We start from the raw sequence: 288,358 nt of genomic DNA on the forward strand, positions 1-288,358 counted from the left end.
TTGAGTGTATTTTGTTAAGTAGTAATTTAGTAAGCTTTAGTAATGCATCTTGTTAAGATAGTGCTTTAGTAGTCATTTTAAGTGCGACTAGTAATGATAATGCGTCGGGTGTAATGTAATGTTTATGCTTGTGTGGTTTTATATTTGCTAACAAAACGTTTTAATAATATCCTTGGTGTGGTTTCTGACAAACGCTTGAACCCCAAAATTTCACATCCTCCCAGAAAAGCAATCCCCACCAATCGACTAACAACCGGGTTGCTACTTACTGCTAGTTAAACAGATATGTGTATAGTAAGGAATCTTACCCAACATTTCACCCTGTCCTGGAATCAAACCCAGTCCTCTCGCTTGCAGGCGAGTGCTCTACCACTAAGCTACAGGACTCTTCCACCTGTAGGTTAGTGGTTAGTCCCCACTTTATTGCCTCTAACGTTTTTTCCTCCAGCCCCCATACTGTCACATCTGGCATCTCCCAGGGTTCTGTCCTTGGCCCTCTCCTCTTTAATATCTACATCATCCGCAGACAAGGGGCCAACTTCCATATGTATGCGGATGACACCCAACTCTATCTTTCTGCCTCCACCCTCAACTCCAGGACCACTGCTGTCCTGACAGACTGTCTGTCGGACATCAAGTCCTGGATGAGGGTAAATTTCCTACAGTTGAATGTGAACAAGACTGAGGCCCTCCTGATTGGCTCACGCCAGCGCCTCAGCATCTCAGGCTCTGGCAACATCAACCTCCATGGTTGCACACTTCAACTCACCAAACCAGTCAGGAACCCAGGTGTCTTGTTCGATCCTCAACTGTCTTTTCTCTCCCACATTCAAGCCATGACCCGCTCTACCTTCCCTCACCTCCATAACATCGCCTGACTCCGCCACTACCTAACCTCAGGCCGCTGAAACTCTTGTTCATGCCTTCATCACCTCCAGGCTCAACTAAGCAAATGCCCTGCTTGTCGGCTTTCCCAACTCCTTCCTCCACAGGCTGCAGATAATCCAGAACTCTGTAGCCCGTGTCCTCTCCTGCATCAAACTCCATGACCCCATCCCCCCAATTCTCGCCTGACTCCATTGGTTCCCTATCCTTCAGAGGATCCAGTTCAAGATCCTGGTCCTCACCTACAAAGCCCTCCACTGCCTCTGTGACCTCCTAACCCCCTACCAACCTGCCAGTTCCCTCCGCTCAGCCGGTTCTGGCCTGCTCCACGTTCCCTGACCCACCCGCCCCACCATTGGCGGGAGGGCCTTCAGCCACTCTGCCCCCAACCTCTGGAATTTCATCCCCCAGTCACTCCGCCTCACCCCCTCCTCAGCCTCCTTCAAGTCCCGCCTCAAGACCCTCCCTTTTGACCATGCCATCGGCCACCCCCCTTCCCCTCCCCTCCCGATATCAAATGCAAGAATTATTATTTATTATTTTATTGCTGGCTGAAAGTAAGGGAGAGATCTGCTATCCTGTGTGAAGTGTATTATATAAATGCAAGTTGCATGCACTTCAATAGATTCAATTCCACTATACCCTATGGGTTCTCAATTTTGCTTAGTTTTCTCTCTTAACAAGCGAGTTGGTGTTTACTGTAGCCGTGTATCAAGACTAATGAATTATAGAATTATACAGCACAGAAGGAGGTCATTCGGCCCATTGTGTCTGTGCCGATTCTTTGAAAAGAGCTATCCAAATCAATCCCACTCCTCTGCTCTCTCCCCATAGCACTGCAAACTTATCCTCCCCAAATAATTATTTTCTCTCTTAAAAGTTGTTATCGAATCGGCTTCCACTACCCTTTCAGGCAATGCATTCCAGATCCGAAAAACTCGCAATGTGAAAAAATTTCTCCTCACCTCCCCTCCGTTTCTTTTGACAACTATTTTAAATCGGTGCCCTTGGGTTACTGACCCACCTGCCAGTGGAAATAGTTTCCCCTTCACCGTATTGAACGCCCTCATAATTTTCAACACCTCTGTTAAATCTCCCCTCAACTTCCTCTGCTCCGAGGAGAATAACCCTAGCTTCTCTAACCTTTCCTGATAACTGATGTCCCTCATTCCTGGTACCATCCTAGTAAATTTTCTTTGCACCCTCTCCAATACCTTGACATCATTCCTGAAGTGTGGTGCCCAGAATTGAACACAGTACTGAGGTCTAACCAATGTTTTGTACAGGTTCATCATAACTTCCTGACTTTTGTATTCTATGCCCCTATTTATAAAGCTTAGTATCCCGATTGCTTTTTTAACAGCTTTATCTCCCTGTCCTGCCACCTTCAAAGATTTACTTATATGACCTCCAGGTCTCTCTGTTCCTTCACCCCCTCTAAAATTCTACCATCAGCTTATATTGCCTCTCCTCATTCGTCCTCCCAAAATGTATCACTTCGCATATCCACAACAAAAACAACAAAGTTACATTTATAGAGCGCCTTTTACGTCGGGAGGACATCCCAAAGCACTGAAAATATCTCCACATTAAACTTCATCTGCCACCTGTCTGCCCATTTTACTATGTCCTCTTGCAGTCTGCTACTATCCTCCTCACTGTTTACTACTTTTCCTAGCTTAGTATCATCTGCAAACTTGGAAATTGTACTCCCTATATCCAAGTCCAGGTCATTTATATAGATCAAAAACAGCAGTGGTTCCAACACCGATTCCTGAGGGACTCCACTGCACACTTCCCTCCAGTCAGAAAAACAACCGTCACCACCACGCTCTGCTTTCTGTCTCCCAGCCAGTTCTGCATGCATGCTGCCACTGTCCTTTTAATACGATGGGCTTCTATTTTTCTTATAAGTCTCCTATGTGGCACTTTATCAAACGCCTTCTGAAGAACCATACAAACTACATCAACTTCACCCTCTTCATCCACCCTTTCCATTACTTCATCAAAAGACTCTTATCAGGTTTGTAAGACGTGATTTACCGTTAACAAATCCGTGTTGACTGTCCTTTATTAACCCATATTTTTCTAAGTGAAAATTTATTTTCTCCCTGATTACAGTCTCTCAAAGTTTCCCTACTACTGATGTTAGGCTGACTGGCCTGTAGTTCCCAGGTTTATCCTTCTGCCCCTTTTGTACAGGGGAGTAACATTTGCAACCCTCCAGTCCTCTGACATCACCCCGATGTCCAAGGAGGATTGAAAGATTGTGGCCAAAGCCTCCGTTGTTTCCACCCTTACTTCCCTCAGTAACCAAGGATGCATCCCGTCCGGACCGGGTGACTTATCAACCTTGAGCACCGACAACCTTTTTAGTACCTCCTCTCAGTTTATTCTTATGTTATCCAATTTCTCTACCTTCTCCTCCGATACTGTGGCATTGGCTGCATCCTCTTCTTTTGTGAAGACAGATGCAAAGTACTCATTCAGTACATCAGCCATGCCCTCTTGTATGATTATATTTGTGATGCTTACTGTTTTTAAAATTTTTGATTAGTATACTTTTAAAATATAACCAAACACCTATAATCTGTTTAGTATAGTATTCCTTAGCTATTAGGGCATAGATAAGGGTGTGTGTTTTTAAACGACTAACTTAGGGCCCCTGAGAGGGTACATGTGCAAATTAGTGTGAGCAAAGGTAAGGATATATTGGCTTGATCCCAGCTGAGGTCAGGTTTTGATAACTTTCCCTCGCTCATGTCTGGGTCCATTGTCATCCTCCATCAAAGAATTGAGTAATTATGTCCTTGAGCACAGATGTGAAAACGAGACTCAGAGAGAGAAGCACATTCCTGGAAATCTTATTAGTTCAACACTAAGAAACAGGAAAAGAATCCTCCCAATTGCTGTGCCTATCAGTTTCTCCTTAGCAGTTATTTTCCCATGAGAAAAGAGCCTGCTCAAAGTTTGCTAACAGCCTGCGAAGGGTTGCTATCGCTGTGATAAGGGGAAGTGGAGTTAGAAACACATAAAAGATGTAACTTTGAAATAGTTGGAATTGTGTAGAGGTTCAGAGCACTTCCCAGTGGAATCGATATTGATTCTGCTGTATCTTTGTATATGTAGAGGGGTGAGGGAATTTACGTCTAGTAAGAACGTGACTATTAAAAGTGAAAGAGGAGTAGTGAGGTCCATAAGGAAAGAGGAGCTTTCTGCAGTTGGAGTGGAAGAGAATTGTGGGAGTTCCAGGAGCTGTGTCACTTCCCAGAGTCAAATCGGGTATATGATTTTGATTCTGTCTGTTGCCTAGCATATCTGTATAAGGGATATAGTGCAGCTGATTTGTTTGCTTGAACTGTAATAAAACCTATATTTGAAAGTAACTCGAAAGTAAAGTGATGTCAGGTAAATTTGTCTAGCCTCTGCCTCCACAAGACGATTTCTTCTTTGGTCCCTAATTGGACCCACCCTAACGTTTGTTAGATTATAGAAGTTGTAGTCTAATAATAATAAACATTAAACAAATGTAGAATGGAGAAAGTACTGACAGTCATGGGATAGAACACATCTGATTTTCTCTGTTTCTGAAAGAATAACAAGACAGCTTTGGAAAAGGGCAGGGGCTCCTCTTATTGGTAAATAACAACAAGCCCACAGGGTAATGGTCCAAGGTACCGGTCGACACAGGATCTCGACTTAGCAATAAGTCACTAGATTCTGACAGGGCTGCCAAGCGACTGAAGGCAACCCTCAAGAATAGAAACTAATGAGAAAGTTGTTTAAACTAGAGACCTTCGGTATCATCCCGGGACAATGATAAGAAATAACCAGTCACTTAAAAGCAATGTACCAATGATCCCACATAACAAAATAACAAACACCAGATACAGCCCTAAACCGATCCATCTCTTATCTTAGACAGGACAAAGGGAAGACCTCGTGGAAACTCAAGTCAGGCTCGCACCAAGCAGATGGTTAATTAACCTGAGTACGTGACTGTATCAGAAGTGGGTCCCTTACCCTTATCTGACTTTTAAGACCAGATAGCGGGGAATGAAAAAAACCAACATGCACTGATCATGTGCGCACATGACACTGGACAATGTGGTGTATACCTTGATTGGCTGCAATGGTGTATAAAGGTTATAGTGTAATAGGGCTAAGGTTAGTCGACTCCAGAGCAAGACTGCTGAGACTTCTTGACTTGAAAAGGAAGGACAAAGAAGAACAAAGGAAGGTGAAAGCGTGGAGCAGAGAAAACCGAAAGCTGGAAACAAAGTGCTGATCTAAAGACTTGTTTGCAGAAAAGACAAAGTGCTGAATCAACAAAGTCCTGAATCAACGAAGTCCGGCAGTATTGCTCTGTTCTGAATAGCTAGTTTTAGTTGTGTAGTCTTTTTATATTATTGTATGGTTTCCTATTTTATACCTTTTATACCCCATATGTGTACTCATAATTGCTATGTAATAAAGCATTAATGGATTTAGACAATAAACTTGATGTATTCAACCAATACGGTATATTGAGATCGAACCTTATTCATTTAATCTGGTAACCGGTTGCAAACGGAGACCCGATTTTCTAACACTTTGACTAACCTTTTATTCTTTAAATGCTTATAAAATAATTTAGGGGTCCCTTTTATGTTACCTGCTAATCTTTTCTCATACAATCTGTTTGCCTGTCTTATTTCCTATTTTGGTTCTCCTCTGTAGTTTCTATATTCTATTTGTTTATCTTCTGTACTTTTGACCTGACATTTATCATAAAGCTGTTTTTCCTGTTTTATTTTAATCCCAATTTCCTTATTCATCCACGGAGGTTTGGATGCCTTACCTTTCCCCTTTGTGGGAAGGTATTTGTTCTGTCCCCAAATTATCTCCTGCTTCCCATTACTCGTTAGCTGTTTTACCTGCCAATCTTTCTTTCAAGTCCACCTTGGCTGGGTCCCTTTTTTAACTCACTGAAGTTAACCCTCTCCCAGTTAAGTATCTTCACCTTTGATTGTTCCTTGTCCCTTTCCATAAGTACTCTAAACCTAATGATGTTGTGGTCCCTGTTGTCCACATGCTCTCCTACTGAAACCTGTGCCACTTCATTCCCCAGAACTAGATCCAGCGCTGCTTCCTTCCTCATTGGGCTGGAAACATACTAATCCAGAAAGTTATCCTGCACACATTTCAGGAATCCTTCCCCCTCCTTGCCCGTTATATTGTTATTTTGTCAGTCTGTTAGTGTGGAAGGTGACACTAAATGTACCATCAGCCTACAAAGGTTATACAACCTTGATGACGTGCATGGTTGGTTCACGTGATAGATAATTGAAGCACCTACACAGTGTTGCCACGTAGCCTTTACAGTGGTCTTTCTCAAGGTCTTTTCACAAAGTCTCAGACATTCCAACCTTTTCTCAGACTAGAAGAGATGATTGCTTAAAACCAGATGGTTCCACTCTTCAGGGTCAGGTAAGATCACATGACTCTGATATGAGTGTGTGAAACTATAGCAGACAAAGGAAAACTGTTCATTGTTGATTGGATGTAAAAATGCTGCAGAATTGTCATGGGTTATAGTAAGGAATTATAATTATTGGTTGTAAAATGCCGCAGTGTGATAAGAAAAAGAATATAAACCTTTGTTTTTATACATTCTTTGGAAGTACCATCTCAGGTGACTTGGGAACCTACCGGTAAGCTTATAATAAAGCCTGTACTGATTACTGTTCATTGTTTGTGTGGTCTATGGTTTCGTTCCACAACATTAGGATAATTGAAGTTCCCCATTATCACTACTCTATTAGTTTTATACAGTCAATTCCCTTTATAGTGTATCCTGTGAAGCGCTTTGAGACATCTCGAAGACGTGATAAGGCACTGTATCAAATGCAAGGATTATTATTATTATTATTTGCATCTTTCTGAAATCTGCTTGCAGATTTGCTCGTCTATCTCCTTCCCACTATTTGGTGGTCTACAGTCTATACCTAACAGAGTAACAGCTCCTTAACTCTAACCAAATAGATTCTGTTTTTGGACCCTCTAGCACATCGTCCCTTTCCAGGGCCGTAACATTGTCTTTAATATTGCCACCGCCCCTTCTTTTTTTTCTTCCCTATCCCTCCTGAATACATTGTAGCCAGGAATATTCAGCTCTCATTCCTGTCCTTGTTTGAGCCAGGTCTCCATTATTGGTCTCCGTGATGCCACATCATAACCCCATATGGCAACTTCAGGCTGCAGCTCACCTATCTTATTTGTCACACTCCATGCATTTACGCACATGCACTCCAAGGCTGACTGAGTCTGCTCTGCATTTCTCCCCTGTCTAATCCCTCCTTTTTCTGAACTACTCATTACATTGTATTTATCTCTCCCAGCCCTCTATGTAACTTGTTTGTCCTCTCTACTGCTACATCTCCCCTCGAAATTAGTTTAAACCCTTTCCCACAGTACTAGTTAACCTCCCTGCAAGGACATTGGTCCCAGTACTGTTCAAGTGTAACCCATCCACCTTGTACAGGTCCCACCTACCCCAGAAGTGGTCCCAATGATCCAGGAACCTGAAGCCCCCTTTCTGCACCATTTCTCCAGTCATGCATTCATGTATTTGATCCTGCTGTTTTGATATTCATTTGCACAAGGCACTGGGAGTAATCCAGAGACCACTACCTTTGCGGTCCTACTCTTCAGCTTTTTCCCTAGCTTCTGATACTCTCCCTGCAGGATCTCAGCCTTTTTTTCCATATGTTATGGATCCCAACGTGGACCACGACTTATGGATGTTCCCCTTTCTCCTGTAGAATGTTTTGCACCCGTTCAGTGATGTCTTCAACCCTGGCACTGGGGAGGCAACATACCATGGAGATTCACAACTTTGGTTGCAGAAACACCTGTCTACTCCTTTCACCATTATGTCCCCAATAACAATTGCAGTGACACTCTTCCCTCTGTACTCCATTTGCTTTTGACTCTCCTCCCCAGAGGTGTCATCACCCTGACCAGTATTCAGTACAGAGAACCAGTTTATGAGTGCCACACACTCAGAGGATTTCTGCACTGCCCATCCCCTCTTCCTACCATGCCAGGTGGTCATCTACTCACTCTCCTGAAAACCTGTGTGGCTGTGGAGTGATCATCTCCTGAAATGTTCGTTCCATGAACTCTTCAGCCTCCCTTATGCTATGCAGCCTCCCTTATGCTTCAGCCTCTCAGCCCCTAGGCTCTGGAACTCCATCCCCCAATGCCTTTGCCTTGCTTCCTCCCTTTCCTCCTTCAAGCCCGGTCTCAAGACCTTTCTCTTTGACCGTGCCTTCAGCTCCCCTCTCGACTCTCTTCCCCCTCCTCGCTCCCTCCCTCCACCCCCACTCACCCTGACCATTTCTCCCCTGCTCGGGTCCCGACCCAACTGTCCAGCGCCTTGGGACGTCCTCCCGACGTGAAAGGCGCTCTTATAAATGGAATCTTGCTGTTGTTGTTGTAGTGGCATTTGATAAGGTCCACACAAAAGATTATTAGCAAAAATGGAAGTACATGGAGTCAGAGGTAACCTTGTGATGTGGCTTTGTAATTGGTTAGGAAACAGGGAGTAGGGATGAAGGGAATGTTCTCTAATTGGTGGGATGTGACAAGTGGTGTCCCCCCGGGGTCTGTAACAGGGACCTCAGCTATTCGCCATATATATAAATGACTTGGATGAAGGACTAGAAAATTTTGTATCCAAATTTGCGGACAATACTAAGCTAGGAGGCTCAGTAAGTATGCGTAGATAGAAATAAGAAGTTACAAAGGGATTTAGATAGATTAAATGAGTGGACAAAGCTGTGGCAGATGGAGTTCAATATAGGGAAGTGTGCGGTTATCCACTATAGATCGAAAAAAGATAAAGCAGAATATTTTCTTAATGGGGAGAAACTAAGAACTGTGGTGGAGCAAAGGGATTTGGGTGTCCAGATCCACAAATCACTAAAAACTAGTTCCCAGGTGCAAAAAGTAATCAAAAAGGCGAATGGAATGTTGGCTTTTATCTCAAGAGGTCTGGAATACAAAGGGGAAGAAATGAAACTGTATAGAGCATTAGTCAGATCCCATCTGGAGACTGCGTTCAGTTTTGGGCACCACTTCAGGAAAGTGGCTCTGGAGGGGGTGCAGCGCAGGCTCACTGGGATGTTACCAGGCCTTAAAGGGTTAAGTTACGAGGAAAGGCTGCGTAAACTTAGATTTTATTTCCTTGAGTTTAGAAGGTTGAGGGGTGATTTGATTGAGGTGTTTAAGGGATTTGATAGGGTAGATACAGAGAAGCTATTTCCTCTGGTGGGAGAATCCAAAACAAGGGGCATAGTCTTAAAATTAGAACCAGGCCATTTAAGAGTGAAATCAGGAAGCATTTTTTCACTCAAATTATGATAGAAATTTGGAATTCTCTTCCACCAAAAGGCTGTGGATGCTGGATCCATCCACATCTTCAGAAGTGAGGTTGATAGATTTTTGGTAGGTCAGGGTATCAAGGGATATGGGGAAAAAGCAGGAAATTGGAATTGACAGGATTAGTTGAGGTACAGATCAGCCATGATCTAATTGAATAGTGGAACAGGTTCGAAGGGCTGAAATGGCCTACTTCTGTTCCTATGTTCCTTCCTACAATGTATTCAGGAGGGATAGGGAATGAAAAAAAGGAGAGGGGTGGGTGGGTGAGGGTCAGTATTGATTAAAGACATGATTACAGCAGCCCTGGAAAGGAATGATGTGCTAGAGGGTTCAAAAACAGAATATTTGGTTGGGGTTAATAAGCAGAAAAGGAGCTATTACGCTGTGAGGTGTATATTACAGACCACTAGTTAGTGGGAAGTGGATAGAGGAGCAAATCTGTAAGGAAGATGGGGACTTCAATTATCCTAACATAGACGGGCAAACTAACAGCGTAAAGGGTACGGAGAGGGAAGAATTCCTGAAACATGTGCAGGAAAACTTTCTTGATCAGTATGTTTCCAGACAACGAGGAAGGAAGCAGTGCTGGATTTTATTGTGGGGAATGAAGTGGGGCAAGTGGATCAGGTTTCAGTAGAAGAGCATCGGGATAATCGTGATCACAACATCATTAGGTTTAGAGTACTTATGGAAAGGGACAAGGAGTAATCAAAGTGGAAATATTCTTGTGGTGGCAAAGGGCATGGCTGACGTACTGAATGAGTACTCTGCATTTGTCTTCACAAAAAAGATGCAGTCAGTGCCACAATATCGGAGGAGAGGGTAGAGAAATTGGATAAGATTAAAAAAAACAGAAAGGAGGTACTAAAAAAGTTGACGGTGCTCAAGATAGATAAGTCACCCGGTCCGGATGGGATGCATCCTAGGTTACTAAGGGAAGTAAAGGTGGAAATAATGGAGGCTCTGGCCACAATCTTTCAGTCCTCCTTGGACACCAGACTGGTGCCAGAGGACTGGAGGGTTGCAAATAATAATAATAATAATCCTTGCATTTGATAGCGCTTTTCACGTCGGGAGGACGTCCCAAAGCGCTTCACAGAACACACTGTAAGGTGAGTTGACTGTATATTTGTGGGCAAACGCGGCAGCCAATTGCGCACAGTAATGTCCCACAAACAGTCGTAGATTGAAAATGACCAATTTATTATTGTTTTTGGTTTTGGAGGGATTATTATTAGGCGTGTGGAGTAAGGAAACTTGCCCAAGGTTTCGCCCTGCCTGGAATTGAACTCAGGACTCTCGCTTGCAAAGCGAGTGCTCTAACCACTGAGCTACAGGACTCCACAAATGTTACTCCCCTGTACAAAAAGCAGGGAAGGAAAAATCCAGGAATTACAGGCTGGTCAGCCTGTAATAATACTGTAATCAGTAGTGTGGAAACTTCTAGAGACAATTATCTGGGACAAAATAAATTTTCACATAGAAAAATATGGGTTAGAAAAGGACAGCCAACACGGATTTGTTAAAGGCAAATCATGTCTAACAAACTTGATCGAGTTTTTTGATGAAGTAACAGAGAGGGTGGATGAAGGTAGTGCAGTTGAGATGTAGTATATATGGATTTTCAAAAGGCTTTTGATAAAGTGCCACGTAATAGACTTTTTAGAAAATTGTAAGCCCCCGGTATTAAAGGGAAAGTGGCAGGATGGATACAAAATTGGCTGGGAGACAGAAAGCAGAGAGTAGTGGTGAACGATTGTTTTTCTGACTGGAGGGAAGTATACTGTTGTGTCCCTCAGGTATTGGGAACACTGCTCTTTTTTATCTATACAAATGACCTGGACTTGGGTATAGGGAGCACAATTTCCAAGTTTGCAGATAATACAAAGCTAGGAAAGGTAGTAAACAGTGAGGAGGATAGTTAGCAGACTGCAAGAGAATGTAGACAAACTGGTAAAATGGGCAGACACATGGCAGATGAAATTTAATGAGGAGAAATATGAAGTGATGGATTTTGGGAGGAAGAATGAGGAGAGGCAATATAAGCTAGATGGTAAAATATGCTGGAATAGAGAGACCTGCGGGTCCACATAAGCAAATTTTTGAAGGGGGTAGGACACATAGATAAAGTTGTTAAAAAACAAACGGGATACTCGGCTTTATAAATAGGGGGATAGAATACAAAAGTAAGGAGGTTATGATGAACCTTTATAAAACACTGGTTAGGTGTCACCTAGAGTACTGTGTTCAATTCTGGGCACCACACTTTAGGAAGGATATCAAGGCCTTGGAGAGGGTACAAAGGAGATTTACTAGGATGGTACCAGAAATGAGGGACTTTAGTTATCAGGAGAGGCTAGAGAAGTTAGGATTATTCTCCTTGGAGCAGAGAAGATTAAGGGGAGATTTAATAGAAGTGTTCAAAATTATGAGGGGATTCAAAAGGGTTAACAGGGAGAAACTGTTTCCACTGGCAGGTGGGTTGGTAACCAGAGGACATCGATTTAAAATAGTTGCCAAAAGAACCAGATGGGAGGTGAGGAGAAATGTTTTCACATAATTGTTCGGTTCTGGAATGTATTGCCTGAAAGGAGAGAGGAAGCCGATTCGATAAGAACTTTCAAGAGAAGTAGATAGATATTGGAGAGAGAGCGGGCAAGATAGCAGGATAGCAGAATGGCCAGATAGATGGGAAATGAAGTTTAACATAGGAACATGAGAAGTAGTTCACTTTAGCAGAAAAATAAAAGAAGCCAATAAAAAAAACGCAAAATACTACAGATGCCGGGAAGCTGAAACAAAAACAGAAATGTAAGTAAAATAGAAAACTGCTGAGTGTTCCCAGCTTCTGCTATTTTTGTAAAATAAGCTATACGTAGCCTAGATGGCAAGAACCTAAGAGGAGTAGGGAAGAGAAAGAATAGAGAAGTAGAGACCGCCAAACAGCAGTTACAGGCAAGGTATTAAGGAGCATGTAGCAAAGGTAATACACTAATAGTGGTTGAGTTCAATCTTCATATAGACTGGGAAAACCAAATTGGCAAAAGTAAATTAGAGGATGAGTTTTTAGAATGCGTTAGAGATAGACTTCCAGAACAATATGCTAAGGAATCAACCAGGGAACACGCTATCATAGATCTTGTTTTGTGTAATGAAATAGGGCTAATCAGCAATCTGGAAATTAAGGCTCCTCTAGGGCAGAGACTATAACATGATGGAATTTAGCATTAAGTTAGAGAGTGATATAGTTGAATCTGAAGAAAGGATCTTAAATTTAAATAAAGCCAACTTCGCAGGTAATGAGAGATTTGGCTAAAATAGACTGGAAAATTAGATTAAAAATATGACGGTAGACCAGCAATGGCAAACATTTAAAGATATAATACATAATTCCCAGCTGTCACATATTCCCTTGAAAAATAAAGATACCACAGGAAAAGTGGTTCAACCTTGGCTAACTAGAGAAGTTAGGGAGAGTGTAAAATTAAAAGAAGAGGCCTATAATACTGCCAAAAAGAGCAGTAAACCTGAGGATTGGGAGGGCTTTAGAGAACATCAAAGGAAACCCAAGAAACTGATTAAGAGGGAGAAAATGGAGTATGAGGGTAAACTAGCTAGGAACATAAGACAGATTGTAAGAGCTTTTACAAGTACATAAAGAGGAAAAGACTCAAAAGTGAATGTGGATCCATTGCAAGTAGAGACAGGAAATTATAATGGGGAATAAAGAAATGGCAGAGCCATTAAACAGATATTTTGCTTCTGTCTTCACATTAGAGGACACTGAAAACTTATTGAAAATAGGGGGGAACCTGGAGGTTAATGTTAGTGAGGAGCTTAAAGAAATGAACATCAGTAAAGCAATAGTACTAGAAAGATTGATAGGAATAAAAAACGACAAATCCCTTGGATCTGATGGCCTGCACCCTAGGGTTTTAAAATAGGTGACTGCAGAGATAGTGGATGCTTTGTTTTTGATATTCCAAAATTCCCTGGATTCTGGAATGGTTCCCATTGATTGGAAGGTCGCAAACATAACGCCGATATTTAAGGGTGGGAGACAAAAAATGGGGAACTATAGACCAGTTAGTCTGACATCGGTGGTAGGGGAAATTCTAGAGTCCTTAATTAGGGACGTCGTTGCGGGGTACTTTAGAAAATTTAAATTGATTCTGTCTATATTCAATAAATCTGTTACACTTTAGATTGTTGGATCATGTTTCGAACTCAGAGATCAGAAATCCCAACAACCTCCAGATCACAGAAAACTCTGAAATGCGTTGCAATGTTTCAACATAAGGAAGACTTGCACATCATAAAGTGGTTTGGCAAGTTTGGAAATGATGCATTATTAATTTATTCAACCCACGCGTCCTATGACTCAGCCCCCTCTCCAGATTGAATCAGAGATTGTTGATCAACAGTAATAACTGAAGACAATATTCAGCTTTATCAATTATAAACAAATACACAGTCACTCCACTTCACAGCAATTCATGTGAAGCGCTTTGGAGAAGTCTTTCCAATGTGATAATCCTTGCATTGGTATAGTTCCTTATCACATCACTGAGACAGCTCAAAGCATTTCACAGAATAGGCTTTATCATAATAATCCTTGCATTTCATATAGCACCTTTATTATGTATATTCTGTGAAATGCTTTGCGATGTCTCAATGATGTGTAAAGCCACTATATCCAAGGCACTGAAGTATGTCGTCCTAGTGTGAAAGGCGCAATATAAATGTAAATTTGTATTGTCTATCAAATGCAAGGATTATTTACTGTTTCATAACAACAGCGACTATATATATATATATATATAACACTAATGTGATGAGGCACTGCATCAGAGAGGACAGGATTCTGGGAGTCATTTAGAAAAACAGCTTAATGCCTTAATGGGAAGACAATAGCATGATCGGTTGGTATTTTGCCAGGATGAGCATAGGCACACTTAGTCATTGTGCACTTATTGTGCTGAAGGGGGAATTTCCATAGCTCGGAAAGGGACAAAAGTGGGAGGGGGGGGCAGAAAGATGACAACTTTCATTCAACGCTGAAGTTCCTGTAATAGTTATAACTCGATCAGCAAATGTTCCTCAAGCCCTTAGTTTAGAGACCTTAAAGAAATTGTGGTCTCTACTCACAAGACCATATTAACTGACAGATAATAAAAATGGAAGGCAACTGGAGTCTTGAGATTGTCTCACATTCAAAGAAGAAAATTGTGCTTTCAGTTCCTTATTTAAAGAATAACAAACATTCATCTACAAAAAACAGTGCCTGCATTTCAACATAAAATGAGACGAGAGAAGCTGGGATTGTCCTCCTTAGAGCAGAGAAGGTTAAGGGGAGATTCAATAGAGATATTCAAAATTATGAGAGGTATGATGGAGTAAATACGGAGAATCTGTTTCCACTGGCAGAGGTCACTGCCTCTCCCCCCTTCCCCCCTGCTCGGGTCTTGACCCAACTGTCCAGCGCCTTGGGACGTCCTCCCGACGTGAAAGGCGCTCTGTAAATGGAATCGTGTTGTTGTTGTTGTCACAGATTTAAGATAAATAGCAAAAGAACCAGAAGGGAGATGAGAATTTTTTTAACCTTATAATATTCCTTGCATTTGATATGGCTCCTTATCACATCATCCAGCTTGTTCAAAATATTCCACGTGATTCCACTGTGAAGTGCACAGACCGTGCATTTTTTGTAGACGAACAGGATCCAATCTGCAAACAGCAACTCTCCACATACAGTTATGAGTGAATGACCAATTTTATTGGCGGCGGAGGAGTCACCGAGATTGTTGGCCAGGAATTTTATTGTTATAACACTGATTTGAATCAAGTGTTTCCCATGTTACTCTGCTGGGCAGAAACAAACCAGATCTATTAAACCCTTTACAACAGTGTCACTTTATTCCAAGGCCACTATGCTTTTGGAAAAAATACACACATTAAAACACTCATCATAACGTTCAGAGACGTTCAGTGGAAACTTAAATAGGATTCCAGGCAGCTGCAAGTTTACTGCATCCCACGGACACTGTCTTTGGCTTGGTAGCAGTGTTGCAAATCAGGATGGAGAGGGGGAGGGGCTAATGGTGCCAGTGAACAGTCTCAGTCTCCAGCAGATCACAAAGTAACTCAGAAAAAGTCTCTGTTAGGCGAATGTTTGCCAAAAATAAACCATCATCATCATCCAGTGAAATTCCCTCCAGTGTAAGGAGAGTTTGTCTCTCTCCTTATTTTTCTCCACCTTCCTTCCTCTTCGGTACTTAGTTTATAGGTTATAAAACACAAGCACCACATTGACGTCCCTTGCTCTTAAATTGGCGTCAAACTTGAGATGCTCCCAAGGAAAAAGGGCTGATTACTTCAGGGGTTGCTTGAGTTCAAACAGCCCAGTCCCCCCGCGGACCACCTTCCCTGCCACCAAGCAAGCCGACGGAGACTTCAACTCATCCTGGATCCCTGAAAAGAGCAACAAACACATCAATACCAGCAACAACAACCTGCACTTAAATAATAATAATCCTTTCATTTGATATAGCGTCTTATCACATTATTGAGACATCCCAAAGTGCTTCACAGAACATACATTAAATTGAAGAAAACATTTTATGGAATTCTCTACCCCAGAAGGCTGTGGATGCTCAGTTATTGAACATATTCAAGAATGAGATCGATGGATTTTTAAAAACTGAAGGGATTAAGGGATATGGGGAAAGGCCGGGTAAATGGAATTAGGTTAAATTCAGCCATGATCTTATTAAATGGCGGGGCAGGCTCGAGGGGCCGCATGGCCTACTCCTGCTCCTATTTCTTATGTTCTTATGAATTGACTGTATACTTTGTGGCCAAAACACAGCAGCCAATTGCACACAGCAGCATACCATAATTTGTGGATTATATATAATAATCCTTATATTTGATATAGTCTCAAAATATACTGCTTCACAGAATATTCTGTAAAGTGTAGTGACTGTATTTATCAGATAAAATAATAAAGCATAAAGAAGACACCTCAAAGCACTTCACAGGATATACTGAAAGTACAGGAAATGTGTATATTTTGTAGGTGAACACAGCAGGAAATTTGTGCACAGCAAAGTCTAACAAATAGCCACAAAGTGTATCAGCAATTTTATGTGAGGGATTGTCAGCCAGGACACTGGTTGAAAATACATTTTCTATTTGAATAGACAGAGAGTGCCATGGGATTTTTGAACATCCACCTGAACAGATAGAATCTCGGTTTAAAATCTCATCCGAAGAATGGCACCTCCGCCAATGAAGTTCTACCCAAGACTCTTGTTGGCTTGAAGCCACGACCTTCTGACTCAGAGGTAGAGTTTACCAACTGAGCCAGACTGGCACCAAGTTAAAGAGAGAAAAGTAAAAGAGAGAAAGATAGACACACATGCCCACAAAGGAAAATACATTTTTTAGAGAGATTCCAAGAGAGAGAGAAAAAGTGAGATAGACAAAGCAGTCAAACTCCCTCACGAGTAGAGGAAGATGAGAAAACAAACGGAGGAGGTGGGAGGGGGGAATTATTTCCCTCTGTGGATGCGTTTGTGTATCTGTGTCTCTGTCTTTCTCCCTTTCTCTCTCTCTTTTACTTTCTCCTTTTCTCTCTGTATTTGATAGAGCGAACTTCAGAAAGTTTTGTAGAAGAAAAAGCCGAGAACGCACATAACCATAACTTTCAGCCATTCTGCCCACACTCTCTGGAAATTCCATCCTGGAGTACCTCCAACTTGTTACCTTTCTCCTCTTTCACTGCCCATCTTAAGTTGTACCTCTTTGACTGCACTTTCGGTCATCTTTCCTCTCCTTAACATCTTCGGTTCCCACCCCGCAGCTCAGATACCAAGCAGTGTCAATTGCTTTAAGACATCTGAGATGAAAGGTACTGTATACATGTAAATTATACTGTCTTGTATGACCTGGATAAACCAATATTTAATAGCTTCAGGTCAGTGAATTTAGTGGAAACTCTTTCACAACTCAAATTTCCCAACGCATAACAGCAAATGTCCACTGAGTGCCGGTCAGTCCCTGTCAGTCCCTCAACAACTCACTTGTTTTACACTAGAATACATCAGATACATTAGAATATACAGCACAGAAACAGGCCATTCGGCCCAACAGGTCTATGTTGGTGTTTATGCTCCCCATGAGCCTCCACCTGCCCTTCATCAACTAAGCCTTCAAGCAAAACCTTCTATTCCTTTCTCTCTCATGTACCTATCGAGCCTTCCCCTTAAATGCATCTATGCTATTTACCCCAACAACTTCCTGTGGTATCATGTTCCACATTTCCAGTACTCTCTGTGTGAAGAAATTTCTAACTTCTCCATTTGATATACTTGTAACTATTTTATATTGATGGCCCCTGGTTTTGGTCTCCACCACAAGCGGAAACATCTTCCCTATGTCTACCCTATCAAAACCTTTCATCTTTTTTAAAGATCTCTATCAAGTCACCCCTTACCTTCTTTTCAAGAGAAAAGAGTCCAAGTATGTTCAGCCTTTCCTGATAGGTATAACCTCTCAGTTCTGGGATCATCCTTGTGAATCGCCTTTGCACCCTCTCCAATGCCTCCACATCCCTTCTATAACGTGGGGACCAGAATGCACACACTTTTCTAGGTGTTGTCTACCATGCTTCTATAGAAGTTTACAATAACTTCCTGCTTTTCATTTATATCCCTCTGGAAATGAACCCCAATTTTGGGGGGTTTGATTTTGTTTTAAAAAGGGGTTTAAAATTGTCCTTTTTTCCTGGCTTAATTTGTGTTGGTTTAAAACAGGTCTAAAATCAAAGGCAAATTTGGGATCATTTATTTAAGCATTAACTCATTGATTTGAAAAAAAATGATGTCAACCTGGTCAGTTTGTAGCACTCTCGCCTCTGAGTCAGAAGGTTCTGGGTTCAAGTCCCACGTCGAGACTTGAACTCACATAGTCTAATCCAGGAGTGGGCAATTATTTTGGCTGGCGGGCCACTTCATGAGTTTTGGTAAGCTTCGCGGGCCACAACGTAATATAGATGCAAATGCATTGATGATGCCATTTCTTTTGTGAGCTCAAAATGTTTGGTGATACCTCAAATAAAAATTATCAACTGGGCTGTGTATTTGACATCACAACTCTCATCGAGTGCCAGTGAAAAACATGTAAAATTCCTTACTCTATTTTGTAACTGCAGATACAGGTTCTCAGAGATATCCTCGACACAACACTTCACCTTGACAAGCTAACATTCTCGAACTGTTTTTTCTTATCTGGGTATAAAATCGAGGCAGTCAACCATACATTCCTTTATAAATTCTCCTTCAGAGAATGGTTTGCTGTTCTTGGCGATTTTGTATGCCATCACATAACTCACTCTTATAATCTCATCCTGGGATGCAAATTGTTTTGTGAAAATGCTTTGCTCTTTTTGCATTCGAACAACCATCTCATCAGCTTTCTTTCCTTTTTCTTCGGCAGAAACAATCTTATATTTGCAAGCATGTTTGCTTTCAAAATGTTGATTCAAGTTGTAGTCTTTGAGCACTGCCACACTTTCTTTGCAAATTAAGCACACAGCTGTTCCATCCACACTGGTAAAAAAATATTTAGAAGTCCATTCTTTGTTGAATATTTAGCCTTCAGCATTCACTTTCCGCTTCTTTGATAAACTAATTTCAAATTAACGTCCTCTACAGTGTTGCTGCGGTTGCCACTGAAATGTATTGCCACGGTTGCCCCTGAAAAGTTTTGTCGCGATTGCCGCTGAACAGTATGATGGATCATTATGATCAACAGTATGATGATCATTCCCCTGAGACTCGGGAGATGCTTGCATCCGGTTAATGCTCAGGGACAGGATAGTTTTATCAGTCCTGCAGATAATGGGACCCTTGAGAGAGGGGTGATGGAGCCTTGGGCTTCAAACTTGTACAACGGATTTGATGGACCAGACAACTCAGGAGGTGGCCACCCCACCCCACACACCGAGGGTTCAGACGGAAAATGACTGGGTGACTGTCTGGCATGGTAGGAAGAGGGTTCGGGCTGGGCAAAATGCTCCCAATAGTGTAGCACTCTCAAACCAGTACTCTGTACTGAACATTGAGAGTGTTGATATCTCCAGGGAGGACAGTAAAAAATGCTTTGTTGAACAGGAGAACAGAGATAACAGGAGCAATGCTGTTGTCATATGGGATACAACAGTGAGAAATCTAGACAGACGTTTCTGTAACAGAAGACGGGAATCAAGGATGGTATGCTGCCTCCCTGATGCAACAGTCTTAGACATCGCGGAACAGGTGGATAAAATTCTTCAGGGGGAAGGAGAACATTCAGATGTGGTCCAGTTGGGATCCGTGATACTGGCAAAAAAAAAAGGGCTGAGACTCTACAGGGTGAATATCAAAAGCTGGGGAACATACTAAAGAATAGAACATCCAAGGTGGTGATCTCTGGATTACTCCCTGTGCCTCGGGCAAATCAGTACCATAATGGCAGGATTAAGTATATGAATGCTTGGCTGGAGAAACGGTCCAGAAAAGAAGGCTTCAGGTTTCTGCATCATTGGGTCCAGTTCTGGAACAGGTGGGACCTGTACCATATGGATGGGTTGCACCTAAACAGGGCTGGGGCGAATGTGCTTGCAGACAGGCTAACTAATGCTGTTGGGGAGGGTTTAAACTAGTTTTGAGTGGGGGGGGAGTGCAGAACAGGTCAGGTCGGTCTTGGAGTGCATGAGCCTAAATGCACGGAGTTTAGCAAACAAGATTGGTGAGTTGCAGGCTCAAGTGGTCATAGGGGGATACGATGTAGTAGCAGTAACAGAGACTTGGCTCAAACAAGGACAGGAATGGGAGCTGAATATTCCTGGCTACAAAGTATTCAGGAGGAATAGGGAAGGAAAAAAAGGAGGGCTGTGGCAATTTTAGTCAAAGATACGGTTATAGCCGTGGAAAGGGTCGAGGTGCTGGAGGGCACCAAAACGCAATCTATCTGGTTAGAGTTAAGGAACAAAAAAGGAGCCGTTATGCTGGTAGGGGTACACTATAGACCGCCAAATAGTGGGAAGGAAATAGATGAGCAGATCTTCAAGCAGATCTCAGACAGATGCAAGGCCAGTAGAGTTGTGATAATGGGGGACTTTAATTATCCCAATACAGACTGGCAAAACAACAGCGTAAAGGGCAAGGAGGGGGAAAGATTCCTAAAATGCATACAGGACAACTTTCTTGATCAGTACGTTTCCATCCCAACGAGGAAGGAAGCAGTGCTAGATCTATTTCTGGGGAATTAAGTAGGGCAAGTGGAGCAGGTTTCAGTGGGAGAGCATTTGGGCAATAATGAACATAACATCATTAGATTCAAAGTGCATATGGAAAGAGACAAGGAACCATCTAAGGTGAAGATACTCAACTGGAAGAGAGCAAATTTCAGTGAGTTAAAAAGGGACCTAGTCAAGGTGGACTGGAAAGAAAGATTGGTAGGTAAAACAACTAAAGAGCAGTGGGAAGTCTTCAACAATGAGATAGCTCGGGGACAGAATAAATACATTCCCACAAAAGGGAAAAGTAGGGCATCCAAACCTCCCTGGATAACGAAGGTAATTGTATCTAGAATGAAGCAGAAAAGGAGGCGTATGACAAATGTCAAACCCAAGATATAGAAGACAACCAAATGGAATATAGGAAGTGCAGAAGAGGTTTGAAAAAGGAAATAAGAGGGGCAAAAAGATTATACGAAAAAAGGTTAGTGGGTAACATTAAAGGGAATTCTAAAATATTTTACAAACATATCAAGGAAAAAAGGCAAGTCAAAGGTTGGGTGGGGCCAATTAAGGACCAAGGGGGAAATCTTATTGTGGAGGCAGAGGGCATGGCTGATGTACTGAATGAGTAATTTGCACCTGTCTTCACAAAAGAAGTGGATGCACCAAATGCCGCAGTATCGGAGGAGAGGGTAGAGGAAATGGATAGGATAAGTATAAACAAAGAGGAAATACTGAAAAAATGGACTGGGCTAAAGTTAGATAAGTCACCCGGTCCGGACAGGATGCAACCAATGTTACTATGGGAAGCATGGGTACAAATAGCGGAAGCTTTGGCTACAATTTTTCAATCTTCATTGGACATAGGGGTGGAGCCAGAGGACTGGAGAGTGGCCATAGTGACTCCCCTGTACAAAAAGGGACAGAAGGACAAACCTGGGAACGACAGGCCAGTCAACCTAACATCACTAGTGGGGAAACTCCTGGAGACTATAAACCGGGACAGAATACATCTTCACTTAGAAGGATGTGGGTTAATTAGGGACAGCCAGTACGGATTTGTTCAAGGCAGATCTTGTCTAACAAATCTAATAGAATTTTTTGATGAGGTAACGGAGAGGATGGATAAAGGTAGTAGTGCAGTTGATGTAGTTTATATGGACTTTCAAAAGGCATTTGACAAAGTGTCACATGAAAGACTTGTAAGAAAGATAGAAGCCCATGGTATAAAAGGGACAGTGGCAGCATGGATCCAGAACTGGCTGGGAGACAGAAAGCAGAGAGTTGTGGTGAATGGCTGCTTTTCTGACTGGAGGGAAATGTACAGTGGCGTCCCAGGGATCGGTATTAGGACCACTGCTCTTCTTAATATACATAAATGATCTGGACTTGGGTATAGCAAGTACCATTTCCAAGTTTGCGGACGACATAAAGTTAGGTAGGGTGGTAAACAGTGAGAAGGATAGCAGCCAACTGCAGGAAGACATAGACAGAATGGTAAAATGGGCAGACACATGGCAGATGAATTTCAATGTAGAGAAATGCAAGGTAATGCATTTTGGTAGAAAGAATGAGGGGAGGCAATACAGGCTGGTAATACAATCTTAAGGGGGGTGAAAGAACAGAGAGACCTGGGGGTTCAGGTAAATGAATCCTTGAAGGTGGCAGGACAGGTAGATAAGGCTGTAAAAAGGGCAGATGGGATATTAGGCTTTATAAATAGGGGCATAGAGTACAAGAGTCAGGAGGTTATGATTAACCTATATAAAACACTGGTTAAGTCTCAGTTAGAATATTGCGGTCCAGTTCTGGGCACCAGACTATAGGAAGGATGTTAAGGCATTGGAAAGGGTGCAGAGGAGATTTACGAGGATGGTACCAGGAATGAGGGACCTTGATTATGAGGAAAGGCACGAGAGGCTGGGATTATTCTCATTGGAGCAGAGAAGGTTACGAGGAGACCTAATAGAGGTCTTCAAAATCATGAGGGGATTTGATAGGTTAGAAAGGGAAAAACTGTTTCCACTGGTGGGTATGTTGGTGACTCGAGGTCACAGATTTAAAATATTATTTAAAAGAAGCAGAGGGGAGGTGAGAAGAAATTTTTTCACGCAGCGAGTTGTTCGAATCTGGAATGCATTGCCTGAAAGGGTGGTCGAGGCCGATTCGATAACTACTTTTAAAAACGCGGTGGACGGGTATTTGAGGAGGACGGGTCTACAGGGTTATGGGGAAAGGGCTGAGGAGTGGGATTCATATTGCATTGCTCTTTTCAAAGAGTCGGCACAGACTCGATGGGCCGAATGGCCTCTTTTTGTGCTGTATGATTCTATGATTCTATGAAAAGTATTGCCACGGTTGCCGCTGAAAAGTATTGCTGCGCGCGTGTTTGAAAATTTGCCGATCTGTACATTTCTGACGTCAGCCTGATTCAACACTTAAGGGAGCGTGCGCACAACTAAGCAGTGTGATTGGCTGATGTTCCCGGTCTGATTCAAATGCGAAATTTGTGCGACTTTCTGGGACTGAACAAACTATATTTTTTTCTATAGTTAGACACAATGAAGGGCCGGATAGAATCATTTGGTTTGCCGGTTATGGTCTAAGCTGACACTCTAAAGCAGTGCTGGGAGTATGTTACATTGTTGGAGGTGCTGTACTTCCATGGCATTATTTGAAAAGGGAGTTTCTTCAAATAAAATTGGTCATTCACTTCATAGCTATTTGTGGGACATTGCTGTGGGCAAACTGGCTGCCATGTTTACCCACAAACGTACAGTCACTCCGTTTTGGAATGTCCTCCGACACGAAAAGTGCAAACCCAAATGCAAGCATTATTATTATCTAAGTAACTTTTAGTCTCTCAACACATGCAAGTTTCAGTCTCTCTCAACACAAGTAAATTTCAGGTCCTCCCTTCTTGATAAAGGTTCAGCTATGGAAACATGCCAATACAAACATCGAAATGGCACACCTATGTTTCTGATGAAGCAGCTTTTTGATTCAAAACAAAAAAATACTGAATGTCACCTCAACCTAACAATGTGAGTGCGATGTTTATGAAGGCAGAAGAAAATTTGTGTGATTTGTAAACATCGAATCCACCAGATAACAGATGCCATCTGCTTCATGATCTCCTGACCTGATTTTTCTTTAGACACAATCCAGATTCACCTACTTTGTATAACAGTAATAATCCCTGAGTTTGATACAGCGCCTTTCAGGGGAGGATGCCTCAAAGTATTTCACAAGATTCACAGTAAAGTGCAGTGACTGTATTTTGTAGGTGAATGTGCAGCAGCCAAGTTACCACAGCAATGTCACACAAATCAACTGGGATTTTTAATTGGGAGACTGAGTTCATTTACAACCTCAAAGAACTCCAATACATTTGTTGCGCATTATTTTATCCCTCTCCCGCTCCTCACTTCTATAAGTCGTGACAGTTTCTCAACAGTAACAATTTATCAGCACCACCAATAGTACTGGGAGAGCTGCACTGGAGCGTCAGCCTACACTCTGTGAAGACCTGAACACACAACCATCTGATCCCAAGGCAAGAGTGCGACCAAACGGAACCAACCTTTGCTGATATGGCTCCGTCCAGCAACCCTCTGACCACAGGAACACAATATGTTTGTGACAGATTACATTGTAGTCATTAATCCTACAGTGTGAGTATGTCACACAATCTGGTGTTTCTAGCATCTGTGCATGCGTGGGTGTTGGGTGACATTGGGATTTAGCTCAGAATACGATGCCCCTCTGCACCACCACCCATTCACACACACCCCACATGGTGGCTGAATATCATCATCCTCTGAAACTCTCTTTCAAATTACTTCCCTTTCAAATCAAAAAAAGTCTCTTTCAAATACTTTCCAAAATTAGGGAAGCAAGGTGTGTCCCTCCAAGGAGTGAGTGCACATTCCATTCCAATACATGTGGATGTACACATGCGATGGGATCATAGAATCATACAGCACAGAAAGAGGCCATTCGGCCCATCGCATCTGCGCCAGCTCCTAAAAGAGCAATCCAACTCAATCCCACTGGCCCGCTTCCTCTCCATAGCCCTGCAATCCTGTCCTCCCCAAATACCCATCTACTTCTCTCTTAAAAGTTCTTATTGAATCGGCTTCCACTACCCTTTCAGGTAATGCATTCTAGATCCGAACAACTCACTGGATGAAAACATTTTTCCTAACCTTACCTGTTTCTTTTAACAACTATCTTAAATCGGTGTCCCCTGAGGGACACCACTACACATCTCCCTCCAGTCAGAAAAGCAACCGTTTACTACCACTCTCTGCTTTCTGTCTCCTAGCCAGTTCTGGATCCATGTTACCACAGTCCCTTTAATACCGTGGGCTTCTATTTTTTTTAATAAGTCTCTTATGTGGCACTTTATCAAATGCCTTTTGAAAATCTAGATAAACTACGTCTACTGCACTACCTTCATCCACCCTCTGTCACTTCATCAAAAAATTCTATTAGTTTTGTCAGACACGATCTGCCTTTAACAAATCCGTGTTGACTGTCCTTTATTAAACAATATTTTTCTAAGTGAGAATTTATATTGTCCCGGATTATAGTCTCCAGAAGTTTCCCTACTACTGTTGTTAGGCTGATAGGCCTGTAGTTCTCAGGTTTATCCTTCTGCCCCTTTTTGTACAGGGGAGTAAATTTTACAACCTTCCAGTCCTCTGGCACCACTCCAGTGTCCAAAGAGGATCGAAAGATTGTGGCCAGAGCCTCCGCTCTTTCCACCCTTGCTTCCCTCAGTAACCAAGGATGAATCCCGTCTGGACCAGGTGACTTATCTATGTTGAGCACCAACAGCCTTTTTAGTACCTTCTCTCTGTTTTTTTTTATCATATCCAATTTCTGTTCACATGCCTGCAATATTGTGGCATTGGTTGCACTGTCTTCTTTTGTGAGGACAGTTGCAAAGTACTTATTTAGTACATCAGCCAAGCCCTTTGCCTCAACAAGAAGATTTCCACTTGGGTCCCTAATTGGACCCACCCTACTTTTGACTAACCTTTTACTCTTGATATGCTTATAAAATACCTTAGGGTTCCCTTTTATATTTTCTGCTAATCTTTTCTCGTACAATCTCTTCACCCTTCTTATTTCCCTTTTCACTTCTCTGTACTTCCTATAATCTCTTTGATTATCCTGTGTGTTTTGGACCTGACATTTGTCATAAGGCTCCTTCTTCTGTTTTATTTTAATCCCAATTTCCTTAGTCATCCAAGGAGATTTGACTGTCCTACCTTTCCCCTTTGTGGGAAAGTATTTGCTCTGTCCCCGAACTGTTTCCTCCTTGCATGGAACTTCGTTTGGTTTGGATCCTCTCAAGCATAGTGATAGGTTTCTGCATGTGTCAGACACCCGGCTGATCAAAACAAAGCAATCAAAAACATTAAAAAAAAACTCTTCAATCACGCCTTTGGTCAGCACTTTTAAATGTTGTTTCTGTTTGGCAAGTGTGAAAGGTGCGAATATGAATTACGAGCTGTTCTTACATTCTTTCCTCCGAAGCAGAATATTACCACCATCTGCTGGTTACATTAGGTACAGCAACTCAAAAGCACTCAACACAACTTGGGCTGGTGCATCCACTTACCAATTAGAGTTACATCACTTCACTGCAAGACCAGCGCAGGCCCGAAGGGTCCGGTTCCATTGCGCACTACATTTGAGGCCTGGAGATCTGCCAAACACTCAACATTGCTCACCAAGCAACGATAAGAACTTGATTTATATAGCATCCCTCACACGGGAGCATTCGGGAGTGTAAGGAGGGGGGAATGGCAGGAGTCATGGCGAAGGGAGAAGGCGGTTTAGATAGTCTTGGTGGGGTGGAAGGGGACATGGGGGTGGGGGAGGACAATGCAGCCAAGCGGATGTTTTGAATTTTTGAGGTGTTGAAGACTAAGATCTCTTCGCGCTTGGCATTTAACGTGAGGATAGAGTGGGCTTGAGGCGGTGCACGGAGGAGATGATGGACAGTGGGAACCAGTGTCTTTGGGTTGTTTTTGGTCTCTGGGATGATTTTGGAGTAAAAGTCAGTTTTGGCCTGTGAAAGGGAGAGGCAGTGGGTGAGGAGGAGCTCGAGCCACAGCTGGCGGTGAATCCTGAGGCTGGATTTCTGCCATCTGCGCTTGAGCATCCGGGTTTGTGTTTTGAGTAAGTGGAGGTGACCGTTGTACCAGGGGGAGCAGGTGGGCTTGGGAACAACCCTGGATTTCAGGGGAGCCAGGGAATTGAAGGTTATGGACATAGTCCAGTAGCTTGATGGCCGCAGCAGGATTGCTGTGAGTGGAGGGCCAGAGGGACCAAGGAAGAGAGGACATTTGTGAGAGACTCAGGGGGAAACTTCTTCCAGGGGCGGAAACAAATAGTAGAGGGTCTGGAAGAGGGGAGGGGAATGTGGGAAATGAGGAAGTGGTCCGAGATGGCGATGTCCATGATAGACAGGTCGGAAATGTCAAGGCCATGGGTGATGACGAGGTCAAGGGTGTGGCCACACAATCACAGACAGAGAGACACACAATCAAGTGAATCACAGACACACACCCGACAAATAGAAGACACACACTCAGACACAGCGAGAGTCACACTCAGACATAGAGAGGCATTAATTCACATAAAGACACAGAGAGAGATGCACTCACAGACACTCAGAGACATAGAGACACACTCTCACAAACACACATACAGAGGAGAGAGACACACAGACAATCTCAACAGCGTGGCTCGGGGGAGGAGATGCATGGGAATGGCGTGGGTGGGAGGGAGTTCGCGGGCATGGCACGGGGTGGGGATGCATTGGCGTGGCGTGGGGGGGACACGTGGGGTGCAGAGGGGGTGGCGCGGTGGGGGGGGGAGGAGTGAGAGTGGCGCAGGGGAGTGCAGGGCTATATCAAATGCAAGGATTATTATTATTATTATTATTATAAACAAGGTTATTCTCATCTGTTCTTCGGATGAGATGCTAAACCAAAGTCCTGCCTACTGTTCACGCGGACATAAAAGGTCCCATTTTGAGCACTGCATGAAAAAAAAGGGTGTTTTTCTCCCGGTGTCCTGGTTGATAATCCCCCAGATAAAATCGGCAATTACTTCATGGCTGTTTGTGAGACACAGCCGTACGCAAATCGGCTGCCAATTTTGCCTACAAACTAAATGGCCACGACACTTTATAATATATTCTGTGAAGTACTTTTGACACATTCCCTGATGTGAAAGACATTATATCAAATGTAAGGATCGTTATCATCATTAATTGAGGGGTGCATAGTATATTAGCTATTCAGGCTCTCTCCCCACCCCCCACTCCCACCCCATCTGACTTCTAAAGTTGGCTAAAAATCTACCTCTTTGACCACACTTAAAACCAGCTCCCCTCTCCCAACCTGCCTTATGCAGAACAAGGGGCACCATTTTAAAATTAGAGCGTGAAATCAGGAAGAACTTGTTCACCAAAGGATAGTGAAAATGTGGAACTCCCCCCCCAAAAAGGCTGTGGATGCTGGATCCATTCAAATTTTCAAGACTGAGGTGGGTAGATATTTGTTATCAAGGGAAATGGAGCAAAGGCGGGGAAATGGAGTTGAGGTACAGATCCGCCTTGATTGAATAGAATGGTGGAACAGGCCTGATGGGCTGAGTGGCCTACTCCTGTTCCTATGTCCAAAACACACAGTCCTTGTGAAGCGCTCAGAGGCGTCACCTGAAGTGAAGGATTCAGCACTCCGTGATGTTACCCTACGTGAAGGTGCTAAACAAGTGAAGTTACTATTACTTTTGTGATGGGTGACGTACAAGTAGTTGTTACCAATTCAGACTGTGTTGTGGTTCAGGCCGACTTGGTCAGGGACAATCTGCTCAGCAGTCGGCCTGTGCTCACTTACCCAGCATGCTGGCGTGCTTCAGGAACTTGAAACTGGTTTCGAATGTCATCTGCTGGAGTGGCGAGGCGTTGGACTCTATCCCAATGCGATTGAAAGGCCTGTACACACCACTAAGGCACATGTAATCCGCCACCAGCGAGAGGTGCCGAGGGTCAACCTCAATACCTGCATGTCCAAAGCAACCGATTAATGCAAAGCTCATCCAGATTAGCACTTTTAACAGCATGGTTTAAGCCCTTACTTGGTAGATGGTAGGTACAAGAAACTCTCTGCGAGCTTCCTGGTGGGCAACACAGCTCAGCATGAAATGGTTGCCCCAAACTGTGCAGTGCAATCTCATTAGAGAAATTTGGGTGAAGAACGCTCCTTTGAACCTATTTGGGGAGAAATCCCACCAGGAGTGAAATTTACTCCATTTATGTAGCATTTCAGAGTATTCACAGTTAGGCAAATTGTTGGATTCAACTTTGAAGCCAGCTTTCATTTCATGCTTAAAAAGGTATTCACCTGCAAAATAGTCAGTGAAACAGACAACTTACCATAAACAGCGAAGACGTCTTTGATTTCTTTCTCTATTACCCTCAGGGCAGCTTCAATGCCATATGTATTGGCCATGGCGTGGATGTCATTGGAGTACAAACTGCGCACGTCTAAGATCTGAACAGCGGCAGAAAGAACGATAATCAGCGTCTCAGCAGCAAACGAGAGCCCGAGCCTCAGGAACATTCTCCACGAGTCAGAACAAGAGCAATTACTTTGCTCACAATCCTTTGCAGCGCTCAAAGTAAACAACTTGCATTTATGCAGCATCCTTCACGTAGGATAACGTCTTGCAGTGCTTCACAGTGGTGAGGTTAGATGCTAAGCAGAGGAAAAGAAGGAGACCATAGGCAAGGTCAAAGAGATAGGTTTTAAGGTGGGATTTAAAGATAGTTATAGAGGCTGTGAGGGATAGAGGCAGGGAGGTGCAAAGGTTATGGGCATAGTGGCTGAAGGCTCATGGGGATATGCAGCTAACTGTAAGCTAAGCAGAGAGGTTAAGCAGATAAGTGGAGCTCAAGCAGATCGGTGAGATAGGGTGGTGTCAGGGCATGAAAGGAATTTGCTTTTTTAAAAAAAAGCTTTTATCTCGCCCCAAAGTTTAGCAGGAAGCTCCTCTGGGTATTGATATCCCCCCAATAAAAAAATGCATTCGGTGCATTTTACTAAACACACCCGTGCTCGACCCAGGAAGGAAGAAGCTTTGCTATACATGGCATGAATCCCTGCAGGAACAACCAAAAAGAGGTTGCACACTGCACACTTCCCTACCCTCCAATGCACACTATCTGTGTCAGCCTGGCTCAGTTGGCAACACACTCATCTGAGAGTCAGAAGGTTGTGGATTTCAAACCGAGACTTGCATATTCTAGTCTGACACTCCAATGCAAGGATGGGGGAGCGTCGCATTGTCGATGACCGCGTCCTTCGAATGCGTTAAAGCTTGGTCTGAGGCAGCAATAAACCAACAAAAAAATAAACCAGGCAAACTGGAAGCTGGGCTATATTGCTAAATCAGTTGAGATCAGGTCTCCGGATGTCATACTCAGGCTGTACAGTGCTCTGGTCAGGCCACACCTTGAACAGTAAATACAGTCCTGATCACCGTGACTTAAAGGGGGGTGCTCAGGCCCTAGAGGCAGTGCAGAGAAGAGCATCAAGGATGATCCCCAGTGTTAGAGGAAAGAGACAATGAGCTATGAGTAGGGCCAATAGAAACTTGCAGAAATATTTGCCAAAAATTGCAGGGAAATTTGACAAGTTTTGTGAGAAATTTTTGGGAGTTGATTGGTGCTATTGAGGTACAATTTGTACACTGAGTTACAAAATATGGGGAGTTGATTGGTACATTCTGCCACCGCACAGACACAGAGCAAAACGCACATTCACAAACAGAGAGAGAGAGACACACTCACAGTCAGACACACATACTCACAACATACAGACAAAGGAGAGAGACACAGACGCATTCACACAGAGACACTTATAAACACACACACCCCCAGAGGAGACACACAGAGACAAATACACACCTACAGAGGAGCCAGAGACACATAGACAATCTCAACAGCAGGCCTCGGGGTGTGTGAAGCCCATTTCCCCCTTGCGCTGCCTATGCATGCACGTCCGGAGCCGCTTCGCCCACAGTAGCATAAAGTAAACAGACGGCAGCAGCACGAGCGGCCCGGGGCCAAGGAAACTTCATGTTTTCAGTGGGTGGATGGGTGGGGGGCTGGTGGGAGTGTGGCTGTAGCGGATTCTGTGGAAAAGTTGCAGCCACAGGTCCAGGTAATGAGCAAAAATTAGATAAACTGGGCTGTTCAGTCTTGAGAGAAGACAACTCAGAGGGGACGTCATAGAGGTGTACAACATTTTAAATGGGATTGAAAATTTAAACCCAGGTCAAAAATTTTGGATATATCATGACAGTTGAACAAGAGGTTTCGAGGTTGGAAAGTCAATTTGAGGACAGACACCAGCATGTTTTTCTTTAAGCAGACGGTAATCAATAACTTTTGCCAGGAGAGGTGGTATAGACCACGACACTGGACTCATTTAAAAAGCATCTGATGCAGTGATGGCTGTTTGTGAAACTTTGCAATTCGGAAATTGGATGCTGGAAATGTATCAAATGTAAAATAAAATTTTAATCTCAGCCACAAGGATGCTTTGTCACAGGCAGGTGGGACCTCAGTCAAGGAATCATCCGTACGACAGCATCACTGACATTACAGAGCCTGCTTTCACCTCCTAACCTTCACCCAGCCTCCTGGGGCTGCACTGGAGCTCAGCAGACTCTGGTCTATTTGCCCCAAACTTTGGAACTCCATCCCATAGTCCCTTCATCTCGCTCCCTCCCTTGCCTCCCTCAAGGCCCGTCTCAAGATCCTCCTCTTCGGCTGTGACTTCAGTCACCCTCCTACCCTCACTCTCCTCGCCCTCCACCCCTTCTGATCCCAACTCTCTGGCTCGGGTCCAAATCCCTGACTGTCAAGCACCTTGGGACATCCTCCTGACGTGAAAGGCGCTATACAAATGTAATTTGTTGTTGTTTTTGGAGCATCAGCCTGGGCTGTGAATTCAAATTGCTGGGGTGGAGCTACAACCCACAAGCTCCTGACCCAGAGACCTGAGCCAAGATGACCCGCAAGACAACAAATTACATCTGCAATTTGAAACATTCTGAGCTTCACAGCATCCACCAGCTCAAAAACAATCTTCCTCCCCTCTGCAGTTCAAAAGCCAAAAGTCACGTACAACACCCCTTACGTACATCGTCATACTTGAACATCTCGAAGAGGTTTATTCCCTCAGTGTTCAAAATGAGCTCCTTTTCTCCCTTCTTGTTGCTCGTATTGTTCAAGAGGCAGCGGGTGATTCCTTTAGTTTCATAAACGACTGCATTCTGGGCTAAGGTCATGATCAGAGAGGAGAGGTCAAAGTGCACCTTCATTATAGGAAGCTTCAGTCGAACCTGAGAGGAGGGAAGCCACACATCAAAAATATTCCAAAATGTCAGCGGAGAGCTCACAATTTATTTCTCTGCATTGTGACAATTCACACTTAGGATGAAGTAGGATGAAAGTCTGAGATGTCTGGGATCAGCGAGCAGGGAGGGAGGATAGTGAGTTCAAAGGCGTTGACCAAAGGTACCGTTAAAGAGATAGGGTTGTTAACAGAGACTCGAGGGTGAATGGAGAGTAGGTGTCAGGCAAAGGGATTTGGGGAAAGAGCTGGAGAGGGCACAATCTCTTATGATAATAATAATCCTTGCATTTGAAAAAGCGCCTTATCATGTCTCAAAGGACTGTCATTCTCTGCCACAAACTATTGCTGAGGTAGAACTCAATAATTCTTTTGAAAGGGAATGTGATCAATGCTTGAAAAGGAGGGATTTGAAAGGCTGTGGGAGAATAGGATTAGATCAGGTGGCTCATGAGGAGGAGTGCTGCAATTTCTTATGCTTGTCAGGTCTCTGTGGTGGCTTGTAATCGGGTCCTTATCTCTTACCTCACACCAAAGGCCCTCAGTCGTGTCGTAACTGTAGTCTTCAAGTGCGGAATGTGAATTTACCACACGGTTCACTCTCAACAGGTCCATTGATTGGCTTTTCTCTTTCTTCTTCCTTTTTTCACCCTCAGTAAGAAGGGAAGAATATCCTGTAGAGTCCTGATCGATATCTTCACTTTGGTTACCAGACGGATTATCTTCGTCTTCCATCTCTTCTTGTTCTTCTCCATCGCCTCCGGCATCCTCTTCCTCCTCACTGTCATAATCAACCTGTGACATGATCACACACCATCGCAGGAATTACAAGGGGCAGTTCAGCCAAAGGAACAGCAAAGCTGCTGTTCTTGTTCAACTCCCATCAGTACTTCTTTTTGGTCAACCAAATGTCTCACACAACAACTTGCATTTATATGTATACACACTTCATGCAGGGTAGCAAACAGAAAATCAATCACCATGATTAAGAGTATCCAAACCAGACAAAATTCCACTTATGTATACCAACCAACCACCCATGAAAATATCCCTGTGTCTGGAATGGATCGCGCACACTCTGCTTACTTAATTCTGCAGATGGCAAGAGCCAAGGCTTTGGGGGTGACTGCTGGTATTAAAACCACGTAGTTTGTTATTGAGATCACTGTCAGGCAATCTTTCCGCTGCTTGTCCAGCTGGGACCCCCCTACCAGTTAGGGTTTTGGCTTATAGCATTAACAAGCTGATCAGGAAGAATTCCTGCCCCCAGTGACTGGCTTGTCTCTCTACGACTTCCTGGTGAGCCAGACTGGCTGGCTTGTCATCAGTAGTGTCCTGGAGTACCGTGGACCGGCATGGCTCAGGAACTGGACTACAGAGGATTGACTCAATTCCAACATTCCATCACCAAGCATGTTACCTTGGAGCCAGCATTTAAGATCTCCTGCCAGTCCTGCCAGCTCCCCACTCTAGCTACTCCTCCTTCCTCACTCCCAGAGGTGACATGTACTCCAACAATAAACACTGCATTTTATATAGCATCGACAACATCAAAACATCTCAGAGTAAGTGCAGCACCTATGCACTTGTATTGACATTACACCTGTCAGGAACAACAAATGTAACAAAAGCCACATTGTGTGTTACACTGGTCAGAAACGATTCATTGCCAAACACCGCACTACACACTGATCAGGAGCGATTCATTCCTGCAGCCTGTACCTCCTCCTCCTGTTTTTGCCGTCTTTTGGCTTCTGTGGCATCTGTGTCTCCCTCGTCAGCTTCAGCATCGACAATCTGGGCCTCTTCTTCACCCTCAGCCATATGGTCATCCTGTGACTAAGAAACCGGAAACAAAGCAGAAACCACAAGATCAGTGGCCTGAGGGCAAAATGCAGGATAATGACAGAAAGAATTCAGAAGGTTACACAAAAACTCTGTTAAACAAAGGCTGTCTTTAACCTAGAAGTTTTCTGCTAAAACTGTTGTTATAAGAATTATTTGTTTAATCCTATATCCCTTAGCAGTGCAAGTGGACAAGCCCATAAATAATGCAAATAGATTCCTTGTCCAAGGAAATAGAGCATCATAGGGAAATAGTGTTAAATTTATATAAGACACCACAATTGGAGAACTAAATACCGTTTGCAGCTTTTCTCTCTAAAGTTGAGACAATTGTGAGGTGACTTGATAGAGGTGTTTAAAATAATGAAACTATTCCATAAGATGGATGTTGCAGGGACTAGAAAGGGTATAAGAGAGGGGAATAGGAGGCGTGAGGGCTCATGTGGGTTATAAACACTGGTATAGACTCGTTGGGCCAGTCTTTTCTTGTGTTATTCTCTGTAGCGTATTGGTATTGAGCACTCGCCTCGCAAGTGAGAGGACCTGGGTTTGATTCCCAGGAACGGCGAAAGGTACGGCAAGTTTCCTTATTCCAGACGCCTCTGTTTACCTAGCAGTAAGTAGAAACCCGGTTGTTAAGCCGATTGGAGGATCGCTTCTCCAGGGGTAATAATTCCTTCAAAATAAATAATAATTTAGTCATTCAATCCAGGACTATTTGTGGGCACTCCTGTTCGTAATTGGCTGCCGCATTTCACCTACAAAATATACAGTTAATTCACTTTCCAGTATATTCTGTGAAGCGCTTTGAGATGTCTCAAAGATGTGATAAGGTGCTATATCAAATGCAAGGATTATTATTATCATTCACCTGAACAGACACAGGTGATGCAGGGACTCGATAAAAAAATGCTGACTGCATTGTCAGCTCCTGTATTTTGTTCAAAGGTGAATTACGAAACATACAGATGAGTTACGATAGGCGGCTGGGCGGTGGTTCTCCACTGCTCACCTGGTTCCCATGGCTGTCCTCGTTGTGATCCAAGTCGCGGGCGGTTGCTTTCCTGGTGTTTACCACTTTGAAGGAACCCAGTTTGGCGCTCTTCTTCTTTATGGCTTCGAGGAGCATTCGGAAGAACCTAGCGAGGAGCACAAAAGTAGAACTGTAACCTTCTCTGGCAGCAAAATTCTCTCTCTCTCTCTCCCCACCCCACATACACACACACACAAAACAAAAAATCCCAGCGAGTCTCCGCCTCCCAAGACTAAAAGCACTGAAAAAAATCTCTCCTGTTGATACAATGAGTCATAGGAAGCTGTGGGTGGTGCACACATCAGTCCATTCGAAGGCAGAGGTGTTGTACCTCTCCTCAAAACAAAATGGACACATGCAACATCCGTCACTAAAGTTTCTGTTTTCTTGTTGTTAATCCCAAATATATTTGAGGAATTGCCTAGATCCATAAAGGAGGTGGATGATGGGGGCGAGGGTGGCGGGGGGAATTGTTGTTGAGGAGGGGGTGGAGAAGTCAACAGTGAGTATCAGTGATGGCGATCCAGGGACTTGATAAAAAAAATGCTGACTGCATTGTCAGCTCCTGCATTCCTGCAGGATGAGCAACATGGCTAAAAGTAGAAGGTTGTGTTTGTAATTGCTCATGGGGAAGGCTTGAGAGCTTTTCACTCAGATTACCACAGTTTCTGCAGTCATTAGTTCATGCTACATGGACTGGACTCTTCAGTTGTTTTATGAAATCATACACAAAAATATCTATGTGTATATATATATACATACATACATACAGACATATACAGATGCCCGGACAAGTACACTCACTCAAATACACGTTTTCATATGCATACTCAGACACCCACAACATTAACTCAGAAACCCTCATGATAACACAGAGAGACACACACAAACACAGACACCCAAATGCTCACCCAGAGACAATCACACAAAACCAAGATAAAACAGAGACAAAAACACTCCTACATGCCCTGCGCGCACGCGCACACACACACACAATAAATGCTGGTTTGTAGGTTTGTCTCCTTCAGTCACACAATATGTATTTCCGACAAACAGTATTTGCAAAATGAAGCCAAGCCCCAGAAACTCTTTCCCTTCAACAACAATAAGAACAAGTAAACATACCATTAGTGGCGTAACAAGGCCCCAGCGGGCCCTGGTGCAAGAATAGGTTTGGGGTCCCCTTTCCGATTCCGAAATTTAAAATGGTAATTACGTTTACTATCTGGTCTACTTATATTCTCTCTCCCCGACCAAACACATACATGATCCAGCTATATCAAAATGGGGAGTGAGAAAAAACGAGTTGTTCTGCCACGAATGGGTTGGGCCCCATTAACTATATGAGCCCTGACATGACTGAACCACTTGCACCATTGTAGTTATGCCACTGAATACCGTTCGATCTTATAAATAATAATCCTTACATTTGATACAGCGTCTTATCATGTTGTTGAGACGTCTCGAATATATTATAAAGTGGATTGACTGTATATTTTGTGGACGAAATCCTACAGCCAATTGCACCCAGCAGTGTCCCAAACAGTTGTGGATTGAGTGACCATTTTTTTTTCGAGGGATTATTGCCCCCAGAAAGTGATTACTGCTAGGTAAACAGAGTGGAGTCCTGTAGCTCAGTGATTAGAGCCCCCGCCTTGCAAGCGAGACACAACCTGGGTTCAATTCTAGGCAGGATGAAACCTTGGGCAAATTTCCTTACTCCACTCGCCTAATAATAATCCCTCCAAAACAAAACAATAATAAATTGGTCATTTTCAATCCACGACTGTTTGTGGGACATTGCTGTGCACAATTGGCTGCCGCTTTTCGCCCACAAATATACGGTCAATTCACTTTACAGCATATTCTGTGAAGCGCTTTGAGACGTCTAGAAGAGACGTCTAGAAAATCGCTATATCAAATGCAAGGATTATTATTATTATTAGTCACGTGGAGTAAGGAAACTTGCTTAAGGTTTCCATCCGCTCGGGCCCCCTTGCTCCTAACGAGCAAGCTAACCACTAAATTCCGGGACTCCACCTCAAATGAACATTATCTTTACGCTGATGTTCATTGATGTGCACAACATGCCCTAAGCCATGTTTAATGCAACAACACACAGTGCAAAACTCCACTAACAATCTGCACCTTGAAAATATTTTTAAAAACACTGCCAGCAAGAATCAAACCTGCTTATTGCAAACATAGCTGAACCTAACAAACCTTTTATAGATATTTGAGCTCCTTTATTAATGATATCGCAGTTTCAATTGGAAACGTGAACCATTTAATTACAGGGAGTTTCTAGTAAGATTTAGTTGGCACAGTTGATTTTAATGCGGCTTGAAATAAAACAAAGCGTTCACACAGAGAATTTAGAGAATTGGAAAAAGCTACTTTCACTGTACATAAAGTTCATTTCTTTCTCTTTCTCTTGCTGGCTGAGTGTCAAGGGTGATGCAATGAATTGTCTGACCCTGAAACTGACCTTAGATAACTGCAGAGCGCAGCGTGAAGAGCAGGCAGAACAGATTGGGTGTGCTGCACCAAAACATCTCAACAAAAGTGCTTAAAAGAAAAGACCCCTGCATTGAATATAACACCAAAATATGCTGCAAGTATAGTTGCTGAATTTGTGGTCAAATGCAGCAGCCAATTTGTATACAGTAGTGTCCCACAAACAGCCACAAAGTGAATGACCAATTTTATTTGGGTGGAAGACAGGGGGTTATTCTTTGTGAATATTCATGGGATCTTTAAGGTCAGATGGGGCTTTGGTTTACTGTCTCCATCTGAGGACAGCTCCTCTGACAATGAAGTGCTCCCACAACCATGCGGTGGATGGTAAGCCTGGATCATGAGTGAAAGTCCGGATGTTGGGCTTGAACCCACAACCTCTTCACCCAGAGGGGCGAGTACTACCAACTGGCACGTACAGGTTAACAAACCATTTTACAGACCTTTGAACCGATATCTTAGGTTTGTTGATATAAATATCCATTCCTGTTTGCACGTTTCAGTTTATTGCTGTCAGTAAGAATAATGTAATGTGATATAAGGTGCTACACCAAATTGCATTTGGTATAGCACTTTATCATATTGTTGAGTCACCTCAAAACACTTTACAGGAATTCACTGTGAAGTATAGCGCAGTGTATTTGTAGGCGAACAGACAGCCAATTTGCACAAAGCAACTTCCCATAAAATAGCCAGCAACAACACGAGACAGTGCGGGAGCTAGAGGAGAAACCGTTCGTTTGCAAGGAGAAACCTTGTTCATCTCACTATTGGTGGGCCACTATTCTGCCACTCTGCCTGTTCGCTCCCTCCCCTCAGCGAGCTCTGGTCTGCTTCACGCCCCTCGCCTTGCTCGCCCCTCTATCAACGGGCGGGCCTTCCGCCACTCTGCACCCACCCTCTGGAACTCCATCCCACAGTTCCTCCATCTCGCCCCCTCCCTTGTCACCTTCAAGACCTATCTCAAGATCCTCCTCTTTGACCGTGCTTTTGATCTCCCTGGATCCCCCCCTGCCCTCCACCCTCCCCGAGCCCGGGTCCGTAACTCTGTAGGTCCAGTGCCCTGGGACATCCTCCTGACGTGAAAGGCGCTTTACAGATGTAATTTTGTTGTTGTTGTGGAGATGAAATGGAGGCAGTGTGAGAGGTACGATTTGAATCAGTCAAAGACAGAGCCGTGAAGGTTGAGGTGAAAGGAAAGGCGTAGGATGAGGATAGAGTGGTCAACGGTGTCGAAGGCAGTAGAGAGGTCAAGGAGGACGAGGAGGCAGAGGGAGCCCTGGTCGCAGATGAACAGAATGTCATTTGTGACTTTGACCAGCGCTGTTTCTGTGCTGTGGGCGGCACGGAAACCCGATTGGAGTGGTTCGTGAAGGGAATTGCAAGAGAGGAAGGAGCAACAACTCGTTCCAGGACCTTGGACAGGAAATGGAGGTTGGAGATGGAGCGGTAGTTTGAGAGAAGTGATGGGTCTAGGGAGGGCTTTTTAAGGATAGGAGTGATGACGGCTGTTTTTAATGGGGTGGGAACAGTACCAGTGGACAGGGAGAGGTTTATGATGTCATGAAGCGAATAGATGACCAATTAGTTTTGCTCTCAGTAATCTGGATAGTTCAATATTCGGGCTATAATCCACCCATCCCCACCCAAGACTGAGCCCAAGCCAAGCATGAGCAATGATAGGGTCAATTGTGAAATGCTGTGCAGTTTGAACTATCTAATTCATATTTTTTTCAAAACAAATGTAATTACAAGACCTCAAAAAAGGGTTGCGGTCTGAAAAGAAAGCCCTTTGGCCAATTTGATCTCATCCTTCCAGAATACTATCTACGGTACAGTCCGACCATCAAAGCCTTGAGAAGAAAAAAAATCATAGCTTTGATAAAGATTTCGCCCACTTAATTTGCATTCAGTGATCTCAACAACAACTTGGATTTATATAGCGCCCTCCACACCGGATGGCGTCTCAGAGCACTTTACAGTTTCGGATCCCAGGACCGAGCCAGGGGGACGGGGGGGGGGGAAGGTGACCAAAGGCGCGGTCGAAAAGAAAGGTCTTCAGCAGAGACCTGAAAATAGGAAAGGAGGGAGCGAGACGAAGGTAGTGAGGAAGGGAATTCCAGAGCCTCGGGGCATAGTGGCTGAAGGCATGACCGCCGAGGGTGGAGCGGAAGACTCGGGGGACAAGGAGGAGACCAGACCCGGAGGAACAAAGGCAACGGGTGCTGTTTTGAGGAGAGAGGTCAGAGAGGTAGGGGGGTACAGAGGAGTGCAGGGACTTGAATACGAAGGTGAGGATCTTGGAAGTCGATCCTCTCTGGGATAGGCAGCCAGTGTAGTCTGGCAAGGACCGGAGTGATCGGGGAGCGGACTTTCGTGCGGGTGAGAATGCGGGCGGCAGAGTTCTGAATGAGTTGGATTTTATGGATGGGAGACCAGCGAGGAGGGCATTGGAGTAGTCCAGCCGAGAGGTGACAAAGGCATGGACCAGAGTCTCAGTGGCTTTTGGGGAGAGGTATCTCAGGGAAACTTATGAACCATATAGAGCAGGACACATGTTTCGAGTCTGGTTTCAGCTTACGCAAGCACCGTTTTAGTTGCAGGTGATGCTTTAAACAAACATTTGAGAGTTTCAGACCCTGATAGCAGGTGAGCTCATCCATAAACCAGTGAGCTAGAGGGGGCTTAATAATAATAATAATAATAATAATAATAATAATCCTTGCATTTGATATAGCGCTTTTCACGTCAGGACGTCCCAAAGCGCTTCACAGAACACACTGTAAAGTGAAATCTATCAATCGCCCACAAAATATACACTTTACAATATATTCTGTGAAGTGCTTTGAGAAAATCACAACAATGTGATGAGGCACTATATCAAATTATTATTATAATAACAACAACACATTACATTTGTGTAACGTCTTTCAAGTCAGGAGGACCTTCCCAAGGTGCTGGACAGTCAGGCATATGCACCCGATCTGGTGGTTGGGATCAGACAAGCAGGGAGTTTGCATAGTTGAGCCTAGATGTGATGAATGTGTGGATGAGGGTCTCGGTGGCTTGGGGTGAGACACAGTGGTGGAGCCGGACAATGTTGCGGAGGTGGGGAAAAGAGGAGCGGGTCATGGCACGGATGTGGAGGATAATTGATGGTTAACTATCGCCAAGGTTCCATACTGGCTCCATGAGGTGTAGAGTACATCCATGAAGGGTGCAGTACCAGCTTTTGGGATGCCTTCTGATGTGAAAGGCAGTAAATACATGTAAATTTGTATTGTATTCTGGACCTGAGGGATACCAGAACTGCCGTATGCTTCAGTCTCCCTGCGCTGACTGGCTGGCACCTCTGCTTTGCCAGCAGCACTCCTAGTGCCAATGGTGTCCTATCAACCAAGTCATGGCACAACTCGGTAGTAGAAGCTGATTGTTTAGGTAGATGTTAAAGATCTCACGGGACTATTTAAAAAGAGAAAGGAGATTCTCCCAGTGTCCTGGCCCACAATCCCCCAAATAAAATTGGTCATTCACTATTATGGCTGTTTGTGGGATATTGCTGTGTGCAAACTGGCATCCCCATTTGCTCACAAAGTACAGTCACTACATTTTACAGTAAATGTAAACCTACCTCTTTGACCACACCTGTGATGACCTCCCATCCCTCTCTCCCGTGTCTGACTCGCATCTTTGTACAGTGCTACGAGACGCTATTCCACATGAAGGTCACTAAATGATTGTGGTTTGAATTAATTCACCTCCAAAAAGACATTGGATTCCGCAAAGCGCTTTGAGATGTCCTCCCGACGTGAACAGCACTGTGTTAAATGAAAAGGTTATTATTACCTGGTCTCCAAATAGTGCAGCAGATCGGCTGGCTTCAGGCACTTCTCTTCTTGGTACAGTTCATGGCGCAGGAAATGAAATGTTATTTGATAAACGTTGTACATCAGGGTCCCTTCAATCTGGAAAGTGTCCTGCACATCAATCTTGTGCAGAACCTGCAAATTAAATAAAAGAACATTTTGCGAAACTACATATATAAAAGTATCCAAATCATTAATAATAATCCTTGCATTTGAGACAGCGCCTTTCATATTGGAAGGGTGCCCCAAAGCCCGTCAGAGCAGTTACTGTGAAGTGGAGTGATTATTTTGTAGATGAACGTGGCAGCACAATTGTCCCGGAAACAGCCATGAAATGAATTAGCAATTTTATTTGGGGGATTGTTGGCCAGGACTCCCTTCTCTATTCCAGCACAGACAGCCTGACTCATTGGCAGGACCTGAAAGGACAGACCAGTTACTGGGGGCATGGAATCATCCCACTCAGCTCATGTTAACCCTGCAAGCCAAAGCCCTTACACGAGTTGGCTGGTCTTAGCTGGACAAGCAGCAGGAACTTGCCAGACAGCAATAACAATGGCAAGCTATGCGATTTTACCTGGTTAGACGCCAGAAGTTACCCCAAAGCACACTTTGGGGTCCCTAAGCCTTGGCTCCTACCAACCTGTGCCTGATACTTTCTGGAAATTAGGGAAGCAGGATGTATCCCTACAAAGTGTGTACATTCTGTTCCAACAATCTGTATCTGGGATTTACATGTGTAGATAGGATGCCTGGAAATCTCAGTTTGATTTAATCATGGTGATGGGATTCTGCATGTGTCAGACACCTGGCTGACCCTCTCAAAAAAATGTTTTTGAATAGTGCCATGGGATCTTTAATGTCCACCTGAGCAGGAAGACGGGACCTCGGCAGGTCGCATCTGATGGACAGTACCTTTGACAATACAGCACTCCCCCAACAATGCACTGGAGCTTAGGCAATGGACCCATACAATAGAAATTTACAGCACAGAAAGGAGGCTATTCAGCTCATCAAGTAAAACCTGCTCTCAAAGCAAGATGTTCATTCAATTCGACGGGCCCGCCCTATCCCGATACCCCTTCAAGCCTCTAGCCTTCATATGCATGTCATCACCTTGGGTCATCCTTCTGATGTGAAAGTTAATATAAAAAATATAAATATTTATAGAAAATACAAATCTATACTATATTGTAATTTGTATTCTACTTCCCTCTTGAAACCACAATGGACTCTGCCTCTGCCATCCTACTGAGCAGAGCGTTCCACATCCCAACAAATCTCCTTAAATCTCTTTTGCTCTTCTTGTGATTATCTTATATCTATGACCCCTTCATCACTGACTACCCTACCAGTGGAAATAGCTGCTCCCTATTTACCTTGTCAAAACCCCTCACAATGGATGTCTTGTGAAATTGTTACAAAGATGTTATGAAACATGGCATTTATTTTTCATTCACAGAGCTTATGGCTTCCATGTGAAGGAAAGTTGGTACTTACCTCTGCCAAACACACCCTGGTCAACTGCTTCTTCAGCTTTTTGACTTTCTTCTGCGCTTTTTTTGTGTCCAGCACAGGAACGCTCATCATCGGAGTTTTAATGTTAGCACTTGCCACCATTAGAATCTCACGCAACCTTTAATATGCACAAACCACAAGATAGTCATTCAAAAATACACACATCAACAACAACTTGCACTTATATAGCACCCTCCACACAGGGTAGCGTCTCAGAGCACTTAACGCATAATAATAATCCTCTCATTTGATATAGAGATTCACTGTAAAGTGGAGTGACTATGGGCGAATGTAACAGCCAATTTTCACACAGCAATGTCCAACAACCGACATAGAATGAGTGACCGATTTTACCTGGAGGATAAAAGGACACTGGGGGACACTCCCTTCTCTTTTTCAAATAGGCCACAGAATCTTTAATGTCCACCTGAACAGGCAAATGGGTTGAACGTCTCATATCATCTCCCACAATTCAGCACAACCCAAGCACTGCTTTGGAGTGTAAGCCTAAACTACATGAGTTCCAAGTCCCAATATGGGACTTGAATCCACAACCTTCTGACTCAGAGGCTGGAGAGCTACCAACTGAACCAGGCTGACACACGTATCTAAATAAGATAGTCATTCATGAAATACACAAATCACAATAACAATAATAATCCTTGCACTTGATTACACACCCTTCGTGTCAGGAGCACGTCTCAAAGTACTTCACAAACTGACCCGTATCAGGACTTTGAACTCATAGTCAAGGCTGACTCTAGGGAGAATGCTGATTTGTCAAGAGGTGTTGTTTTTCAGATGAGACGTTAAGTTGAGCTTCTGTCTTGCTTTAAAAGATCCCACAGCACCATTCGGGAAGAGAAGGGAATTGGAGTTAGGGTGACTACACTTTACCGGAAATTCAGTGAAGCAATTTGAGATGTTCTGACGATGTGACAAAATGGTGAGGATTATTAGTAATTCTGAATTCCTCATAGTTTCAGAGGTCGCAAATAAAGATAATCCTTCCCCGGCTGCCCGACGGCAACTCCCTCGGCAGCTCCTCACCTGGGGATCCCCAGTGTGACGTTCATGTCACCTCTCCCAGCGAAATGGAAGGTGTTCAGAGTCATCTGAGTTGACGGTTCCCCGATGCTCTGGGCGGCGAGCAGCCCAACAGCCTCGCCCGGGTCACACAGCGATCGCTGCCATTTCAAATTCAGCAGCGTCTTCAAACTGAGGAACAGAGAGCAGTCAGGCCAGGAGGGGGATAGAGATCAATCAACTTGTGGCCAGACACTGCACATAATTTTCTAACCGTGCGCTACTAACCAATTGACTCACAAGATCACGAGAGGTTCAGATGAAGGAACTTTGACCCAGGATACCCACCTTACTGTCTTCCCATCAAGGCATCGAGCCGTTTCTTAAATGAGTGCAAGGAACCTGGCCTCGACTACCCTTCCTTCTCACCCCGTTCCAGCCATTAATTACTCTCTAGTTAAAGAAACACTTCCAGACGTTGGCCGTAAAATTACTCTTCGCAGCCCTAAACCCGTGCCCTCTTGCCTTCACATTTCTAAATGCATTGTCATAAGCCCGTAGAGCCCCAGCTTATCTCGAAGCTCATCACTAACAACAACAAACAACAATAAAGTACATTTATATAGCCCCTTTCAGGTCGGGAGGACGTCAGTGAAGGGTTTGCACCTGGGCTGGGAGTTGGGAGAGTCATGAGGGATGGTAAGCGGGGGGAATGGAGGTGGGAGAAGACCAAAGGCACCGTCAAAGAGGAAGGCTTTGAGAGGGGTCTTGAAGAAAGCAAGGGAGCAGGCGAGACAGAGGATCTTCGGCAATAACAAATTGCATTTATATAGCGTCTTTCGCATTGGGAGGATGTCCCAAGTACAAGTTCCGGGGAGGGGTCGGTGGGGGGTGTCAGATAAGCTGAAGGCTGGCCCGTCGATGTTGGAACGGGCGATCATTGTTCTTCTCTGCAATGCCTTTAGGAGCTGAACATCGCGTTAGCCAAAACTGTACCCAGTAATCAAGGTGAGGCCTGACCAGAGAGCGCTGCACACTGAACAGTGATCCTGACTAATCTTTTAATGAAAGATTATATTATTTTCTCCATTCTGTCCCCCCTTTGCTTTTTCCTTTTACAGAATTCCAGTTGGTAACTTGCTTGAGGAGCCACAAATACCCGTTAGCAACACTGTCAAGCAGTGAAGTAGACGCATAAAGTCAGAAAGATTTGGTAAATACCAGTCCGGAGATAGCTCGGTGCTAAGACAGTCACTGCTAGGGTTGGCCTCCAGGTCAGTGATGTATTTCTCCACAACGTCACCAAAGTTTTCGGAAACCGAGCTCAAGTGAATGTCTGGGCGGTAGATGGAGATGGAGGGGTCAGGGCACCGGGCAGTCTTTTTCAAATACTTTTTCTTGCTCTTTTCCTCCAGTGAAGACCACATGTCCAGTAACTGCAAAACAAAAGAAGACTGATTCAAGTGGACTTAGCCCAAAGAACTATAGAATATTACAGCACAGCTTCAACAGAGCCATCAGCTTAGTCTCACTCCCCTGCCTTTCCACCACTCCCCGTTTTACTTTTCCTCGACAAATGTTTGGTCAATTCTTCATGGTTGTGTCCAAAGGTCAGCCCTGCTCAGCTGGTAGCACTCTCACCTCCGAGTCAGAAGGTTGTAGATTTAAATCGCACATTGGGGTCTTGAACTCCCAGTCTAAGCGGACACTCCAATGCAATGCTTGGAGGTGTGTTGCATTGTCAAGTGGACGTTAAAGATCCCTTGGCACTAATCAAAAAAAGAATACAGCCTCTCTCAGTGTCCTGGCCAACAACCCCCCAAATAAAACTGATCATTTGTTTCATTAGTTTAAACAAAACTATTTGTTTTAATTTTTCCACCCGGGTCTAGATTTTCTCTATTTATGCAGCTTTGTAGATTGTTGAATTAAGCCAGGTAAAATGTCCAACTTCCGGTTTGTCCGGTCGCAGTTGACCTCACTTCCTGCTGACCTGGAAGTTAGCTATTTTTTAATCTTTAATTATGGGAAACAGCTCGCCCACATTCTGTGTGCATGAATCTAACCCACTATCGCGCCTCGCTATAGTGTGGCTTGGGAATTTAAGGATCCCATCAGGTTGGACTGCAATCTAAATGTACTCACTTGCTGGGTTGGAAGGTCCCTAGAATTTAACATCACCCCTTCAAGGTTCATTTCCTTGATCTTGCGGGACTTCTTTTGTGAGTACAACAAGAATGCCCCGAAGCGAGGAGAGGGGCTGGGGTTCTTGGCTTTCCACTTCCTCATTGCCTTCACGTGACTGGTCGCAGCCACAGAATCGATTTTACTTAAGACCTCCTCCAAGTTCTTGGATTTCTTAATAATCTGGAAGAAAATTACAAGCAAAAATTACCCAGATTAAAACTGGCCATTCACTTCACAGCAGCTTGTTGGGACACTGTTGTGCGCAAATTGGCTGCCGTGTTCAACCACAAAACGCAGTCACTGCACTGTTTAGTACATCCTGTTAAGCGCTTTTGAACCATCCTGCCAACTTGAAAGGCACTGTATCAAATGCGACAAATTATTATTTTATTAAAATTAATCTTGAGCTTTAAAGTAATAACAATCCTTGCATTTGAAGTAGCACCATATCACGCCATTGAGATGCCTCAAAGCGCATCAAAGAATATACTGTAAAGTGGTTAATACTCAACAAAGCATAAAGACAGAAAAAAAAAAGCAGCTCACCTCATAATTATTAGCTAGAAAGTGAAACTGGCCGGGCTGCAGGAACTGTGTCTTTGGGATGTCGAGGCCATCTTCACCGTACAGGAACTGAACAACACTGCCATCACTGTCTCTCACCGTCAGGTCATATTGCACCACCAGACCCTCCAAGTGTTTTATGATACATCTGAGGGGAAATCAAGCCATAGTCATTTTACGCAACTATCCACACCTCCAACCCCACCTTCGGCCAAACTCCCACCCCCACCCAACCTACCCCTCGATTCCAAACTCCCCAGCTTAAATGCAAACCCAAACCTTGGGACGTCCTATCGACATGAAAGGCGCTATATAAATGCAATTTGTTGTTGTTGTTTCCTACCTCTGCCAATTTCAAGGAAATGACTTAAATGAATAAACTATCCTTGCATTTGATATAGCACCCTTCATGTCAGGAGAACATCTCAAAGCACTTCACAGAATATACTGTAAACTGCAGGAGACCGGACCTAATTTAATATGGGTATTAATCTCCCAATTCCTCCACTTCCCTTTACCCACCCTTCCCTGTTGGCTTGTGTTGGGGCAGAGCTGCAGAAGGTCCCCCCCCCACCCCCCAGCGACTTGCTGTCATGCATTGAGCCTGGCTAGAAAAGGTCCCCTGCCATCACTAAAAATCTCTTTCACCAGCTGTCTTTGTCATAGCTAACGTTCCACAGAATGCCATTGATAGGGTAGTCAGTGACTGGGGGACATAGGCTTAAAATAGCCACAAGGAGAACCTAAGAGGAATTGTTTCACCCAGAGAGTTGTTGGGTTGTGGAACGCTCTGAAGAATAGGGCAGTGGAGGTTGTCTCCATTGTAGCTTTCAAGAGGGAAGTAGACAGGTACATGAAAGAGAGGGGCTCGAAGGCATCTGATTCCACCATCCTTCCAGACCTTTCCAGACAACTCTCTTTGTAAAAATAATTCTCATTTTTCCTCTGGTTCTTTTGTGAATTATCTTGAATCTGCTTCTGGTTACCACCTGCTAATGGAAACAGTTTCTCCCTATCTAATCTATCAAAAATACCTCATAATATTGAACACCTCTTTTAAATCTCCCCTTAACCTTCTCTGCTCTAAGGAGAACAATCCCAGCTTCTCTAGTCTCTCCACATAACTAAAGTCCCTCATCCCTCAAACAATTCTACTAAATCTCCTCTGAACTCTCTCTAAGACCTTGATATCCTTCCTATAGTGTGGTGCCAGAATTGGACACAATAATCCAGCTGAGGTCTAACCAATGACTTACAAGGGTTTAGCAGAACTTCCTTGCTTTTGTACTCTATGCTTTTATTTATAAAGCCAAGGATCCCATATGCTTTTTTGACAGCTCTATCAACCTGTCCTGCCACCTTCAAAGACCTGTGCATGTGAACCCCCAGTTCCTTTTGCTCCTGAACCCCTTATAAAACTGTACCATTTAGTGTACATTGCCTCTCCCCATTCTTCCTTTTAAAATGCATCATCTCACACGTCTCTGAATTAAACTTCACCTGCCATGTGTCTGCCCATTTCACCAACCTGCCTATGTCCTCCTGCAGCCTGCTACCATCCTCCTCAATGTTTACTACATTCTCAAGTTTTGTGCAAACTTTAAAATTTTGCTCTCTGTACCCAAGTCCAAGTCATTTATGTATATCAAAAAGAGCAGTGGTCCAAATACCAATCCCTGGGGACACCACTTTATACTTAGGGAGCATAGGGATAAGGTGAAGCGGTGGGATTGAATTTATCTCCTTGCTCTGTGACCTGGTGTTGGTTCAATGGGCCAAATGGCCTCCTTCTGCTCTGTAGATTTCTAATGTTTCTGTGCAAAACACCCAAGGAAAAGATGGCGATTTTAAACCTCTCCCCAGATGTCAGAAACAGGATTGATTTAACGTCTGCTTGTAACCTGACACCTTTCTTTTTTACCTTTGGAGGTAGCCGGAGCGACTGGTCTTGACGGCAGTATCAACAAGCCCTTCCCTGCCAGCCATGCAGTGAAAGAAAAACTCCTGGAGCCCGAGAGAGAGAGAGAGTGAGAGAGTTACCAGCAGGGCTCACCTGAGTGCCTCAGTCAGTGAGGAGTGCTATCAGTCTCTTTCACATACACACACACACCACCCACTCCCGCCCCACACACAACACACACACACACAGTCTGTGAGGGGTGCTACACACAATAGTTGTCACAATCAATGTGAAGTGTTATTACTAATCTACGCCTGGGTCACAGTTGGTGAAGCATGTTATCAGCAACTTAAAACCGGTTTAATATTTTATTTGAAGGACTGCACTTCTGACAACAAAGTGCTCCCTCCACTTGAGCGCCAGCCTCGACTGCGACCTCAAAGTTCCAATGCTTCGAGAGTGCTACAGAGGTGAGAGTGCTACAAACCCGACACACCCCCACAAACAGTCCCCACAATATACATACAAACTTCTCACACACAATAACAGCTTGCAGTTATATAGCACCTTTCACTCAGGATGTCGTCTGAGCATCTCAGAACAACGCTCAACATACATAACTCCGCATCCCACCCCCACCTGCAGCGCTCAGGGACAAACACCCGTGAATCCCTACAGTGAGTTATTGAGAACGTTTGATTACCGGGGGGCTAATGCCCGTGAGGAATCGGCCAGTCACAAAGCCCCCGGATTTTGGTGTGAAGTCAAAGGGCTGGAAACAAGGCAAGGATTTTCCGGAGGGCATCAGCGGAGGCCGTCGACCCTCCAGCTCAATCTGACCGAGAAGGCAGGAAATCTGAAACCAAAGAACCAATCAACCAATATCTCTGCGGATTCTCTGGCAGCAGTTTGAATTAGTCACGCAATGAAGACAGTGACAAGCCTCTGCACTGCTCCTGTTTCTGCTCAGCTCTACGTGCAGTTTTTTTTCTGAGTTGCTGCCGGCACCATGCATCCCGCCCTACAATGGAAATGACGCCTGATTGTGGCGGTTATAGCGACCGGGTCACAGGGCCGCAGCGAATGGTACTTTCACAGCAACAACAACATTTATATAGCGCCCTTCATATGCAGCATCTCAAAGCGCTTAAACACAGAGAGCTCACTCAGTCATCACTGGTGAAAACTCATTGAGTTCAGAAATCCCACACACCTATTTATCACAGCTTTGCACACATAACATGCAGAAACATACCCATGTACACAGACCAATAAACAATCACACGTGCACATAAAAGTAAACATACAGTTGGACAATCATACATGGACAAGCACACACAATTAAACATAAAAATGAACAAATATAGCTGTACACATATACAAACATGCCCACGTTACAAATAAGCATACACATGCATGAAAGACATATGCATCAAACGAACACACACATGCACCCGCAAAAGCTTTCAAACAATGTACGAATGCATGCACACACCAGCTCAAAAAGCGCACAAGCACTCAACAGCACACACTCATCGCTTTGAAGTCCAGGGCTCCAGTACCTGCATGGTATTGACGGCGGAGCCCTTCGCACCAGACTGCACCATCAGCTGGAGGTTGTTTTCAGGAAACTGCCTATGAAGCCCCAGGGGCATACACACCTGTTGGAGGAAGCAGACCGCAAACAGACACATCAGACACATTACAAATGCTGTGGCTTACATCCACACCGGCGCAATTGCTATCTTCACCGGAGAAGAGTGGCGTCCGGAGAAGCTTGCACAGCGTAGAGCAGCCCTGCCCCCACCCCTCTCACCCCAGGGAAGCCAGGTGTGTGATTCCGGCAGAGGCTGTGCCGAGTGAATGAGTCACATTCAGAGGCTCCCACCCTCGTAGAGGCCGGAGCCCGCCCCATGTCCTGCTCGGACCAGGAAAATAAAGGGCATGTCTCAAGATCCTACTCTTCAAGCTTGCCTTCGCTTACCCTCCTACAACAACACAACTTGTACTTATATAGCGCCCTCCACACAGGGTAGCGTCTCAGAGTGCTTAACAGTGGCGGAGCCTGACTCCGAGCTGGGGGTAGGGGGGAAGAGGTGGCCTCTCCCTCCCCACCCCCCAGCGATCAAAGCGGAAGGTTATCAGGCAGGACTTGAAAAAAGGAGCTAGGGGGCAAGGTGGAGGGATTGAGGGAGTGTGTTCCAGTTTCGGGGCGTAGTGACTGAAAGCGTGACCTCCGATGGTGGGGCACAGGGTGCGAGGGACAAGCAGGTGGTCAGTGCCAGTTGAGCAGAGATACCGGATGGTGGATTGGGGAGTGAAGAGGTCAGAGAGGTAGGGAGGTGCCAGGGAGTGAATGGATTTAAACACAAGTGTGAGGAGCCAGTGGAGCGTGGCCAGAACTGGTGAGATGTGTGTAGGGAGTATGCGGGCAGCAGAGTTCTTAATGAGCTGCATCTTGTGAATGGTGGAGCTGGGGAGACTGGCGAAGAGTACATTGGAGTAATCCAAGCGGGAGATGACAAACGCACGCACAAGGGTTTTGGCTGCATTTGGAGTGAGGTACGGTCGGAGGCAGGCAATATGGTGGAGGTGGAAGAAGGCGATCCTGGTCAAGGACCGGATATGGGGGAGGAAGGAGAGCTGGGGGTCGAACCGGACGCCTAGATTGCGCATTGGTTCAGTGAGTCTGAGGGAGAGCCCAGGGAGGTTGATGAGTTTAAATTGGCAGGATTGAAGACGTTGACGGGAGCCAAGGAGTATGGCTTCTGTCATGTCCACATTCAGCTGCAGGAAGTTTACACTCATCCAGGCCTTGATGTCTGCCAGACAAGCTGATAGAACATCGGTGGACCCAGAGTTGGTACTGGAGGAGACAAAGTAGATTTGTGTGTCATCCGCAAACATGTGGAAGTTTACCCTGTGTCTGCAGATGACATCACCCAGAGGGAGCATATAGATAATAGAAAAAAGAGGGTCAAGGATGGAGCCCTGGGGTACCCTGCAGGTGACGTGGGGGTCGGGAGGAGAAACCCTTTGCTGAGATGATAGAGGCTATTGGTTAAGTAGGACTCAAACCATGCAAATGCGGGCCCACTAAGGTTGATGAAGGAGGAGAGCCGATGGAGGAGGATGGTGTGGTCGAATGTGTCGAACGCAGCAGAGAGATCCAGGAGGACGAGGAGGCAGAGGGAGCCCTGGTCACAGATAGAGAGAATGTCGCTTGTGACTTTGACAAGCGCTGTCTCTGTGCTGTGAGCAGGTGAAAACCAGACTGCAGGGGCTCGAGGAGGGAGACGTGTAAACAAAGTTAACTTGCAACAATGCGTTCCAGGACTTTGGCAAGGAAGGGTAGGTTGGAGATGGGACGGTAGTGTGAGAGATTAGAGGGATTGAGAGTGGTTTTTTGAGGAGGGGTGTGATGACAGCGGTTTTCAGGGGGAGTGGAACACAGCCTGAGGAGAGAGACTGGTTGACCGTGTCGGCCAGCAGGGGGGAAAACAGGAGGAGTTGAGTGACCAGCAGCTGGGTGGGGAGGGGTTTAAGATAGCAGGTGGTGAACTTCATGGGGGTGATTGTGATTAAGAGGGAGTAGGGAGAAATGGGGGTAAAGGAGTGTAAGGAGGGGGGAATGGCAGGAGCCATGGCGAAGGGAGAAGGCGGTTTAGTTAGTCTTGGTGGGGTGGGAGGGGACATGGAGGTGGGGGAGGACAATGCAGCCAAGCGGATGTTTTGAATTTTTGAGGTGATGAAGACTAGGATCTCTTCGCGCTTGGCATTTAACGTGAGGATAGAGTGGGCTTGAGGCGGTGCACGGAGGAGATGATGGACAGTGGAAACAGTGTCTTTGGGTTGTTTTTGGTCTCTGGGATGATTTTGGAGTAAAAGTCAGTTTTGGCCTGTGAAAGGGAGAGGCAGTGGGTGAGGAGGTGCTCGAGCCACAGCTGGCGGTGAATCCTGAGGCTGGATTTGTTATTTGCGCTCAAGCATTTGGGTTTGTGTTTTGAGTGAATGGAGGTGACTGTTGTACCAGGGGGACCGGGTAGGCTTGGAAACAACCCTGGATTTCAGGGGAGCCAGGGAATTGAAGGTTATGGAGAGACAGTCATTCAACAGCTTAACAGCTGCATCAAGATCGCTGCGGGTGGAGGGCCAGGGGGAGAGGAGATCCGAGGAAGAGAGGACATTTGTGAGGAACCTACCCCTGCCTTCCCTGCCTTCCAAATCCTGATCCCAACCCTCAGCTCGTGTCCAAATCCTTGATTGTCCAGCACCTAAGATCCTCCCGCCGTATAAGGCACTATACACGTAATTTGTACACATGGGTATATAATAACAATTCCTCACACACGCTGCTCCTATGTGTAGGGAGGACAGGAGGACAGCCCACAGAATAAGACAATGGTCATCCAATGTGCCAGTTGTTAACCTCAATTGGGGGGTGGGGGGGTGCAGAATGTGTTAATCCATCACCATGCTTAAGAGTATCTAAGCGAGAGTGCGAGTTCTATTTAAAAAACTCATTGTCAAAATCAATTATCTTCCTGAATGCACGCTGATCTGACCAAGTGCCTCTTTTGTGTGACCACAAAGATAATCATGTTATCTGAGGATTTGTTTTGGCGCATACCCCAGTTCCAGGTTATTTGCTACAGATCCCAACTGGAAAGATGTGGTTGGACATCCCTGTCAGCAGAACCACGAGGGGTCCCAATCACTCGCAACATGACCCTTGGGGTAGATTTTAAAATCCAGAGAATAATAATAATAATAATCCTTGCATTTGATATAGCTCTTTTCACGTCTTCTAGACGTCTCAAAGTGCTTCACAGAATATCCGATAAAGTGAGTCGACTGTATATTTTTGGGCAAAATGCGGCAGCCAAATGTGCACAGCAGTGTCCCACAAACATACCAGAATACCATTCTATAACCAAATAAATAAATAATTTCTGTAAAACAAATGATTATTTTTGATAATGAGTTTTTTTTTAAAATAGGACTCGCACTCTGGGTTAGATACTCCTACAACAGCAACAAAAACAACAGCAAAATTACATTTGCATTACATTTGGATGTCCCAAGGTGCTGGACAGTTTCGGACTCGAGCTGGGGGTCAGGGTCAGGGAGGGTGGAGGGCAATGGGGGAAGCAGGGAGATCGAAAGCACAGTCGAAGAGGAGGGTCTTGAGATGGATGAAATTCCAGAGGGTGGGGGCAGAAGGCCCGTCTGCCAATAATGGGACGAGCGAGGCGGGGGACGTGAAGCAGGCCGGAGCCCGCTGATCAGAGGGAGCAGAACAGATGGTGGGGGTTAGGAGGTCGCAGAGGTAGGGGGGAGCAAGACCATGGAGGGCTTTGAAGGTGAGGACCAGGATCTTGAACTGTATCCTCTGTGAGATGGGAAGCCAGTGGAGTCAGGTGAGGATGGGGGTGATAGGGTCACAGAGCCTAGTGCGGGAGAGGATATTAATATTAAGAATACCAGAAGACAGGAGCAGGAGGCCAATAAGCCCATCGAGCAGATTCCACTAGTTTATTAGATCGTGGCAGATCTTTTAACCCCAATGTCCTACCCTTTCATAGGAACAGGAGTAGGTCATTCATCCCCTTAAACATGTTCTGCCATTCTATTAGATCGTGGCTGATCTGTAACTCAACTCCAATTACCCATCTTTACTGCACATGCCTTGATACCCTGATCTTATACAGATCTATCCACTTCTGTCTTGAATTTTGAATGGATCCAGCATTCACAGCCTTTTGAGGGAGAGAGTTCCAGAGTCCACTACCCTTTGTGCTTCCTGATTTCACTCCTAATTGGCCTGGCTCTAATTGTAAAACTATATCAGTTTGTTCTGGATTCCCCAACAGAGGGAATAGTTTATCTGTGGCTACCCAATCAAATCCCTTTAACAATTTAAACACCTCATTGAGATCACCCATCAACCTTCTGAATTAAAGGATGTTCTTCACAACCCTTTATACTTCCACTATCTAAGTCTTTGTGTGTCTCTCTTTTAATCAACCCCATTGATTTTGCCTGTACCTCTTTCTGGGTCAGGTAGTTCCACATCTTAACTGAGTTATAATTTTTATTTATTTTTATGTATTATCAATAATAACAAAACTTGCATTTGATTAGGGTCTTATCTGGTGGAAATGCAAATCTTTAGACATGTGACTCATCTTCCCTCTGGTAGTGGGATCCAGTAACAAGTGGGAGTGGGTGAAGCTTTAAAATCGGAATTAGCTGAAGGTGATAAGAACTGAAGTCGAAAATCGTTTCTTCACACAGAAAGCTGTTTAAGATGTTTTTCTCCAAACTCCTTAATAATAATAATCCTTGCATTTGATATAACGCCTCATCACATCATCAAGATGTCTCAACTAAACTGGCACTTGTATCACAGGACATATTGTCAAGTCTACCTATTCTTTAGCATGGTGATGGGTTTTCTGCACGTATCAGATACGTCCTGATGGCTGTGCAGTGCATCTCATCGTCCACTGACCCCACTGCTGCATACAAAGGTTTTCCGAGCTATGAGCCGTGAACCTTTACCTTGTTGATCTGGTTATTGTACTGATTCACTTCCTCCTTGAACTTGAGGTCCACCATGCTGACGTCGCGGGGGTCCTTGCTGAGGTGGGCATCCTGCCACTTGTCCCGGGCTTCGTCACAGGTGGCAGACTCTGGCAGGTTAAACGCATTGCGGACAGCCTGGAAATGAGGAAGTGTGGTGGGGGAAAGAAAAGCCAGACTCCAAGTTAATAATTTCATATCAGAATAATTCTTGCCTTTAATATAGCGCCTTATCATATCACTATTGAATCAATTAAAATTTTCAAGACTGAGGTTGATGAGAGGTTTGTTAGGTCAGGGTATCAAGGGATCTGGAGCAAAGGCGAGTAAATGGAGTTGAGGTACAGATCATCCTTGATTTAATAGAATAGCGGAATAGGCTCAACGGGCATATGTTCCTATCACATCGTTGAGACGTTTCAAAGCACTTCACATGATATACGGTAAAGTGGATTGACCATATATTTTTTTTTGCAAAACGAAGCAGCCAATTTGTGCACAGCAATCTCCCACAAACAGCCATGGAGTGAGTGACCAAATTTATTTGGGAGATCGTTGGCCAGGACACTGGGAGAGAGAACTCCTTTCTCTTTTCGAATAGTGCCGCGGGATCTTTTACGTCCACCAGAACAGGCAGACAAGGTCTCGATTTGACGTCTCATCCGAAGGACGTACTATTAACATATGGGGATGTGGGAGGGATGGGGAGGAAGAGCAAACCCCTACCCATTCTAAATAAGGGGGACAATAGCCAGTGTATCAAATTCAATGATTATTATTGTTGTTAATGTGGATGCGTATGGATATTCGGTAATGCAGATAGACTCAAAACCTGCCCGCTGATGATGGGATGAGGGAAATACAGCAGGAGTCTTTCAACTAAACTCAAACGGTAGACAGACACTGTCAACAATTATAGGTGTTAAACCCACAGAGGGTTGCAAAGTGAAAGATGCTCACCCTGGCTCCACATAACGTGGACCTCGCGATGATCTTCCGCCGCTTGGCATTCGCTCGGGGCTTCACCAGGATGTCTTCCACACCTAGTAGTCAGGAAATACAGGGAGCTAGTGTGACAGTACACTCGGGGGGAGCGAGCGAGAGAGAAAAAGGGAGAACAAGAGGTAGAGGGAGAGAGAGAAAGGGAGAGCGAGAGAGAGAAAGGGAGAGCGAGAGAGAGAAAGGGAGAGCGAGAGAGAGAAAGGGAGAGCGAGAGAGAGAAAGGGAGAGCGAGAGAGAAAGGGAGAGCAAGAGGGAGAGTGGAGGACAGGGAGAGGTCTGACATAAACTAACCAACATATCAACAGTTTTTTTCTACATCTTTTCGTTGGAATTTCCTGCCTAGGAGCTGTTAGAACAGCAACAACTTACACTAACATTATACCATTATCGTAGGACATCGTAGGACATTTCGGAGAGCTTCACAGTGATGGGGTCAGACGCCGAGTGAGGAGAGAGGGAGAATGTGGGGTGGAGTTGGGGGAGAGAAAGGAGACCACGGGTGTAGTTGAAGAGGTACGTTTTAGGGCAGGGTTTAAAACAGGAAGCGAGACGGAGGGAGCTCCAGAGGCGAGGAGCAGAGTAACTCTCCTTTTGGCTCGGCCTCTGATAATGGTGAAACTGTTAAAAAGTGTAAAGAGTAAAAATGGCCATTTATCAAACAAACAATGTTGCAAAAAAGAGGAGCCCTTACCCAACGTGAATCCCTTGTAGAGCTGAAGGTAAGCAGTGAAGAGGCGAGCAAGACAGGTCAATAGCTTGCCACTGGTCTCACCACCATACAACTCCTGACAGCAGTGCACCAGGCCGTAAGCTGAGCTCCCATAGTGTGCTTTGTCCAGAACACCACACAGCAGCTCCCCCTCCCGAATAATAACCTGCCGTCCACACAGAAAACAAGTTGGTGGGGGAGAAAACCATGTGAGCATTCCATACCTCAATGTGTTTTTACTTCTGTGACATTAAACTGTTTTGCAGTGTTAAAACACCCATATCACAGATCACAATGATAATAATCCTTGCATTTGATATGGCGCCTTATCACGTTGTTGAGGTGTCTCAAAGCGCTTCTAGAGTATATTGTGAAGTGAATTAACTATGCATACTCACCCGTAAATATACAGTCAATTCACTTTACAGTGAATTCTGTGAAGCGCTTTAAGACGTCTCGAAGGAGTTAAAAGCGCTATATCAAATTCAAAGATTATGATTTATTATTATTTTGTGGGTGAAACACAGCAGCTAATTGCGTATAGAGGTGTCCCACAAACAGTCGTTGATTGAATGACCACAATTTTTATTGTTTTTTTTGTAAGGAATATTACCCTCGGAAAGGTGATTCTTCAATCAACTAACCACCAGGTTCCCACTTACTGCTAGGTAAACAGAGGCGTGTGGAGTATGGAAATTAGGAGACGACCACACAAACCACTATGCTACAGGACTCCACAGCACATTTTGAAATCGATCCGTTTTGCAATAGACAGCCAGTGGAGCTCTCCCCCACTACAGCAGTTTCTCAAATGAGTCTTGGCGTACTGGTATATGCCCGTTGCAGGCACACATGATGTCCATTGTGCAACAGACATGTACCCATCCACACAACAATAACAACTTGTACTTATATAGCACCCTCCACTCAGGGTGGCGTCCCAGAGCGCTTAACAATAGTGGAGCCTGATGCCGAGCCAGGGGGAGGGGGAAGGTAACCATAGACACGGTCGAAGAGGAAGGTTTTCAGGTGCAACCTGAAAATGGGGAAAGAGGGGGCAAGGTGAAGGGATTGAGGGAGGGAGTTCCATAGCTTCACTGCGTAGTGGCTGAAGGCATGGCCGCCCATGGTGGAGTGGAGGATTCGAGGGACAAGGAGGAGGCCAGAGCCAGGAGAGCGGAGGCAGTGGGTAGTGCTGCGAGGAGAGAGAAGGTTGGAGAGATAAGGGGGTGCCAAGGCGTGGAGGGATTTAAACACCAGAGTGAGGATCCTGAAGTCGATCCTCTCTGTGACAGTGACCCATGGAGTTTGGCAAGGACCGGGGTAATCGGGGTGTGGAGTTTAATGCGGGTGAGAATGTAGGCGGCAGAGTTTAGGATGAGTTGAATTTTATGAATAGTGGAGGAGGGGAGACCGGCGAGGAGGGCTTCTGAGTAGTCCAGCCAACAGGTGACAAAGGCGTGGACAAGGATTTCGGCAGCTTGCAGAGTGAGATATTGTCGAAGATGGGCAATGTGGCGGAGGTGGAGGAAAGAGGCCCTGGTCAAGGACCAGATGTGGGGGAGGAAGGATAACTGGGGATCGAACCTGACATCTATGTTGCACATGGGTTCAGAGAGTCTTAAGGACAGGTCAGATAGGTTGAGGACGTCGGAACCGCAGGACAGAAGACGTCGACAAGAGTCAAAGAGTATGGCTTCCGTCTTGTTGACTTTCAACTGCAAGAAATTTGCGCTCATCCAGGCCTTGATTTCTGTCAGACAAGCTGACAGAATATCAGAGGACTGGGGGTCACATCTGGAGGAGGAGAAGTAGAGTTGAGAGTCATCCACATACATGTGGGTAAGTGTCTGCGGATGACATCACCGAGAGGGTGATAGATGAGGAAGAGAAGGGGGCCAAGGATGGAACCTTGGGGTACCCCGCAGGTGACTGGGTGGGGCGAGAAGAAAAAACATTTGCAGAAATATAGTGCTGGCGGTTTGTAAGGTAGGTCTCGAACCATGCGAGTGCGGTCCCACTGGGGTGGATGATGGAGGAGAGGCGATGGAGGAGGATGGCGTGATCGACTGTGTTGAACGTGATGGAGAGGTCCAGAAAGACAAGGAGACAGAGACAGCCCTAGTCACAGATAGAGAGGACATTGTTTGTAATTTTCACTGTCTCTGTTCCAATGGCCGGGTGGAAACCAGACTGGAGGGGTTGAGTAGGGAGTGGAGGGAGAGGTGTGTGCGATGTCGGTTGGCAACAACACGTTACAAAGCTTTGGCTAGGAAGGACAGGTTTGAGGGTAGATTTTTTAAGGGGATTGATGACGGCAGTTTTGAGGAGGAGTGGGAATAATCCTGAGGAGAGGGACTGATTAATGGTGTCTGCCAGCAGTGGGCAGAGGAGGGGGAGCTGGGGAATCAGAAACTGGGTGGGGAGGGGATCGAGGCAGCAGGTGGTAGGTTTCATTAGGGTGATGGAGGATGAGAGGAAGGAAGGAGCGGGGTAAAGGAATGTAGGATGGGGGCCGCGGTAGGAGCTGAGGGGTGTGGGTGAAGAATATGTCATTCTTGTAAAGTACAGACTAAACCAAAATGTACAATAACAACTTTCATTTGTATAGCGCCCTTCGCATAAGATAATGACTCTAAGCACTTGACACTGGTGGGGCTGAATGTCAAGGAAGGAGGAGGTGAAAAGAGTTTTGTAGATCAGTGGTTAGAGCACTCGCCTTGCAAGCGAGAGGACCTGGGTTCGATTCCTGGACAGGGTAAAACCTTAGGCAAGTTTCTGGAGTCCTGTAGCTCAGTGGTTAGAGCACTCGCTTTGCAAGTGAGAGACCTGAGTTCAATTCCAGGCAGGGCGAAACCTTGGGCAAGTTTCCTTACTCCACACGCCTAATAATAATCCCTCCAAAAAACCAAAAAACAATAATTAAATTGGTCATTTTTCAATCTACGACTGTTTGTGGGACATTGCTGTGCGCAATTGGCTGCCGCGTTCGCCCACAAATATACAGTCAATTCACTTTACAGTGTGTTCTGTGAAGCGCTTTGGGACGTCCTCCCGACGTGAAAAGCGCTATATCAAATGCAAGGATTATTATTATTATTATTATTAGGCAAGTTTCCTTACTCCACACTGTGAAGTGCTGAAACGTCTCAAAAATGTGATAAGGCACTATATCAAATGCAAGGATTATTATTATATCACAGGTTGAAGAGGTAGGTTTTTAAGGTACGAGTTGAACTTAGATAGAGGGGATGAGACAGAGAGACAGAGGCAGAGTTCCAGAGGTTGAAGGTGTTATGACTGAATGGCTCAGTCAATGAGCGTAGAGGCAGTTGGGGATGCCGAGGGAGCAGATCTATCAGTCGGTGGAGGGAGCAGGCAGAAGAGTGGGGTATGAGCAAGTCAGAAAGGTATTAGAGCATGAAGGGATTTATAGGTTAGGGGGAGGACCATGAAGTGGATCCATTTGGAGAATTTGGAGACAGGGAGCCAGCCAGTGGAGCCTGCGAGTATTGGGGTGACATGTGTGCAGAGTTTTGGTCGGCTGAGGATATGGGCAGCAGAGTTTGGGATAAGCTGGACTTTGTGGATGGTGGGACTGGGAGAGAGCTTGAAGAGTTGAGGTGGTAGGTGACAAAGACACTGATGAGAGTTTCAGCGGCACTTAGTGTGGGGGCCGGGTGAAGGGAAGCAGTCTTGGTCAACATAGAGAGACACACAGAGAAAGAGAGAGATGTTAAATTTTCCGTCCTTGAAGGCCGCAAATGTGCTAAAAACACAAACCTACCAGAGACTCCGACATCTGCTCCGGGTCGAATCCTGGCACTTCCCGCGGAGGTGCTTTTCTCCAGGCTTTCCCAGCAATTTTAGCTTTCCCGTTCAGATTCAGTGGGGTCTGATTCTCCGGAATGATGTTGATCAGTAATGTGGAAACAACCTTTGGGGAGAGAGAACAGGGGTTAAAACCACCAAGATCAGTGGGGGGGAGGGGGGAAAAAAACACTGAATCATTGTTGAACCTGAACAATCATAAAGTCTGAATTTGTGACAGATGATTATCATTGAAGATAATTATCACATCACACACACACACTGCAGATTGCAATGCAGATTGTCCCCGTCTAGTTTTCCACTCTTTATCCAATTCCTTGTTCTCTCTCACATGCACACAGAGGTTGGGATATAGAATGATCTGCCAGGAGCAAAGGTTGGAGGCAAAACCCAAATTAGGTCTCAGAAGAGAACTAGATAAATATCTAAAAAAGGTATGGGGAAAAGGGAGGTAAATGGGACTGACAGAATTGCTGTTGAAAGAGCCAACAAAGACATGACAACTTTTTCTGTGCTATAAATTTCTATGGCTCTAAATGTTACTATTTGGTTTGGATACTCCTAAGCATGGTGATGGATTTCCGTTCGTGTCAGACACCTGGCTTTTTATGGATATTCAATTTATACCCTCTTGTTACAGATAGTACAAATAGTATCTTTTTTTTAAAAAACCTATAAAATCAAGTATAATTTGCTGATGAGTCTGTAACCAGGAGACACGAATATGAGGGAGCGACTTGGGGGATCTAAAAGAGAATTTAGGAGGACCCACTTCAGACAGAGGGAAGTGAGAATGTGGAACTCATTGCCCAAAGCGTTGATTGAATCAGATGATAAAGATGCATTTAAGAGGAAGCTAGACCTCACAGAGGGAGAGGGGAATGGAAGGGTATGAGAGGAAGGAGCAATAATCCTTGCATTTGATATAGCGTCTTATATTGTTAAGATGTCTCAAAGCACTTCACAGGATATACTGTAAAGTGGTTTTGAGTGTATTTTGTGGGTGAAATGCAACAGCCAGCAATGCCCCACAAACAGCTATGGATTGAGTGACCAATTTTATTTGGGGATTGTTGGCCAGGTCACCGGGACAAACTCCCTTCTCTTTTCAAATAATGTCATGAGATCTTTAACATCCACCTGAACAGATAGACAGGGCCTCGGTTAAACAACTTATCTGAAAGACGGCACCTCTGACAATGAAGCATTCCCCGAGCACAGCACTGGAGTGTCAGCTTAGACTATGTGATTCCAAGTCCCAACATGAGGAAGGAGTAGATAGCAATTCATGTGGAGTATAAACACTAGCAGAGATTGGTTGGGCCGAATGGCCTGCTTCTATGCTGTCAGTCTATGAACAAAACGTGCACATGTCGCTGTTGCCATCCTTGCCCTGGGGGTGGGAGGGGAAGGAATCAGAATTACCTGCTTTCCGGTCCAGAGTGGGTACGGCTTGATCACTGCCGGACAGAGAATCTTGATGCGTCCCTTGCCGTCAGTCAGGCCCCGGTACACCAGAGCCATGTACTGCTCCCGGTTAAAGAAGCAGCTTCGCACAGTCATGCCGGTGCCCGACACCATGTGGTCCTGGATTAACCCGGCCAGAGGTTTGCCATCCTGTCCAGGGGGAGGGGGAGAAAAACAAATAAGGCAGGGGATTAAAGTATAAGCCACAATGGCAGGTCTCACCCACCTCACTGTCTCTGGGAAGCCAGGCCTGAGTAAAGGCCACTTATTCTCTCGCTATAGGAAGTCAAGCTTGTGGAAAATGGAACTGAATGGACAGCTCTGTCAGAGAGCCGGCACAGGTCCAGCAAGCTCTCCTCTCCGTCTACAGTTCGCTCGCGATCAGGCACTTACTTTGGGGACTAGGTACTGTTGGTCGGTGCTGGCGATGATGTACGCTTCAGCCCGGCCCAGCTCGTTCTGGGGAAAATGGGCGTTCATCTCGTCCCCATCAAAGTCAGCGTTGTAGGCCTTGCAGTTGGCATAGTGAAGCCGCAGGACCTTCTCCCCCGGCAGGATGCGTGCCCTGTGAGCCTGGATAGAAGGCCTGTGCAGGGTCGGCTGCCGGTTCAGCAACAGAACGTCTCCATTCTTGATGTGTCGGCAGACCTGAATGCAGAAATAATAATAATTTCATCATTCATTCATATAGCGCCTTTTATGTCTTTGAGACGTCTCAAAGCTCTTCACATATACTTTAAAGTGGATTGACTGTGTATTTTGTGGGCGAAGCGTGGCAGCCAATTGCGCACAATAGTGTCCCACAAAAAATCGTGGATTGAGTGACCGCTTTTATTTTTGAGAGATTATTACACCCTGAAAGCGATCAGCCAATCGACTAACAACCAGGTTCCTATTTACTGCTAGGTAAACGGAGGCACTTGGAGTAAGGAAACTTGCCTAAGATTTCGCCCTGCCGGGGAATCAAACGGGTCCTCTTGCGTATGAGGTGAGCGCAATAACCACTAAGTTACGAGACTCCACAGGCAAAAGGACAGTCAGGGATGTCTATGTGGCTAGTGTGTGATAACACAACATCGCACTGGATAAATACAGCTTGTCACAGAGCACTGTCAGACGAGCTTTCCCGCGACTTCACTAGCCCACCCGTTAGGAAATTTGGCTTGCAGGGTTAGCAGGAGCAGAGGAAGAATCCCTGCCCCCAGGGAGAGATCGGAGTATCCCTCCAAGTCCTGTCAATCAGCCAACCTGTGCTGTCATCAGCAGTGCCCTGGAGTTCTATAGACCCGTCTGGCTCAAGAACAGGACTAACAAGACTTCCACAGAGGGTGGGCTCGTTTCAGATGTTCCATTGCCAAGCACATCACGTTGGAGCCAGTTGCTGCTAACTACTGCCTCCGCCCCCATCCCCCCACCGACCAGCCCAAGGAGGATTGGTTTCCTTAGTAATACAATCTGATTCTATGAACTTCAAACGTGGCTACACTGAACGTCAGCCAGAAATGCTTACAGTTTTCATCTCTGTCCTCTGCACCCCTGTGCTGGGCGTCAGCAGCTGCTTGGCGATGGCCTCCCTCTGGGTGGGGTTGGCTGCGCTCAGCACTGTGCGCGAGCCGTCCTCATTGATGATCATGGTGGCCCCAGGGTGAATGTTTGGGCCGTTCACTACCGCCTGCCTCAGCTCCTGCACGTTCCACGGCGTCACCGGCTGAGGGTAAGTCAGCTTTGTGGCAAACACCTGATTTTAACAAAAAAAAATGGTGTATATATAGCACCCTTCATGCAGGGGTAACAGCTGGGAGCGCTTAACAATGGTAAAGCCTGATGCTGAGCCACGGGTGGGGGTGGCTGTAAGAGGCCGAAGAGGAAGGTCTTCAGGCGTGATCTAAACGAGGAAGAGAGAGGCAAGGCAGAGTGATTGAGGGAGTGTTACAAAGCTTCGGGGTGTTGTGGCTGAAAGCCCTGCCGTCGATGGTGGAGCGGAGGGGCCGAGGGACAAGCAGGAGGCTGAAGCCAGCCGAGTGGAGGTGGTGAGTGGCGGAGTGGGGAGTAAGCAGGTCAGAAGAGGTAGAGAGATGTGAGGGCGAGAAGGAATTTATAGACAAGTGTGAGGATCTTGAAGTCAAAAGGAGCCAGTGAAGTCTGGCAAGGACTAGTGTGATGGGGGTGCGGAGTTTAGTGTGGATAATTATCCTTCCATTTGATAGAAACAGAAATCTACTTCACAGGATGGCACCATTCAGCTTTGTGGTCTGCACCGGTTCACAGAGAAAGAGGGCAGAGCTGAAGCTTTGGGATCCTCACACTTGTAGTTTAAGGTTGAAATGGTGCAGTACTAGAATTACACCACCAGAGGGTCACAGAGCGTACATCTCAACTTGGGTATCCTCTAGTGGTCGGAAAGGAGTACTGCATTATTTCAAATTAGCAATCATTACTTAAAATGCCTACTCTTCTTATTATATCATCGAAACATCTCAAAGTCCCTCACAGGATTTACTGCAAAGTGTAGTGCCTGTGTATGTTGTAGATGAATGCACCCTTCATGGCAACCCATTCCCACTGTCGGTGCAGGACTGTAGAATAACAGCCCCTGCTTTATTGATAGGATATCCAAAATAGACATTTTACCATTGGAATACCAATCTCATTGGTGTTGATGTACATGTCGGGGCAGATAACCGAGCGGGCTGCGTAGTCCACACGCTTTCCCATCATGTGCTTCCGGAAGAGGCCGTCCTTCTTCTCTAGAATCTGAGTAAAACACATGTGGTCTTTAAAGGCATCTCTGTACACAGTGCACACGCGCAAATATTTTAAAAGCGCACAACTACTGTTGAGAACAATAGGAAAAAGAAAAAAATAGCAAATCTCTGCACTTCATTAACTTATAGCTTAAGAGCACCACAGTACGCAATGCACCATTTAACCCTTAGAATGCTGGTGGATACAGCAAACTTTCAGTCTCCCCAGAACAGTCAGTTTATCATGTTTGCAGCTCATGCACTTTAGACACTGAAACAAATAATAACAAACTTTTGCACTTGATAAACAGAGAACACTCTCGTGAGCCGTTCACAGGATTTAATAATAATAACAATAATAATCCTCGATAGACTTTCTCTCCCCTTCCTCCCCGGAAGACTCAACTCGTCAACCATCACTCGTGCCTCCAGCTCACCTGCCGAATACCAGGGTACTTATCAGTTATCAGTTTGTCCATATCGCTGTCAAAGACTATATTGACGTGACTCTGCATGTAGATCCAGGAGTTGTAGAGTTTGTCAGTCAGTGTAGTCCCGGGAATAAGTGTCAGGAAGGCTCGGTCTGTGTTGTCATGCAGGTCTTCCGCCTGCAAATGCAGCCACACACAGACACACAGAGCATTACAGTCAAGTCCATAAGGGTTGCCTTTAGTACAAGCAGAACATTGTACAGGAGGGTGAAGGGGAGTGGGAAGAAGATGGTATCTAAAACAAAGGGAGATTTAGAAAAACAACAACAAATTGCATTTATATAGTTCCTTTCGCATCGGGAGGACATCTAAAAACGCTGAACAGTCAAGAGTTTGTGCCTGAGCTCTTGCCTGGAGTCAAGAGGGGTGGAAGGCAAGGGTAGTGGTGGGAAGATGACCAAAGGCGTGGTCGAAGAGGAAGGTCTTGAGACGGGTCTTGAATGAGGCAAGGGGCATGGTGGAGGGGCTCTGGGATGAAGATCCAGAGGGTTGGTGCAGAAAGACTAAAGGCCTGATCTGCAATGGTGGGGTGTGGAGTTAGCCAGTACCGGCCAAGATGTATAGAAAAATTTATAACAATTAATACTCACATTTTATATAACGGCTTCCACATTGTGTAGTCTCAAAGCACTTTGCAGGATATATAGTAAACAACAACAAATTGCATTTATAGAGTGCCTTTCACATCAGGAGAACGTCCCAAGCCATTTTTGCGCCAAAGTGCAGTGACTGCGTGGGTTTTGTGGGTAAAATGGCATTCAACTCAATGTAAATTTGTATTGTAACCCTCGTGACCAGCTGGTGATACGTAGCTTCAATTTACTTGAGTCTTTCAGTCTTACCGTCTCTTCAACCCCATTTGCAGGCCTCCCCTGCTCGAATGCGATCAATGCCAGGAGTTTCTGGATGACTTGGGCATCTTTCATGACAGCCTGAAGGTTGACAGTCTGTCCGTTGGTCAACATTTTGTCTCCAACACGATTGATTGGACGAAATCTGTGCAACAGAGAGGGCAAGAGCGAGACATCAACCCTTAGCAGGCGTGTTGCTCCCTGCGTCTGGACAGTGTGAGGCAGGAACACTGAGGCAAATAATATTTTTAAAACTTACTTTTTACCAAGAAATTTACAGCGCAGAAGAAGGCTTTTGGCCCATCGAGTCTGCACTGACTCAGAGCGAAGTGTTCATTCAAAATCACTGCCCTGTCCTCATATCCCTTCAAGCTTCTATCCTTTACATATCTGTTTACTTCCCTCTTGAAACCCATAATAGCGTCTGCCTCCACCACCTTGCTTGTTAGGATTTCCCAAGCCCTTAACACGCTCTGTGTAAAAAAAATTCACCCAAACTCTACTTTCGTGATTATCTAATACCCATCTTCTCTTGCACTGATTCTTCCATGAAATTCGGACACTCTTAAGCGTGGCGATAGGTTTCTGCATGACACCCACTGACCAACAAAAAAGAAACAGTCTCTCGAAGTCCTACTTTCTAGCTCTCAACCCCATCACATACAAATAGTGGACATTTTCAAATCTGAAATAAAACCAGAAATCCACAGGGCTCTACTGCAAAATCAGTTGAGTTCAGATCCCTAGCAGCTATACCCAAGCTATATAGCGTTCTGGTCAGGCTGTACCTGGAGTGCTCTGTACAACAATAACAACTTGCATTTATATAGCGTACAGTTCTGGTTTCAATGGCATCAACCAAGCCATAGAGAACAACAAATTGCTTGGGGTGGATGGGAAGATGGCCAAGCGGAAGGTCTTGAAGGGGGCAAGGTAGATGAAAAGCAGTGAGAAAGAGAGCAAAAAGGATGATCCCCAGTGTTAGTGGAATAAGCTTTGAGGTATAAATAGATAAGCTAGGGCATTTGGGCATTGAAAAGAGATGCCACATAGAGGCCGTTTAATCTAAAGTACCTCTGACAGGGTAGTGAGTCCTCTGGCACTGCATTGGTGTGTCACCCTGGACTGCGAGTTCAAAGTCCTGCATTGAGGCTTCAACCCATTTCTGGCTCAGATGCGAGACTGCTACTAACTAAGCCAGGCTGTATTGAATATGATTCATCTTCCTGTAGTACAATGCATGGCATCAGGGCAACTCAACCTGCCCCAAAATTCCCTTCCCCATAAGCATCAAATTATTCAACAAAAACAACTTGTATCCTACAGAATAGTACAGGCAACGTTTCTTCATAACTTTTGCCGTCAGCATGTGAGCACATTTCTCTAGAGTCCAATGACAACATCAGCTGTTCTTTTTTTAGTCAGCCAGTGTAACATATGTAGAAACCCATTAATGTGCGAAAGAGCACCCCAAGTACACATTAATTTTTCCCATGTATTGGAATGGAATGCACACTCTCTCCTTGTAAGGATACATCCTGCTTACCCAGTTCCAGAGAGAATTAGGCACAGGTTGGCAAAAGCCATGGCTTGGCGACCCCAGAGTGTGAGTTGTGGTACTACTGGAGTCTAACCAGCTAAAACCGCAGAGCTTGGCATTGAGTGCACTGTCTGGCAAGCTTTGTTGCTGCTTGTCCAGCTAGGACCACCCTCACTTTAGGGCTTTGGCTTGCAGGGTTAACAGGAGGTGAATGGGAAAAATCCCTGACCCTAGTGACTTGAAATCGCAAGGCTAAAAATGTACTTACTAACATTAGCTTGGGACATTTCCACTCTATTGGGACATTGGAAGAATTCAATTTTTGACCAAGTTGTCTTACCGGGATGGTGGTACCACAACGAGATCCAGGAAAAACATGTCGAGGTTCCAGCCAGTCTTCGCATTGGCGGTTAATTCCAAGCCAGGAAAGAGATATTTCAGGAAGAAGCCTAAGAAACAGTATATATTGGTGGTAGTCTAAACTCAGTAAGTAACTAAGTTAATAAGTAACTAAGTCAATCAGTCAACAAATAATCACTGCATTTGAAACAGCCGTTCATGTCAGGAGGACATGTCAAAGCACTTCAGTAATTATTGTCGAGTGTAATGACCGGGATTCGAAAGTCTTGAGACGGGCCTCAGTGTATAAGCTATGCAGACCTTAGAGGTCTCGGGTTGAGTCCAGGATGAACTCAAGACAGGGTCTCTGCTCCTGGTGCCTACAGGTGAGGATGTGTATGGCAGCCGTGTGGGGAGAAGTCAGGCCCGGGGCTGTGGCCTGCTGACACTCACTGGAGGGATGGGGTGGGAGGGTACCAGAGGGCAGCCAGTATCCGTGGAACTGCACCTCGCTCAGCAAGAGGAGGCTAGAGACCAGGAGCAGAGAGGCATATGCCAGTGGGGAGAAAATAATTGGCCACACTAAAATTTGAATATCAAATAGAATTCTCCTCGAAAACTGGACACAAGCCACTCACCATCATTGTTCCACAGCTCCAGCATGTGCTCCTTAGCCGTGCTGGGGGTAAGAAATCCTCGCTTTCCCCACGGGTTCTCATCAAGACCTGTCAGACAAGCATACATTTACTCACAAACGAGTGACAGAAGAAATAACAATAATAGATGACAGCAAAATTAATATAAAGGGAAGAAAACAAACAATAATCATAATACTTCCATTTGATATAGCACCTTTCACATCGGGATGATGTCTAAAGGCACTAATTTGTAGGCAGCCAATTTGTGCGCAGCAACGTCCCCATAAACAGCCATGGAACTGCACCTCGCTCAGCAAGAGGAGGCTAGAGACCAGGAGCAGAGAGGCATATGCCAGTGGGGAGAAAATAAATAAACGCTCCCCCAAAACTCTGTATTGGAGTGTCAACATAGACTATGAGGTCCCAACATTGGGATTGAACAGGCTGCCGCGTTTCGCTCACAAAATACAGTCAATCCACTTTGCAGAATATCCTGTGAAGCACTTTTAGACGTCTCAACGATGTGAAAAGCGCTATATCAGATGCAAGGAATATTATTACATTATACTACCTCAAGGAAAGAGTACTACCAATCGAGTCAGGCTGACAAAACATGTGGAAAGTATAGAGGTAACTTTATACCAGCCTCACCTGCAATCGTTTGCGTAGTGTCTTGCTCCACAGCCTTTTTCTCCAAGGTCTTCTTTGGCTTGGTTAACCGTATGGTCGAAGGATACGTCACTATTATCTTGCTGTTATGCTCCTTCCTCACAACAGCCTTTCCCATTCTATATAGAAACATACGAGAGGTTGAATTCAAAAATAAATCCTTTACCTCCTTCCAATACTATTTATAATAATCCTTCTATGTGACATAGTGCCTTTCACATAATTGAGATGTCTCAAAGCTATTCACAGTATTTTACTGTGTGGACCAATATGGCTGCTAATTTGCACACAGCAGTGTCCCAAAAAATAGTCGTGAAGTGAATGACCAATGCTATTAATTATTATTATTAACTGTTCAGTCTCACTCAGGTAGTACTCTCGCCTTTAAGTCAGAAGGGTGTGGATCAAGCCCTCAGCGGGACTTGGAGCTCATATGGTCTAAGATGACACTCCAGTGCAGCGCTGAGGTTGTGCTGCATTGTCAGAAGTGCCATCCTTCAGATAACATGTTAAACCAAGGTCCTGTCTACCTATTCAGTTGGAACTTAAAGATCCCGTGGCACTATTTGAAAAGAGACGGGCGTCTCTCCCGTATCCTGACCTACAATCCCCCAAAATAAAATTGGTCATTCATTTCATGGCTGTTTGTGGGACATTGCTGTCTGAAAAATGGCTGCCTCGTTCACCCACAAAACACACAGTCACTACAGTTCACAGTCTTTCCAGTGAAGCGCTTTAAGACGTCCTCCTGACGTGAAAGGTAATGTAACAAATATTATAGCACGCAGCAGCCCAATCTGTACAATACAACAACAACAATGTTCCAAGGTGCTGGACAGTTGAGGGTTTGTACTCGAATTGGGATGCTGGGGGGAAAATCAAGTGAGGGTTGGGTGGCCAAGGAGGAGGGGGGAAATCAAGAGAGAGTGGGGATGATGGGGGAAAGATGAGCAAAGATGCAGTTAGAGGAGGGTCTTGAGATAGAGCTTGAAGGAGGTGAGGAAAGGGCAAGGGCGAGGTGAAGGGTCTGTGGGATGGAGTTCCAGATGGTGGCGGCAGAAGGGCTGAAGGCCTGACCGCTGATGGTGAGGCGGGCAAGGTGAGGGACGTGAAGCAGGTGAGTGTCTGCCAAGCAGAGGGAGCAAGCAGGTTGATAGTTTAAGAAAGTCACAGAGGTAGGGTGGGGTAAAACTATGGAGGGATTAAAGTGAGGACGAGGATCTTGGACTAGATCCTCTGGGGAACGTGGATGTGACAATGCGGCAAGTTGTCAGAAAATGTTGAATATAAGACTTGGATATAGGTGTTGAGACAGGTTTCACCCGGGATGATTTTCAAGCGCCAGCTACTGACAGAAACAATTCTCCAATGTGATGATGTGTCTCTCCAATAACTAGTGCAAAATGGTTCCAAAAAAAAAGGAGAAAAGAATTTGTGTTCTGGGTTTCCGCTGACTCAGAAACAGGCAATAACTGAGCTAAGCACAGACAGTGTTTGCACAGTAAAATCACTCACTTGCAGTATGGACACCTTTTTGACTGCATGTGGCTTTTCCAAAAGTTTCCTACTAACTTACTCCTGAGGTCACTCAAGCTTTTCACCTTGAAAGAGAAAGCAACATATGATAAACAGATTATTTCCACCTCAATGTGCTCAAATATTGACTGTATAAACAGGAGGAGGCCAATCAGCACCTAGAGCCTGTTCCACTAGTGCCTTTCACTAGTTGAACTCAAGTCTTTCACTGGTTGAACTCAAGTCTTGGCTGATTCTCTAATGCAGAGGCTCTAGCAGATTTGGATGAAATGTTAAACAGAGGTAACTGCGTGCCTGTTCAGGGGAACGTCAAAGAACCTATGACTCTATTCAAAATGAGAAAAGTATTTTCCAGGTGCCCTGGCCATCAATCCCCCAAATAAAATTGGTCAATCACTCCATGATTGCTTGAGGGACATTGCTGTCCGCAAATTGGCTGCTGGTTTCGCATACAGAATACGCAGTCACTATACTTTATAGCAATATCCTGTGAAGCGCTTTGAAACTTCCTCCCAACATGAAAAGCATTATATCAAACGAGAAAATTATTATTATTGTATCTGACCCAGTTATAACACAGTGGTTCATGACTATGATATGGTACCCGGGTGATAACAGGTCACGTCATAGCGTTTCTGCGCTGAACTGGACGGAGAATTAGTGCCGATGCATCTCACGAGCATTCCCAGCAATGCCTTTGTTGCTGGGAGGCAACCTGCACTGGCATGTCACGATCAAGAAGCCGTCTAATTAGTGCCAGAAGTGCAATAATAATAATCCTTACATTTGACAGTGCTTTGTTACATCATCGAGTATACAGAATATACTAGTAAAGTGAATTGACTGTGTATTTTGTGGGTGAAACACGGCAGACAATTGCGCACAGCAGTGTCCCACAAACAGTCATGGATTGAGTGACCAAATGTTTATTATTTACCTTTTTTTTAAAGAGTTTATTACCCCCCGGAAAGCAATCAGACAATCAACTAACAATCGGATTCCTATTTACTGCTAGGTAAACAGGCGTGTGGGATAAGGAAACTTGCCAAAGGTTTCACCCTGCCCGGGAATCAAACCCAGGACCTCTTGCTTGCGAGGGATCTAACCAATATGCTACAGGACTGCAACACACTTCTGGCACATGGTGGGTTACGCGCACCCACTTTGCCACTCAGGATAACTGAATAATCGACTGCATTATAATAAATAAAAACGAAAGATCCCTTGGATCTTACAGGAATTGGGAAGGGTATGAAGAGAGTCTTGGGAATATTCTGACCTCACTTCTGACCATATTAGATCCAATTTTATTATTATTATAGTATTTTAATCTTATTTTGGACCTCGACTACAGTCACCCACTGTAAACCTCTGAATTCCCCTCTTCATTTTTTAAACACTTCAGTCTTATCATTAAGGTAACACACATTGGTACGTTTTTCATTTACCACACTGAAAAACTCTCTTTGACTGTACCTCTATCTCCCACCCCATTCAGGATCCCATCACATTTCCTTTTTCCTCATCCAAAGAAAAAGCAGAGTAAAAATTTTAACCTCCCACTGCACAAGACCTTTGTCTGAATCACACAACAGTAAACCCTAACTCCACCAAGTGATTGGCAAGGCAAGGCTCATCACGAACGGTTTTCGTGCTTACTTGTGCAGTTTTGCATCCTCCTCGACTGTTGAGTGTAGCTTGAGTATGTTCATTCAACACTTCTCGGATTTCATCTGCCGAAGAGTTTGAATTTTTCTCCAGGACCTATAGACAGAACAGAATTAAAATGATGATAATCCTTGCATTTCGTACAGTGCCTTTCACATTGAGACGTCTCAAAGCACTTCATGGGATAGAATAATAAATAATAATCCTTGCATTTGATACAGCGACTGATCACATCGTCTCAAAGTGCTTCATGAGATATACCGTGATATGACAACTTTTGGAGGTGAATTATTCAAACCACAGCAAGTTGAAATGTGTCCATCATTTGGTCTCCCACCTCTGCTTCCCCCATTGTTCCAAGACATGCAGCAGGCCTGAGTTGGACGAGTGGAGGGGGCAAGCAAAAGAGCAAAAGAGTGGGGTGGGAGAAGATCAAAGAGATAGGGAGTTCAAGGGCGTCAAGAGTGAGGGCTCAAAATCGCTCAAAGTTGAGAGACAGTGAAACTTGTCAAGGACAGGGGTGAAGGACACACAGAGTTTGGTGCGGTTGAGGCAGTTTTGGATCGGCTTGGTCTTGTGGATTACGGAGCTGGGGAAACCAATTAGGAGTGCATTGGAAAAGTCAAGGCGGGTGGTGACAAAAGCATAGATAAAGGTTCCGGTGGCATTTGGTTTGAGATGAGGGTTTCACTTTGGTGTGAATTCACTGAAAGGGTCCTTTTCCACCAGCATGATGAGTTGGACGGACATAAATTAAGGACTCGAGTAAAGAAAGAGGGGGGTTGGGGGGTGGAATGAATAGCCCCAAGCAACCTGTTTGAATCACATTGCACAGAAGTGATGATGAAAACAAAACAATGCAAAGAGAAAACAAATATAAATAAGTCTTATTTTTTTACCCCATTCAGCACTTCTTCCAGGTTATAGACAACATCAATAGCTCCAACTTCCAACACTTGTAGCTGACTCAGCAACAGGTATAATATGGCACGGGAGCAGGTTAGCATGTGGCAGTTGAAACAGGAACCTCGTATCATCAGATACAATTTCTGCAGGGAAAACATTTCATGGAAAGAAAAAGCAAAAAAAAAATCAGCACAAGATTATAGGAACAACAAAAACAACTTGTGCTTATACCCTTCATTTAGGGTGGCGTCTTGGAGCGCTTAGCAGGTGGAGTTTGATTCTGAGTTGGGGGAGAGAGGGTGACTGTAGGCACGGTCAAAGAGGAAAGTCTTCAGGTGCAATTTGAAGACGGGCAAGGAGAAGACAAGGTAGAAGGATTGAGGTAGAAAGTTCCAGATGTAACAATAAATAACAAATCAATTATTTATAAGAAATTAATCAATACTTACATCAAAAAATACTGGATTATAGACGGTTAGCGGGAGTTCTATATGACCTAGGTGTCCAGGGCAATTATTGTAATCCTGTGCACAGGTGCCACACACTTCCTTGGAATCGCCAGGTCCTAACGCAAGGTCATACAGGCCATTCAATGATGGGTTACCCATGGTATCCAGATACTTGGGATTAGAGATCACCTTTACACTCAGCTTCCTTAAACACAAAGTGAAAATAATTATTCACAAAAATCTTAGTTATTAAATTAATAATAATCCTTGCATTTGAAATAGAGCCTTATCATGTCATCAGAAGATCTCAAAGCACTTCACTGTATTATACTGTAAAGTGCAGTGACTTTTTTTTTGTAAGCAAATACAACGGCCAAATTGCACACAACAATGCCCACAAACAACCATGAAGTGAATGACTAATTTTATCCGGGAGATTGTTGGCCAGGATCTTCCAGGCAATTACTGTTCATCACCTAAACATTCTGCTAAAGGCATAAACATTCTACCTTAATTTGGCTTCTTAATCTACAAGCATTGGCAGAAAAAGACTCCAAGGGATCCCTGACCGTGACTACATGCTGTATGTCCGAAGCATATTTCATCAGCACGCATTTGTCCTGCTGAACCACCCCACGTTCCCCAAACAGCGGTGAGATGAATGAGCATATTGTTTTCCAAGAGCAAACCAATGTCGTAAAGATGAAAATGCTACTGAGAAAGCCCATCTGGCCCCACCATCAGTGGGCTGACCGATTCCAACACTCAATTACCAACTCCACTTTACCTTGGAGCCAGCTCAGGCCCAAGGAGATTCCACTTAACTCCCTCCTATCTCCCCATCTCCCTCTCCGCTGCCTTAAGAGTTTTGCTCACAAAATATACAGTCAATTCACTTTACAGTATATTCTGTGAAGTGCTTTGAGACGTCTCAAAGACATGATAAGGCACTATATCAAATGCAAGGATTATTATTATTACCTGAACTCCTACCCACTGGGCTTCCTCCATAACTCCCTCTCCACCACTCTTGATGCCCTTGGCCCCCTCACTTCCCCAACTTCTCCCACACATGGAAGTCACCCGGGTACAACAGCCACCTCCATTCCCTTAAAGCTCAGGTGTGTGCCACTGAATGCACCTGGCTCAAATCCAACCTAACAGTCCATCGGCAGATCTGGCTGGACTTTATCAAATCTTACCACTCCACCCTCGCATCTGCTAAACCGTCCTTGGACTCCAAGACAATCTTGAAGGTCAAGGACAACCCCAGGCCCCTCTTCTCCATCACCAACCGGTTCCTCCATCCACCCTCTCATGCCTCGCCCATCTTCTCCTCCAACGCCAACTGCGAGGAGATACTGGACTTCCTCAAAACCAAAATCAAGGGGATCAGCTGCCTTTGCCTTTCCAATCACTACTGCCTCCCCATCCCTCCCACCTTCGAACCTGTCTCCCCTCCTCTCTCATCACCAACTATAACCCACATGAAACCAACCACTTGCTCTCTCGACCCCATCCCTACCCCTCTCCTTACCTCCCAGTTTCACCTTCTTGCCCCCCCTACTCACAGACATCATAAACCTCTACCTGTCCACTGGCTTCGTTCCCACCCCTTTAAAAACAGTCATCATGACTCCTATCCTTAAAAAACCCTCCCTGGACCCATCAGACATCAAGTCCTGGATGAGAGCTAACTTTCTACAGTTGAACATCAACAAGACTGAAGCTCTCCTGATTGGTTCCTGTCAGCGCCTCCACACCTCAGGCACTGACAACATCACCATCCAAGGATGCACACTCCACCTTACTAAGCCAGTCTGAAACCTTGGCATCTTGTTTGACCCTCAGCTATCCTTCCTACCCCACATCCGTGCCATGTCCTGCTCTGCCACCCCCCACCTCCACAACATTGCCCGGCTCCATCACTATCTGATACCGTAGGCCGCCGATTCCCTCATATACGCATAACATAACATCCAGGCTCGACTACGCAAACTCCCTGCTTGACGACCTCCCCAACTCCTCCTTCCGTAGGCTGCAGATCATCCAGAACTCTGCAGCCCGTGTCCTCTCCCGCCCCAAGCTCTGCGACCCTATCACCCCCATCCTCACTCGACTCCACTGGCTTCCCATCATACAGAGCACACTGTTCAAGATCCTGGTCCTCACCTTCAAAGCCCTCCATGGCCTCGCTCCCCCCCCTACCACCGCGACCTCCTAACCCCCTACCAATATGCCCGCTCCCTCCTCTCAGCGATCTCCGTGCTGCTTCGTGTCCCCCGACCTGCCCGTTCCACCACTGGCAGGCGAGCCTTCTGCCACTCTGTCCCCATCCTCTGGGACTTCACCCGCAGTCCCTCCCCCTCATCTGGATAATTATTATTATTAATACTGAGAATTACTATTATCCCTTCCCTCGCTTCTTTCAAGACCCGTCTCAAGACCCTCCTCTTCGACCGTGCCTTGGGTCACCCCTCCTTCCCCGCCGGCCCTCCCCGCTCCCGGATCCCGAGCTCAGGTCCGAAACGCCAACGGTCCCGGCGCCTTGGGGACACCCTCCCGACGTGAAAGGCGCGATGCAAATGCAACGCCGTTGCTGTTCCTACCCGGAAGGATAGCCCCGGGCGCCAGTTGCTTATTTGGTCAAGCAACAAGGGACCAGGTGGAGGGAGGGACAGGTACCAAGAGCTTCCTGGGGAGCAGCACGACTCGCTCAGCATGAAATACACAAGAGCATATATATATATATATGTATATATATATGGCTGTCCCACCCTCCGGCCCTCTGCCCACAGATGGATCACCAGTTGGCACAGATGTGGAGCGAAACCCGGGAGGGACCCTCGGGAGACGAGTGCCTGGGGGGGGGGGGCAGTCGGGGGGCCGCACGGCTCACGTTTCCCGCTCTCTTTTCTTTTCTTTTTTGTTTACCTGATTTCTTCCGCCGAATAAATGTTGAAAGAGACGCCATCCAACCGCCGCCACGGGGTCTCGCTGCCGATTAACATTTTTGCGTAACGGTCATGAACCAGAGAGTGTGGAGGGCCCTGTCCGGGGGGGGACAGAGAGGGGCCGGGGCCCGGCACAGTGAGTGATGGCCGGGCTGGGGCCGGGCGGTGGGGCCGGGGCTGGGGCCGGGCAGAGTGAGTGATGGCCGGGCGGTGGGGCCGGGCTCGGGCCGGGCAGAGTGAGTGATGGCCGGGCGGTGATGGCCGGTGGGGCCGGGCAGAGTGAGTGATGGCCGGGCAGAGTGAGTGATGGCCGGGCGGTGATGGCCGGTGGTGGGCGGTGATGGCCGGTGGTGGGGCCGGGGCCGGGGCTGGGGCCGGGCACAGTGAGTGATGGCCGGGCGGTGATGGCCGGTGGTGGGCGGTGATGGCCGGTGGTGGGCGGTTGATGGCCGGTGGGGCCGAGGCAGCGGCACGTGGTCGGCGGACTGTGCGACTCTCAGCCACACGGAGGGGGGGGAGGAGGAGAATCAAAGCCTCCGCGTGGATCGTACACCAATCACATAGATCCGGTTTCCCTTTCTCACTGGTTTGCTGAGTGGGCGCTGTGTGTGTGTGTGTGTGGGCTGTGCTGTGCCTGGGAGCTGTGTGTGTGTGGGGGCTGTGCTGTGCCTGGGAGCTGTGTGTGTGTGTGTGGGGGGGCTGTGCTGTGCTGTGCCTGGGAGCTGTGTGTGTGTGTGGGGGCTGTGCTGTGCCTGGGAGCTGTGTGTGTGTGTGTATCTCCGCTGTCGGTGTCGGTGATGGCGGCGGTGCCCTGCGCTCGGGCCTGGCGGCAGTTCGCTCGCTGCAACGGCTGCGGCGGCCTGAGGAGGGTGGGCCTGGCACCCCGGTGAGTGCTGCGGAGATGGAGCCGTGCCGGGGGGGGCGCGGGCCTTTCGACAGGGAGAGGCGGGCGGGCGGGCGGGAGAGAAGGCGATCTTGGGCGGGCGGGCGTGAGCGAGGGCGGGCGGCCGCGTGGGTGACGGTCTGACCTCGCGCGGCTCTCAACGGTCGCAGCGCGAGGCCCGGGGGTGGCAGTTGGTAGTGATTTCAAACCCCACGTCAGGACGTGGCGCCACACGGTCTAAACTGACACCAGTGCAGTGCACTGCACTGTATCGTCTGAGGTGTTGGTCCTTCGTGTGAGATGTTAAGCCGAGGTCCCCCCTCCCTCCCTCTCTCTCTCTCTCTCCCTCTCTGCCTCTGTCCAGGTGGATGTTAAAGATCTCATGGCGCTATTCAAAAAGTGTAGAGTCTCTCTCTCTCTCTCTGTCTCCCTCTGTGACTTGGCCAACAATCCCCGCACATCAACATGGGGTCGCTCACCCACCCCACCCCACCGCTGTTTGCGAGGCGTTGCTGCCGCGCAAAACGATTGCCGCGGTTTCGCCCCATAAATACGGTCGCTGCACTTCACGGTACGTCCCGTGCAGCACCTTGGGATGCCCTCCCGATGTGAACGGCGCGGCGCGGCGCCAAGTGTCGGGACAGTTATTACTGTGTCAAGGCAGCTGACTGCATGTGGGGAGAAACCGCCTGTTGCAGCCCTTGTTATGCAGCAGTTTGGGAGTGTATGGATCCGAACCACCGTGTTATTTATTACAGGGCCTCCGAAAGCTTAATAGTCTTGTCGATAACCGATTGCTTTGGGTTGATTGGAGACGAAGTGTCGTTGATTACACCCCAAAGCGCTTTGCTTTTCATCGTTTTCAGATGGACGTCCTTACTCGAGGTCGACGTTTCAAGGGGGAGAATTGAAAGTCTTGTCAATCGGTTTTGAAAAAAGGGACTCGGTTGCTTTACAAGGAATATTAAGGGTTACAGCGAGCGAGCAAACTCCGTTAGAGCAGTTAACTTGTGGGGAAAAAAGCACCATCCGTACACACAGAAGGGACATTCACGTTTTCTTTCCAGTCAGAACCATCTCCAAATAGTTTTTGGAGACAGCAAAGATGAATTCAATTTTGGTTTCTCACCTGCACAGAATCAAAGCTCATCACAACAGAGTGTCTTCACGTTCTTTTAAAGAAACATGCCTTAATTAATTATAGATTTGAGAATCTGAGATAGAAAAGATTGAAATATGATTTTTAGTAAAATTATATTTCCCATTTTTGCATACTGTATTGTAATATTCATGTGTGGTCATAATTGAAATTATTCTAGCATGATTTTAAATTGCAGTTCTTTCATTTTAACAAGATTGTTGCTAGAGCATATAAGCTTTAAATATTCCTTGTTAAGTCATTTGAGCTGACACCTACCCATTTCAGAGGTGACTGTTGTATTATAATTCCCGAAAGCAGGAATTACGTGGAGTCCTGGAGCACAGTGGTTAGAGCAGTCGCTTTGCAAGCGAGAGTTCTGAGTTCAATTCCAGGCAGAGGGCGAAACCTTGGGCAAGTTTCCTTACTCCACACAGAGCCTAATAATAATCCCTCCAAAACCCACAACAATAATAAATTGGTCATTTTCAATCTACGACTGTTTGTGGGACATTGCTGTGCGCAATTGGCTGCCGCGTTCGCCCACAAATATACAGTCAATTCACTTTACAGTGTGTTCTGTGAAGTGATTTAGGACGTTCTCTCGACGTGAAAAGCGGTATATCAAATGCAAGGATTATTATTATTATTATTTTCTGTGGGGTAGATTCTATGATTCTATTATATAATTATTTGATTTTTGCTTTAATTCTTTGACAGAAGTTATTCCTCCAGCCGTCTTCTATGTCAGCAAATTGCACCCAGCCAAACAGGTAATTTTTTACTGGTTCTCAATCAGTTCTATTGTAATTTCTGTTAAGTGTGGGTGCAAGTGAGTTACATTTGCAGTTGTACCACAACTTTGGTGGTTTCATTATTCAATGTTTTGAACTTTTAAGGTTCTGCAGAAGAGATCGTTATTCCAAGAAAGAAAACCTGGTAAGTATTGTCTATTTTTCTAAATCTTCTAATTTGTTTCTGAATATCATTTTAATCCTTTCAAAAAAAACTAATAATTTAGAAACTTAATCCATGATTGTTTGTGGGGCACTGCTTTGTGCAATTGGCTGCTGTGTTTCGCCCACAAAATATACAGTCAATTCACCTTACAGTATATGCTGTGAAGCGCTTTGAGACGTCTCGAAGACTTGATAAGGTGCTATATCAGATGCATGGATTAAACATGGATAAAAGTAGTGCAGTTGATGTAGTTTATATGGACTTTCAAAAGGTATTTGACAAAGTGCCACATGAAAGACTTGTAAGAAAGATAGAAGCCCATGGTATAAAAGGGACAGTGGCAGCATGGACCCAGAACTGGCTGGGAGACAGAAAGCAGAGAGTTGTGGTGAACGGCTGCTTTTCTGACTGGAGGGAAGTGTACAGTGGTATCCCCCAGGGATCGGTATTAGGACCACTGCTCTTCTTAATATACATAAATGATCTGGACTTGGGTATAGCAAGTACCATTTCCAAGTTTGTGGACAACACAAAGTTAGGTAGGGTGGTAAACAGTGAGAAGGATAGCAGCCAACTGCAGGAAGACATAGACAGAATGGTAAAATGGGCAGACACATGGCAGATGAATTTCAATGTAGATAAATGCGCGATAATGCATTTTGGTAGAAAGAATGAGGGGAGGCAATACAGGCTGGTAATACAATCTTAAGGCGGGGGTGAAAGAACAGAGAGACCTGGGGGTTCAGGTAAATGAATCCTTGAAGGTGGCAGGACAGGTAGATAAGGCTGTAAAAAGGGCAGATGGGATACTAGGCTTTATAAATAGGGGCATAGAGTACAAGAGTCAGGAGGTTATGATTAACCTATATAAAACACTGGTTAGGCCTCAGTTAGAATATTGCGGTCCAGTTCTGGGCACCAGACTATAGGAAGGATGTTAAGGCATTGGGAAGGGTGCAGAGGAGATTTACAAGGATGGTACCAGGAATGAGATGCCTTGATTATGAGGAAAGACTATAGAGGCTGGGATTATTCTCATTGGAGCAGAGAAGGTTACGAGGAGACCTAATAGAGGTCTTCAAAATCATGAGGGGATTTGATAGGTTAGAAAGGGAAAAACTGTTTCCACTGGTGGGTATGTTGGTGACTCGAGGTCACAGATTCAAAGTAGTATCTAAAAAGCAGAGGGGAGGTGAGAAGAAATGTTTTCACGCAGCGAGTTGTTCGAATCTGGAACGCATTGCCTGAAAGGGTGGTCGAAGCCGATTCGATAACTACTTTTTAAAACGCAGTGGACGGGTATTTGAGGAGGACGGATCTGCAGGGTTATTGGGGAAAGGGCTGAGGAGTGGGATTGACATTACATTGCTCTTTTCAAAGAGCCGGCACAAACTCGATGGTCCGAATGGTCTCTTTTTGTGCTGTACGATTCTATGATTATATGATTATTATTGCACAACCCAATTCTTGAAATGGGAAAAGTCACAATAGTTCAGAGGCATGAACTTTTGTAGCACCGTTTACGTGGGGTGAACATGTCAGACTTGCTTCAAAGAGCGAAGTCGAAAGAGTGGAGTTGGAACTTGTAACTTGTAAGATAGCGGCAATTTAATCCTGTTTTGAGTTAATAATAGTTATTTGCTTCCTAGGGACAAGTTAGCAGTCCTTCAAGCCCTTGCCTCGACAGTGAACAGAGTGAGTAATTTTCTCATTAAATCAGTTCTATTTCTGGTCGAGGCATATGTTTTGCGATGTCTAGAAGTGCTCAACCTCTTGTTGCTCCATCTCACAGGACCCCACTGCTGCACACTACCGCTTTCAGGATGACTCGTACCTCATTCCAAAGACATCACCTGAATTTGTAAGTATAGCCAAGTGCTGCAGAATCGCTGTCTTAATGCGTTGTTGGAGGAACCATAAATCCTAACCGACCATGCATCGAGCCAGCACTCCGCAAAATGTTGTCATTGATCATTCCTGCACTACAAAATGACCGACTACTATGTCGGCAGGTCCGACCTCAACATCACTTCTTGTGCATTGGCCTCCCAATCTAATATGATGCTCCAATGCAATACTGGAGGAATGCTGTACTGTCGGAAGCAAAAAGGTACCGGCTTTTCAATACACAGCCTAAGGTCCTAGTGTGCACATAGGCTAGGTTGTACGTTGTCGTGTGTGCAACAAACCTAATACCAAGAATGGGTTAGGTTGTACATTGTCACTTCCTGCGTAGTTTACTACTTTTACCTAACAGTCCTGTTGTTTACTACTTTTAAGCTAAAATGGCCAACTTCGAGGTTGTTCACTCACAGCTGAAGTCACTTCCTGCTTTGTGCGCACCCAGGAAGGAAGCAAATTGGTTGTGTGCATACGTAGAATAAATACAATTTGTTATAACCAAGTTTTCGCTATAAAGAAGCAACAACAACAACAACTTGCATTATATAGCAGTTTTCACAGGGGAGCGCTTGACAGTGGCGGAGTCGGGCATGAGCTGAGGGGAGAGGTGACCGTAAGGACGATCAGAAAGGAAGCTCTTTAGGCGGGATTTGAAAGTGGGGAGGCAGGGGCAAGGCAGAGGGATTGAGGGAGAGAGTTCTAGAGTTTCAGGACATAGTGGCTGAAGGCACGGCCACTTATGGTGGAGGGGATGAGGTCAAACAGGAGGCCGGAGTCAGCCGAGTGGAGACAGCGGGTAGTGGAGTGGGGAGTAAGCAGATAGGTAGGGAGGTGTGAGGGCATGAAGAGATTTGAAAACAAGTGAGAGGATCTTGAAATTAATCCGTTTGGTAATTGGGAGCCAGTGGAGCCTGGCAAGGGCTGGTGTGATGGGGGAACGGAGTTTTGTGCAGGTGAACATCTGGACGGCGGAGTTTTTAATTAATTGGATTTTGTGTATGGTGGAACTGGGGAACCAGAGAGGAGGGTATTGGAATAGTCCAACTGGGAAGTGACGAAGGTGTGGGTGAGGGAGAGTCCAGGGAAGTTAAGGAGTTTAGACCCGCAGGAGAGAAGAGTATGGTTTCCATCTTGTCGACATTCAGCTGGGGGCAAAGGAGTAGGGTGAGGGCCATAGTAGGAGGAGAAGGTGATGAATATAATCCTTGCATTTGAAGGAGTCATGAGAGGGAAGAGGAGGAGGCAGGCAGATGTTATCTTTACATTGATTGTTGTGGACCAGGGGCCAACTCTTCCCCCCCCCCCCCCCACTGTCCCTTGTCCAACACATGCTGCACCTGGGATCCCTGAACACAATACTCCCTTCATCTCCTCGACCCTCTTCACCCCCCCCCCACACCTCTCTCCCCCTCCCCCCTCTCTCCCTCTCCCCCCTCCCCCCTCTCTCTCCCTCCCTCTCCTTCCTCTCTCTCCCCCCCACCCCCATAATGAGGCCACACTGCCCTTTAAAACATTTCTACCATAAAAAAGTTTGCAAGTTCGGATTTCATTAACTAATTTTTTTTTTCTCTCTCTCGTAGAGACTCTATTCCCTTTCACAGGAATCCGGACGTACTGCTGCCAAATACATTTTCAGCAATTATCCAAATTTTTTCCAGAGAGACTTTGCTGAACCTTCTATACCTGTGAGTTGTGCCCATTGATTGTACTGTTTTGGATCCTCGGTATCCAATGCTATCTTCATTGTGTTGATCCAATCTCCATTATTTAAGATTAGCACCAGCTTCCTAAAATGTACCAGTGTGAGGTAGTCTACTCACCCAGTGATGGAGCACTAAATGCCTGAAGATAAACAGGAATGCTAGAATTATGTAAGTATAGAATTTTACAACACTGAAGTAAGCCAGTTGGCTTATCAAGTCTGTGAAATACAGTCTCTTTGGAAGAACTACCTATTGAGTCCCATTGCCCTAACTGCCTTTTCCCCATTCCTGTGCAAATTACTCTTTGTTCCTGGCCAACAATATCGTAAGTAATATTTGTTACTCACTCCATGGCTGTCTGTAGGATACTGCTGTGCACAAATTGGCTGCTGTGTTCGCAAATCGCATACACAAATCTAATATGGATCCGGTCCTTAACCACCGTTCCCCTGGGGTATTCTCATCCTAACAACGCATTCCTCCTAATCTTACCCCTTTTTATTTTTGCTCCTTTGAGAGCTATCTGAAATTGTCACTGAACTCACCAACTAGTGGAAATATGTTTATACTCTATTAAAGTCATCTATCAGATCTCCCTTCAATCTTCTCTGTTCCAGTTAAAATGGGCTCAAATTCCTGTAGTCTATGTTCAGGCCAAATCACTCATCTTTCCTGTCTAGCTGTTCACTTAAAAATGACATTATACTATTCAAAAGGAGAATTTTAACGACCTCTATCAAGTCTTGCCTCGAGCTTCTTTGTCCCAATGAAAATAGGCCCAGTTTCTGGAGTCTCAGGGTTGTGCCGACCAACAATCCTAGATAAGTTGGTCATTCACCCCAAGGAATTTTGTGAAACTTTGCTGCTGGTATTATATTCACTACACTTCACAGTATTTACCTGTGAATCGCTTTTAACATGACACTTTGGGAAGTTTAATTTTATTAATGGTGGTGGGGTGGGTGCATAAACACGGGTTGAGGATTGTATGAAAGCTTCAAAGCAAAAGGATGAATTTTATGCGTTTATTTTTCCGTTTAGTGTTTAATGCCTCAGCAGCTGGAGCCACTGATAGAAGAGATCAGCGAGGCTGCCTTGAAGGAACGGATTCAACTGCGGAAAGTGAAGGACTCGGTCAGTCTGTACGATCAACTTGTACAAGCAGGTTAGGCTTCACCTGTATTTGTGTAAACTGTATATGCGGATTTACTTTTATATAATGCCTTTCAGGTCAGGAGGATCTCCCAGGGTATTTAATAATAATGGCTTGGAACCCAAGGTAGGATTGGGAGCCAAGAGGGAGAGGGGAAAGGTGACCAAAAGTGTGGTCAAGGAGGTAGGGCTTGAGACGGAACTTTGAAAGAGGTGAGGAAGGGACCAAGTCAACACAGTCTGGTATGGGGGCAGATAGACTGAAAACCCAACCGCAGATTGTGTGGTGGCTGGAATGGGAGGCATAAAGCAGGTGGTATAATTAGCCATAAGATGGTAACTGCTCACACAGGAGGCTCAGGAGATATCAACAGCCTGATTCTGTTATTTCTAGACACCCACACACACCCATGTCAAGAAGAGGGATCACTGGATAGTGATCAGCCACAGGCCCCCTGCCTCATTTATCCCTGTAGAGCCCATGGTTGTTAGGTCTAAGCTGGGACAGAAATTGAAGCTACAGTTTGCTTTGGTTCACTGGACTGGGGCTCCGATGTAACATGAAATTCTGTTGGAATTGAAGGACGCTCCAAGCGTAAGAAGCCATCAGACTTTGATATTTGTATTTTCCTCTACAGGGACTCCTCTGTCTCTTGGGACCACAAATGGCTTGTTGGATCTACTTTGTGTTTATGGAGACCAAGAGCCGCCCAGTGATGATCAGATAGAGCTCGGAGAGGGTGAAAGTCTGGTAATGAAAAGTCTGCTCCTTTGATGAACAATAATAATGCTAGCATTAAATATAGCAACAGGCTTTACGATAGTAACTAGTGACTGCGTATTTGTAGGCAAACACAGCAGACAGTGTACGCGCTGCAGTGTCCCACAAACAGCCATGAAGTAAATGACCAATTTAATTTGGATGTTCATTGGTCAGAACAATGGGAGAAACTCCCTTCTCTGTTCGAATAATACCATGAGATCTTTAATGTCTGTCCAATGGACAGGGCCTCTGACAGTGCAGCACTCAGCACTCAATCGAGTTCTTTTTTCAGTGCTGTTTGTGGGCTTGGCCTCAACAGCCTTTTGTAGTAAAACAGTCTGTACCCTGAGGTATTGTTTTTAGGTGATCAGTGATTACTTTTTGCTATAAGGTGTCTCTGTAGCTGAATATGTATCTGTCCTGTAACTGAATATGAACAAGACGGAAGCCATATTCCTTGGCTCCTGTCAACATCTTCACTCTAAATTCCTCAACCTCCCTGGGCTCAGACTCACCGAACCATTACACAATCTAGGTATCCAGTTCGAACCCCAGCCGTCCTTCCTCCCCCAAATCTGGTCACTGACCAGGACCGCCTTCTTCCACCTCCGCCACATTGCCCGAGTCCCACGTTTACCCTAAATGCAGTCGAAATACTCGTGCATGTTTTTGTCACCTCCCGCTTGGATTACTCCAATGCACACCTCGCTGGTCTCCCCAGCTCTGCAATTTAAAAAATCCAGCTCATTCAGCACTCTGTCGCCCGCATACTGACCCAGACCAAACTCTGTACATCCCATCAGTTCTGGCCAGGTTCCACTGGCTCCCCATCACCGAATGGATCAACTTCAAGATCCTCACACTCATGTTCAAATCCATTCACTCTCTGGAATCTTCCTAACTCCAACCTCCTCACTCCACAATCCACCACCTGGTGCTTCCACTCGACTGGCACCGGCCTCCTGCTCGTCCCTCGCACCCTCCGCCCCACCATTGGAGGTCGCGCTTTCAGCCACTACGCCCCGAAACTCTGGAACACTCTCCCTCAATCCCAGTGCCCTGCCCCCCTCACCTTTTCCTGCCTGAAAACTTTCCTCTTCGACCCTACTTACGGCCGCCACCTCCCTCCCCCGGCTCGGAGTCAGGCTCCGCCACTGTTAAGCGCTCTGAGATGCTACCCTACGTAAGTGCAAGTTGTTGTTGTATGTGCTAACCTCCAGCTGTATTCCCCCCCCCCACTGGAAGCCAGCAGCCATGAACACACAGAAGCGGAGAGGGCGCCTACGTAAAGCTTCAGAGCTGCTTACCATCACCTGGAGGTAAGAGCACCTGGTAATGGAGCCCCTGTCACTAGAATCCTAGTGCAGGGGGAAATCACTGAGTCAAGTAGAGAGGGAGAATCACAGACCAGCAGGGATACACACTTCATACATATATTATACATACTTTATTACTAATAGTCTTATTTGTTTAATCGCCTCTCTCCTGTACGAAGCTGGTGCCTTTGCCAGTTGCATTTCAAAAAGTCTTGTATTTGGAAAAAAAATTAATTAATTCACAAAAAAGTGCTATCTTAACAACTTGGATTTTGGTAGTTATCACATGTGTTGCAATTAAACACTGCAGAAATCTTTTTGGTGATGGAGGAGGGAAGAGCGAGTTACAGGTTCTGAAAAGACTTAACTAGCTGAAAATATGAGCATACAACAACTCATTTACATTTGTATCAAGCCTTTCACATATGGAGGACATTCAAGGAGCTTAATAATAGCTTGGCACCTGAGCTGGAATGTATTGTTCACTTTTTTAATGTTTCTTTTTTCTTCTTCCCTCCATTCAGAGACAACAACAATGCTGAAAGGATATTTAACCTGATGCCCGAAAGGAACGAACACTCATTTTGCACACTGATTAGAGGAATGGTTAAGGTACTGTTCTTCAAACTCTCTGCCGGGTGTTTTTGTTGACCGTTATCGTACCGTCGCTTGAGGAGTGTGTCTTATCTTGTTCCCGTTTGTCTCCTCAGTTTGGAGCCTACACAAAGGCGATCAACATGTACACAGATTTGCTGAACAACCGAATGAAAGGTGAGAGTTTGAAAAGACTCTTGACCCATAAGAACTCCTAGAATTGCAACCAGCATTTCTCTCTGTGTACACGGCTGCAGGGGTAGTCTTAATAATAAGTAATCCTTGCATTTAACCTAGCGACTTATCATGTCGTTGAAACGTCTCAAATTATACTGTAAAGTATATTTGTGGGTGAAACAAGCCCCTTTCACTTTAACACAGTGTCTCAAAGTGCTTCATAGGATTTACTGTAAAGTTTAGTGACTGTTCATTCGGTAGGTACATGCCTACAAGGAGAAAAAACTTGGACACATTGATGAAAAGAGTAACCCTAGCTGGGTGAAGCTTGCCGGACAGTGTTCACAATGGCATGCTTTAGCCGGTTAAACTCCAGCAGAGCCCCAATACACTCCCTGGGATCTGCAAGCTTCAGCTCTTGTCAACCTGCTCTTAATATTTTCTGGACTTATGGAAGCAGAGTGGGTCCTTCCAGATAGACAGTTCACATTCCATTCAAGACATAGGCAAATTTATCCTACATCTGTGGAACTCTCAGTCTGATTTGGATAATATTAAACATGGCAATGGGTTTCCTCATGTGTCATACACGAGGAAAACCATTTCAGTCATGGGGTCATGTGGCGACTGACCCCCCCCCAAAACACTCACCTGGTCATGTAGAGCGAGACATTGCACCCTGACACTTGTCTCCGATTTCATATTGCTGAGAGATATTCACTATTATTCATTCACGACATTATGCATGTGACCCAAAAATCACTGGGTCTCCCAAGGAACTGTTGGCAGATATTAATTGGAATATAATTCTTTTTAAGGAACCCAATTTGTTTACCAGCAAGTGTTGTGTGTTTTTTGTTTTACAGCTGATGTTCACACCTTCAATGCACTGATAGCAGCAGCCCCTGAGCTGAAGGAGAAGTACAATGAGAAATTGGATTTTATTGTGGTGAGCGTAAAAATAATACTTGCATTTGATATAACACTTTAACACGTCATTGAGCCACCTAGAAGGGTTTCACAGGATATACTGTAAAGTGGACTGACTGCATATTTTGTGGGTGAGCATTGGAAGTTAAAGTTGGAAATATGCAATGATTACCTGGACAGTAAACTTAGCAAGTGGATTTCATGTGTTTATGGTGTTCTGTGGTTTGAATGGGTATGTGCTGACCTGTGAGCCTTCCTGTTTTGAGTCATTTAACTTTTGTGTAACAGGACTTGTTGAAGCAAATGGCAGAGCAGGAGGTGCGGCCAAACCTGTTGACCTTTAACTCTGTGTTGAAGAGTTTTCGTAGGTGCGGGGCATACGCTAAAGGACCCTCCTTGCAAGTGGTGAATGAAATGAAAGCACTTGGCATCGGTATGTTACTGTGTACAGTGTGTTAAGACTTAACTTCATAGTCATTTGCGCAGAGTGTGACGATAATAATTTGATATAGTGCTTTTCACGTCCGAAGAACATCCAAAAGCAATTCACAAGATTTTACTGTGAGTGGAGTGACTTGTGCATTTATATAGTGCCCCTCACTCAGGAACGCTACACTGCATGAGAGGTGCTATATAAATGCCAGTTGTTGTAGACAAGCGATAGAATTAACTGAATAACACTGTGTCCAAGGTATGATAAAATTGACTCTAGCTTTGGGTACAGGTTGTGATATTATTTAGCATTGTGTTGAGTACAGTGAGTATACTTCAGTCACTTTGTGTGTTCAGTAACATTGGTGTATTTTAAAGTGATATCTCTGATCCCAGTGTGATGAAAGCTGAGCCATTCTGTGTACCTTGTGTTCCTGGCAATGATGATTGGCGCAGGGGTACTTACCTCAGCTGGATAATGGGAGCTGAGTGCTTGCGTCTTCTGCTCAGCCTACGTGTGGTGGGCTGTTCAAGGAGCGTCTGCACGAGAAAAACGCCTAAATCTGAGCCAGGGCTGCTGAGAGACAGAGTGAGATTTGTTTGAAGGGAAATGCAGGATTAACAGGAGCTGAGTGGAGGAATCCCTGCTGCCAGTCTGCATCTCCAGTCCTGCCGATGAGCCAGGGTAGTGGTGCTGATGCTGTTCGCACGATTCTTACTGAACTGCTTCCCCAGTTCTCCTTCCTGGTTCCAAGCTTCTGTGCGTGCAGCAGAACGTTTTCTTCAGCACATTTGCAAAGACCTGGTACCTGCCATCCATGTAGCGAGGTTCAAACCTGCATTTGTTGGAGGTAATGACTACCTCTAATGAGGTAAATGGGGTCTCCTTGGAGTTGAACTGGCTCCAAGGTGACATGCCTGGCAGTGGAATGTTGGAATCGAGCCAGGCCTCTGTGGTGGTCTCGGTAGTCCGATTCCTGAGCCAGACGGGTGCGCATTGTTCCAGGGCACTGCTGATGACAGCACAGCCAGTCTGGCTCATTGGCACTGTCACTGGGAGTAAAGAGTTATCCCACTCAGCTCCTGTTAACGCTGCAAGCCAAAGCCCTAACGGGTAGGGTAGTCCTAGCGGGAAAAGCAGCAGGAAAGCTTGCCAGATGGCAATATCAATGTCAAGCTATGTGGATTTAACTGGTTAGACTCAAGCAGTACCCCAACACAAACTCTGGGGTCCCCAAGCCACGGTTCTTGCCAGATTGATCTTCAGTTATGGGAATATTGATTCTGTGTGTGTGTGTGGAGCGGGTCAATTTACAGGAACATTGGGAATAAAATTACGTAAATTTCCCATTGTTTAAAAAAAAGCTTGATTCCAGTCTCATAACCATTTGTTCCAACTAAGGCATGAATGTTAACGTGTCCTTCAATTTCTTTAATTCCCGTTTTAGAGCCATGTTTGGCCACCTTTGATCACCTTCTTGCCATATTCTCAAAATCTGGTAAGTTGTTTTTTTTTAGTTGAATGCAACCCAAGAGCCAGGTTTCTTGAGTTTAATGAAGTTCAATATCTAATATAATTGGATGAGATTTTTTTTTGCTTCTGTTTTGTTCTACAATGTTTCCAGGTTCACAAGGTATTTCCTGTTCAGTCGCTCGCTTCCGATTCTCTAGACCTGTTAAGTTCCATTGGTCTATAATGGGCGTGAAAGACATTGACTTCAGTGGGTGTGGTGTGTGTGTGATACATATACATTGACAGTGCAGGGGTAGGGGCTCAGGGGTACAGACCTCAGCTGGATAATGGGAGCTGAGTGCAGATGTTATCTGTTCAGCCTGGGTGTGGTGGGTTGTTCCAAGAAGCATCTGCATGAGAAAAAACGCCTGTATCTGAGCCTCTGGAACAAGTCCCTCGTAAAGCCAAACAGTGGTGAAATCTGAGTGGTGTCAAAGACTGAAAGTTAGGGTATATCTTTATGTATTCATATGCCTGTTTTACATTGATTCAACGCCTTGGGACGTCCTCCCGACGTGAATGGCGCTATACAAATGTAATCTTGTTGTTGTTGATACACAATCTCCACTGTAAATCGGAATAATTGAATACCATATTAGAGCTATCTAGGCAATTCGACAGTTCATCTGCCCTGGGAAAAAGGACATGTGTTCCTCGGTATAGTTGTTGTTCAGGTTACCACCCACTCGCCCCCCCCCACCGTTTGAAATTCCAGTTTGCCTTGATCTTCTTTTCTTTTCCTCCACCCCAAATCCCCTCTACCTTGAATAGCCTGTTATCAGCCTGGCTCAAAATGTTTTAGGTTCAACTACCACATTGTGGTTGAAGTTGAGCTCTTATAGTCTAGACTGACACTCCAATGCTGTTAGGGGAGCATTCTCAGAGGTTCTGTCCTGTGGATCAGACTTTTAAACCAACTAATGTTCAGACAATTAATCAATGTAATGTGGATATTAAAGATCTCATAACATTATTCAAAAAAGGAGGTACTATAAGGTGTCCTGGCCAACAGTCCTCCAGAAAATAATTGGTTATTCACTTTGAAGCTGTTTATGGGACATTGTTGTGCACAAATAGGCTGCCGCGATTGCCTGCAAATATACGGTCACTTCACTTTTTACTGTAATTCTTGTGAAGAGCTTTGAGACGTTTCAGCAATGTGGTGGTATATCACATGCAAATATTAATATTGTGTAGGCTGGCATCCAGGGCTTCACAAAATAATAATCATTTGAAATGATTCAAAACATCTCCAATTACTGTCGTGTTGTGACACGTTAATGTAGACAAATGTGGCAGCCATTTTGCCCATAGCAATGACCCACAAACAACCATGAAGTGAATGATCAATTTTATCTGGGGTGTTGGTCATGGGGGAGAAACTCCCCCTTTTGATTTGTGTTGTTGATTTGTTTAACATAACAGTAAAAAAATGATTCTTGCATTTGTTTTACCACCTTTCACTTTAGGAGAGTGCCTCAAAGTGTTTCACAGGAGTCTCTTGTAAAGTGTAGTGACTTTCACTGACAAAAGAACAGCCAGATTTAGCATCTGAGGCAGCAACTCAACAACTTCCCCAGTCCTTGCAATCAATTCAATTCCCCCAGTCAATGGCTAAGTTGCTAAAGATTAAAGTTTTGTGTATTGACCTATCAAGTACTATACATCTCTCACTCTCTCTCTATCTGTCTGTGTCTGTGGGCTTGGGTGATAACGCACATCATTACCTGCAGTACTGTAACATTTTTCTCTTTATCCTCAGTCATAGCTGGTCGGTCACAGGCAGACATTATCTTTAAGATCTTTGATGAAATGGAACAGAAGTATTTTGTTCCCCAGGATCCTGATGATGGTAGGTGTTATACAATTCCTACTGGGCTAATGTGAGATTAGCTTTACAATCAGCCTCTCCTTTGTCTTTAATTATTTAAGGGCAGATGGTTGAAGCCAGGACACTGGACTTATTTAATAAACCAATTAAATTCTGTAATGGGAAGATTGCAGGGTTAATATACTGATGGGTTGAGACCAAGTGGGCCAAACGCACTTAAGGTGATTCAGAAAGCTGTAGTGGTGGAATGGATTGACATGTTTACAAGAGAGATGGACAGAAAAGGGGGTAGAGGCTTTATTAATGGGTATGACTAAAAAGAGTGGGCACTGAGATTAAAAGATATGATGAGGTCTAATATTGCTTTGCACATTGTAAAATGGGATGAAGGAAGCCCTTTGGGTCATTTGATCCCAGTGAAAAATATTTCAAGATTTTCTTCAGTAATTTTGATCTGTTTCCTTTCTTCACAGTATACTTCTTTACCAATGCTATAAAAGTGGTGAGTATTACCTTTGACTTGTATGAGTAAGGATGATGATTTTTTTGAGTGTTTGAAGTTGATTGATGAGTTGTCTAAAGTGCTATCTATTGAATGAGATGCTGAATGAGGTCCTCTTACAGGGGAATATTAAAGATTTATTCTATTTTCTTAGCATTTCAGAGCATCCAGAATTCTGCAAATTCTTAAATACAGCTTTTCACTCACAAAACATACAGTCAATGCGCTTGCACTTTACAATATATTCCATGCTCCCTCTTGGCGATGTCATCCATAGACATGGGGTAAACTCCCATATGTATACAGATGACACACAAATCTACTTTGCCTCCTCCAGCTGCAATTCCAGGTTCGCCGATGTTCTATCAGCTTGTCTGGCAGACATCAGGGCCTGGATGAGTTCAAACTTCCTGCAGCTGAATGTGGACTGTAACAACTTTCATAGCTTTAAAGTTGGAGGCAGTTGTGTGAGTGTTCTGGAAGGATGAATTCAATGGGCCAAAGGGTCATCTTTATCTGAACTGCTCTTGTGGTGGTGTGAAAATATTCATGTCTTTGTTTTCTTCCTTGCAGTGTCTGAACTTGAAAGACCTTGAGCTGTCTTACAGAGTACAGAAGATAGTTGAAACTGGAGACAACAGGAAATTATTGGGGGACCCTTACCAGCAAAGCATTTACTAGTAAGAGCAATTGATTCTTTAGTTGATGAACTTCAGCCTGCGTTCAAGTTCATAGGGTTTTAACACCGCCCACAAATATACGATCAATTCACTTTACAGTCTATTCTGTGAAGCCCTTTGAGACGTCGCGAAGACATAAAAAGCGCTATATCAAATGCACGGATTATTATTATTATATAACCTATTTAAAACGTGCAGCGGGAATGAGCATTTTGACGTTGAGCTTAACATCAGGTGTGGATTAAAATGTCAGTGACAGGAGATGGGCAAGTTTATGTCGAGTTGATAATGAGGATTGATTTCTCTGAAGAATTTTCATTCTAAAGGGCAAAGGTTCTTAATCCCATTTTATTGTGTTGTCTTCACTCTCACACTCTTATTCATGGGCACATAAATTCCAGCTCTCACACTCGCTCTTGCACATACTCATACACACAAACATGCACATTTCCTCTCACATACACACTCATTCACTCGTGTGTGTAGGTATCACTAGATAGTGATGGGGAGAGGGAACACTGACCACTGACTGACTGTTCTGTCTTTATTCCCAGCGGGAGGCTCTTTACCATGGTCTGCATGATGGAGAATATAGACATGGTTCTCAAGTGGTACAAGGAACTCATTCCGTCGGTAAGCTTATGTTTTAACCTGGGCGTGTGGCGATTTACATTTATATAGTGTTTCACATAGAAGAAATTTCTTAAAGTCCCTTTACACACTGGTAGTTAAAACCCTGGTCATTTTCATGTAAACATTGATGTTATGCAAACTTGTCCACAGTTGTACTATCCGAACACCCAGGGTATGAAGGAATTACTGCAGGCCCTGGACACAGAGAACCGATTAGAGCTGATCCCGAGAATTTGGAAAGGTTTGTGACCCTGTCTCAGGGTTTGTTTATACACATGTGTGTAAACACTGATGAATACTTGTGTGTGTGTACGTGAAAGCACCAATGGATGTCAGCGTGTGTAAACTGATGTATGTCTGGAAATGGCCGTGATTCATTTTGGTGTGGTCTAGTTTCTCAGTTCAATGAGGGTTGAGGTCTCTTTTCTATCGCCCATAGACATTAAGCAACTTGGTCACTCGAACAAGCAGGATCTTGTGGAGGAGGTGCTTGAATTGATGGCCCGGGAGAAGCACAGTCCGCAGGTAAATGAGATTTCCCGGCTGTAAGTGAGGTCTCCTTGGAACTGAACTGTCTCTTAAGATGACAAGCTTGGCAAAGCAATATCGGTATCAAGTCAACCCTCGGTAGCTGTCTTGCTGGTCTGGTTCCTAAGCTAGGCGGATCTGCAGTATTCCAGGGCACTGCTGATGACAGTACAGCCAGCCTAAAACTGGGTTGCTTATGTGCGCCCTGTACTTGAATGTGTGCCTTATAGTTCAATGTTTGCATGGTATTGAAGTTTTCAACTGTTTGGGTCTTGCAAAGAGTTCAGATATTATGATTCTTTTTCTTTCCAAAGTTACAAGTTGAGTTTGCTGACTGTGCGCTTGATGTGAAGACTGTGTATAATAATCTGAATCATAATTCCAAACTGGAGTGGACCTCTGGCTCCTTGGGGAACATCACCACTCTGCTCTTGAGAGGAGGCAGAACTGATGATGCTTGGTAAGAATTTGTGAGATTGTTGTTACAACTTTCACGATGATGTAGCCTGCCGGCCCTGCATAATTAACAAGGTTCATGCCTGCAGATTTGGCCACAATCTGGATTAAGAACTGTCTCTTTACAGTGATCAAGCTCTCACCCATTCTGTCCCCTTCATCCTACCTTTAAATTCCACCTTAGAACCTTTTTGTCCCTGCCTTTTGTCACCTTTACTCCCACACCCCCTTACTACACTATTTGGAGTCCTATAGCTCAGTGGTTAGAGCATTCACTTTGCAAGTGAGACACCTGAGTTCAATTCCAGGCAAAAACCTTGGGCAAATTTCCTTACTCCACACGCCTAATAATAATAATAATCCCTCCAAACCCAAAAAAAATTGGTCATTTTCAATCCACGACTGTGGGGCACTGCTGTGTGCATTTGGCTGCCGCATTTCGCCCACAAATATACAGTTAATTCACTTTACAGCATATTCTGTGAAGCGCTTTGAGATGTCGAGAAGATGTGAAAAGCGCTATATCAAATGCAAGGATTATTATTATTTCCAGCTCCCAATCAGCCCTCTGAAGCACTTTGAGGCATCCTCCCCACGTGAAAGGCGCTACATAAATGTAAGGATTGTTATTAAAGGGGACCTTCATTTTTCAGATGAAGCTATTGTATGACGAACATAAACAGCACAGTGCTGACCAATTTCACTTCACTATAACAGGTCTGACTGTAACTTGTCTGCACTCTAGTAGCTTCCCCAACACCTCTCCCACGAAAGCCATCTGCTCTTTCCCCATTCTGTTTTTATTGTTCAAGGGTTTAGTACCAGTCCCTATACCTAGCAAATGATAGAAACCATTATTTTAAATTAATTTTCTTGCACTGAATCTAGACCTATGTTGAATGCCATTTGTCAGCTGGTTGTGTAACTGAAAAACACTGATTTGTGTGTGTGATACATTGGCAGTGATGATCGGCGCAGGGGTACAGACCTCAGCTGGATAATGGGAGCTGAGTGCAGACATTATCTGTTCATCCTGCGTGTGGTGGGGTGTTCCAAGAAGTGCTTGCATGAGAAAAACTGCCTGTATCTGAGCCTCTACGACAAACCAAACCAAACAGTGTTGGGATCCAGAATTATGCAAGTGATATGCAAAAGCTGTGAATAACACTATCTGGTGTATATTACTATGTTGATTTCTTGTATATCTAGAAATGTTGAGTACCATGGGTGCACTGTTCAGCCAACACTGTAATCACTAGCCACCCAACTTATTTTTAGTAATCTCACTTTCCAGCTCTTTTCCCAAATCCCTTAAGATTTTTTTTATTGCTCAGGTGCTTACCTAGTTCCCCTCCTGAACAAACCCAAACAAGCCTCTGAAGTGAAGATATTTCTTCAGATCTTTCTTCCTTATATAATAAATAATAATCCTTGCATTTGATATAGTGCTTTTCACGTCTTCTAGACAACAGCAACAACAAGATTACATTTGTATAGCGCCTTTCACGTCGGGAGGACGTCTCAAAGCGCTTCACAGAATACACTGTAAAGTGAATTGACTATATTTATGGGAGAAGTGTGGCAGCCAATTGCACACAGCAGTGCAAACAGTCATGGATTGAGTGACCAAATTGTTATTTTATTTATTTCCTTGAGGTATTATCAGGTATGTGGTGTAAGGAAACTTGCTCAAGGTTTCGCCCTACCTGGAATCGAACTTGGGTCTCTCACTTGCGAGGCGAGTGCTCTAACCACTGAGCTACAGGACTTCTTCTGCTTGCAGTCCTGAGACTGTTTCCCGTTGTTACCAATTTTCCGAAATGACCATTTGTGTTTTTGTTTAAATAAAGATATATATATATATATAACTTGTCTTGCTTATTTCCAGGGCAATGCTTCAACTATTCAAAGCTAACAACAGAATCCCTGGGTAAGTTGGTTGTGAAATAAATTGGCACACTAATAATGTAGAATCTTTTTGCAAAGTGCAAGCATTGTCCCAGTCGGTCATTGCAGATATGACCGATAAGTGGGGTCTCCTTGAAGCTGAACTGGCTCCAAAGTGACATGCTTGGCAACGGAATGTCGGGATTGAGCCAGACCTCTGTGGCGGTTTTGATAATCCAGTTCCTGAGCCAAGCGGGTCCGTAGTATTCCAGGGCACTGCTAATGACAGCACAGCCCGGCCTGGCTCGTCAGCAGGACCTGGAAAGGCAGAGCAGTCAGTCTGGGGCAGGGAGTCATTCCACTCAGCTACTGTTAACCCTGCAAGCCAAATCCCTAATGAGTAGGTTAGGGTGGTCCTAGCTGAACAAGCTAGCCAAACAGCAATATCAATGGCAAGCTATTTGGATTTAATTGGTTAGATCCCAGCAGTACTCCAATGCACACTCGAGTTCCCAAGCCTTGGCTCTTGCCAACCTGTGCCTAATACTTTCTGGATTAGGTAAACAGGATGTGTCCCTCCAGGGAGAGAGTTCACATTCCATTCCAACAATCCATCTCTGGGATTTCCATGTGTAGGTGGATGCCTGGAAACCTCAGTTTAGTTTGGATACTCTAAGTATAGTGATGGGTTTCCGCATGTGTCAGACACCTGGCTGACCGAAAAAAGATTGCACCTTGCGAAATTCCATGGGAATGTATGAAAATGTCTTGTTTCACACCTTTGGATTATGTATTGCATTCAACTAGATAGATATCTAAAAAGGAATAACATGCAGATCTCCTGGGGTCAAGCAACACTGGAAACATTCCTGAGAACACCTGCCAGCTTCCTACCTGCTATGATCAGGCATTGACATCGGCAGGACTGGGAAGTGCTGACTAGCAGCCTGTTTTTATAGTGTTCCCTGTATAATACTGGGGCTTATCTTGTGCCTCCCAACTCCCTACGATGCAGTAGGGCCGGCCTGCATCTTCTAAAGATTATTTTTTTTTCAGTGAATATTTGCTGGATGAGTTCTTGGACAGTGCGAAGGAGAGCAAGAACAATGCTCTGGCTTGGATGTGGTGAAGCTGGCCACTGCTTTCAGTTTACCTGCTGCACCAAAGCTGGCCACCAGGGTGACCACTGAATTTCAACTGACCAACGAAGACAGGTAAGGCTTTTGCAATAGTCTTTTAACATAAAACTCGTGAGAAATTTTTGAGAAATGATGGCACCATTTCTAAGGGAAACTGGAGGCATGTCAATTTGATTGACAGTGGTTAATGGTCTTTAATACTGGGTGCATTTATTTAAAAAAGTGAACTTTTTATTGTAAATTTTAAAACTTTCTGTTTTCTTTCAAACAGAATTGATCTGGATGAGCTGAATGCCACCAGCAGCGACAGCAGCGACAGCAGTGACAGTGATAAAGAATAATTGATCTCTGGAATCATAAAATGCTGCTTTTTATTTTAAAAGATCCTATTAATCATTGAAATCTACGTATTTGAGGACCTGGTGTATTTATTTTGAGTACATAACACACTTGTGTAGTGGACTTGCAGAGTATTCAAATGCAATGTAGGAAGATGGATGAACGATCGTAACTGGTGTAAGTTGAAATATAGCTGATAAAATTTCATTATTTAAATCACTATTATTTAAGTCACTTCTGTGGTTTATCAAAAAAAAATTACACTTGCCAGGTACTTCAGAAACCAATGCTTCTGCTTTTGAGTGTTGAGTTAAACACACTTCATTTTGGAGATTAACTGGTAAAATGTCAAATTCTGGTAATTTTACTACACCTAGAGAACTCTGGTCTGTCAGAGGGCAATTACATTGATAGCTGGGAATAATAATAATCTTTACATTTGGTATGGCATCTTTCATGTCATGAAAATGCCCAAAGCCCTTCACAGGATGTACTGTAAAATGTACTGACTATGTTGTGAGCAAATGCAGCAGCCAATTTGCACACTGCAATGTCCCACATCCAGCCACGGAGTGGGGAATTGTTGGAAATCACCGACTGGAGAAGAAACTTTGCAAATTGGGAATTTTTACATTAGAGCCAAGGGGTTAATTCAATGATGGTATAAATTAGATTAACCTGTAGTTCTCTATTCATTGTCAGACTCCACTACATGGAGCTTTCAGATGCGGTACCCTAAGGCAATGCAAACTACACTGCCTCATCCTCAAATAACTTGCTAATGTGGTCTACCCAGGCACATAGGATTCATTGCTGCTACGTATGGAGCTGTACTTCAGCATGAAGGGAGGGAGAGATGGGCAAAAATTGCCACCTGATATTTTCTCCACTCCTAAATCCAGGGCCAACTGCAGCCACATTATTACTCCAGAATGCGTTATTTCTTGAGGATTCCAACACCGAAGATTATAGGGGAGATTTGTGGTCTCAGCAATATTTTTTTAATCCTGGGCTAAAGGTCTGGTTAAGAGTGAGGTCCCTACTGCCCAGTGGACCTTATTTAGGATTTAACTTCCTTTGAGATCAATAAATCAGTTCAGGTAAAGACTGGCAATGTATAACAGCAAAATTACATTTATAGAGTGCCTTTCACGTCAGGAGGACGTCCCAAAGCGCTGAAATAGACAAGTGTTGTAGACACTGGAAGATGGTCCTGCTTAATCCAGGAGAACAGCAGATGAGATGGGAGCTTCAGGTCTGGAAGATTTAGAAAAATGACCAGGACAAATAAAACAGCAGTAAGGAGGTGTGTCATTCCAGTACAACTGCAAAGTGATATGGGGGAATAAAATAAGGTGAAATGGGACATTGAAAAAGACAACTAAAGGTTGAAGGCAGTGTTCGTGCTTTTGTGGACTGATTGGTGCCTGAGAAAAAGGTGGAACCTGCAACTTGGTTGGGATAAATGCAAGTGGATCAGAGTACAAGGAGTGAGAGGTAAGTGTAGATCAATAAGGTCAAAGTGCAAATGGGAGGCACCATAAATGTAGGTCAGCCAAACCAGGTCAGATGGGAAGCTGAATTGGCAAGCCATAATGTCATGTGCACAACAGTTTATATTAATACAGCAACTTTCATGTACAGAACATGTCTCAAAAGTGGTTCATGGTTGCAGTAAGGGGAAGATTGAAAGTGCATTATCCACTGTATTGGCTTTGTTCAAAAATTAAATAATAGTATACATATTTTCACTTATTGATCTTAAATTCCAGACCAATCACAAGAACAGGGAACCACCTGAAAGAAGTAGCTCATCATTTCTACACCCTTCCCAAAATGTGGCAGTTAATTGCACACAATAGTGTCCCATAAACAGTTGTGGATTGAGTGACTTAAATTATTATTTTTATTAATTTATTTTTTTGAAGGGATTTTACCCCCGGAAAAGCGATCCATATTATTACTTATAATGATCCTTGCGTTTGATTTAACGCTTTTTCACATCAGTCTTAAAGCACTTCACAGGATTTACTGTAAAGTGCAGTGACATTTTGTAAGTAAATGCTGCAACCAATTTACATGCAATAATGTCCACATATACAGAGCCTATGCCATTAATCATGTTTCCTGTGTTGGGAATTCTCATTATGAGGTTAATGAGGAAGTCAGTCTGATCTTAGGTGATGAGTAGATAATAACAATCCTTGCCTTTGATATAGCGCCTTATCACATCTTCGAGACGTCCTATAGCACGTCACAGAATGTACAGTAAAGTGAATCAACTGTATTTTGTGGGCAAAATGTGGCAGTTAATTGCGCATAGTACTGTCCCATAAACAGTCGTGGATTGAGTGACTATTTTTTTGAAGGGATTTTTACCCCCTGAAAAGCGATCCACCCATTGACTTAACAACCGGGTTCCTACTTACTGCTAGGTAAACAGATGATTTAGCTTGCTGCTTTGCACTCAACTATCGGTAAAACCTTAGACCTGTGAATGTGTGACAAACATTTGAGACCTTTTTCACTTGCAAATAATTTTGTTTACTTTATTATTACATTAATATAAATTTTAGTATATTAATGTTTCAATTTGGTTTTATTGATATGCATGTGAGGAGGAAGAAAAAAATCAACATACAGTGGCTCAAAATGATTTGGTTCAATTACAAAGCCCAATCCATGAAACTAACATTATAGCAAGCTATACACACGCACATTTCCACATTTTACTGCACCAGCCAACAAAGTTCACTGAAAACCTGTGAAATCATCAGCCCTCGTGCTTACAGAACAGTGCTTAGGGAGGATTTGAATCATTGTTCTGACGTGATAAGGACGGTGTTCGGTTGAATCATTCCACTTGCGTAGTGCCTAAACCAACTGCGTTTGCATAAGCCGAAAGGACATCTACTATCTGTTTTGTTTCTAGGGTCAGACGAGCCTCTGTCAGCCAGTCCCGGGCCACTCTCCTCGGCTCTCCTCGGAGTTGGTTTATAAATTTCGCTGCCAGCTCCAGGTCTCCGTGTTCGATGCTAAACGTGGCATATGATAATAGTTTAAATGTGTCCAGGTCTTCGGGGTTCAGTTCCTCAGGGGGCTTAGTGATCTGGGGCTCTCTTAATATGACGGACTGCAGGTAGGAGAGGAAGTATTGATACAGGCTGTTTCGCGTCTCGTCAATCATGGCCACACGGCGTGCTATTTTTCGTACTGCATAGAACCGTTGACGTAATGCCTCTTCACTATACACACCACGGGAGAGAGACTCTTCAGGGAGGGCTCCAGATAAAGCCCGTGTGAATGGGTTGTCTCCGCAGCTGTTTGAAATAGACTGTACTGCGTTCTTTAGAGGTTCTGTTGGGGTGTCACCAGAGGCCGTCTTTAGTGTGAACTTGAGAGCTTCTATGGACAGCCACAGCTGATGCGCCTTTCTGGCCTCCTCCTCGGCAATGGCATGGCCTGAAAGCATCACACAAGCTGATTAAAACAACATTATCCTTTCAACAAGGTTCATATGTAAATAAATATTGGTATAAAACAACCATTAAAGCTTTGTGAGCCACAGATGAACTCACTCCAATTCCCCCACACCTTCCCAATGGGGACATATTTATCCTTCACTCTCCTGCAAATTAAACCTCTCACCAAGTGACTTTTAAATTTGAAATTAAAACAAGTGTGGGGAGGGGGGAGGCATCACTAGAAAACCTTTTTGTTTTCCACTTTAATTCATTACAACAAAATTAAATTTATATAACGTTTCTCACATCAGAAAGATGTCCCAAGGCACTGAACAATTAAGGGTTTGCACACCAGCTGATGGTTGGAATCAAGAGGAATGGAAAGTAGGAGAGGTAGGAGAGTGGCCAAAAGCACAATCAAAGTTTTTTTATTCAATACACTACTTAACCGTCAGTCACCTTGTCTGCTTTGCAGCTCTTAGTCCAGTATGATACATCTGCTTAAGCCAGTACCATTCCAGAGGTCATTCAGCCCATTAAGCCTGTTCTACCAGTTTATCATGACAGATCTTTCAATCCCATTTTCCTGCCTTTTCCACAATTTCCTGAAGTTCACAAGTTTATAGGTTTAATGCCACTAAAACAAGGGCAACAACCAAAAAGATCTTTGTTCGACCCACCACTCTCCATTTCCTGCTGACAGATTCATATTTGATTGAACCTTGCTTTTAAATTTAAGTTTACAGCGATTCACACAAAAACTCTGATGGCAGGAATGTTAAGTTAAGGCAAAACCCAACCATAATTCATTTGACCCGGCACCAAAATGTTGACTGTTGCCAGACACGACAGGGAAGGAAAAAGATCACCAAAAATTCCAGCATTTCTAAATAATTCCAAGAGTTAAAAAGAAAATATTTCCTTGAAGTAATAATCCTTGCATTTAATATAGTGCCTTATCACATCATTGACACATCTCAAAGTGCTTCACAGAATATACTGTAAAGTGGAGTGACTTTTGTGGATGGAAAAGTGGCAGCCAATTACGCACAGTAATGTCCCACAAACAGTTGTGGATTGAGTGATCAAATCAGTATTTTGAATTTTTATTCATTTTTGAAGTATTATTACCCCTCGGAAGGCGGTCCGCTAATCAACTAACATCCAGGTTCCTACTTCCTACTTGGTAAATAGAAGCGTGTGGAGTAAGAAAATATACCAAACTTTCGCCCTGCCCGTGAATCGAACCCAGGTGTGTGTGTCTGTCTCCTATCCCCTGCCTTTCCCCGTTTGTATCTATGTGCACATCTTTCCCCCCACCTCTGCAATAATATTCATAAACTTCCCCTCCGACAATGAGTGCTCAATATCTCAGTGGTCCCTTGGAGCACTTTGCACAGGGGAGGACAAAGTGCGTCACTCAACCAGTCAGTTGCTTTATACACCCATGAGGGCTGGTCATCTTAATTGACTACAAGATTAAATAATCACTTACTCTCCACTGCTTTTTCGATTCCCTTCAACCTGGCATGAGCTGCATTTATATCCAGTGTAAAAGTGTCCATCTGTTCCTGATTCAAGCGTTTATAATACATTTCATATTCATGTCTCTTTTGTTCCACCTCCTGCAAATTAAAAAAATATATCAATTGACCATTTGTGTTAAAACAAAGCACCAAACCACCTATGAGACAACATTATAAAAAGGGATTAAAAGAGAAACTGGGTAAATTGCTGGAAATTAAAAAGATTCAGAATTATTAGATGTATTGAATAAATCTTTTGGAAGTTATAATAATAATTGTTGCATTTGATATTGTGCCTTGGTACAATACAACAAAATGGTGAGTTTACTTTTTTGTTTTAAAAAAACGCTATAGTGAACAGAAACAAAAATCAGTATACTTGACAAAATGAAACAAAAGTATTGCAAATAAATCTACCTTGATGTTTCTGAACATATAAATCCATTGGTCGAAATATGCATCATAGGTTGTGGACCTTGTGGATTCAGAAGCGGTTTGCTCACCAAATGCAGCTTGATTTATTACTATCAATAATCATCCTGGAATTTGATATGATGCCTTCACACAGCTCATTGTTGGCCAGGGGACACCAAGATAAAGTCCCTTCTCTTTACGAACAAGCGATAGGATATTCAACAGCCAAGTGGGACTGGGCAGTTGGGACCTAGGTTTAATATCTATTCTGAAGGATGGCACCTCCAACAATGCAACACACCCTAGACTGAGTTCAAAGTCCCAATGTGGGGCTTGCAAATCACTTACATCCTGATAGACGGCTTTGAATTCTTGCTCCTGAACCTTCAGCACTTCTCTCAGGTGATCAGTGTGAGCAGCCGCCTGCCTGCGGAGCTGGGTTCTCATCTCAGCTTCCATTACTTCCCGGATTTCTTGTGCCTAAAAATAAAACACAAAACAATTTACATTTACATAGCGCCTTTCACATTGGGAGAATGTTTCAAATCACTTATAAATGCAGGACGGGGACCCGAGCTGGAGGTGGGGGTCAAGGGGGTGGGGAAGGAAAGGATGAAGAAAATCGTGGTCAGAGATAGGTTTTGAGATATAAATAATAATGCTTGTATTCAATATAGCTCCTTATATCGTTGAGATGTCTCAAAAGTGCTTCAAAGAATATATTGTTAAGTGAATTGACTGCATAATTTGTGGGTGAAAAGCAGCAGCCAATTGCGCACAGCAGTCTCACAAACAGTCGTGGATTGAGTGAACCAATTTTTTTTTTTTTTTTTTGCTTTGATATGCCTTGAAGGACGGAATAGAGGGAGCGATCATAATTCAATTAATTTCACCTCACCACAATGTAAAATGCAGACAACGCAAGATTGACAGGTCAGTAATTATGTTTGAAGTCAACATGTTAAACCCTTCAGCTGACAATATACAATAAGGTAAAGCACTCCTAGTAATTTTTCAAAGAATCATCAAAATAAAATCTTAGATGTAACCAGGGGGGAGAGGATAGGACTGTAACAGATCTTCAGTGCAGATACTTGCGCTCTGGGATTCCTTCTTTAAACAAGGCTCTCTGATTATACCAACGAGTGCAGCAGCAAGGTTTCACTCCCAGTCTTAGCTAAATTTAGTGATCTCACTATCTAAGCTCAGATATGAAGAGGCAACAACAACCACAACTTGCATTTATATAACGCCTTTCACTCAGGGCAACATCCCGGAGCCCTTGAGAGGCAGCAGGATACCACAAACCCTCACCTTTTTGTCCTGTTCTAGGTGTGTTTCTGACTGGTAATGCTCCAAGGCTTTTGCCACGGCGGTTTCCAAAGCTTTCTGGTTTTCCATCTTCTGGTGCTCGAGAGCCACTTTGATGTGTTGTTGTTCTCGCACGCGCTGCTCTGCCAGCTCCCGGTTCAACTGGTCGATGCGTCGATGACCATGTGCGATCAGGGAGTTCAGGTCATCGGTGCTCAGCTGCCCGGCTGCAGGTTAGAGGGATAATTAGAACTGCAACCAGGGATACAACACAGGATAGCACAGGGCACTCTCGGCTTCAAACAGGCAGACTGAGTGCATCTTCTAACAGGTCATTCAGGCTTAAAAAAAATTATAAAAGCTTGTGATGCAAACAATTAACAGTAAATTAAATAACAGCCTAATGCTGTCAACACACTGTTTATACATTTAATGGTGACTGGGCCTCATAACTCACAAAGAACCAAAGTCAAGAATTCCGAAAATCAGCCATTTACTTTTGTGCAATATTCAACAGGCGATTCATATCCATCCCATCTGTACTGGAAGTGTAACTTTTTTTCCACCAAATCACTTTTTATGTGAATGTGCAGCATTTTCTTGTGCTGCTGTGTTACATCAAGAGCTTTGAGACATCTCAACAACGTGATAAGACGCATATCAAATGCAAGGATTATTATTACTTTTTAAAATGAATGCACCACTCAAAAACTTAAGGACCTCCCGACGTGAAAGGCGCTATACAAATGTAATTTTTGTTGCTGTTGTTAACATGATCTCCTGCTGGAGTGAAGCCCTGTTTACGGAATACGATTCTGCCTGGAAAACTACAAGCAGCAATTTAAAAAATGCTGCCCCTGGCACTTTGGGCCTTTGACTGATTTCTGCTTTCCGCTACCCCCAACATCAGTGTCAAGTTGTGTACCTGGGCAAAGGACACGATGAGCTATATACTTGACTCAACTGTTCTTAAAAACTAACAAACACTTATGCACATATTCCTGAAAGCTATTTTAAGAAAACATTATTATCCTTGGATTATTATCTATAAATACTGCAAAACTCACTTACAAGTTTTTAAGATGAAAAATAGTTGATCTACAAGATGTTAATGCATACCTATATACATGCAAAATATCAAGACTTCATGCGGAATTAACTTTGTGAAAGCATTATGCAAAACCGCACGTGAAACTACATTTTCTACCCAAATAAAACCACGACAAGATTACTATAAAGTTATGGTGCAGCCTTTTTCAATTGCGGCGTGTCTTAAGAATCTTTAAAACGGAAGATCAAACAAGTATTATTTGCTAAAATTGCACAGACAAGCCGTTCACAAAGAATTTCTTTCATCCACTGCCTACAGTTCTCGACGACTTTGGTCAAAATATACTCGGGCACAAAGATGAAAGTCTTTGTTTGCAAGTTGTTTATTAAAACAAACTTGACATATGTACACACAAAAGAACACAGATTCAGAACAAGTGCAGTAACACAACCATGTTGCATTGCTGCTGTGTTACTTTCCTGCACACAAAAGTAAAAATATTGAATTGAAATATCAAACAAAACTTAGAGGGTCCTACAAATTTAAGAAAGAACTTGCAGGACAATGAGTTTAAGAGCAGGGGAGTGGGACTAGTTGGTAGCTCTTTTAAAGAGCCGGCACAGTCACGAAGGGCAGAACGGCCACCGTCTTTCTGTGCTGTAAAATTTAAACAATGTATATCCAGGGTTGTAATATATAAAATCTCAGAATTCTAATTCTTAATCTGTTGCGTTAACAGATCACTATAAAACCCCTTCATTTTATAATGTGCTGTGGGTCATTAGACTGAATGTTTGGTGTGCTGAGGAAAGTAACATTCTTCGGGGTGCAGTTACAAAATAGAAAACAACACACATCACTGCAACTCTGTATGAAGAATATCCAGCCCAGTAATTAAACCAGCATTAAGTACTACAACAGAGCAGAGATTTGTACTGTAACTTTTTTGATGTGCTATGTAATTCTGTGCTATGAAAAGGAAGACTTATCCGGGGCGCTTTTGAAACTTACTTGTTAATGGCAGGATCGAGCATTCAATTATAGCTCAGAACAGTTCAGTAAAGAGCTGATCGGGTATAATGTTCCCCAAATCACAGCAACAATTTGCACAGGCCTCCAGTTCTGAAGAGCTTCTTATAATACAAGTTTTAAATTCTCCAAACTGCCCATCCTTAAAGCCAACTGAAGTTACTATTATATATAAACACAGAAGTCGCTGGGAGCATGCAACAGGTCAGGCAGCATCTATGGAGAGAGGCAAATGAGTTAACATTTCAGGTCTCTGACCTTTCGTTAGAACCTGAAACATTAACTCATTTTCCTCTCTCCATAAATGCTGCCTGACGTGCTGCAGGATCCCAGTGACTTCTGCGTTTATACCAATTTCCAGCATCTGCAGCACTTTGCCTTTTGAAGTTATTAATATTATTGTAATAAGTTGGACTTGTAGCTATGCATTTTTCTCTACTAAATCAAGAATTGTCAAACTTGGTATCTAGGGAGAAAGCTTTCATCTGATTTGTCTATATTGATTCAAACCTGGATTTTAAATGATGCACTTAATTTAGTAAAGAGCAGTTTCATTAAGAATTACAACTGCAACTATATAATTTTTTTAAAAAAGCATTTAAATATAATATATATTTAGGATTAAATAAGTGCTGCTTTCGACCAGATATAGTCCAAAATTCTTGAATGCTGTCTAGACTCTTGGTTGGTTTTTCAACACTATATTTTCTGGAAGTGTTTTGCATTTATTTGCACGTCTCTAATTTATCTTCTAATTAATCGAAGCGCTCCAGGACACTACACTGTGTGAAAGGCGCTATATAAATGCAAGTTATTGTAGTAGTAATTTAGTCACATGGCGGCTGGGGATAAATGGGGAAATAATCATTCCAGAATTACAGTGACAGACGTTTAAAAATGTTTTTCCCCTTGTATTGCCCAGAAACTTCTTAATAGGTATAAATCTCACAGTTGAATGAAGGTGGTTAAAATGGTAGCCTCACAATAGTACAAAGCAAAACTGTACAGACTCACCTAAGTCAGACACCTCTGTAACGAAAAGGAAGGGTTGGAAGAGTTACTGCAAATTGACAAAAGCACAACTAAACAACTCATCCACCCTGTGATGTCACTCGGGCAAGTTGTATAAATGAAGACACGTACACACAGCACATTTTAGAAAGAGAAGCTCTTTCCTTCATTTTCCCTGAGAACATTCAGAACTTCTAAATTAAAAATAAAAACTAGAGAAATTAGTAAAAGCACGAATACTACAATGCAAGCAAAAGCCAGTCAGCCTATAGACGATTTTATTCACTTACACCAGTAATAAACAACAGATTTACCGATGTGCTACAATATTTTGTACCTTGATAAGACTTTAAACATCAGCTAACCTCATGATAACATCTATACGCCACCAGGTCCAAAAAACAGTAAGGTCTCAGGGCAGTGCACAAACTACACTATCAAGTGCAGCAAAGGGCAATTTACACCTAAAAATCCACAATTCACCCACCTCTAAATTTGATGCCCAAAGGCATAACTAAAATTGCTCAGTTTGTGAAGTAACTGTATAATGCACAGTTTTTTTATTACGTTAAGAAAGAGCAAATCCTCTGAAAAACAAAAAAAGGGCTCAGAGCTTCTAAGTTTGTTTAAATTTAGAACATGCGATTATTTTTTCTAATTTTGTCACCTGTTGGCATACGCCTCTTTGATACTGGTCCCTAACCCCCGCACACCACACCAAGATATGGTTCCAGGGGTGCTGGTTGTCATCCCATACATTGCCCAAGTGGCCATTATGCACATCTGAAGCTTGACAGTGAGTGTCAGCAGGTTACTTAACCATAGAGGCCTTCAAAATTATGACCTCTCCTCAACCAACACAGACACACAACCAGATGCTGAACAGAAACAAGGAGCAGGAACCCAGCTATAAAGATCAGAAAGTTACAACTTTGATTCTGTCCTGAATCTGTTGATCTCAGCTATTACGATGCTACAATTTATCTCAGTAGCCAGTGCTCCTACTCTTAGTTGCTTCCTACAACCACTGTGGTAGATGCCCGTGTGTGAACGATGCAAAGGGCAACATCTTAGCTGCAATATTCCCCACGGTTGCAAAACTCACTGACAAGGCTCACAACATAAATGAAGTCCACAGGGCAAAATACCAGAGAGAGATGGGCACCTGTGAAATTGTACTCCACCTGATACTAGTCAAAGACTTTCAGGAGGGGGAGGAGGAAGAGTTACCAGGGCTGGGCCAAGCGAAGGCTGAGCCCTCACCATAGGAAAAAGAATGCAAAGTATGTGTGTGTGTGTGTGTCTGTTTGTGTGGTGATGGGGGGGAGGGGGGCGGAAAGAGAGGATTTAACCTGGATGTTTAGTATGATTGATTGAGAGTGGTATCAGTAAAGGCCTTGGAGGAAATCAACTGTCTGTCCTCTGGCAGCAAAAGAGCAAAATTAAAAGAGCAAAGTACGACTAATTTTTATAATCTGCAATTTACATTCAATATATTGATACAGGCTGACATCGGTATAACCATCCCTGGTTATTACAATTCCTCTGGTTATAACAAACTCCATTTTTTCCGATTGATTCTTATCCCTGATATAACAATCTGCAATCAAGTCAAAATGGCGGGGATGCTCTCGGCAGTCAATTACAGATTTCCTGTGAACCTCATAGCAAACACCCGGATATAACAATCCCACCCCACCCATCCCCCCCGGGCATTTGTTATTACCAAAGGCAGCCTGGATCAATTTTTAGAAACTACAAAATCTGAAGCTGTATCTCTGGTTTTCACCTTTTGGTCGCACTTGCTTAATAAAGAAGCTATTTAAGAATTTCAAACATGCATTTTTATTCACGTTAAACCTAAAAACATACAATGTAAAAGTATTGTAAAATGTCTCTGTACAGGAAAAAACAGATTGCCCATTATTTTATTTGCATTAAACAAACGTGACGCACATAAAACAAAAAATGGTAATTTGCTTCATTACTGTCTGTGGGACATTGCTGTGGGCAAGTTCATCCACGGAACACAATCACTGTACTTTACAGTATATACAGTTTAATTCAAGGCTTTGGTTTAACATCTCATCTGAAGGATAACACCTTCAGATGATCTCCCGACGTAAATGCAATTTATTGTTGTCCTGTGAAGTGCTTTGGGACAACCTCCTGACGTAAAAGACACTATATCAAATGTAAGGATGATTATTATTATCAAGCAGCTGAGATCCCGGGAACCCTGTAGGTGTAGAAACCTCAACTGTTGTCCTGCATGAGCTCAGCGAATTCAGGACAGAAACCAAACTTAGTTATTCCATCCTATACTGTTCAATTCCATGCAACACATTTGCCTGAATCATCAGGAGAAACTCCACAATTTACAAACTCTGGGTACAATCTCATTTTCAGGAATTACATCTGAAGAGAACAATTCCTATGGGTAAGAGGCAAGAACCAAATCGACTTGCCAATCCTGCAGTAACTGTTGCATGTTGAATAGGCCCAGGTAGAATTTACGGGCACACATCTTATTTTACAAATTTATTCCAGAGCATAACAAAAAATAATTTTAAGAGAGATAGGAGACAATTCGCCTTACTGAGAACCGAAATGTGGCATTGCACACAGCAAACAAAGTTAATCCTAACAATAACCACTTTCTTTCCCCTCCCTCCAGTAAGAATCAGAATGAAGGTTAATATCATTGAACAAAATTATTGGGACTATACTGGATTTTGAAAAAAACCTAGAGAAATTTCATGAAATTAGAAGGGATTTGAGATTATTAGGTGATGAGATAGATGTGACTAATAGTCTACTGCTGTTGAACTTTGCTACTGAATATGCCTCTGTGGTGTGGTAATTGGCACAGGATGTTATAATAACTGGAACCTTTAATTTTGGGGTTGAATTTGTTAGAGAATGATGGTGCTGAGCAGTAAAATACTTTCTCATCACAAGGCCACCAATGATGTATCACCAGCCTCTGACAGATGCCTCTCCAGTTTCATCCAATAAGAAGCATTTTTTTGTTGAGAGTCTATTCCCACTATTAGGTGGAGGAAATAAGTCACTTTTATGCTAAAAATATTTTTTGAGGATTCCTAATGTTATGTTTCTGTCCTCCAGTTCAGGCTGGTAAATAACCTGGTTGCATCAATTTCATTCATTCCTCTGAATATTTTAAAACTTGGGCCATCTGCCATTCTCAATCTGTTTTCCAATACAAAACCAAGCAGAGTTACCATTGCGAAAGATTGAAATATTCATTTGCCACAGAGGTAGGATAGAAAAATGTTATAATAGCAGATTTTAAACAGCAAACTGTGCCACAGAAACATATTAATGCCACAAACATTAAAACAAATGCATGAATTTCTAGCTTCTTAATGTAAGAGAAAATTCTATTTCTTCAAGCATTTACAATGTTGCTTTAGCCTTGCTCTGCAAAAATATTTTACAAAGCTGAATCCAGCTGCACTGATATCCGGTGCACTTCCAGATAAAGAGTGTGGCTCACCTTCAAATAAAGACATTTGTTTGATATGTAACATAACCATTTTGTGCTCAATTGAGGTTAAGGAATCCAAAGTCAATATTTCAGTCAATGTGCAATTGAGCTTTGGACTTCCAAGTTGAGCTTCCACTCTCTAAAGCGAGTTAAATTAAAGTGCAGGCATACAATGTAGAACTTACTGAGATTTTTCCAACCAGGTTGTACATCTGGGGTGATGCTGTCCAGTTCTTTGCTGAACTCCTCCCTGGCCACAGATACAAGTTCACTGTATTGTGCAACGATTTTAGCTTCTGACTGAGCCCTCTGCACCTAAAAACAAAAAGTGTATCTGTCAGTACAAAGACAACTTCAGTTGTACAAATAGAGAAGTTGCATTTTTTTTTGAATGAAGACTTCAATAAAACATTGGTAATGGAGGTTAATAAAAAGTCATCTGAATTGTCGGTGGTTGGAAAACTAGCCCTGAACTACTGTTTAAGCTAACCAGGAACTGCATGTTCTGGGCCTGCGAACCTCACATCATAGCAACTGTGCATTTATAGGCAAACAGGGCAGTCACATTGCACAGAGCAACGTCCCTGAAACAAACATGAAGAACGCTGGGACAAGGAGGGGGCAGGATTAGACTCAGTCGCAAATGTTTCCCGTCCACTAGCCTTTCATTGCCCAAGCTCATGCAATAAAAATGATCACTCGGGCAAAGTGCATCTATCACCTGTAGTTGTGATTCACAAACTCCAAGAGAGAACAATTTAATACCACCATATCACATTAAACATCTCAAAGTCCCTCACAAGTAATCATTGTCAAGGATATTTATTGATTGTTCTTGAAGGCAAACACGGTATTGTTTGAGACAGCAAAGTTCCACAACAGCCATATCATGGGAACTTTTAAAATCCACCTGAAGAACATCCCTGGCTACTTGGGTTTCACCCAAAAGATGGCACCTCAACCCTCCGAGTACTACACTGCAGAATCGGCCTCCACCATATCAAGTCCTGCCATGGGCTTCATAAGGAGAGAAAATTGAGCAGTATGTTTTTTTAAAAAATCATTAGTTATTACCTTTCTTACAACATCATCCAGATCCATCTGCATGTGGTGTAGATTCTCCTCTGCGGCCAATACCTGTGGTCTGACAGCAGAGATCTGAGTCTGTTTGGCCTCCTCGATCAGACCCCGGAGCTTCTCCAGTTCATCCCTAAAATTGAACAAATAGAAGAAATTAGAAATAGATCACGGTGACAAAACAAAAGCCACTTGTTCTTTTTCAGTTGGTGAAACTGGAGCATGGGCTGCTCAAATCTCAATAAAACATTTGTAATGGAGGCTAATAAAAAGTCATCTGGTTTGTCACTGTTGGAAACCTAGCCCTGGAACTACTTTTTAACCTAATCAGCAACCAAATGTTATGGGCCTGGGAGCCTCACATCGTCGAGACATCTCAAAGCGCTTCACAGAATTTTACTGTGAAGTATAGCAACTGTGGATTTGTAGGCAAATGAGGCAGCCAAATTGCAGGAGTGGAGGGGGGGTGGAGGATAAGATGAGTATCCATGGGGCTGAGCCTCCTTCAGGGTGACAGGCTTGCCAATGAAATGCTGGAAGCAAGTCAACTCTCTGTGGTGGTCTCAGTAGTCCTGTATCTGAGCCAGGTAGGTCCACAGGAGTCCAGGTCACTGCTGATGACAGACCTGCCAGCCTGGCACATTGACAGGACTTGGATGGGCAGACCAGTCACTGTGAGCAGGGATTCTTCTGACTCGACTGCTGTAGAGTGGACCTACCTGGAAAAGCAGTAGATAAGCTTGTTAGACCGTGCTTACAACGGCAAATCATGCAGTTTTAATAATAATAATCGTTAATAATCTTTGCATTTGATTTCGCCTCATCACGTTGTTGAGACATCTCAAAGTGCTTCACAGAATATACTGTGAAGTGACTTGACTGCGTTTGGTTTCAAGCTGATTAAATTCTAGCAGTTCCCTGACCCACACTCTGGTGTCCCAAAGCCTTGGTCATGCCAAACATGCACCTGATTAGATAAGTAGCTTGCATCCTTCCATAGGATACGCAAATAGCTCCAGACACAGAAATTTCCATGTGTAGCCCAGCTGATCAGAAATAAAATATTCTGACAAGTGACTTCTCTGCTTAACTTTGCTTCCAGGGTTTTTAAGTAGTTACAATTCTAATTTCAATCTTCATCACTTCTTGTTTTGTCTTTGTCTCTTTTACCATGAAGTGAAATGTTACCTGACAGACTGGAGACAGATTGTGTGTCGGCTCACACCCAAGAAACTTGCCAAAATCTATAGAGCACCTTTGAATCTTAGTTAAGCAGCATAATCTTGGTTGACATAATCCTTGCGTTTGTCTTATCACGTCTTCGAGACGTCTTGAAGCGTTTCACAAAATATACTGTAAAATGAATTGACTATTTTTGTGGGTGAAACATGGCAGCCAATTGCACACAGCAGTGTCCCACAAACAGCCGTGGATTGAATGACCCAATTTTTTTAAGGGATTATTACCCCCAGAAAAGCAATTTGCCAATCCACTAACAACCAGGTTCCTATTTACTGGCAAGGCAAGTGCTCTAACCACTAAGCTGGCTGTTGGGAAAGCAGTAGCTAGCCTTCATTTCTAACAGTGATTAATTCAATCTTTTAAAAGCTCTTAAAACAAACCCGAATAGAAAAAGAGACAACTTACTTGGCCTTCAGCAGTGAATTAGCTGCTCCATCTACAACCTTGCTACGGACAGTTAGTGCGTTCTCCAAGGCTCGCCACTGTTCAGACTTCTTATCTATAGTCATCTGACAAAAGAGCAACCTAATAAATTACCGCGAGCAGGAGCTTCACACACATTTTCATAGATTTGTAGACAAGTGAAATCCTCTGAATCATTACTATTGGGTGAAACACCCAAGGGCTCTGAAGCACTCCCTCTGCCTGAAGGGCATTATATAAATGCAAATTGTTGATCTGTGACAACTACATTCATCACAAGCATCCTAGAAATTAGCACCAAACCTGGAACAAGTATATATACAAGTGAAGGCCTAAGTCTCTTTCTTCCCCTTTCTTAATATTCCTTTGGACCTTTACATTCACGTCACCCTCTGGTATTTCACCCAAGCAGCCAGTGTCCAGGCTTGAGCCTCAACTGCATGCATCAGCAGGCGATTTGATCCCGGAGTGACACCCCAAGCTCAATCCGGTCTTTAACCAACATCCACACACATTCAGGTCCATTAAGGTGTCACTTGATAGCAATTAGGAACAGGAACCCCATCTTATTTTTCCTTTCCCTAATGCAGAGTGTTGAGGCTAATTCATAGCACCTTATTGCAGCCCCAGAGATTAGCCAACTCACAGCAAACCATGAATCAAACCTGGGACCTTCGCAATCTGTATGGCTTAGCTATTCACTGGATAAACTCCATTAGCCATGGGGAGTAAGTAGTCTAAAGAATCTTATCTAATAACCTCTAACTTCAAAAAACAGTGGAATCCCCTAAAACAGTTCTTAGGATGGATAAAATCCCAAGCCTCATTATGGCGAGACCCAATTGACGTCACCACTCACCTGACCGGTAATGTAACTGCATATGTGCGCAGAAACCCCAGCCAGCTCCCTTGGTGCATAAGAATGAATGGTATTTGACGCCTGCTTCAAAATGCATCGTTAGGCTTTAGCACTTCAAAATGAATAATCAGTGTGCTTTTCAATGCTACAATGTTGAACGTGATAGAGTATTGCTTTTTGCAACAGGACAAAAATCGCTTTCAATTGGCTTTTCGAGTTGAACGGCACAATGTTGGGATTTTCAAGTCAGGGAGGATAATTTCAGGGTTCCACATTACAATCAAAACTTGCTATAATGAAGTGTGTTATAGCCGGGCTCGTGTAGGTGTTTTTTTGTAAAGATTTTACCTCAGAATTATCCATGGCTTCCTTTAACCTCTGGGCATGAGCATCAATGGCTTGCACTGCTGTGTCCTGAGTTTCAATGGCCTTGAGTGTTAACTGGGCACTTTTACCAAGGGCGTCCTCCAAAGATGATATTATTGCTTTGTGTTAAAAAAAAGACTATTTAAAATACAGCTTTACACACACACACAGTTTATTTTTAAAAAACAATACAAAATGTCCGGGAAAAATAGTCACCAAAATTCACTTGCCATCAATCTTGACTTGCTCCTCTCGATCTTGTTGAGTTAGGCGTTTAGCAACCTCCTCGGGTGGACGTTCCTTTACTGCAGTGGGCTGGTCCTTTAAGGCATCGCAACCACAGCTCTCACCTTTGAACAACAAAAATAATAATAATTTGGTCACACAATCCAACGCTGTTTGTGTGACTCTGCTGTGCGCCACTGGCTGCCAAGTTTCGTCCAAAAAAAGTATATCAAACGCCAGGGTTATTATTATTATTAAAGTATTAATGTCTGAGTTTTCACCTTTCCAAACAGTGTACTCCTAACAACAGCCTAAATCTTCCATTAAAATCTGGACATTTAAACAAGATTGAGTAGTGGAGATTTTAACATGCTCGCTTCAAACCACTAACAATAATAACTTGTATAGCGCCCTTCACATCAAAAAGACATCCCAGAGGGCTGGACAGTCAGGGATTTGATCCAAGTAGGGTGTTGAGATCAGAGGGGTTGGAGGGCATGGAGAGGGTAGAGGTAGGAGGTTAGATGAATGTGCAGTCAAAGAGGAGGGTCTCGAGACGTGCTTTGAAGGAGGCAAGGGAGGGAGCAAAATGAAGGCACTGTGGGATGGAGTTACAAAGGGTGGGAGCAGAGAAACTGAAGGTCCAACCGCTGATGGTGAGGAGGGGTGGGGCGGGGACATGGAGCAGTCCAAGCCTGCTGAGCGGAGGCAGAGGACAGGTTGATATGGGATTAGCAGATCACAGAGGTAGGAAGCAGCAAGGCCTTGGAGGGACTTGAAAGCAAGGATGAGGATTTTGAACTCTATCCACTGGGGGATGGTGAGACAGTAGTATCGGGCGAGAGTGGGAGTAATGGGGTCACGGAGCCTGGTGCAGGAGACGACGCGCTGCAGATTTCTGGATGAGATGAGTTCTGATGTGATGAACCCGTGGATGAGGATTTTGGCGGCCTGAGGGGAGAGGCAGTGACGGAGCCAGGTGATGTTGTGGAGGTGGGGGAGGGCAGAGCGGGTCATGACACTGATGTGGGGTAGAAAGGACAGTCGAGGGTCAAACAAGACGCCAAGGTTCCGGACTGGCTTAGTGGGGTGGAGTATGCATCCATGGATGGTGATGCCTCCAGTGCCGGTGGTGTGGAGGAGTTGATGGGAGCCACTCAAGAGAGCCTCGGTCTCCTATGTTCAATTGTAGAAAGTTCGCTCTCATCCAGGACTTGATGTCTGACAGACATTCTGTCAGGACAGCAGTGGTCCTGAGTCGAGGGTGGAGGCAGAGAGATAGAGTTGAGTGTCATCTGCATACATGTGGAAGTTGACCCCTTGTCTGTGGATGTCGCTAAGAGGAAGCATATACAAGTTGAAGAGGAGAGGACCGAGGACAGAGCCCTGAGGAACACCGCACAAGACGGTGTGGGGGCTGGAGAAGCTGTTGTGGCTTTGGGACTTACTATTTGTACGTGCAACAAGTTTGACTAATTTTTTAATCAAGTGAAATGCTTCAAGTTCAAGTAGAACTTTCCCTCTTCCCTTTGTGGGCAGAAATCATTCCAGATTTTCCCTCTTCAATTTGTTCTCCCACTGGATTATTGCTGACATCAATATAATATCCATTGCTCCTTTTCTCCTCTGTGGTCAGGTCAGGTCTATAGCTGACAGGTACAGATATTTCCTCTCTCTGTTGCTACGTTTACTGCAGGTTGATACATGCACAGTCCTGCTCTGTTGCTGGGGCTACTGCTGTCCGGATAATACAGCCATGTTCATTTTGTTTCTATGATGACTACCGGCAGGAGGATTCTGCTGCTGGGACCACTGCTGCCAGGATGATACAGGCACACTCTGTGTTGCTCTCAGTCTCTTTCTCTCTGTGTCTTTCGCTGACTCTTGATGACAAAATTGAACTGGCTGACTATCTTCTGGTCTGCGTCTGAATTTTTAAACCACAGCCCATCTTCTCTGTTGACAGTTCCACACATAAAAGTAGAATTGAACTGCAGGGGCCAATGGAAGAGGCTTTAGAGAAGCAACATTACGAAGCAGCAAATTTCCGACTGAATAAAGCATGGTCCTTTGAGGTGTTTTACAGCTATTTGTTTGATTTTAATTTCTGGACATGAAGGTCTTGATCTATAAAAATGGATTTACATAAATTGCGTTTTGTGTGCTGAGTGAGTGAGTAGAATGAGCAGAGAGAGAAGAAATGGAGGCTTGGTTTGTAAATACGTATACTGTACTTACCAGGCACTGCACTTGGAAGAGGTTTGTGTTCCATTTGATGCTCAGACTTGGATTCTGAGCTGTGCTGATGGACAGGGGGACTGGATTTATCTTGGAGAGCAGAGGCGGGCACAGACGGAACATCGCCAATGGCAGAAATGATTGCAGCGGCATCTTTGGGTGCACCTGAAAACAGGGTGGAGTTTAGGGTAGGCAGGGGAGAGGCGTTACACAGCTTCAAATACAGGAGCTTTAGGGAAAACTGTTCAGACAAAAGGCCCTCCTTATTTCACACCTCTATGTTCCCTAAAGAAAATCGAGGGAAATGTGTAAAATCCTTTTGGAAACCTTCTTCATATACGCACATTTTTCACAACTCTTCCTTTTATGCCTTTCTCTCCTTATATAATTAGCTCCTTCCTTTTATGCCTAGCTATTTCAAACTTATTTTCTACATCTCCTTTCTTTGTCCTCACCATTTGCTTTTCAATTTCTCAACTTTTGCAATTTTCGTTCATTAAACCTAGTCCATTCCTTCACTCTTTCTTACATTTTGTTCTTGCTCGTCTCTCTTTTTGGGCCTCCATTTCTTCTTTTCACTTCTTTGATTTATTTTTCTGTGCTCTTTGTTCTCTCGTTTTCCCTACCACCTTGTTACTGCTTCCGCCTCCTCCTCTGCTAGTCCCAAAAATCCATGATATCCAATAAAGTCATATTTGAAAGTCACAAAGGCATACATTTGATCCAAAGCCTATCCTAATACCCTCCGGCTTACCAGACGGACTCCAGGTATCCGAAACTCAAGCCTAGCTTATTTGCTATATTCTGCTCTCGGGATTCAAGCAATAACAATGCCACGACCTAGCTGGGGTTTAAGGGTATTGGTGAAAGATGGTAGGTTCTTCTTTCAATTCCTCCTTTCCACAAGAAAAAGAGGTAGAAAGGCAGGCAGGCACAGGCAGACAGGCAGGCACAGGCAGACAGGCAGGTACAGGCAGACAGGCACAGACACACTTGGACAGACAGAACAGAATACAGGCTGACAGGTAAACAAAAGACCCCAAAAATTTGCACTTATAAAGTTCCCTTCTGGAGGCAGAAAATTCCAACATTACTCGCACAATTTTTCTCCCAGCCCCAATGAATCTGAACGCTTGGGGCTAAATGCATTACCATGCACAAATATACTCAAAACAAAAAATATCACAGCAGTGCAGCATTTCTGCCTATCATCACTTGCACTTCCACTCCATACAAGTGGAGCATTAATTTACTGGAAGGCTCATCTCTACTGCATCACACATATTTTTCTTCAGCGATTGCAATGAACTAATTTAAAATAAAAGCAGAAAAACGAGGGAAACGCACTGCAAATCAAGCAGCATGAGAAACAGCAAGATAGTCTACTGTTTCACCTTAATGTCAATCAACCAGCTGTGTTATTTCCAGCATGTGCTTAAAAATTCAGATTTCTAGAACACATATTTTCATTTTTTTATAAATAATTAATGTGCGCGGTGTAATATTTTATATAAGACTTAGAATTACTTTCTTCCCCAGTCTCTTCTTTAGCTGGCTCGCTCCTCTCCCGACTGAACATGGATTTGGGTTGTTTGGAATCTTTAATCGCCTCGCTATGAGTTGGGATTTTCAACGGACCCTGCGCCTCCTTGTAAGAACAAAAACACAAAGTAATTAAGTTAAGCCACGAATTGCTGTTTAAAATCTTCCAAATGTGACTAATAAATACAGAAAATGCTTGGCCCGGTCAGATTTCCAAAAAGTCACTACAATTTCCAGTATATCATGTGAGACGTACTCCCACAGTGAAAGGCACTATATCAAATTCAAGGATTATTATTTCTCCCGAGATCCAATTTTGTATCACAAACCCAACCCACACTATGACAAGGTTTAGTTTCATTCAGCACAATGGATTCTAGCTTTAATAAGTAAAGGTTTTTCTACCAGTTAGAAATTCTCACATGAAAAATGCAAAATGGCAATTAATTGACTGAGAAACCAGATTTAAAAAGTGCACTATAAGCGCCCCGAAATGCCGTCCGGCATGAAGGGCGTTATATAAATGCAAGTTGTTGTTGTTGTTGGTGCCTGGGCTGGATTTGAAGTTGTGGGAGAGGAGGGGCAACATATAAAATAGGAAAACAAGAGAAGAAAAACAATATAATCAATCCCAGCCCACAGGCCTGAAATCCCTTAGCTTCATGATCATTGTCTTAACTGACAACCTAGAAGTCACCATCTTTACCTTCTTCCTAAGAACATTAGTTGTAGGATAATGGACCCAAATAACTGTGTTTATAGGGGATTTGACCTGCATCTTCAAACTCCCCTTTCTTTGGTAACAACAACTTGTACTTAAATAGCACCCTTCACCCAGGGCAGTCTCTGAGAGCGCTTAACAATGGCGGGGCCTGACTCCGAGCTGGGGTAGTGTGGGGGGGCAGTCGAAAAGAAAGGTTTTAAGGCGGGACTTGATAAAGGGGAGAGAAGTGGCAAGGCAGAGGAAATGAAGGAGAGTGGTCCAAAGTTTTGGGGGATAGTGGCTGAAAGGGAGACCTCCAATGGTAAATCGGAGGGAGCAAGAGACAAGCAGGAGGCCAGTACCAGTCGAACTGAAGCACCGGGTGGTGGATTGGGGAGTGAGGAGGTCAGAGAGGTAGGGAGGTGCCAGGGAGTGAAAAGATTTGAACACGAGTGTGAGGACCTTGAAGTCGATCGGTTTGGTGATGGGGAGCCAGTGGAGCCTGGCCAGAACTGATGAGATGTGGGTACCGAGTTTGGTCCTGGTCAGTATGTGGGCAACAGAGTTCTGAATGAGCTGGATTTGTGAACGGTGGAGCTGGGGAGATCAGCGAGGGGTGCGTTTGAATAATCCAAGCGGGAGGTGACAAACTCATGTACGAGTATTTCGGCTGCATTTGGGATACGGTACGGTTAGAGGCAGGCAATGTGGTGGAGGTGGAAGAAGGGGTCCTGGTCAGGGACCGGATGTAGGGGAAGGAAGGACAGCTGGGGGTCAAACTGGACGCCTAGATTGCACACTGATTCGGTGAGTCTGAGGGAGAGCCCAGGGAGGTTGAGGAGTTTATATCCGCAGGAGTGAAGATATTGACGGGGGCCAACGAGTACGGATTCCGTCTTGTCCACATTCAGCTGCAGGAAGTTTACACTCATCCAGGCCCTGATGTCTGCCAGACAAACTGATAGAACATTGGCGAACCTGGAGTCGATGCTGGAGGAGGCAACGTACATTTGTGTGTCATCTGCATACATGCGGATATTCACCCCATTTCTGCGGATGACAACGCCAAGAGGGAGCATATAGATCAGGAAAAGAAGGGGGCCATGGATGGATTTGGGGTACCCTATAAGTGACAGGGCGGGAGCAGGAGGAGAAACTATTTGTCGAGATAAAATGGAGGCAGTTTGTTGAGGAGGACTCGAACCATTCGAATGTGGTCCCACTAAGGTGGATGAGGGAGGAGAGGCGGTGGAGGAGGGAGAGGGAGCCCTGGTCACAAATAGAGAGGGCGTAGTTTGTGACTTTGACAAGCGCTGTCTCTGTGCTGTGGGCAGGACATAAACCAGACTGCAGGGGCTCAAAGAGGGAGTGGAGGGAGAGGTGTGACCAAAATTGACCTGCAACAATGCGTTCCAGGACTTTGGCAAGGAAGGGCAGGTTGGAGATGGGATGGTAGTTTGCGAGTTTAGAGGGATTGAGGGTGGGTTTTTTGAGGAGGGGTGTGATGGCAGCGGTTTTCAGGGGGAGTGGAATAGAACCTGAGGAGAGAGAGCATTTTTGAGGGACTGAGATGGAAGCTTTTACCAGGGTGGAAAAAAATGGTGGGGGGCTTGCAAGAGGGGAGGGGTATGTGGGAGGAGACGGAGATGAGGAAGTGGTCCGAGAAGGCCTTGTCTGGGATGCACAGGTCGGAAATGTCACGGCCATGTGTGATGATGAGGTCGAGGGGGTGGCCACGGTTGTGGGTCGGCGAGTTGTTGTGAAGGGTGAAGTTTAGGGAGAAGAGGGCAATAAAATCCAAGGAGGTGGTGCAAGGGGAGTTTAGATGGAGGTTGAAATCACCCACTATGAGCAGGTATTCAGTGCAGAGGGACAGGGATGAGAGGAGAAAGAAAATATCGGTGAGGAAGGACCCAGGAGGTTTGTGGTGGGGGGCGTTAAACTAGGATGATTTTGAAAAAGAGAAGGGATGGTAGACGGTGAGGTGCTCAAAGGAGGAGAAACAGACAGAGGAATAGGGGGATAGACAAAGGGAAGCTTGGGAGATGAGGGCCACCCCACTGCCATGTTGGTTGGGTTGGGGGCTGTGATGAAAAGTACAGCCAGGAGGGGAGGCTTCAATGAGATGGAGTCACTGGGGGACAGCCAGGTTTTCGTAAGCCCAAGAATATCAATGTGCTCATCAAGGATAAGGTCATGGATAGTAAGGGCTTTATTGGAGAGGGAGCGGACATTTTGAAGGGAAATGCGAATAGATTTGCTGGTGGGGGGGTGGAGGAGAGTGCTATAGAGAGGATTTGAGGTCATGGGGGAGAAATGACCTTGAAGTTTGAGGAGCAGAGAAAGTTGAGGAGGCTATGGATGAGGGAGGGTAAGGGGTGTTTGCCTTTCGGAGGTGATTGGTGCCGAGATAGTGAATGATGGGACAGTTGGGGTGGCTGCTCTGGGACAACCAATATCAGGAAACGCGATGGGCATGGCAGAGGTTGCCCAAGCTGGAGCAGAGGGAGGTAATGGTGGGGTACAGGAGAGAGAGAAGACGAGGAGGGCGGTGGGAGAAAAGGACTGAGTGGGATTAGCGGATTAGCGGAACATTTTCAAGGATAACCCACAAAGTCTTTATAAATCTTTGATATATATTAACCTACATAAAAGACGCAAATAGATAGAAGTTGTTGTTGAAAGTACAGAGTTTCCGATGGCTTTACATACCTGTTTCTTTGGCACAGGCAAACTGTGTGAGGCAGGACCAAGGGCCAGGTTGAAAAGTTTGTCAGTGTAGGGGACAGTCTTCTCTACGTTCTCTCGGAATTTGGGATCCCATTTAGCATATAGCATAGTGCCACCAATGCCTCCTCCAACAAACAGGACTCCTGTTCCTATAATTTTTCCTGCTAAGGAGCTGTGTTATTTTAAACACACAAAAAAATTATGAACAATTTACATTGCAAACACAAATGTATTGATGGATTAAAAACAGCCTTTTAACCAGAAGCACATAACAGTGTCTTGTTCACAAGTGATACAGTACTCCTTTTCCATCCAATAATGTTACACAACACTCGCAAGCTAACATTCGGAGTACGTGAGGATACTCCCAGACACTAAATTAATAACTAGATAAACTTTATCTGATTTTATTCCTCAAGTTTATAAATGCGTGTGGATAATAAAAAACACATGATGATTACAATCATATAAACTCCTTTGTCAAATAATAGTGCTTCACAGCCTTGACAAGCTTTCTTGTACCTTCACAAGCATGATCAGCATTCGCAAAAAGATTTCTTGTAACCTTTCAATTTTTTTTAAAAAAAAGTTTTAAAACTATGATTCCTTAATCCGACCACAAATACAGTGGTATCATGTACCACAAATGATAAAAGGGCAAAAGGAGGGGCAAAACCTGAGCGTAAGTGGGGGTCAGTTCCACATGGCCAAGCATCACACTATAGATCCACCAGCAGACCTAACCCTAACCCTAACCCTGATGACCAGTCACATCTGCCCTTTATGGAACAATGTACCTCTCATCTCAAAGCCGTTTCCCTTTCAGAACGGCCACGTTCTTTTGACTTCTGAGGCCAAGGTTCTGACAACTAATCAAACATATCCATTGAAGCAAGCCTTTAAATAAACAATCGTTTCCAATTCATGGTTTGTCATTTACACAAAGGTTACTTTTTTAAAAAAAAACCCAAAAGCCCATACATACCCCGAGGTGCTTCCAGTAGTGTACCGACGACATTGCTGCAAAGGACGGAGCTGCCATTTACCACAGAGGCACTTCTGGTGTTGGGGGGGGGGGGGGGGGTGGGTTGAATGGAGGCGGAATAAAAACAGAACATGCCTTTAATAAAATCTAGCTATCTAGAAAAATACTTTACAGTCAATTATTTTTGCATTGTGCTGTAGAGAAAACACTGTATGGATGAAAGGCTATCTATTCCCCAGAACTACAAGGCAATTAAATCACAAAAAATAGAGTACATCCATGAATATGTCCTTAAACCATACAGTAATGCTGCCATTATATTTTTGGTATCAAATTAGCATTAAGGAGTTACCTGAACTATTTTGCAGCAATTTTTTCTCCATAAGCAGAACAATTTGGATTGTTACAAACGTAACAAAAAGCTGAATGTAATACAGTGAAACGCATTGTGCAGCTGCATCACTGACTTCAGCTCACCATTCCTTGTTTGCTGTTCAAAGGTAGTAATTACAGAAAATCAAACGCAGTTAGATGCCAAACTTTTTTAGCAGAGGGTGGGTGGAGGAAGTAACGGATCCTGGGACCGAGCCAGGGGGAGGGGGAGGAAGGTGACCAAAGGCGCGGTCGAAGAGAAAGTGTCAACAGGGACCTGAAAACAGGAAGAGAGGGGGCGAGGCGAAGGGCGTGAGGAAGGGAATTCCAGAGCCTCGGGGCATAGTGGCTGAAGGCTCGGCCGCCGAGGCTGGACCAGAGCACTTGGGGGACGAGGAGGAGGCCAGACTGAGAGGAACGAAGGCATCGGGTACTATTTTGAGGAGAGAGCAGGTCAGAGAGGTAGGGGATGCAGAGGAGTGGAGGGATTTGTATACAAGGGTGAGGATCATGAAGTCAATCCTCTGTGGGACAGGCAGCCAGTGCAGTCTGGCAAGGACTGGGGTGACTGGGAGCAGAGTTTGTACTATCAGAGATGTACTATCATCTATACTCATTTTCAATGGAGAATTTGATTACCATCCACACAAACTAACCCAACAATAGAATTTGGTATTTCTGTTCCATATTCATAATTGCAGAAAAATGACAGATCTAAATTATTTGCAGAGCCCACCGTTAACTCTTGTGTCAGGAGAAAACAGAACAGGTTTAATAAATGTAAGAAAGTACGAATTCATGAGCAAACACAAACTGCAGGTTGTACGAGTTAACTCATTGTGCTTTGACGCTGAGCATGTTGATCTCGGTGAACACCAACATAACTGCTGCAGTCTAATCTATCATGATTAGATTGGCTGATGCGTTTTGCCCATAAAATATACAGTCTACAACACATTCCGTGAAACGCTTTCAGGCGTCTCAACCATGTGATAAGGTGCTATATCAAATGCAAGGATTATTATTCGCCTTCTTCAGTTCAAATTTTTTCCTATGTTTTGTATGAAAACCGAGCTTCTGCTTTTGCATTAATGATGAGTGAATCCACATAGTTGATAATGGTTTCTGAGCTCAGGAAGCTGTGAGCAGACAGGGAAATATGGGCTGAGGAGTATCCTAGGCCAGGGTTTGAATATTTTGATGTGTAGTTGATATGTGAGAACCGTATGCCTTTCTCACCTTGAAATAATCCAGTTCCACAAGATTCATTAACTGAAAGCTCTAGAACTGCTGCAGATTGGTCAATTTCCACAAGAAGCGTGACAGAATGACCCAATTTTTAATTATCAAAGTAGTTTCAAGGGGAAAGAAAAGTGACTAATGCATACCCTTCACTCTGTAGATACAGCTAGTTTTTCTTTCTCCTATGCATTCACCAACGTCAAAATCCATCTAATGAACTGACCCGAATTTCTGGAGTCCTGGATATATTATTCACAGTTTTCACCAAATATAATGAATATTTCTCTTCAAATACATTTAGAGGTTTTCGTCACATCCCGATTTGACTTTTGCACCCCTTGCTTGTCTATCTAGCTCCACCATTCATTCACAAGCTGTACCAAACTCATCTAAAACTCCACCACCCGCTCCTAACATGCAGGTCCTCACCCTCACCTACAAGTTCATCCGCACCCTTACCACTCCGATTTCCTCCTACTCTACTCCTCCACTCAGCTAACTTGGGCTCGCTGCACATCCTCTGCCCTCTCAGCACCACCATCGGTGGCTGAGCCTTCAGTTCCTATGCCATTTAACCTCTGGAATTCCTCCCTTCTATTGATTGCCCACGAGATTATTGCCCATGACTCCAGGAGAAATTCCCTACTCTTTTCAAATAGTGCCAAGCCTCCGTTTATCATCTCATCCAAAGGACGGACCCTCCAACAATGCAGCACATCCCCAGCAAATCACTGGAGTATCAGCCTAACAATAATAATAATCCTTGCATTCGATATAGAGTCTTATCTTCGAGACATCTCAAAGCGCTTCACAGGAATATACTGTAAAGTGAATTGACTATATATTTTGTGGGTGAACCGCAGCAACCAATTATGCACAGACTAGTAAGTAAAGCATACACTATTTGTTTCCATTTTAACTGATCTATAAAGATTGGCCAAAACTACTCTACACTGATCAGGTGTAAAACCAACAAGAATAAGGAATACTATATTCGTTGGGTTTTGGTCTGGGTTATCTTAAATGCAGAGGGCACTTTAAATGGAATGTCTCTCTGCAGAACATTTTCTACAGCCACTTGAAAATTACATTAACTCAAATTAAAGTTAGAATGGAAGGGCATGTGACAGCTACCACCGTCAGTAGATCTGGTGTTGGTATCTGTGCACAAAATAAATGATATTTATTCTTGTGTCGTGCATGTCCATTCTAAGCTTGCCAGTTAAGCAGGCTGGAGATAATTTACTTCTGCAGCTGTTATCAAATACAGCTCTGTAAAACGCTTATCTATCAACAAGAGTTAACTCGTGGAGTCCTGTAGCTTAGTGGTTAGAGAACTCGCCTCGCAAGTGAGAGGACTTGGGTTCAATTCCCGGGCAGAGTGAAATGTTGAGTAAGTTTCCTGACTCTATATGCCTCTGTTTACCTAGCAGTAAGTAGGAACCCATTTGTTAGTCGTTTGGGAGATCTCTTTTCCGGGGTAATAATCCCTTCAAAATAATAATAATTTGGTCACTCAAACCACGACTGTTTGTGGGACACTGCTGCGCACAACTGGCTGCTGTGCTTCGCCCACAAAATATACAGTCAATTCACTTTACAGTATATTCTGTGAAGCGCTTTGAGACATCTCAACGACGTGATAAGGCCTCATATCAAAAGCAAGGATTATTATTAATAATGAAAACAAGAACAGTATGCACAACAATAAATGACAAGTCATGTCTGAAACAGCCAGCAGCTATGAGTAGGCAGAACCCATTCCACTGCAGACTAGCACACAATCCCAGGAGTCAAGAGATAAAACAAATGTTAAATAGTGCCCATTGGAAAGCTAGGAATCTAACTGAAGGGTTTAGATAACCAAACAGACCACAACAAGTTTAAAGTTTTTTGTACTTCACAACAATATTCTGAATGCCCAATACTAGATTGATCCCTCGCCATCATTTCCAGTTATTATAAAATATGTACGGTTGATTGCTGTAAACAACAACAACTTGGATTTATACAGCGCCCTCTATGCCGGACGGCGTCTCAGAGAGCTTTACAGTAACGGATCCTGGAACCAAGCGAGAGGGAGGGGGAGGAAGCTGACCAAAGGCGCGGTCAAAAAGAATTTGGGACTTTTTTTTTACACAAAAAGAATGATATAAGTCACCTATTTTGTTGAATAACACCATTGTCGATATCTCAAAGAAACATGGAGATTTCCTCTCTATTATCTGCCTTATATTCCCTCCTCATCCAAACTTACCCTGTATGCAAAATAACAATTCACCATATTTGTGTAGGCTCTCGCTGGCTTTAATTAGCTGCTGGATGACATTCACTTAACTTCTGACTGATTGATTGAATGCACTTTGAGATGATTCTTTTTAAGCAAAAGGAACCACATAAATATCATCTATTTGTTCAAATAAAAATGCAAATGCTCCTACACTAAATACATGCCGGAACAGACTGGCTATTTAGAGACCTAATTCCAAAATGATGGCTTGCATAATGTTAGAACAAGTCAATGAAATTATCTTTTAAAAGAATTCCTGAAATACTGAATGAAGATTCAGAAACTTTTAAGTTGCAGCAGCAAGGCTTTAAGCCCAATATAATATAGGTAACATTACCCTCGGCTGGTCTGTAGTTGCTGACAATAGAATTTATGAATCGTGTAATGATTGTCAGGAAGTCGCTTCAAGTCAGTGTCAAATGATCAATTTGTGACCATCTTCCTGGATGGAGGGGGTGTGGGGGAGGCAGAGGCAAGCAGGGTCTCCTTGGAGCTGAGCTGGCTCCAGGGTGACATACTTGTCAGAAGTGAGTCAATTTTCTGTTGCAGTCGGTTTCTGAATCAGGCAGGTCCGCAGCGTTCCAGGATACTGATGATGACAGACCAGCTATCCTGGCAAGCCAAATCACTGGGAGCAGGGATTCTTCCTATGCAGCTCCTGTTAACCCTGCAAGCCAAAGCTCTAAAAGGTAGAGTGGTCCTAGCTGGACAAGCTGTTGGAAACTTACCAGACAGTGTTCCCAATGGTATTAGTTAAACTCCAGCAGAATCCTAAGCAGGGTGATCCAATCCTTTGTCTGCTGGGGGCCGGATTCCTTATTAGAGAAAGGTCCGCAGGCCGCATAAGCAATATTTTGTGTTTCCTTTCTAGAAACATAGCAACATTTGCACAGCATCTTTTTCATGTTGGAAGGACATCTTAACCGAGCACCTGAGCTGGGGTTGGGAGCCGAGAGAGGTGGGATTGGAGGAGAGAAGATGGCCCAAAGCATGGTCAAAGAGTGAGGTCTTGACGTGTGCCTTGAAAGAAGGGAGGGAGAGAGCGAATCGGAGTGACTCCAGCAATGGTACTCCAGAGAGTGGGGCAAAATGGACATGGCGGGGCAGAGGGTGGGGGGATATGAAACAAGCTGCGTTTGCTCTGCAGAGGGAACGGCCAGGTCAGGAGGTCACAGAGGTGGGCGGAATGAAGAAAGCAGAGAAGTTTTCGACTGGGGAAAGAAGGAGCTTTCTGTGAGGAAACTGCACAGTCTCTGTCCTTAGTCATCGGCCCACCCCCTGCGCGGCAGCCTGACAATGAATCAAGAAATGCTGACGCACTTTTTTCTCTCTCTCTCTGCTCTCTCACTCTTTTTGTTTCTTCTCTCCCCCACTCTCCCTCACGCTCTCTCTCTCATGCACTCTCTCCCTCTCTCTCACACACTCACTCTCTCTCTCTCTCAATTACTCTTTCTCACTCCCCTCTCACACCTCTCAATCGCTCTCTCCTTCCATTTCTTTCTCTCCCCCTCTCCCTCACATAGTCTCTCTCTCCCCCTCGAGGGACTCCATGATGGAATTCCAGAGGGTGGGGGCAGAGTGGCAGAAGGCCCACCCACCAATGGTGGGGCGGGAGAGGCAGAGGATGTTAAACAGGCCAGAGCCCGCTGAGCGGAGGGATTGGGCTGATTGGAAGGGGTTAGAAGATCGCAGAGGTAGGAGGGAGCGAGGCCGTGGAGGCCTTTGAAGGTGAGGACCAGGATCTTGAACTGTATCCTCTGTGTGATGGGAAGCCAGTGGAGCACAGCGAGGATGGGGGTGATAGGGTCATGGAGCCTGGTGCAGGAGAGGACATAGGCTGCAGAGTTCTGGATGATCTGCAGTCTATGGAGGGAGGAGTCGGGGAGGCCGACAAACAGGGAATTGGCATAGTCGAGCCTGGATATTATGAACGCGTGGATGAGGGTCTCGGCGGCCTGCAGTGTAAGACAGTGGCGGAGCTAGGCAATGTTACGGAGGTGGGGGAATGTTTCCGGACTGGCTTAGTAAGGTGGAGTGTGCATCCTTGGATGGTGATGCTGTCAATGCCTGAGGTGTGGAGGCGCTGACAGAAGCCTCGGTCTTGTTGACATTCAACTGTAAAAAGTTCGCTCTCATCCAGGACTTGATGTCTGACAGATATTCTGTCAGGACAGCAGTGGTCCTGGAGTCGAAGGTGGAGGCAGAGAGGTAGAGTTGGGTGTCATCTGCATACATGTGGAAAGTGACCCCATGTCTGTGGATGATGTCACCAAGAGGGAGCATATTGATATGGAAAAGGATACCAAGGGCAGAGCCCTGAGGAACACCGCACAAGATGTTGCGGGAACTAGAGGAGAAGCCATTTGTGGAGATGAAGAGGAGACGGTGTGAGAGGTGTGATCTGAACCAATCAAGGACAAAACCATGAAGGTTGAGTTAAGAGAGGCAGTGAAGGAGTTTAAGAGTGGTCAACGGCACTGAAGGCAGGAGAGAGGTCAAAGAGGACGAGGAGGCAGAGGGAGCCCTGGTCGATGATGGACACTTAGGCAAGTACAGGATCAACTATTATCTCCCCTACATACTGTCAGTGGTGAGCCTAAGTTTAATACCGCTGTTGATTTGTGAAAATCAGTCATCGAAGTTGGAATTAGAATTAATTTAAGTCTAGATACATCAATCTAATTTTGAGAGGGTAAGGGGAACCTTGAGACTGTTTTCGGTGATACAAAAGCAAAGAATATATTTTTAATAAATAAAATCCCTGTAAAATTAGCTGATTAAATTATTGACAGCTAAATGATCTAAACCATTTTTGACAATAGGTACTATGGTGTTTATTAGATGCAAAAACAACTGCTGTCTGTTAATTGGCAACCTGCCACATTAACAAAACTGAATGCAAGGATTAATTTTACTGGACTCATTTCTTCCGGACAGCAGCAAAGGATTGCACATGGTTACAAATACATCTAATGGAAACACAGTGATGAGGGCCAATAATTTGTGCTTTGAAGTCTACTCTAGTTCAAAGCATCTGCGGATTCTGCGGTTAGTGATGGACAAGACTGGGATTTGATTTAAGAATTGGTATTACCTACCCTGAAAAGGGAAAAACACAACACGTTCAAATCGGTTTCTAATCTAACTCATTCTTAAAAATCTGAGCCATACTAATTCCCTGACGTCCAATGTCCTATAATTCTATATATCAGCATATTAAAAGCTGCAAAAGTTGTAAGGGTTTTTTTGCATTAAAAATCAAAAATGGGGGTGACACAGCAAACGTTTTAAAACGACCAACGTTTCAACGGGGAACAAGGTCATGTCCTTTTCCCTGTGTGTGCCGCCTGTCTTTAATGCGAAACCCTTTAAGTTGCACGTGTTCCTCCGAAGAGGAAGACACACATGTGTATGCATCTGACTGGATGGAGAGTGGAAAATCGGATTTCTTTCACCGGGTGCCAAAAAAACAAAACGAAATATGTGCAATCACTTTTTCCCCTTCTGTCTCCCAAAATGACTGGGGAGCCTCCCTTCTGCAACTCCTGTCATTACCGCGCGACTGCTGCTCAACCTACCCTGGGTAGGACCTGAACTCCCGCCCCTCTCCCTCTCTGTACACTGATTGGCTGACGGGCCCCGCCAGTCATACCAACGCGGGGTCCCGTTGGGCGCCACCTGCGTCAATCAGACGCACGCCGGTCACGCCCCGCCCAACAGGTTAGGCTGCATCCGCTTTAACGGCCTGTGCTGAGGGCTGCTCGCGCCCTTTGCCATTAACCCAATCGATTAGAAAAGGTTACGGCACTGCCTTTTTTCAAATAAAATAGTAATATATATCGGAGCGCGCTGCAAACACACAACCATTAGCCCGGGGGGGGAGGGGGGAGAGGAGGAGGGAACCGTTCTTCCTTTCTCACCTTTAATGTCGGCGCCGCTTTGTGAGGAATCCGCAGCATCTTTTGTTTATTTGTTTTGTGTAGCGACCGTTTTTTCTCCCTCCAGTGATCGCGCGGTGAGGCGGGGCCCTGCTCCGGGAGCTGCTAGAACATCGTCTTCCCTTTGGTTAAAATAACAAAACACGAGAGAAAGGGAGAGGGGGGGAGAGAGAGAGAGAGGGGGGGAGAGAGAGGTGGGCGGCTGCTGTTTGAAACGATGGTGTGAATGGGCCCGAGGCGCCTCTCTCTCTCTCTCTCTCTGTCAGTCGGTTTCTCCTCTGTGTGGGAGCGCCGCCGCCGCCCCGCCCCCTCACGCAGTACGTACGCCCCCCCGATGACGCGGCCAGGGCACGCACAGCACGTTGTCGTGGTTGGGCGGTTTCACGCCCAATTTGCCCGCGCGTGAACAAACAAACCGCTTTGGGCGGGTAAGCTGTTTTTTTTTAAAAAAACTGTTGCTTCAACCTGCGAAACGTTTTTTTTCTCTCCTTTGAAGACCTTTTCTTACACAGTTTCAAAAGCAGTACGACCTAAATTGTCCACTTGGCTGCTACCCCCTCCATCGGAGGCAACGCGTGACATTGGGCTACTTTTGGGCTACAAACTGATTTACAGCGGTGACCTTCTCGCGCTGTAAGTGACGGTTGAAGATGGCGGCGGCGGCGGCGCTGCGGACCGCGAGAGGTCAGTCTGTCTGTTTGCAGTGAACACGAACCGGCAGCGGACACTCCGGGGCCACACAGCGAGAGACAGAGAGAGACAGTCTGAAGGGGGAGAGATGGACAATGGTTGACTGAGAGACGAGAGTGTGAGAGACTAACTGTGTGTGAGAGAGGCCCTGTGATGGGGAGAGGGAGAGTGTGAGGAAGTGAGGCTCTGCCTGTGATGGAGAGTCGGTCTGACACGTTGTGGAGAGAGGAAGTGTGCGTTGAAGAGAGGGAGACCGAGGCTCGACTGTGCAAACTCCCTGTCTGTCATCCTCCCCAACCCCTCCCTCCCCAGGCTGCAGGTCATCCAGAGCTCTGCAGCCCGTGTCCTCTCCTGCACCAAACCCCATGACCCTATCACCCCCGTCCTCGCCCGACTCCATTGGCTTCCCATCACACAGAGGGTACAGTCCAAGATCCTGGTCCTCACCTTCAAAGCCCTCCATGGCCTCGCTCCCCCGTACCACTGCGACCTCCTAACCCCCTCCCACCCTGCCCGCTCCCCCCGCTCAGCGGGCTCCGGCCTGCTTCACGTCCCCCGCTTCGCTTGCCCCACCATTGGTGGGCGGGCCTTCTGCCACTCTGCCGCTGCCCTCTGCAACTCCATCCCGCAGTCCCTCTGTCTCGTCTGCTCCCTCGCCACCTTCAAGACCCATCTCGAGACCCTCCTCTTCGACTGTGCTTTCGATCACCCTGCTTCCCCCCCTGCCCTCCAGCCTTCCCAATCCCGCCCCCGCAGCTCGGGTCCAAGACACTGACTGTCCAGCGCCTTGGGACTTCCTCCTGACATGAAAGGCGCTATACAAATGCAATTTTGTTGCTGTTGTCCTGTATGCGATAGACTGTGAGATACTGAGGCATTTTAATAACATGCTTTGGAACAACTTGCATTTTATATAAATATTTTATATTTTTGATATAAACTTGCATTTATATAGCTCCCTTCACGCGGGGTAGCCTCTCAGAGCACTTGACAGTGGTGGGAGTCTGACTCCGAGCCAGGAGAGTGTGCATTTATAAAGCAAATAGCATGTGGACATTTCTCACTGTGTGTGGCCGGCTGGTTCCTATGCTACAAATGGCCAACATCCAGGTCATTAGGTCACTTCCTGTGCACTGTGCGGCATGCAGGAAGTGACATCAGCAAAGACCCGATCACCTGGAAGTCGGCTTTGTTTCCGTGCAAGAACTGGCAGACACGTGGAAACCGAGTCTGACAACCGCACAGTAAAACCAGCTATTAGGTTATAAAGTGGGTTGGGATATATATTTTATAGATCCAATCATTGTTTTGTGGAGGAGGTCAACTGTTTAACCATTAGTTCTTTAATGAAGTTTGTCATAAGGATAATTGTACTTCTCTCCTTTGTGGGCACATCAACACCCTTAAGTGCACCTTTTTCTCCTTCGTACTCCCTGTCATTATGTAAAGTGCTTCCAGCCATTAGTCTTATGTGAAAAGTGCTATACAAGTGCAAGATGCTGTACAATTGCATTGATGGTAAAGGCATCAAGCTTCACCACCGTTAGCACTTCAAGGCACTACCCCATATATTGCTATGTAAATGCAAGTTGTTGTAATAATTGTGGTTTGTAAAAAAAATTATTGTGACAGATGGATTTGGTAGATAAATGATTATAGGCATAACTGGAAGTATTGTGCTCCACATGCGCTCATGCAAAGAAAATGCCTTTTTTTCTTTAGGATCCTTGAGGCACGTCCTTTCTCTGGCACACAGAAATGTCCCAAGAGACCCATGTGTTGCACAGCTCGTCTCCCGGTTTTCCACCTTCAACCTCCGACATATTAAACCACCAGCCGTTTCCACAATAGCCAACCTGACATCTCCTTTGCGGAATAACCTTATCTGTGGGCATGAATCCTTTGTTCTCAAGAGGTGTGTGTTTAACATCAAAGTCTACTATTCTGAGAGAAAAAGATTGTTTCACTTTGGAGGTTCAGGCAATGACTCCCTACCAAAATATTGTGAGCTTATTAAATCATTCAAAACTTTACAGAAGGGGAAGGTATTCAACCCATTATGTCTGTGCTGTTGCTTACTTCCCCATTGGAGCTATCTGCTCTTTCCCTGTACCTGTAGATTTCAGCTTGGCTCAGCCGGTAGCACTCATGTTGTTGAGTCAGAAGGTTGTGGGTTCAAGCACCACGCCAGGACTTGGATCACATAGTCTAAGGTGACACCCTAAAGCGGTGTTGCATTGTCAGAGTTGCCATCCTTTGATGAGACATTCAACCATAACTCTCTGCCTGTTCAGGTGGATGTTAGAGATCCCATAGTGCTACGTGATAAGAGAATGCCATTTCTCCAGGTTGTCCTGGCCAACAATCCCCACAATAAAATTGGTCACTCACTCCATGGCTATTTGTGGGACATTGCTGTGTACAACCGGCAACTCTTGACTGGCACCTTCTAGCCTGTGCCACCTACTGCGCAAAGCTCATGAGGAGGTGCTACTTACCCTTGTTTGAACTGGGGTTAAATAGTGGCGATGTAGTGCTGGAAACAATTTGAGGTTATGATTATCGCTCAGTGTTCCCTTAATAGTTCAGTCTATTTGTCTGGTGTGTAATTGAGCCATATAAACCAGGATGTTCCCAGGGTTAACCCCTGATTTGTACTGAGTTTGCTCATCTCACCCAGGGTGTTTGTAGGGCTTGCAACTGGTTTCAAAATTTCTGTGTTCAGGAGGGAAAAATCAGTGACTTCCACTTAAAAATGCCTGTATATGGGGTGAGGACAAGGATCTGGCACGAGCAACACCACTCACTATGAAGGTTCACAAATGAATAATGACCACTTGTGGGAAAGTGCTAGAGGTGTCCATAACACACTGGGAATCTATTCTTCAACAAAAAGAAACAAATAGGCAACATGTTCAAGAAAGCGAGGGTGCAGTTGGCATGGGGGGAAAATATCACGCTTAAGAATAGTTGCTTGAGTGTGGCTGATTTTTCTCTTCCCTCCTCCACTCCCCATAACTTATTAATTGTATTGCATTACGTAAGCTCAGTGTATAAGTTTTGTACTGTATTAATGTTGACTCCATTTTCTTCTATATACAGTGGATCCCCTCCCATTCCACGTTTCCAGCAATCAGTGAGAACACTCACCTATTTCGGTTTGCGTAGAGGAAAGCGGAAAACCGTCAAAGCTGTTGTGAAGCGGTTCCTGCGACTGCATTGCGGCCTCTGGGTGAGAAGGAAGGTAGGCATTTCCAGTGTTTCATAAGAGAGATTTGGGTGAAACAAAATCTATGGGCTCATTTGTTCTCTTATTTCCAGAATACCAATCCTACCATCTTCCCATTGTAGCCACATGGTGTTCTTTAAATGAGTCCAGTGTTTGAACTCTTCCACCCTTCCCAGTAACGTATTCCATCTGTCAATTACCCATTGTGTAAAGAAATACTTTCTGGTATCAGCCTTAAATTTGACATTCACATCTTTGAACGTGTGACCTCTTGTCCTCTTCTACCCTCAACTCCACGACCACCGATGTCCTGACAGACTGCCTGTCCGACATCGAGTCCTGGACGAGAGAGAACTTTCTTCAGTTCAACGTGCGCAAAACTGAGGCCCTCCTGATTGGCTCACGTCAGCGCCTCCGCACCTCAGGCGCTGACAGCATCAGCATCCAAGGCTGCCCTCTCCACCTCTCAAAGCCATCAGGAACCTTGGGGTTCTGTTCGACCCTGAGCTGTCCTTTCTCCCTCACATCCGCACCACAACTGGCACCGCCTTCCATCACATCCGGAACATCGCCAGACTACAGCACTACCTCACCCCTCACGCCGCTGAAACTCTGGTCCACACCTTTATCACCTCAAGGCTGGACTATGGGAACTCTCTCCTCGCCGGCCTTCCCGCCACCTCCCTCCACAAGCTGCAGGTCATACAGAGCTCTGCAGCCCATGTACTGTCCCGCACCAGACTTCGCGACCACATCACTCCCACCCTCGCTCGCCTCCACTGGCTCCCCATCCCCCAGAGGATCGAATTCAACATCCTCATCCTCACCTACAAGGCCATTCACGGCCTTGCTCCCTCCTACCTCTCCGACCTACTATCCCCTACCTACCTGCCTGTACCCTCCGTTCCTTTGGCTCCGGTCTGCTCCACATCCCCCGCCCTAACTGCCCTACCATCGGTGGCCGGGCCTTCAGCCTCTCAGCCCCGAGGCTCTGGAACTCCATCCCCCAGTGCCTTCGCCGCTTCCTCCCTTTCCTCCTTCAAGGCCGGTCTCAAGACCTTTCTCTTCAACCGTGCCTTCAGCTCCCCTCTCGACTCTCTACCCCCTCCTTGCTCCCTCCCTTCCCTCCCTTCACCATTTTCCCCCCCCTGCTCAGGTCCCGACCCAACTGTCCAGCGTCTTGGGACGTCCTCCCGACGTGAAAGGCTCTCTATAAATGCAATCTTGTTGTTGTTGTTGTCCTACTGTCTTTGTATACCAGAAAGCATGATTCTGGTCTTTGGTTCTCTATCCCATTTGGCATATTTTACACACCAAAAAGGTCCCTCCTTGAGACATCACTTTTCAAGGATGAAGACCCCTTGCTTATATGGTTGTTCTTTGTAGCTTAGTCCCTCTAAGGGATCTCCTCTGCACTGCCTCTATGGCCTGGATAGCTTTATAACATGACGGGGAATGGAATTAGCATTTGAAGTATTACATAATAACGCGAATACAAAAACGTGCATCATTTTACCTTTAGAAGGCCAAACATAATGAAAGATGTCTGAATCTTTGTACTGTTATTTAGGTTCATCTTAAGGAGTTATATGGACAGAATTCCTTGGTACCAAGTCAGTATCCCTTTTCCCCTCCGCTGCAAAGTAGAACGTACGAATTTCTTCCTTTGATTGCTTCTTTGATTGCACCTGATGCAGACGCATTAGATGGCATCCAACTCCTTGAGTTAACATATGAATGAGACATGGTTACTGCATTTATTTTGAGATTAAATTATGAGGATGTGTTTCATAAACTTGGTCTCTATTCACTTGAAGTTAGAAGGTTGAGGGGTGATCTGATTGAGGTTTTTAAGATAATAAAGGGATTTGATAGGGTAGATACAGATAAACTATTTCCTCTGGTGGGGGAATCCAGAACGAGGGGCATCATTTTGAAATTAGAGCTAGGCAATTTAGGAGTGAAATTAGGTGGCAGGTTTTCACCCCAACGGTAGTGGAAATCTGAAACTCTCCCCCAAAAGGCAATGGATGCTGGATCCATTCAAATCTTCAAGACTAAGGTGTATCCACCTTATTTGTTAGGCCAGGGTAACAAGGGATACAGGGCAAGGGCTGGTAAATGGACTTGAGGTACAGATCAGCCATGACCTTATTGAATGGTGGAACAGGCTCGAGGGGCTGAATGGCCTACTCCTGTTTCTATGAGGTCACTACTGTTTCTTCAGAAAGAATTTATTTTACCCTATCATTTTTTCAAAGATATCAGAAGCTTTGATTTAATCCTATTAGTTTCTTACATTATTACTGTCAATTGTTAATATTATTGTTGTTTAGAGCACTCGCCTTGCAAGCGAGACAGAAAACAATGCAAACAAGCAAATTCACCTTCCTGACAAAACCAATTCCAAGTTCAATTCCAGGCAGGGCGAAACCTAAGAATCAGAAGAGCCAGCAAAAGTCTTGCAAAGAGAGTATGATAGGGTAGACTGGTGAATGGCAAATGATGTTCAATATAGATAATTTAAGGTACTGCATGTAGAAAGTAAAAGCAGAAGCCACGTATATTTCCACGTGGAGTCCTGTAGCTCAATGGTTAGAGCACTGGCCTTGCAAGTGAGAGACCTGGGTTCAATTCCAGGCAGAGGGCGAAACCTTGGGCAAGTTTCCTTACTCCACACAGAGCCTAATAATAATCCCTCCAAAACCAAAAACAATAATAAATTGGTCATTTTCAATCTACGACTGTTTGTGGGACATTGCTGTGCGCAATTGGCTGCCGCGTTCCCCCACAAATATATACAGTCAATTCACTTTACAGTGTGTTCTGTGAAGCGCTTTGGGATGTCCTCCCAACGTGAAAAGCGCTATGTCAAATGCAAGGATTATTATTATTAAAACTACAATTTCACAGCAACCAGACCTGGCTGATGGCTTTCACCCAGTTGGTTTCAGATTGCACACCAGAGGCTGCAAAGGGAGGCGGTAACCAGGGGCCCTATTAATATACTGGAATGTTACTGACATACTGCGTGGGGAGAGATAGATATTTCTGCACCAGGGTGCTTATAAATAAAGTGAGTAACTAATTATTTCTATTCCTAGCCTTACACACCTGTCTTGTGAAGGGCCCTCTTCCACCTTAGTTTCTACAGTGTCTAAAATAACAGAGGTTTTTTATTTTATTTCCTAGCTCGATTGAATTTTTTTCTTACAAATTTTGCAGTGTGATTTATCGTGAAGAATTAAGTGTTCCTAATATTCCCAGTTTACCTGTTCCCCCCAGGAATCCCACTGCAGAAGATGCAGAAGAACTTAAAAATATTTCACTTCTGTCATTAAGAAACAAGCAGTGTAAACATTTTGACTGCTCAGGTTAGTGCATTGGTAGCAAAGCCTGCTTTGTGGATCAAGACCCATGTTAGGAATTTTCGAGCTCATAACCTCAGCTGACACTCCAATGCAGTGCTGGTGGAGCTTTGCATTGACAGAGGAACCATCCTTCAGTCGAGACGTTAAACCTATGTCCCATCTGCCTGTTCAGGTAGACATTAAAAGACTCTGTGACACTGTTTGAAAAGAGAAGGGAGTTTCTCGGGGTGTTCTTTCCAAAATGAAAGTAATGGAGGAAGCCATTTTTTAAATAGTTCCAATCTTCTCCAGGTTAAAAACGGTCATTCGCTGGATTTGCCTACAAAATACAGTTACTACACTTGACAGCAATTACCAGTGAAGCATTTTGACATGTTTCAACATTGTAGATGCTATTATTAAATTGAAAGAATTATTATCTTAAAGCTTTAGAGATGTTCCTCCTAAACTGCTAAAAGAAGTAAGAACCCGCTTAAAAACAGCTTTCAAATTGAGACTTAGTTTAAGGAGCTTCCAAAAATTCTGTACTATCTTCAAATTTAAAATCATAAGGCATTTCAGGCTTCTGGTCTGGAAATTTGCCGCCTAGTGAAACCGTTGTCAGTTAGGATGCTGTGACAAAGAGAATTGTTTTTAAAAAGCATTGAAGTCAATCAATCCAATTTAATAAGGGCACAAAGCAATCAATTTCTTTGGGAATCCCTAATCAATAAAAATCTGCGTTAGCAAATAAAGCAATGAATTGTCTCATTTCTCGGCAGTCCTGTCAGTTTACTGGGCACCAGGGATAAAGGCGGCTCTTCCAACCCTAAGTGCTCTTCCATTTTGATTCCAGGCGGGCTACAAGAAAAAACTTTGGAAGAAATCAGCCGACAGGAAGCGACGTCTCCGACAGCACGTCTTCTGTAACAGAACGCAAAGCAAGCTGCTTGATAAGATGACCACAGACTTCTGGAAAAGGCGGAATTGGTACGTCAACGATCCGTACCAGATGTACCACGATCGCACAAACCTGAAGGTTTGAGACCTTGGTTTGTGCGTGGGAGAGGGGCAGATTTTTTAAAAATCATTATTGGACAATCCATTCATCTACGATCAAGAGGGTTGCCTGTCATGAGCCCTCTTTGGACTGTCTTCCCCGGATGGCAGGAATGTATTTATCTGTGGAAGTCAAAACTTTAGGATTATGCACTCGTTGTCTCTTGTCACCCTGATTACATACTTTTAAATCAAGTTTCACTTCTTCAGTGATCGAGAATAAAACTTCCAAAATTTATGACCTTGATTGTTTATTTAAACCAATATAAATCTGCCTGTTCAGATTGACATTAAAGTTACTTTGTCGCTATTGGAAAAAAGACAGTTGAGGCCAACAATCCTCCAAAAAAATTGTCCCTTCACTTCAGTGCTGTTCGTGGGTCATTGCTGACTGCAAAATGTCTGCCTCAATTACCTGTAACTTGCCGTCCTTCAGAGGAAATGTTAAACCAAGTTAAACAATGTTAAACCCTGCCTGTCGAGGAGAACTTTAGAGATCCCATGGCACTATTCAAAAAGAGAAGGGAGTTCTTCCAGTGGCCTGGCCAACAATCTCCCAAATAAAAGTGATCACTCATTCCATGGCTGTTTGGGGACATTGCTGCGTGCAAATTGTCTGCTATAATTCACCCACAAAATACACAGTCACATCAGTTTACAGTGTATCCTGCAAAGTGCTTTGAGATGTTGCCATGATGTGATAAGGTGCTGTATCAAATGTAAGGATTATTATCTTCTCCCACTCCACACCCATTAACCCCCCACCACCCAATTGTTCCCAGTATCCTAACAGATTAACGTCAAGATTTCTTATTGAGATCTTCAAATCCCTCCAGGATCTGGTGTCACCGTGCTTTTCCTACATCCTGCTCAAATCCCCCAATGCTGGTCTACTGCTCAGGCCTCACTCTTTCTCCCCCACCCAACCCCCTCCCCACTTCCAGGTCCACTATCGGTGACCAAGCCTTCATCCATTAGATTGTTCTCTGAAAGATTTGCCCCATGTCTTATATTTCATTTCTATGTAGAAGGTGTTTTAAAAAGTTTATCAAAGTTTAAGGAGTTGTTGATAATGGGGTAAATTTCCACATGTATGCGGATGACACCCAATTCTTATCTTTCTGCCTCCACCCTTGACTCCAGGACCACTGCTGTCCTGACAGAATGTCTGTCAGACATCAAGTCCTGGATGAGAGCGAACTTTCTACAATTGAACATAGGAGACCATTTCTGCAGTAAGCGATGATCTGATCTCAGGGGGAATCACAATTAGCCTCAGCCAATCCTGAGCAAAAGGTGGAGGGAGTAGGAGGGAAATCGGCCAGACAACTAGCTCCTGATTGCTGTCCTGTGACCCTCTTTCCTCCCCATATATCACTGCAGAGTGGTTGGATCAAATGACATGTTTTTCTGTGCTGTGTGACTATGTAAATGGATGTGGGAAAGAGCAAATGATTGGGATTAGAGGGCAGGTACCGGCACAAGGATAGGCTCTAAGAGCTGGATGACCTCTGCAATGTCATTTGTATGAACAGAAGGTGAGTGGAAACCTGCTGAGACCAGCATATGACTGAAACACGAGACGGCAGTTCATCTTTCAAGTCTTTTATTACAATGCCAAGAGTCCCTTGACAAATGTAGAAGACAACAATCCTATAATTCATGCAGCACTCTGTGAACGCGATGCCCAGTGTTTACGGCAACACCAAGTTCCCTATATACAGTTCCCGTCAACACAACACAAAACGCGAATTAATACAACTATAAAGTGCTCTGGCCTGCCAGATTTGCCGTGGCTTTTTTTTGCCGAAAATTTCAAAGGAAACAAAATCTCACATGCATGGCAAAAAAAAATCATTTTTTTATAATATATAATAATTATAATGGAAATTAAGACAATCGCAATCTTCCTCAGTCATTTTGTAAAGGCATGAAACCAGTGCATCATCTCACAAAGAAACCACTTAAATAAATGAGTGAAACCTCACAGAAAATACAACTACAGTCCATTTCACAGATACATCATTCATGTACAGTTACACAAACAGTGTCTTTTTCTAGCACGGTTCTGCATTACAGTCGGACGACAGTAATCATCACACCAAAAAAATCTTTTCGCATTTTGCATTTGTCGTGTGTGTACAGGTAAACAAGCTAGCACAGTGATTTAGTACTGGGAGATAAGGCAGCCCAAGTCAACCCACCTCTCTGACTGCCACAGTGTAAAACAAGTCAACTATAACCATGTTCTCAACAGCTAATATCATTAATATGGTTTGTAACAAATCTACATAATATTTTTCAATTACTGCCTGTTACATTAACCACCATTTCAGGTGGGTGGGATTGAAAATGCCAAACTGGCATTGGGTAATTGGACCCAACAACTGGATTTTGCACGATTTGCTGCCAAATTCAACACCCGAATACCGAAAAAAAAACACCACTTGCTTCCTGATCTTTTACCCTTCATCAGTCCAGAAATGCTCTTCAAAGCAAATTAAAAAATCAATGCCGTCAGCCTCTAAGCAAACACCACACTTTCAACCCAACCAATCCCCCCGCCCCCACCCCCCCCCCCCCCAACTCCAAACCCCTCCATTTTCAGCTACAACAAAAGCTTCCTTTCCAAATCCTACTGAAGCTACAGTTTCCAACATGTAGGATTCTTTCCCACACATGTATTTGTAAATCTTGCCCCAATGCAATAGAAACTGCTGACATTTTGTGGCTGTGACATGCTTTAGTAATGAAAGTGCAGATGTTTCGTTACTTTACCATGTATGAATTCAAGAGCGTTCCAGGGGATTCGAGTGCTCACTAACCTGAGACACTAACCTGAGTGAGGTGTGCTATATAAATGCAAGTCGTTGTTGTTGAAGATGATGCAGTTTGCCAATCAGTATCCTGTGGGTTTTGAAATAATGATAATAATTATCATAATCCTTATGTTGAATGTAAGGACTATGATTATTATTATCATTATTTCAAAGTGTGCAGTATTTGGCAAATTCTGAAACGCAGCCTTAAATTTCAAAGCTGTTTTTTTGTAAGTTTCTTTCTTTGAAATAGCTACCAATTAGTCCCACTCCCCCACTCTTACTTTTAGCCCGAGAAATGTTTCCTTTTCAAGTACCTATCCAATTCCCTTCTGAAAGCTACTATCGAATCTGCTTCCAAGAAAATCTAATTACACTTTCTTTATTTTGGTCTAATCAAAAGCCCACCAAAGTCCTCCAATGTTGTTGTGAGAGCTTCAGGACATTTTTCTCCTAAAATTAACATCTTGGAGTAGAAATTCCATCCGGGTCTTGACTTATTGTATTTTCTTTGCATTGCTGGGTGCGTATTGGCTGCCTTGCACAAACAAAATATCCAGTCACTACACTGTACGGTAAATGCCATGAAGCACTTTAAGACTCCCTCCTGATGTGGAAGGCGCTACATCGAATATAAGGTTTATGATTATTATCATTATTTCAAAGTGTGCAGTAACTGGCAAATTCTGAAACGCAGTCTTCAATTTCAAAGCTATTCTTCTGCAAGTTTCTTTCAAGAACTACGGAAAAACGGCTTCAGGGTTAAGACTTAAAAGTTTTACCTAACAAAATACGTGATCGCTACACTTTGCAGAAAATCCTGTGAAGTGCTTTGAGATGTCCTCCTGATGTAAGTATTGTTATAAATTCAACAATTTACCAAATTCTGGATGCTTGAAATGCTTAGAAAAGTTAAGTATAACAACAATAATAATAATCCTTAATAATAATAGTCCTTGCATTTGATTTAGTGCCTTATCATGTCGTTGAAACATCTTAAAACGCTTCACAGCATATACTGTAAAGTGAATTGACTGTATATTTCTGTGCGAAAGGAGGCAGCCAATTGCACACAGCAATATCCCACAAATAAATAATAACTTGCATTTATGTAACACCCTTCGTGTGAGGTAGTGTCTTGGAGTGCTTAGACTCAGGTTCTCCCCTTAGGTTTGAAAAGACAACTATTAAGAAACTGATTACCTGGTCAGTCTTTTTTGTTGTTGTTGTTACAGCACTGTTGTTGTAGCACTCTCCATTGAAACAGCCTATTAGATCTCTAGCATGTGCATTAAGACAGGCAGGTGTACAGAATAGCTAGCCTAGCCGGTGGTCACCTTTTTGGAACAATTCCCACTCAACTTTATACCGCCCTGAAAAGCAAAGAAACCAGGAGACCGCAAATTCCACCTGCCCTGAGCATTGTCGGACTATTGGAAAATTCGCCTGCNAAAAATACACAGTCACTACACTACATTTTGCAGCAAATCACTTTGAGGCATCCTGCCGACGAGGGGAAAAAAGCACTATATCAAGTATAAGAATTATTATATTATTATTATAATAAAATCCCACAATTCAGTTTTAATTTGGATGCCGACATGAGAATTGGCAATTGCGGTCTTAAAGACAAAACAGGTGCTACTGACGAAGACTAGGTGGAATTTGGTGCCTCTGGGTCTGGGTTACTTTATTTCAGGAGCCTCTCATGTGCTGGGAAAAGCCCTTTACAGAAAGGGGAAAGGCTGTGTGAACATTACAAACACTTTAGCATTGATAAATACAATCCTTTTGCTCACTCATTGCCCCGAAACGCTGTGTTAAATACTGCGAAGCAGAAAAATGTTATATATATACTGTATATTAAAAAAAGATGATGCCTACAGATAATCTTATACTCATGTCAGTTGGCAGCTGAAAGACATCTGCAGCACAAGCCACTGCTGGCCTTTTCCCGGTGTTGCTCAGTTGGTGTGAATGTGTGTGTGTGTGTTTTTTTTGGCTCGTAAAGGTAGGGCATGGAACAGGAGGTCTAAACAAGGTCACTGCAGCCTTGGCGGTCATTCGGCATCACATCGTCTCACTGTTGGACGTCGAGCTACATTTCCTTCTGGGAGGTGGTTTGGGGCGCCTAAGCTCTGCCTGTAAAAATGTACAATAAAGGGTTACATCTACACATACCAATACCTTCACACCCCCTCCCTGTAAACATATTCACTTACCGATCAATTCCAGGCCTACCAATTCCTCCGTTCTTTCCCCCCGCACCCGCCCCGCCACCCACTCCGTAAAAATATACATGTTGCATATGAAAAATGTAGGCATATTGGTCAAATGTACTTGTACCAATTCTTCCCCACCCCCACCCCTCTCACCTACATCCCCCACCCCCGGAAAAATATACACATACTAATCAAATACACATGTACCAATTCCTGCCCCCTCTCTGCATTTCCCCCTGTAACACTCTACACATATTGGTCAAATTCACATGAAAACAATCCATCACCCTCTCCATTTTCTTCCCCAAAAGAACAGGAGAAGGCCATTCAGCCCATCAAGCCCATCAAGCCTGATCCAGACGTCAAATCCTGGATGAGAGCTAAGTTTCTTCAGTTAAACGTCAACAAGACCGAGGCTCTCCTGTTTGGCTCCCATCAGCGTCTCCACACCTCAGGCGCTGACAGCATCACCATCCATGGCTGCACACTCCACCTCACTGAGCCAGTCTGGAACCTTGGCGTCTTGTTTGACTCTCAACTATCCTTTCTGCCCCACATCCATGCCATGACCTGCTCTGCCTTCCCCCACCCAGGAACATCGCCCAGCTCTGCCACTGTCTCACTCCGCAGTTCGCCAAAACCCTCATATACACATTCATAACATCCAGGCTGGACTAGGCAAACTCCTTCTTTGTCAGTCTCCCCAATGCCTCCCTCCATAGGTTACAGATCATCCAGAACTCTGAAGCCTGTGTCTTTCCCACATCAGGCTCCGTGACCCTATTACCCCCATCCTCGTCCTACTCCACTGGCTTCCCATCACACAGAGGATACAGTTCAAGATCCTGGTCCCCACCTTCAAAGCCCTCCATGGCCTCGTTCCCCCCTCCCTCTGCGACCTCATAACCCCCTACCAACCTGCCCACTTCATGACCCTTGTCTCGTCCACTCCACCATTGGCGGGTGGGCCTTCTGACACTCTGCCCCCACCCTCTGGAATTCCATCCCACAGTCTCTTTGCCTCGCCCCCTCCCTTGCTTCCTTCAAGATCCATCTGAAGACCCTCCTCTTCGACCATGCTTTCGAGCACCCTCCGTCTCCCCCCCGCCCTCCACCACCCCAATCCCAACCCCCAGCTCGGGTCCGAAACATTGACTGTTCAGCACCTTGGGACATCCTCCCAAAGTGATAGGCACTATACAAATGTAATCTTGTTGATCCGCCAGTTTATTAGATAATGGCATACCTTTCAATCCTATTTCCCTGCCTTTTCTCCATACTTCCTACCTATATTTACCTGTGTTCGACTACAGAATCAGTCTTCCTATCCCAAACCCTTACCCTCAGTCATGTAGTATTCTCTGGCTCATAGTCATAATATTGAATGCAGCCCACCAGGCTCTGTGGTTGAGTCACCAGTGGGTGTTATGCTTGAGTGAGATGGCTTGGAAAGTCATCTTACCACCCCCCCACCCCCGTTCCACCCTTCCGCAGAATCCAAGTCAGGCTCAACGAAGATCAGTAGTGATGCCCTCTTCGAGAAGCTCCTCATTCAAACTGAGATCTCCTCCTTATCTCATATCCACCAAGTCGCAAGGTGACCCTGATGTAAAGAGGCAGGTTGATCTATTAGGTTTAAAAGGTGGCCGCCTGGACAAAAGTAATGCCGTTGGTTATCTAATTGCACATTCCTTGTGATGCCAGAATGTTGCAATTACTTTCTCTCTGCCTCTTATCTCACTTCACACAGCAGCCTTCCAACTTGAACCCATCCCATCGATCTTACTCTCTGCTCTAAACTAGTAACTCTGAAGGGAGGAAGGAGGTTCTCATTAGCTTTTATTTCTATTTTGCTGGCTTGGAATAGAAGAGGTTTAAGGGGGTGTTTTGCTGGGGAGGAGGGGTGGAAATTCTGTCCTTTATCCTTCAAGAGGTTGATTGAGTGCTTTGAGATGTTATTCCCACATGAAATGCGCAATATGAGTGTAATTTGTCCTTGATTAAATAAGATGGGTAATAGCCCCCACGAGGTAACAATAATAATCCTTGGATTTGATATAGCGTCTTATCACATTATTGAGACGCCTCAAACCCTTACTCTCTACTCTAAACTAGTAACTGCAGAGGGAAGGTGGAGGTTCTCATTAGCTAATAATAATATTCCTTACATTTGGTACAGCGCCTTTCATGTCAGGAGGATGCCGCAAAGCACATCACAGGATATATTGTAAAGTGCAGTGACTGTGTTTTGTGGGTGAACACAACAGCCAGTTTGCACACAGCAATATATAATAATAATAATAATAATAATAATAATAATAATAATAATCCTTGCGTTTGATATGGTGCCTTATCACATCATTGAGAAGTCTCAAAGCTCTTCCTCTGGGCACTAGAGGGACAGTGACATTGATTTACGTATAGCTTGGAAATCCCTTGGTAAACACACATTGTCAGAGTCACAACAGAGTTCTTAAGGTTCTTCACTCTTGAGTTTCCGCATGTGTCAGATAGACATCCATCTGACCCAAAACAAATTCCATAAGGGTTAATATCTAATTCACTCTAAATGTTATAATAGACATGCCTTCAATAGCCAGTTGCGGTAATGCATCCCACATCTTGATATGACTCCAGTAAAATACTTTATGATTCCGATTGATAATTGCAACATTCTGGCATCACAAGGAATGTGCACGATAAGGTGCTATTTGCAAATTCATCACCAGTGGAAATAATCTGTCACTATTAGAGGTGAACTGAAGAGATTTCTTATTTGGTCAGCTGGGTGGGACATCTGATACACGTGGAAACCCATCACAACGCTTAGACTAATAGGCATCTGTCTATGGAGTACACACTCATTACGCTTTACAACATATCATGGGAACAGCTTCGAGACGTGAAAGGTGCTGAGTCAAATGCCATGATTATTATTATTATTAAATAACAATCGGCCATCGCAAACCACAGCCATCCAGTAAATAACACAAGAAGAGACAAAAGGTCCCATTCTGGGGGAGGGGACAGTGACATACCTCGGACCGTGGTAACTTTTTCCTAAGTGGTTTCTGGGGGCGTTTGATCACGAGCTGCTCAACCTCATCATCAGAGTTCTCTACTGCTCTAGCCTTATACTGCTCCTCCTCTGCCCTTTGACCCTGATCAATGTTTACTTCATCGCCTTTAAAGTCCAGTCACCCGTCTGAGCGGCCAAGAGAAGGAAACAGAGAGCGAATGAATGGGTTACCTTTGTCTCACTGCTCGTGGCTTAAGATGGTCAAAGTAAAGGAAGATGTAGTTATGTCATGCTTGTGGGAAACACGGCGGTCAGTTATCGGATTTAACCTGTTGCTCATCCATTTCTGACATAATATTTATACAACAACAACTTGCATGCCCTGCACACGGGGTGGCATCTACGAATGCTCTACAGAGCCGAGCCGGGGGAAGAGGTGACTGTAAGCGTGGTCGAAGAGGAAGGTCTAAAAGAGGGGAAGGAGGGGTAAAGCGGGGGGATTGAGGGAGAGAGGAACAACATTGCAAGCAAGAAGACCTGGGTTCAATTCCCAGGCAGGGCGAAACCTTAGGCAAATTTCACGCCTGTTTACCTAGCAGTAAGTAGGAACTCAGTTGTTAGCTGGATCACTTTTCTGGGGGCAATAATCCCTTCAAAACAAATAATAATAATTTGGTCACTCAATCCACGACTGTTTGTGGGACGTAATTGGCTGCCACATTCGGCCCATGAAATATACAGCCAATTCACTTTACAGTATATTATGTGAAGCGCTTTGAGACGTCTTGAAGACGTGATAAGGTGCTATTTCAAATGTAAGGTTTATTATTATTTTGCTGCTCTCGGGAATTCCACTTTGCGCTTTCGAAACAGAGTAGATCAGCGGAAATCGCAATCAGATCTTTCCAACACAACAATAAATTGCATTTACAGTATGTAGCGCCTTTCATTTTGGGAATATGTCCCAAGGTGCCAGACAGTTAAGGGTTTGCACCCAAGCTGGAGGCTGGAGTCGAGAGGCATGGAGGGAAGGAAGGTAGTGGTGGGAGGATTTTCGAAGGCACAGTCAAAGAGCAAGGGCTTGAGATGGGCCTTGAAGGAGGCAAGGGAGGCGGTGAGGTGGAGGAGCTTTGGAATGAAGTTCCTAGGGTGGGAGTAGAAAGGCTAAAGGTCTGACCAGACAGAGAGTGGAACGCGGAACAGGCCAGTACCCGCTGAGTGGAGGCAGCAGCCAGGATGGAAGGGTTTTAGGAGGTCACCGAAGTAGGGTGGAGCAAGACTATGGAGAGCTTTCAAAGTGAGGAGAAGGATTTTAAACACGATCCGCTGGGGAACAGTAAGCCAGTGAAACCAGACGAGAGTGCTCCATGTCCCCCATCCCCTGAACCCTGCAAGCTAGACACCAGCGAAGAAAAATCACGAAAAGTGCCAGCAAAGGACTGAGCACCAGGATGCGATCGTTTGAGATGCTCAGTCTTTCAGGCTCATGAGGTTCACTAATTTATTTTTGTTAAAAAAATCCACAGGATCTGATTGCCTGTGTCACACTGTTATTTTCGATGTGTTTCGCCCACAAAATACACAGTCATTCTTCACTTTACAGTATATTCTGTGATCCACTTTGAGACGTCTCAATGATGTGATAAGGCACTATATCAAATGCAAGGATTATTATTATTATTTTTGGCTTTAATGTCTGCCAAATGATAAATTTGCTATGCTTGATAGTTAGCACTTTGAGACATCTCGACGCGACAAAGAGTTGCTATATAAAAAATAGCAAGTTCTTTAGTTACTTGCAAGGCAGCAATTAGCACCCATGAATGAATGCTATTTAAAACCATGTGTGAGGTTAGTGCTCATCCCACAGCAAAACAAATTATTAATTCGCAGCTACTGAGTGTAAGGAGAGTTATTTCAATGCACAGCCTGGTTTACTTTCTGAAGCGCAGTTTTCATGCCTCTCGGTGGGACTTACGCCAGCGGCGTTCCCAAGACGTGGACGGAGAATGAAGAGACGAAAGAGAAAGGAGAGAAGGAAAAGGCATTGAAGAGGCTTTGCAATCTCTGCGGTGAAACGGCACACGTACAGCGCTTGCGTACAAATGCACTACACTCTTTTGGATGTCTCAAAAATTGTAAGTAAGAAGTATTGTTATATTACATAATATATAACTGTGTTTGCCTGGTTTAGTTAATTGTACTTTCACTTCTGAGGCAGAATCTTGTGGGTTCAAATCCTACGTCAAAAAATTGAGCTCACTGTCTAAGCTGACACTACAGTTGTCGGAGATGCCATCCTGCCGATGAGACATTAAACCAAGGTCCAGTCTGCCTATTCAGGAGGACACTAATGATCCCACGGGACTACTCAAAAAGAGAAGGGAGTTTCTCCCTTCCCTCTCCAGGAAACAATCCCCCAGATAAAATTGGTCACTCACTTCAGACAATACAATACAAAATTACATTTATATAGCATAATTCACATTGGGACAACGTCCAAGGTGCTGGGGTTTCATGGCTGTTTGTGGGAAATTAGTCATTCACTTCATGGCTGTATCTGGGACACTGCTATGTGCAAATTATGGCAACCACGTTTGTCTACAAAATAGATGTTTACAACAACAAGATTACATTTGTATAGCACCTTTCATGTCGGGAGGATGTCCCAAGGCGCTGGTCAGTGTACAGCATTTCAGACCCGAGCTGGGGTCAGGGGGGGAGAAGGGAGGGGAGGGGAAGGGGGGTGGCCGATGGCATGGTCGAAGAGGAGGATTTTGAGGCGGGACTTGAAGGAGGCTAAGGAGGGGGCGAGGCAGAGTGATTGGGGGATGGAATTCCAGAGGTTGGGGGCAGAGTGGCTGAAGGCTCTCCCGCCAATGGTGGGGCGGGTGGGTCGAGGGACGTGGAGCAGGCCAGAGCCGGCTGAGCGGAGGGAGCGGGCGGGTTGGTAGGGGGTTAGGAGGTCGCAGAGGTAGGATGGGGCGAGGTCATGGAGGGCTTTGTAGGTGAGGACCAGGATCTTGAACTGGATCCTCTGAAGGACAGGTTGAGAGTGGGGGAGATGGGGTCACGGAGTTTGGTATGGGAGAGGACACGGGCTGAGGAGTTCTGGAGTTTACAGCAAAACCTATGAAGTGTTTTGCTGTTGTTATGATGGTGTTTTAGGGCATGTAGGCATGTATACAATCTAAAGATTATTAATCATAATAATCTTTGTATTTGATATAGTACCTTATCCCATCGTCGAGATGTTTCAAAGTACTTTACAGGAAACAGTACTGTCAAATGGATTGATTGTGTATTTTGTGGGCGAAACGTGGCACACAGTTTTGCACACAGCAATGTTCCACAAACGGTTGTGGAGTGAATGACCAATTTTATTTGGGTGATTTTTGACCAAGGCATTGGGAGAAACTCACTTCTCTTTTCAAATTGTGCCATGGGATCTTTAATGTCCACCTGAACAGGCAGACAGTTCAACGTCTTAACCGAAGAACGGCACCTCCGACAATGCAACACCCCCTCAGCACTGCATTGGGGTGTCAACTTAGACTATGTGATTCCAAGTCCCGACGTGGGGCTTGAACCCACACCTTCTGATTCAGAGACGAGAGTGCTACCACTGTGCCAGGCTGACACACAAAACATAATGTGTCCCTCGTTTTCTGTCACATGATATTATTATAATTATTGGAAACAAAATGACAGCAAGAATTAATCCTCCAACTAACTCCCTGGTTCTTTACTGGATATGAAATAAAGAGACAGATAGGAGTCAGCCATTCAGTAAACTGTTTGAATGTGCACAATCCAGCATCATTTCCAGCCGCTGCTGAGCTCATTAATATCATTGCGGCAGAGGTTAAACAGAAGACATGCAGCCACTTCAAACTCAAGCCTAGTGAGGGCTCAAACCTGCGCTTGTCATATCAAAACCAACTAGTCACATCCTCCTTGGAGATAAGTGGGGTCTCCTTGGAGCTGAACTGGCTCCAAGGTGACATGCTTGAATGGAATGAATTAATGTAGGAATCGAGCCAGTTCTCTGCGGGATAGAGTGGATAGAGGGATCCAGGGAGAGAGAGCACATTCCATACCAACCATCTATCTCTGGGATTTCCATGTGTAGGTGGGATGAATGGAATTATCAGTTTGGTTTGGATACTCTTAAGCATGGGGATGGGTTTCCGCGTGTGTCAGACACCCGGTTAACCAAAAGAAACCTCAAGCCTGCTTTTACGCTTGTACAGTTAAAAGACTTGGGGGCTTGACGCAATAATTATAATTATTCATATCGTCATATGGCGTGACTCTGTTAATGTCTCAGTTGATGTCTGGGGCTTGGAGGCTGCCTGTTTTCCTTTCAGATTGGAGACTTTCTGTGGCAGTTTCAAATTTGAGTTAAGCTTGCCAACCGGCGCTGAGATGCAGCATGGCTAATAACAGGCACAGATGGTTATGGGCCCAACCATTGTGATAAAGATGGTGGAGAGGGTAGGTGAGCAGGGCTGGCGGGGGGGGGAGTGTGGGTGGGGGTGTTCGCAGAAGTGATTTGAGACTTAGTTGCAATAGGACAGTGTTGGTCCCTTCAATGTCATCATTTGTCACTTGGGATATTATTGCATTGCAGCAACAAGGACCAGCAAGGTCAGTAGCTCTAACATTTGGGTACCTCAGCTGGGACTCCCCGACGTGCTCTGACTCACCTGTTATGATATTGAATATGATGCCGTTTCTAAAGGCTAGAGAGAGAGAAAAAAATAAAGACCATGAAAAAGAACGAGGGTGGGGGAATAAACAAATGAAAATGAAACAACAGATGTGCAAGTGGTGTCCTCTCTATGAATGTTTAGACGCCTTGGAGGGAGAAATTGCACTTAAGAAATCCCACTTGAGTCTAGATTTACTCTATTTTTGTAGCATTTCAGAGAGTGAAGAGTTTGGCAAATTGTTGAATTCAATCTTGACTTGTCAGGTCCTGCAGTGAACCAAAATTAAGACAGTGGCTTCAAAATTAACTCTGTGTTTCAGAATGTACCATATTTTGCACATTCTGAAATACTAAGAAAACAAAGTAAATTTCAACCTGGGTGGAAATTCTACCCATTGACGATAATAATATCTACATTGCAACTGGCACTAACCAGATTCAGCAATGCCAAACACACTCAGTATCTACAGGATATTCGAAAATTTCTATGTAAGTTGGCATGAGATAAAGATGGGTGAGGCAATGGCTCACTTTCCCATTGGGTCAGAAGATTGTGGGATCAAGCCCCCATCCCCACCAACACCACAACAACAACACATTTGAATAGCGCCTTTCACATCGAGAGGACGTCCCAAGATGCTGGAACAGACAGAGTTTCAGACCCGAGCTGGGAGTCGGGGTCAAGGAGGGTGGAGGGCAGGGGAGAAGCAGTGAGATTGAAAGCACGGTCGAAGAGGAGGGTCTTGAGATGGGTCTTGAAGGTGGCGAGGAAGGAGGCGAGGCAGAGGGACGTGGGAGTTCCAAAGGGTGGAGGCAGAGTTGCAGAAGGCTTGCCCGCCAATAGTGGAGCGAGTGAGGCGGGGGACGTGAAGCAGACCGGAGCCTGCTGAGCAGAGGGAGTGAACAGGGTGGTAGGGGTTAGTAGATCGCAGAGGTAGGGGGGAGCAAGACCATGGAGGGCACCACACCCACATTGAGACATCGAGTTCACATTCCAGTGCAATGCCGGTGGGGTGGTGGGCGGGTGGCGGGGGTTGCATTGCTGGAGGTGACATCCTTCAGATGCCACCTACAGCCAAGGTCCTGACTGCCTGTTCTACAGGGAGATGAAAATATCCCACAACACTATAGCAAGATAAAATGGCCCAACCAGTCAGAGTCCTGGCTGACAATCCCCCAGAGAAAAGAGGAAGGAGTTTTGTCTCCTGGACAACTATCTTCCAAGTTAAATCGATTATTAACCTCATCGCGACTACCACATTAGCCTCCAAAAAATCAAGCACTTAACTCCAATGACAGTGTTTTGTGTCTGCTGGGGTACAACACGCTACAAAAAAGCAAGTTCCTTCTTTGCAAACAAGCCACCCAGCAGACTGTTATTGTTATTTCACTTAATGGCTTCTCCAACACCCCAGCCTTGTCTCTGCCGCCCAGACAGCTCTTGTGAACAACACCAAACTTTATGCATTATAACAAATTGTATTTGTGCGGCTTGGAAATGGGCCACTGGGCCCAACATCCCTCACGTCGGGAGGACGTGTCAAGGAATAAAGATTAAGGTCAAAATGGTAGTATTCCTAAACAACAACAATTTTACATTTATACAGCGCCTTTCATATCAGGAGGCCGTCTCAAAGCACTTTGCACTGTCCCTGAGAGAGACTGAGGGAGGAGGGAGCTTGAGATGAGAGTTGAGGGGCAGGAGTTGGGAGGGGAAAGATGACCAAAAGCTCAGTCAAAGAGGTCGCTCCTGAGACAGAGAAAAGAGGAAGGAGTTTTGTCTTCTGGCCAACTATCTTCTGGGTTAAATAAGTCATTCACCTCACTGGTGCCGACAGGACCTTGCTTTATGTTCAAAATGGCTGCCGCCTGTGGTTGCAGTATACGCAGCTGTGTGACAATGATTACTTGTAAGGTTCCGGTTAAAATAAAATTGCAAATTCTTTCTTCTTTTCTTCAAGCCTGGAATCTGACTTGCTCTCTGTGGAGCTGGACATCCCGAAGTATTCTTTGCTATCTCGCCCCCTCCTTCCTCCACGTGTCAGTCAAATGTCACATCAGTCAGGCTGCGTACTCCAGAATTTCCACCTTGTCCTAGTGTGTAAGATCACTGGACCCAAAATTCCACCTAGCCTTAGCCTATAAGATCACCAGTCTCAAAATTCCAACTAGTCTTAGCCGGTAGGATTACTGTACCCGAAATTCCACCTAGTCTTAGCCTGCACACCCATTGAAGAATTGAAAACAATTTACCCGCAATTTTCTTGGTACTTTTAATATCAAAATGTTAATGATGTGTCAGATAACTGAGCTAAGGGTGGGCAGTTCCGGACCTCATTTGTGTGTCCCCGTGAAGGTTTCCAAGCTTACCCGAGTTGTCGATGGTCTCTGTGATGTGGCGGGGGGCACTCTGCGTGGGAGCGTGGGCACTGCCTATCCTTGTCGTGGGGCCGTCTTCACCTCGGATTGAGGTCAGGTCCTGCATGCTGAAGCTCCTCAGCCTCTCCGACAGAGCCCCCTGTCCCTGCAACACAGCAAAACAGCTTACCTTTACCACAGAGTGCATTAACCATGGCCCTTAATAGAAGGGACTATTTATAGCAGGGTTGTCCAACCTTTTAGCTGCTGAGGGCCGAATGCCTGATTTGAGAAATGTCCATGGGCCTCATAGACAATATTTGATCCTGATTGACCGGTCTCATTGCTGGGCAACGCCTGAGCCCCCAGTGACCATCTCCTGATTGGCTCGGTGGCCCCCCACGAGCCACCTGTTGGATTTATACAGTGTCCTGAGAAAAAGGTGGGGTGTCTGTCTGTCTGACTGTCTGTCAGTAACAGACAGCTCTGTGCAGGAGGCTATCACAGCAAAGATCCTCTGCCTCTCAAAACACTGGTTTCAAAATCACTGCGGGTCATGCCGGCTCCCAAACACTCTCCCACACATATGGTGGGGTCCAACGTTGTTTTATTCCTAAACTCATTTGCCGACAATAATTAAGAGACTGTCCAGATATTCTGAGTCCTTTTAAACCTGTCCTGAATAAGAGGTTTGGGACTGAATGGTCAGAGCACCATTAATTGTCACCGGAGTTAAATATCACAGCATTTGCGATCCGTGATGTGTTAATTAAACAATATCTTGGGATACAATATATAGTTTGGGACATGTCATGTGCATGTGACTGCCAGGATGGTGGAAGGCAAATTGAATGAACCTTGGTCTTCCTTCACATAGCGATTCCTATGTTCTTATGTTCTAATTATCACCAGCGTTGTCTGTCATAGCATTGTTAATTGTCATCAGTGTTAAGTATAACAGCATCGCAACCGTGACTGAACACTTCTCCCTCACCCTCTCTCCATCCCCCCCACCCCTCCAGTCACCCTCTGCCATCAAACTCATTGCTGCCCCCCTCCCTCCACCATGTCCCCTCTCCCCATGGACTTCAGAAAAATGCTTTTCACAGCCAATTTGGTCACCATTTTTTTAAAGCAGCTTTTTATTTTACCGCATTATTTATAATGTTACTTTTACCAAAATGATTTTTGAGGCCATTATTAGGCAAAGTTGTTCGAAAGCTGTGCAGATCGGGCTCATAGAAATTTACAGAGAAGAAGAAAGCCATTCAGTTCATCATGTACTTTGCTGACTCTTTTGAGAGTAGTCCTTTGCCTGCCCTCCCCCACATACCCTACAGTTGACTCCTGATAGAACCATCTTTAATCAAAGCTAGTTTGCCAATAACTGGCCAAAAGACCATACAGGGTCCCCTTCAATTATGCCTGGTGATAAGGAAGGATCATAATGAGTTTAAAATTTCATAATTTTCATCCCAATAAATATCTTGCGATGTCCTCTCGAAGAGCTACATAAATGTAAATTTGTATTGTATCTGGAATAAATCTCAGCCTTCCTAAAATCATTTGATTTACATTTACTTTTAGACAAGACAAAAATCCTAATAATCCCTCAAAAAAAACAAGATATCTGTGAGATGTAGTGACTGCGTATTTTGTTGGCAAACTCAGCAGCCAATTTGCACACATAAACGACTATGAAGTAAGTGCATGACCAGTTTTGTCTGGGAGATTGTTGACGAGGATTTAGTGAGAAACTCCCTTCTCTTTTTGAAATAGTCTCGTGGGATTTTTATTGTCTACCTGAACATACAAACAGGACCTCAGCTTACCATCTCATCTGAAGGATGGCACCTCTGAAAAACACAGCACCCACCCCCAGCACTGCACTGGAGTGTCAGCCGAGAAGGTGCGAGTTCAAAGTCCCGATATGGGGCTTGAACCCACAACCATCTGACTCAGAGGCGAGAGAGCTACCAACTGAGCCAGCCTGACACCTAAGCCGCCTGACCAGGCTGTTTGTTCTGCTTCATGCAGATACACAGTCACTTCACTGTACAGCAATTCTGTGTGAAGTGCTTTGAGATGTTTCAACATTATAGGTGCTGTAACAAATACAAGGATTGTGTAATAATAAATGCTAATCAATAATAATAATAATCTTCGCATTTGATGTAGGCTTTTCACATCTTCTCGAATATGCTGTAAAGTGAATTGACTGTACATTTGTGGGCGAAACGCGGCAGCCAAATTGCGCACAGCAGTGTCCCACAAACAGTCGTGGATTGAAAATGACCAATTCACTATTGTTTTTGGTTTTGGAGGGATTATTATTAGGCGTGTGGAGTAAGGAAACTTGCCCAAGGTTTCGCCCTCTGCCTGGAATTGAACCCAGGTGTCTCGCTTGTAAGGCGAGTCCTCTAACCACTGAGCTACAGAATTTTGTGGGCAAAATGCTAACTAGTGCTCCTGTAATGAATCGTCATAGGAGTATCAGTTAGCAATCTATTTTCTCTGGATAGGTTATGTCTGCAATCCCATTAACTGCGACCTGAGGTCAGTGCATTCAAAGGGGGAGGGGGGGGGGGGTGCTGTGATAACCCGGTGATAAATTAAATCACAGGGTGCATTGCTATGATAATTTACACTGGTGATAATTAACACATTGTGGGTTCCAATCCTCCTGCTCTCCCCCCAACTCGTATGTGCTCCATGAGGATTTTAGTGCTTTTTTGAGCAACAACTGAAAAAGCCTAAAAGCCCACCCAGTCTCATGCTGTTGGACCTTTTTTTTTGTCTCAAAAGTTTTTCAGGTTTGGAAAATTGCGAAATTCATTCTCAATCGTGATTTCATGTTTCATGAACGGAAAAACAGGACCTCGGTTTAACATCTCATCTGAAGGATGGCACCATCATATTTCTTAGCAAAGAAACTGGCTTCCAAGTTAATTAGTCAACTAGACTGCTGCATTCACCTACAAACAAGTCACAGTAAATGACTGTGAAGCTCTTCGAGATATCCTCCAGACATGAAAAGGTGCTACAGTAAATTAAAGATTATTATTATTATAATCCTTGTATTTGATGTAACTCCTTATCACATCGTTGAGACGTCTCAAATCGCTTCTCAGAATATACTGCAAAGTGAATTGACTGTATATTCTTGTGGGCAAAACAACAAAATAAAATCATTAAAACTGAATTTAAGAATTTTCCACATTTCTGCATAATCTTGAATTTTAAGGGAGAAGCGAACGGTTTTAGGGGCTAAGACTAAGGTGGAATTTTGGGGTTCTCAACTTTTGCACAGTGAAAATATTAGCAGTCTGTGTGTGTGACTCATGAGCAAGGGCATTTGTGTGTGTATTATTTCAGAATGTAACACATGCAAATAACAATCCGGTCAAGGAGTGACATGGGTATGAAACATAAGTGTGCACTGTGCTTAATCCAGTGTGAAAGTGCGAGCGTATCACCCGCTCAAAATTACAGCAAACGTGAAAATAAGCATGCAACAACATGCAGAGAATAAAATACTTTATCATCAAACATTACGATAGCACCACGGAACGAGCAAAACTGGTCACTGTTAAACCTTGGCACAAAGCATGTAGATCAAACTCTGCAAGAGCCAGGGTTTTTGGGGGCTGCTCAGTTTTTAATACGTCTTGCACAAGCAGTCACGGTTTGTTAGGGACGTTTGTTAGATACAAGGCTATAATGAGTCGGCTGGGCTGTGACTGGACACAATGAAAGAGCTCGCGATCAAGGGTTCCAGCAGCATCTTATGGCTCTCTACACTTTACAGCAAATCCTGTGAAGTGCTTTGGGATGTCCCCCTGATGTGAGAGAGGCCATACCAAATGTAAGCATTATTATTTTTTAATATTCTTATTATTATTTGATTTCATTTTGGTTATCTTCCCACCACCACCCTCCACTCTCCTTGACTTCAGCCCGCAGCTCCTGTGCAAACCAATGTCCCAGTGCATTGGGACATCCTCTCGACATGAAAGGCACTATATAAATGTCAATGTGTTGTTAATGTTGTTTCTAAGTATTTTTCGGTGATGGATTAGCCAGACCAATAACATTGACAGGTTGCATACGAATGGATGTTACTTTTCTTAGCATGTTTGAACTTCCTAGAATACAGCAGTTACCTTTTGCAGGAAGTTGATATTTTGTTCACTGGGTATTTTGTGGAGCCTTTCCGGAATCGTCTTATTAACAGTCCCATTTGCACCAATGACTGTAGGAACTATGTTTAATATATTTCTTAATCTGCTCTAGTTCCTTATTTCTTATGTTCTAATCACTTTTTTATTATATTATTATTATCTCCTCTAGGTGTATCCAGAAAAAATTTACAGAATTGGAGAATGTTACAGCACCAAAAGAGGTTGTCAGACCCATCAAATCTATCAAATACTAGTGCTTTTTTCCATATGACCCACTTAGTCTAATTCCTCACAAAATTCCCTTGCAGTTCCCAACCCCAGCTCGCCAACCCAGCACTGTGAAGCAATTTGAGATCTCCTAATGTGCAAGGCGCTGTATCAATGTAAATTGTGTTGCATCAACCGCCAATGGTCTCTTGTCTTCTCTGACGCCATTTTGGGGTTAACATCTTTAATTTGTGGTATCTCTTAATAAGCAATATACAGCGAGTTGTTCGGATCTGGAATGCATTGCCTGAAAGGGTGGTGCGAGCTGACTCGATAACAACTTTCAAGAGAGAAGTCAATAGATATTTGGGGAGGGCAAGTTTGCAGGGATATGGGGAGAGAACGGGGGAGTGGGATTAATATGGATAGCTCTTCCAAAGAGCCGGCACAGACACGTTGGGCCGAATGGCCTCCTTCTGTGCTGTGATTCTGTGCTATGATTCTATGATTCAATCCAGTAGAAATTCCCGTCGACCAGCAGGAACTAAGCTCCAAAATGCAGATGGCGCCAGAGTGGAGATCCCGTGAGTTGGGGGCTGACGTGACCTTTGGTTACTGGAAGGAATCCTAATTTGCATAACTTGTAATTTTTTATTAAGAAATAGCCCGAAATTAGACCCGTGGTTTGTTTCAGATACAAAAGGGCAAAGATGCTGAGCAAGTTATCAGGTGCAAGGATTATTATTATTTGTTAAAATGCAAGACATCCTGATACAAAGTGTGGGGGGTTGGTCTATAGTAGTGTTAGTAGCAGTACATTTGGGATTACCTGCCCCTCTGTACTCTCTTCAGACAGGGTTACGTTGAGAAAGGGAGACACCTAGTATAGAAAAAGGGGTTATGAAATCCTGTGAAAGCCTGCTGTTCGCAATACTGTACGTTCTTTTATGTGACATGATCACAACACAGAGACCTGAAATTTCCCCCGCTCTTAGCCTTACAGCCATCGTTTTCAAATCTAAGGTCAGGCAGAACATTAAGAAAAATCTTCAATTTGTGCTCAAATCAGAAGCTAGGTTTCTGCAGTTTTCTTACAAATAATTGAGCCAGTCTGGAGGGGGAGGAAAGGAGGGAGGGAGGAGGGGTTTAACAGATGGTGCTATCGTAGGGAAATTCCTTTATAAAAGTGGGGAACCAATAAATTGGTGGAAGCGTTCCATTCATCGTCACGGATATCTGTGGATTGATGAGCTACTGTGAAAATAATGACCAGGTCTTCAATAATAATACTTGCATTTAATATGGCGGCTTATCATGTCGTTGAGTCATCTCAAAGCGCTCCACAGAATATGCTGTAAAGTGAATTGACTGTATAATTAGTGAGCGAAACGCAGCCGCCAATTGCGCACAGTAGTGTCCCACAAACAGTCATGGATTGAGTGACCAAATCATTATTATTATTGAAGAGACTATTATTGTGGATTCAAGACCCACATCTGGACTTGGAATCACCAGATGACACTGCAATGCAGTGCTGGGCGTCTGTTACATTGTGGGAGATGCTGTACTTCGGATGAGATGTTAAATCGAGGTTCCATCTGCCTGTTTAGGCAGACATAAAACATCCCATTGCACTATTTGAAAAGTGAAGGGAATTTCTCTCTCCTGATGTCCTGACCAACAAATCCCCCAAATAAAATTGGTCACTTGTTTCATGGCTGTTTTGTAGGACATTGCTGTGCTCAATTGTGCTGCTGCATTGGCCTACAAATACACAGTCACTCCATTTCACTGTAAATCTTGTGAACCGCTTTGAGACGTCCTTCCGACGTGATAAGGTGCTACACAAATGCAAAGATTATTATTACTCTTATTCTGCCATGTTTGCAGCAGAGTCAGACTGTGGGCTGGGGTCCAGCAGGAAGGCAAGGCTGGCAATCGGTGACCGTTACCTTGGCAGCGGCTGTCACCGCGGCGCTGGCTGCCACATTCAATCCCCGTCTCCCAAACTGCACCACCGCTTCATAGCTACGATCTTTGGCTTGGCTCAGGTACTCGTCAATCTCCTGCAAGACAGGAAATAAAGGGGAGCAGGTCAGGTGGATATTTTATAATCCTCACACTGGGTATCACACCTGGAACACGTAGAGTTCCTGTAGAGTTTTGATTAGAGCACTCGCCTCGATTCCCAGGCAGGGCGAAACTTCAGGCAAGTTTCCTTACTCCACAAGCCTCTGTTTCCCCAGCAATAATTAGCAACCCGGTTGTTCGTCGATTAGCAGAACGCTTTCCAGGAGTAGTAAACCCTTAAAAAAAGCTCAATCCACGACTGTTTGTAGGACACTGTTGTGCGTAATTGGCTGCCGGGTTTCACCCACAAAATACACAGTCAATTCACTTTACAGTATATTCTGTGAAGCGCTTTGAAATGTCTCAATGGCATGATGAGGAGCTATATCAAATGCAAGGATCATTATTATGCAGAAATGTCTCAACATGCTTACTAATGATAATAGTAATAACTATTTTTATTTCTGGCATTTAACTCTGTTTTAAGTACTAAGAGTACTCTTCTTATATATAGAAACAATTTTCAATTTCATGACTTTATGCTCCATTCCATGACGTTCATCTGTTCCAAAATTAACAATAATAACAAGAATAATACTCATACTTGAGACAGTGCCTATAACACTCAACCATCTCAAGTATTTTGCACGTAATTTCTGTATATTTGTGTAAATATGTAGACAATATAGTGACTGTATATTTGTAGGTAAACCCGGCAGCCACTTGGCACACCGCAATGTCCCACTAACTGCCAAGTAGTGAGTGACAAATTTCTACCTGAAAGATTTGGGAGCCAGGACACCAGGAGAAACTCCCTTCTCTTTTTGGATAATGTCACTGGTCCTTTAAGACTCCCCCCACACCTCAGTTTAAAGTTCTCGTCTGACAATGCATTGCACCCCCAGCACAGCACCGACTGATGTGTCAGCCTAGATTGTGAGTCCCAACACTACTTACCCTGGAACAAGCAATAATAATAACAATCATCATTATCATTATTAATCAAATATTACTATTAATCATTATTTTTTACTTTTATCATTATTATTAATAATCCTAGCATTTGACATGGCGTCTTATCAAGTCACAACAACGACTTGATAAGGCGCTATATCAAATGCAAGGATTATTATTATTATTATTATACCAGAGCTTCATAGGATTCATTGCAGTGTAGTGACTGTGTATTTTTAGTAGCCATTGAAATGAGTTGAGAACGTTAAGCTGTGTGTTTGAACAAATCCCTGGTTTCCCTCAGCTTTTCTTCTCCCCCCACCCCCCAACCCATCCCCACCCGAAAAATGTCCCCTCTTGCTTGGGAATATAGAAATGTGCCGACCTGGAAAGACAATTATAAACCATCACAGTTCATCCAGCCAATCCCATTTTAAAGTACTGTAATTTTTCTCTCTCTTCTCCTACTGTCTCCCTCTTTCTCTCACTCACTCTCTTTACTGAATATGGTGTATGCAGTATATAGTTTAGGACGTAACATGTCATGAGTCTGTCAGGTGGAAGGTGATCTGGATGCACCTTGGTCTTTCGTCTAGTAATTCTTATATTCTTTACAACCTTTATGCCTTTAGACTAACTCTAGGTTTGATGAGCTAAAGTTAGCACAGAGGAGTGTTTACATCACGGATCACGGGGTTAGTGTTTAGGAGCTGGCTACCTGCCCTCAGTCATGGGTTGAGCACATTACAGCAGCTTCTAAGAGATCGGGAAGATCAACAACATTGTTCAGCCTTGCCCAATTTGGCCTGGTGCCCGCTGCTTCAGTGAGTCCTGTACAGGAACGAGTGCTGTGGGGACATTAGAATCATAGAATCCTATATCACAGAAGGAGGCCATTTGGCCCATCGTGTCTGTGCCAGCTCTTTGAAAGACCTATGCAATTAGTCCTACTCCCCTACAGCTTCTCTATAGCGTTGCAAATTTTTTCCTCTTCAAGTAAATATCGAATTCCCTTTTGAAAGTTATTGTTGAATCTGCTTTCATTACTCTTTCAGGCAGTGTATACCAGATGCAAGGGTTTCCATCAGTCTGGTGATTAAGCAAATGGAAAAAAATGCTATAAATAAAAAGAGTGATGGTGCTTTGTTGTCATAATAATATTAATAAAAACCCTTGCATTTGATATAGCACCTTATCACATCATTGAGACGTCTCAAAACCCTTCACAGGATATGCTGTAAAGTGGATTTGACTGTGTATTTTGTGGGTAAAATTCAGTAGCGAATTGGGCACAGCGATATCTCACAGACAGCCATGGATTGAGTGACAAAAATTGTTTTGAAATTTTTTTTTGAGGGATTATTACCCCCCAGAAAGCGATCTCACTGTCGAAACTTCTCAAAGCATTTCACAGGATTTTCTGTAAATTGTGGCGAATGAGTGTATTTTTTTAATGTGAATGCAGCAGCCAATTTGCACACAGCAATGTCCCATGACCAGCCATAAAGTGAATGATCAATTTTATCTAATGGATTGTTGGACTGAAAGCCCTTCTCTTTTTGCATAGTGCCGCAAGAACTTTAATGTCTTTAACAAGTAAACCGGATCTCGGTTTGACGTCTCATCCAATGCAGCAACAAAACAACAACTTGGATTTATATAGCACCCCTCCTGCAGGATAGTGTCTCATTTATATAGCACTCCTCCTGCAGGGTAGCGTCTCTCCCGGTGCTTGACAGTGGCAGAGCACGACACCGAGCCTACGCACAGTCGAAGAGGAAGATCTTCAGGCGCGATCCGAAGCACTGAATTGAAGCGTCAGACTGGACTGTGTGAGCTCAGAGTCACAATGAACCCGCAACCTTTGGATTCAAAAGGCAGAATGCTGCCAATTGAGCCAGGATGTCATAGCTATCTACTCTAATCCCTTTCATACTAATTCACTCAAGTATTTGTCCAATTCCCTTTTCAACGCTGCTTTGACTTGACCTAAACAACCATTTATGTCAAGGAGTTGCACACGAGAACCATTCTGTGTGTAAAGGGAAATCTTCTAACTCCTCTCCTTTTACTTGTAGCACAGTCAATCCTTAATTTCTGCTCCACTATTAATGTCTTGCCTGATTCTCACTTTTGGGTTGGGGTGGGGGAATTATTGCCCATGATACTGGGAGAAATTCCCTTCTCTTTTCGAATAGTGCCATAAAATCTTTAACATCCACCTGAACAGCAAATGGGACATCAGTTTAATATCTCATCTGAAGGACGGCACCTCCGACAATGCAACACCCCCAAAACACTGCATTGGAGTGTCAGTTTAGACTATGTGATTCCAAGTCCCGACATGGGGCTTGAACCCACAACCTTTTGAGTCGGAGGCGAGAGTGCTACCATTGCGCCATGCTGACACACAGTCGCTAAACCCACTCCTGCCATGGGTTATTACCCACTCTGTGGCTTTAGGGAGCATGTTGTGAAGCAGCTATTGTTTTATACACTCACCTGCTCTTTGGAGGACAGTGTCGGGTGCACAAACTTCCTGTAGAGAACGCTGGCTCCTTTCGTGTAAGGAGACAGCAGCCAAACAATAAAAGCGATTTTGAGTTCATAATAAAATGGAAACCTGGGAACAAACAGGGTGAAATTACATCAAATACAGTCGGGATACACTCAGGCCAGTTCCTCTCATCTAACTGGACAGGGCTCAATACCTGCCATTTTCAGACCATTATAAAACCATTTCCTTAAACATTAAATCTTGTGCCGAACTTTCAAAATGCCTTCATTTCTCCTTTCTTCTCTCTGCCCATTTCTTCCTTTCTCTCTCCCCCTTTCTCTCTCTCTCTCTCTCTCTCTCTTTCTCCCCCTCTCTCTCTCCCTTCCCTCTCTCCCCTCCCCTTCTCTCCCTCTCAAGCACCTTAGCACCAAGTAAAGGGGAGACATATTGAAGAAAACAAAAATACAACCATGAACAGCAATGGAAATATAGTGCTCGCAATGTCCTTTAAAAAATGAATACTGCAACATTGGGTGAAGCACTCCTATTGACCAGCCTCGGAACAGTGTGAATCACGACACCTCCATTAATATCACCTGAGCTGGTGCAAGTCTACGGCTGTCACTAAAGATTAACAATGAAATGTCACAGTCGGGTCTCACCATGGAAGGAAGAGATCTGTGAAGGTTTCTGCTGTGGTGAACAAGGCAAATATGATCCAGTACATCATCCATTTCACCTGGTTAGACAGGAAGGCAAAAATGTCAAGTGGACGCACCATATTTCACCCGTGACGAAAGTACTGAGCACCAATTACGCCACAGACAACTCTGAACATAATAATAATCCTTTAATTTGATATAGTGCCTTATCATGTGGTTGAGACGTCTCAAAGCGCTTCACAGAATATACTGTAAAGTGGATTGACTGTATATTTTGTGGTGAAATGCTACAGCCAATTGTGCACAGCAGTGTCCCACAAATAGTCGTGGATCAAGTTTTTTTAGGATTATCCCTGGAAAGCAATCCGCCAATTTTTTCTATCAACCAATAACATAAACAATAAATTTAATATAAATAATAAATGTAATATAAACAATAATTTATTATAATAATAAATTTAACATAAACAAACGAGGCATACACTCATATACATGTGATTACTGACAGTACAGTGATTACTGGAGTAAGCTACAGGGATATGGGGTAAATGGCAGGTAAATGGGACTGAAAGAATTGCTCTTAAAATAGCCGTCATGGACACAATGGGCTGAATGTCCTTCTTCTGTGCTGTAAATTTCTATGGTTCTATTAGTTAACGTAGACTGCATGGGTTAGGCCTTTTTTTTAACTAGAGAAGAGATGTTTAAGAAGGGACCTAATGGAGATGTTTAAAATTATAAAAGTGTTCAATAAGGTCAACATAAATAGGCTGTTTCCACTGGTCGTGAAGTCCGTAACCAGAGTACATAAGTGCAAGAGAGCGACAAGGGGATCTAAATTTAATTTAAGAGGAACCACTTCAGTAGCGAGAAGTAGAGAGTTGCGAAAATGTGGAACTCGCCGCCTGAAGCGGTATTTAAATCAAATAGTGTAGATCCGTTTAAGAGGAAGCTAGACCTTCACTTGAGAGAGAAATGAATAGAAGAAATTAAGGAGTGAGTGGAGACTGAACAACAATAAATTACATGTTTATAGCGCCTTTCACATCGGGAGGATATCCCAAGGCGCTGGACGGTCAAGGATTTGGACATGAGCAGGGGGTTGGGATCATGGAGGGTGGAGGGCGGGGGAAGGTAGGGGTAGGAGGGTGACCGAAGGCATGGTCAAAAAGGAGGGTCCTGAGACGGGCCTTGAAGGAGGCAAGGGAGGGGGCAAAGTGAAGGGACTGTGGGATGGAGTTCCAAAGGGTGGGGGCAGAGAGGCTGACAACAACAACAATTTGCATTTATATAACACCATTCACGAGAGGTAGTGTCTCAACTAGCTCTTACATGAGCATAAATATCGACACAGACTGGTTGGGCGTAGGGGCCTGATTCTGTGCGTATCCCTGTATGTTACTCTATATCCCGATTATACTGAACTAAGTGCTTCAATTGAGGCGCCCTTTAACAGTAGTGCAACTGAGGCAGAGAAGAGCTGAGTGTGTGCATTTACTCAAACAAAGTCTCGGAGCCCCGCTCACTGGACTCCGGTTGTCAGGTAAGCGGAATAAAAATCTGACCGGGTTTCGCTGGATTATTTGGGTAAAAACTCTACTGACTGTCACACACATTGACTTTGGCGGCCTCAGCTTTCCCCATTATTTGGCGATGAGTGTCAGAACGACTGAACCATAGAAATTTACAGCACGGAAGAAGGCCATTCGGCTCATTGTGTCTTCTAAAGACCAATCCCCTCAGTCCCCTGAGTATCGAGCTTTAGTCGTTGAGACATCTCAAAACGCTTCACAGATTATACTGTAAAGTAAACTGATAGTACATTTTGTGGGCGAAACACGGCAACCAAATGCGCACAGTGGTGTCCTACAATCAATTGTGGATTGACTGACCAAATTATGAATTTATTATTATTTTTATTTTTTTTGAAGGGATTATTACCCTCGGAAAAGCGATCTGCCAATCGACCAACAACCGGGTTCCTACTTACTGCTAGATAAACAGAGGCGTGTGGAGTAAGAAAATTAGTGTAACGTTTAACCTGGCGGGAATCAACCCAGGTCCTCTTGCTTGCGAGGCGAGTGCTCTAACCGATACATTACAGGACCCCACAAGCACCATGTAGCACCCCCTCACACAGAAATTGAATTTTATTTAATTATTTAAAAAATATTAAATAATCCAGAGTATTTCACAGTGTGGGAGCACGACACCGAGCCGAAGGAGGAAGTGACCGTAGGCACGGTCGAATAGGAAGATCTTCATGCTCTACCTGAAGATGGGGAAAAATGGGTCAAGATGGAGGGATTGAGGGAGAGTGTTCCATTAATTAATGATTAATGACCAGCCAATTAATCGTAACCTTGTGCCTATTCTCTGCCTGTTGCATGCAGCGAGCAGGATCAATCTTCGAGCAGTTCTTTCTCGTTCGCCCACAAATATACAGTCAATTCACTTTACAGTGTGTTCTGTGAAGCGCTTTGGGACGTCCTCCTGACGTGAAAAGCGCTATATCAAATGCAAGGATTATTATTATTATTATTATTATTAGTGCTAATGGGAAGGCAGTTTGCATGTTGAATTTTATGACTGCTCCACTTACATTTAATACAGTTTCGAAATCCTACTCTTGCCATTCATCTCAATGACACATACATTGTAAAGCAAACCTCAATATTCAATACCAGAGACCCAAGTCCCGGGAGACCACTTTTGTCTGAAAATTTAAGATCAGATTTGTAGAAAATTCTCAAATTTAGTATGAATTCAGAAGCTGCTTCAGGAGGACCTCCCAAGATGCTGGACAGTCAAGGGTTTGCACTCAAGCTGCAGTTGGCGTCAGGAGGGCTGAAGGGCAAGGGGGGTGGTGGTGGGAGGATGACCAAAGGCGCGGTCGAAGGGGAAGGCCTTGAGACGGGCCTTGAAGGAGTCGAGGTGGAGGGGCTCTGGGATGGAGTTCCAGAAGGTGGGGACAGAAACGCTAAAGGCCCAACCCCCGATGGCGGAATGGGAAGGGAGGGGGCGTGGAGTAGGCCATTGAACGGAGGGAGTGGACAGTTTGGTAGAGCTTTAGCAGGCCACAGAGGTGGGGCAAAGCAAGACCCTGGAGGGCTTTAACAGTGAGGATGAGGATTTTAAACGTAGTCCTCTGGGAGATGGGGAGCCAGTGGAGCCAGGCAAGGATGGGGGTGATCGGCTCAGAGTCCTGTCATTAAAAGTGTTATATCCAATGCAAGGATTATTATTAATTAGAATGCAAATTAAGATTGAACAATTTTTCATGATTCTGTTTGATCTTGAATCTTAAGCCTGAGGTGAGATGAAATTGTGAGCCTCAGATATAAACAAGAGAAAAGATAATAGGCTCCGTCTCCTTTATACATTCATGAACTGTAACGGTAGGAACGCCCCAAATGAGTTCAAAGCTAACTGCAGCATTGCCATTAAAAGATAAACCAGAAATTCTGAGCTCATGTTACATCTTGAGATGTCTCAAAGCACTTCACAGAATATATTGTAAAGGGGATTGATTTTCTATTTTTGTGGGAAATGAATAATAATAATCCTTGCATAGAGCGCCTTATCACGTCTTTCGAGACGTCTCAAAGCGCTTCCCAGAATATACTGTAAAGTGAATTGACTATATTTTGTGGGCAAAACGCAGCAGCCAACACTCGTGGATTGAGTAACAGAATTAGATTAGATTAGATCAGTTCTAATGATAAAACAAACAAATCAGCTGCACAGACATGTGCAAGACGATAAGTAAGAAATATGCGGAATGTTAGTTGATGCGTAGCTCATCGTGTCTAAACAGTGTGAGGCAATAAATAAGGCAATAAGGAAACTGGGCAAGTTTGCAAAATTAACTGACCTCAACTCTCCCTGACATGGTGCTTCAGCAGTGCAGTGCTCTGGAGTGCTGCGTACAGTGCTGGTCGCTGCAAAATAAGGGTCTGACTGCCCAAGAGGCAGAGCACAGGTAAGCAACAAGACTGGTCCCCATTGTTAGAGGGCCGAGCTGTGAGGAAAGACTAGGTAATTTAGGACTCTTCAGCCTCCCGGAGACATCCCAAGGGCACCTTATGGTCTGTGTCTTTGAAGGCGCTTTCGATCATCTTTTCCTCTAAACCAGGACTGTCGAGCACCTTGAGACGTCCTCCCCACATGAAAGGCGCTATACAAATGTAAATGTGTATTGTATTTAGTGTATTGTCAGAGCTATAACAGGAAGGTTAAAGCGTGCGTGTTACTCACATATTCTTTTACATTCTTTGTCTTTACAGCCTTGTATGAAGAATACGCTGGATAAAGTGTGCCAAATATCAGCCTGTTAAAAAAAAAGAAACTCCTGTTACAGTATCAATTAACAATCCTCCACATGAATTCTTTCATTCATTTTATGACTGTTTGTGGGGCATCCATAGTCTGTGAGCAACCTGGCTGCCAGGTTCGCCTACAAAATATACAGTCAATGCATTTTACAGTAAATCCTGCAAAGCACTTTGAGACGTCCTCTTGAAGTGAATGACACTATATCAAATGCAATAATTATTATTATTCATTATTTAAAATTATTATACTTTAAGTGAGCTAATCTTGCCTATGAGTACCTCACTCTTTCGATACAAGGATCGAAAAGGCAGTGTTTAATTGTGTGATTCATCAAAAACAACTCAGAGTAGTTCAATCTGAATTAGAGATTTAGAGATTTACTGCAATAAGAAGGCCATTTAGCCCATTATGTCATTGCTGACTCTTTTAAGGATCAATTACTTAATCCCATTTGCCTACCTTTGTGACATCCTCCTGACATGAAAGACGTACAAACATAAATAATAAATAGTATTGCATTGCATTTGTAAACAAGATTAGTCTCTTGAAACAAGGAAATTAACAATAACAACTTGCATTTATAATAAGAATAATATTTGCATTTGATTTAGCGCCTTACCACATCATTGAGACTTCTCAAAGCACTTCACAGGATATATTGCAAAGTCGATTGACTGAATTTTGAGAGCGAATTACATAGATCCCTTCATGCAGGATAACATCTTGGAGCACTTCACAATGGCGGAGCAGAGGGAGGGGATTGATCTTTAGCGTGGTCAAAAAGGTAGATTTTAAGGTGGGATTTAAAGAGGAGAGGAGGCAAGGTGTTCCAGAGATTAGGGGTGAATACATTAAGTGATGTACATCACAAGGTGCTGTGAAGTACTGTAATTCAAGAGGATGCAAAAACGTGGTGATAAAATTACATCAATTAACGTACATAAATCTTTAAAGGTGATCAAACTTGTGAAGCGAGCTAATGGGATCCTGGGTTTTACAAACAGGAGCGTAGAATATAAAACCTAACAGGTGATGATGTTTAACCTGTATAAATTATTAATTAATGACAATCCTTGTATTTGGTAGTGCGCTTTTCACATCAGGAGGACGTCTCAAAGCACTTCAAATGATTTCCTGTAAAGTGTAGTGACCTGTGTATTTTGGAGGTGAAAGCAGTTAGGGTATTGTGTTCAGTTGTGGTGACCACATCTCAGAAGAACATCAGGACCACAGAGAGGATATGGAGGTGAGTTACTAGGATGATATTAGGGACAAGTGGTTTGATTTACAAGTAGAGGATCTCGGTCTATTTGCATTGGAACAGAGAAGGTTGAGGAGAGACCTGATAGAAGTTTTTAACATTATGAGAGGTTTTGATAAGGTCAATAGGAAGAAATTATCTCCACTGGATGGTGAGTCAGTGACTAGAGGGCATTAATTTAAGATGATTAGGAAGGAAGAAAAAGGAAGAGATTAGATTTTTTCACACAGATCATTGTTAGGATGTGTAATGGCCTGCGCTGGTCCAGGCACAATGAATAGTAGCTTTAAAAAGGGAACTAGATAGATATATAAAGAGTAATTTACAGGGAAATGGGGAAAAGCAGGAAAATGGGACTAAATGGATTGCTCTTACAAAATAACCATCATCATCATTATAATAATAATCCTTGCATTTGATATAGCGCCTTTCACATTGTTGAGAAATCTCAAAACATCCACTGTAAAGTGGATTGACTGCGTATTTTGTGAGCGAAATATAATAGGCCAAATATTTATCCTCTGAGCTGTGAAGTTCTATGGTTCTAAGCCGAGGTGCACTGCAAATTCCTCTTATTTCAAAGATGCTTTTAGCCCCACACAAACCAGAGTTGCAAATTAGGCATATGTATACATATAATAAATACACAAATAAATGAGGCCAGGATATTGATAGCATGACGACTTGTCAGGGGGGTCCAACCGGTAGCCTGTGGGCCACATCTGCCCCCCCCATATCCCCCCCACCACCCTCCAGTTCATCTGGCCCAACCACTCCCTCCATAACCCATAAATGTTATGTTATGTTTCTGAAAGGGAAACACCAAGGTATTGCTTGTGTGGCCCACAGAGGTTTCTCAAATAGGGAATCCAGCCCTCAGCAGCCAAAAGGTTGGACCACCTTGACAGTGGCAGTGACAAGTTATCAGACGTTTACCGTGTGTTAGCACCTGTCACGTAAGATGAATGTCTCCAAGACCTTCACAAATATGAGCAGGACTCCATGAGCGAGGAGAAAGCAGTGAGCATTACGAGAATGATCTAGAGCGAAGCCACACAGTTTCCCAGTGTGAAGTCTAGTTCACGATTGTGTGGAAATTACTTTGAGATGACAGATGTACAGTGTACGCAGTGGGTGACACCAGGTTCCGCTGACTCACTGCCTATGAACCTCCTTTATGCATAATGATGGCTGAGTCAGCAGAATCCATTACATCGAGGCAGTTTCTTTGACTGATGTAAAGGCAACTGCTGGACGCTCTTCAGTTCAGTAAATTACATTGAATTCATCTTGTAGATAAATACACGCACTCTCAATTCTATTTTTAATGTGTTCTCTGTTGGTGAAGCCGATGCTGTTTATTTCAGTTCATATGTTTCCTAATGTTCTGCCACGCCTGGCCTCCTTGTTTAGCATCTTGGCTCAGTTGCTAGCACTCTCTGAACCAGAAGGCTGTGGGTTCAAACTCCACGTCAGGACTTGAGCTCAAAATATGCGACTGACACTTTAATACACTACTGCACTGGGGTCAGGGAATCTTCCCACTCAGCTCTCATTAACCCTGCAAGCCAAAGCCCTGTCGGGGAGGGTTGTCCCAGCTGGACAAGCAGTGGGAAAGCTTGCCAGACAATTGCTGTCAAAGACAAGCTATGCGGTGTTAGCAGGTTAGACTCCAGCAGTTACCCCAACACACACTTTGGGGTCTCCAAACCTGAGCTCTTGCCAACCTGCGCCTAATACTTTCTAGAATTAGGAGCAAGATGTGTCCCTCCAGCGAGAGAGTGAGCATTCTATTCCAACAATCTGTCTCTGGGATTTCCATGTGTAGGTGGGATGCCTGGAAACCTCAGTTTGGTTTGGATACTCTTAAGTCTAGTGATGGGATTTCACATGTCAGACACCCAGCTGACCCAAAAACATGAAGCACTGCATTGTCAGAGGTGCGTCCTTCAGATGAGACTTTAAATAGCATGCTAAAGCATTACCCTAGATGAAGTATGCTATATCAATGCAAGTTGTTGTTGCTGTTGTGAACTGAAGTCCCATTGGCTTGTTTGACTGATGGGTATTAAAGATCTTGCAGCATCATTTGAGATGAGAAGAGAGTTCTTCCCAGAGTCCTATCTACCAAAACTCTAGACTAACTTATCATTCATCTCAAAGCTGTTTGTGGGAACCTTTCCATGAGCAAAATGGCAAATATTTGCCGGCCAAAGCAACAAAAAAAAATTACATTTATATAGTGCCTTTCATGTCGGAAGGATATCCCAAAGCGCTGACAGTAATGGGTTTGCATCTGAGCTGGGGGTTGGAATCAAGAGGGTGGAGGATAAGGACTGGGAAGATGACCAAAGGCACGTTCAAAGAGGAAGATCTTGAGATGAACCTTGAAGGAAGCGAGGGAGGGGGCGAGATGGAAGGATTTGGGGTTTGAGTTCCAGAGAGTGAGGGTAGAAACACTGAAGACTGGTCCACAATGGTGTGGCAGACAGAGCGGGGCACATAGAGCAGGCCAGTACCCGCCAAACGGATGGAGCGGGCATGTTGGTATGGTGTAGTATGGCTTTAAAAGTGAGGATGATGATTTTAAACTTGATCCTCTGGGGGATGGGGAGCCAATGGAGTTGGGAAAAGATGGGGGTGATCGGTTCACCAAGCTTGTAGCGGGAGAGGAGATGAGTTGCAGAGTTCTGGATAAAAACAGCTAGCACTCTTAACAATAAATACTGTTAAAAGCACTTTCAGGCATTTCAAAGGAACAAGGTGCTACAAACAATGTAAGGTCATTCTTTCTAAATAATGTTATGAGATGAGAAAGATTGGTTTACATGAAGGATTGGCTTGGCTCATTTGATCTCATCCCCACATTACCATCTTCCCGTTATAAATAAATAAATATAAATATAAATAAATGCAATAAACCTCCCGACTTGAAAGGCACTTTATAAATGTACATTTGTATTGTACTGCATTGTATTACTAGCCTCTTTGTAAATAAAATTTTCCTTGTTCTGTTCTAAATTGCCCCTCACAACCCTGAACCTGTGCCGTCTTGTCCTGTTATCTTGGAAGGTATTGTTTAGTTTTTATACTTTTTGTCCACAAAATACAGTCAATCCACTTTATAGTATATTCTGTGAAGCACTTTGAGACGTCTCAGCGACATGATAAGACGCTATATCAAACGCAAGGATTATTACTATTACTATTATTATTATATTAAGAATACAAGATTAGAATTGTTGTCATTATTAAATAGAGTTACTCAGAACATTATAGCATACAAATGAGCTATTTGGTCCAATTACTCCGTGTAGGTGTTTATATTCCAAATGTAAAGGTTTTGTAATAACTGGAAATAATCTTTGTATTTGATATAGCACCTTTCACAAAGCGCTTCACAGGATTTATTGTAAAGTGTAGTGACTGCATTTTGCAGACAAAACAGAATTTGATGCACCTCCTCTCCCCTCTATCTGACCTCAGCCTTCCAGAACCCCCACCCCCACCCGTCACCTCATCATAGCACCAAATGCTTTTTAAATGAGTTCATTTTTCATTCGAAGAAAATGTAACTAATCCTCCTCTCCTGTTGGTTTCTTCTCTTTCTCTTCCCAAGCCTCTTCAACAACAACAACAACAAGATTCCATTTATGGAGCGCCTTTCACATCGGGAGGTCGTCCCAAGGCGCTGTACAGTTGGGTCAGGACCCGAGCAGGGGGGAAATGGTCAGGATGAGGGGAGGGAAGGGAGGGAGCGAGGAGGGGGTAGAGAGTCGAGAGGGGAGCTGAAGGCTTGAGACCGGCCTTGAAGGAGGAAAGGGTGGAAGCGGCAAAGGCACTGGGGGATAGAGTTCCAGAGCCTCGGGGCTGAGAGACTGAAGGCCCGGCCACAGATGGTAGGGCGGTTGGGGCGAGGGATGTGGAGCAGACCGGAGCCAGAGGAACGGAGGGTACGGGCAGGTAGGTAGGGGGATAGTAAGTCGGAGAGGTAGGAGGGAGCGAGGCCGTGAATGGCCTTGTAGGTGAGGATGAGGATCTTGAATTCGATCCTCTGGGGGATGGGGAGCCAGTGGAGGCGAGCGAGGGTGGGAGTGATGTGGTCCAAATCTTTGTTTAACAGGATGTCCTTCAAATACGCCAATAAATATCAAGCAAAGTTGGGCCAATAAATGCTTCAGTTAATTGTTATCGCTTTCGGTGTGGCCATAATTGCACAGGGCGAGTGGGTCTCTACAAACGTGCAATTTAATTAAACGAAGATGAAATGTAATACATCAGTCATACACAGATATCCATTTCCCTTCTGCTTGTTGGTCAGTTAATTAGAAAAGACCTGAGATTTTCTCAGAATCCATTTTCCAAAACGTATCTTAGCATCTTTCCAAAGGACATAATAATAATAATAATAATCCTTGCATTTGATATAGCACCTTATCATGTAAGTGAGACATATCAAAGCGCTTCACAGAGTATATTGTAAAGAGAATTGACTGTGTAATTTGTGGGTGAAACATCTTTGAATGCGGGACAGATTGGAGGTGGGTCGTGATGAGTGGTGGGTGGGTGGGGGGTTGGGGGTAAGGGGTCTCCTTTATCCGTCCTCTTCAATTTCAGGTCAAGGGTTCGTGAGGGTTCACAAATCTTTAGCTCAGACACGTCGATCGGCGAGGACAGAGTAGCTTGAATGAATGCTGCGACATCAGGACATCTATCGTGTGCAGTGTCCTTAACTACAGCTGGTGCACTTTAACAGGTGGCAGGCAGTACAATCTTGGGCGTGGTGTAAACAATATACTACATATCAAATAATAATCCTTGCATTTGATACAGTGCCTTATCATGATGTTGAGATATCGCAAAGCGTGTCAGAGAATATACTGTAAAACAAAATTGATTGTGGGCGAAACCCGGCAGCCAATTGCGCACAGCAGTGTCCTGCAAACAGTGGTGGATTGAGCCCATTATGGAAATGATACAAATATGGAAGGATATTGGTGGTGTGGGGGAGGGTGTGTGTGATAGGACAGGGGCGTGGCACTGAATGGATCACTCTTTCAGAGACATTATCAAACGTATGCTGGTTTTCTCCTGCTGTGTGTAATTTAACATGCTGCGTCACCCCTCCGACCACTCGGTGATAAGAAGTGTGATTTGTCAGGAGCAGGCTGAGCCTTACAATCGCCATAATGTCTCTCCGGCTTGGAGCTGGATCAATGGCAAAGGTGTGGTTATTCACTCCCCCACCACCACTGCACAATTTTTTTTTGGACAGCCAGGTTTCTGTCTGACACATGCGGAAACCCATCACCATGCTTAAGAGTTTAAGCTACAGGAGCTGAGAGGGAGGATTCCCTGTCCCCAACCCCAGCCACAGGTCTGGCCTCCCAAGTCCTGCCGATGAGCCAGTCTTTTTCATTTATATTATACATTTTTAAAAATGTATAATTTTTTCCATTGCATGAGAGTGAGGGGTGGGGGGGGAGGGGGGAGGCTGCCAGTGTGTGTGTGTGTGTTTCAGTCCCACTATTAAATAGAGAAATAAATAGTGAAATACATGAACAGGGAAATAATCCTTAGATTTGTTACAAAACAAAGAATGGTGCAGCCAAGCCAGGGATCAAGCATATTTTTAATGATTTTTAAAAAATATAAACGAGGCAATACTGCAGGTGTGATTTGGAGGCAGAGAGGGAAGGAGGGAGGGGGAAGAAGAAAGAGGGTATTGTGAAAACAGCCACCAGTATTTTTAAAAAAATAAAACAACATAGAAAACTTCCACGACAGGTGCTTGCATTGTGGCCTCAGCTAAAACAAGGCGAATGGATGTTTTAACTGCAATGTATACGTGCAGCCAGACATCCACTGTGCTTATTGCATTCATCAGTCTTTTGTGTGGAGGGGAGAGAGAGACAGACAGAGAATAAAATAAGGGAATCATCTTTTTATTGGGTACAAACCTGAAAAAGATTAACTGAGCTCAGTCTCTCCCCCCCCACCCCCAGGGCTGCTAAAACATGTGTCTTGTTTCTTTGTTCAACCAGAGGCAGAGAAATGAACATTACAGCTCTGAATACAGTTCTTTCTTTCTTTCTGTCTCTCTCTCTCTGCCTCTCCATCTCTTTCTCCTTCTCTGTCTCTCTCCCTTCAGTCTCCCTCATCACCTGCCTCTCCTCTCTCTCCCTCATTCTCTAGTCTCTTCAAGTGAGAATATTTGGCTCAGCCTTTCATTCTCACACACATACACACACAGACTTTCTCTCCAGGGCTAAATAGGGAAAACCCTATGAACAGCTGCTGTGAGTTGGGTCTGTCTCAAAGCACAACACTTGGGTGACATCCGATCCCTGTTAACCTAACCTAAATCCACAAATAGGGAGGGGGTGCAGAGAGAGAGAGAGAGGGAAGGAGGAAAAAGAGAGGAGAGAAAGAAGAGAGGCAGAGGGAGGGAGGGGGGAAAGACAAAGAGAAAAGAGAGGGACAGAGACAGAGAGGAGTGATATGTGTGTAGTGCAGAGGGAGAGGGGGATGCAAAGGAGAAGAGGAGGGATGTGGAGAGAGAGAGGGAGGGAAGGTGTGGAGAGAAAGAGAGCAACCAGAGAGAGCACTGTACTGGGTGTATGTAGGGAGTGGATATGGATTATAAACCGATAGGAGGGAGGGGGGGATCTCTTCTCATAGTTATCCACACAGAAACATACCCTTAGTGTGTGTGTGTGTGTGTGTGTGCAGTGCTGACCACACCATCAGCATCTTTGAGACCACAGAAGAGAGAGGAGAGGGAAGGAGGAGAGAGGGAGAGGGAGGAAGAGAGGGAGAGGGAGAGGGAGGGAGGGAGGAGAGAGGGAGGGAGGAGAGAGGGAGAGAGGAGGGGGAGGGAAGAGGAGGGAGAGAGAGGAGAGGGAGGAGGAGAGGGAGGGAGGGAGGAGAGGGAGGGAGAGAGGGAGGGAGGGAGAGAGGAGAGGGAGGGAGGAGAGAGGAGAGGGAGAGAGGAGAGGGAGGGAGAGAGGGAGGAGAGGGAGGGAGAGAGGGAGGGAGAGGGAGAGGAGGAGGAGAGGAGAGAGAGGAGAGAGGGAGGGAGAGAGGAGAGGGAGGGAGGGAGGGAGAGGAGAGGGAGGGAGGGAGGGAGAGAGGAGAGGGAGGGAGGGAGAGAGGAGAGGGAGGGAGGGAGGAGGGAGGGAGGGAGAGAGGAGAGGGAGGGAGGGAGTGAAAAGCACCTTTACTGGGACTCGCTTTCCAAGGCGCTGCCAATTGTGCAAAGGTCCCCTTTAAAGATAGATATCTCTTAATCTTCTGCAGCAGCGCTGGTCTAACTCTCTGGGCGGTGTTGATAGAGACACGTTGCACAGCCAGAGGTTTAAAGGCAGAGCATCGCTAACCCCTGCACCCAGTCTGTCTGTCTGTCTCTCTCACACACTCACACACACTCACACACACAGCCCTCCCAATGCTACACACTGCTATCCCCCACCATCAAGGAATAAATCAATCAATATGTACACCAGTAAGACTTAAGCCACCACTGAGGTCAGGGGGGGCTGATCTGCTTGTTTTATAGAGAACATGATGTGTGTGACATATTGAATGTGTCAGACATCACATCCTACACACAGGATTTTGCATAGATCTGGGTATATTTCCAGGGTTTTGGGGGTTTATTTTGTAAAGGTTTTCTCCCTCTTTTCCCCTCTCTGCTGTATTTTACACACACACACACACACACACACACACACACACTGTACTGGGGATAAATAACAAAAACTGAGAGGTGCAGAGAGAGAGACACACGTACACAGGAGAGAGGGAAGGGGGACAAAGAGAGGAGAGAAAAGAGAGAGACAGAGAGGAGAGAGAGACAGGGAGGAGAGAGAGAAGAGACAGAGAGAGACAGGGAGGAGAGAGAGAAGAGAGAGAGAAGGGAGAGAGAGACAGAGAGAGAGAAGAGACAGAGAGAGACAGAGAGAGAGAGAAGAGACAGAGAGAGACAGAGAGAGAGAAGAGACAGAGAGAGACAGGGAGGAGAGAGAGAAGAGAGAGAGAAGGGAGAGAGACAGAGAGAGAGAAGAGACAGAGAGAGACAGAGGAGAGAGAGACAGAGAGGAGAGAGAGAAGAGACAGAGGGGAGAGAGGGAAGAGAGAGAGACAGAGAGGAGAGAGAGACAGAGAGGAGAGAGAGAAGAGACAGAGGGGAGAGAGGGAAGAGAGAGAGACAGAGAGGAGAGAGAGACAGAGAGGAGAGAGAGAAGAGACAGAGGGGAGAGAGGGAAGAGAGAGAGACAGAGAGGAGAGAGAGACAGAGAGGAGAGAGAGAAGAGACAGAGGGGAGAGAGGGAAGAGAGAGAGACAGAGAGGAGAGAGAGACAGAGAGGAGAGAGACAGAGAGAGGAGAGAGACAGAGAGAGGAGAGAGACAGAGAGGAGAGAGAGACAGAGAGAGGAGAGAGAGACAGAGAGGAGAGAGAGAGAGAGAGGAGAGAGAGACAGAGAGGAGAGAGAGACAGAGAGAGGAGAGAGAGACAGAGAGGAGAGAGAGACAGAGAGAGGAGAGAGAGACAAAGCGGAGAGAAAAGAGAGAAGGGGACGAGAGAGGGAAGAGAGAGCCAGAGACGGAGGGCAGAGGGGGGAGAACAGGGAGATCGGTGCTGACACAGAGTGCGGTCGAAGTCGGACCAAGTGGTTCTGACAGTGCATTTAAGACAACAGAGAGAGCGGCCGCCGCGGCCCCGACCCCGGGGCACAGCCCCGAGAGAGAGAGCAAGTCATCATCTTTCTCAAAACAAAACACACAAGAAGAGGGAATCGGGTGAAATCCCAGTGTACTTACACGACTAGTCTAGAGATGATCCATGAGACCATGGCGGTTTAAAGAAGGATTTGTTTGTTTGAGAGCGAAGGAGGAGTTGATCTGCTTTAACTGACCCAGGACTCAACCATGTGTCAGCCTCGTCACAGCTCCAACCAACACCAATGCTGGAGGGGGACAGGGATGGGGGGTGGAGGGGGACAGGGAGGGGTGGAGGGGGACAGGGATGGGGGGTGGAGGGGGACAGGGATGGGGGGGTGGAGGGGACAGGGATGGGGGTGGGGGGGGACAGGGATGGGGGGTGGGGGGGACAGGGATGGGGGGGGTGGAGGGGACAGGGATGGGGGGGTGGAGGGGGACAGGGATGGGGGGGGTGGAGGGGGACAGGGATGGGGGGGGAGGGGGACAGGGATGGGGGGGGGAGGGGGACAGGGATGGGGGGTGGAGGGGGACAGGGATGGGGGGTGGAGGGGACAGGGATGGGGGGGGGGGACAGGGGGGGGGTGGGGACAGGGATGGGGGGGGGTGGGGGGACAGGGATGGGGGGGGGAGGGGAGGGGGACAGGGATGGGGGGGGTGGAGGGGGACAGGGATGGGGGGGTGGAGGGGACAGGGATGGGGGGGGTAGGGGGACAGGGATGGGGGGGGTGGAGGGGGACAGGGATGGGGGGGGTGGAGGGGACAGGGATGGGGGGGTGGGAGGGGACAGGATGGGGGGTGGAGGGGGACAGGGAGGGGGGGTGGAGGGGACAGGGATGGGGGGGGTGGAGGGGACAGGGATGGGGGGGTGGAGGGGGACAGGGATGGGGGGGTGGAGGGGACAGGGATGGGGGGGGGGTTGGGCGGGTGGGTGGGGGGTGGGTGCAAATTGCAAGGGAGCAATCCATTGTCCAACCCAAGTAATATTTTATTTTTATATATACGTCGATTTTATGTTCTTCAGTCGGTGTATATCTTAGTCGATTCGGCGGTCGCTTTCGGGGAGTAATAGTCCCTTCCAACGTGATAATAGTTTGGCGACTCGATCCTCGAGTGTCTGCGGGACACTGCCGTGCGCAATTGGCTGCCGCGTTTCGCCCGCAAAATACACTGTCAATCTTCTTTGCAGTAAATCGCTTCAAGGCGTCTCAACAGCGTGATTCCACTGGCTCCCTGTCCTTCAGAGGATCCAGTTCAAGGTCCTGGTCCTCACCTACAAAGCCCTCCATGGCCTCGGCCCCACCCTACCTCTGCGACCTCCTAACCCACTACCAACCTGTCCACTCCCTCTGCTCAGCCGGCTCTGGCCTGCTCCATGTCCCCCGATCCCACCCGCACCACCATTGGTGGGAGAGCCTTCAGCCACTCTGCCCCCAAACTCTGGAATTCCATCCCCCAGTCACTCCGCCTCACCCCCTCCTTAGCCTCCTTCAAGTCCCACCTCAAAACCTTCCTCTTCGACCCTGTCTTCGGCCACCCCCCTTTTCCTCCCCTCCCTTCTCCCACCCTGACCCCAGCTCGGGTCTGAAATGCTGTACACTGTCCAGCGCCTTGGGACGTCCTCCGGACGTGAAAGGCGCTATACAAATGTAATCTTGTTGTTGTTGATAAGGTGCTATATCAAATGCAAGGATTAACGTTATATAAAAATGAGTGGCACTCAAGAGAAATTTTCTATTTCAGGCATTACACTTGCTCTGTGTTGACAATCAAAATGCCCCCTATGATATGGTCATCAAAATTGTTGTTAGTGTGTCGCTGTACATTAACCATAATAATAATTCTCATTTGTTACAGCAAGTGAATTGACTGGGTAATTTGCGGGTGAAACGCGGCAGCAGTTTGCTCCCTGCAATGTCCCACAAACAGCTATGAAGTGAATGACCAACTTTATTTGGGGGATTTGATGGCCAGGACACCAGAGAAACTCCCATCTCTCTTCGTATACTGTCAACTGGTACATGGTGCCCACTAAAGCACCATTTTCTGAGCATTAATCAAGCCTGCATAACTCAAATCAACTATTTCTTTCAGTACATTTCTGTGGGGGAGGGGGAGTTATTGATTCTGCTCCGCGGCAAACATTTAGCCAAACTCAAAGACGGGGGTCGTGATGGATGAGTAATGTTTTGTGCTTGTTCGAGCTATTCAGCAAATCTGCCCCCACTCTTGGGAACACCATCCCTGAGACCCTTCGCCTCGCCCCTTCCCTCGTCTCCTTTAAGGTCCGTCCGTCTCAAGAGCTTCCTCTTTGATTGCACCTTCTGTCGTCTTCCCCACTTACTCCCATCCCTCTCGGCCCCACCCATCCCGAATTCTATCTCCAGTTCGGGGGCAAACCCACGACTATCCAATGCCTTAGGATGTCCTCCTGACATTAAATGCGCTTTATAAATGTAAATTTGTATTATATTGTAAATGGTCCTACCTGTACTAGCTGGACAAGCAGTGGGAAAGCTTGCCAGCAGCAATATCAATGGCAAGCTATGCGGTTTAGCTGATTAGACTCCAGCAGTTACCCCAACCCATACTCTGGGTCCCCAAGCCTTGGCTCTTGCCAAGCTGCACCTAAAACTTTCCATAATTAGGCAAACAGGATGCATCCCTCCAGGGAGAGAGTGCACATTCCATTACAACAGTCTATCTCTGGGATTTCCATGTGTGGGTGGGATGCATAGAATTCACAGTTTGGTTCGGATATTGTTAAGCACGGTGACGGGTTTCCACATGGGTCAGAAAAAATTGTAAATAGGCCAAAGAGCCTTCTTTATCTGAACATTTTGTGATCTTGTGCATTTTTGATGCACATAACATTGCTATCTATAGTATTACAATTTGTTATTCAGTATAAATTTACTGCACAATCCACTATTCCGCTGTTCTATGTTGTTATATTTATCTTTTGCAAAGAGTACATGGACTTCCAGTAAAACACAGTTTTTTTTGTTTGCCTGGGTCATGAGTCTCACGACCTACCAAGTGAAGTCAGAACGCAAATGCACAACAATGTAGAGGATGAGCCATATATAGGGGAAGAAATCATTTGCCTAATAATAATCCTTGTATTTGATATACAACAACAACTTGCATTTATATAGCGCTCCTCACGCAAGGTCCTAGAGTGCTTGACAGTGGGAGAGCACGAGATAGCGCCTTATTACTTCATCTAGACATCTCAAAGCGCTTCATAGGATATAATGAAAAGTGGTTTTGAGCGTGTATTTTCTGGGCCAAACACTGCAGCCAGTTTGCACACAGCAGTGTTCCATAAATACCATAGAGTGAGTGACCAATTTTATTTGGGGGATTGTTGCTCTGACCACCAGGAGAAAATCTCTTCTCTTTTCAAACAATGCCATGGGATCTTCAAAGCCCACCTGATCAGACAGACAGGATCTCAGTTTAACATCTCATCTGAAGGACAGAACCTCTGACAATGCAATATACCCCCAGCACTGCATTGGAGTGTAAGCTTAGACTATATTAAAAGGACAATATTGAGCCAAAATAGTGGGGTAATCTACCACTTTATAAATTACTGGTGCGACCTCACTTGGAATACTGTGTGCAGTTCTGGTCACTGCAATATAAAAAGGATATTCAGCGGGCTCCGGCCTGCTCCATGTCTCCTGCCCGACCTGCCCTACCATCGGTGGCCGGACTTTCAGCCTCTCTGCCCCCACACTCTGGAACTCCATCCCACAGTCCCTTTGCCTCGCTTCCTCCCTTGCCTCCTTCAACACTATTTCAATGAGCGAGTAGTAAACTTATGGAACAGACTTATGGAAACAGAAAATGTCATTTGTTTCAAGAACAAATTAGATAGATTTCCACTAGAAAATAATATCTCAGGATACATTATATAGTTTTGGATATGACAGGTCAAGCGATTGCCAGGATGGTGGAAAGCAAACTAGATGGACCTTGGTCTTCGTCTGCCTAGCAAATTCTTATGTTCTTATGTGACTCATACCATGGCTGCTTGTGGGACATTGTTGTGTGCAATGGGCTACTGCATTTACCTCCAAATACACAGACACTCCACTTTACAGTAAATCCTGTGAAGTGTTTTGAGCCATCTTACCGATGTGATAAGGCGCTTTATTAACGCAAGGAGAATTAATATCCAGATCTGTGAATGCGTTTTGGGATGTCTTCCCGACATGAAAGCCGCTGTATAAATATAAACTGTATTGTAACCAAATACTCCTGGAACAAGCATCAGTTGCAATGATGTAAGGGAAATCAACATGGAATTGGAGAATGTTGCAGCACAGAAACAGGCCAGTTAGCCCATCAAGTCTGCTCTGATGTTTTTTCTCCACTGTAATCTAACCTAATCCATCGCAGCCCCCATACCCATAGAATCATAGAAATGTACATTACAGAGTATTTCTTAATTGCATGGTAACCAATGTGTTTTTAATATAATATAGTCAAGTATAATGGTTATACTTTGATGTGATCATTGTATTCTAGTGTTGCTTATTGGATCATTTATTTATCTTTGTATTGTATGAGTGATATTACCTGTTGTGTATTGAAATAAAGCATTCAAAGGTGTGTCACGCCATATTTAGTATTTGTCAAGTCTCTACTTCGAACCCAGGATTTATTTTTCTCAACAACCCTCTACATGCTCCCCCTTGGTGACATCATCCGCTGACATGAGATAAATTTCCACATATATGTGGATGACACCCAACTCTATCTCTCTGCCTCCACCCTCAACTCCAGGACTATTGGCGTCCTGACCAACTGCCTGTCTGACATCAAGTCTTGGATGAGGGACAACTTTCTCCAACTGAACGTCAGCAAGTCCGAGGTCCTCCTGATTGGCTCGCACGAACGCCTCCGCACCTCAGTCGCTGGCAACATCTGCCTCCACGGGTGCACACTCAACCTCACTAAACTAGTCAGGAACCTGGGTGTTTTGTTTGACCCTGAACTGTCCTTTCTCCCCCACATCCGCGCCATGACCGGCACTGCCTACCACCACCTCCGCAACATTGCCAGACTCTGCCACTGCCTCACCCCTCAGGCTGCCGAAACCCTTATCCACGCATTCGTCACATCAAGGCTCGATTATGGAAATTCCCTCCTCATCGGCCTTCCCAACTCTTCCCTTCACAAGCTGCAGATCATCCAAAACTCTGCAGCTCGTGTACTCTCATGCACCAGGCTCCACGACCACATCCACACCCTCGCACGACTCCACTGGCTCCCCATCCCCTAAAGTATTGAATTCAAGATCCTCATCCTCACTACCTTTCTGACCTGCTGACTCCCTACCAACCTGCCCGCTCCCTCCGTTCGTCAGGCTCCGGCCTGCTCCATGTCTCCTGCTCGACCCGCCCTACCATGGTTGGCCAGACTTTCAGCCTCTCTGCCCCCATACTCTGGAACTCCATCCCACGGTCCCTTCACCTCGCTTCCTCCCTTGCTTCCTTCAAAGCCGGTCTCAAGACCCTCCTCTTCGATCTTGCCTTTGATCGCCTTCCCCCCTTCTCTGCCTTCCCTCACCCCTACCCCACCCCTTCCCCATGCTCGAGACCTGACCACTGACTGTCCAGCGCCTTGGAACATCCTCCCGACGTGAAAGGCGCTCTATAAATGTAATTTTGTTGTTGTTGTTCTTAAATGCCAATATGGGTTCTGTCTCAACCATCGCTCCCGGCATTGCTTTCCATATCCTAATTACTCTGTGCGTAAAAAAACATTCTCCTCACCTCTCCATTTGCTCATTTACTATCTTAAATTGATTCCTTCCAATTAGTGACTCACCAACCAGTGGAAATAATTTCTTCTCATTGACTCTACCAAAAACCCTTGTAATTTTAAAGACAACAACAACAACAAGATTCCATTTATAGAGCGCCTTTCACATCGAGAGGACGTCCCAAGACCTCGATCACTTACACTTTAACATTTTCCTCTTCCAGCATTGATCCAATTCCCATTAAGAGGAGTTATTGGCGGGCGGGCCTTCCGCCTCTCTGTCCCTACCCTCTGGAACTCCATCCCGCAGACCCTCTGCCTCGCCACCTCCCTTACCACCTTCAAGACCCATCTCAAGACCCTTCTCTTTGACTGTGCTTTCGATCTCCCTGCTTCCCTCCCTGCCCTGCACCCACCCCGACCCCAACCCCCAGCTCAGGTCCGAAACTCTGTCTGTCCAGCGCCTTGGGACGTCCTCCCCACGTGAAGGGCGCTATATAAATGCAAGTTGTTGTTGTTGTTGAACTCTGCCTCAACTGTGGTATGTACAGAGAATTCTACATTTCAACCACTCGCTATGTGAAGCATTTTTTCCTAACCTCCCCTTTAATTCCTTTTTTTGAATTGTCTTAAATTTGAGGGTGAGTTTATTCCATTTTGAGTGACGCTGTGGAGCCTTAAAGCAGAAGTATTTCTCTTTAACCAACACATTTTGTATTTGTTTATGCAGGCTTTAATATTCTCATTAGGTTAGCCAAACAAAAAAGCTTCTGGTTAACACTTTCATTAGAACGAATCCAGAATGCTCCTTCTGTAACTCAGAAACTAGGAAATTATAATAATAGTCTTTTAAAATTTAGAGTCCAGTAGCATAGTGGTTCGCGCGCTCGCCTCGCAAGCAAGATCACCCAGGTCCGATTCCCGGGCAGGCTGAAACCTTAGGAAAGTTTCCTTACTCCACACGCCTCTGTTTACCCAGCAGTAAACAGGAACCAGGTTATTAGTTGATTGGCGGATCGCTTTCCCGGGGTAATAATCTTTTTTAAAAAAATGTGGTCACTCAATCCACAACTGTTTTTTGGACACTTGGCTTCCGTTTTTCGAGCAGAAATACACTTTACAGTATATTCCGTGAAGCGATTTGAGACGTCTCAACGACATAATAAGGCGCTGTATCAAATGCAAGGATTATTACATTATTATAAACAATACCTTATCAAGTCAGAATATCTAAACATACTTGATATAAAGAGTTAGTTTGACATGGAATGACTCGATAATGTACATTTAATATAGTGTCTATCCCGTGGTCCAAACAGGGCTGATTTGGCTGCAAGGTGCCATGCTTAAAGCAATAGAATGTCAGAATCAAGTCAGCCCTCTGTGGCGGTCTCAGTAACCTGATTCCTGAGCCAGGCAGCTCGCAGTCCTTCGTGGCAATGCTAATGGCAGCCCAGCCAGCCTGGCTCATCACAAGTTACTAGAGGCAGGAATTCTTCCCACTTGGTTCCTTGTTAATGCTACATGTTAAAGCCCTAATGGGTAGGGTGGCCCGAGCTGGAGAAACAGCAGGAAACTGCATGTGTTAGACACCCGACTGACTGCAAACACTGAATGTGTCCAAGGTGACGATAGTGAGCACAATATTATTGTTGGTAAGTAGGAACCTGGTTGTTAGTTGATTGGCGGATCACTTTACTAGGGGTAATAATCTCTTCAAAAAATATTAATAATAATTTGGTGACTCAAGCTACGACTCTTTGTGGGACAACGCTGTGCGCAATTTGCTGCTGCCTTTCGCCCACAAAAACATACAATCAACTGACTTTACAGTATATTCTATTAAGAGCTTTGAGACGTCTCAACAAGGTGATAAGGCGCTATATAAATTCAAGGATTATTATTATTGTTGTGCCAGACAGTCTTTTCTTTCAGGCACTGAAGTGTCTCCCCCTGTTGGTTCTATTTGAACAATGCTAAAATCAGGATCAAAAACATTTTATATTTAGTATATTTATTATTAAATATAATATATATATTATATTTATATTTAATAGGGCACTATATCAAATGCGAGCATTATTATTATGAATAATTCGTGCCCTCGCATCCCTAGATCTCCGACCTGCTTTCGCCCCACTCCACCCCCACACCTATTGCTTAGCTGGCTCTGCCCTTCTGCATGTCCCTTGTCCCCTCCACTCCACCATTGACAGCTGTGCTTTCAGTCATTACTCCCTGAGACTTTGGAGCTCTCTGCCTTACCCCCTCTTTGCTTGTCTTCAGATTGCATCTTGACCTTGCCTTTGGTCACCTTCTCTCTCTGTCTACTTCTGGGTCAAGTTCCACCACTGTTCAGCACTCCGAAATGATGTCCTTGGGAAGGGTGCTACATAAATGCAAGTTGTTGTTATTGGAGGTTAAAGACCTCTTTGGTGCTATTTGAAAAGAGAAGGGATTTTCTTTTGGTATCATGGCCAAAAATCCCCTAGATAACAAACCGGTCATTCATCTACTAGCTACCTGCTGTGTGCAAATTGGGGCCGATGTATTTATTTGCAAAAATTTTTTTAAAACAGTTTACAGCAAAGCACGTGCAGCAGATTCTCATCCTCAAATACAAGGCCATTCACGGCCTCGCTCCCTCCTACCTCTCTGACCTACTATCCCCCTACTTACCTGCCCGCACCCTCCGTTCCTCTGGCTCCGGTCTGCTCCACATCCCCCGCCCCAACCGCCCTACCATCGGTGGCCGGGCCTTCAGCCTCTCAGCCCCGAGGCTCTGGAACTCTATCCCCCAGTGCCTTCGCCGCCTCCTCCCTTTCCTCCTTCAAGGCCGGTCTCAAGACCTTTCTCTTTGACCGTGCCTTCAGCTCCCCTCTCGACTCTCTACCCCTTCCTCGCTCCCTCCCTTCCCTCCCCTCACCCTGACCATTTCCCCCCTGCTCGGGTTCTGACCCAACTGTCCAGCGCCTTGGGACGTCCTCCCGACGTGAAAGGCGCTCTATAAATGCAATCTTGTTGTTGTTGTTGAGCTTCATACCAAATTGCAAGAGATATTAACTGTTGAGTTATAGTATTGGAGTTGTCATATCAAAATGCAAAGATTATTATTGGCCCAACCTTTTTGTTGGGGTGCATCAACAAACAAAGTGGAGTCCTGTAGCATAGTGGTTAGAGCACTCGCCTCGCAAGTGAGAATACCTGGGTTCAATTCCTGGGCTGGGTGAAACCTTAGGATAATTTTCTTACTCCACATGCCTCTGTTTACCTAGCAGTAAGTAGAAACCTGGTTGTTAGTCGATTGGTGGATCACTTTCCTGGAGAAATAATCCCTTTTAAAAAATAATTTGTGCACTCAATCCATGACTGTTTGTGGGACACTGCTGTGCACAATTGGCTGCCGCATTTCACCCACAAAATAGAGTAACTACACTTCATAGTATATTCTGTGTAGCGCTTTGAGATGTTTCAATGACACGATAAGGCGTTACATCAAATGCAAGAATTACTATTATTATTAACTATTGAATTATTGCGATTTATTGGAGCGGTGATATCAAAATGTAAAGATTATTATTAGCCAAAACTTTTTGTTGGAGTCCAACAACAAAACAGTGTGTGGGGGACGAGAGAAGTTCAGATTTGCTGTGGAATCCTGTAGCATTATGGTTAGAGCACTCGCCGCACAGGTGAGAGGATCTGGGTTTGATTCCTGGGCAGGTTGAAACCTTCGGCAAGTTTCGTTACACCACACGCCTCCGAAACATCGCCCGACTCCGCCACTACCTCACCCCTCAGGCGCTGAAACTCTTGTTCATGCCTTCATCACCTCCAGACTCGACTATGCAAATGCTCTGCTTGTCGGCTTTCCCAACTCCTCCCTCCACAGGCTGCAGATAATCCAGAACTCTGCAGCCCGTGTCCTCTCCCGCACCAAACTCCGTGACCCCATTACCCCCACTCTCGCCCGACTCCATTGGCTCCCTATTCTTCAGAGGATCCAGTTCAAGAACCTGGTCCTCATCTACAAAGCCCTCCATGGCCTCCCCCCACCCTACCTCTGCGACCTCCTAAACCCCTATCAACCCGCCCGCTCCCTCCGCTCAGCTGGCTCCGGCCTAATCCACGCCCCCGACCCCCCCGCCCCACCATCGGTAGGAGAGCCCCTTCAGCTACTCTGCCCCCAACCTCTGGAATTCCATCCCCCAGTCACTCCACCTCAAGACCCTGCTCTTCGGCCATCAGTCACCCCCCTTCCCCTCCCGTCCCTTCCCCCCACCCTGACCCCAGCTCGGGTCTGAAATGCTGTACACTGTCCAGTGCCTTGGGACGTCCTCCCGACATGAAAGGCGCTATACAAATGTAATCTTGTTGTTGTTGTTGTTGTTGTTCCCAGCAGTTAAGTAGGAATCAGATGTTAGGCGATTGGCAGATCGCATTTCCGGGGGGGGGGGGGGGGGGGGGGGGGGGGGGGGGGGGGGGGGGGGGGGGGGGAGGGGGGGAGGAGGGGTGGGGGGAGGGGGGGGGGGGGGGAGGAGGGGTGGGGGGAGGGGGGGGGGAGTGATCACTTCAAAAATAAATAAATAACACGAACAGTCCATTCACTTCACAGTATAACCGGTGAAGCCTTTGAGACGTCTCAGAGACGTGATGAGAGTCGCTCTTCGCGAGGATTGTTATTCGGTGCAGTCTGGCGGATGGCCCGCGGGGGGCGCTGGGGCGCTGCTCCCGCTCGGGGGCGGATGGCCCGCGGGGGGCGCTGGGGCGCTGCTCCCGCTCGGGGGCTACGCACAAAACGGCACGTAGGTCACCCCCCCCCCACTGCAACAACAACAACAACAACAACGCGGGCTCCCTCCCTCCCACCGACAGCACAATAACTTTGTTTGGGTGGTGGGAGGGAGGCAAATGCAACGCTCTCAGTGAACCGAGGAGGTGCTCGTCAGGGCAGGAGGGCACCAGGCGGCCCTTTTTGCCGGGTCCGGTCCGGTCCGGTCTGGTCCGGGGTGCGGTGCGGTGCGGTGGGAGCCGGTAAACCCCGCACTATTTTCCCTTTGCTCAAAGACACACTGTGGCTCCGCACGATGCACCGCATCGCCTCTCCCCGCCCCCGCGCGCAGTGATACCGCCCGGCGGGGGGGGGGGGCGGAGGTGATGACGGACAGGAAAGCCGACCTATCGAGTCCTCGGGATCCGCCCACTTCGGCGGCGCGCGGCCAATCGGAGGCGAGGGCGGGCGTGGCTGCGCGGCGCGAGCTGTGAATTGTCTGCACTCGATACATTGTGTCCCCGCGGGTTCCACAGTGTAAGGCGGTCCTCACACACCACACACAGAGAGAGGGTACACAGACACAGAGAGGGTACACAGAGAGAGAGAGAGTACACGCACACACAGAGGGTACACACACACACACACAGAGGGTACACACACACACACAGGGTACACAGAGAGAGAGAGTACACGCACACACAGAGGGTACACACACACAGGGTACACACACACACACACAGAGGGTACACACACACAGGGTACACAGAGAGAGAGAGTACACACACACACAGAGAGGGTACACACACAGAGGGTACACAGAGAGAGAGAGTACACACACAGAGAGGGTACACACACACAGAGGGTACACAGAGAGAGAGTACACACACACACAGGGTACACACACACACACACAGAGGGTACACAGAGAGAGGGTACACACACACAGAGGGTACACACACACACACACAGAGGGTACACAGAGAGAGAGAGTACACACACGAGAGGGTACACACACACAGAGGGTACACAGAGAGAGAGAGTACACACACAGAGAGGGTACACAGAGAGAGTACACACACACACAGAGGGTACAGAGAGAGAGAGAGAGAGTACACACACACACAGAGGGTACACACACAGAGAGAGAAGGTACACACAGAGAGGGTACACACACTACAGACACACACAGAGGGTACACACACTACACACACAGAGAGGGTACACACACACACACTACACACACAGAGAGGGTACACACACACACTACACACACAGAGAGGGTACACACACACACACACACACAGTGTAACGCGGCCCTCATACACACACAGAGAGAGTGCACACACACACAGTGCACACACAGAGAGAGAGAGTACACACACACACACAGTGTAACACGGCCCTGATACACACAGAGTGCACACACACAGAATACACACAAACAGTGTAACACGGCCCTGATACACACAGAGAGAGTGCACACACACAGAGAGAGGATACACACAACAGTACACACACACAGTGTAACAAGGCCCTGATACACAGAGAGTGCACACACACAGAGTACACACACACAGTGTAACAAGGCCCTGATACACACAGAGAGTGCACACACGCACACAGAGAACACACACAGAGGCTACACACACACACACAGAGTACACATACAGGCTACACACACACAGTACACACACGGGCTACACACACAGAGAACACACACACAGGCTACACACACACACACACACACACAGAACATACACACAGAAGATACACACACACAGAGAAGATACACACACAGAGAGGATACACACACACAGAGGATACACAGCCATAGCCACAGGGATACACACACACACACTCGGGGGTACAGAGGGGGACACCGTGCAGTTGGCATGGCCGGGGAGGCGCCCTCTCTGCCGGGCAGAAGGGTTCTTGTGTGCGCCCTCTCCAGCTCGTGTCCTCAGGCTGAAGCTCTCAGACCAGCCTCAGACTGGGACTGGAGAGCAGGGTGGATCCGAGCAGCTTCCCATCAAGACAGACTGCACCAGGATTTGTCTGTGAGTCTCTGCAATTGGCTTTCCGTGTATTCTGGGATGTGCATATTTATGTATAAAATAATTATAATACGACTTCAGAAGAATCCGGTATATTTTTCTTGTTGGGGGAAACATGAGGGTGTGTGTCTGGTTAGTGGTTGGAGGGAGGAATTTGCAATCAACTTTTTTTAGTGACCAATATGCAATGCAGTTGGTGAAAATGATTTCATGACACAGGCCTGAGTAACAGTTTCATTCTGGTATTATTATTATTAATAATATTATTAACATGTTTAATGCAGGCGGTGTAGGAATATTTCTATTCGCTGAACTCAAGCTTTTTTTTAATTAAAGGGTTTGGTTATTGGGTTTATCGAGTTCTTATCTTACTTCACAGAAAAGAACAACTTGAATTTGTATGGCGCCCCAGAAAACATTCTGTAACATTTCCTTTTCCTCCGGTTTTTAAAAAAAACCTGGAAGAATATAACTGTCCGAACTCTTCGGTGATGCCTTTGCCTTGAGCTCGGGGCTTTCTGCTGCATGGGATTCATTTGGTAACTTGTGCGACTTACATTACAGCCTCTTGGCCTGCTGCAGAATTGACCATTTTGATTTGTGAATTCATATTATAAGCCATATCACCTCTGACCAGATTTCGCCTACAAAATACCCAGAAAATCCACGTTACAGTATATCCTGTGAAGTGCGTTGAGACGTCTCGACGATGTGATAAGGTTCTATATCAAATGCAAATTATTATTATTATTTCCTTGGGGGAAAAAAATGGGTGAGCGTAATTGTTTTACACGAGTGCTTCGGATTTCCTGTCTTAGTCTCCTCCCACCGGTCGGTGCCCACTCCACGCCCTCCCAACTTAAAGCAACAGGGATATGGAGAGCGTTTCCATTGTGTAGTAATGGGAACTAGGAACCTGCTGGGGGTCTAAACATCCTGTGTTGTAAGCTCGGTGAGAAATCAGCCTGTTCCTATGGTCGATGGATGCAAATTGTCACAAATCTAGAAGGGCAGAGCTCTTGAGAATGAAAGGCCTCTCCAATAATAATTTATTTCTTAAAATTTAAAATATATATATTCCCTACTTGTCTCCTCACAGTTCAGAACAGTAGTTCCTGTGTTCTCGTGACAAACTAACTTATCTGTCCACATTTAATTCCGAGGAAGTTTTTTTGGAAATATGCGTGATGGCCGTTCAGGGTCAGAATTATGTGCAGAATAGCAGGTACGCTGCGGAGGGAGTAGAAGGAAGTGGTCACTTGGGGGAGGGGTTCAAGATTCCTGACAACAGCAAACAATAACTTGAATTTGTACAGCGGCCTTCCCACAGGATAGATTCTCGGAGCACTGTGGCAATTAGAGTGATTTATAATTGTAACCTGGAAATGAAAGTGCCGTCTTTTGGATGAGATGATAAACCGAGGTCCCGTCTGCCTGTTCAGGTGGATATTAAATATCTCATGGCACTATTTGAAGAGAAGGCAGTTTCTAACTGACTGCTGCATTTCGCCTGCATAACACAGTCAATCTACTTTACAAAATATGCTGTGAAGCACTTTAAGACGTCTCAACAACATGATAAGGTGCTATATCAAATACAAGTATTGTTTTTATTAAAGAGTCGCTTAGAATTTAATTGCTCCTTTATTTTTGGGGATGCAAAGTATTTATCTCTCTTGCATTTATCCCTCGGGTGAAACATTGGGCAAGTTTCCTTACTCCACACGCCTCTGTTTACCTAACAGTAAGTAGGAACCCGGTTGTTAGTCGATTGGCGGATAGCTTTTCCGGGCATAATAATTCCTTAAAAAAAATTTGGTCAAAATAATAATTCTTGCATTTGATATAGTGCCTTATAATGTCTTCTAGATGTCTCAAAGCGCTTCACAGTATATACTACAAAGTGAATTGCACAGTAGTTCCCACAAACATTCGTGGATTGAGTGACCACACTTTTTTTGAGGGATTATTAGCCCCGGAAAAGCAATCCGACGATCAACTGATCTTGGGTTCTTGTTTGACCATCAACTATCCTTCTACCCCACATCTGTACCTTCCCCACCTCCACAACATTGCCCGGCTCCGCCACTGTCTCACACTGCAGCCGCCGAAACCCTCATACACTCCTTCATTACATCGAGGCTCAACTATGCAAACTCACTGCTTGTCGGCCTCCCCAACTCCTCCCTCCATAGGCTGTGGATCATCCAGAGCTCTGCAGCCCATGTCCTCTCCTGCACCAGGCTCTGTGACTCTTATCACGCCCATCCTCGCCCAACTCCACTGGCTTCCCATCACACAGAGGATACAGATCAAGATCCTGGGCCACACCTTCAAAGCCCTCAATGGTCTTGTTCCCCCCTACCATTGAGACCTCCTAATCCCTACCATCCTGCCCGATCCCGCCCCTCAACGGGCTGTGGCCTGCTTCACGTCCCCCACCTCGCTCGCCCCACTATTGATGGGTGGGCCTTTTGCCACTCTGCCCCCACCCTCTGGAAATCCATCCCACAGTCCCTCCCCCTTCGCCCCCCTCCCTTGCCTCCTTCAAGACCCATATCAAGACCCTCCTCTTTGACTTTGCTTTCGATCTCCCTGCTTCCCCCCCCTACCTTCCACCCTCCCCTCCACCTTCCCCAATGTATTCCGTGAAGCACTTTGAGACAGCTCAACAATGTGATAAGGTACTATATCAAATACAAGGATTATTATTTCATTTAAAAAATATCTCCTATTCCTAAACCATCTCCAGCAGGCAAAGCAACCACGGGAGGTGAGAGGAACTTGCGAGTCTACACGTTCCCAGTCTGAGGTTGTGTGAGCTCTAAAAATACCATGCTGTATAGATCTTAATCTGTCCTGCAAAATCCATTTTCACTTTCTCCTGCTTAATGATTGATTTTTTTTTAATAGTAGTAACTATATCTAACTAGTTGGTATTTTTAGTTGTGGGAAATAGGTTGCAACAGATTATTGGCAGGCAATGTACGTGGGTGGGTGTTCGTCACCTGGTAAGCACTTCATGCTGAACAATTTGCAATACAAATTAATTCATTTCTAGAAGGAGTCTTGTATGTCTTTGAGCTGTGTGTGTGTGCGCACATAAAGCCAGTTCTGCTCAAATACAAGTTGCTTCACTGACCCTGGTCCCTCACCTTACTGACCAAAGCATTCATTGTGGAGTCCTGTAGCTTATTAGAGCACTCCCCTCACAAGCGAGAGCACCCCGGTTCGATTCCAAGGCTGGGTAAAACCTTAGGCAAATTTTCTTACTCCACACTCCTTTGTTTACCTAACAGTAACTAAGAATCCAATTGTTAATCATTTGGCAGATTGCCTTTCCAGGGGTAATAATCCCCTCAAAAAAAATAAATAAAATAATTTAATAATTTGGTCACTCAAAGTTTGTGGGACCCTATTGTGTGCAATTGGCTGCCGCGCTTCACCCACAAGATATTTTACTTTACAGTGTATTCTGTGAAGTGCTTTGAGATGTCTCAAAGATGTGATAAGCCATTGCTAGGCGAAAGAAGACTGAGGTCCATGCTGTTTGCTTTCCACCATGCTGGCATGCACGTGTCGTGTCCCAAACTATATAGGGTATCCTGAGATATTATTTCCAAAAGTAAATCTGATCTAATTTGCTTTTGAAAGAATCAATACTTTCTGCTTCCTTCATCTCTCTAGGGAACCTGTTTCACATATTTACTTCATTTCCTTCCCCCTTCAGTCAGGTAAAGCAGGCGAGGCTTTGTCTCTGGAGTGGGAGTGTGTTATGTCAATAAGGATGCCAAAAGTATTGCTGTTTCTGCTGCTTTCCAATGATGACACTGTTTCCTTTGCTGAACAGACTGCTTTCCAGACAGTGTTTGGGGTGACTGCGTTGGTGGAGTTGAATGTAGTCTTTTTAGAGATTCAGTTAACCTTTTCTGTGCCTTGTTACTTTTACTTGTCTCACTCGTTCACAAATCCCTCCAAACCCTGGCACCACCCTACCTTTCTGACCTGCTTTTCCCCCACTCCACTTCCCGCTGCCTTCCCTCGGTTGGCTCTGGCCTCCTGTTTGTCCCTTGTTACATCCGCTCTACTTTGGTTACCTCCTCCTCCCCCACTCCCCTGACTCTCCGTCAGGCTCTGTCACTGTTAAGCGCTCTGACACACTGCCCCGTGTGAAGGGCGCTACAAAAATGCAATGTTTTAAATCTACCTCATAACAGCCCAAGCAAAATTATTCTGTGTATCCCTTCGTTAGCCTAATACCCACAAAGTACAGAATGAAACAGAAAAGCATAATATTCATCTGTTTTAGTTTTTTTCAAATTCCAATAGGACAGTTAATATTGAATGATAATAATTAATAAACATATATGTAGGTCCTATAGGGTATTTAGATCACTCGCCTCGCAAGCAAACAGGACCCAGGTTTGATTCCCGGCAGGACGAAACCCAAGGCAAGTTTCCCTACTCCACAGCCCTCTGTTTATCTAACAGTAAGTAGGAACCTGGTTGTTAGTCGATTGGCGGATTGCTGTCCGGGGATAATAATCCCTTCAAAATAAAATTTGGTCATTCAATCCATGACTGTTTGTGGGACACTGCTGTGCGCAATTGGCCGTCGCGTTTCTTCCACAAAATATACGGTCAATTCACTTTACAAAATATTTTGTGAAGCACTTTGAGAATCTAAAAGACATTATAAGATGCTCACTATATCAAGTGCAAGTATTACTGTTATAGTCTTATTACATTGTTGAGACATTTCAAAATATTGCACAGGATTTATTGCCAAGTGCAGTGGCCTGTATTTTGCATGGGGTTTGTGACAGATCATATGCTTGCAGTGTAGCTGCTCTGGCAATCACATCCCTGTGGCAACCTTTTGTTGCATGTTTTTCTGTCTTCTACTCCAACACCTCATAAATTTACAGGCGTTGGACGATGCATTTGATTTCCCACGAGATCTGTCTATCTGCACCTTTTGTGATCAGAAACGACCAACGTTACTGTGAATTATTATCGTTGGCTTTACAGTCAATTCACTTTACAGTATGTTCTGTGAAGCATTTTGGGACGTCTAGAAGACGTGAAAAGCGTTATATCAAATGCAAGGATTATTATTTTTGTGCTGTCAGTTGAAATATCAATAATTTGTAAGGTCAGATCGCAGTGCTTAAAATTGAAAGATCTCTAGATCTAAAGCAATAATAATAATCCTTGCATTTAATATAGTGCTTCATCACATCTTCGAGACGTCTCAAAGCGCTTCACAGAATATACTGTAAAATCAATTTTATATTTTGTGGGAGAAACAAAGTAGGTGAAAGTGATGAAAGTAATTGGTTAGGTTTTTAAAAATATTTTTTTTAATAAAAAGTCACATTAAAACTTCCGAAGTCTGGAAGGTCCAGAGAAATGGCAGTCTCCCCAGGCTAACCGCTTTTTAGCTCCCGTGTAATAATGCTGAACTAAATACTCCGTAAAACTCTAATAAAGCTATTTTCCAGACAATAATGATATTAATAATAATCCTTGCATTTGATATAGCGCCTTTCATGTCGTTGAGATGTTTCAAAGCGTTTCACAGGATATACTAGATTGATTGTATTTTGTGAGAGAAATGCAGCAGCTTGTTACACACAGCAGTGCCTCACAAACAGCCATGGAGTGATTGACTATGGCAGATGATGGAAAGCATTTTATTAAGTTGCTGCATTTCCCTTCAGTAAGTCAGCATGTTTCAAAGTAACCCTCGTATGTTTTGACACCGTAAGCTATTAAAATCCAGTGTAAGAATTGTTTCAACTATTTCCAGTTGCAAAGCTTCCAGAGGGAATTCTAAATCTGAATCTTTTTGTTCAAAAACTCAATCAGGTTCTGCAATTAGATGCAATGTGTTCAAATTTTATTGGGTCAAACCAGCAAAATCTGCTTCTGGATAAGTTAACATTATCGGTGAGTGAATTCTTTCCTCTTTCTCTCTCTCTCCTACTGAGGACTCGATTATGCCCAGACTAGTAGTCATCTCTTGCACAGTTAATGGCTGAGATATACAACAGGTGAAAGATACCAGAGAGAGGAGGAGGAAAGTGTTTTGTTCATGTTTGATTCTCATGTTTGTTCAGTCACTGGGGGCAATGACTCTTCCCACTCCTGTTAACCCTGTCAACCAAAGTGCAAACAGATAGGGTGGTCTTAGCTGGACAAGCAGCAGGAAAACTTACCAGAAAGTGCTCTCAGTGGCAAGCTATGTAGTTAAACTCTAGTAGTTACCCAAATGCACCACTCTGGCATCCCAAAGCCTTGGTTCCTGCCAACCTGCACACAATATTCTCTGGAAAAATGGAATGCATCCCTCTAGGGAGCGTGTGCATTCCAATCCAGCCACAAGGAAATTTCCATTGGTAGGTATTGTACATATGTAGAACTCTGGTGTTTTGTTTGGAGCCTCTTAAACATAGTGATGGGTTTCCGCTTGTGTCGGAGTTCTAAAATGTGAATTAACTTCAGATTTTCTTTCCTCCTCCAACCTCAGGTCTTTGTGGAGTTCGATGACCATCAGTGCCAATGGATTAAGGTCTACAATGATGATCTGAAGCTTTTGCTGGTGGAACACCAACTGGTCTCGGCTGAAAGGAAACTATCAAATGGGGTTCAGTGCCCTGCTTTGGTACAGATAAACAATTTATTTATTATTTACAAAAAAAACCTATTCTCCTGCGTTGGCTCAGACTGGATTTGCTAACCTCAATTGGGACGTCCTCCCTACGTGAAGGGTGCTATATAAATGCAATTTTTTGTTGTTAATTTGAACAATGGAGATTAAAAAATAGTGTCGTGTTGTGGAGTCCTGTAGAGTATTGGTTAGAACACTCGCCTCACAGGCGAGAGCATCCGGTTCGATTCCCAGGCAGGGCGAAACTTTACCCACGTTTCCTTACTCTGTTTACCTAGCAGTAAGTAGGAACCCAGTTGTTAGTCGAATGGTGGATCGCATTCAACAAAATCCATTCAATATAATAATCCCTTCAACAAAAAGTATAAACAGTATAGTAATTTGGTAACTCAGTCCATGACTGTTTGTGGGTCACTCTTGTGTGCAATTGGCTGCTGCGATTTGCCCACAAGATATACAGTCTATTCACTTTGAGATGTCTCAAGGATGTGGTCAGCGCTATAACAAATGTAAAGATTATTATTGTCTGGAAAAGTAGTGCCTTGGTACTTCTTTGCAACGTGCCCTTCTAAAGTAAAGCATGGTTGAGGCAATGGGCAATCTGCTTTATGGCAGTGGGGGATGGTGGGCACAGGAAGTATTGGTGACGTCCTCAGCGCCTTGGGACGACTTCCCGACGTGAAAGGCGTTCTATAAATGCAATTTTCTTGTTGTTGAGGCCCTGATAACTATTTCACCATCCGGGGGACGCCTGTTGATGCCAATCTGCAGTTACACTTTGCTCCTGTTGTTTGTCGGTTTTGTCCCCACTGGAATGTTTGGTTTCTGGAAGGCATGTTGTTTTTATTTCCATTCGGTCATTTGAGGTTTATTTTATTCACTTTTGATTTAAAAAAAACATTTTAACAGATAAAACAAAATAACACAAAATTCCCCAAAAAGTAAAATGAACAATTGTGTGAAAAAAAGAATTTCACAGGGCTCGACCAGAGCAAGCAAATTATCCAGCTAGTACCACTCTACCAGTTAGGGCTTTGGCTTGCAGGGTTAATAGGGTTAATAGGAGCTGAGTGGGTGATTCCCTATTCCCAGTGACTAGTCTGCTCTTCCAGGTCCTGCCGATGAGCCCAACTAGCTGTGTTGTCATCAGCAGTGAAGCTCTTTATAACAATATTAATCCTTGTATTTGATATTTCATCATTGAAATGTCTCAAAATGCTTCACAGGATCTATTTAAGTTGTAGTGACTGTTTGTATCTGAACGTCTCTTGGAAGACCTTTTGCCATTTGGGCACTAATGCAAGAATTTGTTTTATTATTACCAATCTCAAAATAGCTTTTGGATTGTGTGTTTCAGACGTTTAAATGCTTGGTGGACAGAGTTGGCCTGGTGTCTGTTTCTCCTGTGGAATTTCTCACTGATAGGTATCGAATCTTTCTGCAGAAAGAAAATTCTCTCCAACTGTTAAAGGTACAGTAATTGGTACTGAACTTATTTTTGCACGGATGTCACTACAATAACAGCAGCATTTACATCATGCTCTCAGAGAGCTTTACAATGGCAGAGTTTGATGCCAAACCAGGGAACAAAGACCATTCAGCCCCTCAAGCTTGTTCCACCCTTCTTTTAGATCATGGCTGATCTGTAGCTCAACTCCATTTACCCGCCTTTGCCTCATATCTCTTGATACCCTGATCCAAGAAAAATCTATCCACCTTAGTCTTGAAAATTTGAATGGATCCAGCAACCACAGCCTTTTAGGGGAGAGAGTTCCAGATTTCCACTATCCTTTGGGTGAAAAAAATGCTTCCTGATTTCACTATTAAATTACCTAGCTCTAATTTTAAGATTATGCCCCTTGGGAGAAAGGGGAAATGACCATAGGCAAGGTTCGAAGACATGCAAAGATAAACAACATAGGGTGACTGAGCCAGAGAGTTGTAGTTGGTCGGGGTGTAGTGGCTGAAAAAGGGTCTGCTGATAGTAGAGCGGAGAGGTTGAGGGAGGTTAGTCACGAGGAAGGCTACAGTTTCCTAGTTCCTGGTTCTCCTGGATCGGGTACTGCAGAGCCACCCGCCAGCAGCAATCGTCTTCCATCCCGGCCTCAGACACAGACTCCTCATACCACCTGCGTAGTTTGTTAGTTTGGCTCAGTTGGTAACAATGGTCAGACAGTCTCTAGGTTGAAACTACAGCATTGGGGGGCGGAGATGCCATCCTTCAGGATGAGATGAGTATCAGTGTTTTATTTATACACGTTAAACAAGAACTAAATTGACTCGCTCCACCCCACCCCGGTGTTTAGAATTAAAATCCATTTGTAGGATATCTTTTTAATAATTTGGAGCCATGTTGCATGAAATTGTTTATGCAGTATTATACATAAATGTTATTGATGTGTCATTTTATTAATGCCCTGTTGCTAAGTCACAACGGAGAGGGTAAAGGAAAGTGAGAGTGAGGGAGGATTGTTTCTTGTAAATACAAAAGAGATAGTTCAACGCATTCAAGAATAAACTTGATGCATACAAGAGGGAAAAGGGAATAGATGTCTGTATGCATATATAGGCGAGGGGAATCAGCACAGATGAGTTGGGCCAAATAACCTGTTTCTGTGTAATTCTATGTCGCATTGAAAGTGGATAGGTAATTGAGGGAGGAAATTGATGTATTTTTTCATTGTTGCTCAACAGATAAATGTGGAAAACCAGCAGCTTTGTGATGAGATAAAGACTTGGTTCATTAAAGAGTCGACTCGAGATCTGTTACTGCACGGTGGGTTGAGTTGTGTTGGAGATGAATCACATTTTTGACCGTAGCCTTCCAAAAAATCTTTCTTCCACTGATCTAAGATAAAAAGGTTTTAATCGTCCAGTGCTTTGGAAATTGTGCTTTGGTCATGCTTTTCCCCCCTTCCCCTTCAGCTCCCTTGAGGAAGGCTTGTTGTACCTCGGTCCTTCCTCGGAGATTAACTTTAATGGTATAAACCAATCAACTCACTAGCGCAGACTTGTTGGGCAGAATGGACATTGAACTGAGGCCCATCTGTCTGTTCAGATGGATGTTAAGGATCCCATGGCACTATTCAAAAAGAGAAAGGTGTTTCTCTCTCTTGGTGTCCTGGTCAACAATATCCGAAAATAAAATTGGTCACGTACTCCATGGCTGTTTGTGGGACGTTGCTGTGTGCAATTGGCTGCGCGTTTTGCCTGCAATATACACAGTCACTCCAATTTACAGTATATCCTGTGAAGCGTCCTATTCTCTGAGATGTCTCAACAACGTGATAAGGTGCTATAAACAGGACTGACCGTCGCTGTTTTGATGGACTTGATGATTTTAAAATTGGAATATCTAGGGGCCTCTCTGTGTGTCTCTTAAGTCTCAATCATTTGCCCTAGATCACAAAACAAAAGGTTTTACAGCCTGTGCCACTGAATCCTCAATGTTGTATGTCTCTTATTTCTCAGGTACCAGAAACCTGGCAGGTTACAAAGTGATGGTGTACGACTTGAATTCCTCTGCTTGTTGGTTTCCAGCCACAATTTCTCACCACAACTTAGTGAATCGACTGATTAGGGTCATCAGTGAGCAGGTGAAAGGATTGCAAATGTTAAATTCTTCCATCCTTTGGATGAGATGTTAAACCCAGGTTCTGTCTGCCTGTTTGTGGGAGAGCTTTCGAGCCTCATTGATTTCCCTGCCCATTGACACTCATAAGCTCCCCCTGTGAAGATTTAAGTAAATATGTTTTGCCCCCAACTATTACAACCATTTGTAATATATTTGTTTGTAATAAAATGTTGTTTTCTTTAAGTTTCCTGATGGTCAAAGTGTGGACCCGGCTTTGATTCAGGTGTCTTTTCTGAACCATGAAGATATTGAGGTGCTGAATGGCGACTATAAGAATGCCGAATGTGGTAAGTGTCACTTCTTCCTGTTACTATTCCCCCTTCTACTAAATTTTAAAGTATTTAACATAGACTATAAGATCAGCAGGGGAGCTTTAAAACAGAGGTTTAGGAGGAACTTCTTTACGCAGAGGTTAGTGAGAATGTGGAACTTGCTGCCGTAAGCTGTGGTTGACCCAAAAATCATGTGTTAAAGAGGAAACTTGATGCAACTGTGAGGGAGAATGAAATAGAGGGGTATAGAACGGTTAGTGGCTCGTGTGGAGTATAAACACCAGCGTGGCTCATTTTTAGTTTTGCAGCATTCTAACAAACAAATTGTTAACTTATGACATATTTGCCTACTTTATTTCTAAATAATCACTCTAAATTAATTCTGTGTGTCAGCCTGGCTCAGTGGTATCACTCTCAACTCTGAGCCAGAAGGTTGTGGGTTCAAGCCCCACGTCGGGCCTTGCAATCACAAAATCTAGGATGACACGCCAATGTGATGCTGGAGGGTGTTGCATTGTCAGTGGTGCTGTCCTTCGGATGAGACGTTAAACACAGGTCCTGCCTGCCAGTTTAGATGGACATTAAACATCCCACGACACTGTTTGAAAAGAGAAGGGAGTTACTCCTGGTGTCCTGGACAATCCCCCAAATAAAATTGGTCACTCATTCCATTGCTGTGCGCATCTGGCTGCCGTGTTTCACAATATATACAGTCAAATCACTTTACATCATGTGAAACAGTTGAGATGTCTTGAGGATGTGATAAGACGCTATATCAATTGTAAGGATTATTTGTTTCAAGAGCTTTATTTTGAGAGGAAGATGCTATTATAAGTGCAGCTTGTTGTCAATTCATTCGTTACAGATAAATCCCCCCATGTCCAGCACACTGACTCCCAGTGCACAAAGAGAAAGTCTGCAGACGGCAGAAAGGATGGAACCAAGAGAATAAAGGTTGCTCCCACTGCTGAGAGTGAGCCATTGCCAGTGACCGAGGGAGGTGGGAGCTGCGAACGGATTCTCCCTGTTTCTGAGACGGAACTGGTGACGGAGCGGGATGAGGGGAGGAGGGGACTGTTCCCGGATCCCGGCATTCTCTGCACTGACGGAGCCGAGCCTGCTGTGGACACTCGGAGAGCAAAGCCTCTGTTGGGGTTTGCCAGCAGCCGCGCCAACTTCAGTATGTTTTTCTCGACCTACGCGAGAGACAGCGGCAGAACATTGGTGGTGGAGGATGGTCCCAGGCCTGGGACTAATCTGCCAGGTACCCCACAGGCTATGGATCACACTGCTCAACCACGGTGTGCGGAGACGTGCTGTCCCACACTGCACAGGTGCCAACACCCCGTGGAGGAGTTGAGTAAAGAGGCGGCCACTTGCTGTCCATGTCAAGTAAGTACAAGCCCTGTAATGTGCCTCCATGTGCTGTTCATTGGTGCCAGCCTGGTTCACTTGATGTTGCACTCTTTTCCCCTGCATCTGAAGGTTGTGGGTTCAAGCCCCATGTCAGACTTGGAATTACACAGTCTAAGTTGACACTCCAATACAGTGCTGTGGGGGGGAAAGGGGTGGGTTACATTGTTGGAGGTGCCGTCCTTCGGATGAGACATTATCCAAGGTGCCATCTGCGTTCCAGTTTATGTTAAAGATCCCACGGCATTATTTAAAAAAAGAGAAGGGAGTTTCACTTTCCCGGTATCCTGACCAACAATCCTCCAAATAAGGTTGGTCCCTCACTCCGTGGCTGTGTGAGGGATATTGCTGTATGCGAGTAGGCAGCTGAATTTCACTCACAAAATACAAAGTCAATCCACTTTATAGCTTATTCTCTGAAGCGTTTTGTGATGTCACTCGACACTTGAAAGGGCCTGTATCAAATGCAAGGATTATTATATTTTCTCCGTCACGGTTAGATTGTTTAACATTAGCCCTTTGTGTTGATTGCTGCCGCAGGTCTCCAGGGCTGTCAGTGTGCCAATAACTCCCTCCACGTTGGGGGGTGAGGTGTTGCTGGGAAGCACTGCTACCACCCCTGGGACAAAAGACTTGAGATGGACAACACCTCCTCCTGCAAATTCCCCTCCTACCATCACTGCAGAACCACCTCAAGGGTAAATATCTGGCATCCAGTTACCCTTTCAGTGCCTCTGGGTAGATTTCATCCATGGCCATTAACATGTGAAAAAAAGTCTTGTTTTGCCTACTGGTTTCCTTCCCCTTACTTTCCTTACTTTCTGTGATCAGCTGGGTGTCTATTAAGTTGAAGTTGTTTGATATCAGAAGTTATTAGAGGTTTGCCTGGCTCAGTGGTAGCACTCTCGCCTTCGAGTCAGAAGATTGTGGGTTCCAGTCCGACGTTGGGACTTGGAATCACATTGTCTAAGCTGACAATCCAATGCAGTGCTGGGGAGTGAGCTGCACTGTTGGAGGTACCATCTTTCGGGTGGAACGTTAAACCGATGTCCCATCTGCTGTTCAGGTGGATGTTAAAGATCCCCTGGCAATGTTTGAAAAGAGAAGGGAGTTTGTCCTGGTGTCCTGGCCAACAATCCCATAAATAAAATTAGTCACTCACTCCATGGCTGGTTGTGCGACACTGCTGTCTCACAAACTGGCTGCTGCGATTCACCAACAAAATACAGTCACTCCCCTTTACAGTATATCCTGCGAAGCGCTTTGAGACATCTCGAGGAAGGTATAGACGATAGAATAACTCCACTTGGTTATTGTTGCTATCCAGGGCCATTCGGCAGCAGAGAATGGGAGAGGAACTCAGTGAGAGCGAGAGGGAAGATGTTCCAGTGAGCTGTGGAAACAATACCTCGATCTTGCCGGCGTTCAGCTCGTCGAGGTTGTTTTTGCAGGAGGAGCTCCACGGAGCCGCGTGTGGAAAGGACGGGAACCCATTATCAGAATGCCCGGGTATCTCTACAGACGTGCCTTGTGATGTGACAGAGGAGACGGGACCATCAATGGCCAACGGAGCCACCAACGGTTTGCCATTGCCTCGATCCCCTTCGACTCTCAGCCGGGATTTGCCTCCCGAAATTGTGCCGAAGGGCAATGGTTTCACCGCGGTGAGCGAAGCCTCGGACGGGCCACGTTTTGTGACCCGGGGAAGCCCCTCGGCAGCTTCCAGTGAGTGTGCTTTTGCCGGGCGTCCATCGTGGCCGGGATTTAGTACAGACTACACCGTGATACCCCGGATGCCGACTCCCTTTCAGACGCCTGCCGACGGACGAGAGGAAAAATCCGAGCGCAAGACTTGTTTTGGCGGAGAGGGTGAGGTACGCGGTTGGGCAACCATCTCTCCCGGCGCTGGAACACCGGCTGACGTCCGGCCAACTTTGAGCCAAGGCGAGCTTCCAATGGGCCGGTGGGAACCTCACCCGCCTGCGTTTACAGAGCAGCGAATGCCACAAATCACATCCGAACCAGCACAGGGGCCTCGCGACCAGGCTCTGCTGCTCCGCTATCAGGTGCACGGGGACGGGGACGAGAGCGATGATAGCACGGACAGCGAGGTCAGCTGCCTGTCAGACGCCAGTTTGGAGCCCGAGCCCTCAACTCCTGGAGGCTCCAGGGATCCGGGGCCCCCCTTGGCTCCGGGAGCAAGGCCACTGGCAAGACCTGGTGCTGGGGGAGGAAGTGGCCCCGTGAGGAAGGTGCTGTGGTACAAAGAGAGACGAGGCCGAGGTGAGTGAGCAGCTCCTTTACTCACAGTTGGCGGTGACATTAACCGCGTGGGTTAATGTAATATAATCAAACTCACATAATTCACATCAGTCCGGCCCATAACATTTAATATGCCTTACGCAAAGTCCGAGTGGTGGGCAAACTGTATAAGTCGTATAATATCCGATTTAGACAATAATCTACGCTGCACATACTTACTTCAGTGCAGCTGGTAAGTGCGTATGGGGTGATGGCTCAAGATTACGTTTCCTATGATTTAATACATCTTGACACATTGCTACATGTGCAATTACCGGCAAGTGTTGGAATCGCATTGAATCGTAGGAAATGAAGTTCTTCTGCGCATGTGGCAGCGTACGTTTCCTCTGATTCAACGCAGCCGACCAATTCATCCCAATTTGGAAGTCGGTTGATTCACCGTTTTGAAGAACTGTGCAAGAATGGGCTTCCAGATTGAGACAGAACGTTTGCAAAATGGTCTTGCAACTAAGGTCTAGTTGGAATTTCAGGCCTATGGAGGAAGGAAGAATGTGCTTTTTACAAACAAAACATAACCCCACTCCTCTATTACTCCATTACTCCCGCACTTATGGCTGCATTTCTGTCCCTGTCCCCATCCCCTCCATTACTAGTGCTATATTTTAACCCTTGGACTGCTGGCGGTTTTAAGGAAAACACTCAAGATTTAATATTGTGCGCTGTGGCGCTGAAGGGATGCTAACCTGATGTCGTGAAGTACTATTGTGACCAGCATTTTTTAAATTAAACTGAATCTCCCTTCTCTGCTTTTGTGTTGCTTTTCACTCTCTCTCTCACTCTCTATCTCTGCAGTGAATGTCCACCGCTCAGTGCTGAACGACCCTCACAAGGTCCGAGCGTTGCAGCAAAGCGGCGAGTCCTTCCTGCAGGACGGCTCCTGCATCGACGTCGCTCCCAACCTGCACAAGTGCAGAGAGTGCCGCCTGGCCAGCTACCAGCGGCACAGAGACGAGGCCGACTCCACCGTCTTCTGCAGGTTCTTCCACTTCAGAAAGTGAGTGAGTGTGGGTGAGTGGGTGTGTGTGGGTGAGTGTGAGTGTGCCGACAGACCAGTGATTGTACTAAAACAGTGGAGTCCTGTAGTGTAGTGTAGTGGCTCGAGCACTCGCCTCACAAGCGAGAGGGCTCGGGTTCGATTCCTGGTGGGGCAAAACATTAGGCAAGTTTCCTTACTCCACACGCCTCTGTTTACCCAGCAATAAGTAGGAACCTGCTTGTTCGTTGAATGGTGGATAGCTTTTCCGGGGGTGATGATCCCTTCATATAAATAAATAAAATAAGAACAATTTGGTCACTCAATCCACAACTGTTTGTGGGACACTGTTGTGAGCAATTGGCTGCCACGTTTGTCCACAAAATATTCAGAAACTCACTTTACAGTATATTCTGTGAAGCATTTTGATGACTTGATAAAGTGCTATATCAAATTCAAGGATTATATTATTTCTTATACATAGAAATTCCCAAAAGATACAGCGATTGTGAAGGAAGACACCTGAAAAGTCCAACCCTTTGCGTCTTCTCATTGTGATCCTGTTGTTGACCGAGCTGCTGTCTTTTTGCTCCAGGTTACAGTTTAACAAACATGGTTTACTGCGTGCAGAGGGCTTCCTCACTCCCAACCAGTGCGACCCTGAGGCCCTTCGCCTGTGGATGCCCTCCGATGCCAACGTCGAGGGTTTGGACCTGGATACGTCCAAGTACATTCTGGCCAACATCGGAGACCACTTCTGCCAACTCGTCATGTCCGAAAAGGAAGCCTTGAATCTAGTGGAGCCTCGTGGTAAGTCGGCCGAGAGAATGTTTTAAGAGGGAACTTGATTGAGGTGTTCAAAATTATAAAAGGGTTTGACAAGGTTGGCATAGATAGGCTGTTCCCACTGGTTGGCGAGTCCTTAACCAGGGGACACAAATATAAGATGCAGATTAAGGGATCTAACAAGAGAATTTAGAAGGAACTGCTTCATGCAGAGGGTAGTGAGACTGGAACTCACAGGCTGAAGCAGTAGTTGAATCAGATAGTATGGATGCATTCAAGAGGAAGCTAGACCTTCACATGAGGAGAAGGGAGTAGAAGTTTCTGCAGCTCGTGTCCTCTACTGCACCAATCTCCGTGACCCTCTCACCCCACCCTCGCCCGGCTTCACTGGCTCCCCATCCTTCAGAAGACAGAATTCAAAATCCTTGTGCTCTCTTTTAAATTCCTCCACAGTCTTGTGTCTACCTACCTCTGCGACCTGCTAAAACCTTACCAACCTGTCTTCTCCACGCTGCAGGCACTGGCCTGCTCCATGTGCTCTCCTCACCATCAGCGGTCAGGCCTTCAGCTTTTCTGCTCCCACTCTCTGGAACTCCATCCTCCCTTGCCTCCTTCAAGGTCCGTCTCAAAACCTTCCTCTTTGACCCCACCTTCGGTCACTCTCCCACCCCCACCCATCTCGCCCTCCACCCTTCTTGATTCCAACTCCCAGCTCAGCTTTCACTGTCCAGCACTGTGGGACAACATTCTGAAGTGAAAGATGCTGTATAAATTGGTAGTGGTGATTGTCGTTGTTCTTGACTGGCGGATTGTAGATGTTGAAATATTTGAGGCATTTTTTACACTTTGCACATTTTTGCCCACAAAGTACTGTCAAATCCACTTACAGAATATTCTATGAAGCGCTTTGAACCGTCTCAACAACATGAGAAGGCACTTTTCTGAATGCTATTACTATTATTATTTTTAGGAAAAATGGCCTGGAAGCGAGCAGTTCAGGGCATCCGGGAGATGTGTGATGCCTGTGAAACCACCCTCTTCAACATCCACTGGGTCTGTTCCAAGTGTGGCTTTGGCGTGTGCCTCGACTGCTACAGGATGAAGAAGAGCGGCACCCAGCAAGGTACATGCTGTCTTTCTCTTTAGAGGAGAGGTGAAAGGGATTGGGAGTTGTGCCGAGGTAGGGAGTGAATAAATCGGATCATTTCGTGTTTGAATGGATCACTTCTTATGCTGATGCTGTGGCAGCCATCATTCACCACCCCACTCACTGGGCCAAGGCACTTTGGCGTCCCAAGTGCATTTGTTCCCAACTCCTAGGTTGGAAGCAGTTTCCATTCTCTCCTTTTTTCTCCCACCAACTCTGGAGGGTGTTTGCCTTCTGAGGCTGAGCTATTCTCCCCCCAACCCTCCAAAGGTGTCAAACTCGGGTGACAGCCTGGCTCAGTTGGTAGCACTCTCGCCTCTTAGTCAGAGGTTGCGGGTTCAAACCCCACATCGGGCCTGTGAGCTCGTAGTCTAGGCTCACACTGTAGTACAGTGCTGGGGGAGCGCAGCATTCTAAGAGGTGCCGTCCTTCAGATGAGAAGTGAAACCGAGATCATTTTGCCTGTTCAGGTGGACGTTAAAGATCCCATGGCATTACTTGAAAAGATCCCCTGGTATCCTGGCCAACAGTCTCTCAGATAAAATTAGTCACTCATTTCATGGTTATTTATCGATGAGAGCTAACTTTCTCCAGTTGAACGTCTACGAGACTCTCCTAATTGGCTCCCGTCAGCGCCTCTACACCTCAGGCGCTGACAGCATCACCATCCATGGATGTACACTCCACTTTACTAAGCCAGTCAGGAAACTTGGCCTCTTGTTTGACCCACAACTGTCCTATCTAACTCATATCTGTGCCATGACTCGCTCCTACTTCCCCGACCTCCACAACGTCGCCTGCTCCACTTTTGCCTCATCCCTCAGGCCGCCGAAACCCTCAAACCCCATATATTACATCTAGGCTTGACTACGCCAACTCCCTGCTTTGTCGGCCTTCCCAACTCTTCCTTCCACAAGCTGCAGATCATCCAGAACTCTGCAGCTTGTGTCCTCTCCCACATCAGGCTCTATGACCCTATCACCGCCACCCTCGCCCGGCTCCACTGGTTCCCCATCCCCCAGAGGATAGAGTTCAAAATCCTCATCTTCAAAGCCCTCCACGGCCTTGCTCCTTCCTACCTCTGACCTGCTAACACCATATCAACCTGTCCGATCCTTCCTCTCAGCAGGCTCTGGCCTGCTCCACGTCCCCCATTAGGCCCGCCCCACCATCAGCAGTCGGGCCTTCAGCATCCTTCGGTATAGAAAGGCGCTGTACAAATGTGTGCAGAAACTGGGTGCCACGTTCACCTATAAAATGCAGTTCCTATACTTTACAGTGAATCCTGTGAAATCAAATGCAAGGATTATTATTATAATCTCCAACTCTATTGTTCGAGTGTACAGATGTCTAGAATCAGCTTGCAGATACTGAAATACACACAATTTTTTTTTAATGTCCTGTAGCTGAGTCTTGGTACTGATTCTTTCTCCTTGACCCTAATCTTCACAGATAATAATGAAGAGATTTTCTCATGGTTGAAATGTGCTAAAGGTCAGATCCATGAACCAGATGACCTGATGCCGACTCAAATAATTCCTGGTTCAGGTAAGTGAAAGTTTTACACAAACCTTTAGTTGAAAGTAGAGGACAGAGTGTGCATTGGGTTACTCCTGGAGTTAAATCAGCTAAAAGCACAGAGCTTTTCATTGTCTGGCAAGCTTTCTTACTGCTTGTTCAGCTGGGACCACCCTATCCGTTAGGGCTCGGGGTTGCAGGGTAAAGGATTCATTTCCAAATTCTGCTTGAAACCCCATTTTTTAAAAACTTTATATTAAACCTGTATCTGACATTGATCCTATTTGATGCACCTATGAAGATTAACTCTCTGGTTGCTATGGGGGGGAAGAACAGGTGAGACTGTTTTGCTGCTGTCTGACAACAGCCAATGGACCACAAACCTTGTGTTGAGAGGGGCAAGGCAACCTCTTTAACACAGTACTGTTGTAGCATCAGAGAGGATAAACAAGTTACATAGAGGACTGAGGGAGATGCACAACAGTGCAATAAAGAATAGTCCGGAAAAAGGAGGGATCAAATGGGGGAAAAATGTTGAACAGACTAAGTCGGTCTTGGAGTGCATGTGTTTCTAAAGGATAGAGGGATTAAGGGATATGGGGATAGGGCGGGTAAGTTGAATTAGATTAGAAGATCAGCCATGATCTTATTAAATGGTGGGGCAGGCGCAGGGGGCCGAATGGCCTATTCCTGCTCCTACATCTTATGGTCTAAATGTGTGCAGGATAACTTTCTGGATCAGTATATTTCCAGCCCAACGAGGAAGGAAGCAATGCTGGATCTAATCCTGCGGAATGAAGTGGGGCAAGTGGAGCAGGTTTCAGTGGAGAGCATTTGGATAACAGTGATCACATCATCATTAGGTTTAGGAGCTGGCGTGGACTGAATGGCCTCCTTCTGTGCTGTATGATTCTATGATAATCTTTCCCTATGGCAATGTCACCTTCTGTGCTATAAATTTCTGGGTCCCATAGGGTAGTGGTTAGTGCGCTTGCCTCGCAAGAGGACCCAGGTTTGATTTCCAAGCAGGGAAAACTGGGAGTAATAATCATTGAGGAAAACCAATTTTTTAGAAATTGGCCCCCCTTTTCCACACCAGCTTAGTCTTTAACTTTGGCAACTCTCTTCAGCTGAAATCGACTGCTCTATTTAATACTTTGCCTCGTGCTTTGCATTTCAGCCTTGTATCAGATTGGAAATGTTGTGCATTCTGTGCGAGGGAAATGGGGTATAAAGGCCAACTGTCCCTGCACCTCTCGGAGGACCAAATCCCAGCACAGGCCTCACGAAGCTGTTCAGGTAAAGTTTGTTTTGTCAGTCTGGTCAATTGCGACTGATATTTTAATTCTAATTACCTGCCATTTTCTCCCCACATCCAGTGTAGGCTCTGCCAGCCTATCATCATCACTTGGCTCAGCTCCACTGGCTCCCCATCCCCCATCGGATTGAGTTCAGGATCCTTGTTCCCACCTTTAAATCCTCCCATGGTCTCACCCACATTGCCTCTGAGACCTTCAACCCTACTAACTTGGCCGCTGTCTTTGCTCACTGGCTAGGCTGCCTCATGTCCCCTCTCTAGAGCTCCATCCTGGATTCTCTTCCTCCCTCCCCGCCCCACCTCCCGATTTCCTCCCAATGCGAAAGATGTATTGTATCCATCTCCCTTTTAAACATCCCAAATTAATGTACCTGTATTGTACGGCCTTGCACATTTTCACAACCCTCTACCATCACTAGGCTCAGCTCCTTGGGTTCCCCAGTCCCCCAGCGGATCAAGTTCAAGATCCTCATTCTCACCTTCAAATACTCCCGTTTTGAAGAAATGTTTCCCAATTTTGAAACCATAGAAAAGACGTTTTTTTAAGGAATAATCTCTATTATCATCTGATACATTTGAGACCAGTCTAGTCCTAACCAAGCTGGTCACATGATTATTAAAGCTTTTGTTTGTGCTGCACGTTACAGAGCCTGAATATCGCGGGGGGTTGCTGTGAGGGTCCTGCCTGTGCCAAACTCCCAGGGGGTGGGTGTGAGTGCCCACCGAGTCCAGCTAACGACCATGGAAACCTGCCATCCCCTGCCCTGATTCTGCCGAGGAAAGCAGACTCTCCCTTCAGTTGGATGATCGGCCTGGCTAATGGGAAAGCGAAAGAAGAAAACAAAGGTAACCGTGCTCCCCTCTCACCACCACCCCCAGTCCCCAATCTACACCTAGTCTCTCGCAATCTGCTAGCTAAACCTGGTAACACAGCTGTAGTAATGCTCATTAACCTCCTGCCTCAACACTCCCATGGCTGACTACATTGGGAAGTTAAACTGCAAGCTTCACTACTGGTTACGCCCGGGTGTGTCTTCGCTGCACCCTGAGGCACCGTCCTTCGAGTGAGATGTTGAACCTGAAGTCCCCGGCTGCTTTGTTTGGCTAAGACTCCTCCTTGTGAACTGATCGCTCGCTTCGCAGGTTTCTCCAGGACTTTGTTGTGTTCTGATTGATCGGGTGCAAACCTTCCACTGCCCAGTGGTTTGGGACTTCCTCCTGTCATGAAAGGCACTCTTTGTTTGTTTTTGTTGCTGATCGTTGTTGATTTTCCATGGTTTCACTGACTGCGCTTCGCTGTGAAGGTCTACAAGGCGTTTTATCCATTAGCATTGGGTTAAACGATTTTTTTTCTGTATCAAAACGCAGAAAGCCCACAACTGCCTTCGTTGAAGAGCGAGACCAAGCCAGTGGGGTTGTTCAGCTCCTTGGGCTCTTTGTCCAAACCCTCCGCACCGCTCCAGACTTTCAACAGTTTGCTGACGCTCGCTCCCAGCAGCAGCACTTCCACCGGCTCCCTGAGGAACCTCCTGTCCTCCAGCTCCACAAAGGTTAGCCTTATCTTTCCTCACCTCCATCTGAAAGACATCCCGCTCCCTGCATTGCATGGCGAAGGGAACGGGGCATTGCTTTACCTATGTATTTTGGGACACTCAGGAGGCCCTCCCAACCTGAATGTGGTTGGATAATGTAAATTTGTATTCAGCAAATCGCACAAGTAGTATCAGTCAGGGCTATAACATTTAATATGACTTGAGCAAAGTCAGAGTTACAAGCAAACTATATAGGCCGTATAAAATCCGATTTAATCAATAATGAACACTGCGCTCACATAATTCAATGCACCCGATAAGTGCACAGTCGTTGATGGGTCAAGTTTATTGCCAGGTAGCGACCCGGAAGCTATGGGGACTGTAATGCGTTAACGTTCTCTTATCTTTCTCCCCTCGGTGTGATTTTATATTTTAATTCCTAAATGATTTTAATTTATTTTTAACCTCAGTCTGACTCTGGAGCAAAGAGCACCTGCAATCTCCTGGATGATATATTTGCCTCTCTGGTGCAAAACAAACCGGCCGGTGACCACCCCAAGCCCCCCATCCGAACCGGGGAGGTCAGAGAGCTGCCCCGGCCCCCGGCCGGCAAGGTGGTGATTTTGGGGTCGGACACCCCCCACACCTGGTACTGTGAAGGGCGGCTGCTGTGCTTACAGGATCCCAGCAACAGGAACAACTGGAACATCTTCAGGGAATGCTGGAAGCAGGGCCATGTAAGTGCAGCGGCCAGAACAGGTTTAATGGTGGGATGAGGGTGGGTGTGCGTGTGTCTGTGGTTCTTTGGGTGGGTGGGTGGTAGAGTGTGTGGGTATATTTGGGTATCGAGGTGGGTGTCTCTGTGGTTCTCTGAGTGGGTGACTGTAGTTTCTCTGTGTGGCTGGGTGTCTTTGGGTGTGGGTTGGGGGGAGCTAGGTGCGTGTAATCCCTGTTGACGTTGTCCCAGCCGGTGCAGTTTTCTTGGTGGGTGTGGCTATTTTCTTAATCTAATGAGTTCCTTTCGCTATCTTCCCCCCCCCCCATCCCCACCTTTAGCCGGTGATCGTGTCCGGTGTGCACACTCGGCTGCGGAAGGAGCTGTGGAAACCCGGAGCGTTCGGCAGGGAGTTTGGGGAACAGGAAGCTGACCTGGTCGACTGCAGAAGCAACACGGTCATCGCTGGAGCGAAACTCCGGGACTTCTGGGATGGATTTGAAGATATCTCAAGTAGGTGTTGTAGCCGCTCGTCAGACAGTCAGGGCCACTGCGTGGGAGACTCCGTGCTTGCCTTCACTCATCTTGTGGAGTCCTGTAGCTCAGTGGTTAGAGCACTCACCTTGTAAGCGAGGGGACCTGGGTTAGATTCCCGGGCAATACAAAACCTTAGGCAAGTTTCCTTACTCCACACGCCTGTTTACTCAGCAGTAAGTAGGAACCTGGTTGTTGTTGATTGGCGAATCACTTTTCTGGTGGGGGGTGGGTAATAATCCCTTTTTATAAAAAAAACCTACCCTAAAAAGTAATTTGGTCACTAAATCCATGACTGTTTGTCTACAAAATATAATCAATTCACTTTACAGTATATTCTGTGAGACATTTCGAAGATCTGATCTGATGTGATAAGGCGCTGTATCAAATGCAAGGATTATTATCTTCCCCCCATGGATTTACTTGTCTACTACAAAGTGATTCTCGCTGGGTGTTTGCTACAAAACAGTTGCTCCAATTTGCAGTATGTCCCATGAAGTGCTCTGGGATGTCCTCCTGACATGAAAGGTGCCGTACAAAATATAAGGATTATTTTTTATTATTATTAGCATCTCTAATGTCACTTGCTTCTCAAACAGCACTACCTCTGCCTTGCCCTCTTTATATTGTACCTAAAGACCTTCCTCTTTGACCTATGGTTACCTCCCCTCTCTCCCCAGCTTGACCTCAAACTCTGACACTGTTGAGCTGCATCTGAAGGACGCTGGCTGTATAAATGTTGTTGTTCCTGCACCCAGGGAATGACATCAGCAGTGACTTGACCACAGTGGAAGCAGTTGATTTGTTTAGGTGGGGAAGCTGGACAGTCAGTGGACAACAGGAAGCCTGAACATAGTCTGGGTTCACTCACTAGACAAGGACTGGTACTAAACCAAGTGCTTTGTAATGGGGTCGCCCTATATTTCTATTTAAATCTACAAATAAAGTAGATGAACAATGTAATGTTGAGGTTTTATATCTTCAACATCACAGACCATGCTGCTTCATTGCAACTATTTCCTTTTGTTTCTTAAAAGGGCGCCTAAAAACGGAAGAGGGGGAGCCGATGGCTCTAAAGCTGAAGGATTGGCCCCCAGGGGAGGATTTCAGGGACATGATGCCCTCCAGGTATGTGGTCTATCGGCCAAGCCGTACCAACATCAAAGGCACAAAGATTTCTCTTTCCTTTACTCTTTCTCTCTTTCTCTTTCTCTCTCTTGCTTTCTTTGAAATGGAAGGGAGTTTGGAAGCTTCAGTGCAGGACTGTGGGAATCTTGCATTGTCGGAGGCGCTGTTTCAGATGTGATTATGTTAAACTGTGCCATGTTCAGGTACATGTTAAAGATCCCACAGCACTGTTTGAAAAGAAAAAGGACAAACTGTGTAAATTGGCTTCTGAGTTTATCTACAAAAGACGATCACTACACTATACAGCACATCTTAAGAAATGCTTTGAGATGTTTTGATAGTGTGATAGTAATCTGTGTGTTTGCCAAAATGTTATGTCAACTGTAAGGAGGATTTATTATTTTGCATCGCTTCTGGGTGGGTAGTGAGTCGAGGTGACCGAGCCACAATGACAAGTTACAACTGACGTACATTTGTCTCCACTGTATCGTCCACAGAACTGCTGGCCGGGATGTGTCTCTTTCTTATTTATATAAAATGAGTTATTTTTAAAAGAGTATTTAGATGTTTGAATATTAGAAGGTGAGGGGAAGTGAGATGAAGAACCATTACATTCAGTGGTTCACGTAGAGAAAAATGTACAGAATGACTGGCTGAATATCCCCTTTTCTGGGGATAACATTGTATGATTCTATCAAATTAATAAGTGTATTTTGTGTGTTTGTCTCCCTCTCCCTTTTTCTGCATGTGTGTGCCTCTCTCTCCCCTCCCTCTCTGTCCCTCTCTCTCTCTCTCTCCCCTTCTCTCTTGTTTCCCTCCCCCCCAGGTTTGATGATCTGATGCGTAACCTACCTCTACCTGAATACACAAAGAGAGACGGCAAACTGAACCTGGCCTCGAGGCTGCCAGATTTTTTTGTTCGCCCAGACTTAGGTCCTAAGATGTACAATGCTTACGGTTAGTGGATGCATGTTCTCTTCCAACTCATTGTCTTGTCGATGCACAACAGTAGCAAAATTACATCTGTAGAGTGCCTTTCACATTTTTTCTGTGCACTTCCAGCTGTGTTGAATCACCTAGTGATACAACTGTAGATGACATGTCTTGAATGTGTTCATTATTAAGTGTCAATGAGGGAAGCAAACTAAATGGTGGTTTAAGAGAATCACACAAGACACCAATTGCTACAACATTGTTATCAGAAATATCTTTCCCTCCCTTATCCAATGACATATTTTGGTCAGTGGGTGTCTTGACTCTTGTGGAAACCCATCACCATGCTTGAGAGATCCATGTATGTATTCTCTGTATCTGGAATGGAATACGCACTCTCTCCCTGGTGGGACACCCCCTGCTTACCCAATTCCGGATGGAGTGCGTTGTGTGCAGGTTGGCGAGAGCCAAGGCTGCGATGCTGCGCTGCATGAAGGTGTAAGTTGTGGCTGTATCTCAATGTTGTACCACTGTTGACTGTGAGGTTAACTCTGTGCTCGGTTTGTTAGGGTTGTTGTCGGCCGAGGACAGGAAGGTGGGAACAACGAATCTGCACTTGGACGTGTCGGACGCCGCAAACGTCATGGTTTACGTTGGAATCCCGAACGGGCAGCCTGACCATGAAGAGGGTCAGTACCTGTTGTCCAAAGCTGTGAGCTTTCTCCTGGCTGGCACATCCCACCGGCCCCTTTGTGTCTAGTTCTATGTTTGTACGTCTCTCTTGAGAAGAAAAGTACAATTTGATCTTTTCCTTTATATGATTTGGAGTCCCATAGGATCGTGGTTAGTGCGCTCACCTCAAAAACGAGATGATCCGGGTTTGACTCCCAGGCGGGGCGAAACCTTAGGCAAATATCCTTACTCCACACGCCTCTGTTTACCTAGCAGTAAATTAGAAGCCTGTTGTTAGTCGATTGGCGGATCACTTTCCGGGGGTAATCCACTCTGCAGTATATATCTTGTGAAGCGCTGGAGACAACTCAACGATGGGATCAGACACAAAATCAAATGCAAGGATTATTATTATTTTTGTTTGTGGACGACATCTCCTAATGCAAGTGGTTCACTGCTCCCCCAGCACTGCACTGGAGCCCTGGTCACTCTGTGGTTGTTTTTTGTTCTGGCAGAAGTGTTGAACACCATGGTAGACGGTGAAGTGGACGATTTGACCATTGAGCGCTTTGTGGAGGGCAGCGAGAGGCCAGGCGCCCTGTGGCACATCTACTCAGCAAAGGATGCCGAGAAGATCAGAGATCTGCTCAAAAAGGTGTGTGTGGTAGTCGGGGAGAGGAGCAACCGCGTGGGGAGTGGATGTGTGATGCAGTAATTTTGGAAGGAGTGGAGGAGCAGCAAAATGGAGCTTGTGAATCTGCACCACGAGAGAGAAAAACAACGAAATTCTATTTGTGTGTTTGTTTATTGAGGGTGTGTGTGTGGGGGGAGGGGATTGAGGCATGTATATGTGTGGGGTGGGTATATCTATCATTAAAATCCCAGATGCCTGATAGAGTGAAAGGAGGTGAAAGGAGGGGAAGAGTCGTGTTAGGGGAGTTGTAAAAACATCATTAATGTTCCTTTTTTGCCTACAAATACAGCAAAACAAATTGTATGTATGTAGCTCCCTTGATGTGGGGTAGAGTCTCGGAGCTGAATCCTGCCATTAGAATTGATGATAATGAAACTCTTTGTCGTTTTGACATTATAGGCTCACTATGAGATTCAAGGGTTATTTATTGCAATGCTAACTAGTCAATTTTTTTAGGTGCTTTCAGGAGATGTCCTGACATGAAAGGTGCTATATAAAAATTCAATAAGCTCCCGATAACTCGTCACTCCCAAGGGGAAAGAGCTCAGTGAGTTGTCTGGAATGGCAAGTCAGGCATATGTATAAATACATAATTAAATGTGGCCGGGATATTGACAGTATGATGACACTCAATCCATGACTGTTTGTGGGACACTGCTGTGTGCAATTGGCTGCAGTGTTTTGCCCACAAAATATACAGTCAATCCACTTTACAATATATTCTGTGAAGCACATTGAGACGGTTCAACAACATGATAAAGAGCTATATCAAATGCAAGATTGATTTATTACTATATATCATATAATCAAATGTGGCCAGAATAGTGACAGCATGATGATTTAAGTGGTAGTGACAAGTTAAGCCACGAATGATTTATCAGGAGTTTACTGTATATTGTGTTCTCTCAGGTGGCAGAGGAACAAGGTCAAGAAAACCCCCCGGATCATGATCCCATTCACGACCAGAGCTGGTACCTGGACCAAGCTCTACGCAAGAGGCTGCACCAGGAGTACGGCGTCCAAGGCTGGGCAATAGTGCAGTTCCTGGGCGATGTGGTCTTCATACCAGCAGGAGCTCCTCACCAGGTCAGAGCTGTGCTGTACACTCTAGCTGAGCAGAGACTTGCCCTCCGGCGTGTTTCTATGCTGCTCTGTAACTTCACTATACGGGAAGGAGGGGGCAGGGTTTATTGGCTCTTCTGCTTTTCTTCCCTGAGGGATGGGGAAAAATGGAGAGGATTTTGTTTTTTTGGTCGATTAGCAGATTGGTTCCCCCCCCAAAAAAAATCTTGGTCACTCGATCCACAACTGCTTGTGGGATACTGCTGTGCGCAATTGGCTGCCATGTTTATTATTATAAGAATAGATAGGGCTTGGTTCTCAGATAGTGTAGTTGCGGAGTCCTGTAGCTCAAGGTTAGAGCACTCGCCTCACAAGCAAGCGACCTGGGTTTGATTTCCGGGCAGGGTGAAACATTAGGCAGGTTTCCTTATTCCACGTGCCTCTGTTTACCTAGCAGGAAATAGGAACCTGGTTCTTAGTTGATTAACAGATCACTTCCCGGGGGTAATAATTCCTTCAAAAAACAATAATAATGAATCGGTCACTTCAAAATATACACTCATTTCATTTTACGATGGATTTTGTGAAGCGATTTGAGACATCTCTAAGATGTGATAAAGTGCTATATCAATGCAAGGATTATTTTTTTATTTGGGGGGATTTGTTGGCTAAGACACCGGGAGAGGCTTGCTTCACTTGGCGATGGTGACTCCCTATGATAGAAACTGAAAGCCTCTGAAAGTCATTTCTTGGCCTCGCATGTGAAGAATGGGGCAGCAACAACAACAAGATTACATTTGTATAGAGCAAGGTGTCAGAGGGCAGCCAGATGCTCTACACCTGGTCCATTGTAGTTTCTTTTTTTGTCAGCTGGGTAACACATGCGGAAACCTATCACCAGGCTTAAGCGTATCCAAACCAAACTGAGAATTCCATGTATCCCACCTACACATGGAAATCCCAGAGAGTATTAGGCGCAGGTTGGCAAGAGCCAAGGCATGACGACCCCAGGGCGTATGTCGGGGTAACTGCTGGAGTCTAACCAGCTAAACCCACATAGCTTGCCATTGAGAGCACTCTCTGGCAAGCTTTCCCGCTGCTAGGAACACCCTCCAAATTAGGGCTTTGGCTTGCAGGGTTAACTGGAACTGGGTGGGATGACTCCCTGCCCCAAGTGACCATTGTACTTAAGGGCTGTGTTACTTATTACAGGTTCACAACTTGTACAGCTGCATCAAAGTGGCGGAAGACTTTGTTTCCACTGAACATGTCAAACACTGTTTCTGCCTCACACAAGAGTTCAGGCACCTGTCCACCACACACACTAACCACGAGGATAAGCTACAGGTGAGTCAAAGGAACGCCACACACAATGAGCTACACAAACATCCTCTAAATAACTTCCCTTTGTGATCTTTTCTCTTCATGACTTTTGTCATCTCCAGCCCTAATGTCCTGCCCACGCCCTGTGTTCTGAAACTTTAGCCTCTAAGTCCCCGTTCTCTGGAAGTATGTCCAAAACATTCCTTTGCTTGCAGAGAGGTAAGCAACTGCTGCTCAAGCTCATAGCCTCCAATTGGTGGAACCATTGCTCATTGGGAAGTGATGTGTGTCCGAGCTGTGAGCAGGAAGAAGGTGGCAATGCTCTCACACATTTCATGCTAAGCTGTGTTGCCTTCTAGGAAGCTTGCAAGACTGGTACCTGCCACCTACCTAGTGAGGGCTCAAACCCATGTTTATCAGATGTAAAATGACCAACTAGTAAGTATCCTAGGGAGGAGGGAAGCGGAGTTTCCTTGAAGTTGAACTGGCTCCAACGTGACATGCCTGGCAGTGGAATGTTGGAATCGTGTGGAGGTCTTGGTACTCCCAAGGCTTTGATAACATACCAGCCAACCTGGCTCACCAGAAGGAGCAGACAAGTCAGTGGGAGTTGGGAATCTTCCCACTCGGCTCGGATTAGCCCAGCAAGCTCTTGTCCCAACTGGACAAGTAACAGGAAGCTTGCCAGGATTGAACAGCAAGCATTCCAAGTTTTTTTTTAACTCAGCGGTATCTCCTTTGCTTACTCTGGGGCCCCCAACTCTTGTGATCTGCGTCCCTTAGTAAAAATAATAAAAGCTATCTCTGCGGTTGTAAATAAACCCTTTGGAACTCTATCCCGCAGCCCCTTCGCCTTGCTCCTCCCTTGCTTCCTTCCTTCAAAGCCGATCTCAACACCTTCCTCTTCGACTGTGCCTTTGGTCACCCACCGCCCTGCCCTCTACAACTCCTGATCCCAATCCCCAGCTCGGGTGCAAATCCTTGACTTCCAGTGCTTTAGGGCATCGTCCTGACTTGAAAAGCGCTATACAAATGTATGTTGTCGTTGTATGTCTGCAGGTGAAGAACATTATCTATCATGCAGTGAAGGATGCAGTTGGGATGCTGAAAGCTCACGAGTCCAGTCTTCTCAAGACCTAGGTCCCAAGTCTCCATCATTGACTGAAAGCTCAACTCCTTGAACTGTACACCGTTACCTGCGATTGTGGCAGTTATTTTCAGGAAAACAAGAAAATGTGCTCAAGGAAACTTTTTTTGGCAGGGGGTGGGATTACCCTAGCTTTTTGAGGTTCTATCTCACATACACACTTGTTATCAGCTTTATACCCTTCCTTCCTTCCTTCCTTCTCATAATCTGTGTTATTTTGCTCCTGTGGGTGTACAGGGTGCCCAACAGGGTGTTACTCCTGTTTTTTTTCAACAGTGCTCTGATCAACTGAAACATGTGGAAGAATGATGATAATTGTATTTAGAAGTACTTCATTGTATTCAGTACAAGTGTTTAACTGTATTTAGACGGCCAGAGGATTCATATGAGTGACTGCCATCATTTTCATGGCAGATAATGATCCGTCACCATATTCGTTGCGACATCTTCCGTAACATGATGGAGTGAGGAGGAGAAAAATATCTCTGACAACTTGTGTCAGCTCCTCCATAGTCTCATATCACTGTTTTGTAATGGTGAAGTAACAGGACTTTGTGGACACCCTGTAGACTTGAGAGGGAGAAAAGGAGTTTGGAAACCAATAAAGGGAGATGGAAGTAGAAAACAAATGAGGATTGATATAAGGTGATATTTTCTGTTTTTTTTTAAAAAAATCCAAAGACCAATTATGTAGTGATGGACAGATCAAATCCATCATTTGGTAATACATCTTTGACTTGACTGGAGAAAGAACAAATCTATTTGGGCAACAAACAAAACTAGATGCATAAGTAATTGTGTGCGTGTGTGTGTGTGTGTGTACACAGTGGCACACAACTGTACTTTGGGATGAGCAGATATAGATCACAATAGAAGTGACAATAGCTTTTTCCCCATGTTGTTGCAAAGTAATTTGGGGCTCGCTTCTTAAAGAGGAGTGCACTCGGTTATAACCTGGGCAAATAGAAAAGCGTGGCTGCACTTTTTCTGTGGAGTCCACTACAAACACCCTCCTCTGCTACAAAGATCCTACAAATAGCCCCTCCGCTACAAACCTGTACACACTGGGCGTGAGCAGGCCTTCAACCTAAACTAAGCTCCTGCAACCAATTCTTGATAAGTGCTGTCCTATTCAAATTAACATGTTTAATATTTTAAACAACTGCATGTTCAGGAAATATATGCCTATAGTTTTAATAATCTGGATTGTTTCACAAAATGCCTCTCAATAGCACCAATCAACCCTCCACATTTCCCTGCAAAATTTACCAACACCCTCCCAACCTTCCACACAATTTGCCAAATGCCCTTCAATTTTTGGTAAACGTTTCTGCACTTTTCTATTGGCCCAGGTTATAACCAGCTGTTTACTGGCTTTTACTTTAACAAGTTCTTGAGACTTTGGGCAAGTGTTAGGAGATTGTGTGAAGGATCCCTGTTTTTTTTTCTTTTGACTTCCCTGAACCCCTGCATAGAACACGCATCAATAAAAAGGGATTCAGTTTCTTTGAGTCTTTTTAATTGTGGCCTGTAACATTTCCAGAGGATTTGATGTGAATTGCCTTTTTTAAAAACGTTTTGATGAATGAAAAGGAGAAACTATTAAGCTGGTGAATTGAATTTTTTTGATTACTCAGGACTCGCAAGTAAACCTCTTAATATTAAAGTGGTGTCTTTTCAAATTTTTTTAAAATGTATGATTTGAGTTGAATGGCATCATTCTACAAGGAAATGATGAACTTGCTAGAAATGGCTGGTTTTATCAGTAGATTTAAAGATTTTTACAATACATTACCTAAATGCCTGTATTGAGGTTCTGTTGTACAAGGTGTCCACAACCATGTTACCCCATTTTTTTTTCCTGCAATGCACTGACCATAATAATACTTGTGTTTAATATAGCGCCTTATCATGTCGTTGAGACGTCTCAAAAGTGCTTCACAGAATATACTGTAAAGTGAATGATGCAACAACTGAAACATGTGGAAGAATGATGATAATTGTATTTAGAAGAAGTGCTTAATTGTATTCAGTACAACTATTTAACTATTCAGACATCCAGAGGATCTGTGTGTCAGCGCCATCATTTTCATGCCAGATAATGATCTGGCACCATGTGTGTGACATCTTCTGTGACATGGATGGAGTGAAGAAGCAAAATGCATCTCTGGCAGCTTGTTTCCGGTCCTCTGGGGTCTCGTATTGCTGTTGTGTAGTTTGGGGTGGGGGGGGGTGATGTTAACAGGACACCCTGTACTTGGAGTCTAGACCACTTGATTATTTTAATTTGTGAATCGTCATTTCCCACATGTGAGGGTTCCAGTTTACTGGGGTTAAAAGCTCCTTCACTCAAGAGGAGTTACTGACAGCTGTTGAGGCCCCTTGGGGGATGGGTGAGCAATCTTAACCCACGTTCCAATGAATGCGAGACCACAGAATATAACTGCTCACATTTTACACAGCTCTCAACAATCCTGATTGTTCAATGAATGGTCTGTGAGAAAAGCTGAGCGTTGGATAAGGAAGGCTGCTTGATTGGCCCTGCGTTCCAAGGCACTCAAGAGGCACCTCTGATATTGACAATTCTAATTAAGGTGGATTTCTTAATTAAGGAATATGAGTGCAAACTCAGCGCAGTTAACCTGAAGTACATTTTCACCATCCCACAGGATCTCTATTGTGTCAGAGTAGAGTTCCTGCAAGTCAGCCTTGCGTATCTCTGGTTTCCTTAAGAATATTAGACGCTGCTGACTGCAGAGCAGAAAATGTGCTTGTTCCTAGCCTGCTTCACCTTTCACGTGAGGTGAAAATCCCATCAGACTGTATATTTCATGACCATGAAGTTTTTAATTGAGGTTTGCTAAGGGACCTTCTTAGCAATGAGTTAAACTATATTTAAAAAGAAACCAGGCTTGAGACTTTTCATAACTACGTGTTTTTTTGGGGTCAGCTGGGTGTCTGATACATGCAGTAAGCCCATCACCATGCCCAAGAGTATCCAAAACAAACTGAGAATTCCATGCACCCATCTACACAAAGAAATTCCTGTCCAGCGGTGTGTGAAGGATGATTGCTCTCCACATAAAGGTTTTGTGGTTTCTTACCAATGCCAATCTATCTTTAGCAATCTCAGATACCTCAAATGGGAAGTGCCTGCATTTGCCTGTTCTTACCTTGGGGTCCATCGTGACATTGAATGTACTAACTCATCCTTAGCAAATTTGCTCCAAATAGTGCTCTTACCATCATTGCTCTCTTCCCTCATTTTTCTCCCATCCCATTCTGGAAAAGCAATATTGGTCCTGATATTTTATGTATTTGGAGGTAGATGGACTTTGAGTAGCAGCCTAGTTTTGAAAATTATACTGTATCTTGTTTCCACTTGAAAGGTTTAAACGTAGAAATTGTACATGACATGTTGCTGTTAATAAAGCCACGTGCAGTTTGTTGCTCAATGAGGTTACATTTTTTTAAAAACTAACATTCCTTTATAGTATTAATTTGTAAAGTGACTGTATAATGGTACTTGATGAAGATGCCACCAATTTTAAGCTGTGGTATAGAATCTGTTTCATACCTGGACTTTAACTAAGGATACAGAAAAGCTCCCAATGTGGATTCTAGGTGTGAAACTGGATATATATGATCGCAAGACCCATTTCAAATCTGCTGTTTATCCTTGCAACTCATTGTAGAAGCCTTAAAGTTGCCAATGTGTTTTTTTAATGTAAAAATTAAAGTGTATCCCAATTGCAAGTTTTCTTTTTTTTGGTGTGTGAACTTTCAAAGCTCAGGCCTGCTGTATGTCCATTATCCTGTCAGCCAGAGCTCAGGCAATATGTATCTGCTCAATGGAATTCACTAAAAATAACAAATTACATTTGTATAGCACTTTCCATGTTCAGAGGACGTCCCAAGGTGCTGAATCCCTCAAAACCCTATCTTCTACTTTTGGTTAAAATCCTCATACTTCATGTGAAAGTTCTATTCAGTCCAAGTAGTTGTAGACTGGTGCACTGGTACCCATGTGCAATGTACTGACTAGTGTTACTATAACCTTGAGTGCTTTGACTTGCTGCCCTGCATGAAGGATGCTATATAATAATCATTGCATTTAATAGAGCCTTTTCACACCATTGAGATGTCTCAAAATGTTGCACAGAAATTGTATAAATTATAAATTCAATTGACTATATTTTGTGGTGAAACACAGCAGCCAACTGCACACAGCAGTGTCCCACCATCCTGGAATGAGTGACCACATTATTTTTTGAAGAATTATTACACCCATAAAGTGTTAGCTAATTAACTAACCAAGTTCCTACTTAACGCTTGATAAACCAAGGCATGCAGAGTAAGGAAACATGCCCACGGTTTCACCCCGCCTGGGAGTTGCTTGAGATGTATAAAAGTTGTTGTAATTGGGGTTATGAGTTCAGGTTTATATATCAAATTGTAGCAGTGTAACTGCAAGAAATATAGGGGTAAAAATTGTGACCTGCGATGTTCACTTAACACTGGTGATAATTATATCACAGAAAGTGCCACCTTGTTGCTGTCTGGCCTGAATATTGCAATGTTTGGGCCTAAAATGTGTTTCAGCAGCCATTGGATTTATTGTCCCATGAAAACAGCACTGCCTTAGCTCAGCAACAAAACTGGTTGGAGCTAATCCAGCAACCCATGAGTCAGCTGGTCAAATGCTGGCTTCAGCCCTAACCCATTCCTGCAGTGGGGTGGGATCGAAGGGAGAGAATTACATCTGTAGTCACATTGACCAGGTGGACTATGTGATAACTGATAATTAGCACCAGTGGTAATTAATGCATCACACTGCAATTCTGATGTCGTGAAACAATTTATTATAAAGTAGGTAATCCTCATCAAGGTGTAGTGACTTTACTGCTGTATTCACTGGCAGAATTCTTCTGGGGGGAGAGGACGGACATTCAGCCCTTCAAGCATTGTTCTACAAGTTTATTAGAACCTTTAATCCATTACCTTTTCTCCCTTACCACCTTTATTTGGTTCATCACACAAACTTTTTCTTAAAAAAAATCTTAAATTCTGCTTTTACAACATTGAGGTGTAGTCCATTTTCACAACTCTCTTGTGTGAAGAAATGATTTCACAGTTAGCGAGTTACTACAACAACTTGAACTTACATAGCGCCCTCCACACAGAGTAGCGTCTCAGAGAGCTTAACTCCCCCTGGCTCGGCCTTGGGCTCCACCATTGTTAATTGCTTGTTGTTGTTGTTGTTAACAGTGGCAGAGCCTGACTCCAAGCCGGGGGGAGTGAGTTTTCACTGTATTGCAATCACTGCTGCATTCTCTCTCTCTCTTTCTGCAGTTACAACACACACATGAAGAATGGGCCATACCCATGAGGTGCCCCTGGACTGTGATCACCTCGGGACCATTCTACCTGCACTCCAAGTGAAGAGGATTAATCTGCAGAGGAAGAAGAAAGTAATGGCCATTTGGTCACAACAACCATTAAGTACTTAAAAATCTTTATTAAGTCATAGTTGGTAATTGTGTACAATAAGAAACTATTACAGAGATGAAACTCGAAAGTTACAAACTACTTGGGCAGTCATCGCGCACAAAAAAGATCAAACTAAAGTGAACATGTTTCTCATTTGTTCTCAACATGAACAGAATATGTATCACTGAAGGCTGCACAGGTGATTCCAAGGTCGGGTGACTGACGCCATCCATGCTCTACCATTTCGAGTGTAATTATAAGCTGTCAGCAGTGAGACCCTCAGTGATCAGTCAGGATATGACACTGAAGATGGTTATTACAATAATCCACCCTGCTGTGAGCCGATGTCTGAGGTGTATTATGGGATGAAACAATGGGACCATTCAGAAATACCCATCGTGTCTTGAGAAGTCACTATTAGGAGTCTCTCACCTCTTTTATACTTCACTCGATCTTTCACACTTTCCAACAGCTCCAAAGCAACAGGAGTGATCAAACAATGGGCAACAAGACCACTTGTAGGAACCTCAACAGGGCCCTTTGTTGACTTCAATGGTTGGATACCAAAGAAGAGTAGCTGAGAATGGGAACACTACACATTTACAGAATCGTCTCCTGAAGACTTGTACTGTAGCACTCTCCAGACGAAACTAGTTTTAGATTTAGTCTCCGACGGAAGGACGAGGCACAGATTAAATAAAGCCAGTCAAAGTTACGGCATAAAACGACAGCTACTTCCATAATAAATGCAAGGATTATTAACTCAAATTTACAATTATGCCCAAGGTTAGTTTTAATATATCAAATTGTATAATTTCTCCCAAGGTTAGTTTTGATTCTTTCAAATAATCTGCGTACAACAGTGCATACAGTCAACAAATGGAAATATTATACACAAAAAAAGCCATGCAGAAATCCTCTCCTGTAGTGAAGTAAGGCCACGCAAAGCACTTTTACAATCTCTGTAAGTGTCAAATGTGCATTGGTAGTGTTAAATGGTGAATGTGTAAGGTATATCTCTAATAATAATCCTTGCATTTGATATAGCGCTTTTCACGTCGGGAGGACGTCCCAAAGCGATTCACAGAATATACTGTAAAGTGAATTGACTGTATATTTGTGGGCGAACACGGCAGCCAATTGCGCACAGCAATGTCCCACAAACAGTCGTAAATTGAAAATGACCAATTTATTATTGTTTTGTTTTTTGGAGGGATTATTATTAGGCGTGTGGAGTGAGGAAACTTGCCCAAGGTTTCGCCCTCTGCCTGGAATTGAACTCAGGTCTCTCACTTGCAAAGCGAGTGCTCTAACCACTGAGCTACAGGACTCTGTCGCAATCATGAACTTGTTTACATCAGAATGGGATACCAGGGGTCCAGCTTCAATTCCTGTTCAGGTGTATTTGTCACCAATAGTTATAACTAAAGTATCAAAATGAATTATGTTGAACCACAATCTGGTCAGATGGCTGGAGATATGAGATTTCATATGAAAGGCGATGAGTAACATTGAACACAAGTGTAATTTTCCAGCAAACTCCATTTTCATCTGTACAAGTTCATTGACATTTACACTTGACAAAAGACAGTATTTACTTTAGAATAAAAAGCATACCAGATATAAGAACCGAAAGAGATGGGGGGGCGAGGTTGGGGAAGGTAGAGAGAAACTGCCAAGTGCAAAATACCTTTCTGAAATAAAGCCAAGAATACTTTACAGTGGTGTTGATTAACTCCGAAGAGCAGCTAGACGGGATTGCATCTCCTCGATGTCTTCCTCCCCCTCGCTCTCGTCCAGGACAGCCATAGCCCCTGCAGCTTCGGGCTCTGGGAGAGCGTCTGTGACCTTCTGGGGTGCTTTACCCAGAGCACCTGCAAGAGCACAGTGGTGTTAAGACAAGCTTGAAGGTGCAGTTTGGAAGGCATTGTTAAATTTAAGTGCAAAAGTTTGCATTACAACAACACAAATTACATTTATAGAGTGCATTTCATGTCAGGAGTGCCAAGGTGTTGGACAGTCAGGGATTTGGACCAGAGCTGGGGGTTGGGATCAGGAGGGGTGGAGGGCAGGGAATGTGGGGGTAGGTTGACCAAAGGCGTGGTCAAAGAGGAGGGTCTTGAGACAGGCCTTGAAGGAGGCAAAGGAGGGGCAAAACGAAGGAACTGTGGGATGGAGTTCGAAAGGCTGAAGGCTTGCACGCTGATGGTGGAGCGGGCCGGAGCCCACTGAGGAGAGGGTGTAGACAAGTCTGTAAGGAGTTAGCAGGTCACCGAGATAAGGAGGAGTAAGGCCCTTCATATTTTTATATATTTTTTTAACAATCTCTATAATGGTTTCCGTGAGTGAAGAGAGGGCAGAGATTGTAAGCAACTGTTCTCTTTCCCTTCCTCATCCCAAAAAGTGTCTCCTGGAAAGAGAACTCTATAACACAAGCTTAATTTATTGTGGTGGCTGGAGGGGACCGAATGACATAATAATAATCCTTACATTTGACTCCCTCCACAAGCTGCAGGTCATTCAGAACTCTGCAGCTCGTGTACTGTCCCGTACTTACCTGCCCGTACCCTCCGTTCCTCTGGCTCCGGTCTGCTCCACATCCCCCGCCCCAACCGCCCTACCATCGGTGGCCGGGCCTTCAGCCTCTCAGCCCCCAGGCTCTGGAACTCCATCCCCCAGTGCCTTCGCTGCTTCCTCCCTTTCCTCCTTCAAGGCCGGTCTCAAGACCTTTCTCTTTGACTGTGCCTTCAGCTCCCCTCTCGACTCTCTACCCCCTCCTCGCTCCCTCCCTTCCCTCCCCTCACCATTTCCCCACTGCTCGGGTCCTGACCCAACTGTACAGTGCCTTGGGACGTCCTCCCGACGTGAAAGGCGCTCTATAAATGGAATCTTGTTGTTGTTGTTGTTGATGTTGATGTAGCGCCTTTCACATTATGATGTCTCAAAGTACTTCACAGCATTCACTGTCAAGTGCAGCGACTGTGTGTTTTTGTAGGTGAACGAGGAAGCCAATTTTTGTGTACAATAACGTCCTACAAACAGCCATGAATTTTATTTGGGGGATTGTTGGCCAGGACACTGGGAGAAATTCTCCTTTAGTAGATTTATAACATTAATCAAGAAATATTATTTTCTAATTTATATCCTGTGTCTTTATCAGCATAAATATTAATTTATGCCGATAAAGACATAGATCTTAACAGCCACCTGAACACACAAACAGAATGTCAGATTAATGTCTCATCTGAAGGAAAGTACCTTTGACAATGCAGCAGCAACAACAACTTGAATTTATAGAGCATCCCTCACGCAGGGTAGGTCCCAGAGCACTTGAACTCACATAGGCTGAGGCTGATACAGCAGCACACCTCGACTACTGTTCTGCTGTATCAGCCTCAGCCTGTGTAAGTTCAAATTCCTGGCAGGGGCTTCAACAACAACATATTGCATTTACATAGCACCTTTCACATCGGGCGAAGGCACTGGACAGTGAAGGGTTTCAACCTGATCTGGGTGTTGGAATCAACAGGGGTAAGAAAGGGGGTGAGGTGATGGAGTACCAGAAAGTGCGGGGCTGAAGGCCCCACTGCAGATGGTGGAGCAGGCAGGGCAGGGGTTGTGGAGCAGGCCAGTGCCTGCTGAAAGGAGGGGGCAGACAGATTGGTGATATTTTAGGTTACAGAAGTAGGGAGGAAGAAGTCCGTGAAAGGCTTTAAATGCGAGGATGAGGAACTTGAACTCGATGCTCTGGGAAATTGGGAGCCAGTGAAGCTGGGGGAGGATGGGGGTGATACGAGCTACAGCGTTCTGAATAATCTGCAGCTTGCAGAGGGCAGAGTTGGGTAGTCTGGTGAGGAGGGAGTTAGCAGAGTCAAGCCTGGATGTAATGAAAGCATGGATCTGACATATCGTGGGTGGAAGGGACTGAATGACAAACTTGTGCAATAAATTTAGAAAGATAATTTGCAACAAATTAATGACATCAATTTACCTGCAGTAACTTCAAACAGGATCCTGTCAATTTCCATTTCTGCTGCTTCTTCCATTTCGTCTTCATCTTCCATGCTTTCAAATGTGTCTTCAAGCATCTCCTCAATAATCCCTGCCTGCAGAGACATACCATGCCCATAATAAGGAGGTTATTACTTCACACGCCACTGTTCGATAACAAGGAGACACACTCAGGATTGTTTCAAGAAGCATTAAGGCGAAGATTGTAAAACCCTTTTTTGGCAAGGGTTATTAGAAACTGGAAAGCTTTGTCTGGAAGCTTTCTGGAAATGGCTATCAAAGTTAAGATTTATATAAATATAATAGAGAATTAGACAAATGTTTGAAAAGCAACAATACACAAAGCTTTGGGGAAGATCAGGGAATTGGGATTGCAGTGGATAGCTCCCTTGGGGTAGCTGATATCAGCAATAATAATAATAATCCTTGTATATGATACAGGGCCTTATCATATCCTTTAATCCTGAGACTATGACCGCTAGTTTTAGATACTCCAACCAGGAGAAACGGTCTCACACTATTTACCCTGTCAAGACCCTTAAGAATCTGATAGGTTTCTATAAGATCACCTCTAATTCTTCTATATTCTAGAGAAAATAGGCCTAGTCTACTCAACCTCTCCTCGAAGGTCAACCCCCTCATCCCAGGAACCAGCCTAGTGAACCTATGTTGCACCCCCTCTAAGGCAAGTATATTCTTTCTTAAGATAAGGAGACCAAAACTGCACACAATATTCCAGGTGCTGTCTCACCAGGGCCCTATACAATTGCAGCAAGACTCCCCTACTCTTGTACTTTAACCCCTTTACAATAAACGCTAACATGCTATTAGCCTTCCTAGTTGCTTGCTAACTTTCTAACCTCTAACCATTCCTAACCTGATAGTTACCCAGATTTAATAGATTATTAAGCAAAGCAACAAGCGACATTCAGCTTTTGCTAAAAGAATCGCTCACAGGTCTTCTGCTTTGGTGATCCGAATTTCTAGACTATATTCATTTAGTGGGGGAAAACAGTGAAATGGGTCTCCTTGGAAACTGTGCACGCAATTGGCAGTTACATTTCACCCACAAAATATACAATCAATTCACTTTACAGTCTATTCTGTAAGGCCCTTTGAGACGTCTCAACAGCATGATAAGGATTATTATTATTATTATTAAATTAAATGCAAAGCTGTTGTTACAATGAGGACAGAAGTGACCAAAAAGCATTTCTGGAAATATTACTGTTTCCCAACTTGAGAGTCTGTGGCTGGATTTCAATCTCACCTTCATCATTTCCTTAGACAGATCCCTCATGGTAGCTTGAACTTCAGGGATTTTTACCAAGCTCTGCATGGCTTTCATCACCTCTGTGCTCTTCTGTAAGGAACCAGATACCTTCAGTAAAGCTGGGAAAAGAGAAAAAAAAATTACAAAATAGTACATTACCATCAGACTCAGTACCAAAGAAATTTACAGCACAGAAGTCAATTCAGGTCATTGTGTCTCTTTTGAAGAGCGATCGTTTCAGTCCCATTTACCTGCCCTTTCCCTTTACCCCTGTAGTTTGCTGTTTTAGATATCTATCTAGTTCCCCTTGAAAGCTAATATGATAGATACTCAGATACTAGAAGCTGATGTCCACATTTACAAACTGAGGTGGCCTCACTAAATCTTCAGGCCCGATTGGGCCCCAATTAAGATTTAGTTAGGCCAGTACCCCTCGATCGACTCAGAAAGATGCTTCGTGGTTTGAAAATGATCCCCTGCTACAGTGGGAATATGTTGGCTCATGGGGATGTTCATCCACACCTGTGGGCTACCATTATTTAGAAGATGGAGGTGGGGAAGGAAGAGGAGGGGTATTCCAAAACACATTTTAACCACCTAGCTTAAGCAAGGAACGTAACACGCTTAGGAACACCCCAAAAAGTAAACATCAGATAAATGATACCCAAACAACAGTCTATAAAGCTTTATAGAGCAAATGAACCAAAGAGGCTCCCTCATCTGAATCTCTTGTGAAAGGCTTTGAAATCGGCTGACCCTGAGGCTACGCTGGGCTGACAATCATCAGTTTAACAGTGAAGATGCCACGTAATGGCATGAACTAACTGCAGGACTTACAGAGCTGGTTCTTCATGCTCATAATGATGGAGTTCATCTGCGCTTTTGATGCAAATAGCTTGTTCACAGCCTTCCTTGACCGCACAATCTCTTTGGCAAGTATAACACACACGTCCCTTTGTCCCTTTTTTGCAGCATCTTTCACAGACCTCTTGACTTTCTCCTCTTCCCTCTGAATATCTGAGAACAATGAGGTGCGGGATGGAGAGGAGGGTAGGAGACACAAGTGTTAAAATATATCTGTACCTGATGTTTTCAGAGTCTTCACTAAAAAAAGCACTTTGACCAAACCATGATAAGCTGTTTTATCTTGTCCAGAACAGTAGAACCGGAAGACATGACCTGCGATTGAAGGGGGTTAAATTCAAAACAAATCTGCGGAAACACTATTTCAGTGAGAGTGATAAATCTATGGAACAGGCTCCCTAAGGAGACGGTAGAAGCAGATAATGTCAATTCATTCAAATGTAAATTAATTTCTTTTTGAAAATATTATTTTGGGATACAGTATAAGAGTAATTTGAGACACGACATATAGTAAGTGTAGTATGGCTTGGAAGAACCAGGTAACTTTGGATCTAAGGTTCCCAAAGTTTTCCACTGTGATGGGAGATGGATCCATACAGAATAAATTACTATCAACATCTCCAATATTGTAGCAAGCGACTACCAGGATGGTAGAAGGCGGAGTAGATGGCGTTAGTCCTTTTTTGGCTAGTAATTCCTGTTTACCTAGCAGTAAGTAGAAACCTGGTTGTTTTTTGGCGGATCGCTTTTGCAGGGGTAGTAACTCCTTCAAAATAAATAAACATAATTTGGTCCAGGTCTCAGCCAGGAGTGCACCCAAGAAACACTCAGATAGAGCCCGTTTTAATGTCTCCTGTAAAGGACGGCACCAACGACAATGTTTCGCTCCACTAGTCATGCTCCATCCGTCTGGTTTATGAGCATGCTCTGCAGGCAGACAGGGCTTTGGTTTAATGTTCAGATGGACATTAAGGGTCTTAATATCGTGGAGTCCTGTAGCTCAGTGGTTAGAGCACTTGCTTTGCAAGCGAGAGACCTGGGTTCGATTCCTGGCAGGGTGAAACCTTGGGCAAGTTTCCTTACTCCACACCCCTGATAATAATCCCTCAAGGAAATAAAATAATAATAAATTGGTCACTTCAATCCACAACTGTTTGTGGGACACTGCTGTGCGCAATTGGCTGCCGCATTTCGCCCACAAATATATAGTCAATTCACTTTACAGTCTATTCTGTGAAGCGCTTTGAGACGTCTAGAAGACGTGAAAAGCGCTATATCAAATGCAAGGATTATTATTATTGTTATTAATATACAATTTAAAAACTAGGTCCTAGCCAAAAATCTCCCAAATAAAATTGGTGCACTGTGCGCAAATTGGCTGCTACATTCGCCTATAAATACACAGTTATTACACTTTACAGTGAATCCAATGAAGCGATTTGAGCAGTCCTCCTGAAATTAAAAAGCGCTATATCTAACACAAGAATGATTATTACAGTCCACCGTTTCAACATAAACACTCAATCTAGGTACGCATGTTAAAATTAGAAACTTTTGTTTACCTCGGATTTGTCTGTCCATCAACCTCATTTCCTTTCTCATTTTCCCTGTCCATTCGGTCACCTGATAAAAGCCAAATTGAACTGTATTAAACAAAAGTCAATCTGCTGCCCTCAGATAAAGATCTTGTGACACTACTTGAATAGTGAAAGGAGTGTCTCCCAGTGTCCAGGTCAACTGCTGGCTATTTTTATCCATTTAGATTAAATGAGATATTTCCTTCAGGGCTATTTTGGGGATCTTGCTGGCGATTACATTCTTGGTAATTCTATTTAATGGTCACACCTTGGCAAAACCGATCCAAAAACACAGAGAAGAAACAAACACTGGTCAATCAGTTGACATTGTAGATTTGCTTCTGCAGTGAATTACTATGTTTATGTTATAAGGATAGTCACTGGACGTGAGAAGCTTAATGCGCGACCTGCAGATGAATTCAATATATTAGGTAAACAGTAACAGAATATTACCTCATTCCTTCAAAATGGAATTAGATAGGTGTTGAAAGAGGAGGAATATTAAATAGTACAGAGAGCAAGCAGGAGAGTTGAATTAGGTGGCTTATGGTGAAAAAACACTAGTGCAGACTTGACATGTCAAACAACCTGTAGCATTCCATAATTCTAAGGATCCTCAAGAGTTTCAGTTAACAGTTTACACCATAGAATGGATTCCACAACACCACATTACATAGTCATGTTTGGGATTGCAATGCTGATCCCTACAGATCACCTCAGCCTGTGACCCAAAAATAAAGGTGTGGGCAGCACCACCAAGATAAAGCACCAGGAAGTATCTTTTTTCAAGCAATTTCTGAAGGCAAAAGAAAACCACACCTTAAGGTAGGTCTCCACTCCTGAGAATGCAGCAGTGCTATGTTATTTACTCTGCAGTGCTCTCGTTATACTGCACGGAAGCACAGAGTACAAGCACGTAAAAGACAAATAGAACGAACCACAGTTTATCCAAACAGATCAGGAAACACCCCTTTATAGAGAAGTCCAAAATTGCCCACTCTACAGATAGGTGTAATTCACATGGGCAAACTCTTTGGCCTATTAAATATTAGTTTTAGAAATGCTGTACAAGACAATAATTAGGGTTAGGTTTAAAGATCACTGCTGTCCATCTGACCAGCCTCCCTCCACACAGGACCTTATCAGGTCAATAAGATGTCTCAAAGCGCAAAAATATACTTGAATATCCTTTTACAATATAATAGACCCAACATTGATGGTGAATTTGGTTTCAAAGAGTTGATGTAAGACATTAAATCTGTAATGTCCATGAAGTCCTGTAGCTCAGTGGTTAGAGCACTCGCCTCGCAAGTGAGAGACCTGGGTTTGATTCCCGGCAGGGCGAAACCTTGGGCAAGTTTCCTTACTCCACACGCCTAATAATAATCCCTCAAGAAAAAACAAAACAATAATAAAGTTGGTCTCTCACTCCACGACTGTTTGTGGGACACTGCTGTGTGCAATTGGCTGCTGCATTTCAGCCAAAAAACGTACAGTCAATTCACTTTACAGTATATTCTGTGAAGCGCTTTGAGCCGTGTAGAAGACGTGATAAGGGGCTGTATCAAGTGCATGCATTATTATATTTATTATTATTAAATCAACAACAACAGCATTCCATTTATAGAGCGCCTTTCACGTCGGGAGGACGTCCCAACTCGAGGTCTCGTCTGCCTGATCGGGTGGGCGTTGGATCCCAAAGCACTGTTTGAAAAGGGAAGAGAGTCTCTTCCTGGCGTCCTGGCCAACAATCCCCCAAATAAAACTGGTCAGTCGCTCCATGACTGTTTGTGGGACATTGCTGTGTGCAAACTGGCTGCACCTTTCGCTCACAAAATACAGTCACTACACTTTACAGTGTATCCTGTGGAGCGCGTTGACGACGTGATAAGGCCCTATTACCAGATGTAAGGACTATTATATGACATTATTACACAGCACCAGTCTGTCATCTCAACCAATCTTGCTCTCGCCTTCGAACGCGTCTTCCTGAGCGACAGGAGAAGCAGCCAATTGGAGGAGTCACTGAGGGGTCGGGCGAGCCAATCAAGACAAGGTACATGGAGGGGAGGCAGGATATCCGGTGATCAAGTTCGGCTGCACCCGATCAGTCATACGGAAGTAGTATTTCCCTCCGCGCTGCCCGGGAGCCGCGGAGCAAAGTCCCTCAAACCGGCGGCTCAAACCCGTTTTAGAAGTGTATTTTTTTTACATATACATAAATAAAACGTTGCGCCGCGCCGCCGCCGCCGCCATCAGGAAAATGACACAAAAATAACATAAACCCGCGAGACTCTGTCGGGAGGACGCGTGGCGTGGCGTGGTGTGAGGGGCGGGCAGGGTGTGGTGTGAGGTGGGGGGCAGTAAGCGGGTGGTTACCAGCTCCTTGGGCGGCCTCTCCTGGGTTTTCCCGAACAGCCCCATGACGGCGGCGGCGGCTCTCGGCCTCGCTCTGGCCGCTCCGTCCCTCGCGCCTGCGCACACGAGCTCAGCAGCCGCCGCCGCCCACCGCGCATGCGCCGTGCTGTGCTGTGCTGTGGGAGCGGACAGCGCGGAGCGGCACATCCTCCCAATGATATCCTAATACGACATCCGTGTCGCACAGCGCCCACTGGAGGGCGTCCCCAGGCGCGCCCTCCGCTGGACATCAGGGATTTGTACCCTGGGGGTTGGGATCGGGGAGGGCGGCCGAAGGCTCGGTGGACGAGAAGGGCTTTGAGACGTGCCGTGAAGGAGGCGAGGGAGGGGGCGAGGGGACGGGGCTGTGGGATGGAGGGCCATAGGGTGGGGGCAGAGGGGCTGAATCACGTTAATCAGCCTGAGCAGCGGAGGGGGCCGACGGGTCACAGCGGTGGGGTGGGGAGGGCAAGGCCATGGAGGGCTTTGAAGGCGAGGACGAGGATTTTGAACTCTATCCTCTGGGGAATAAATAATAATCCTTGCATTTGATATAGCGCTGTTCACGTCGGGAGGACGTCCCAAAGCGCTTCACAGAATATACAGTAAAGTGAATTGACTGTATATTTGTGGGCGAACGCGGCAGCCAATTGCGCACAGCAATGTCCCACAAACAGTCGTAGATTGAAAATGACCAATTTATTATTGTTTTTGGTTTTGGAGGGATTATTATTAGGCTCTGTGTGGAGTAAGGAAACTTGCCCAAGGTTTCGCCCTCTGCCTGGAATTGAACTCAGGTCTCCCACTTGCAAAGCGAGTGCTCTAACCACTGAGCTACAGGACTACAAGGATGGGAAGCCAGTGGAGCCGGGCCAGGGTGGGGAATGATGGGGTCACGGAGCCTGGTGCGGGAGAAGACATGAGCTGAAGGGTTCTGGTGATCTGCAGCCTGTGGAGGGAAGAGTTGGGAAGGCCGACAAGCAGGGTGTTGGCGTAGTTGAGCCTAGATATAAGCACGTGGATGAGGGTTTTGACGGGCTGAGGCAGTGGTGGAGCCGGGCAATGTTAGTGGAAATCTAGAACGGTCTCCCCTAAAAGGCTGTGGTTGCTGGATACATTCAAATTTTCAAGACTGAGGTGGATAGACTTTTCTTGGATCAGGGTATCAAGAGATATGAGGCAAAGGTCATGGCATGGATGTGAGGGAGAAAGGACAGTTGACGAGACACCTAGGTTATTGACTGGATCAGTGAGGTGGAATGTGCATCCATGGATGGTGGTCCTGAAGTGTAATAATTATAATAATCCTTGCATTTGATATAGCACCTGATCATGTCATTCAGATATCTCAAAAGCACTTCACAGAATATACTGCAAAGTGTAGTGACTGTATATTTTAAGGGCAAAATACAGCAACAACAACTTGCATTTGTATAGCACCTTCCACACCGGGCGGAATCCCAGAGCATCAGTCGGTGGCCCACAGCAGCCAATTGCTCACAGCTTTTATTTTAGTGTAAGAATTTATTTGCAGATGACACCAGGTTTGGGGGAGGTGTGATCGGGCAGGGAGAATGTGGAATCAGAGGAAACAGAATTTGTGATTCTATGCTCCCTTTCATGTTCTCGTTAAAGGGAACATCATAGAATCACAAATTCTGCCCCCACCCCAACCTCCACCCAGATTCAGTCTGGCTCACTCAGTTTGGTTGTGCTCCGGGACCACTATCCTGCGTGAAGAGTGCTAAATAATCAAGAACAACTTGCATTTATGTAGTACCCTTCGGGGGGTGGGGGTCTTAGAACACTTAGAAGTGGCAGAGCCTGACTCCGAGCCGGGGGACTGAAAGGTGTGATCTGAAAATGGAGCTGGATACAAGCTGTCTTGGTTCACCCCTGAGTCAGGGAACAGTGTCTTTGGGTTGGACACTGAGCAAAGTTGGAGGAGGGGAGGTTACATAGCTGTGGTTGCAGTGGTAGGTTTTAGGGTGGGACTTAAAGAGGGGTGAGGCAGACCGATTGAGGGAGGGAGCTCCAAAGGTTAGGGATTTGGTGTTTGAAGGCACGGTCACCAATGGTGGTATGGGCATTGTAAAGGGTGTTACAACTGATCCTAACCTGTCCTACCCCTGCAACCACAGATATATACACAACCAGTGAGGGTGCTTAGGAGAAAGAACCTTAATTGGTTTTCCCCCCTCCCTATCCCTCTGAGAACTTCAGAGTCAATTAGCCTCCTGGCTGTGATCAGCAAACTCGTTCTCAAATAAGGGAACTCCTGGTACACAAGTCCTTAATTTTAGTGCATGAAAGTACCACCCAATTGTGGAAGAACCTCAGTGTATGCATTTGTACGTATGTGTCTACAATATACTATTAAGTACCTAGAATTACCTAGAACATTGCAGCACAGAAACAGAGCATTTGGTCCAAATAGTCCCAACTACTATGAACTAGTGTTTATATTCCACACAAGTCTCCACCCCTCCTAATCTTCATTAGTTATTCTCCCTCATGTATGCATCACAATTTGTACAATAATAAATACTTGCATTTTTCAGATGACACCATATTGGGGGGGTGGAATCCAAGGAAACAGCAAAGATCCTACAAAGACAGCTTGTTACAGTATGCTCATTGGCTGGAAACTGGCAATGTTTTAATACAGATAAATGCAGTACTATGTATTGGATGAAAGAATAGGAAACAATTCTCCATGGATAGGATAGAAAATTACAAAATAGAAGTTGAAAGAGATCAAGAGGTGTTAGTTGACTATGTCAAAACAATGTGAGGTTGTAATAAATAAGACAAACAGGAAGCTGTGCTATGTTGCTACATAAGTTGAATTCAGATCCCCAGATGTCACACTCAGGCTGCACCTTGGTCACACATACAGTTCTTGTCACTGTACAGGCTTCCCAACCATTCCATATTTGAGATGCCAATCTTGTACACTAGCATGCACAGATGAAAAGTATAGTTATGCAGAAAGGTTTGCAAAGTAGAATCTTTCTCCCCAAATCACTTGTCTTTGAGCTTTTGCTAGCCATCTTCAAAATCTTCTTAAATCAACTCTCTTAAAAAGATAAACTGAACCCAAATAAAATGTCTGACAAACCACAATCTTAGACCCCTCCCATCTCCACCCGAGTTGTTCATGGCTGAATGGAGCTGCTCCACACAAAGGCCTGAGTGAGTACATTCAGTGGCCACCACTCCTGCATTTTAACCGGATTATGTATGAATCAACCGGCATATTTCAAATAGATAATACAAATGAATCAGGGCCAGGCATTTTGTTCAATTTATCCAGCAATTGGGGTTAACTGGCAGCCAGCTAAAGTGGTTTCCACTGTAAATGTAAATTTATATTGTTGTATTGTGTTGCATTTAAACTCCATCAGATCAACTCAGCGAGTACCTAACTTTTAAGGCAGTTATAAACAAAGACTCGATTTACACCATCGTTTGCAGTTTCAAAATGCATCACCAGAAACAGTCTTACAGCTGTGTCAGTTTTATCTCAACATCCAAAGTTTAATAATATTAATCCTTGCATTTGGATGTAGCACCTTATCACATCTTCGAGACGTCTCAAAGTGCATCACAGAGTGTACTGCAAAGTGAATTGACTGTATATTTTGTGAGCCCAACGTGGCAGCCAAATGTTTTGCCTTACCCAGGTCCTCTCGCTTGCGAGGTGAGTGCTGTAACTAATAAGAACATAAATAGTTCCATTGGAGATCCTCAAAAATTCAAGTGAAAAAGTTGGAAAGCTTTCACCGCCTTTCATCTACACCTAGGCCTTAGTTGTAAGGATGGGTAATGCTGCAAATGAATTACTGACACAAATCACATTAATTTTTTATTGACGTCCCCCTGCTTACACAAACAGGTTTTGCACTTCAAGATTAAAGTCACGAGCTGTCCCTTACCAACACAAGGAAAACCTGCATTTCATTGTTCTGCAGTCAGGATAGGAAAATCTCTTGACAGAATTGTAAATTCATTCTTTTGAGAAAATAATTTTTAATTGGAAGATCAATTGGGTTTTAACCACTACTAGATGTTGATTTTGACAGCTAAACATACTGAAGGATTACCATTAAGTCACTATTACGAAGCATCCAGGAACAAACAAGGCAACGATAATGGGAGTCACCAGTAAGTGTAATGTGATTGATTATATTGTGGATCAGCTCAAAAAAACTCTACATAAACCTAAAATTCAAACCACGAAAGCACAAATATGAACGACAAAAAACTTCACTATACATGTTAAGTGTTAGAAGAGAATTAGGGGCCTGAATTTAGAGATTAAGGTTACTTTCAGACAACTAGGAAGCATCGCTGTTGGCTGTGGGTTCTTGCCTGACCAGACGATGCTTCTTTTTGTACGAGGCCCACCTGCACACGGGGCAGCAGTGCCGTCCTCCTACCAGCCAAACCACAATACATTGCTGATGGAACACGTGACTGCAAGGCAGACCCATTATTAAACAACCTGTCTGGAAATTCTCCAGGCACACCACGCATTCCGAGCAGCGCAACATATTCCTGGGCCAAACAGACCAGTCAGGCTCATTCTCATCTGTAGTGCAACTGTGTGAGCCTGGTTTGCTTTGACCAAAGTGAATAGAATCCTTCCGGTTGCTTTTGGTCTCTTCGCAAGTTGCCGCTCGGTCTTCTGCTGTGTGTGGTCCTTGGTCGTGTCCTCTTCCCACCCCATGATGTGCTGATGGGTTGCGGCTCTCACTTTCCGAATCGGTGTCACTCTCTTGGCAGCCTTCGCTGGTTTCGTCTTCTGAGTGGCCTGCGACGCACTTAAATCGCCACGTTGGCAGGTTCTTGATGTAGTCGGTGGGGATCAATGGGTGCAGCCACAGATCTGGAAACGCAAGTCTTTCCAATAACAAGTTTGGGTCTTCCTCCCAATCCAAGTAGTGTGGGTAGTGCTGAAATGAAGCAATGGGATGGAACAAATAGCTGGTGTACCAATCCCACAGGCTCGAGAGCCACTCCAGGTTATTAACATTTACTTCATCGTCGTTATTACGCCTGCGTTTTTTCTCAAAATAATCTATTAGCAAACCATGACCAAGGTACGTGCTGAGAAAGAGTGCTGGATGGGATGAGTAAAAGGTCCAGTCAACTCGCACCCAGGAAGCCAACGTTGTGGTATTGGCATACCTCAGAAATTTTAAGCTGTATTCATAAAAACTTTCCAAATATGGCAACTGAAGAAATCCAATTATAGGCAGCCAAGACATTATTAACAAGGAGTTATAAGTTCCCAACGTGCTTATTAGAACCACAAAACGCTTTATTGTAGCACCTTGTGTGACAAATAAATCCATCCATGCCATTAGGTTAACCAAAACTAGGCTTAAAACAAACAGATCATTTACTTCGGGCTGCAGAGACCGGAGGAATACATCCATTGCCTGATGGGATACAAACTCCCCAGTGGTATTCCCGTATTTATAGATTCCTTCAGGGGTTTTCACTATGTACGCTGGAAACTGATGCACCCCGATCTCCTTCATGCGACTCTCATTGTTCCAGTTTTGGACATCAACAAAAATGAATTCCACCCGGCCTGTAAATTTCACACTGAGCACGGAGTAGAAAGCGGGCGGCTGATCCAGGTGAGCAAACAAGTACATTTTTACCAGATAACGGTCCCTCTTGTTCCATTCTTCCATTAGTTGGTCGGTACTCCGAATGGTTTTGATTCGAGATGCCACGTGCGCGTTTATCCATTTGAAAATGTTGTCAACTTCAATCCTGCGGCCACTGTACTCTTTAAGCATCACTTTCCCTTTCGAAGTGTTGGTCTGTGGAATGGACATGATCAGCGTGGATTTCAACCATCCCCTTTTGTTGCAGTATCTGTGCGTTTAAAAAAAAAACAAGGTAGCATCACATGAACAGGGAGTTGATTAAAATTAAATCTTGCAGAGAGAGAAGGCAACAGGACCAGCAGCCATCTAAAAGCCACTTCACAATAACTTGCACTTGTATAGTGCCCTTCATGTAGTGCAATAATAATACTTGCAATTACAAACGCACCAAGATGACGTCCGGAGCAAAGGACGCTATATAAATGCAAGTTGTTGTGGCATTTGATACAGCACCTTATCACGTCTTTGAGACGTCTCAAAGTTCTTCACAGAATATATTGCAAAATGGATTGACTGTGTATTTTATGGGCGAAATGTGGCAGCCAATTGCATACAGCAGTGTTCCACAAACAGTCGTGGATTGAGTGACTGCATTTTTTTGGGCAGTGGGGGGGAAGGAATTATTATCATCGAAAAACAATCTGACAGTTGACTAGCAACCAGATTCCTACTTGCTATTAGGCAAACAGAGGCGTGTGGAATAAGGAAACTTGTCTAATGTTTTGCCCTGCACGGGAATCGAACCCGGGTTGTGAGGCAAGTGCTCTAACCACTACGCTACAGGACTCCAGTGTCTCAGGGCGCTGTGGCAGAGATAGCCCCTGAACATGGGGAAAAGGGAGGTAACCATAGCTGACCAGAGGTCGGAGGTAAGTTTTAAAGTGGGCCTGGACAGATACATGCTTAAAAGCACAAGACAGGGAAAAATGGGCGCAAGAAGCGCGTTTCAGAATGCCATGTGAACCTATTCCTTTAGTAATTTGCCTGAAAGGTTTCTTTAATATCATAGAATCATACAGCACAGAAAGAGGCCATTCAGCCCATTGAATGTGCGCCAGCTCCTAAAAGAGCAATCCAACTCAATCCCACTGGCCCGCTTCCTCTCCATAGCCCTGCAATCCTGTCCTCCCCAAATACCCATCTACTTCTCTTAAAAGTTCTTATTGAATCGGCTTCCACTACCCTTTCAGGTAATGCATTCCAGATCCAAACAATTTGCTGGGTGAAATTTTTTTTCCTAACCTCCCCTCTGTTTCTTTTAACAACTATCTTAAATTGGTGTCCTCGGGTTACTGACCCACATATCAGTGGAAACAGTTTTTCCCAGTTCAACCTATCAAATCCTCTCATGATCTTGAAAACCTCTATTAAATCCCCTCTTAATCTTCTCTGCTCTAGGGAGAATAATCCTAGTTTTGCTAACCTCTCCTCATAACTAAGGTCCTTCATTCTTGGTACCATCCTGGTAAACCTCCTTTGCACCCTCTTCAATGCCCTAAAATCTTTCCTAAAGTGCAGTGCCCAGAGCTGAACGAAGTGCTCCAACTGCGGCCTAATCAGCATTTTATAAATATTCAATATAACCTCCTAACTTTTGAATTCTATGCCCCTATTTATAAAACCTAGTATCCCATATGTTTTTTTAACAGCTTTATCTGCCTGTCCTGCCACCTTCAGAGATTTGCTTACGTGGCCCCTCTGGTCTCTCTATTCATTTGCCCCCTTTAAGATTGTACCATCTAACTTATACTGCCGCTCTTCATTCTTCCTAACAAAATGCAACACTGCATTTCTCCACATTAAATCTCATCTGCCATATTCTGCCCATCTTACTAATCTGTCTAAGTCCTCTTGGAGTCTGGTGCTATCCTCCTCACCATTAACTACTTTTCCTAGCTTAGCATCATCTGCAAATTTGGAAATTGTGCTCCCTATATCCAGGTCCAGATCATTAATATAGATCAGAAAGAGCAGTCGTCCTAATACCGACCCGAGGGACACCACTTCACACCTCCCTCCAGTCAGAAAAGCAACCGTTTACTACCACTCTCTGCTTTCTGTCTCCTAGCCAGTTCTGGATCCATGTTACCACAGTCCTTTTAATACCGTGGGCTCCTATTTTGTTTATAAGTCTCTTATGTGGCACTTTGTCAAATGCCTTTTGAAAATCTAGATAAACTACGTCTACTGCACTACCTTCATCCACCCTCTGTCACTTCATCAAAAAATTCTATTAGTTTTGTCAGACACTATCTGCCTTTAACAAATCCGTGTTGACTGTCCTTTATTAAACAATATTTTTCTAAGTGAGAATTTATATTGTCCCGGATTATAGTCTCCAGAAGTTTCCCTACTACTGTTGTTAGGCTGATAGGCCTGTAGTTCTCAGGTTTATCCTTCTGCCCCTTTTTGTACAGGGGAGTAAATTTTACAACCTTCCAGTCCTCTGGCACCACTCCAGTGTCCAAAGAGGATCGAAAGATTGTGGCCAGAGCCTCCGCTCTTTCCACCCTTGCTTCCCTCAGTAACCAAGGATGAATCCCGTCTGGACCAGGTGACTTATCTATGTTGAGCACCAACAGCCTTTTTAGTACCTCCTCTCTGTTGGTTTTTATCATATCCAATTTCTGTTCACATGCCTGCAATATTGTGGCATTGGTTGCACTGTCTTCTTTTGTGAGGACAGTTGCAAAGTACTTATTTAGTACATCAGCCAAGCCCTTTGCCTCAACAAGAAGATTTCCACTTGGGTCCCTAATTGGACCCACCCTACTTTTGACTAACCTTTTACTCTTGATATGCTTATATATGGGCGAAACCTTGGGCAAGTTTCCTTACTCCACACAGAGCCTAATAATAATCCCTCCAAAAAACAAAAACAATAATAAATTGATCATTTTCAATCTACGACTGTTTGTGGGACATTGCTGTGCGCAATTGGCTGCCGCGTTTTGCCCACAAATATACAGTCAATTCACTTTACAGTATATTCTGTGAAGCGCTTTGAAACGTCGAGAAGACGTGAAAAGCGCTATATCAAATGCAAGGATTATTATTATTATTATAAAATACCTTAGGGTTCCCTTTATATAATACAAACAGCGAGTACCTAACCTTTAAGACAGTTATAAACAAAGACTCAATTTACACCATTGTCTCCACTGTTTCAGTTTCAAAAAGCATCACCAGAAACAGTCTTACAGCTAAGTCAGTTTTATCTCAACATCCAAAGTTTAATAATTATACTTGCATTTGATATTGCACCTTATCACGTTGTTGAGACGTCTCAAAGCACTTCACTGAATATACTGTAAAGTGAATCGACTGTATATTTTGTGGGCGAAACGCAACAACCAATTACACACAACAGTGTCCCACAAACAGTCATGGATTGAGTGACCAATTTATTATTTTTTTTGAGCGATTATTATCCCTGGAAAGTGATCTGGCAATCGACTAGCAACCAGACTCCTACTTACTGCTAGATAAATAGAGACGTGCTGAATAAGGAAAGTTGCTTAACATTTCGCCCTGACCAGGAATCGAACCCGGGTCCTCTCGCTTGCGAGGTGAGTACGCTAATAACCAGACTCCACAACACTACTCTACAGGACTCCACAACATTGCTGTTGCGATTTGCAGGTCTCTCGAAGTTCACAGCAGTGGCTTTGGAGCAAAGCAATGAAGGTCCCCAGTGCCAAATTGCTGTTGAATTTTTGCAGCAAGCAGATCAACTGCCAAGGCAACCACAAGTTTTTTTTTAGAAAAATAGTCAAGCTTTGTTTCACGTGGCGCTTCAATACTTTTCCGTGGACTTCCTCCTAAGAAATTATAATTAAGAGTTTGAGGTAATCTTGGCAAATGAACTTAACTCCATGAAACAGCTCCACATCACATAATAATTCTACATAATACAATACAAAAATACAAAAAATAATCAGCTACACCACGAAAGTAGCCGCAGTCCTAATGGGATTCAAACTAACCTCCACACAGTACTTAAAAGAAGTACTTAATCATAGAATTTTACAGTAATGTAGAAGGCCATTCAGCCCCATCGTAACTCACTGAAAGACCTATTCATTTGGTTCCCCTCTCCTGCCCTTTACCTATTCCTTTATTGTTTTTCTTTGAACGTAATTGCCCCTTTAAAAGCAATAAAAGATACCATTTTAATCACCTTTTTGGTAGGAAATTCCATATCTTAATAAACTTGTGTTTATATATATATATAAAATTCCTAGCCTCTTGCTATGCTTGCTGCCTTTCACTAAAAAGACCATTGTGAGCAAGTGGAAGATGGGAAGAGACAAAACAAGCCAAAATAAATTCCCTCTTTCCCAACCCGCTTCCCGGGCGCCTTGTTTGGATGAATCAATGCACGACTGTTTGTAGGACACTATTGTGCGTAATTGGCTGCCGCGTTTGGCCACAAAATTTACAGTCAATTCACTTTACAGTATACAGTATATTCTGTGAAGAGCTTTGAGATGTCTCAACGACATGATAAGGCTCTGTATCAAATGCAAGGATTATTATTATTTTTAGTAATGATTTTGAGGTACTCTCCCACTTAAATTCTAAACTGTCCATTAGTGATAGTCCAAAGTCTAATGCAAAGTATTTGAAAGCTAGACAAGACTAGCAAGCATTCTGTACCCTCCAACCAATAGTTCATTGCACAACAGGGCTGCGATGTATGATGATGTGGTTTTGGCAACCAAGCATTAGGTTAAAACCGACAAACAATGCCATAAATAGATGCAACCTTGTTGCCTCAGTCTCAACGGGATTCAAACTAACCTCCAGACAGTCCTTAAAAGAAGTCCTTAATCATAGTAACATAACAGGCTTTAGCCTGTGTTATTTAGATGTGTTAAAACACACTACGTGCATTCACTGTATTCCACATATCACTAATATAAACAAGAGTTAAAGTTAAACTATGGTCAAGATTTACAAGAAACAGTTGTAAGGAGCAGTAGTTTCCTGGTTACCAGATCACAATATAAATAAAACACTACACTAACTATTCTTACATTGTGTATCCATCTCCCAAAAATAATAATAATAATTTGGTTACTTCAATTCACCACTTTTTGTGGGATACTGTAGTCTGCAATTGGCTGCCGCGTTTTGCCCACAAAATATAATCACTACACTATGAAGTGCTTTGAGACGTCTCAAAGACGTGATAAGCTGCTATATCAAATGCAAGGATTATTATTATATTTATCATTATAACTATGCACCTGTTTCACAAAACAAGCAAGTTAACATAACTGCTAAGATAAAATGGAGTAGGAACTACCAAAGTCTAATGCAGAAGCCATCTGAACTCTAAAATCAAGAGAGAATACAAACATGTTCTTCAGTGGTTAGATAAACTCATCTTCATAGATCTCACCTGGGGTCATTGGAGCAATTGAAAGTTCCTGTACGTATACCAAACTGAGATACTTTCTTCACCATCTTGTGCCACCGATCCCTGCCCAAGAGAGGATCTTTATCTTTCGCCACAACCTATGAAGTAACATTAAGATATTCCATCAATATTTTGGCGTCAGCCGCATGTCTGACACATGCAGACTCATCACCATGCTTAAGGGTATTCAAATCAAACAGAGTTCCATGCATTCCCCCATCACATGAAATTTCTATGGAATGTGCACTCTCTCCCTGGAGGGACGCATCCTACTTACCTAATTCCAAAGAATAATAATAATAATCCTTGCATAGCGCCTTATCACATCTTCGAGACGTCTCAAAGCACTTCACAGAATATACCTTTGTAAGTGAATTGATTGTATATTTTGTGGGAGAAACACGGCAGCCAATTGCACACAGTGGTGTCCAACAAACAGTCCTGGATTGAGTGACCAATTTTTTTAAAAAGGCGCAGGTTGGCAAAAGCCAAGGCTTGGGGACTCCAGAGTGTGCGTTGGGGTACGGATGGAGTCTAACCAGCTAAAACTGCATAGTCTGCCATTGAGAGCACTGTCTGGCAAGCTTTCCCGCTGCTTGTCCAGGTACGACCAGTCAGCCCGTTAGGACTTTGGCTTACAGAGTTAATGGGAGCTGAATAGGATGAGTCCCTGCCCCTAGTGACTGGCTTCCCCCTCCAGGTCCTGTAATGAGCCAGGCTGGCTGTGCTGTCATCAGCAATGCCCTGGAGTACTGCAGACCCCCTTGGCTCAGGAACCAGACTACTGAGACCACCGCAGAGAGTTGGATCTATTTAAACAAACATGTCACTTTAGAGCCAAGGAGCTCCTCAGCTCAAGGAGACCCTGCTTACCTCCTCCCCCCACCCCCATGTCAGCAACAAGAGGCATAAATTGAGAATTATCACCAGAAAAAAGGGAGAGTTAGAACCTGTTTACTTTACACAGAGAATTGTGGACTGCCTTACCACAATAACTATTGAAGCTGAGTTCAGAATAACATTTTGAAGGGAAATGGTTAAAAACAGCAGTTACCCCAACACACTGAAGTTCCCTAAATCATGACTCTTGCCAACCTGCGCCTAATACTTTCTAGAATTAGGTAATCAGGGTGTGTCCCTTTGGGGAAAAGAACACACATTCTATTCCAGCCAAAAGGGAAACTTCTATACGTAACTGGCATACATGCATGACATTTTCAATTTCATTTCAATACCCTTAAGCATGGTTTATGGGTTTCCCCATGATCGGCTGACCCACACAAAAATTAAATTCACATTAACGTGTACAGTTCCTACATTGCAAATTTGCACACTTTCCTTGCAGTAGTCAATATACTACACCTTAATCTTTGCCCGAATTGGTTACACTACTCGACTGAAAACTATAAATGATCTCAACATTCACACACCTTAATTAGATGGGTCAGTGCCTTCCTTTCAGATTGTGAAAAGTCCAAGATTAACTAATTACTTTCAGGTCAGAGATTTCTGTATAGTGTGTGCATTGTGTTTTAAAAGTACTGAAACCGTAACATTGGCAAGTGTGCAATCATTTGTATCTTTACGGTTATTTATAAGGATGCAAATTTACACCAGTAGTTCCTGGTAACTACAGTGAAGGCTCAAACCCACACTTGTCGGATATCGAACAACCAACAAGTAATTATCCACCGGGGTGGGTTTGAGTGGGGGTCTCCTTGGAGCTGAGCTGGCAACGAAATGTTGGAATAGGGAGTCATCCCACTCAGCTCCTGCTATCCATGCAAGCCAAAGCCCTCACGGGTAGGGTGGTCCTAGCCGGACAAGCAGCACGAAAGCTTGCCAGGCAGTGATATCAATGCGGTTTTAGCTGGTTAGATTCCAGCAGTTACCCCAACACACAATCCCAACGTCCTCAAGCCCTGACTCTTGCCAACCTGCGCCTTATACATTCCGACTTTCCAGAATTGAGTTAAGGAGGATGTGTCCCTCAGGGCGAGAGAGCGCATTTCATTCCAACAATCTCTCTCTGGAATTTCCATGTGTAGGAGGAATGAATGGGATTCTGAGCTTGGGTTGGATACTCTTAAGCACGGGGATGGGTTTCTGCATATGCCAGACACCCGGCTGACCAAAACAAAACGGTTATTTATATTTCACACGTGCCAGCCTTATAGTCACAAGGATATATTCCAAATAGCTCTTGAACCCTGAATTTGCTGAGAATGGAGGCAAAAATCGTCTTTCTAGCTACTTTTTTTTTAAGGTTAAATGGTTAATGGAGATCAAATTGGGATGTTTGGCGTTCTTCAATTTTCAGAATTCACAGTTGCTGTGAAGACAGCCTAAACATCCCACCTCACTAACATGGCTCAGGCCACTATGAAAGACAGACCACTAAATCATATCCTGACTATGACAATAACATAGAACAAGCTGTTTTACAGCAGCTCTGTAAAGGACACAAAATGAAGGTGGCTAGTTTATAAATCTCTCATCACATTGATGTCTTAAAGCACTATAATGTCCATGTGCAATATAAACATCAACACAGACTAGTTGCATGAATAACTGCATAGATCCTAGAGACAGAATTATAGGGGGAAATATCAACATTGGCAAGATACTTTCCAATGATGCAATTCACATTGCAAGGACATCCATGTTACTGGCATGTGACATTATCATATTGAAAACACAGAGCTCTTCTGAGCTCCTTCCTCCTCTCTGCCCGCACCCTTTATATCCAACCATTCTTAGTGTTACTCTCTTCTCTCCATTTCACATAAAATTGTTCAAACGTTTTATATGAATTTTAAGATGAAAAAAAGTCATTACTTGGACAAGCCATATCCCATCCTTAGTGTCCTCCACTTGCTCGTAGAAATGCATCTCACCGCTGAAGTTAGTGCTGGTGACAGAGTCTGAGGATTCCTCCTCCCGAAGTGCAGAATAAAGCTCACCTTCCATCAAATCACCTGTAGTTAAAAACAAAGTCAACAATTCTCTCACAGTGAACTTGGCACGCTCGCCTTGCAAGCGAGAGGACCTGGGTTCGATTCCAGGGCTGGGTGAAACCTTCAGCAAATTTCCTTACTCCACAGGCATCTGTTTACCCAGCAGTAAAAATAGTAACCCAGTTGTTAGTCGATTGGCGGATCGCTTTCTGGGGGGTAATTAGCCCTTTAAAAAATGTGGTTACTCAATCCACGACTGTTTATGGGACACTGCTGTGTGCAATTGGCTGCCGCCTTTTACCCACAAAGTAGTCAATCCCCTTTACAGTATATCCTCTGAAGCGCTTTGAGAGGTCTCAACAATGTGATAAGGCGCTATATCAAATACAAGAATGATTATTATTATTATTAACACAAAAAGGCTAGCCCAGAATAGACTGCAACTGTATGGATTGTTTCCCCATCATCTCACGAAGGCCACTGCCCCATCCAGGATATGGTTTCATGGGCAGGAATATGGTTTCTGTGGCACCTCTCTCAAATAGCATTCTCCATATGAAAAGCCCAGAGAGCAAGCGTCAGTAGGCGTGTTCACCACATCAGGGGCATCAGGTAAACCTGATTGTGTTTTTATAGTGGAGTGGAGTTTATCATGGAGTCCCGTATCGTAGCATGGTTAGCGCGCTCTCCTCGCAAGCGAGAGGACCCGGGTACGACTTCCGGGTGGTGCGAAACCTTCGGCATGTTTCCTTACTCTACACACCTGCTTACCAAACAGTAAGCAGGAACCCGATTGTTAGTTGATTAGCGGATCGCTTTCCAGGGTTAATAATCCCTCTCCCCGCAAAAATGTGGTCACTCAATCTACGACTGTTTGTGGGACACTGCTATCTGCAATTGGCTGCCATATTTCATCCACAAGCATTATAGAGAAATCAGTCAGAAGGAAAGCTTTAAAAAAATTTAAACTGCTTCATTTCTACTGACAATCTTTCATATTTCTATTGTTCTAATGACAAGACTAAATAACATTCCTATATAAAAATGACACACTACAGTATCTTGAACCCCAGGCTCCGATTGTACAATTAACCTAACATTTTCTTACAGCAACTTTACCATCTTCATTTTGGAAATAATTGGGAGACTATTTTAAATCCATAACGTGTGATATACACTTGTAATTTGAGAGAGATTCTGGGCTATCGATGTGTGTGGGGAGAGGAGAAGTAAATTAATTCCATCTGCTTTGGGGTTTCAACACAGAAAGGCTCCCGTGTGTGCAATCACTTCAAAGCAAATTAAGTTAGCTCCCTGTGGTCATCACAGTGAAGCAAAGTATAAATGATTACCATATAGCTGAACAGAAACAGGTACTTACCTGAGACAGCTGCTGTACCCATATGCTTTATTACCAAACATGTACAACAGTAGCAAAACTGAATGACTAGATAATAATAATCATCCTTGCATTTGATACCACTTTATCATGTTGTTGAGACGTTTCAAAGCACATCACAGAATATACTGTAAAGTCAACTGAGTGTATTGTGTAGGCGGCAGTATCCCACAACCAGTCGTGGATTGAGTGACCAAATTATTATGAATGCTTTAATTATTATTTTTTTGAAGGGATTATTCCCCAGAAAAGCAATCTGTCAATTGACTTAACAACTGGGTTCTTACTTACTCCCAGGATAACCTCAAATGATTTCTATTTACCTACAATCTAATCCAAACAACGTATTCCAATGTTCCATGGTGGCAGTTAATCCTTTCAGCAGACCTTTTTACTTTCAAATTACACGGCTAAAGGTGACGAATAGAAAGTGGAATTTGGCAGGGTGTTTTCTACATTACTAACCTAGTGTTACTATGTACAAAATAAACTGGTGCTGACACTAACCACAAGAACAGGAGGTTTGAGTCAGTTGCTGTATTAATTTTCCAGGGATTTTTTAACTACATTTTGTTTTACTTTGTCTCCACGCCTCTCCCTTTATGAGTTTTTCACTGTTCCTTTCGACAACTTGCCCTTCTAATCCATTATTAGGTTAAACTGGTGCTGTGTTAGGTCTTTAAATAGTCTTCCACGATATAAAATTCAACCCGTAGACCAACACTTCATAATTTCCACAAAGATACTATCATTGGACACATTGCAGACTTATTTACATTGTAATGTCTCAAAATCACTTCAAACGCAATGGGACTTTTGAAATATAAGTGAATATCAGCAGAGAGCTTTATTTCAGATGATGCTGGGAGTGTTAACTGGGTAAGAGAGAACACTCTGCTCTTCAACATAGTGCCATGGGATCTTTATCATCAATCTAAATCGATGTGTCGGCCTGGATCAGTGGTAGCACTCTCGTCTTTGAATCAGAAGGTTATGGATTCCAGCACCATGTTGGGACTTGGAAACACATAGTCTAAGCTGACACTCCAACAACAATTTGCGTCTCGCCATCCGGCACTCCAAAGCATTGGCGAGGATGCCTTTCATTGTTGGAGGTGCCATCCTTCCGATCAGACGTTAAATCAAGGTCCCATTTCATGTTGACGTAGAAGTTAAAAATCCCATGGCATTATTTGAAAAGAGATGGGAGTTTCCCTCAGTGTCCTGAATGACAATCCCACAAATAAAATTGGTCACTCACTCCATGGCTGTTTGTGGGACATTGCTGTGCGCAAACTGGCAGGCAGGCAGGCAGGCTCCCCCCCCCACAAAACACAGACAATCCACTTTACAGTATATCCTATGAAGCACTTTGAAATCTCTTGACGACAACATAAAAGTCACTGCATTTGTGAAGTCACTTTGAGAAATTCTAACACTCGTGAAAGGCACTATAAAAATGCAAATTATTTATTTCTAAATAGCTTAAGTTTTCAAGAGAACAAAAATCAGTTGTGAATCCAGCTCATTTTCACCTGTCCAGCAACCTAATGCACAGACATAAGGTAATAGAAACATTCCTTGCATTTGATATAGTACCTTATCACATCATCCGGACGTCTCAAAGCGTTTCACAGAATATATTGCAAAGTGAATTAACTGTGTATATTGTGGGCGAAATGCAACGGTCAATTGCGCACAGCGGTGTCCCACAAACAGTCTTGGATTGAAGTGACCAATTTATTATTTTTTTTAATCCTTGAGGGATCATTTATCAGGCGTGTGGAGTGAGGAAACTTGCCCAAGGTTTCGCCCGGCCGGGAATCAAACCCAGGTCTCCCGCTTGCGAGGGGAGCGCTCGAACCCCTGAGCCGCAGGACTCCACAAACTTGCATTTGTATAGCGCCACTCAAGCAGGATAATAATAATAATAATAATAATAATAATCCTTGCGTTTGTTATTCATCAGGGCGAGTGATTTACTTACCGGATTTCTGCACCAGTTCCCGGACATCCTTCTTCTCGGGCAGGCCGGCGTAGCAGATGCCCCTGCACTCCAGGATGGTCCGCAGCTTCTTGAAGCTCAGGGCCACCGGGTCCACCAGCTGCGTGGCGAACACGCCGCTCTCGTACCACACCAGGGCCTCGAAGAAGCGGGCCAGCACGAAGAGCAGCAGGAAGTACAGCAGCAAGAAGCACAGCTTCAGCCACATCCTCAGGCAGAGAGACAGACAGACAGACAGAGACAGGGAGGGAGTGACAGCCACACACACTCACACACACACTCTCACTCACTCACTCACTCACACCGCCGCCGCCTCACAGCTGCCCCTGACTCGCACTCTGCATCTCTCCCCCCGATAGGCTACACACCCCGACCGACCCGCGCGCCCCTCAAGCCGCCCTCAGCGGCCCCCATGAACCCTCTGCTCAACACACACCGCGGCTCACAGCAAAAGGCCCAGGCCCAGGCCCAGGCCCGGCGCGGCGCGGGGTTTGGTAAATAACAACACGGCCCGGGGTGGGTGGGGGTGCGGGTGTCGGACCTCGCTCTCGGCCGCCCTCAACACCGAGCGCTGAGCCACCGGCCTATCCTATCTCCCCACCCCCCCCCCGAGCTCCGCCTCCTCCCGCCCCGCCCCGCCCCCGCCGCGGTCACAGCGCCCGCCCGCCCGCCTCAGCCCCACCGTCCATCACCCCCCCGTAACCACGCAACCCGACCCCGGAGATCCCGCCTCCCCACTTCCGCCCTGCGCGCTCTGTGTGATGGACGGGTTGACGTCATCGAGGAAGAAGGCGCAAGCGTGACGTCACCGGCAAGACGCTGTCACCATTGGGGGCAGTGTCCCTGACCGGTCTGTGCCGCCTGTGCTGTGTACCTGGTGGGTTAGTCTGTCACTGGGTGGGTGGCATCGTCGGCTGTTGGTATCACTGTGGAGTCCTGTAGCTCAGTGGTTAGAGCACTCGCTTTGCAAGTGAGAGACCTGAGTTCAATTCCAGGCAGAGGGCGAAACCTTGGGCAAGTTTCCTTACTCCACACAGAGCCTAATAATAATCCCTCCAAAACAATAACAATAATAAATTGGTCATTTTCAATCTACGACTGTTTGTGGGACATTGCTGTGCGCAATTGGCTGCCGCGTTCGCCCACAAATATACAGTCAATTCACTTTACTGTATATTCTGTGAAGCGCTTTGGGACGTCCTCCCGACGTGAACAGCGCTATATCAAATGCAAGGGTTATTATTATTATTATTATCACTGGCGGGCTCGTGTCACTGTGAGGATGATGTCCCTGTTAGGATGATATCTCAGGCTGACGTCAACACTTGCCTGCAGGTTGACACCCCGCTGCCAGTGATGCCGGCCCATCACTGTTTCCTGCCTGACAGTGACGTCACAAATCCCCTACCCTGCAAGTTCCCCGCTGGGCAACACATCTCAGCATGAAATGCTTAAGAAGCACCGTGACCATCTTCCTGCCCTCAGCTCTGACACACATCCCTTCCCATTGAGCAATGGTTCCATCAGTCGGAGGTGCGGAACTTCAGCTGCTTATATTAATAATAATAATCCTTGCATTTGATATTGCACCTTATCATGTCTTCGAGATATCTCAAAGTGCTTCACAGAATATACTGTAAAGTGAATTGTCTATATTTTGTGGGTGAAATGTGGCAGCCAATTGTGGATTGAAGTGTTTTTTTTTAAAGTGTCTTTACCTTCAAACCAATCAAGGTGGATTCCAAGCAAGCTTTGGATGTACGAACACGTGTTCAGGAACTCGGACTCCGGGTAACACCTTCGCTGCCATTCCAAGCCTCAGAGTTTCCTCATCAGCATTTGTCTGCAGGTTGACATCACACTGCCAGTGACTTCAGTCTGCCAGTGACATTCACCTAATGAGGGCTCAAATCTCCATTTGTTGGAAGTCAAATGACCAACTAGTGACTCCTCTTCCGGGTGAGGTAACATGTTTGACAATGGAATGTCAGAACCGAGTTAACTCTCCGTGGTGGTCTTTGCAATCCGGTTCGTAAGCCAGGCAGGTCCGCCGCACTCCAGCGCACTGTTAATGACAGCACAGCGAGCCTGGCTCATTAGCAAGACTTGGAAGGGCAGCCCAGACACTGGGAGCACTCAGCTTCCATTAACCCTGCAAGTCAGCTGTAACAGATAGAATTATTCTAGCTAAACAAGCAGCAGGAAAGTTTGCAGACAGTGCTTTCAAAGGCAAGTATACTATGCGATTTTTGCTGGTTAGCTTCCAGCAGTACCCCAACGTACACTCTGGGGTCCCCAAGCTTTGGCTCTTACCAACCTGTGCTTAATATTCTCAGATGTTGGTATGTAGGATGCATCCCTCCAGGGAGAGAGTGCACATTCCATTCCAATAAACATCTCTGCGATTTCCATGTGGGATGCATGAAAATCTTAGTTGGGTTTGGATACTCTTAAGCATGGTGCTGGGTTTCCGCATGTGTCGGACACCCGGCTGACCCCCAAAAAACGTCATGTCACCATTAGGTTAATGTCACTGACAAGGTAGCGCCAATGAGGCCAGCCTAATGTCACTCGGATAATGCCTTGCCCACTTCCTCCACACTTTAAAGCTCGCCTTAAGACCAGTCTTTTGGTCATTTTTCCTTCCTACCCTCTTCAGCAACCCATCTACCCACCTCCAATACCACTAGCTCAGGATTCTACTCAGCTGTGTAAAGGCGGTATACAAATGTAATTTTGTGGTTATTGTTGTTTGAGATATCCTCCTGACATGCTTTTGTTTATGCAACATTGCTTGGTCCAAATAGAGCAACATCATATTTGAAGGGGCGCTACACTTCCAAAACACAAGATGTCCAATTGTGAGAAGAACCCAGTAGTCCACAATCAGCACATCAATCAGGGTAAGTTAGTGCAGTATATGAAATGTATATTACCTTTTTGGTTCTATTCAGTAACAACTCTTATCCTCAAATAAGCAGAGGCTTAAAACCAAAATCACTTCAAAGGTCCCAAAGCCTTTTAGGCTCTGCTATTGCCAGGGATCCAGGACTCATAGAGTCCTGTAGTGTATTGGTTAGATCACTCGTCTCGCAAGCAAGAGAAATCAGGCAGCGCGAAACTTTAGGGAAGTTTTCTTACTGCACGCTTCTTCCTTCCTTTACCTAGCAGTAAATATGAATCCGGTTGTTAGTCGATTGGCAGATCGCTTTTCCGGGAGTAATAATCCCTTAAAAAAAAAATTGGTCACTCAATCCAAGACTGTTTGTGGGAGACTCCCTGTATGCAATTGGCTGTTGCATTTCAGCCAAAAAACAGTCAATTCAGTTTACAGTATATTCTGTGAAGCCCTTTGAGACATCTCAAAGGCGTAATAAGGCGATTCATCAAATATCAAATGCAAGTATTATTATTATAACGACTCGTATTGCCAGGGATCTATCTAGCTGTCGCTCTTCTTCAGATTCAGGCATCTTTCTACTATTCTTGGGATCCAGGCGTCATTCTGCCAAGTATCAAGGAGCACTCTTCTAATTACCAGTGATCCAGGTGTAGCTCTGGTATTTCCGGGGATCATTTCTCCTTTCAGGGAGTTTCTAATCTTTGAATTCCACCTGCTCCTTGCAAAATAATGTTTGATTGGTTAATCGGGACTAAATAAAACATGTCAATTACTGGAGAAAAGGCTGCCTCAAAACCCGAGAACTACTGCAATGTCATCCTGGATACTGGCTGCATCTCTGGTTCAGAACTTCTCACTGCTCCCTCTCTTATTTACACTTTTTGATAGATCTCTTATGAGCCATAAGTTTTTAAGACTTTATCAGGTCTGAAGAGAACTCTGTCACTCCTTCTACATTGAGCATTTCTAATAATAATAATCCTTGCACTTCTAATAATAATAATCCTTGCATTTGAAATTGTAGCATTTAAAATAGTTCCCTCTTATGGGAAGATCTGTTCTGGCTTGCTGATAGCAAAATGAGCTGGAAAGAACTTCATCACGTCCCAATGTCTCAAAGCACTTTAGAGAATTAATGTTGAGTGAAGTGACTGCTTCTGTGTGCAAACATGGGGTTAGAATCTGCAACGTTTTACACTTTATCTCTCTAAAGTTGAGACAATTGAGAGGACCTCATAAAGGTGTTTTAAGATTATGAAAGGATTTGATAAGGTGGATGATCATAGGCTCTTTCCACTTGTTGGTGAGCCCCAGAGGGCATAACAATAAGCTAGCCAGTAGTAGATCTGATAGGGATTTTATAAGGAACCTCTTGATGCAGAGAATGATGACAATGTGGAAACTGTGGTTGAGACAGAAAGCATCAATATGTTTAAGCGCCTTGGGACATCCTCCTGATGTGAAAGACGCAATACAAATGTCATTTGTTGTTGTTAAGAGAAAACTTGATGTATACATTGAAGAACAAGGAAACATACAGTCTTCCTCCTCCCTACCTCCCTGACCTCCTAACCCCCTACCAACCTGTCCGCTCCTTCCACTCAGTCAGTGGAGTCCAGTCAGTGGACTCCGGCCTGCTTCACATCCCCTGCCTTGCCTGGCCCACCATTTGCGGGTGGGAGGGCCTTCAGTCTCTCTGCCCCCATCTTCTAGAACTCCATCCCACAGTCCATCCTCGCTCCCTCCCTTGCCTCCTTCAAAATCCATCTCAAGACCCTCTTCAACCATGCCTTCGGTCACCCTCCTACCCCTACCCACCCTGCCCTTCATCCTCCCTGATCCCACCACCAGCTCGGGTGCGGATCTCTGATTGTCTAGTGCCTTAGGACGTCTCCTGACGTGAAAAGCGCTATACAAATGTAATTTATTGTTATTTTTTGTTAATAAAGCAATCTGCATTTTGACAAATCTCCGAATGTATTTCTTGAAAAATATATACATTTATATAGTACCCCTCTCACAGGGTAGCCACCAAACTGCTATAGAGAATCCGGCTCATCGGCAAGACTTGGAATGGTAGACCATTCACTGAGGACTTTCCCACTCAGCTCCTGTTAACCCTGCAAGCCAAAGTCCTAACAGGATAGAGTGATCCCAGGTGGTCAAACAGCGGGAAAGCTTGCCAGACAATGCTCTCAGTGGCAAGCTATGGGGTTTTAGCTGGTCAGCCTCCAGCAGTTACCCCAACACACACTCTGGGGTCCCCAAGCCTTGGCTCTTGCCAACTCGCGCCCAATAACTCTCTGGAATCAGAGAGTTAAACAGGATCCCTCCCTCCAAAGGAGAGAGCGCACATTTCCATTCCAATAATCTATCTCTGGGATTTCTACGTGTTGGGTGGGATGCATGGAGATCTCAGCTGGGTTTGGATACTCTGTAAGCACCGGGATGGGTTTCCACACGTGCCAGACACTCGGCTGACCAAACAGAAAGAGCTCTTGGGCTGCATTGCATTAGGGCAACACTTTAGTTGGTTGGTGTGTGTGTGTGTGTGGGGGGGAGAGAGAGAGAGAGAAGAGCCAATGGTGTGTCAAGTTGTCAATCAATGAGCTGTCCCCGCCCACCGCCCTCACACACGGGGCGGGGCAAGGGGGCGGGGCTTCACCTGTAGCGTAGCAACAGACGCGTCAAAGGTCAGGCCCCGCAATACCTCCCGGATAAACAAACGGCGCCACCGTGCGGCGGGGCTCTGCAGCTGCCAATCCATGCACGATAACCATTACACGAAAAAAAACACCCGCTTACACCCGCAATTGTGACCCGGCCTCCAGGAGAGCGCGAGGCGGCGCTATGTACACGTGTGTGTGTGTGTGTGAATGATGATTGTGCGCCACACGTTCACGTTGCGATCGTAGGAACGTAACTCCGCGTTTGGAACTCGACGTCACCGCCCCCGTGAACGCCACCGTTGGCGGCCACTTCCGGTCTGGACCCCGGGCCTCACAGTGAAGGGGACGAAACCAAATGAGGAGCGTGAAAGCGAAGGGGAGAGAGAGAGAGGGAGAGAGGGGCTGATCCAGACCACAATAAAACACGGGACAACGGTTTGCAGCGAATAAAAACAATGCACATCGGAGATTAAACCTCCTCACGATGTGGACCGTTCATGAGTGCCCCCGGGGGTTGGTTTCACAGCTTCAATTCAGTGCTTATCCCCTAATAATAATAATACTAATAATAAACCTCGCCTTTGATGTTTAAGAAAAGCATTGTGCGTGTGCGTGTGTGTGTATTTGATACATAAAAAAAGATGTGATAGCGCGACGGTGTGTGAATCGTCCCTCTCTCCCTCTCTCCCGCCCCCTGACTCCCCCTCTCGGGCTGAGCGAGTTGGTCGGCTCCGCCGGGCGCGAGGTCGCGGCAGCCGTTAGGAGGAGGAAAAACAAAAACAGTCTCGCGGGCGGTGCGGTGCGGTGAGCGGCGGCGCGGGGAACCCCAGGCGGTCACTGAGCGGAGCGGAGGGCGGCCCGGACCCCCCGCAGCTCGGCAGCCACACCGTCTGAGGCGGTGGGCTTTGGAGCAAGGGAGGGTGTGGAGAGAGCAAAGCTCGGCCCTCCCTCCCTCCCTCCCTCCCCGGGCCTCTCTGCCTCCACCTCACCGTCCAATTCCTCTCCTCCTTTCACGACTTCTTTCTCTTTCCTCCTCTCTCGTCCGACTCCCGGTCCTCCTCTCCTCCTCCTCTCCTCCTCTCCCCTCCTCCAGTCTGTTCTGTATTTGAGGAAAGGGGAAGGCCATGGAGCAGTGCCTGAATGTGGAGCGGGAGCTGGATAAAGTTTTACAGAAATTCACCTCGTACGGGCAGCACTGCGACCGGACCCTGGAGGAGCTGATCGAGTACACGGGCGGCTTGAGGCAGGAGCTCACTCAGGCTGGAGGTGAGGCCTCTGTGTGGGTGTGTGTGTGTGTATATAGTCCATGTGTGTGTGTGTGTGTATATATACTCCGTGTGTGTGTGTGTGTATATATAGACTTTGGTTCATGACATTCCGCTTAGGTTGTGTGTGTGTATATATCGTGTGTATATATCGGTACAGCTGCACTGCACCGGCAGAGCTCGTTGTCTCTTGCATTGCGCTGAAGTGTTTTGCACTACAAGTATATGGCACTAAACTGTAGTGTGTGTGTGTGTGTGTGTACTGCTCCATAGACAGCACACCGAACTGGAGTGTGCATTACTTTGTGAATATCTCACTGAATATATATATATATGTATATATATATATATTGTGAATATCGCACTGAGCTAAACGTTTTGCCCACCAAATAAAATCAATCCACTTTACAATGCATTCTGCGAAACACATTGAGACGCTTCAATGACCCGATAAGGTGCTACATCAAATATAAGGATTATTATTAACTAGAATCTAGTATTTTGTGAATATCGCACAAAACTGGAGTGTGTACATTTGTGAATATTGCGATATTCGTGAATATACAGACTCCGGTGACGACTTCAGTTCACAAGTAACATAATCAGCTCTCCATCCTCCTTGGAGGTGACCTGGCTCCATGGTGACGTGTTTGGCAACAGGATGTCAGAATCAAGTCCACCCTCTGGTGGTCTCAGTAGTCCAGTTCCTGAGCCATGTGTGTCCACTGGCACAGCTGATATCAGGCTATCCAACCTCGCTCATCGTCCGTACTTGGAGTACATGGATTCTTCCCACTTGGCACATGCTAACTCTGCAAGAAAAATCCCTCATTGATAGGGTGGACCTAGCTGGACAACCAGTGCTCTCAATGGCGAGCTGCATGTTTAATCATATCATAGAATCGTACAGCACAAAACGAGGCCGTTCGGCCGATCGAGTTTATGCCAGCTCTTTGAATAGAGCAATTAATGTCAATCCCACTCCTCAGCCCTTTCCCCATAACCCTGCAAACCCGTGCTCCTCAAATACCCCTCCACAGCTGGTTAATAGCTGGTTAATCTCCAGTAGCACCTCAATGTACAATAAGTGAAGCCTTGGCTCTCCCCAACTATTGCCTAATAGTCTCCGAACTTAGGAAAGCAGAGTATGTTCTTTCAGGGAGAGTGTGCTTTCCATTCCTGACACAGGGTAAGTTTCAATACATATGTGAATTGGTGTTGAGTTAAGCATGGTAATGGGTGTCCGCAAGTGTCATACACCTGGCTGACCAAAATAAATCAAGAGCATTGCATTTGAGCTAATGTGACTGTACTAAATGCTCATGGAGTGTAACCTAATTTAACATACCACTAAACTACTATGTATACCTTATTGTGTTATTTGCATTAGGCTAGAGTGTGTATATGTGACTGGATTACCATACCTACTCAGCTTCACTGTCATTCGGTTTCACTCAATGGTACTTAAAATACAGAGTTGCATGTATACCAATGGTATTGTTTTTGTCCAGTTGGGGTTAAGTGTGAATTTGATTGCATTTCAGTAGTACCTTGAAAAGTCTCAATGCTTGGTCATATTTTAGTCTTTGTTATGCACCTGGTTGTCTCTAGAATGTAATATCTATTATGTCGTATACCAGAGGCATGGGTGGATACACAATTGTACTATAATGCTTAATTCATGGTTTAGTTGTTTTCGTACACAAAATACAAACAATTCATTTTACAATATATTCTGTGAAGTGCTTTGAGAAGTCACAACAACGTAATAAGGCACTATATCAAATGCAAGGATTACATTTTATTTACACTTCGTCTCAGTTTTTTGCACATTTATGGTATTTGGGTACATTGTATGGATTGCTCTTTTATACTAACTTAGATTATTATTTTTCCTTTGTGTTTGGATTTCAATTTGAACAAGATCCTTTCCCAAATCCTTTATTCTGGTCTGAAAAATGTATACAACTGCATAGTCTGCTTGTATTAGGAGGCAGGTGATTATTGGAATATGTTGACAGTGAACATTGCACCTCCTACAGCTGCGGAGGTGTTAGAGTTGAAATACACACACAACCACAGTAATAGTCAGCTGGAGTGACAAGCCCTTTATATACTCAGCACCACTGGACTAACGTTACTTTGCACCAGTTTAGGTAAATAAATCCTGTTATAATTCTCAAAGTTGGTGTCGCACAGATACATTTGGTATAGCTCAGATGTCCTAATGATAGAAGGAAAACTTGAACAATCAATCTATCATTGTGCTCTGAATCCTAAAATTAGATTATTCTTTCAGCCCCTTGCTGTGGCTTCCCTCTTAAAATGTGGCATTTTAAGCTTTTGTGCTGTGTGCCCTTGATGCATGTTGCAAGGCTATTTATGATTATGAATTTGCAGAAGGTTTATGTCTGAATAATCTGATGTTGATTTCCTGGGATCTTTTGAAAACATTTTTTAATGTGTCAAATTATATTTCTGATTTTCTCCCCATTGTCATGTGCCTCTTGGCATCTTACTAGTGTGATTCCATGGGTGCTGGTTCGCTCGCTGTAGGCCACTCAATTGGGCATTGTTCAAGAGCCTTGGCAATGTATGTTGACAGGCCATTCAGCTGTTGCTTGATCTCTCCCCACCTAACTAATACACAACCACGCACCATCAGTAGTTTGGTCAGCCCCCCCCACCCCCGCCAAAAATTCTTGATTTATTCCATAAAGAAATCAAGATTTACTAGACTAGTCCGAATGATCGGCAGGCCACATCTTGACTGTCCTGCGGGCCATGTCCTGACCACCATGAGTTTAAGAGGGATCAGGAGCAGGAACTCTGGCTGATTTTTCCATTCCTTACCTTGGGAAGGCTGGGGCCTTGCATTCCCATGGAACCTTAAAGCTGAGACTAGCAAGCAAACTCAGTACAGACCAAAATGCAATCAAGCAAACTTCTGCTAAGCTGCAGCTCCTGGAAAGTTTGTATTTACTGTATGTGATGTTCTGTTCCGTTCTTTCTTTTCCCTCTTGCCTGTTCCAAATTTTAAAAAAATCTCCTCCGAAAGTTTGGAATGGTTTATAAACTTTTTTGATGGTCAGAGCTAGTCTGTCAAAATAACCACACAGAATTAGGAGGTAAGCCTCAATGAATATCATAAAACATTACCCATTAATTACAGCACTTGTTTGGAGTGTGGATATTAAATTACTAAATACTGTGGTGCCCTTATTGTAAAACAAAACTTCAGCTTCATGCCCGGTATGGGAGAGGGGGGGGGGCGGAGACGAATTATAAATAGTCTCTGATATTTTCAAAAATGCCTGCATAACTTTGCTCTTTGTTGTCATCATTATTGTAGCTTATTTTCAGGGAACAGTGTTTTTTGTCTTTTAATACAATATAACGTACTGTTGTGTTTTGGGGCACACAAATCTATCTTATTTGGTTGTTACTTTGTGTGAAAGTATCATGATGTTTGTCCATTCCAAGGCAGCAGTTTAGGTTTTAATGCAATCCGTCTTGTACAGCATGTGCTGCTGATAACTGGAAGATCTGGGTTCGCTTTCATACCCAGAATACGAAACGGCCACAGTATATCAAAATCACACAGGAGCAGCTAACTCCCACAAACATTTGAATATGGCACAGAATTATGTGAGATAATGATCATGGAGACTAGTGCTCTGTGAGTAGTATTGTGAGGGCTTTATAGCAGTGGTAGTCTTAATTGTTGTTGTGCAATTGAAGTAGTTAGTGTTGAAAAGGCAACATCACAAAGATTGAAAGAATTTTTTTAAAAAGATTGTGTCACAGCTGGAAATGCATACCAGCTGTGGGATTGATGGAGCAAATAGTATTTGGGATGAGCTGGTTTTGTGACTTCAATATAATACTGCCGTGAAGAGGGAGAAGAGAGGGAGTATTCAGGTGTGTAGTTGGATCCATTGTGGGTCAAGAGGCAGCCGGTACAATCTGGTGGTGATTGCTTTCCTTATAAATTGTATCAAAAATAAATACTGTGTTTCTTGAATTCCAAGATTTACATAGTGGAAAACAGTGTAATGTGCAATTTATAATTGAGGAAGACTTTTACAGTTGACTTGTGCATTTATCACTTCATTAAGCCTTCCAGCGTTGTCAATTATACTGAACATTTCCCTGTTGCATCTGTGTGTTTAAAAAGTTTTAAAATGTTAATACTGTACTCGTTTACCTTGTGTGATAGAATCTCTTCTGCAGCAACACCTGTGAATTACTTAATAGTTATAATAATTCTTGCATTTGATATTGGGCCTGTATAGTTGAAAAATGTAAAAGCACTTCACAGGTAATTGCTGTTGTGTAGTGACTTCATTTGTAATCAGCACACATTACGAATTCCAATAAATCTGCATAAATTCACCAATAGCTTGCATTTATATAGTGCCTCTTACGGAAGGTAGTGTCCCAGAGGGCTTGACAGTGGTACAGCACAATGGCGGGGCAGGGGCAGGTCTCCACAGGCACAGTCAAACAGGGAGGTCTTCAGGCGACCTGAAGATGGGACGGAAGGGGCAAGGCGGTGGGATAGAGGAAGAGTGTTCCAGAGTTTTGAGGTGTAGTGGCTAAAAGCACGGCCACCAATGGTGGAACAGAGGGAACGAGGGACATGCTGAAGGTCTGAGCCAATTAAGCGGAGACAGCAGGTTGTGGATTGGGGGGTAAGCACGTCAGAGAGGTAGGGAGGTGCCAGGGCATGACAGGATTTGAAAACAAGTGTGAGGATCTTGAAATTGATCCGTTCTGCGATAGGGAGCCAGTGGAGCTTGCCAAGAACTGGTGCGATGGGGGTACGAAGTTTAGTATGGGTGAGTATGCAGAAGGTGGAGTTTTGGATCAGCTGGATACTGTGCACAGTGGAGCTGGGGAGACCGGGAAAGAAGGCATTTGAGAAGTTGAGTTGGGAGGAGCGAACCCATGGACAAATTCAGCATGTTCATGATGAGCTATTGTATCATTGGAAGAGTTCTGATCAAATTTGTGCATCACTTTAGTTTGCTGATTTTTCTTCCTGGAAGTGAAATTTTGGATATTACAGTGAAACTCAGGTAACTCGTAACCCAAGGGAAATGGCTCAAATGACTACTTATCAGAGTTGACTAGTTATCCAAAGTATAGTAGATCGAAAGTATAAAGTGCTTGAATAGTCAAGATATTGGGTGAGTGGCTAGTTAGGTGGGGTTGACGACTTGTTCAAGGGGCAAGTTATCACTTTCATTGTTTTTTTCAACATGAGCCGAAAAAGTACATAAAACAGATCAGAGTTTCTGTCGTTATGCAAGCATCCTCTGGGTTAAGTTTACATATCTGTGTTCTGTCTCAAAATAAAATCATATTGTGATCTGTCAAAGGACCCTTTTCCATATTGTGTAGGATACAGAATTAAAGCATTGAACCATGTGGAGTCCTGTAGCTCAGTGGTTAGAGCACTTGCCTCACAAGCGGGAGACCTGGGTGCTATTCCCGGCAGGGCGAAATATTAGGCAAGGTTTCTTACTCAACACGCCTTACTCCACACGTTTTACCCACAAATATACAGTCAATTCACCTTATATTATATTCTGTGAGACGTCTAGAAGACATGAACAGCGCTGTAGAAAATGCAAGCATTATTATTATTATAACAGAACGCTTTGTGCGTTTCATTCAAATTTCCAGCCTCACTGTTACTTAAAACAAATGTGTGACTTATACCACTCAGGCTCCAGTTAGATTTAATAAATGAAAAGGAAGAACTTGCATTTGTATAGTGACTTTTCACTTTTCGCAAGACAGTTGAGGCTGGTTGTGAGTTGTCATGCAGTTTGAACCGTCTGCTGGCTCAGGCGAGGTCAACTATCAACAAGCAACTATCACTGGGGTGATAATTAGACATTTGTTCTGTTCCATGCAACGGTGCTTATTGGAGATGAATGAAAGATTCTTCCATCGAGGGTAACCGGGGTGATATCTCAAACTGTCTGTATTATATCATTTTTTTTATTTGGTAAAATTTGAGACTGGCTATTTGTGAGTTCACACCATAGTAAATTTGTAGTTGGGTGCCATTTACCCAAACTATTTAGGGAAATAAAAATATATTCAATAACAATTTTAATAAGTGATCACATATTAATTGTTGTACAGACCTATCCACTTATGTCAGGGACCATTCGAGTTTTGTTGACATAGGCGGCCACAAGTAGACGATAGGTATTGTGTGATTACAAATTTCTGAATTATTTATTTACATGTATTTGCATCACCTTATTTACAAAAATAGACTTGAAAAAAAATAGTAATTTAAGAATATACTGTCAACATAACTGTTAATAAATGACAGCAATGCCTTTAATACTCTTAGGCACCTAAACAATTTGTTGACAAACGAAGTTTGTCGAAGTCAAGCTAGATGGCAAGTTTATGTACGGAGAAGAGACAGGGATTATACTTTGTTATTGATATAATTGGGATGTGGGCCTGAACAGGTTTGAGATAAGTGGGTAGGTCTGTACTGCTTTATGTAATGTCCAAGGTCCTTGAAAGAGTTGTCGCCTCCCAGCTGCGCTCTTTCCTCTCCAACCATGCACTATTCGAACCCCTTCAGTCGGATTTCCGTGCTGCCCATAGCACAGAAACTGCCCTGGTCAAGGTCACCAATGATATCCTGACCATTTGTGACCAGGGCTCCCTCTGCCTCCTCGTCCTCCTCGACCTATCGGCAGCATTCGATACGGTCGACCACGCTATCCTACTCCACCGCTTGTCCTCCCACCTCAACCTTCAAGGCCCTGTCCTTGAGTGGTTTAGGTCGTACCTCTCCCACCGTCTTCATTTTGTTTCCACAAACGTTTTTTCCTCCCCCCCGCACTGTCTCGTGCGGTGTCCCTCAGGGCTCTGTCCTCGGTCCCCTCCTCTTCACCCTCTATATGCTCCCCCTGTGGTGACATCATCCGCAGACATGGAGTTAACTTCCACATGTATGCGGATGACACCCAACTCTACCTTTCCTCCTCTACCCTCAACTCCACGACCACCGATGTCCTGACAGCTGCCTGTCCGACATCGAGTCCTGGACGAGAGACAACTTTCTTCAGCTCAACATACGTAAAACTGAGGCCCTCCTGATTGGCTCACGTCAGCGCCTCCGCACCTCAGGCGCTGACACCATCAGCATCCAAGGCTGCACTCTCCACCTCTCAAAGCCATCAGGAACCTCGGGGTTTTGTTCGACCCTGAGCTGTCCTTTCTCCCTCATATCCGCACCACAACTGGCACCGCCTTCCATCACCTCCGGAACATCGCCAGACTACGGCACTACCTCACCCCTCACGCTGCTGAAACTCTGGTCCACGCCTTTATCACCTCAAGGCTGGACTATGGGAACTCTCTCCTCGCCGGCCTTCCCGGCACCTCCCTCCACAAGCTGCAGGTCATTCAGAACTCTGCAGCTCGTGTACTGTCCCGCACCAGGCTTCGAGACCACATCACTCCCACCCTCGCTCGCCTCCACTGACTCCCCATCCCCCAGAGGATTGAATTCAAGATCCTCATCCTCACCTACACGGCCATTCACGGCCTTGCTCCCTCCTACCTCTCTGACCTACTATCCCCTTACCTACCTGCCCGTACCCTCCGTTCCTCTGGCTCCGGTCTGCTCCACATCCCCCGCCCCAACCGCCCTACCATCGGTGGCCGGGCCTTCAGCCTCTCAGCCCCGAGGCTCTGGAACTCCATCCCCCAGTGCCTTCGCCGCTTCCTCCCTTTCCTCCTTCAAGGCCGGTCTCAAAACCTTTCTCTTTGACCGTGCCTTCAGCTCCCATCTCAACTCTCTACCCCGTCCTCGCCCCCTCCATTCCCTCCCCTCACCCTGACCATATCCCCCCTCCTCGCCCCTTCCCTTCCCTCACCCTGACCATTTCCCCCCTCCTCGTCCCTTCCCTCACCCTGACCATTTCCCCCCTGCTCGAGTCCTGACCCAACTGTCCAGCGCCTTGGGATGTCCTCCTGACGTGAAAGGTGCTCTATAAATGGAATCTTGTTGTTGTAATGTGCAAAACATCATGAAAATGGTGTATAGTACAATGAAATAATTATGAATGAAAGACCATCTGAGAGATTTGCTGAACTGGTTAATTTGGAGGAGTTGCATTCAGAAAAATATTCTTTAAGTATAGACTGAGAATATTTTCCATACAGTGAGGTCTGATCTCAAAGTACTGTTAGTGCTTTCTTATGAGAAGGGATAGGGAAAGTGAGGATGAAATGCTCTGGCTTGTGTAGGTGCATCTCTTATAAGTCAGTTGCAGAAAGTGACTAGGCGGGGGGAAAGTTGTTTGCTGACACTATGAGCTGGGGTAGGGGATTAGGGAGATGCTGAAATAACATGCATGTAAAACCTGTAATCTCAATTTTGGAAAACAAATGTAGCTATGGTGATTATTTTAGTAATCATGATAAAGTCTGGTCTAAGTACCTCACTAAAGTGTGTTTCCTTTACAATTTTTTTCTCCTCTTTTGTAGATGTTGGCTCCTACTCTATGGTTGATTTGCCTCCCCCAAACCCAGGGGCACTGATTGTACAATACAAATTTACATTTTGTATAGCACCTTTCACATCGAGATGACATTTCAAGGCACCAAACAGTCCTGGAATGGCACCCAAATTGTAGTATTGCAATGATACCCTGTCTGAAGTAAACTAACTAACTTAGCAAAGACCACAAATTGAACCAAGAATTGTCAAGACAATAATAATAATGCTTGCATTTGATGTAGCGCCTTATCACTTCTTCAAGATGTCTCAAATTGCTTCACAGAATATACTGTAAAGTGAATTGACTGTGTATTTTGTGGGCCAAATGGGGCAGCCAATTGTGCACAGCAGTGTCCCACAAACAGTCCTGCATTGAGTGACCAAATTTTTTTTTAAAAAGTAAATTTTACCCCCAGAAAAGCGATCTGCCAGCTGACTAACAACCGGGTTCCTACTTACTGCTCGGTAAACAAAGCCGTGTGGAGTAAGGAAGCTTGCCTAAGGTTTTGCCCTGCCCAGGACTTGAACACGGGTCTCTGGCTTGCGGGGCAAGTGTTCTAACCACCGAGCTCCAGAGGGGGTGCAAAGGAGATTTAGCGGGTGATACTGGGGATGAATACTTTGGCCTATGAGCGGATACTGAGACTCTTTCTGTTGGAACAAAGAAGATTGAGACATGACCTGATCTAAAGGTCTTTAAAATTTCGAGGGGGTTGATAGTCAATAGGGAGAAATTCTTTTCACTGATTGGTGAGTCAGTGACTAGGACATCAATTTAAGATAGCTAACAAACAAGCAAATAGGGATATTGTTTCATACACTTAGTGTGTAGGATATGGAAGCCCCTTCTGGGAGCAGTGGCCAGCCGTGGCAAAATCCATCTTGGCTTTCAAAAGGGAACTAGATAGATATCTCAAAAGGAGTAAATTATAGAAGTATGGGGAACGGGAGGGTAAATGGGACTGAAAGGATTGCTTTTCAAAAGAACCAGCTCAGACGTGATGAGGCGAATGTCTTTTCGTGCTGTACATTTCTATCCAACTTATCCAAAATTCTGCTGCCTGCATCCTCACCCACACCAAACTCTGAAAACTTATCACTCCAGTTCTTGTCAAATTCGTCTGGATGCCAGCAGATCAATTGCAAAGTCCAACCCCATCATTGTAAAGTAATCCAATAGATCCTAGGTGAAACGTACTATACTATAAACAAAGTTGTTGTTGTGTGGAATATAATAATCCTTGCATTTAATATAGCAACTTATCATGTCGTCGAGACATCTCAGTGCTTCGTAGAATATATTGTAAAGTGAATTGACTGTATTTTGTGGGTGATATTTTGTTTCACCTTACCAATATAACTATACTTAAATTTGCAAAACAATACATTTCTATAATGCAGTATGTACAGACTACATGTAAAGTCTAGCCATATCCCTCCCCATCACAATAATGAAGTCTCAGAATTGTATTAACACCGGGGCCGAGCCAGGGGGAGGGGGAGGAAGGTGACCAAAGGCGCGGTCGAAAATAAATGTCTTCAGCCGAGATCTGAAAATAGGAAGAGAGGGTGTGAGGCGAAGGGAGTGAGGAAGGGAGTTCCAAAGCCTCGGAGTGTAGTGGCTGAAGGCACGGCCGCCGATGGTGGAGCGGAGGATTCGGGGGAATAAGGAGGAGGTCAGACCCGGTGCAGCGAAGACAACGGGCACTGTTGTGAGGAGAGAGGAGGTCAGAGAGGTAGGGGGTGCAGAGGAGTGGAGGGATTTGAAGACAAGGGTGAAGGTCTTGAAGTCGATCCTCTCTGGGATAGGCAGCCAGTGCAGTCTGGCGAGGACTGGGGTAATTGGGAGCGGAGTTTGGTGCGGGTAAGAATGCGGGCGGCAGAGTTTTGGATGACCTGGATTTTATGAATGGTAGTGAAGGGGAGACCGGCGAGGAGGACGTTGAGTAGTCCAGCCGAGAGGTGACAAAGGCATGGACCAGAGTTTCAGCGGCTTTTGGAGTGAGGTATTGGCTGAGACGGGCGATGCATCAGAGATGAAAGAAAGCGGTGCTGGTGAGGGACCAGATGTGGGGGAGGAAGGATAATTGGGGGTCGAACCTGACGCCCCAGTTTGGGGCACATTCCTGTTTTTAATACAGTAGTTCCCATTTTAATGGACATCTATCTCAGCACTCAGAGTTTATTTGATTATTTAGCATTTCTGAATATTCTTAGAAATTAGTGACTCTGCCTATATTTTTGAGTCAGTTTGGTGTAATGCTTTATTCTGTAGTGACAGGCAGTGCCTTACAATATGGAAACACTATGGAAAATAATGCTTCAATCTGTTGATTGCTGGTGTAACAATAAGTTTTCTGAGTTGACTGCTGTAACAGTGCTTTGTTATATTGTCTTTTACCTCCTGGATGTTTGTTCTTTGTCTTATACAGGAAGCTTTTAGAATGAGCTTTTAAACTGATTAGGCATATGTACGAGTACTGGAGGGTTCCAGAGCTATAACTGAAAATCACGTGGTCTTTTTGCATGAAACCTTCCTGGTGTTGACCTCAACTTCTAATGGAAAGTCAGATTCACTTGTAACTGGATAATTTTACTTGTTTTCTTTGAAAGTTAAATTTAGGGTTATTTTGGGAATCGTGTGCTATTAATCCTGAAGGCTGACAATATCGCACTAAAAAGCATATACTACAGAGTGTTGCAGTTTGTGGCACATTCCTGTTTTTAACTGTCCTTGTTACAAACATCCTACCTGAAATTTTCATTTACTTCTGATGCTTCTAGTGAGTTAATTGCAGACAAGAATTTATTTCCTGCTGATTCAAAAACATTGTAAATCAATTTTAAATACAAAATTTCACAATGCTGAAGGCACTTTAAAAATATTGGTGTGCATTTCACTCAGGGTTGAGTGTGAAGATTCTAAACTAGTTTCCATGCACAGAATAGTTTTACAGACTGCATAAATACTTAAACGCCAATTTAAAAAAAAATACAAACCAGCGTAAATTCAGCTTGCTTAAATTAATTTTCTGCAGGATTGGAAAATCATTATTCAGTATTTGTAATATGGAGTTCTCTCCCTCAATCCCTCTATCCTGCCCCCTCCTGCCCCACCTTCAAATCCCACCTAAAGAGCTTCCTTTTTGATTGTGTTTATGGGCCCCTCTCGCCTCCAGCCCCTTCCCTGCCTCGGGATCAAACTCCACCACTGTGAAGCACTCCTTGGCTCTCCCATGTGTAAAGGGCATGTTGTTGTATATGTTGGCCTTACAAACAAATATATGATTTACAAACGTCACATAGCCATGGACTAGTAAGAGGGATGTGGAGAATATTGGTAAGGGGAGCTCGGCTGAAGTGGGTTAAATATTGAGTCTGTTCTGGCATCCCTCCAGTTCTTAATACGCTTTGAGACATCTCGAAGATGCTTTGAAATATCTTGAAGACGCGATTAGGCCCTATGACAAATGCAAGAATTATTATATAATACAATACAAAGAATACAATACAAAAATTATATTTAAATAGGGCCTTTCAAGTAACAATAATGGCTTGCCACCCGAGCTGGGGATGGGAGTGCTACATTTAGGTTGCACCTGAAACTCCACATATGCAGGTAGTTCTTGTTGCCACACCTTAAGTGTGCTGCCCAGCCTTGGAGGCAGTGCTGAGGAGAGCCATTAAGCTCATCTTCATTGGTAGTAAGGTGGGGTGAGAGAAGCCACTAGATAAATCGAAAATCTTCTGCCTGGAAAAGACATCTGAGCAGATCATTATAGAACTGCATAAGATGCTTAATGGGATAGAAAAAGTAAACCAGACTTTCAAATCTGACAAATGAACAAGACCAGAAGTCCATTTCATGATTGTAAAAAAAAGGACTAAATACAAAATTTGTTTTTTTACACAGAAAGTAATTACACTGTAGTAATAATACTTGCATTGGATGTAACACCCTTTATATTGGGAGGACACCTCAAGGTATTTCACAAGAATTACTGTAAAGTGTATGACTGCTTTTTGTAAAGTGAATGCTTTGACTATGAAGGTTGTTTGAGTTCAGAATTGGATGGTAGATACAGAAAATAGAATAATTTATTATGGTAAAATAGATGATCCTCTCTAAGATTGTTGTTAAGGAGTAGACCAGAGGGAACCTTTTGCTTTGTAATTGCCTAGATCTAGGACTTCTTAATGTTGTCATTGGAATTCATGTTCCTTATTACTTTGAATTTTTATGTTGTGTAAAGGGCACATGCGTTTACACATAATTTACGCAACTTTCACGCTAGGTGTTCAAAAGAGGAACTCATTTAATTTTCCAATGTTGATATTCTTTACTTGAAAAGATAAAATATCACTTAAGGGAATTGGAGCTACTTTTTAAAAAAGAGAAGGGTGTTTCTCCTACTGGCAGATAAAATTGGTAATTCACTTTTTGGCTGTTTGTGGGATGCTGCTGCAATTCATAGCAATCCTTTGTGAAGAGATTTGAGATGTTTAGACATTATAGGTACTGGATTAAATGCAAGCTTTTTTTAAAAAAAAATGTAAAGGAATTCCTTGTATTTAATATAGAACCTTACCATGTCATTGAGATGTCTCAAAATGTATTTACGTGTGTTAATGTCAGATGATATATCTTCCATATAAGAATGTTATGTGAGTGTATATAATAGCTTCACAAATTATTTATATTTTCTCCCAGAAAGCTTAAGATGAAGCAATCTTGCCCGCTCTATCTCAAACTCCCTCCTGCTTTGCACCCTCCCTCTCTGCTTTCAAAACATCTTTGCACTTTTGGCTAACTCTCGTCTCCCCGTCTCCCCCCCACCCCAAAAATTTCCTCTTCTGCTTGAACTCACACTCAATCTCTGTAAAGCTTTGGGATGAAGTGGGAGCTCATGTAGAAGAGATGTTTTGAGATATTTAAACTACTGGGAAGGTGCTAAGGTACTAGTTGTTTAAATTGCTGTGTTGTATTTTTATTCTTTTAATCAGCCACGTGTCTGATGTATGCAGAAATTCATCAAACCAGACTGAGAGTTCCACATGTGTATGTCACTTACATATAGAAACTTCCCAGTTTCTGGTAGTATGGGCTTTCTCTCCCTCCCTCCTCGAAGGGCGACTCTGCTTAATTAAATTCCATAAAGTATTAGATGCAGGTTGGCGAAAGCAAAGACTTGGGGATTCCAGAGTATGCATTGGGGTTAACCATCTAAAACTACTTAGCTTTCCATTGAGATTACTATCTGGCAAGCTTCCTGCTGCTTGTCCAGCTGTGACCAGCATACCAGCTATGTCTTGGTTTGCATGGTTAATCCGAACTAAGCGGGAAGAATACCTTCCCCGGTTTGCCCCCCCAAATTCAGGCAACGAGTCAGGCTGGCCGGTACGTCATCAGCAATGCGGATCCGCTTAATTCAGGAACTTTACTACCAGACCGCCTCAGAGGTTTACCTTAATTCCCCATTCCATTGCCAAGCAAGTCAACTTCAAGCCAGTGCAGCCCCAGAAAGACTACTGACGTCCCCTGCTTCCTCCCCCTCAACCCTACCCTCCAGGATAGTCACAAGTTGGTCATTTGATATTCAACAAACAGGTTTCCCAAACTAGAAGGATAGTAGTTACCAGAAAACCTGTGAGCTTCCTGGTGGGTAGCACAACTCAGCATGAAATGCTTGAGAGCATTGCCACTATTTTCTTTCACACAGCTCAGTCTTGCTTCCTTAATTATCGAGGGACGCTTCAACCAATTGGAGGTGCGGGGTTTGAGCTGGTATTTCTCTGTATAGAAATCAAGGTGATTACAGAGACATGAGCATCTATTCGCAAGCACTGAACAGACTCCAGGTAACACCTTCCAGCTGTTGTCCCAAGTCTTTGAGTTTCTTCATCAGCTATTTGCTGGTCATCTGCCTTCAGTGTGGTTGAATCTATACATAGGCCAACAAATTTGGTATTCTAGAGGTCCATTTGAATGTCGCAAAGTAGGTTTACTGAACACCAACTGTTTATTCAGGTCCACATGTGTAACAAATAGACCGGAGCCCTCCCTCCTTACAGCTGCTTCTCTTTTTTACCTCAAATCACCTCACTGTTTACTCCTGGAATTCACAAACGGGCCAATGAAAACCGTTTTGCTGCATACCTAGGAACTCTGAACCCTGAAGGAGAAATGTTTGATTAGTTTTACTGGGGCCATCAAAATTCAGAGCCATTATTTTTGGTTGGACTCGTGGTTTCTAGAAGCAATTAAGAATGCAATGTTCATTACAGTGCTCATCCAAGAGCATTGAGGAAATCCAGGTTGAGAGAAGCAAAGGTTGTGTACAGTCTGAAGGAATTGATGAATAAGAATAGAATGTCAAAAAAATGAATCACTAACCACAGGTTAAGATTTGAGAGGAATCTCGTTAGTACATTGCGAAACGTGCCTTAAAGAGATTGCCAAACATATCTTCTCTGTCAGAATCCAGTGGATACAATGTAAGATCTATGTAATTTACTAAGATTTTGTGGTACATTATGATTCTAAAATTAAAAAAAACTTTTATTTATAAAAGCAGGACAAGATGTCGAGCTCTCAGGGACGTTGTCGCTTGTTCTATCTCAGTGTTGCAAAAGAATAAAAGACACTGTTCAGAAACTGGCTTCTGACCACAAGGACATTCACTGCAGTGTGTCACGAGTAGGAAAAGCCATTGACCGGGTAAGTCCATGCCAGTTTCTTCAATTGCTACGGGCAACTTTATTCTGATTAAAAGAGAGGTTTAGGTAACGTTAGAGTACAGTGGTTTCTTTAATGTATTAAGATTTGTAAGATATAGACATCAAAAGTTGATAAGACGTGTATAAGATATAAACAATAAGGCAGGGCCGTCAAATATTTTCATTAGGTGAGTTTTTAAAGCTAACTGATTCAAAAAGTAGCTCTAGATTGCAGTGATTTCTTTTTACTTAGTCTTACACTTTCAAATGTTTCAAAATTCACTAAATATCTACCTACCTTGTGTTATGTGCTGAACAGATTAATGAAGATAGAATGATTCTTTAAAGTATCGACCAAGCTTTTAAAACCAAATTTGTAAAGAATGATTCTAACATTTGTTTTGTTATGATTTTAAATTCCCCTGAAATTTCACAAATAGCTGCAATAACAACCATAAGGATTCTGTCACTAAACCAGAAAGCTTCAACTTTCTGATTTTATCTTTCTTGCACTTCAATATTGTTCACAAGATTGCAAGAGGGATTCGAATGAAGTAGGCCCTTCAGGTCATTTGATCTCATCCTTCCTGAACACTTAACCTCTCAGCTTCAGCATCAAGCTGTTTCTTAAACGAGGCCCATGTGTCCTGCCCTTTATCATCCTTCTTGTTAACCTGTTACAGACATTTGTTAACTCTTTGCACAAACAGTTTCACTGATGTCAATAGCACTCACCATGTAGAAAAATGTATATAAAAAAATGCTCTACTGCTTCCTCTTTTTAAAGAAATGTCTGCTTGAAACCTAAAAATACTATTTTGCTACAGATAGTTAACTTGTTTTTTCCCCCAGTCAGTAATGCCAGGTATGCACTGTTGATTATTGGTGCTAGCAGCTGTGTGGTTAAAATCCTTGCAGAACCTTAACAGGATTTGCCATCTTCTTTGCTAAAACAGAACATGGACAAATTAGCTAGATTCATTCATCTAATTAACCTGGCCCTGACTGTGGGACTGCTACAACAACAACAACAAATTATAATTGTATCCTGTTTTTCACTTCAGGAGGACGTCCCAAGGTGCTGGACAGTTAGGGATTTTGTCCCGACCTGGTGTTTGGGATCAGGTGGGGTGGAGGGCAGGGAGAGTAGGGATAGGAAGATGAATAACGTTGCAGCAGAGCCTGCTGAGCGGAGGGAGTGGACAGGTTGATATGGAGTTAGCAGGTCATCTTTATTCCCACAGCCATTCCCCACAGCTAGAGCTCAGATCAACACTGCCACCCAAATTATTTCTGCTCTATTTTGACATCCGGAAGCCTATTGTATTCCCCCCAGAACAAAATAAAGATGAGTTCTTCAGGACAAGCTACAGATTAGGAGACGCCTCAATGTTTTCTGTATTTGTAAATGTATGTTTTTGTTGGGTAGTATTTTTTGGTCACAAGATGCCATATTAGAACATTTCAAAATGCTAGGCATTTTAATGTCAAAGCCAGTTTATTGAGATTGAATTGGCCTTTAAATAAGATTTACAATCCTTGTATGTAAGTGGGGTGATTGTCCATTAAATGCGTTAACATTCTCGAAGCTAAATAAATGGTACTTAATATGGGTTGTAAACCTCCTTCATTAATAATGTAAATTATACCAATTTTTAGTGAAAAACGCTTCACTAATTAATGAGAAAAACATAGATAAAATTAACTGCAGAGTTCATATAGGACTGACATTATGTTTTAAATGGGATAAGAGTACTTGATCTGTAGCCTCAGTTTTGTAAACTTGAGTTGCAGAGGAAGGTACAGTTTACTAAGAATTTTCTTGTGTAGTTACAATTCTTGCTCTGTATGGTATAACAATTGCACCGTTTGGGTCTAATATGGACACTTACTAGGAAGCTTGTTGATGCACCAATGCTGTTGCTGCTTCTTGCTTTCCTATACTTTACACAGGCAAAAGGAAAATAATGAATCTCAAACAGTATACTGAACATTTTAATTCTAATGCACCTGTTACGAAGGCTATCTGATTCAATTGTTGTATCTGTTTCTCTCCATCCTCTGGCACCTCGAGTGCATTCTGAACAGTGGACTGACTGCAATGTAACTTTCCACAGAATATTGACTCAAACATGTTTTAAAAAACAAACTATTATTAATGTTCATATATAGCATTTCCCTTTTTGTACAATCTCTAAATATGCTGTTCTGTTGCTGTCTTCTCCTTTGTCTAATTCCAGGTCTTTCGGCACGTTTCCCCTTTCTTTATACTTACAGTAGATGCCAAATACTGCTCCTTTTATCCGCGAATGGGACAGAATTTTGCTACTAATCAGGTAAATTGGTTAATCTCTCCCACCCAAAATCTTTTTCTTTGGTACATCATTGTTCATTCTACTTTATTTTACTACTGTACCTTGCTCAGTGATTCCAATATAGTTTGAGTCAAACATTGCACTGCCACAGTCTGACTCTGCCAGCTTATATAATTTCATTACAAGTTTTATAAGCTTGTAACACTTGAGAATCCTCTGCTACCAAGCCAGGAATTACACCTTAAAACCAAGCTGACTTTTGTTCAAGGAAGGATAAGGGTGAATTTGGTATGCGTGAAGTTGGTATGTATGCCTATTTTATTTCTCTCACCCTTTTTATCATGTTGCAATGTGTTAAGCAAGTCAGAGGCTAACTCCCAACTTGTTTGAAGGCAGATTCTCGGTCATTGTATTTTTATTTTGTCTACTGACGCAACCAGTTTATTTAACCATAAAGAGCATAATGATAATAATTAATATTACTTGCATTTGATATGATGCAAAGCTATCTCAAAGCAATTCACAAGATTTCCTGTGAAATATAGTATCTGTATTTGTAGGTGAAGGTGGTAGTTAATTTACGGGCAGCAATGTGCACAAACAGCTATGAAGTAAATGACCAACTTTATTGAGGGGTATTGTTGGCCAGGACATTGGGGGATAAATTAATTACAATTCATTAAATTTAAGAATTGACCAGCTTGATAAATATACAAAATACTAAAGAGCAGCTATATCAAAAGTATTGAGATGATGATTATTATAATGTCCATTTTGATAATACTACCTCTGTATAGCAATTTATTAAATATCTTGAAAGTCTGAGTTTGCCAATTACTCTTGCTGCAGAAGCAAGGCTGAATAAAGTGGTTTGTGTTTGTTTCGATTTATATTTTCCCTTTTGCCAGTTCATATCATCTGGAAAATGTATGGAGAGTATCCTAACATTCAGGCACAGCAGTCAAAGAGAAATGGATTCCTGAAATATCCCGTAGAAAGATTTAATTTAATAACTATTTCATAAGAAATAATAATTGAATAGGAAGGAGAGACTTGGGTTTATACAGAAGAGAATGGAACATTTAGTGAGATTTAAAATTGACAAGTCTTAGAAACGTGTGGATATCTGAAACTTCATCATACGTTTACAACTTTGAAAATTGTGATTGGTTGGCCAATATTGAGTGGAAAATATTGCTGTGTAAAGCTCTGCATTGCATGGAGTTGGTTCATTGTAAAGTCACTGTACCTGGAATGCACTGGAGTTATGGATTAGACAAATTGGTTCCAAACTACAACAGATTGGAAGTTTGGTTTAAAAAAAAACGTTGTAATCCTCATTTTAAATACAACAGGTTAGAAGTCAAATTGCACACCTCTTAAACATGTCACCAGTTAGAGGCATCCTTTCTTAAACCTCTTCCAAAGCCATACTTTGGTTCCCTTTTGCACTGAGGTAGGCAGGGTCGACTCCTAAACTATATTTTTGCCTTTTTCCTCTCTTGGAAAGTGTTTGACTCCTCTGTTTCTTGTAGATAAATAACACAGCTGGATTTATTAACCTGTTGCGTGTAAACCTATGTACTCCTTTGTATAAAAATTGTTGCTTTCTAACAATTTATTCAGTGATTTTAATTAAAATGTGTTATAGGATTGAGAGAATTGAATATAATTTGCATTTATGTAATTATTTTTACGTCAGGAGGATGTCTCAAAGCACTTTACACGTATGAATGGGGGTGGTGGTGGGGTGCTCAGGATCTTAAATAATCATCGCCTTATATTTTACTTTCTTTGATTTTAATTACACTCCATTTCAACCATTTTGCCACCTGGAGAAATGGGGAATTTTGTTTTTACTTTAATGGTTATATTTCCCCTCTTGTATTTTTCCAGAGTTTTGATGCTGACATTAATGGAGTTGCGATAGATGGATGTTGGCAAACTGATAGCCAGCGACTCCTTAGTGAGGTGATGGTGGAACACTTCTTCCGACAAGGAATGCTGGATGTGGCAGAGGAGCTGTGCCAGGTACTGTAAGGGATGCTACTACTACTGAAGTCCCTTCCCAACTTAAACATCTTTCCTCAATTGACTAGTCCAACAAATAACTCACTGGAGAATGGATGAATATATATATATACACACACTGTATTTATACTTTGCACTCCATATAATTGCATGGAGGCTGGACCGGACAGATGCCATACAATTACCCGAGTTCTACTGATGTTAGTTCATAACTATATTTATAACAAAGGAACAGCATATTTATTACTTCAGGGCTAAATAAAGCATAACACAGTATATATCGACAACAAGCGCTCTGGGATGCTATCCTGCATGAGGGTATATAAATGCAAATTGTTATTAATTATGGTTTTAATGTATAAAATAGATGTTTTTAAAGTCCCTGTATGAATATGGACCCGATAGGTTTCTTCCATGTTATAAATTTCTATGTTAATGCTTTACACATTTTAGGAGTCCTGTAGCTCAGTGGTTAGAGCACCTCGTCTCGCAAGCGAGAGACCTGGGTTTGATTCCAGGCAGGGCGAAACCTTGGGCAAGCTTCCTTACTCCACACCCTGATAATAATCCCACAAGAAAACCCCCCAATAATAATTTGGTCACTCAATCCACGACTGTTTGTGGGACACTGCTGTGTGCAATTGGCTGCCGCGTTTCGCCCACAAAATATACAGTCAATTCACTTTGCAGTATATTCTGTGAAGCGCTTTGAGACATCTGGAAGCCTTGAAAAGCGCTATATCAAATGCAAGGATGATTATTTATTATTGTTTTGTAAGTTTTCAAGTGGGAACTGAATGTAAGGATGTTTTTTGTTAGCGGATACTATTGTATTAGTTTGCCATGATAGTTTTTCATGTGGTGAGTTCATGTTCTTGGCTGTGCCACTAGAAGAGAGCCTTTGGAGCCTTTAGACTTTAAATTATTGTTACAATTTAAGATTGTGCAGAATTTTGGAAAATTTGGTTTTAATTTTGAAGCCAGTTTTCTACAGATCTTATCAGGAACTATGAAAGACGTCTTTCAAATTCTGAATGAATTGAAGATAAAATGCTAAATCTTAAGACCAAGACACAGGGAGGTGGGAGAGGGAAGATGAGATAGAGTCACCAATATCTATCCAAATGCAGGACTTTGGCAAATACTTTGGTTGGATGTTGCCTACCCAACTTTGTCTCTAGACCAGGGAAATATTTATTTAAGCTCATTGTAGAATGTGCTGCGAATGAGATGAGCAACGATTGCAGTGGATTAGGGTCTTGTTTTTTTTAAAAAGGCTAAACATTGGGACTCTGTTTGTAATACTTGCTGTTTTATATCGAGGGATATGGAATTTTAGAAAAAAACTAGCTTCTTTTACAGACTGAGTTTAAGCAACAGTGGCTTAAACAGTTAAATTCCTGCAGAATGTGTTAAAAGCTGGTTAGTTACACATGTCCCCTTTTGCTTGCCTCCCCCCAGTCCACCCTTTGCTAAACTGACATTCTCAAGCAGAAGGTACAAGTGCTTTATTAAAGTTATTTGTCCTTCATCAAGAGCTGTTTTAATGAGGCTACATGCTGTGAGATGAGGAGGGTTGTATTAGTGTAGAATATTTGTAATCGTAGATGCTGTTGTAGTACATCACGTCAACCCTTTGAAGACAGGTGTCAGATATGGTGTTCCTCCACTTTTTCCTGCTAAAAATAACCTTTTGACTTTTGGACATTAAAGAGTGCTTACCGAGATTGAGTTAACTACTCTGATCTTAATCAGACCAGACCACTTTATTTCAAAGCGAATTTCTCCAAATGCAATGCATTTAGAGCCAGTGTAATGCAAAACTTCTGAGAGATATGTAGTCCATTTGTCGCCTTGAGAATAATTTGTATTGAAATCCATCTGCTGTGTAATGTGCTCATGTGTCTGTTAGGAAGCTGGTCTGTGCATAGAAGGAAACCAAAAGGAGCCATTTGTAGAACTGAATAGAATCTTGGAGGCACTCAGAATAAGAGATCTAAGACCTGCACTAGAGTAAGTGACTTTTTTTTACAGTAATTGTTGCTAATGTACCTACGCATCGTTGCGTTTGGCATATTGCTTTTATGTTAGATTTTGGTATGTAAAAATTAAGTGAACATTGCAGTTCATATTGACAAAATCTGTATATTTGTATTCTATCTATAAAGTAGTAATGTTCAATAAGAATGACTTTCTTTACCTTTAAACATTTTCAAGCGTTTAGCAGACTATGAATAAAATTATTCCAAAATCAGATGTGTAACACGTCCATTTATATTCTAATCCAGCAGAAGAAATGATGCACAAATATTTATCAGTTAAACATAGTGGTAAATTATTTATTAAATGTGCATTATGGTTCTGTTTCCTTTGTAACCTAAGCTACATGAGTGGACATGATTTCTTAAAATCTGAGTCTGTTTTTTTTTGCAATAATATGATATTTTCAGTGAAGTATCTTGATTTTATTTCAATATAGCAGAGAGCTAATTATCTAAATAGATTGGGACAGATGACAGATAAGCAAAAATGCGGGTATTTGGAAATCACGCAAAATACCAATTTGGCTACTGTGCTAACTAAAACATTAGTAGAATGTGACACTACGGAAACAGACCATTTAGCCCAACTAGTCCGTATCTGTGTTTATGATGAACCTCCAGCCCTCCTAAACCCCTCTTCCATGTCCCTCTATGATATCACTGTAGCCAAATACTGTGTTCTTCATGCTCTCTCTTGTGTGTTCTCTCGGCCACATGCTTTGTCTCTTTTGTGCTCTCTGCCAGGCTTTTTGGCTCTCTCCTCAATTTTTGCGTGCTCTCTCCTTCACGCTTTTTCCATGTCCAGCCCATATCCACTTGTACTTCTGAATCCCATGTAGATAAACAGATATGTGCATAAACTGCAGTTGTACTGTACAAAAATGAGACATAGAAACAAATATTTTGTACATCACCTTTTTTAAAAATTCTGCGTATATAGTATAACATGACTGAGTGTGTACAATGCACACTAATGATCTACAACATAGCTCAGTGTAGTATTGCACATATTGGTCTCCATTTAGTCTTTGTACCATGAGGTGTACAAAGGACTCAATCTTTGCTTTTAAAAAAAATGTTAACATAGACAGCCAGTTGTTTCAGAAATCGGCAAGCAACATCAACTTTTACATACCCCACTCACGCAGTGTAGCATTTCAAAGCACTGAATGGTATACATTCTACAAAAATTAAATTTATTTTAAAACTAAAATTATCATTACATGTTGTATCAACAGAATGATGCATCGTGAGAAGACTTTTTTATTGTATAACTATTGCACATAAATTTATTCGTCAGGGCTCTGCCCTTGATCCTCTCCTCTTCAACATGTACATGCCCCCTCTTGGTGACATCATCCGCAGACATGGGGTCAACTTCAACATGTATGCAGACGACACCCGACTCTATCTCTCTGCGTCCACCCTCAACTCCAGGACTATTGCTGTCCTGACAGAATGTCTGTCAGACATCAAATCGTGGCTGAGAGATGACATCAACAAGACCGAGGCTCCCATCAGCGCCTCCACACCTTAGGCACTGGCAGCATCACCATCCAGGGATGCACACTCCACCTCACTGAACCAGTCCGGAAACTTTGCATCTTGTTTGGCCCTCAACTGTCCTTTCTACCCCACATCTGTGCCTTGACCTACTCTGCCTTCCCCCACCTCTTCCACATCGCCCAGCTCCGCCACTGCCTATCAGGCCACCAAAACCCTCATCCATGCATTTATTACATCTAGGCTCGACTACACCAACCACCTACTTGTCGGTCTTTCCAACTTTTCCCTCCACCAGCTGTAGATCATCCAGAACCCTGCAGCTCGTGTCCTCTCCTGCACCATGCTCCGTGACCCTATCACCCCTCACCCTCACCCAGCTCCACTGGCTTCTCATCGTCCAGAGGATAAAGTTCAAAATTCTCGTACTTGCCTTCAAAGCCCCCCGTGGACTTGCTCCTTCCAACCTTCTGTGATTTGCTAAGCCCATATCAATCTGTCCACTCCCTCCACTCAGCAGGCTGTGGCTTGCTTCTCATCCCCCGCCTGGCCCATCCCACCATCGCAGTCAGGCCTTCAGACTCTACGCCCCAACCTTTTGGAACTCCATCCCACAGTCCCTTCGCCTTGCTCCCTCCCTTGCCTCCTTCAACAACAACAAAAATTACATTTTTTATAGCCTTTCACGTCGGGAGGATGTCTCAAGACCCTCCTCTTCGACCATGCCTTTGAACCACCTATCCTACCTGCCCTCTAACACTCCTGATCCCAACCCCCTGCTTAGGTCCAAATTCCTGACTGTCTAGCATTTTCGGACGTCCTCCCGATGTGAAAGGCGCTATACAATGTAATTTGTTGTTGTAACAGGCCTTGTTCATAAATCGTTAGTGTTCAGTATCATTAGTTTTACCGTTAGACTTAAATTTATAGTACTTCTAAAAAAGAGAGACATTTCTCATCTTTATATCCCCCATATTTTCCTCAAATCTAAAATGAGTTCAGTCACATTTTGATGACCTTAGTTATTGGTATCCGCCTCAACAGTACAGACTTTACAGCTTGAATGTACCATCTGCTCTCTGAACAAGCTGCCATACAACCAGATCCCAAGTGTGGTTACAGTGTGATTATAACAAAGATTATGCCTTAAACTGCTGTTGGTCTTCATATACAGTAACTGACAAAAATTGTCATTTTTAATGGTTTGTTCAGCTCAAGTTTAATTTTTTGAGATACAATTGCATTTTTAAAAAGTAGTTTAGTTATTTTTAGTTTTTTTNAATGTTATTGTAGTGCCAAAAAGTAATTATGCGTCATGATGATGCACTCCAGTGCTGGCTTGACAGTAAACTTCTTCATTAGATAATCATTTTAAAGGACTGATGTCTTTTGATAAATATGTATGAGACTTGTACTTTTGACACAAAAAGAAATCTTCAGAATTGGCGCCTCTTCATTCCTGAGGTGGTGTTCTGAGAATGTTCGGTTTAATTATCATTATTGTTATACTATAGTTTCAAATTTGCTGAAACTCGCAAAAGTCTCACTTCTGTCCTAAAAATAGCGTTATTTTTGAATGCTAAATTACCATTTTACTCAGTTTGAAAGTTCTATGAAATGATTGAAAATACGTTTCAATGCTTCAGATATTGTAACCTTCAAAGCATAGTTAACTGATCATCAAAGGTTGATTACACTGACCAAAATGTAGTTGTAGCTACAATATTCTACACTAACAGGTCTAGATTTTGTAATAGAGCAGTTCATTATTTATTCAGTAAACCTTCACTGTTTTCATTTCAAATGTGAATTAACAGTTCTGTACTAACAGGCTGTACCTAACTGTGATAACTCATTTGCTTATAGGTGGGCAGTTTCAAACCGTGAAATGTTGATGGCTCAGAACAGCTCTCTTGAGTTCAAGCTTCACAGATTGTATTTTATTAGCCTGTTAATGGGGGGTAGAGAAAACCAGAGGGAAGCACTACAGTATGCCAAGAACTTCCAACCGTTTGCTTTACATCACCAGAAAGGTAAGCGAGACCTTGGTTCAAATAATAATCTGATAATCCTTGCATTTGATACAGCGCCTTATCACATCATTGAGGTGTCTCAAAGCTCTTCACAGAATATACTGTAAAGTGAATTGAATGTATTTTGTGGGCGAAGCGGTGGAGTCTTGTAATGTGGAAGTTTGGATCCATAAATTCCCTACCTGCCTTATAATGAGGTTTACAGCTCGCAAGATCCTAGAAGTTGTCTAGTTTTAGTCCTGGAATTGACTGGAATGCAGCAGCCAGCTACATGCATATGCAATGAATGGAGTCTACATGTCATTCACATTATAGACTACTTAAACTGTGGCGAGGAGTGTTCTAATGGGATTGCACAGGGTCGTAAATATTTATATTTTAGACAGTATAATTTATGTAGCCCTTTTCACATTGGGAGGACATCTCAAAGCACTTGACACTGCTGGCTGGGTAGATAGAAGCTGAGGGGATGGGGAAGGGGAAGAAGACCGAAAGCGTAGTGAAAAAGCAGTCTTTTGCATTACTTTTTTTTAACCACCCCCTACCACAAAAAAATTGGTTAGTCAATCCAAGGCTGTTGTAGGATGTGCACAATTGGCTTCTAATAATAATA

General features: G+C 44.4%; 8 protein-coding genes and 4 non-coding genes across 22 annotated transcripts in view; 7 read left to right on the forward strand and 5 right to left on the reverse strand.

The window, feature by feature from the left end:
• Nucleotides 1-15,209: 15,209 nt before the first annotated feature.
• On the reverse strand, nt 15,210-76,974 carry polr1a (RNA polymerase I subunit A). The gene is made up of 34 exons (XM_007897993.2): nt 76,859-76,974; nt 73,925-74,129; nt 73,469-73,618; nt 72,561-72,665; nt 70,881-70,966; nt 69,348-69,484; nt 68,697-68,783; nt 68,060-68,168; nt 66,171-66,324; nt 65,275-65,445; nt 64,725-64,847; nt 63,604-63,831; nt 62,487-62,741; nt 62,052-62,243; nt 60,583-60,732; nt 56,778-56,961; nt 56,045-56,127; nt 55,064-55,222; nt 50,062-50,160; nt 49,203-49,355; nt 48,521-48,603; nt 46,582-46,747; nt 45,994-46,215; nt 45,070-45,284; nt 43,873-44,040; nt 42,805-42,940; nt 41,285-41,439; nt 34,901-35,027; nt 33,766-33,882; nt 32,569-32,838; nt 31,832-32,032; nt 29,058-29,175; nt 28,519-28,683; nt 15,210-15,783 (listed from the first exon to the last, which is right to left on the reverse strand). The coding sequence occupies exons 1-34, from the start codon at nt 76,933-76,935 to the stop codon at nt 15,683-15,685; spliced, it is 5,151 nt and encodes a 1,716-aa protein (XP_007896184.1). The 5' UTR covers nt 76,936-76,974; the 3' UTR covers nt 15,210-15,682.
• Nucleotides 76,975-77,607: 633 nt separating this feature from the next.
• On the forward strand, nt 77,608-98,556 carry ptcd3 (pentatricopeptide repeat domain 3). Its single transcript, XM_007897989.2, is given in 25 exon segments — nt 77,608-77,764; nt 79,620-79,672; nt 79,799-79,838; nt 81,509-81,554; nt 81,652-81,720; nt 83,342-83,446; nt 84,506-84,629; nt 85,255-85,367; nt 86,625-86,698; nt 87,220-87,307; nt 87,406-87,466; nt 88,333-88,415; nt 88,685-88,829; nt 90,277-90,327; nt 92,104-92,193; nt 92,646-92,674; nt 93,248-93,354; nt 93,909-93,987; nt 94,138-94,228; nt 94,427-94,512; nt 94,830-94,975; nt 96,860-96,901; nt 97,915-97,964; nt 97,967-98,072; nt 98,269-98,556. Coding segments are annotated over 25 exon segments (2,037 nt in total). The 5' UTR covers nt 77,608-77,675; the 3' UTR covers nt 98,339-98,556.
• On the forward strand, nt 89,263-89,400 carry LOC121850796. Its single transcript, XR_006085770.1, has one exon. It is a non-coding gene; the product is annotated as a small nucleolar RNA SNORD94 (small nucleolar RNA).
• On the forward strand, nt 90,592-90,724 carry LOC121850802. The gene has a single exon (XR_006085776.1). It is a non-coding gene; the product is annotated as a small nucleolar RNA SNORD94 (small nucleolar RNA).
• On the forward strand, nt 95,928-96,067 carry LOC121850801. Its single transcript, XR_006085775.1, has one exon. It is a non-coding gene; the product is annotated as a small nucleolar RNA SNORD94 (small nucleolar RNA).
• A 2,300-nt stretch (nt 98,557-100,856) lies between the features above and the next one.
• On the reverse strand, nt 100,857-132,182 carry immt (inner membrane protein, mitochondrial (mitofilin)). Of its 3 annotated transcripts, none has more exons than XM_042343456.1 (15): nt 131,868-132,182; nt 124,044-124,114; nt 123,041-123,230; nt 119,611-119,731; nt 118,084-118,248; nt 115,851-115,970; nt 115,603-115,739; nt 114,378-114,481; nt 112,728-112,863; nt 111,839-111,968; nt 108,146-108,160; nt 105,055-105,278; nt 104,089-104,220; nt 103,296-103,425; nt 100,857-101,798 (listed from the first exon to the last, which is right to left on the reverse strand). In XM_042343456.1, exons 1-15 carry the CDS (start codon nt 131,904-131,906, stop codon nt 101,191-101,193), a joined length of 2,322 nt encoding a protein of 773 aa, XP_042199390.1. In that variant the 5' UTR covers nt 131,907-132,182; the 3' UTR covers nt 100,857-101,190. The 3 variants fall into 3 exon arrangements, with proteins under 3 accessions (XP_042199390.1, XP_007896185.1, XP_042199397.1); XM_007897994.2 differs by having other exon boundaries at nt 124,044-124,117; XM_042343463.1 differs by lacking the exon at nt 108,146-108,160 and having other exon boundaries at nt 124,044-124,117.
• Nucleotides 103,165-103,277, reverse strand: LOC121850781. The gene has a single exon (XR_006085755.1). It is a non-coding gene; the product is annotated as a small nucleolar RNA SNORA70 (small nucleolar RNA).
• A 331-nt stretch (nt 132,183-132,513) lies between the features above and the next one.
• mrpl35 (mitochondrial ribosomal protein L35) lies at nt 132,514-140,450 on the forward strand. Its single transcript, NM_001292714.1, is given in 4 exon segments — nt 132,514-132,569; nt 134,298-134,490; nt 135,678-135,819; nt 140,011-140,450. Coding segments are annotated over 4 exon segments (558 nt in total). The 5' UTR covers nt 132,514-132,535; the 3' UTR covers nt 140,200-140,450.
• Nucleotides 140,451-144,576: 4,126 nt separating this feature from the next.
• On the reverse strand, nt 144,577-180,440 carry reep1 (receptor accessory protein 1). 5 transcript variants are annotated; one of them, XM_042343468.1, is made up of 10 exons: nt 180,336-180,440; nt 170,174-170,246; nt 165,917-165,993; nt 165,260-165,380; nt 161,686-161,799; nt 160,563-160,613; nt 155,358-155,511; nt 152,983-153,018; nt 148,293-148,438; nt 144,577-145,174 (listed from the first exon to the last, which is right to left on the reverse strand). In XM_042343468.1, the coding sequence occupies exons 1-10, from the start codon at nt 180,365-180,367 to the stop codon at nt 145,103-145,105; spliced, it is 876 nt and encodes a 291-aa protein (XP_042199402.1). In that variant the 5' UTR covers nt 180,368-180,440; the 3' UTR covers nt 144,577-145,102. The 5 variants fall into 5 exon arrangements, with proteins under 5 accessions (XP_042199402.1, XP_042199405.1, XP_042199406.1 ...); XM_042343471.1 differs by lacking the exon at nt 160,563-160,613; XM_042343472.1 differs by lacking the exon at nt 148,293-148,438 and having other exon boundaries at nt 145,108-145,174.
• A 12,176-nt stretch (nt 180,441-192,616) lies between these two features.
• Nucleotides 192,617-222,924, forward strand: LOC103181484 (lysine-specific demethylase 3A). Its single transcript, XM_007897997.2, has 25 exons — nt 192,617-192,842; nt 199,372-199,506; nt 200,870-200,983; nt 202,207-202,288; nt 202,984-203,108; nt 203,331-203,433; nt 204,284-204,810; nt 205,372-205,529; nt 206,159-207,114; nt 207,946-208,147; nt 208,722-208,936; nt 209,883-210,035; nt 211,512-211,607; nt 212,758-212,876; nt 213,543-213,741; nt 214,264-214,445; nt 214,898-215,164; nt 215,484-215,655; nt 216,714-216,804; nt 217,631-217,761; nt 218,307-218,426; nt 218,925-219,064; nt 220,013-220,189; nt 221,378-221,512; nt 222,548-222,924. The coding sequence occupies exons 1-25, from the start codon at nt 192,678-192,680 to the stop codon at nt 222,626-222,628; spliced, it is 4,845 nt and encodes a 1,614-aa protein (XP_007896188.1). The 5' UTR covers nt 192,617-192,677; the 3' UTR covers nt 222,629-222,924.
• A 5,209-nt stretch (nt 222,925-228,133) lies between these two features.
• Nucleotides 228,134-255,978, reverse strand: rnf103 (ring finger protein 103). Of its 3 annotated transcripts, XM_007898000.2 has the most exons (7): nt 255,703-255,968; nt 252,198-252,337; nt 235,836-235,896; nt 234,247-234,426; nt 233,407-233,528; nt 232,117-232,231; nt 228,134-229,999 (listed from the first exon to the last, which is right to left on the reverse strand). In XM_007898000.2, the coding sequence occupies exons 1-7, from the start codon at nt 255,926-255,928 to the stop codon at nt 229,857-229,859; spliced, it is 987 nt and encodes a 328-aa protein (XP_007896191.1). In that variant the 5' UTR covers nt 255,929-255,968; the 3' UTR covers nt 228,134-229,856. The 3 variants fall into 3 exon arrangements, with proteins under 3 accessions (XP_007896191.1, XP_007896190.1, XP_007896189.1); XM_007897999.2 differs by lacking the exons at nt 252,198-252,337; nt 255,703-255,968 and adding an exon at nt 238,230-238,352; XM_007897998.2 differs by lacking the exons at nt 228,134-229,999; nt 232,117-232,231; nt 233,407-233,528; nt 234,247-234,426; nt 235,836-235,896 and adding exons at nt 242,103-244,142; nt 249,342-249,457 and having other exon boundaries at nt 255,703-255,978.
• A 5,659-nt stretch (nt 255,979-261,637) lies between these two features.
• Nucleotides 261,638-288,358, forward strand: part of LOC103181486 (E3 ubiquitin-protein ligase RMND5A) — a 34,195-nt gene continuing 7,474 nt past the window's right edge. Inside the window, exons 1-7 of one of the 3 annotated variants that reach the window (XM_042343503.1) lie at nt 261,638-261,804; nt 262,385-262,557; nt 277,677-277,822; nt 280,062-280,157; nt 282,033-282,167; nt 284,080-284,180; nt 287,579-287,745. In XM_042343503.1, coding sequence (XP_042199437.1) covers nt 262,416-262,557; nt 277,677-277,822; nt 280,062-280,157; nt 282,033-282,167; nt 284,080-284,180; nt 287,579-287,745 — 787 coding nt within the window. In that variant the 5' untranslated portion in view covers nt 261,638-261,804; nt 262,385-262,415. Of the gene's footprint in view, nt 261,805-262,065; nt 262,558-277,676; nt 277,823-280,061; nt 280,158-282,032; nt 282,168-284,079; nt 284,181-287,578; nt 287,746-288,358 lie in introns of those variants that run through there. The other 2 variants (XM_007898002.2, XM_007898003.2) reach the window with 2 other exon arrangements.

This window comes from Callorhinchus milii, unplaced genomic scaffold (genome assembly GCF_018977255.1).
Source record: "Callorhinchus milii isolate IMCB2004 unplaced genomic scaffold, IMCB_Cmil_1.0 Scaffold1, whole genome shotgun sequence".
Taxonomy (NCBI): domain Eukaryota; kingdom Metazoa; phylum Chordata; class Chondrichthyes; order Chimaeriformes; family Callorhinchidae; genus Callorhinchus; species Callorhinchus milii.

Excerpts from the sequence above, each read along its gene's own strand:
- polr1a (XM_007897993.2), bottom strand. The coding sequence starts at position 76,935 with ATGTTAATCGGCAGCGAGACCCCGTGGCGGCGGTTGGATGGCGTCTCT. Across the intron at positions 65,446-66,170 it reads CAAATGGGGTTGAAGAGACG|GCGGAAGACCTGCATGACAA; the intron begins GTAAGACTGAAA and ends CTGCATTTGCAG. Across the intron at positions 55,223-56,044 it reads CCACGTTATGTGGAGCCAGG|GCTGTCCGCAATGCGTTTAA; the intron begins GTGAGCATCTTT and ends CCTCATTTCCAG.
- immt (XM_007897994.2), bottom strand. The coding sequence starts at position 131,906 with ATGCTGCGGATTCCTCACAAAGCGGCGCCGACATTAAAG. Across the intron at positions 119,732-123,040 it reads TGCCTGTGCCAAAGAAACAG|GAGGCGCAGGGTCCGTTGAA; the intron begins GTATGTAAAGCC and ends TGTTCTTACAAG. Across the intron at positions 112,864-114,377 it reads AATTCACTGCTGAAGGCCAA|GGATGAACTGGAGAAGCTCC; the intron begins GTAAGTTGTCTC and ends GTTCAATTTTAG.
- reep1 (XM_042343468.1), bottom strand. The coding sequence starts at position 180,367 with ATGGTCTCATGGATCATCTCTAGACTAGTCGT. Across the intron at positions 165,994-170,173 it reads CAAAGAATGTAAAAGAATAT|GTGAAATGGATGATGTACTG; the intron begins GTGAGTAACACG and ends CTGTCTAACCAG. Across the intron at positions 153,019-155,357 it reads AGAGACCATCGACAACTCGG|CCTTTAGAAACGGCATCATA; the intron begins GTAAGCTTGGAA and ends CTCTCTCTCTAG.
- LOC103181484 (XM_007897997.2), top strand. The coding sequence starts at position 192,678 with ATGGCCGGGGAGGCGCCCTCTCTGCCGGGCAGAAGGGTTCTTGTGTGC. Across the intron at positions 215,656-216,713 it reads TGGATTTGAAGATATCTCAA|GGCGCCTAAAAACGGAAGAG; the intron begins GTAGGTGTTGTA and ends GTTTCTTAAAAG. Across the intron at positions 217,762-218,306 it reads TAAGATGTACAATGCTTACG|GGTTGTTGTCGGCCGAGGAC; the intron begins GTTAGTGGATGC and ends TCGGTTTGTTAG.
- rnf103 (XM_007897998.2), bottom strand. The coding sequence starts at position 255,928 with ATGTGGCTGAAGCTGTGCTTCTTGCTGCTGTACTTCCTGCTGCTCTTC. Across the intron at positions 252,338-255,702 it reads GGAACTGGTGCAGAAATCCG|GTGATTTGATGGAAGGTGAG; the intron begins GTAAGTAAATCA and ends TTTTAACTACAG. Across the intron at positions 244,143-249,341 it reads AATTGCTCCAATGACCCCAG|ATACTGCAACAAAAGGGGAT; the intron begins GTGAGATCTATG and ends TTAAACGCACAG.